This window comes from Pseudorca crassidens, chromosome 10 (genome assembly GCF_039906515.1).
Source record: "Pseudorca crassidens isolate mPseCra1 chromosome 10, mPseCra1.hap1, whole genome shotgun sequence".
Classification (NCBI taxonomy): Eukaryota; Metazoa; Chordata; class Mammalia; order Artiodactyla; family Delphinidae; genus Pseudorca; species Pseudorca crassidens.
In genome coordinates this window covers 11,105,128-11,393,485 of record NC_090305.1, presented here as the reverse complement: position 1 = coordinate 11,393,485, position 288,358 = coordinate 11,105,128, and the positions used below count along the sequence as shown (strand labels likewise).

Sequence of the window (288,358 nt, the reverse complement as noted above, 5' to 3'; positions counted from 1 at the left end):
TCATACATGTGAATGAAGGAAGAAGTGGAGGAATACATAAAAACCAGTGTAAAGCGGGGTGTTTATAATGATGGTCTCCCGTCATGGCTGAAAACTCGCTTCTCTCTGTGTTCGATGTTGGCCCACGTGGGACTTTGCAATATGGATGTCTGATACAAAAGGAGGTTTTATTTGGGAGGGACACACTGCACGTTTAAAGTTAAATGCCCTTTATTCTTCATACAATCGGAGCTCTCAAATCAAGTCCTAATCATACAACTTTCCATCCTATTTTTCTGTTGTTCCCCTTGTCCATTTCCTTCTACCCTCAGGAAATCCCCTCTATCTATCCCTTCATTTTCAAGAAGCAATCATGTAGTAAATCCCATCCCACTGAGTCAAATTTAGGTCATCTGTTATTTGGTCAAAATATAGTCTTACTGGCAAGTGGTATCACTATTATTCAGGAACACACATATTGTTTTACTTACAGCTGTGTAGTATTTTATGTTCTCATATAAATGTTATGCCTGGATTATAGCTGAGGCAAACTGGACTCCATTTATTTGAAAAAATATTGGGAAATCAGATTCATTCTATCCACCTTCCTGACAGTTTCCTATTTCTCAAAGGGACCCTTCCTTGGGCTGAATGGTGCTGCTTTGCAGACAGTCTCTCCACTGATTCTCTGGGACGGCTTTGCTGTTGGTCTGCAGGAAACCCTCAGCCAGGGGAGGGGGAGAGGTCAAAAAATCTGCCACAGGACAGAGACAGAGGGAAGGCTGCTTAGCTGAGCTACTTGGAGGAAGGGTGGTGGACAAAACTGTCAGGTTCTCTTGGGCTGGGATCTTGGAAGGTAGGTAGAAAAATGGTGACACTTCCTTTGGGCCAAGTGTTCAGAAAAGATGGAAGAATGCAATCCTGGTTGTGGATGTATGTGTCCTCATCACCGTTATCCTGTAGTCAGAGAGGGACCGCTCTGTTTAGGGTTCTGTGTGTCTGTGTCAGCGTGTTAGGACTTTGCCTACGCGCCCCCTCACTAGCACATGGTGAAGCCAGAATAGAAGCCTGGCTAAACATGTGCTTGCCTATTCCACTTCTATAGTCATGCTGTGTTACCTTGTACTTATACATGTCTATACATATGTATGTATACATACCGCAATTTTTGTGGCGATGCATGGAGGAACAGAGCTCTGGAACGTCTTTCACAGAATTACGCAGACAGGAATGGCATCCTGGAGCCTTGGTTTTAGCAGAACTCAGTTGCCTGTATAATGAAACACATGCTACATACAGATGAAATTGAATGTTCAAATCAAATCTGTAAATATGTTCATTTATGCACACTTTCCTCCTCCTTCTGAAGTGGCAGGAGCCACATTTTTGTTCGAAGCCTTTCTTGAGGGAGCGTGCCTTCTCCGGGGTCTGAAGTAAGGCCAGTGTGTCCCACAGGCAAGCCCACTGGGGAGCTACTTACCAGGAGAGGAGGGGCCAGGGGAGCAGCAGATTTAGGGTTTATTGGATTGTGACACCGCATAGTGAAATGGTAACTTGACCACATCATTCTTCTCGACTCCCCTCACCTGGGGATGGTGGATGGATAACTCTAAACCCAGGCTCACACTGCCGTGTCTACAGTGACATACAGAGAAAGCCAGGGACAGAGCTTATGATAGAGGCTGAACCTGGGGGACAAGATTAGATGCTGGTTTTAGTCGGCCTGGGTTCAAAGCCTGGGTCTGGTACTTGTGTAACCTTGGGAAAATCACTATAACACTCAGTCCCTTAGTTTCATACCCATGTCACAGGATGGACGTGAGAATTAATTGATATAAAAAGATGAATAGTACCTGGAACAGAGTAAGCTTCCAGGGAATACTAGCTAATACTATTATGAAAACATGGTCAGGGTGTATAGTTTCTCATAGTTTTTTTTTTTTTTTTTAAATCAGATACTGTAAGAATCAACTATGTTAATATGCTTATTTACATATTTTAAAGGCATATGACTAGACATTAAATGTTATTGTTTATTAAAATTCTGATTTATTAAGTTAAAAAATTAAGCATCAGATCTCCAGTAATGGGCTTCCCTGGTGGCGCAGTGGTTGAGAGTCCGCCTGCCGATGCAAGGGACACGGGTTCGTGCCCCGGTCCGGGAAGATCCCACATGCCGCGGAGCGGCTGGGCCCGTGAGCCATGGCCGCTGAGCCTGCGCGTCCGGAGCCTGTGCTCCGCAACGGGAGAGGCCACAGCAGTGAGAGGCCTGCGTACCGCAAAAAAAAAAAAAAAAAAAAAAACTCCAGTAATTTTCATTTAAATGGCTATATTTAATACTATTGTTAAGGAATCATGGTGGATTCACAGAACATAGATGTATGCATTTATATATGTACATACGTTTGCATTATGGTAAAAAGCACGTAAATGGTAAAGATGATAAAGTTTACCATCTTAACCATTTTTAAATGTGCAGTTCAGTAGTGCTGACTGTATTCATGTTGTTGTGTAATAGATCTCTAGAACTTTTTCATCAACTTTTTCATCGGGCAACCCCTCCCCATATCTCCCTCCCCCAGACCCTGGCAACCACCATTCTGCTTCCTGTTTCTATGAGTATGACCACTTTGGATACCTCATATAAATGAAATCATGTAGTATTTGTCCTTTTGTGACTGGCACATTTCACTTAGCATCATGCCTTCAAGATTCATCTATATTGTAGCATATGACAGGATTTCCTTTTTTAAAGGCTGACTAATATTCCATTATATGTATATAACATATTTTCTTTATCCACTCATCTGTCAACAGACATCAGGGCTGCTTCCACCTTCTGGCTATTGTGAATAATGTTGCAATGAACACTCGGGTGCAAATATCTTTTCGAGAAACTTCTTTCAGTTTTTCTGGATCTATCCAGAAGTGGGATTGCTGGATCATATGATAATCCTGTTTTTGGATTTTCAAAGAACCTTCATACTGTTTTCCGTAGTGGCTGCATTTAATGCATTTTACATTCCCATCAACAGTGCCCAAGAGTTCCAATTTCTCTACATCCTTGCTAACACTTATTATAATTTCTGTTTTTTTGAAAGTGCCCTAACCAAAGGGTATGAGGTAATATCTCATTTTGATCTTGGTGTATATTTCTCTAATGATTAGTAATGTTGACCATCTTTTATATGCTTGTTCGTCGTTAGTATATCTTCTCTGGAGAAATGTCTGTTCAAGTCCTTTGCCCATTTTTGGATTGAGTTACTTGTTGTTGTTTTTTTAATTATAAATTCTTGCTATTAACCCCATATCAGATAAATGATTTGCAATTATTTTCTCCCATTCTGGCCTTTTCACTGTGGACTGTTTCCTGTGCTGTGCAGAAGCTTTTAAGTTTGGTGTAGTCCTGTCTATGTTTGCTTTTGTTGCTTGCGCTTCTTGTGTCACATCCAAGAAATCATTGCCAAGTCCAATGTCATAAAGCTTTCCCCCTTTGTTCTCTTATAGGAGTTTTATAGCTTAAGTTCTAATGTATAAGTCTTTAATCCATTTTGAGTTAATTAAGTCCAGCTTCATTCTTTTGCATGTGAATATCAAGTTTTCCCAACGCCATTTGTTGAAGAAACTCTGCCTCTGTTATCACAGGGCTGTCTTCCCTCTGTGTGTTCCTCTCCACTTCTTGTAAGGACACCAGTCATATTAGATTAAGGGCTCACCCTGCTCCAGTATGACTTCATCTTAACCTAACTAATTATATCTGCAATGACCTGATTTCCAAATAAGGTTACATTCAGAGATTCTGGGGACTAGGGCTTCAATATATGTGTTTAGGGAGTACACAGTTCAACCCATAATAGTTTGTGTCAGGCACTGAGCTAGAATTTCAGCATCTAATTACTCCTTACTCTACTTAATCTCTTATGAGATTAATAGTTATTATCTTCAAGGGACTTCCCTGGCAGTTCAGTGGTTAAGACTCAGTGCTCCCAATGCAGGGGGCACTGGTTTGATCGCTGGTCGGAGAACTAAGATCCTGCATGCTGCACAGCGTGGCCAAAAAAAAAAAAAAAAGAACGCTGAGCTTCAGAGGAATTCAGCAACTTGCTTGGGTTTTCCAACTGAGGAGACGTGCTCCAACCACTTGCCTTTGCAAGTAACCAGGCACTTTGACAATTAGAGGGGGGACTTTACTTCCTGGTCCCTCTTGCATGTTAGCTTTTTAGCGATGGTTTTTATTACGCTTCTGTTTGATTCAGAGATTTCTCAGAGGATCAGGTTACCTGGGTCAGAAAGAACGTTTCCCATAGGCTGGAGCAGGCCTGTCTGGTCAGATGTTTTCCCAGTCCTTCCGGATATGAGTACAATGTTGACCATTCAAGGGGTTTTGGGTTTGGACCCAGCAGAACAGAAAGGTCTAGAATCTAAGATTTAGAGAGAAAAGCCGAAGAAGATTCAAGGGGCACATGGGTAGTGATTTTCTGGTTGTACAGATGATACATAGTGACATATACACAGAAATATGTAAGACCCAAGATGAACACATGGGCTATTTTCCTTCCTGGAGGAGGGAGAAAGTGGCCAGGGAATCTGTCTGCTTCCATCCCTGGCCTTTCCCAATCCTCTCTGTCTCTAGCCTTCTAAAGACTGATCACATTGGGAAAATGGAGGCAATTCAGTGTTACTCTCCACTTTTGCCTTAAAATTGCTTTCAGAAAAAAAACAAATAAGCCAATGAAATCTGAGACTGCCTGACTCTGTTCAGAAGCATTTACATCTTAGCAGAAGGCACAGACAGCAGAACTGAACTAGATCAGTTCTTCTCACCCCCTTTCTTAAAGCAACACATTAAAAAAAATTTAAGTTAAAATTTATTTGGAGGACTTCCCTGGTGGTGCAGTGGTTAAGGATCCACCTGCCAGTGCAGGGGACACAGGTTCGAGCCCTGGTCCGGGAAGATCCCACATGCCATGGAGCAAGTAAGCCCATGCGCCGTAACTACTGAGCTCTAGAGTCCACAAGGCACAACTACTGAGCCCGTGTGCCACAACTACTGAAGCCCACGTGCCTAGAGCCCGAGCTCCGAAACAAGAGAAGTCACCGCAGTGAGAAGCCTGCTCACTGCAACAAAGAGTAGCCCCTGCTCGCTGCAACTAGAGAAACCCCGCATGTAGCAACAAAGAACCAAAGCAGCCAAAAATAAATAAATTAAAAAAAAATTTTTTTTTTAATTTAAAATTTATTTGGAGATCAACAAAGACAAGAAGATTGAATGGGAGGCCCCTTGACCAGAGCAGGGTCAGGAGCCTGGAGCTGTTCTGTTTGCTCCTCTTTGGGGCAGCCCGTGAGGACCCCCTACAGGACCCCTAGGGCCCGGGGGAGCCCTGTTACAAGGCATTGGCTCAGGTCATCTTTGAAATTCCTTGCATGAAGAAAGATTTCTAAGACACATTAAGAGCAAAAAGTAAGGGACAGAATAGTGCACGTGGTATGTACGGTCCCCTATACTTGTCATGTTTCTATTGCTTCATGTGTATGTAAACGTCCAGAGAAAGAACTAGAGGAACTGCAGTACCTGTGAGAACAGACACTTGTAGGAAAGGCAGAGGAATTAGAGAGAAGAAAACAGAAGGCTTTCATCTTGAGCTGCTTGAATTTTTTTCCCCAGTATTCATGAACTTAGATATTACTGAATAAATTGAAGTACATAAATAAACAAAATAAGTCAAAAATAAAATAAAATAAATGGAAAAGAAGGAATTAAAAAAGACCCTGTGAAAGCCTGTATGTCTATAATGAGAGAATTTCAGTTATCAGCTCAGAGCATGCTGGGGGAGTATATTTGGTGGATCAAACAAGAAGTTACTCCTTACGTATATATATGCACATGGTATATCTTTAGTAGCTTTGAGATATTTGATCCATATAGTTCTGATTTATTTATATGTGTCGACCTAGTGTGATTCTTTCAAGGATAAGCTGATACCAGATTGAAGGTGCCTTTAACAAAAACTCCCTTGCTCTTCTTTCCTCTTCCCTTAATCAATAAGAAGCCACATTTGACAACAGGCAGACCCTGAGCCAAGGATGTTTGAGACTTTATAGTGAAAGGCATTCATCTCACGTTGAGAGAAGGCATTTTACTTCCTCACTCATCTAGCGGGACAGGTCCAAGAATGAGGGTTTCCCTCAAGCCCAGAAGGAAAGTGAGTGGACTATTTTCCTTAAAGAAGGGTTTATAGCCCGCCCTAGCTTTCACCACCTGCTGCCTAACACAAAGTTTCTAGTATTTCAAAGAAGCATGGAGGTGTGCAGGTCAAATAATCTCACTTCCTGTGGATTCCCAGTCTCCCTGTGTATCTTATTTGCAGTTAAAACCCGCCATGATTCAGATTTGTTGTGATTCCAATAATATCTTGCCTCTGCCGAGGAAGGACCAAGGTCTGGTCTTCTTTCTCTGTATCATCTTATTAAACTGTCTTCTCTATATGACTGCAGCCAAACTGGAAAAGGGCACAGAGTTCATATCTGCAAACTGGCAGAGATGTGGAGGGGGGCAGAACCTGCTCTGAATGGCCAGAAAAAGCATTCACTTGCTCATTCACATCATCGTTTATTGAGCTTCTACTATGTACCAGCTGCGATATAATTACTAAGGATGAAAAGATGATTGTGACACGATCCATAAGCTTAACCTAAAGGAGCCCACAGTCTAAACATGGTGGTATTTCTGAGGAATCAGACTACGAATCTAAAAAGAAATTTAATTTCTTTAACTAATTTAAAAGTAATTCAGAAAGAAATCTAAGTATACTGCTATCCACTTCTTAGAAAGCTTGTCTTGTACCAGTTAGTAAAACTGAACATGGTTAGCTAGAGAGTAGATACGTATAGATCTAGATCAGTTGAAAATGGATGAATCAGTATGTATATCTTGAGAAATTATAAATTATCCTTTTTAAAAATTCTTGTTACCTTTTTGTCATTTCTAGTGGCACTTGAATTTATTTTTCTCTCATCAAACGAATTAGTTGGCAGGCGAACATTTTTATTTACTTGAGTGTGTAGAAAACTGCAAAAAGCCAACAGACAAAAAACCCCTGCAGGAATGTCCTCTCATTTCAAGAGCACTGGTCCAGCTAGAAAGGCCATTCTTGAAATAACTGGAGAAATTTAAATGTGGGCTGGATATTACATAGTAGTGTTGTATTTGTGTTAACTTTCCTGATGTGATCATTGCACTATGGTTTTGTAGCAGGAGGCCCTTGTTCTTGGAAGTGCTGAAGTTTTTATGAATAAAGAGTCATGACGCCTGCAAGAAACTCTTAAATGACTCAGCTGAAAATAAGAAACAATTTAAAGTAAACAGAAATAATTGAAACGATGTGTGTGTATGTATAGAGAGAGAGACAGAGAGAGACAGAAAGAGAGAGAGGAGAGAGAGGAAGGAAGCAAATATGCAAACTTGTAACAATTGGTGAATCTGAATGAGGAACACGTGGGTGTTTGTTATACTATTTTTGGAACTGTAGGTTCAAAAGTTTTTAAAGTTAACACTTAGGAGTGAGTAGAATAAAAAGCTCAGGTCTCTGGCATGGTGATATATCCCATCAATGGAACTTTCTCCAAGTTTCCAGCACCACTTGGACCTTTCACTATTGGGCATACTGTGTGTCACCGCTCGAAAAAACTCGGAGGATTTCATAGACTCTGGATCCAGTAACCTTTCTTCATTCTGATGTGCTCTGCTGATTCTGTTCCTTAAAACAATTGATGCCTAGGTCACCATGGGAACTCTGGCGGTACCAGTTGGCTGTGGTTTATTGCAGGTTAATACTGGTCATAACGAAGCACCATCGATTCTCAGATCACTTTTTTTTTTTTAATATACGACTACAAAAGAAAATAGTCTGTCAATTATAAGATGCCATCAACTCTAGGATGCATGGTGATATCAGAGATGCAAAAATTTGAAAATATTGCACCTTTTTAATTTGATGAGGCTTTGTGTATCGCCAGAATTATAGGAGGAGCAGGGCAAAGTGTGGGTGAAGAGAGGCAAATCAGTGAGTTTCACTGGAGTAGCCCTCAGAGAGCTGGTGCTCCTGGGGACAGGGCCTGGGAATACCCACTCTTAAAACCTAAACACACAGAATGTGCTCCTAAGAAGAGGTACCGCTTGTGAGCCTTAATTTGGCCACTCCTGTTCCTGCTAGTGTAGTAAAAGCCACTTTGCATACACGATCTCATTGTATCTTCACAACAAACCTGTGGGGAATTTATCATTTCCCCCTCTTTGCAGACAGAGAAACCCCAGGGCTAGAGAGATCGAACAACTTGCCCAGTGTCACACAGGAACTAGGAGGTGGAGCTGTAACTCACAAGCAAGCAGACAACCGATGTCAAAATCCACAGTCTAACCACCGTTCTGCACACACTTTGCTCCACATGCTAAAAGAGAAGAAAAGAAAAGAAGAAACGCACCGAAGAAAAGGGCTGTAGTTATATAAGATTGAAAAACTAAGAACATGCATAGTCTGAAGCCTGGAAATCTGGGTCATCTCATCTCGAGGCCTTCCCAGATCGTCCTACATTAAAAAGCCACCCCCTTCCTGCTCCCACATCCCCCTCCGCTTGTTTTCTCTATAGCACTTACCACCATCTACCTTACCGTATATTGATTTGTTTAGTGTCTGTTCCTCCGCCTAGAATATGAGCCCCAGACGGGCTCTGTCTTTATTTTGCTCGTTGCTGTGGCTCTAGCACCTGCAGCGGTTTCTAACACATCGTAGAGACTCCATTATTATTTGCTGTGTGAATGGGGGAGTGGGTTCTAGTCCTGCCTTTGGCATTTAGTAAATGGTCAGTCTGAGTCCGAAGCTCTTGGCCTTACCCTTCCTCTAAAGTGCCTGAGACCCGCTCCTCTGTTCCAGCCCTTCTCAGCTTGGTTCCCGCAGCCCTTTACAATGGGAGACTGTGTGTCTTTGCTCGCTATTAGTCCTTCCCTCCGTTCTTATCTTGTCAAAATTAAAGCTAGGGTTCCATTTTTGTCTGCACTAGCAATTCCCTTCCCTCCTCTCCCTTTTGGAAGCACTGTCTGGATGGATAACTCTCCACGGGTTCCTTGGATGAAAGGCGGGTGAAACGGAGGAGGAGAGGGGAGGGCCAGGCTGTCCAGGTGGAGGTCCCATACCGACCACTGAGGAGGGTGTCCCCAGGCCGTCTCTTCACCGGGCCCTCAGTGCCAAGCAGAACTCCTCCTGTGTCCTCTACAAGGTCCCCACTCCCTTCAAAGATTTTCTCCCAAGTTACCTCCAAGTTACTAGCCAAGTTTCAAAAATTACATATATATACATGCCTATGTATGAGTATATATAGACACACAGAGTATACGTGTGTGTGTATATACATATATGATTTTCCACTAATGCACAAATATGATCACCTCATCACACAGCACCTGAACATTTCACTTCGTAAAGGGGCTGCTGTCTCAGCTAATGATAAATGGAGGCCCTTACATTTCTCTCTTAGGTCGTGTTTCTTGACCTTTAATTTCTGAGATGGGGCTTTGAGGTTTATTGCTCCTGGGGAGGGAAGTGCTGGTCTTTTGCCTGTTTAGCAAGACGGTTGGTTTGGCTGAGAAGACCAACCTCACTGGTTCCCAATCCACTCAGCACTCTGCTGACACAGGGAGCTCTCAAAAGAACCAATATGATCACCTCGCTTAACACTTTCCAATGGGCTTCCCTGGTGGCGCAGTGGTTGAGAGTCCGCCTGCCGATGCAGGGGACGCGGGTTCGTGCCTCGGTCCGGGAAGATCCCACATGCCACGGAGCGGCTGGGCCCGTGAGCCATGGCCGCTGAGCCTTCGCGTCCGGAGCCTGTGCTCCGCAATGGGAGAGGCAGCAACAGTGAGAGGCCCGCGTATCGCAAAAAAAAACAAAAAACTTTCCAATGAATCATCATTGCCCTTAGGAGAAATCCCAGGTATCTGGATGTCATTTATAAGACGCATCTTGATTGGTTTCTCCTCCATCTCCTACCTCTTGGGGCAGACTGTGTTATTATTCCTAACCATCCACCGCCCCTTCCTGGGGGAGGATTATACCTCCCCTGCACCATTAATGTCAAGCTTGGCCACACGACTTGCTTTGGCCCATGAAATGTGAGCAGCAATGGCGCTTCCAGGCAGACATTTAATAGCCGGTGCACAGCTCACTTTCCCTCCCTTATGAGACCAGTAATGTTCCACACAGAGGTTATTTCTACCATCTACCAGCTCCTGGAATGAATACGAAATAAGCAGAACACCCGCTGATTCTCAGTGGATGAGTCACATTAGGGAAATATCAACCCTTGTTCTAAGCCACTGAGATTTGGGGGCCATTTGTCACTGCAATAGAACCTCCTCTATCCTGACTGATATACCTTTGCAACCTTATCTCTTGCCATTGCCTCTTTTCATCTTGTACTCTAATCCAGTGGCTTTCAAGCGTGTTTTTAATCCACCCACAATAAGAAATATATTTTACATCATAACTTGTTCCTCACCTCATAGATATACAGAGATACACGCATAAATTAAACAAAAGTTCTACAAAAAGATCCTTTTTGCGTGCGATTCACTCTGATACATGCTGTTCTATTCCATTTAAGTAAAAATGCTGGACAGGACCCCCTAAGTTGATTTTGTGACTCATTAATGAGTCATGACTATGTTTGGACGACATTGGTCCACCCGCTTGAAAACCTCACTTCCCTTTACAGGCTCCTAGTATGTTTTTCAGGGCTCTACTAGGAAGGCACCTCTTCTAGGAAAACTCTTACTAATGTAGGTGGCCGACGAGACCCCACAGCATCCAGTTTTGTACTTGGATGTACTATTTTGTACTTTGCTCTTTTTTTCTTTTTCAAAAAAATTTTTAATAAAAAATACATAACATAAAATTTACAATCTTAACCTTTCTTGAGTGTGCAGTTCCGTAGTCAGTATATTCACATTGTTGTGAAATAGATCTCCTGAACTCTTTCTTCTTGCAAATCTGAAATTCTAGACCCACTGAATGATAACTCCCCCTTCCTCCCTTCCCCCAGCCCCTGGCAACCACCATTCTACTTTCTGTTTCTATGAATTTGACCACCTTTGATCACTCAGATAAGTGGAATCATACAGTATTTGTCTTTTTGTGACTGGCTTGTTTCACTTAGCATAGTGTCCTCAAGGTTCATCCATGCTGTAGCATGTAACAGGATTCCCTTCCTTTTAAAGGCTGATAATGTTTCATTGTATATACCACAGTTTGATTTTCTGTTCATCAATGAACATTTGGGCTGCTTCCACCTCTTGGGTATCTTGAGTAGTGCTGCTATGAATACGAATAGGTGTGCAAGTATCTCTTCGAGACCCTGCTTTCAATTCTTTTGGTTACATATCCAGACGTGAGATTGCTGAATCATGGGATTATTCTTTGTTTACTTTTTGGAGGAACCTCCATACTGTTTTCCATAGCAGTTACACCATTGTACGTTCCCGCCAACAGTGCACAAGTGTTCTGATTTTTCCACATCCTCGCCAGCACTTTTATTTCCAGATCTTTTTGTTAGTAGCATCCTAATCAGTGTGAGGGGTTTCACTCTTGTCTCATGTGTATTCCTCAAACAGCCTATAAAGCCCTTGAGGACAGAAATCATTCTTATCGTTTGTGGTAACTCCAGCATTAATATGATGCTATACAGTGTGTGCACAGTAAATATGTGTAGCATGAAGGAAGGTGTTTCCCCTGAAATTAAAATATGTCTGCAAATTCTTTGTCACTGTTCCCTTCAAATGATGGTGCCAGATTTCCCTCCTCTTCAATGTGGGTCAGGCTTACCACTCTCTAACAGATAGAATGTGGCGGAAGTTATGCAATGTGACTTCTGAGGCTGGGTCATAAAACAGTTTTAGTTTCTGCGTGGCTTTCTCTCTTGGATCACCACTGAACAGGCCTATGAAACGGCCACGTGTAGAGGAACTGAGGCCTCCCCTTAACAGCCAGGGGCGAGTCCTCTTAGACGTGGGTCCTCAATCCTCCAGCCCTGGGCAAGCCTTCAGATGACTGCAGCCCCAGCCAGCATCTGTCTCCAGTCCTAGAAAACATCCTGAGCCAGAACTGCCCAGCTCTCAAATTTCTGACCCAGAGCAACCCTGAGAGATAATAAATATCTAGTGTTGTTTTAAGCTGCTCAGTTTTGGGGTGATTTGTGACACAGCAATGGATAAATAATACACTCCCCCTTTCAGATAATCAAGTTGATGCTTGTAGAAATGAGGTAAGCTGCTCTGGATCACACGGCTAGTAAGTGGAAGTACTGAGTCTCAAATACACAGCTCTAAACTCCTAGACTACGTGACCTTAGACAGAGGAATACCGGGCTCTGGGGGAGTGTGTTCTGGCCCCTCACTGTAAGGGTCCCTCTGGAATGGTACCACGCAGCAGTCTCACAGCGTTGCTGCTCTGGGTTTCGCATCTTGGGCTGGGTCTCGGGTCCCCTCCTCATTATTGACCTCCAAAGAGTCCTTTGGAAAAAAGAGTCATTGGAAACTTTATCCAATTAAAAAAAAACTAGCTTCCTTTTTTTGGTCCTGATCTCCTTGCCCCTTATCTTGCTTTCTTGCTTTTCTGGAGTCTTCTCCACCCCAGTCAATCGTTTGATAACAAAGCTCTCTTGCTCCTGGCTGGAACATGCCAACGTTTCTGTAGAACAATTAAACTTCATTTCAGGGTGAGCTAATTTCATGACAGCTTTCTGTAGCTGAGAAGGATCATCTGTGTGGGATCAGAGTGCTCAGGCTGCTCCGCTGAGGCTTGGAAGCATCCCTGACAAGCACTCCCTTTGTCTTCGTGCCCTAGGTCTAGAGCGCCCCGCCCGCTCTGTTTTCACTGAGGTTGGGTCGCGGTGTTGACATCCCTTCTCTTTCCTTCATGTTTCTCTCCTTCTTGTTCCTGTGCTTCATTGACTGGCTCCTGTTTTAGGCTACATTGTGTTCTTGGGAAGTCAGCCCCTTCTCCTCAAAGATCAGTTTACTTACCTGTGTAATGGATATAAGGATACGTATCTAGCAAGGCTGTTCTGAAGGCTAAAAGATAGGACACACAGGGTCAGTATTCATAAATGAGAGCCTTTATCAGGACAGTGTTTCTTCCCCTTCCACTAGGAACTCCGTTGATAGTAGGATAATCCTCTCTTAGCCCATTTACAGAGATCCTACTCTATTTGTCGTTTGGTCTGAAATTGCTTCTTCCTTCTTCTTTTTTTATTTTTTCCCCTTTGTACTGTAGCAGCTGCTGCATTTTAGATCTGCCGTCTGAGATTCAGCTTCCTTTTCTGCTCGTCTCCCCAGCCACTCAGCATCAAACTACCCCCTCCTACCTTTCGGTTTTGTCTGTCCTCTTGTCTAGGTTTTCATTGCCCTCCCCAAGGGCCATGAACCCCTCTGCCATCTGCCCTCACCTGGCCCAGCTGTTTTTAGGTCACCTAATCCTTTTACATCATTCCCTTCCCAGGTAACCAACAAATGGCCGTATTTTCCAAGGAACTCCTGCAGACGCCTCTTCCGCGTCTTAAAAATACTTGACATTGATGATTTAAAACAACTCTGACTCCTGCGGATGACTCCTCCAAACTCTTCCCCCCCACTCCACTTTGGGAGGAAAGGGATACCTCTGACTAGCTCATCAGTGTGCACGCCCTTCTGAAGACACGCCAACCGCAGTCCTGTGCAATGACAGAAATTTCAAAGTTCTAATCTATCCGGGCTTTGCATTATGGCGGCAAGAAGCCCTCTGAAGTCCTCAGGGGCAGCCTGAAGGACACATCTGACCCCTTCTGAATTTTCTCACTCGTTTGCTAATTACTTGGGAACCTGGTCCTTTCTATCCAATTGATTGGAGGAGCTCATCCCTGACCTGCTAACATTTCAGACTGGCTTCAGGAATATATACCTTTTCCTTTTTCAATACATTCTCCACAGGATTAGAAGTTCAGGATGACATCACAGAGCACGAAATATGTATCTACTCCCCCATCCCCCCTTCCCTAAATTCTAGTCCAGAGACTTTCAAGCAAACCAGAAAGTTCCAGAAGGAGCTGTGGAAATGAAAGAAGTTGATGTTCTCTTTTGCTTTTTTGGCAGGAGTTTGCTCTAAGTGCTCCAGTAACCCAACGACCATATGCTGCATTGGTGTTTTGACGTGACCAGAGTGGATTAGTGGGGGTTGGACTGGGGGCAGGGACACAAGGTTGTCATTGTCACAGAAAGACAGTCAACAGGACCAGACCTCCTTCATTTCCTGCCCCCGCCCTTAACTAACTGTTTGATATTGGGCAAGTTATTTAACTGGACTAAGCGTTAGAGTCTGCCTCTGAAAGGGTAATAATGATACCTCCTTCACTGGGCTGTTTAGTTGGAACGATGTCACACACAGGAGTACCTGGGACCGCGTGGGTGCCCAGGGGATGGCGGGACCGTCGTGGGACTGAGGGTAGGTAAGGGCTGAAGGGCAGGCAGAGTTCTCTTCTTGAGTTGCCTGGGCTTTTCTGGTCGTGGATGAACTGTGGGTTGTCTGATCACTCTTGAGCTGAGATAAACAGTGAATTTCAGGCAAGGTTATATGATTCTGCAGGGCAAAGCTGAACAAAGCCCACTTTACTGCCTGTTTTACAGCCTGTGACTTTTAATGGCTCCTGTAGTTGACAGTTCTTGCCAAAGTGAAGTTGTTATCCTGCAGTTTCTTTTGCATTTAAATAGCACTTCGGTTTCCAAGGTGCTTAGCAATCATTTATTCATTCCTCCTCCCCTGCTAGGTCCTACTCTTTTCTCCTCTTTATTTATTTACTTATTTTTGCAGAGTGGGGAGCTGGCTGAAACCCAGAGATTTGCCCAAGGTCACACAGACCTGGTCAGGGAGCCACGATCCTGTCCTTTTTCAGAATGTCCTTTTTCACATCACAGTTCTGTGCTAAGTTTGCAGTAGCCTGTTACTTCTCACTGCTCAGGGGGCATCAGTCGAGATCAAGGGATGTTTGGGAAAGGATTCCCAAAGTAAGTGTCTGCTAGAACTGCTCTTCCTCACTTGGGGAAATTAGGGGAGAAATGTTCATATTACTGGCCCTAAAACCTTAGGATTTTGAACCTCCATATTGATTCTAAGGAAAGTTATCCCAAGTAGTTGAGGTCCACTGTCTGAGGTCACTTTGAGTGAACTTGGCCATGGCTCAGATGTTGACCCAGCCGTTTGGGCAAAATAACTAGATTAGATTTCCCCCTTCTTTCATAGAATTAACCCATTTTATAAGAAAATCACTTTGTGCCTCTGAAGTCAGAAGGACCCACGCATTGCTCCCCAGATGCCCGTCCATTCTAGCACCCTCCCTCCAGATCTTCAGCCCCGCCAGCCCCCGTTTCTCAGAACCTTGCACAAGTCTGCACGTGGACTTATGCACCCTTTCTCTCTGCTCCCTCCCACCTATGCAGTGTCAAGGTATTGGTCTCTACTTTAACAAAATTTAATGTTCGTATCACAATCAAATTATTTGCCAGGAACGTTCAGTTCAGAGACTATCTTTTAGCTTCATCCACATGCCACTAATATACAAAAAATTTTTAAGCCTCTTTCTGTAGTTTCTGCTATTCAGTTTTTTTTTAAACATTTTCTAGAATCAATGATTTTTTTAAAAAAAGTAATTAATTAATTAATTTTTGGCTGTGTTGGGTCTTCGTTTCTGTGCGAGGGCTTTCTCTAGTTGTGGCAAGCGGGGGCCACTCTTCATCGTGGTGCGCGGGCCTCTCACTGTTGTGGCCTCTCTTGCTGCGGAGCACAGGCTCCAGACGCGCAGGCTCAGTAGTTGTGGCTCACGGGCCCAGTTGCTCCGCGGCATGTGGGATCTTCCCGGACCGGGGCACGAACCTGTGTCCCCTGCATCGGCAGGCGGACTCTCAACCACTGCGCCACCAGGGAAGCCCCGTTCAGTTTTTTTGAGTAGTGAAGTTTTTCCTTTAGCAATATTTGCTCTTCTTATTCATTTTTGATTTTTCTCTCTCACTACCAAAAGCTTAGTTTAGAGACTTACTACTTCCATTTGACTAGTGGGTTTTTAGTGAGTAACATGTCTTAGCTCCTGTGACGGTCTGTTGCTGATGAGAGGGACAGAAGGAATATAAGCCGGTCCTTGTCCTCCAGGCAAACCTATCAACCGGTGTACCTGAAATGCCTGATGAAGGGCTCTGGCCCCTCCTTGCCTTAACCTTTCCCCTGTCACTGCCATATTCCCTTCGTGCCTTGCAGTGTCTATTTTTCCATTGATGTTTCCATTTTCTGAAGATTATCCAGCTTTGGTTAGGAGAGTTGATCAATATCTTTCACCAAGAATGTCAGGGTCTTTGAATTGTTTGGTCTTATTTATTTTTCTCTCTGAAGAGTGGTTTCCTTTAAGCTACTCAAGAGCAAACTCCAAGGACAAAGGTGAACATTCAGAGAATGACAGGTGAATGGTTGGTAGCAAGATGGGTTGGAGAGATAAATGCAATTCTTGCTTTTTGCAAAAGCACAGGGACACCGTCCTGTCGCGCCTGAACAGGGGATTAAATGTGAGGTTACTCCCTTTAGAATACCCAGTATTGCTATGAGGTTTTAAAAGATTTGAGAACGTAAAGAATTTGGGCTTACAAATTTGCAAGTTCCCTGAGCTATGTTTAAAAATAACTTCCAAACAGACAAAATGAACATCAAGAAAGGGGTTGGGGGGAGGCAGTCAAATGAACGACTCATAATGATAAACATTTATCAGGCAGTTACTATGAGTCCGGCACTGGGAGCATGGAGATGAATAGAACAGAATTCCTGCCCTCAAGTTCTCAGGTGAGTGGATTATAGAACATGATGAAAATTGCGATAGAAATACGAATAAAGCACAGATAACTTTATCCAGAAATGGAGGACTATGTAGTTAAAGTTCCTAGGGGGATGATAATTCTGAATTAGGTCTCAAAGCATAAATAGGAGGTCACCGGTTGGACAAAGCAGGACATTATAGGCACTGAATTTCATGTGGTAATTAGGGGGCTCTAAGACTGGACTGCCCTATGGGAGGTGACAGTAGAGCCACACTAAGGATTTTGGACTTGATTCCTTTAGGTGAAGGAGAATTAAGGAAGGATTTTAAGTGATTTGATCAAAATTGCCTTGCTTTAGTTTAGAAAGCATCTCTTCTATACCAATGCTAGAAATAGAACTGATTCATAGTTTTTGTCTAGTAACTCCTCATTCTGCTTTGTATGATGATAGTTTCATTGTTACTAGTATATTTGAGTTTTTCTGTGTATATACATACCGATAATGCCTTTATTATTCATGGACTGATTAAGGGCTTTGGGAATAGCCTCAAGGTTGCTGAGGCAGTTGGCTACTTCTTAGAATCATATAAAGGTGAAATAAATTATAGAACTTAATAGGAGTTGAAGCTGTACATTAGGTAATAAAGGAGGGAGAGAAGGGAAATTATATTTATAATATTACTAGTTTGATGGTAACTCTGAGTACGTTATACAACCAAGAGGGTGGCTCATTCATTATTTTGGATCTCTGAAATTAAAAATTTCAGCACTGCACTCTCTTCAAGTTCTTCCCAATAGCATGCACAAGAAGGAGGAGGATGCTGAGAAAATGCTTTTTACTTTTTTAGAAAAATTCATTTAGGTTTATTACCAACCTCATAATCTGGAGGATTAAACATTACTTTGAGCACGTTACAAAGGCACAGAATCAGAGGACTAACGTCACATGGCCCTCAACTGAGGAATACATAAAGGCTAAAGATATGAAGCAAATTCTTCACCTGGGCTTCCTTCATGCTGGACAGTACAGAAAAATTGATAACTTCGATGAGTTTCCTAGATTTTTCTTTGATCAGATGCCAGGCAGTGGTATCTTTAAATAAAAATGGAAATAAAACCTGGGAAATGCTAGTCACCACATTTGGAAAGGGTTCAAGACCACCCCCTCTCTGCCTTTTCCACGTTGAATAATAATAATCATAAAGCTGACTTCCGGGAAGATGGCGGAAGAGTAAGACGCGGAGATCACGTTCCTCCCCACAGATACACCAGAAATACATCTACGCGTGGAACAACTCCTACAGAGCATCTACTGAACGCTGGCAGAAGACCTCAGACCTCCCAAAAGGCAAGAAACCCCCCACGTACCTGGGTAGGGCAAAAGAAAAAACTAAACAGAGACAAAAGGATAGGGACGGGTCCTGCACCAGCGGGAGAGAGCTGTGAAGGAGGAAAAGTGTCCACACACTAGGAAGCCCCTTCGCGGGTGGAGACTTCGGGAGGCGGAGTGGGGGAGCTTGGGAGCCGCGGAGGAGAGCACAGCAACAGGGGTGCGGAGGGCAAAGCGGACAGATTCCAGCGCAGAGGATCGGGCCGACCGGAACTTGCCAGCCGAGAGGCTTGTCTGCTCGCCCGCCGGGGCGGGCGGGACTGGGAGCTGAGGCTCCGGCTTTTGTCGGAGCGCCGGGAGAGGACTGAGGTTGGCGGCGTGAACACAGCCTGCGGGGCGTTGGTGCACCGCGGCTGGCCGGGAGAGAGTCCGGGGAGAAGTCTGGAACTGCCGAAGAGGCAAGAGACTTTTACGTCCCTCTTTGTTTCCTGGTGCACGAGGAGAGGGGATTAAGAACGCTGCTTGAGAGAGCTCCAGGGACGGGCGCGAGCCGCGGCTAGGGGTGCGGAGCCCAGAGACGGACGTGGCTAGGGCCGCCCAGAGCGGCTAGGGCCGCTGCTGCCGCCACCGGGAGGCCTGTGTGCGAACACAGGTCACTGGCCACGCGCCCTTCCGGGGAGCCTGTGCAGCCCGCCACTGCCGGGGTCCCGGGATCCAGGGACAACTCCCCCGGGAGAACGCACAGGCGCGCCTCAGGCTGCAACGTCTCGCCGGCCTCTGCCGCCGCAGGCCTGCCCCACACTCCGTGCCCCTCCCTACCCCTGGGCCTGAGTGAGCCAGAGCCTCCGAATCAGCGGCTCCTTTAACCCCGTCCTGTCTGAGCAAAGAACAGACGCCCTCCGGCGACCTACACGCACAGGCGGGGCTAAATCCAAAGCTGAGCCCCTGGGAGCTGTGAGAACAAAGAAGAGAAAGGGAAATCTCTCCCAGCAGCCTCAGAAGCAGCGGAATAAAGCTCCACAATCAACTTGATATACCCTGCATCTGTGGAATACCTGAATAGACAACCAATCATCCCAAATTAAGGAGCCCTGTGGATGAAAGGCTCTTGGGGCTGCAGCCAGGAGTCAGTGCTGTGCCTCTGAGGTGGGAGAGCCAACTTCAGGACACTGATCCACAAGAGACCTCCCAGCTGCACATAATATCAAACAGCAAAAATTTCCGAGAGATCTCCATCTCAACGCCAGCACCCAGCTTCACTCAACGACCAGCAAGCTACAGTGCTGGACATCCTATGCCAAACAACTAGCAAGACAGGAACACAACCCCACCCATTAGCAGAGAGGCGGCCCAAAATCATAATAAGTCTACAGACACCCCAAAACACACCACCAGACGTGGACCTGCACACCAGAAAGACAAGATCTAGCCTCATCCACCAGAACACAGGCACTAGTACCCTCCACCAGGAAGCCTACACAACCCACTGAACCAACCTTAGCCACTGGGGACAGACACAAAAAACAACAGGAACTACGAACCTTCAGCCTGCAAAAAAGGAGACCCCAAACACAGTAAGATAAGCAAAATGAAAAGACAGAAAAACACACCGCAGATGAAGGAGCAAGATAAAAACCCATCAGACCTAACAAATGAAGAGGAAATAGGCAGTCTACCTGAAAAAGAATTCAGAATAATGATAGTAAGGTTGATCCGAAATCTTGGAGATAGAATGGACAATAGAATGGACAAAATGCAACAATCAGTTAACAAGGACCTAGAAGAACTAAAGATGAAACAAGCAACGATGAACAACACAATAAATGAAATTAAAAGTACTCTAGATGGGATCAATAGCAGAATAACTGAGGCAGAAGAACGGATAAGTGACCTGGAAGATAAAATAGTGGAAATAACTACTGCAGAGCAGAATAAAGAAAAAAGAATGAAAAGAACTGAGGACAGTCTCAGAGACCTCTGGGACAACATTAAATGTACCAACATTCGAATTATAGGGGTTCCAGAAGAAGAAGAGAAAAAGAAAGGGACTGAGAAAATATTTGAAGAGATTATAGTTGAAAACTTCCCTAATATGGGAAAGGAAATAGTTAATCAAGTCCAGGAAGCACAGAGAGTCCCATACAGGATAAATCCAAGGAGAAATACGCCAAGACACATATTAATCAAACTGTCAAAAATTAAATACAAAGAAAACATATTAAAAGCAGCAAGGGAAAAACAACAAATAACACACAAGGGAATCCCCATAAGGTTAACAGCTGATCTTTCAGCAGAAACTCTGCAAGCCAGAAGGGAGTGGCAGGACATATTGAAAATGTTGAAGGAGAAAAACCTGCAACCAAGATTACTCTACCCAGCAAGGATCTCATTCAGATTTGATGGAGAAATTAAAACCTTTAGAGACAAGCAAAAGCTGAGAGAGTTCAGCACCACCAAACCAGCTCTACAACAACTGCTAAAGGAACTTCTCTAGGCAAGAAACACAAAAGAAGGAAAAGACCTACAATAACAAACCCAAAACAGTTAAGAAAATGGGAATGGGAACACACATATCGATAATTACCTTAAATGTAAATGGACTAAATGCTCCCACCAAAAGACACAGATTGGCTGAATGGATACAAAAACAAGACCCATATATTTGCTGTCTACAAGAGACCCACTTCAGACCTAGAGACACATACAGACTGAAAGTAAGGGGATGGAAAAAGGTATTTCATGCAAATGGAAACCAAAAGAAAGCTGGAGTGGCAATTCTCATATCAGACAAAATAGACTTTAAAACAAAGACTATTAGAAGAGACAAAGAAGGACACTACATAATGATCAAGGGAGCGATCCAAGAGGAAGATATAACAATTGTAAATATTTATGCACCCAACATAGGTGCACCTCAATACATAAGGCAAATACTGACAACCATAAAAGGGGAAATCGACAGTAACACATTCATAGTAGGGGACTTTAACACCCCACTTTCACCAATGGACAGATCATCCAAAATGAAAATAAATAAGGAAACACAAGCTTTAAATGATACATTAAATGAGATGGAGTTAATTGATATTTATAGGACATTCCATCCAAAAACAACAGAATACACATTTTTCTCAAGTGCTCATGGAACATTCTCCAGGATAGATCATATCTTGGGTCACAAATCAAGCCTTGGTAAATTTAAGAAAATTGAAATTGTATCAAGTATCTTTTCCGACCACAACGCTATGAGACTCGATATCAATCACAGGAGAAGATCTGTAAAAAATACAAACACATGGAGGCTAAACAATACACTACTTAATAACGAAGTGATCACTGAAGAAATCAAAGGGGAAATCAAAAAATACCTAGAAACAAATGACAATGGAGACACGACGACTCAAAATCTATGGGATGCAGCAAAAGCAGTTCTAAGAGGGAAGTTTATAGCAATACAATCTTACCTTAAGAAACAGGAAACATCTCGAATAAACAACCTAACCTTGCACCTAAAGCAATTAGAGAAAGAAGAACAAAATAACCCCAAAGTTAGCAGGAGGAAAGAAATCATAAAAATCAGATCAGAAATAAATGAAAAAGAAATGAAGGAAACGATAGCAAAGATCAATAAAACTAAAAGCTGGTTTTTTGAAAGGATAAACAAAATTGATAAACCATTAGCCAGACTCATCAAGAAAAAAAGGGAGAAGACTCAAATCAATAGAATTAGAAATGAAAAAGGAGAAGTAACGACTGACACTGCAGAAATACGAAAGATCATGAGAGATTACTACAAGCAACTCTATGCCAATAAAATGGACAACCTGGAAGAAATGGACAAATTCTTAGAAAGGCACAACCTGCCAAGACTGAATCAGGAAGAAATAGAAAATATGAACAGACCAATCACAAGCACTGAAATTGAAACTGTGATTAAAAATCTTCCAACAAGCAAAAGCCCAGGACCAGATGGCTTCACAGGTGAATTCTATCAAACATTTAGAGAAGAGCTATCACCTATCCTTCTCAGACTCTTCCAAAATATAGCAGAGGGAGGAACACTCCCCAACTCATTCTACGAGGCCACCATCACCCTGATACCAAAACCAGACAAGGATGTCACAAAGAAAGAAAACTACAGGCCAATATCACTGATGAACATAGATGCAAAGATCCTCAACAAAATACTAGCAAACAGAATCCAACAGCACATTAAACGGATCATACACCATGATCAAGTGGGGTTTATTCCAGGAATGCAAGGATTCTTCAATATACGCAAATCAATCAACGTGATACACCATATTAACAAATTGAAGGAGAAAACCCATATGATCATCTCAATAGATGCAGAGAAAGCTTTTGACAAAATTCAACACCCATTTATGATAAAAACCCTGCAGAAAGTAGGCATAGAGGGAACTTTCCTCAACATAATAAAGGCCATATATGACAAACCCACAGCCAACATCGTCCTCAATGGTGAAAAACTGAAAGCATTTCCACTAAGATCAGGAACAAGACAAGGTTGCCCACTCTCACCACTCTTATTCAACATAGTTTTGGAAGTTTTAGCCACAGCAATCAGAGAAGAAAAGGAAATAAAAGGAATCCAAATCGGAAAAGAAGAAGTAAAGCTGTCACTGTTTGCAGATGACATGATACTATACATACAGAACCCTAAAGATGCTACCAGAAAACTACTAGAGCTAATCAATGAATTTGGTAAAGTAGCAGGATACAAAATTAATGCACAGAAATCTCTGGCATTCCTATACACTAAGGATGAAAAATCTGAAAGTGAAATCAAGAAAACACTCCCATTTACCATTGCAACAAAAAGAATAAAATACCTAGGAATAAACCTACCTAAGGAGACAAAAGACCTGTATGCAGAAAATTATAAGACACTGATGAAAGAAATTAAAAATGATACAAATAGATGGAGAGATATACCATGTTCTTGGATTGGAAGAATCAACATTGTGAAAATGACTCTACTACCCAAAGCAATCTACAGATTCAATGCAATCCCTATGAAACTACCACTGGCATTTTTCACAGAACTAGAACAAAAAATCTCACAATTTGTATGGAAACACAAAAGACCCCGAATAGCCAAAGCAATTTTGAGAACGAAAAATGGAGCTGGAGGAATCAGGCTTCCTGACTTCAGACTATACTACAAAGCTACAGTAATCAAGACAGTATGGTACTGGCACAAAAACAGAAATATAGATCAATGGAACAGGATAGAAAGCCCAGAGATAAACCCACGCACATATGGTCACCTTATCTTTGACAAAGGAGGCAGAAATGTACAGTGGAGAAAGGACAGCCTATTCAATAAGTGGTGCTGGGAAAACTGGACAGCTACATGTAAAAGTATGAGATTAGATCACTCCCTAACACCATACACAAAAATAAGCTCAAAATGGATTAAAGACCTAAATGTAAGGCCAGAAACTATCAAACTCTTAGAGGAAAACATAGGCAGAACACTCTATGACATAAATCACAGCAAGATCCTTTTTGACCCACCTCCTAGAGTAATGGAAATAAAAACAAAAGTAAACAAATGGGACCTAATGAAACTTAAAAGCTTTTGCGCAGCAAAGGAAACCATAAAGAAGACCAAAAGACAACCCTCAGAATGGGAGAAAATATTTTCAAATGAAGCAACTGACAAAGGATTAATCTCCAAAATTTATAAGCAGCTCATGCAGCTTAATAACAAAAGAACAAACAACCCAATCCAAAAATGGGCAGAAGACCTAAATAGACATTTCTCCAAAGAAGATATAGAGAGTGCCAACAAACACATGAAAGAATGCTCAACATCACTAATCATTAGAGAAATGCAAATCAAAACTACAATGAGATATCATCTCACACCAGTCAGAATGGCCATCATCAAAAAATCTAGAAACAATAAATGCTGGAGAGGGTGTGGAGAAAAGGGAACCCTCTTACACTGTTGGTGGGAATGTAAATTGATACAGCCACTGTGGAGAACAGTATGGAGGTTCCTTAAAAAGCTACAAATAGAACTACCATATGACCCAGCAATCCCACTACTGGGCATATACCCTGAGAAAACCATAATTCAAAAAGAGTCATGTACCAAAATGTTCATTGCAGCTCTATTTGCAATAGCCCAGAGATGGAAACAACCTAAGTGTCCATCATCGGATGAATGGATAAAGAAGATGTGGCACATATATACAATGGAATATTACTCAGCCATAAAAAGAGACGAAATTGAGCTATTTGTAATGCAGTGGATAGACCTAGAGTCTGTCATACAGAGTGAAGTAAGTCAGAAAGAGAGAGACAAATACCGTATGCTAACACATATATATGGAATTTAAGAAAAAAAAAATGTCATGAAAAACCTAGGGGTGAAACAGGAATAAAGACACAGACTTACTAGAGAATGGACTTGAGGCTATGGGGAGGGGGAAGGGTAAACGGTGACAAAGCAATAAAGAGGCATGGACATGTATACACTACCAAACGTAAGGTAGATAGCTAGTGGGAAGCAGCCGCATAGCACAGGGAGATCAGCTCGGTGCTGTGTGACCGCCTGGAGGGGTGGGATAGGGAGGGTGGGAGGGAGGGTGACGCAAGCGGGAAGAGATATGGGAACATATGTATATATATAACTGATTCATTTTGTTGTGAAGCTGAAACTAACATACCATTGTAAAGAAATTATGCTCCAATAAAGATGTTTAAAAAAAAAAAAAATCATAAAGCTAATTGCTCCTAACCAAGAGGAACAGACAAAAATAACATAAAATTATATGGATATGTGCTAAATGCAATAACAGCAAATGTATCCAGTTATTAGAAAAGGACATAGTAGAGTTCCTGACCCACCCCAGAGTGGGGCCAATGAAGGTATTAGTGAGAAAGTGTCATTTGATTAAAGGGTGGCTGCAGTTTTCATACAAAATAGGAGGAGGATAGTAGGATGGGGCGGTAGATAAAGCAGCTGTTTTGAATATATGATCTTGAGCAGATTACCTCACCAGTCAGCTTTAATTACCCATCTGTAAAATGGGGATGAGAGTACCTAGCTCATTGGAGGGTTGTGAAGACTAAATATATTTTTGAGGTATTATTGTTAGGGTTCGTGAGTGTGGACTCTGGAAACAGATGATGTACTGGGTTAAATAGCATCCCTGCAAACTTCATGTCCACTCAAACCTCAGAATGTGACCTTATCTGGATATAGGATCTTTGCAGATATAATTTGTTGAGTTAAAATGAGGTTGTACTCTATATTAATAATACTAATAAAACTGGACATAATAAATGACCAGGATGTGGAGAAATTAAAACCTTTATGGATTGCTGGTAGGAATGTAAAATGGTACAGCTGCTGCAAAAAATGGTATAGTGGTTCCTCAAAAAGTTAAACGTATAATTACCATTTGTCCCAGCAATTCCACTCTTAGGTATATATCCCAAAAGAACTGAAAAAATAAACTGATACTTGTACCCCATTGTTCCTAACAGAATTATTCGCAATAGGCAAAAGGTGGAAACAACCCAAGTGTCCATCAACAGATGAATGGATAAACAACATGTCTTTCTCCAGACAATGGAACACTATTCTGCAATAAAAAGGAATGTAGTTTTGGTACATGCGGCAACACGGATGAACCTTGAAAGCATTATGCTAGGTGACATAAGCTAGACACAAAGGGAGCAAGAATTGCATGATTCTATTATATGAGGGACCTAGAATAGGCAAAGTCATAGAGACAGAAAGTAGAATAGAGCTTACCACGGGCTAGGAGGAGAGGGAAACAAGTTGTTGCTTAATGGGTACAGAGTTTTTATTTGCGGTGATGAAAGAGCTTTGGAAATAGACAGTGGTGATGGTCAATGTAATTAATGCTGTTGAACTGTACACTTAAAAATGACTAAAATGGGGCTTCCCTGGTGGCGCAGTGGTTGAGAGTCCGCCTACCGATGCAGGGGACACGGGTTCTTGCCCCAGTCCGGGAAGATCCTACATGCCGCGGAGCGGCTGGGCCCGTGAGCCATGGCCGCTGAGCCTGCGCGTCCGGAACCTGTGCTCCACAACGGGAGAGGCCACAGCAGTGAGAGGCCCGCGTACCGCAAAAAAAAAAAAAAAGACTAAAATGGCAAATTTCGTTATATACATATTTTACCACAATTTAAAAAAAAATGAGGTTATGCTGGATGAGGGTGGGCCTTAAGTCCAATCAGTGGTGTCATTACAGGAAGAGGCAGAGAGACACATGGAGAGAACACCCATGTGAGGGCAGAGACTGAGACTGGAGTGACGCATCTACCAGCCAGGGAACAACAACGTTGCCACCAGGAGCCAGGAGAGAGGCATGGGGCCCATTCTCCTCAGGCTTCCACGAGGGAACAACTGTGCGAACGTCTTGTTTTTGGATTTCTTGCTTCCAGCACTGTGAGAGAATAAACTTCTGTTGTTTAAAGCCACCTAGTTTGTGATAATTTGTTATAACAGCCACAGGAAACTAGTACAGATGACCTAGGTTTAAATCCTAGCTCTGCTGCGTCTTATTTGTGAGAACTTGGGTAACTGACAGCTTATCTGAGCCCCTGTTTCCTAATTGTAAAACGGAGGTAATGGTACATACCTTATCAGGTCATTGGGAAGATCAAACATAAATTCTTTTTTTTTTTTTTAATAAATTTATTTTATTTATTTATTTTTGGCTGCGTTGGGTCTTCGTTGCTGCTCACGGGCTTTCTCTAGTTGTGGTGAGCAGGGGCTACTCTTCATTGCGGTGCACGGGCTTCTCATTAGGGTGGCTTCTCTTGTTGCAGAGCACGGGCTCTAGGCACTCAGGCTTCAGTAGCTGTGGCACGCGGGCTCGGTAGTTGTGGTTCGCGGGCTCTAGAGCACAGGCTGAGTAGTTGTGGTGCATGGGCTTAGTTGCTCCTCGGCATGTGGGATCTTCCCGGACCAGGGCTCGAACCAATGTCCCCTGCATTGGCAGGCGGATTCTTAACCACTGCGCCACCAGGGAAGCCCCAAACATAAATTCTTAACATACTGCCTGGTGTGTAATAATCACTCAATAAATGCAAGTTATTAATGCCAATTATGATAATAATTAGCAACACAGAGAAATGAGAATTGACTCCCAGGGGAGGCTGTCTTGGCGAGCCCTAATGCCAACAGGATTTGTTTGAAAATCGAAAGGATTTACTTCAGAAGCTTTACTTGGCCATTCTCATCACAGAAAAACGTGAGGGAAATGGGTGTTATTTGAGCTGGCATCATTGAAATGGATCTGGAAGTTGAATGATTTGTTTCTTAGTTTCCAAGAAGCTGAGAGAAATTGACAGGCACATCTTCTTTCCTCCTAACAGCCGCTCTCTTGCCGGTACACCTCCCCTTACACCCGTGCACGTTGTCTCATCTAGAAGAGAGCTGTGTTCTTACGTTACAAGTGTGCTCGCTGCCCCGATGGCACAGGTGTGAGCTAGCCGTCCAGGTGCTCCACACAAATTACAGACCCTGCCGCCATGACCGGCAAAGCCAGGATCGCTGGCTGTCAGACTAAAGAGGGAGGGGTATTTGATTTCATTTGGTGGTAAATGAGAAAAAAATCCATTTTTCAAAGAGCAGTCTAAATCCATAGGCGAGTGGGAGGCTTTGGGAATAGATGGGTGGGCCGGGTAGCCATAGCTGTTGTCTATGGCCTCCGGGTAGATTAGCTGTGATCTCTACTAACACGTTCATTGTTGTCAACAGCATTAACACGCCCACCTCTTACAGGTGCCATGTTGGGCTGGTTCAGTGCATGTGCTCCCCGACACTTGCAACAATCAATAGAGTTGAATCCACAGGTCTGGCCGGGCCCAGTTTATGTTCTTAGTCTCTTTCATTATTGGGCTCTATGATTTGTAAGAGGTTTTAACCCAGGTCATCCGACATGGTCCTCAAAACAGCTCTGGAGCTGTTAGGACTGGCCTTATCATACCCACGCTGCCTGCAGGGACTCTGAGTCTCAGCGAGGTTAAAAGACTTGCCAAGTTCAGAGCATTAGTCAGTGGTTGTCCAATGTGTCCAGGAACAAGGTGGGCTCCCCTACCTCCTAGAGGCCAGCACCCCGGTAACAAGAACGTCTTCTGAAGGAGAGTAGAGAGACAGAGATGGAACCATCAGATACATGCCCTCGGGGGTGAATGGTGGAGGCTGAGCTCTGGGCCCAGGGCAGGGAAAGGTCAGAGGAGGGGTGGGTGTAGGTAGAGGGCAGGACTGGAAGGGGGCTTGAAAGGGAGCATTAATTCCTGAACCCTGTTTCCCACTCTAGAGATGGGGGCTTTTTCCTTCCTGCAGCTGGGATCTGCAAGGAAGGTTGAGTCCACCACCGAGGGCTGACAGTGCTAAAGTCTGGGCCCCCGAGCCATGGTCCTATGGTGACCCATCAAGTTCTGTGTCCCCAACATCCTGCTATGTCCCCCACATTGGTCCACTGGCCTCTCCAGGATTTCTCTGGACCTAGGTTCCCTACCCCCACATTCAAAATTATTAAAAGCAAAAGGCAAAAATACGGATTATAATAAAAGCGTCTATGGGAATTCCCTGGTGGTCCAGGGGTTAGGACTCCGTGCTTTCACTGCCGAGGGCTGGGGTTCAGTCCCTGGTGTGGCCAAAAAAAAAAAAAAAACAAGGGGTGTCTAAAAGTTTACAAATCAAAATTATTAAAACAAAGACAACTAGTTTCTGGTGACTCCCAGCAATCCTCGATGTTCTTGTTCTACAGCTGCATCACTCCAATCTCTGCTTCTGTTTTCATGTGATCTTTTCCCTGTGTATCCCTGTGCCCTCTCCTCTTCTTAAAAGGATACCAGTTATGGGATTTAGGGGTCATAGGATGATTTTATATCAAGATCTTTAACAAATTACGTCTGCAAAGACCCTATTTCTTAGGTTGTATTCAGAAGCCCCTGATGAGCATGAATTTTAGGTGGAAACAATCCAACCCACTACAAAGTGTAAAAACCATTCCTAGCTCTCGGCTATACTAAAGTAGCTGGCTGGGCTTCCCTGGTGGTGCAGTGGTTGGGAGTCCGCCTGCCGATGCAGGGGACACGGGTTCGTGTCCGGTCCGGGAGGATCCCACATGCCGCGGAGCGGCTGGGCGCGTGAGCCATGGCCGCTGAGCCTGCGCGTCCGGAGCCTGTGCGTCCGGAGTCTGTGCTCCGCAACGGGAGAGGCCACGACAGTGAGAGGCCCGCGTACCGCAAAAAAAAAAAAAAAAAAAAAAAAAAAAAAGTAACTGGCTGATTTTGCTGACTCCTGGTCTAGCTCACTGTCTTGAACATAGTAAGCGCTCTAAATCCTTTCAAACAGCACCAGAAACATAGCAGGGCGTTAAGAAAGACATCTAAAACCTTAAACAGATTCCATCATACCAAATTAACTAAGCCTTATACATAACTACATAACACTTTGCAATACTAGCTGATCCATTCCTGATATCTACTCTATGAGGTAGATATTCTTATTCCCATTTGTAAGTTGAACTAGATGTAGCAAGTTTAAATGACTTCCATAAGGTCCGTGGATGAGGGAGGACTTGAACTTATTCCAAAGCAGCAAGGGCTGTAGCGCGTTTGGGGAGGATGAAGCTGTTACAAGGCAAGTTCGCCGAGTCATGATGGTGGGGAGGGAAAAGAGGGGGTCAGGAGTGGAGACGTCACCTTATAGCTCATCAAGTTAAGAAAAACGTGGTGTGGTTATTGGATATGCAACAAATCACAAGACAGGGAAGGCACTGGCTGAGCTGGGGAAGGCTGTTGAAGGCCCAGGTGCACTGTGGGAGAAAGCCGGGGCTTGGAGCAGGGTGGCTGGACAAATTGATTCTGTCTGGGAGTGAAGGAGGGAGGCTGAGTCACCCTCATAACCCGGGTAATGGCTTGAGGGTTTTGAACTTGAGTTATACGGTACAGAGAAGATTTTAATGACTGAAGGGGATTAGAATATGCCACCCCCAAATATGTCACTTGGGGAGAAGGATTATTTTGAGCAGAAGGCAATTGAGAAACAACAGACACAGGAAAAGCTCTTTGCCCTCCCCCATCTGCCTGAAAGCAAGACATAAATTTCCTGTGAGAACGGTGCCCTCCTTGTACCAGAAAGGGGAGAGCAACTCAGCCCTGGAGGAGGAGTGTCAAGGCTGAGGTGAATCCGCATAAACAGACCTTACTAAAATAACCCTTATCTTCCATTAGTTTCCCCCATATATTTCCTAGTCACCTTCCCACAATTTATCACAACTAGAAGCCGAAACACCCTTTCCTTTTTCTATTCCATTCTCCACAATTATCATTCTTTGTGAAAATGGGGTTTTCACTTCTTTTCTCTGAGGCCCGTGTGTGCATAAAAATATCATCAATAAAAATTGCATGCCTTTTCTTCTGTGAATCTGTTAGTTGTCAATGTAATTCACAGCCCCCATATACTGAACCTAAGAAGGTAGAGGAAAAGCTTTTGTCCCTCCCTGACATGACTTTTTCTTAATTTAAAATCTTAACGTAAATGGCCCAAATTAATTGCCTTAAATTCTTTTACTGTCATCATTCTATGGGGAATTCCATGTGTGAAATTTTTCTTAAAGAAGGACTGGATATTTGATGAACTCTCATGACTAAAATGGAGCCTGCAGACCCCAAAGTGTTAGCTGGCAGGTAGCAATTGTAATTTTCAAAGGCTTTATCAATGGGAGTCAAATGGACAGTAACCTAGGCTGGCTCTTGTGCATTTATTATATTCTTCATTGTTTTCGAACATTCCAGTACTGACTAAGATCTTGCCCTACCATGGCTTGGGGCTGGTATCAGCAACCAATGGCACCATTCCAGAAGCTTGAGACCGTGGCAGGGGGCGGTTTCCTCAAGCCCATCTGGAGGCCAACTTGCTGGGCCTCCAATGCTGCAGGAGCAGGGCTGCCTCTTGTCCATGTGACCATCCCCAGGGCCTTGCCCAGTGCTTGGCAGACAGCAGGCTTCCTATTATTAAGATTTGTACTGTTGCAACTGGGGCAAATCTGAATTTGACTCTCTTCTACCCAGCAGCCCACTCACACCTGTTGTTCTTTCTCCTGTGGGAGCAAAAAACCCTCTGCTGCCCTATTTCTCTCCGAGGTCCTCAGGGCAGATCCTATTCAGGCCCCCTTGCCGTTATTTCCTCCCCTCTAGTTAAAATTTCCAGTGTCTGTGTGGGCCTGTGTTCAGGCCAAGGAGATAGCAGTCTGATTAAAATAAGTCACACTGAAAAGCTTCTGGGGGAATATTTGCATTTTAAAAGGGAGTTTGGGGACTTCCCTGGTGGCACAGTGGTTAAGAACCCGCCTGCCAATGTAGGGGACACGGGTTCGAGCCCTGGTCCAGGAAAATCCCACATGCCGCGGAGCACGTAAGCCCGTGCGCCACAGCTACTGATCCTGCACTCTAGCGCCCGCAAGTCACAACTACTGAGCCCACGTGCCACAACTACTGAGCCCACGCCTAGAACCCGTGCTCCACAACAAGAGAAGCCACCGTAATGAGAAGCCCGTGCACTGCAATGAAGAGTAGCCCCTGCTCGCCACAACTAGAGAAAACCCAGGCGCAGCAACGAAGCCCCAACGTAGCCAAAAATAAATAAATAAATAAAATTTAAAAGATAAATAAATAAAAAGGGAGTTTGGTGGTCTAAAATTCTCTGCTTGGTAGGCTGTTGGTAAGAGGGGTTTTGAGTTTGAGGGACTTCTTGATGCTCTTGATCTAATTCAGGCTCCTGGGATTATAAATGAATCTTCCAGAGGTACTCAAAGCAGTGGTGGTGGTAGCAGCTCCTGGTCCATTTATTAGCAATATGGACTCTCCATCTCACCTCCGGCTACAGGAGCAGAATCAACCTAATCAGAATCTGCATTTCCACTCCACTTTGAGAAGCAATCTGTATCTTCCCCAGGGGCAGCGGAGGCGGGACTCCCACAGGTGAAAACAATAAATGTCTTGATTCCTCCTTGTGAGAACTCCATGACCCTTGCCCTAGAATGATATACTTTTTATATCAGTAGTTTTCAAATTTTATTGTGCAGTAGACTCCTCTGAGGGCACCAGTGAAAATTGCAGAGGCCCAGAGAGTCAGATTCAGTGGGTGTGGGGTGTGGTCCAGGAATTTGCATTTTTCACAAGCTGCTCGGGTGGTTCCAAAACAAGTGGTCCTAGTTTCACATTTTGAGAACCCTAGTCCTTAACTGCGTTCTAGCCCGGTGCTGCGTTTTATGGGAGGGGCTGCAGAGCATTCAAGATAAGAGCCTGCTTATTTCACAACAAAGAGGAAATGCTGGGATAAAGGTAGCATTTCACATAAAAATCCCAAATTTAAGAGCCTAAAGTCCTTGTTATTTACAGACTGGATCTTCTTCCTGTTTGTCTGTTGAGGAAATACAGTAACTTTAAATTTCAGGGCTGGTTTAAGGCAAATCATTGGAAGTTATGTTTACCACCTGGGCATCTGTTTCGCTCTGCAAGAGAAATGTGATTTTTTTTTCCCTTACCACCCTTGCTCCCTCCCTCCATCACTTTCCTTCCCGCCCTTGGGACCCACCCGTGGGCTGCTCACGCTTTCTGGAGTCTGGGGAACGGCTGCTGAGTGCAGCAGCTGAAAGCTTTGTAGGTGGTTGATAGAGAAGGCGGTAGGATTGCATCACTTCCTTGGTCTCTTCAGAGTTATTACAGAAAGTGAACTCGCTGGCCGTAGGGAATTAATTGAATATGATAAGCCCAGAGTAGTTAAGAAAATACCTGTCCTGAGATTTTCTGGAAAAGAACACTCTACATTGCCATTCTTTCGCTCGGGTTTTGGTCTGTGGGACTGCTGAGACAGCCGGTGGAAATGTGGTCATGCACTAGGCTACGCCCGCATCCGTATGCATGGAGGGTACCGAGAGGCAGAAACATTCCTACAACCTGTCAGCTGCTCCTCAGCGAGCTTCACTGAAGAATCAACATGTCAGGATTGTTCCCGCTGCAAGTCTGAAGGCTCAGCTTGTTTCCTAGGCTTTGGGTGTCTCTAGGAAAAGGACTATTGAATATTCCAGAACGTGTGTTTTATTAGGAATGTGATGATTGCAACCATGTGGCAGTTCTTTTACCTGATGAGAGGACCTTGGAGGACAAAGACCTCAGGAAGTACACGTGCATTTGCTGCTCAAACTAATTAAGCAAATTCCCAACCTTCTGTCAGGGCCCCTCATTGGGCCGAAGTGCAGTCAACCTGTGCCTCTTGACGTCTGCCCTGGATGTCTTTTTCCCAGTGAGACAGGCAGTTACTCTTTTGTGAAAATGCCTGAAACGTTCACATTTTCAGGTATTCTCATACACCAGTGAAAATCTCTCCCAATCTCATTTGTTTGGACCCCTCTGCCTGGTTTTTTCCCTGTGAGCCCCAAATCGTCGCCTTGGCCTTTCTCTTGATGGATTCATTGTTTTGATTTAAGCCATTGTGGCAGAAAATCTGATGTCATTTGCAGCTGCTACACTGAGATTCAAAGAAGCAGTCATTAACCCTTGCAGAGACCCACACGAAGGCACTGTGGCCTTCCCCATACTCTGTGTCAATAACCACGACGTGAGTCAGGTTTCCGTATCGTGCTTAATATTTGTTGGGCGTTGGCGAAGGAGTTTTTAGGTCTTTCATACATTCAATAAATACCCATTAGACCCTTACAATGTACCAGGTGAAGGGGATCAGGATATGCCACCCCAAATATGCCACTTTGACGTAAGGATTATTTTGAGCGGAAAGCAATTGAGAATCAGCAGATGCAGGAAGATGTCTCTTCCCTCCCCTTTTCTGCCTAAAAGCAGCATGAATTTTCCTTTGTGAAGGTGTCCCCCTCTCTCATACCAGGAAGAGGAGAGCAACTTATCAGGGGAGACAGAGTTGGCTCTGAGATGAGTCTGTACAAACATACCTTACTAAAATAATCCTTATCTCCTATTAGTTCCCCCTTATATTTCCTAGTCACCTTCCCACAGTTTATCATCCCTTGAAGCCCAAACCCCCTTTCCTTTGTTAAAATGGTATGGAAGCCCCTGGGTCGCCTCACTGCTTTGAGTTTCACTTCTGTTTTGTGAACTCCCGTGCACATGAAATATTAATAAAATCTGTATTCCTTCCCTCCTGTGAATCTGTCTTTTGTGAGTTAATTTGCAGGCCTCCAGGATATGAACTTAAGAGGGTAGAGGAAAAGTTTTTCCTTCCTGATACAGGCAGGTATATAAACCTGCTTATCTCCTTAGTCTTTTTCATCTCCAGGAGCCTTACGCATCCCCCAGCCTTTAGGAAAACTTTTGATTCCTGAGCACTGGAGAAGGAATTCTCCTTCCAGAAAGGTGTTGGGAACTTGCAATGCTGCTGCTGGAGCCTCTGACAGGTTTTCTGTGTGGAAGGCTCACTCTCAGATCCACGGCCCTGAGCGCCCTCAGGGGGTCGGAGGGGGAGGATTTTGGTGTGACACTGATGTGTGGAAAAAGGAATTTCTCAGGCTGTTGGCATAGTATCTGGCGAATCCGTAGGATCCGTCTTAGATGTCAGGAGCTGGGCCCCAAATATCGATCTTTTGCATTTAAGTTTGGATGTCTTCAAGGGCTATTTATTTTGTATATGAAAGATAATTCTGTAGTTTATTTCAGTGTTATGAATTAACATTTTATTTACTGAAGTTACAAATTCAGAAATCTAGATCCTTCTTAAGTGTTTTTATTTTTTAACATCTTTATTGGGGTATAATTGCTTTACAATGGTGTGTTAGTTTCTGCTTTGTAACAGTGAATCAGCTATACGTATACATATATCCCCATATCTCCTCCCTCTTGTGTCTCCCTCCCACCCGCCCTATTCCACCCCTCTAGGTGGACAAAAAGCACCGAGCTGATCTCCCTCTGCTATGCGGCTGCTTCCCACTAGCTATCTGTTTTACATCTGGTAGTGTATATGTGTCCATGCCACTCTCTCACTCTGTCCCACCTTCTTAAGTTTTTAAGAGTCTTAGTATTCTAGTTATCCTAGAATGTTTTAACAGTCATTTTAAAATGGCCTTTGAATTATGTTTGTTCTATATCATAAGCTCAATTAATTGAATATCAGTTATGTATTTTAAACTGCATTTATAAATTTAACATGTCACATTTCTTAAGTCCTTAAATTATCTGACTGAAAAAATTTTCAAACATTTAAGTAATGTTTGTAAATCTAATAACTGTATATAGTGGAACTTAAGTACTCTTAAATGTTCCAATATTGTGTAAACAGTAAGATTTCAACTTAAAATCACAAACCTGAATCAATTATTCAACTACACATTCTAAATCGCAGTTACAAAGCTGAACTGTCACTCTTATTGGCCATGTTATCTCAAACTTTGCAAAATTTTAAAACACTGCTAAGGTGTATATGAGCATTGTGTCCCCCAAAATCTATCTGTTGAAGCCCAACCCCAATATGATGGTATTAGCAGGTGGGGTTTTGGGAGGTGATTGGGAGGGTAAAGCCCTCATCAGTGGGATTAGTGTCCATATAAAAGAGACACCACAGAGCTCACTCACCCCTTCTACCTGGGAAGACACAGCCAGAAGACAGCTGTATGTGAACCTTACGAAGCAGGTTCTCTTCAGACACCGAATCTGCCAGTACCTTGATCTTGGACTTCTCAGCTTCCAAAACTGTGAGAAATAAATTTCTCTGGCTGATATGCCACTCTGTCTGGGGTAATCTTTTATAGTAACCTGAACAGAATAAGACAAACACCAAAAATATCTATAACTTACTCCCTAACAGAAAAATATTAGCAGTTTCTATGCTGAATTCTAAATCTTCCTAAGAAGATTTAGAAGGTGCTGACCCACTAAAGAAACAGTTGTGCACTTCAAGCCATTTTGGGGAAACATTCTCAGACCCTTGATTCATGAAGATGAGAGACTTCAGGTGGAACACTGAGTACATTATTGTTTGTGACCCTGATGGAACACATGGAGGCCTATTTACAGTCCGTGGACCCCACCATGGTGATCAGTTGATCGGATTTTGTATATCTTTAGCTCTTACAGTAACAGAAATGTTTCTTCCGTCCAATTCCAAAGGACCTTTGAACTGAAAATAAACCTGCATTCTTTTTCACAAAATGCTTATCTCTTAGGACCAAGCAACTCTTACAGTGTTAACATAATGTGACTTCTTTCTGCCTATCTCTTGGCTTTGCCTCAGTATTTGATAATTGTCTGATAATTTGGCCACAGCTTCCATTCTGCTGACATTTTAATTCTACGATTAAAAATAGAATATTTTCGTGCATAAAAGAGTATGTTCCTGATCTAGAACCTGGCGCCCAGTACCTGCTCAGTCAATGGTAATTATTATTATTTGAGATTTACGGCCGGGATCCCCAAACCATTAAGAGCACTCAGTGGTTACACTAAGTCTTCAACAAACGCTGAAAACTAGACAAGGTACAAGAAAGAAGAGATAGCTCCTAAATGGTAGGTGTAAGAGCTCGGCCAGAGAAAGGGAATGAATAAGAGGGAAAAAATAGACAGAAAATAACCTACAACCATATAGGGATATTTATATTTAGTGAAATATTTTCAGCTTCAGCTTACACAAAAAAACCAGTGAAGCATCCAGTTGATACGCGAATGTGTCACTGCAGGAAGATGGTGATTCACAGAGATTTTCTTCATAAAGAAATAAAGCCTAGCCTATTCAAAAGCACTTCCATTTAATGCAGCACTGCATTGAACGGGGCTCTTTTCAAGGGGCTACTATTAAAGGCAAGATTATTATCTTCAGCATTTAGATGGCGTGCTGACTGGGGCCATAACACCAGGGCACTTAGACGCTCCCATTATCAATGTACAGTCTGGTCTTTGGAAGTTTAAAAATAGCTTTTCACAACCTTTTATGGCTTCTCGCGCATGGGCTGTGGCTGTGGGCTCTGGAGAAGGCTGGGCCCCCTGCAGGGAAGGCTGCTGTGTTGGAACCTTGCTAGCATGTTGACCTCAGGGGGTCCAGGCTGCAGGACCACCCTGGATGTATGACCCTGTCGTAACAATGTCCTTTGAGACCACAGGTAAGCTACAGTTTAGAGGAAAGCAATGTTTCAGGGACGTGATTCTTGTTCCAACCGTGACATCCGGGCCACTAATCCTCTCTAGGTTAGATACCCAGTTAGGCACATTGTGTGATTCAGAATTCTCTCTTTCTTTTTTCAGATCTCAGGTTTAATGAATATTTCACGAGCACCTACTACGTTCAAGATTTTACTCTAGGTGTCGGGAAGATAAAGAGGAATAAGGCTTTCTCTGACCTCAGGTGGGCTGTGGGTGGGAGAGAGACGTATGATGGATCCTTTCAATGTGGTTGCTCAGTTCTTCCTCTCCAAGGAAGGTCTCAAATGCAAATGCTTCTGGGAGCCAGGCCCATCTTGGGGATGAGTGGACAGGCCTGTGGGGAACCATGACACATGGAGATCACGCGCTCAGTGGTTCCTGGGGGCAGGGACTCAGTTCCAGAGGCTGCTGGACCAGAACGTAGGCCCAAAGCCCCAACATTGCCAGGACTTCCCATCTCTGAAAGGGAGTCTGCGATCTGGATTTTTATGTGAAATATCCTAGTTTTTCAATGTTGGAGACTCTGCAGGCCAACCCCCAATACACCTGCAAGCCAGGTCTGCGTTGGAGTGACCCATTGGCTCACCTCGTGTTGCAGAGAATGATGGAAAGACGGGAAACTTTGCTAGTCTTTTCACTTTTAGGCATTTGTCCAATATCTTCCTCTTTTTTTTCTTTTTTTGCGGTACGCGGGCCTCTCACTGCTGTGGCCTCTCCCGTTGCGGAGCACAGGCTCCGGACGCGCAGGCTCAGCGTCCATGGCTCATGGGCCCAGCCGCTCCGCGGCATGTGGGATCCTCCCGGACCGGGGCACAAACCCGTGTCCCCTGCATCGGCAGGCAGACTCTCAACCACTGCGCCACCGGGGAAGCCCCGAGATCTTCCTTTTTGACGGATTTTAGTCTCTCATGAAGAAAAACCTTCGCAATAGAACAAAGGCTTAAGTCCAAAGGCTTAAACAAGATGCTTCTTAAGTGACGAGTTGCTGGGTACTGAGATGGCTTTGACTAGATGCTGGGAGACGGTGGGGTGGCCTACTTTAGAGGGTTCTCCAGGGAAAACACTGGGCAGAAGGAGGTAGACAAAGCCATGTGACACACAAGCGAGGGTGTGTTGAGCTCATAGAGGTGGGAGCAGAGCAGCTGGGGCAGGGCTGAGCCACCACACTGGTGGAGCCTGGCCCTAGGGGCTGGCCTGGAACTGAGCCCCTGCGGTTGTTACTGACCCGCCAGAGCTTCTGTGTGCTCCAGACAGGGCCTGAGGTCTGTGGCTGTGCAGATCTGTGCTGTCCCGTGTAACCACCAGGCACGTGTGGCTACTGAAACTTGAAATCACTAAAATGAAATGAAAACTTCAGCTCCTCGTTAGACTTGTCACGTGACGTGTTCAGTGGCCACAGGTGGCACGTGGCCCCCGTGTTGCAGAGCGCAGGGAACATTTCCAGCGTTGCAGAAAGTTCTGCTGGACGATGCTGATCTATAGCTTTCCACACTCATTCCTTCCCCATGTGTCTTTACTGAGATAACCTGACTTGCCTCTCTTTTTTGCCATTGGAAAGAGTCTCCCCAGTACCGTGACTTAAAGTTCCCCCCAAACCTCATGTTCTATGAGAAGGATAGATGTATTTGGTACGAGGTTTCTGTCTGAGACCCGGCCTCAAGGCGGTCCTCCCCTCCACTTTGACGTCCCCACCCCCTGCCCTGTATTTATTTTTTTTAATTAAAACATTGTAGTAAAGCACATAAAATTTACCATCTTAACAATTTCTAAGTGTGCAGTTCAGCAGTATTAAGTACATTCACATGATTGTGCAGCCATCACCACTATCCATTCCAGAACTTTGTCATCTTCCCAAACGGAAGCTCCATACCCACTAAACAGTAGCTCCCCGTTCCCGTCCCCCTCCCCCCCAGCTACCGCCATTCTATTTTCTGTCTCTTTGAATGTGTTCTAGGTCCCTCACATAAGTGGAATCACACAGCATTTGTCCTTTCGTGACTGGCTTATTTGCATATCATAAAGTCTTCAAGGTTGATCCATGTCGTAGCTCATGTCAGGATGTCCTCCCTTTTTAAGGCTGAATAATATTCCATGTCGTGGATATACCACATTTTGTTTATCCATTGGCTATTGTGAATAATGCTGCAGTGAACACGGGAGTGCAGGGGTCTCTTCAGGACACTGCTTTCAGTGTCTTTGGATATATACGTACCCAGAGGTGGGATTGTTGGATCATATAGTAATTCTATGCTCCTCCAGAAATGGAGAAACGTGAGACAAGACAGGCTAATGATCTAAAAGTTTGTCTTCTTTGTAGGTGAAAATAAATTTCTGCAGACTTTTTTTTTTGTAGGAAAATCTTTTCTCTACTTGATCTCCGGGAGGTCGGGACTCCTTGCGGGGGACGGGGAGAACTGACTCCTGAAAAATAAGCCCCAGACCAGCAGTTAAGATCACAGTTCTGGGCCCAGGGCCCATGGACTTGAACAGTAGCCGTATGGAGAATCTAGTTTTAGATTTTTGTAGTTATAATTCTCTGGTCATGCCCTGGCCTTTGATAAAGTCTCAAGTGTTACAGTCCGTTATTAACTGACACTGGGGGGAATTAAGAGGAGCCAGGTTTGGGGTGAGGTTAGGGCAGCAGCAGCTGCCTGGAGAGTAGGTTTCGGGACAGCAAGAAGGGCAGAGAGGTCGCTCAGGGCCCTCCTAGAGCCAGACGGTGGTTAGGATGGCAAGGGACAACCAGGACAAGTTTGTGGCCCAAGTGGGCAGTCCCTGAGGATTCCCAAGGAGATCTGGGAATGGGAACTTGGTGAAAGGTGTGCTTTCCTGCAGTGAAGCACAGTGAGGCTCCTGCTGGGATGGTTTGGGTATAAGAAGGAAGTCTAGTCATTCTTCCATATCTTTGGGGTATTGGTGGATATCAAACCCCCTGGATACTCGTCTCTTATATGAAATGGGGTAGCATTTGCATATAACCTACTGACAACATCCATATACTTCAGATCATCTCTAGGTTACCTACAGTACCTGATACAATGTCAATGTGATGTAAAGAGCTGCTGGTGTGTTCAAATTTTGCTTTCTGGAACTTTCCGAAATTTTTTTCTCTGTGAGTATTTTCGATCTGCGATTGGTTGAATCCGCAGATGTGGAACCCGCAGATACAGAGGGCTGACTGTATGACACTGTTTTGTGGTCACGGGCTGGTTAGGTCTGAGTCACGGGTCTCACGTCCCTCCCATGGTCACCCTTTGGTCACTCACACGGTCATACCATGCTCCGTGGCACTCGATCTTCCCCTCTGCAAGTTCTAGCTTTCTGTGGCTTGGGCACCCCAAGGGTGGGAGTGGCAGCCACTTGGCTGGCCCTGAAGTTTGCCCACTGAATATGTCGGCTGTGTGTGGCAGCACATTCTTTGAGATCCTGCAGGAGAAAGAGCAGGGAGAGAGCCCAGGGGCACAGGCAAGGCTAGAAAAAAACTAAGAGAAGGTAAAAAAGGAGAGGTTATAAAGAAGGCTTTCATTCATTTCTTTGTTGGTATCAAAAATGCTTTAGGAAAGGTTGAATTCATTGCCAAATCTTCATTCTGCTCTGAGCCTGGGCTCTCTCACCTCCAAATGAAAGGGTTAAGTCAGATCAGCTCTTTTCAGTCTGTCTTCTCTAGCTTCTGGGGTTCTGAGGAGTTCCCTGGGGGCCTCAAAGGCAGAAGCTGAGCAAGTCTTTAACTGGAGGAACTTTACTCTCCTGAGTTTCATGAAAGGCTCCCCAGCTGAGAAAGGCTTGCAAACCAGGCACCAGAGGCCCTCTGGGCTCATCACGGGACCACACTGCTTCTAGTGCACCATGAATTAATGTGTATGTTTTATAAATGTTATAATTATCGCATGAATAACACAATTATTTTATATATATGATCTATGAATTGATTTGTAAAATGATATTTAAAAACCATTAACAAACATTTGAAGATAACCCGCAATGTGGCTTCCCTTTTTTAGTATTACTTTCCTGCTTCTTCTCTGTGCCAGGGGTACCCAAGACCACCCCAGGTTCAGTGATTCCCTAAGAGGACTCACGGGACTCAGCATATAGTCATACTCATGGCTATGGTTTATTTCAGTGAAAGGATACAAAGCAAACTTGGCAAAAGGAAAAGGTGCATGGAATGAAGTCTGGGGGAAACCAGGCGCCAGCTTCCAAGAGTCCTCTCCCAGTGGAGTCACACGGGATGCACTTAATTCCTCCAGCAAAAAGTCATGACAACACGTGTGAAATGGCATCTGTCAGGGAAGCTCATTAGAGACCCAGCGTCCAGGGTCTTCATTGGGGGCTGGTCATGTAGGCCCCTTTGACTGGTATGTTCCCAAATTCCAGACCCCCAGAAGGAAAGCATAAATCATGTTGACTGTATAACTGATTCAGGCATAATGAGCCACTCTTCTCAGGGAATGGTGGGAATCCCCAGAAATCCAAGTTCCCAGATGCCAGCCAGGAACCAACCCTGCAAGCAGGTCTTTCTAAAGATAGCAGTCAAGGGACTTCCCTGGTGGTACAGTGGTTAAGAACATGCCTGCCAATGCAGGAGACACTGGTTCGAGCCCTGGTTTGGGAAGATCTCATATGCCACGGAAAAACTAAGCCCGTGCGCCGCAACTACTGAGCCTGCATCCCACAGCTACTGAAGCCAGTGTGCCTAGAGCCTGTGTCTGCAACAAAGAGAAGCCACCACAATGAGAAGCCCGTGCACCTTGATGAAGAGTAGCCTCCGCTCGCTGCAACTAGAGAAAGCCCGTGCACAGCAATGAAGACCCAACGCAGCTAACAAATTAATTAATTAATTAAAAAAAAACCTCAATAGTTTATAAAAAGACAGCAGTCAAACTTTCTTTGTTAACTTTCTGCTGTACGTTCTCCTCCTTTTCTTTCTTATCTCCTCCTTCTTGTTCTTCCTCTTTTTAATAATATATTGGAAGTTGCAAAGAATGGAAGCAGCCCAGGCTTCTCTTCACTTCTGGGAGGCCCTGTCACTGGGTGCAGACAGCACTTCTCCTTCTGGCGAAGGATGATTTTGAGGAGGGATGTGGCAGGAAGACTGTGTAGGAGCCTGATGCTGGGGTCCACGGCTGAAGCGATGAGCATACACCATGGCAATGGTAAGGGAATGGAGAGGGGACAATTTTGAGGGCCACCACCAAAGAAGGATGGATGGCTACATCTCAGAGGATGGTTTTTGGCTGATTTTTCCCCAAATTCAGCATGCTTCTGGGCTTCTTTGGCCTTAGGTTGATGTGTTCATAAAAGGTCAGTTCTTCCCTCTTCCTCACATAATAACACATACAATCGAATCTTCAACTCAAATAAATCTTACTATTCCATTATATTTTATTCTCTATGTCACAGTTTAATCTCTTCATATAGACACTTTAAACATGGCTACGAATCTGTGTGTACTTAGGAATTAGTGTCTTATTGGATGCAGAAGAGCTTATTTCATTTATGAGGAAAATTTTAATTTTAATACAACCTTCATATTCAGAAGCTGACATAAAGGGACAGTGGTGAAAAGGCATTGCTTTCTTTCTATTCCTCATACATTTTTTTGATCAGTTGAAGTTTTCCTGATTAGAAATTACATATATATACATATACACATTTTAGAGCCCAAAGTTGAAGCCAACTCGAGGTACGTAAAGCAGAGAAGCCTCAGTTATAGGGTGGATGAGCTCTTTGCTTTGAACTGGGTAATTATCCTGAGGTCTTAGTTAGGCTTGGTTGGGGTGGGCGTGAGGGACAGATAAGATGTTGGAAAAGCCCAAGTATATGCCTATCAGTGGGTCTTCCTGGTTGGATAACATTCTTCAGTGTGAGGATCCTCGGACAAGGGGGTGGCGTTGAGAGCTGGAAACACCTGGTTTTGATTGCTGAAGCTTGTCTTGGTGGCTGCTTGCAGGAGGTGCTTTCCACAAAAGGCACACCAAGGAGGAGGAAAGGGGAAATGAGAGGGGGAAATAGCATTAACAGTGTAAATCAAGGGACCCAGTTTCATGAATTATTCAGAGTTACGAGCCGAAAAACAAAACCTTCTTTTACATTTACCTTGTCTTGATCCTTTAGGCTAATTGGTCAGTACAATCACTCCTAATTATTTGGGGGGCTTTTGACCCTCTCCCTTCTATGGAATTAAAGTCTCTCCTTTTTCACATTCCATAAAGTAGAATGACTCTGAGGAACTGATTTTGAGAATTTGAGAAACTGATCAATGTTCCTTTAGATCCGGGTTGTTAAACTTTTTTTTTAAACGTCATGGACCCTTTGCCAGGTGATTGAAATGTTTGCACCCCTTCTCAGTATAATGTATTTAAGTGCCTAAAATGGAAAAAATATACTGAATTACAAAGGAAACCAATTATATTAAACTACATTTATAAAAATATTTTTAAAAACCAAATTTACCACATAGTGATATATGTGCTCCTCTATTAGTGCATCAGACAAGACCTAGCGGCAGATCTAACACCCACCATGATTCCAAAATAGTAATGTGTAAACAATATTTTGTGATATCTAAAAAAACTGTATGTGATTTTTATTGGTGACAAAGTCATCATTACTGCTCATACTACTGTGGTCTGTTGCTTACATTCAGAATAGAAGAAAATGCTAAATTTCAGTTAGAAGCGAGGGAAAATAAGAATAAAAAATCTTTTCCGCCAATTTTGAATCCCCTGAGCTCTGTCTATGGGTCCCTTGAGGGTCCAAGGACCCTGGTTGAGAACCCTTGCTTTAGAAAATTTTAGATTTTTAATCCCTGTTTTGATTAAAATATCTGCTTTCTTATCTTGGTATTTCTCTAACTGAGGTCCTAAGCAGAGTGTCCTAAACATACATTGTACTCAATATTTATTTACTTTACTTTTACTATTTTTTTAAAAAAGACATATATCTTTTACTATGTATTAGGTACTGTTCCAAGTACCTTATGTATACTAATTAATTGTTTACAACTATTTACCAGTAAAACGGAATTAATGTCTACAAAGAATAACTTAGTATTAGCTTGTTACTCAATTGGTTGTGACATCCTTTTCTTGGGGGCTGTTACTCCTTGGCTCTTTTTTACCCTTTGGATTTAACAAACAATCCCAACACTTTCTTCTTTTTTCACCAGTCTGTATGTGTAATTAGGACACAACAAAACTTTATATGTACTTGTATAGCTTTTCACTATTTTCTTTGTGTTATATTCTGCTTGGGATTCATAGTCCTTAAAAATTTTTTTTTAATTGAATGATTCTTTAAATTCTTTAGTGCTTCACAATCTTCAAAAGTTTCACAGACATGATTGCATATAATCCCATAATAACCCTTCTTCCCCTCTCCCTTTCCCCTCTCCCCCTCCCTCTTTCCCTTCCCCTCTCCCCCCTTTCCCACTTCCCCCCATAATCACTAGTCTGTTCTCTATATCTGTGAGTCTGCTTTTTTGTTTTATTCACTAGTTTATTGTAATTTTTAGATTTCACATTAAGTGATATCATATAGCATTTGTCTTTCTCTGTCTGACTTATTTCACTTAGAATAACGCCCTCCAAGTCCATCCATGTTGCTGCAAGTGGCATTATTTTATTCTTTTTATGGCTAAGTAGTATTCCATTGTGTGTGTGTATATATATATATATATACCACATCTTCTTTATCCCTTCATCTACTGATGGACACTTTGGTCATTTCCATACCCTGGCATTTGTAAATAATGCTGCTATGAATATTGGGCTGTGTATATCTTTTTGACTTAATTTTTTTTTTTGAGTATATATACCCAGGAGTGGAGTTGCTAAGTCATATGGTAGTTCTATTTTTAGTTTTTTGAGAAACGTCCATGCTGTTCTCCACAATGGCTGCACCAATTTACATTCCCACCAACAGTGCACATGGGTTCCCTTTTCTCCACATCCTTGCCAGGATTTGTAGTGCTTTTATTTTTTGGATTCTGTGACTTGATGTTTATTGATAGTTTTGGAGAATTCTTTGCCATTATCTCTTCCACTATTGCTGCTAACCCATTATCGTCCTTTTTGGGATTCCAATGACATTGACCTTAACCACCTTACATTGGTGGTTAAATCTTTTTAGGGGACGTATGCCCCATATGTCTTGTATGCTCTTTTTCTGTGTTTCCACCCCTTCTGCCCCCTAAACTTGAGGCTAGATGTTTTCTACTGACATATTCCTGTTCACTAGTACCCTCTAGAGCTGTGTACAATCTGCTGTTAAACTTATCTATCGAGTTCCTAACTTCCGTTGTATCTTTTAGTTCTATAATTTCCATTAGTTTCTTTTTTATTGAGTCCAGTTCTTTGACTAAAGTCTCTCTTTTTAAAAAATCACTGAAGTAGAGTTGGTTTACGCCTGTCTTTTCTTGAATATATTACCACAGCTCTTTAAAAGTTTGTGTCTGGTCATCACACAGATGAACAGGGTCATAAACGAGCCACCTGTGGGACTGCTTCTATTGTCTGTTTTTCGCTCTTGGTCCTGAATTTTGTTACGGAACCAGGTTCCTTTTGCCCGATGCGCAGCAAGCCAAAATGCTGAGACGCCGAGGTTCGCAGCAAAGAGAGGGTTTACTCACAGGGCAGCCAACCAAGGAGACGGGAAAACAAGTCTCAGATATACCTTCTGCCGCCTCTCGCTAGGCAAGGGGCTGCAGGTATTTTGGGATAAAGAACAAAGAAGCAGGGCGCTCTGAGGCTAGGCGAGCGATGGGAGCGTGAGGAAAGGTGATTGGAAAAGGTGTGTAATCCACTTCTGCGCAGGCGTAGGGAGCTTCGGGCCTCCCCACGTTGGAATATGTAGGCTTTAGTACGAGCTGAGGGCAGAGTGTGGGGGCCCTCTGACGTCACCACGTCACCACGTCACCGGGCGGACACTCACGCATGCCCAGTTGGAGGGTGGGCGGTCCTACTCAGTCTTGAGCAGCTCGCTGGAACAGGACACAGCTAACTCCAAGTTCCTGGAAAACACCTCCGGCAAACATCTTATTGATTGTTCAGGCCAACTGCAAGCCATAAAACGACCTTGATTAGCGAAGGTAGGTGAAATGGACGTGACTAATAATTACCCACGGTTTCACCTGGTCATCTTTTGATTGACAGTATGGATAAAATACTGTAGAGACGGGGCTTCCCTGGTGGCGCAGTGGTTGGGAGTCCGCCTGCCGATGCAGGGGACGCGGGTTCTGTGACCCGGTCCGGGAAGATACCACATGCCGCGGAGCGACTAGGCCCGTGAGCCATGGCCGCTGACTGAGCCTGCGCGTCTGGAGCCTGTGCTCCGCAACGGGAGAGGCCGCAACAGTGAGAGGCCCGCGTACCGCAAAAAAAAAAAAAAAACAAAAAAAACTGTAGAGGTTCTGAATGATATTCCCTTCTTCCAAAGAGGTTCACCCATTCCTCTTGGAGGCAGCTAGAGGTGTCATGTTACTTTAATCAGTCAGTGTCCAAACAGATTTCGGGCTGGGCTGCATTCTTTGCAAGGTTCATCCTGCCTCTGGGTCCTCCCGGCACACACAGATCCCGCTGACAGCCTGGAGTTTTGTCAGTGCCCCCCTCTTGGTGGATCCCAAACTCGAATCTTTGTCTTCCCAGCACCTGGAGACTTGAAAGCTCCGCTGAGCTTTCCAGCTGCTTTTAGCTGGGTCTCTGAGCTTCTTGCCTTCACAGTTTAAGAATTATCAAACGACTGGAGGGCAAAACCAGTGCAGAGCCTCAGGCGCACTGCTCTCTGCTTCTCTCTTCTCTCTGGCATTTTGGCTCCAACTCCACTTTGTGTTTCCCTAGTCCTGAGGGGTTGCCAAAAGCTCTGCAATGATTCTCAGCCTCTGGCTCAAAACTACTTAAAACCCAGCAAATGAAGTGTTGGTTCACTTCTACGAGCTTCTCTCCCCTCTGGATCCTGGCACTTCTGGAGAGTTTAGCAGCTCTCCAGTGTCTGCAAACAGATAATTAGGTTTTGGATTTTTTTTTTAATTGTGCAGAGCCAGAGCCTAAAATTTTGCAGTTTAGAAAACGCTTTCTCCTAAGTTCCCATTTTTTAATCTTCACAAAAACCCCGTGTGGGAGAAAGGGCACAGGTCACTATCCCCGTTCGACAGCGTGTTTACTAGCTGCGGTGGAGGTCCGGAGAGTCTAGGGGAAGAATCTTTCTACCTAAAGGCAGGGCTGACACCGGAACCCACATCTCTCGGTTCCTAGTATGATATATGCCTTCATGCCATCCTGCCGCTCGTGTGTATTAGTTTGCTAGGGCTGCCGTAACAAAATATTGCAGACTGCGGGGCTTCAACAACAGAAATGTATCCCCCGACAGTTCTGGATGCTAGAAGTCCAGGATCAAGGTCTCGGCAGGGCTGCTTTCTTCCGAAGCCTCTCTCCTTGACTTGTAGATGCTGCCTTCTTGCTGGGTCCTCACACGCTCTTGTGTCTGTGTCCTAATCTCTTTTTGTGATGACACCAGTCGTATCAGATTAGGGCATACCAAATAGCTTCATTTTAATTTAATTTTCTCTGTAAAGGCTCTATCTCCAAATAGAGTCCCATTCTGAGGTACTAGGGGTGAGGGTTTCAACATGTGAAATTGTTTGGGTGGCGTGTGGGTAGGAGGCACTTTTCAGCGCATAGCATTATATAAAAGACTGACGAATGCAATGACCATTTTCTTAAAATTTCTATAAATTAAACGTGTAGGGGTCACGTGTAGGAGCTGGGAGCACCAGCTCCCCAGCACCAGCATGAACTGGTTAGAAATGCAAATTCTCGCTCCCCACCCCAGACCCTTCTCGATTAGAAACTGTGGGATGGACCCAGTAAACCCTTCAGGTGATTCTGACAGAGACTTCGGATTGAGACCCAGGACCTTAGCACTTGGGGAAAGGACAGCTATGATGCATGGTTGGTTCAGCTGCAAATTCTGGTCCTGTTATTCCCAAGTCCTTTTCTAAAGGATGGCTCTCCTGAGATGTCATGTTATGATTGATGGCCAGATCTGTCAGATAGCAGCGTTTAAATCAATGCTCATCTGTCTTGCAGTATCATTCGGCAGTCGAATATCACCTACTCATTTGAGGATTTATAAAGGAGGCAATTTTCAGGAGAAAGCTTTCTTATTTGAGGAATGAGATTCTTCACTTATCTGGGCCTCAGTTTTATTATCTCTAAAATGAGAAATCTGGATTCTTTTTCTAGCTCTGACAGTCTGTGCATCCATATGAATGACTCAGAACAACTGGTATCCCAGCAGTGGCAAGTATTATGGTTTTCTAGGATTCCCTGAATGGTCAGACTAAACACCCCAAACTGCAGCAGTCAGAGTGCTTCAGATTAGAATTTCTAGAGATTCTCCAGCTGGGTTTCTGTAAATGACACTGGCCAAAGACAGATGAACAAGAGAAAAACAAACTGAAGTTTATTAACATGTGCAGTGTGCATGTACACATAGGAGCACCCGGTGATGAGTAACCCAAAGGGGAGGTTTCTATGCTAAAACAAAGACCAAGTGGTTTTGGGTTTCTGGGTGGGAGAGGCAAGTTATGGGAAGGTGACCAGGAGAAGTAAGGTAAACAAGGTTGCTTTTTTAAAAAATTTTTTGTAATCAGATCTGTCTCTCTTTTTAAAAAATATTTATTTATTTACTTGTCTGCACCGGGTCTTAGTTGTGGCATGCAGGATCTAGTTCCCTGACCAGGGATAGAACCTGGGCCCCCTGCATTGGGAGCCCAGAGTCTTAGCCATTGGACCACCAGGGAAGTCCCCTGAACAAGGTTGTTTAGTGAGGTTTGCTGTGCAGGTTTAAGTTGGTTCCTTCTTCATCATAAAATTTGATCAGAGTCCTCTTCCTGGTATAGGAGAGGTAGGCATCTTTACAGAAGGAAAATTCCTTCATAAATGTAAATTTCCTTTGCAAAAGGAAAACTATGCCCTGTTTTTAGAGCTTTTTCTGCGTCTGTTAGTTCTCAAGGGCCTTTGGCTCAAAAGAACCCATATGCCAAAGAGACATATTTGGGCATATTTTGGGTTGGCATATTCTGGGACCCCTCCATTTGCATCCAATCATTGCTGTGTTCCCCCAGGCCTGACTGAGTGCATATAATGAGTGCTTGATAAATGTGGGAGGATTTAGGTCAGAATCACCATATTGCCCCAAAGATCCCAGCTTCCTCAAACCCAGGAAGCAGCCTCACCTTCGGGGTGCCCTCAGTAAAACTGTGGGCTCAGTGTTGCTATGTCACCAGCAGCCATCTTATTGTGTTTTATGTTTGCAGTGATCAGCACCCTTTGTGTCTCATACATACGCTCTTTTGATCTCCTCATTACAGACAGCTTCACAAAGTACTCAAGCAAGGTTTTACTAGGCCCATTCTACTGCCTTGCAGAAGCCTCCGGAAAGTTAAATATTTGCCCCAATTCACAAACTAGCCGTTGAAGGAATTAGGAAGCAAACCCACTCGGCTAGTGGCAAGGTACTTCCCGCTACCCCCTGGGCTTTGTTTTGGGACTGGGAATAAAGAGAAATAATACATGCAAGAACCAAACTCCTGAAAAATGAGGCAGTGCCTTGGAGTTTCTGCTCTGAGTGACCATGGAGCCTTGGGCTGCTTCTCTTTCCTGATATAATCAAATTTATTTTTAAACAGGTTGAGTTGATTAAAGTGTCAGGTGGGGATGGAGTGGGTGAGCAGACAGAACGAGACCTGTTTGGCTCCTGTATTAATTTCCTCCTGGTAGCTGTGCAAAATCCAACTGACCATGTTTCTGGGGAAATTTAGAAGGCTACTGGTTATTCTTATCATGGGGAATTGTGGCTTGGACTACGCGGAAGGAAAAATCAATAAGGAGCTGAGGAATGCTGTGGGCAAAGCTGGCTCTGAACGTGAGGTTCCTCTAAGCAAGTCTGCAGCAACACTGCGTGCCTGCTTACGGGACAGTAATGTATTTGCATACGGTAATTATGTATTGCCTATGCCTTACTGCTAATTATTTTAAAATGACCATAACTACTATTAACATGTGACAGTGCCTCATTAGAATGTGTAATTGTGTCTGTCAGTAATGATATTATTACGTGTCTTTTAACAGAATATGGGACATTAATTCTGGTCTCTTAGACTCTTCACTAACAATTCTCCGGGTAGAATCTTAAGCCCCCAGAAGTCAATTCATCTATTCTCTTATGTCTGTGCGGGGTTGTACTTAAACTGTTTTAGAAAGATGGTTGTCTTATTTATTAAAGACATACCCAGACACACACACCCCCTCGTAACTCCAAAAAGTCTATAGCCATGTTCTGCAATTTGCTATAGTGTTTTACAGTTGACTCCAAAAAGCTTTCTGCCCAGGTCAAACCTGAATTTTTTTGATGGGCGTAACTCTGTTCCTTTTCTTTCTCCCAGAGCACAGCTATTCTCAAACTAGAGAATTGCCCTGTGGCATCTGGTTCCAGGCTTCTTCCAGGGGTGGTGCTCCCACAGGAGGGCATTTAGAAGCACATGGGGGATGGTTGTCATTTGTTGTCATCGTCGCAGTGTCTGGGCACTGTGGGCACTTCCTAGGCCGCGGTTGGGGCTGCTAACACTGTGCGGTTCTGTCCCAGTCCACGAAATGTGGTTCCACCCTGCGGGCCAGGAACAGCCCTCGTGAGCAACACTTCGCCGTACCTCTCTGTCTCTGGGCTGTGGGACCCCTTGAGTCTTTTCAGTTCCCCAGAGCCGTTGGGCCTCTTACCCAGAAGTGCTTTCAGCTTTGTGGGCACCCTCAGGAGATGGGGTAGAGGTTCCCACTCTTGCAGAAAGTGTTCCTGCGTTATAGCCAGGTAAGCTCGGGGCTGTGGGTCTCAGGCTTGTGTCCTAGGCCTTGAAATTACAAAAGGGTCTTTTTCAAAAACGCAACCCAGCGCTATGTCCTGTGGTCTTGTTATGGGGCTTGTAACTAGGGACGAGATAGTATCGCGCAGATGATATAAATAGGGAAGTGGTCAAGTAAATAAAAACGAAGGCACTTGCTCAGTGTAATCTTTTTCCTCCTCTCATGTCTGCTTCTGAGGAAGCCTTCCCTACCCAGGACCACTCGACTGGAATAGGCCACGGCTGATTGGATCCAGGGGGGGACCCCTGGCTGGAAGGCTTGGCCTGCGCCCTGTGACTTGTATGGCTTGGTCCAAACAAGTGAACCAAGCCATAGTCAGGTCGTCTCCTGGAAATTTGTGCTGAGATGTTCCCGTGGGCTGTAGGGCCTGGGACTGAAAGGTTCTGGAGACACAGGCCAGGGGTCGGCATTCTGGATTAGGATTCAGATGAGCGAGCAGAGGAAACTTGTTTGCAGAGAAGAGACGAGAGCAGAAATGCAGAGAGAGAGAAATGGAAAGAGACAGAGATGGGCTGAGGGACTAAAAGTGTGACTCTATTCTCCAGTTCCCAGTTTGGGTCCCTCTGAAGCCTGATTGAGCCTTAGTTGAATTGTGTGAGGCGCTGTGACTCACTGGTGAATTCTTACCATACCCTTTCCTCTTTTCTTTGAAGAATCTCAGTTTGCAGCCTCAAACAGGTTAATTGGAGACACTGCTCCAAAAAAGAGAAGGGGTTTTTATTCAATCCTGAGGTATTGCTTCTGAAAAAATGTTGCCTGTGTTCCCAAGGACATTCTGGGGGCTCTATTTTTATGGAAGAGGGCAGCCTGAGAGGATGTATCAGGGGAAGGTTATTTTTGGTGCTTCCTAAGTTTCTAGTTTTTATGTTTGCCTGGGGTCACCTCCGAGCATCCCTGTCTCCCAGAATTTAAGACTTCCAGTTGCCTCCCTGAAGCAGCATCTCCTGTCATCAGTATTTTCTTTCTTTTAAAACAAAAAACAAAACATCAGTGTTACTCTCAAGTCTGGGGGAGCTGTTTCTAAGAAGGTCCCTTGGTCCTTTGGTCCCTTGTGTCCTTGATGCTATCACAATATAAATGCAGAACAGACACCTACTTGGAGAAGAAAGAAAAAAAGATGCCTGCTATGTGTTTAAACCCAGATGCACTTCAGATGTTGTTGTTGTTATTATTATTCTCCACTGATGGTCTTGCCAGCCGTTATGGTAGGAAGTTAAAACACCTGGTTTATATTATCATGACTTGTCTTTAAGGCTAGTTTGCAGGCAGTCGGGCAGGGGACTGTGAGCATGCTCAGGAAAGCACTATCTGATCCTTCCTGGGGATTTTTTGATTTATGTTTCCCTTTTTTTCTTTCCTGTTGTAGTTCCTTGAAGTCGGCTTCTCTCTTTACAGCTGCTGTTGCTGTTGGCCTGGGCTGGTGTGGTCCTCCCTTGCCAAAGGGACACACAAAGCCAGAGGCTTAGATCTTCTGAGGTATCCAGTGTCTACCGTCTTCTCTTGGCCTTTACTCCCTCCCTTGTGCCATTTCATTTACTCTCTTAAAGTAATTAGTAATTTAGATGGGACAGGATGTGAGGGTGTGCAGGTGGGGGCATTCCAGCTCTGATCTCTTTCTCTGTCTTCTGTGCTTTGATGTTCTTGTCTACGTGCAAAACTAGAGAGCAGACTCCTGGATTCTGAGGTGACTTCTGGGGACAGATCGATTGCTTTGGGAGCGATTACTCTCCTTTTGCTGCTGGTGATGCTGGGGCGGGGGGGAGGGGATTGTTGAACTGATCAATTTAGTACCAGTTAGAAAGCTACAGTAGGGGACTTGCTCTGAAAAAGATGGGCAAGTTTTATGAGAAGAATCGTGTTGGGGGAACGTACAAGTTTTGAACGGGGTGTTATGGGGTGTTGTTACGGGGTGTCATGTCAGTTACCGTCTTCTACTAGCCTTGTGGTTCAGTATACCAAGGTCACGATTCAGGAGTATGAGTGTGGCACCTGTCGACAAGACTTTAGATCCCTGGAGTCGTTCAGGGGATAATGAATAAGACTGCACTGCGGATGGTAAGGCCATGGAGTTTTTCTGCCTTTTCTGGTTTTCCCCCAGCTGGGTGAGTTTAGAAACTCTGTTTCATGACTTCACCAGTGGTGATCACCCTCTGAGAGGCTGATGCAATTTAACCTCACTCCCACCAGGGTGATGTATGCCACAGACAGCTGAGGAGCTGCTCTACGTTGGGGCTATATTTATGACGATGACCCAGGGCTTCTCTGCCCCAGCCTCTCTCCTCCTGGGGAAACACAGACGTCTACTCTTCCCCTCTGCTCTCGATTACGTGGCTCTATACGCAGCCTCTGCACCAGGCTGGATGCAGAGCTTAGAACCTCTTCAGGTTTCTTCAAAAGAGCAGTAAAGACTTCAGTGAATTCTCTGTGACGGAGATGAAGGAGGAGGCTTAAATCGTACACTCAACAGCAAACAACCTAAAATTCCCGTTAAATATTCTGTTCTCTCCAAAGTCCCTTTAATCCACCCACTGCCCAAGCTCTTTGGCTGGTCTCCCAGCCCCTCACCTGGATATTCCTGTAATTTTCAAATTCTTCACATTTTTTATCAAGCAGAGCAATTCACTTGTAACCAAACTCACAGTCAAGTTTAGGACCCAAACCCATCGAAATGCTCACAAAATAAAGGACCTTAAGGTGGTAAGACCCAACTTCTTTAGAAGGCAGATCAGCACTATCGTTACTGCTTGTGGTCTCATACCTCAACCCATGTGGTTAATCAGTGGATTTCTTCCTGGTACATATAGGACCGTCCCCAAGAGGAAGCCTGATTCCAGCGGCTAAAGAAGGAAAATTTCCTCCATCTCATTACACCAGAAACTGGAAAGCAAAACCAGTCATTAGAACGTTGCTCAGCCAGTATTCAGGGAATCAGAGTGAAAGCAGTTGGATGGCTCTGGGCGAGATTTCAGTCTAAGTGAAAGGCAGGCCTGGCACTCTCTCTGCTGTGCGGGAGTGTGTCATTCTAATGATGATGTGACTGTGGCCAGATTCATAGATGGGTAAACCCTAACCACCTCTTCCTTCCCAGCTCTCCCTCTGCGCTCCATTCAGACCTTCCCGTCTCTCTTTGATCTGTCATCACAACACTTTGTTACTTCAATACTTTCCCAAGAGAGTCCTCTTCCGAATTTTATTGATTTCATCGTGTATCGCAGTTGGCTGCTTCTTGATGCCAAAGAGAGAGGCACCTTCATTTCGCAGATTAGGGTTTGCCACCTCTCTTATAGGATGCCCTCCTTCAGAAAGCATTTCTGGTGATCACCAGTCTGCTCGTAGACTCACTATAGCTCCTAGAACCAGGAGGAACCTTTACACCATCCCATCTGCCTTTTTCTGAGGATGACACTGAAGGTCAGAAGAATAAAACGACATGCCCAAGTTCACACAGGTGGTGTTGGAGCCAGGACTACATTTCGGGTCTTCTAAAGTCTAGTTGCTATGTTTTAACCCCATCTCACTGTGTACCTATCAGTGATTTGTGGCTGTCCTTTTCTCCAGAGACTCTGCAGTTAGACCATAAGCTCCTTGAAAACAGGAACCATGTCTTCTCTAGGCTGTGGTTAGTTTCCCAGTGGGCAGCCAGCATATGTTGTTCATGCATTTCAACAGACGTTTTTAGAGCACTCATCATATTCGAGTGTTATATTTTACATATATATGTGAATATCATGATATATATGAATTTAAATATATATTTACTCAAAAATATATACATATAAGTAAATGCTGGGGATGTGGAAGATGAAAAAGACATACTTTCTTTTCTTAAGAAGCTCACCATCCATGAGAGCTGCTGTAATTGAAGTACTGAGAAAAGTATATATACATGCAAGAGAAGGAGAGAGAAATTCATCCAGGGGCTCTGGAAACTTTATGGACAAAATAGGGTTGGGGCTGGGCCTTAAAGAAGAGAACTTCACCAGAGTAGCGGGAGGGGGAGAGGCGTGTTAGCTGCAGCTTGAGTGAACACGTAGAGGCTGGAGAGCATAAGGGTATGACGAGAAACGGCCCACAGGCCGCTGCAGCTGAAATGTGGGAGCTGCAGATGGGAGACTTAAGGTTGAAAAGGAAGGTAGAGGGCTTTGATCACGTATGGAGTGGTGCTTTGATGCATTCCTCTACCATCTAAGAGAGAACCTGGCCGTGAACAGGAACTCTGCAAACAGGCAGAATAAATTTGTAGAATAAATTCGTAAGTGTGCTGTGGGTCCACTGACTACAGAAATTATGGTGTCCAGAGGCGGTATATTGTTTAATAAGAGCATGGATTTGGTTCAAATCCTAGCTTTCCTACATACAAGCTGTGCAACCTGGGAAAGGTTTCTAACTTCTCCTGGACCTCAATTTTCTTATCTGCAAAATGTAGATGATAATAATACCTACCTCACACGTTTGTTACAATGATTAAATTAGGTGGGTTAACATATGCAAGACACTAATAATTTAGAGTAGTGCCTGTTTTGTAGTTAGCACTGTATTTCTTAATTATTTGTTATTATAATAATTATTACTGGCTTTGTATATCATCATAATAGGGAAAAGCCTGTCTTTTCGAAAATGTCTCCCATTGCATGCCCTACTGTCTGAAATTCTTCCATAAGGCTTTCTTTAAAAATTCAAAGGCCATTACTAAAACACAGGTGTAATTAGAAGCCAATTGTAGGATACCAGTCATTATCGCTTTAGCAAGAATTCCGTCACTTGATAGAGCCTGAGGAAATGGGCTATATAATGCCAAATAAGGAGAATTAGTAATAGTACAGCTAAGTCGCTTATCTGGAGGGGGAGGGACTTTTGGAAAATACAGTTACCAGAGTCTAGCAGTATTTTACAAACTTAATGTTCTGGGAAGGCACTTAAGGGGTCCATAAATGTTTTATTATAACATTTCATTTAAAAATAATATAAGCTAAAAAAAAAAATAATATAAGCTAGGGCTTCTCTGGTGGCGCAGTGGTTGAGAGTCCGCCTGCCGATGCAGGGGACACAGGTTCGTGCCCCGGTCCGGGAAGATCCCACATGCCGCGGAGCGGCTGGGCCCGTGAGCCATGGCCGCTGAGCCTGCGCGTCCGGAGCCTGTGCTCCGCAACGGGAGAGGCCACAACAGTGAGAGGCCCGCATACCGCAAAAAAAAAAAAAAAAAAAAAGCTATTAAAAATATGTGCTGAAAAACAACATGTATACAATGCCAAATATTAAAAAAATGGAGTACCAACATGTTATCATTTGTTGTCAAATGAATGCATTTCTTTTTGTAGCTATCAATGTTCTTACTTTTTTTTAACATTTTTATTGGAGTATAATTGCTTTACAATGGTGTATTAGTTTCTGCTTTATAACGAAGTGAATCAGCTATACATATACATATATCCCCATATCTCCTGCTTCTTGCGTCTCCCTCCCACCCTCCCTATCCCAGCCCTCTCGGTGGTCACAAAGCACCAAGCTGATCTCCCTGTGCTGTGCGGCTGCTTCCCACTAGCTATCTATTTTACATTTGGTAGTATATATGAGTCCATGCCACTCTCTCATTTTGTCCCAGCTTACCCTTCCCCCTCAAGTCCATTCTCTATGTCTGTGTCTTTATTCCTGTCTTGCCCCTAGGTTCTTCAGAACCATTTTTTTTTTTTTAGATTCCATATATATGTGTTAGCATACCGTATTTGTTTTTCTCTTTCTGACTTCCTTCACTCTGTATGACAGACTCTAGGTCCATCCACCCCACTACAAATAACTCAATTTTGTTTCTTTTTATGGCTGAGTAATATTCCACTGTGTATATGTGCCACATCTTCTCTATCCATTCATCTGTCAGTGGACACTTAGGTTGCTTCCATGTCCTGGCTATTGTAAATAGAGCTGCAATGAACATTGTGGTGCATGACTCTTTGAATTACAGTTTTCTCAGGGTATGTGCCCAGTAGTGGGATTGCTGGGTCGTATGGTAGTTCTATTTTTAATTTCTTAAGGAACCTCCATACTGTTCTCCATAGTGGCTGTATCAATTTACATTCCCACCAACAGTGCAAGAGGGTTCCCTTTTCTCCACACCCTCTCCAGCATTTGTTGTTTGTAGAATTTTTGATGATGCCCATTCTGAGTGGTGTGAGGTGATACCTCATTGTAGTTTTGATTTGCATTTTTCTAATGATTAGTGATGCTGGGCATTCTTTTCAAATGAATGCATTTTTGTGTGGACTTTATAATGCAGCTTCTTCTGCATCCTCTATTTAATTGAAGAATATCTTTAGACCGTAAGGCAAACTGGGGAGTAGTTGCAAATGGGGTCTGTTTTTACACAAATCCTCGTTAATCAAAAATTTCTTGATATTTGCTATCTAAAACAAAATACAGAAATAAACTGGATAATAAGGTTGATGGAAGATTGCCACTGTTTTCCATGACTCCCAATTTAAAAATATGTTCATCAAAACACCGTTGTTCTTACTGACTTTATACTAGGTAAATATCGTTATTTTGAGTTTATGAAAGAAAAGCGTATTAACAAAATCACCTTTGTTACTTTCACGCGTTAAAATTTTCTATATGATGCTTTCATATGGAAAAAGGGCTCTGCTGCTAAAGAGTTGAAAACCCATCAATTGGGAAAGTGGCTTTGAACTTGGAGATGAGATAAGTGAGAGCAGGACAATATCTGTGCTGCAGACTGAACAGTTTGTCAGAGGAGAGACATGGTGCTGCCCTCACGCCCAAGGGTGTTGCTTCAGTGAGATGCAGGACATGACCACAGGCTAGAATGGCTGGGAGGTCGTGATTTTTGGGGGTCTCTGAATTTAACATTTGTGGCTTTAGCTATTCCCAAACAATTCTAGACAAACCATGACCCCGTAGCGTGTTGTAGTTTTGCTGAGGCATAAATTTTAAAAATAATTCCGTACAAATGCTTTCATCTGAAAAATACTAACATAAGATAAAAATTGAGGCATGAACTTGACTCGTGTGTCATCAGTCTGCGGGGCCAGGGGTGTGGGCAGCAATAGGCCGCGCAAAGGACGGCGCCCTGCAGATCCATCAGCCAGCTTTCATCAGCCTCTCCATTCAGCTTTGTTCTCTGCTCGTCTTTGCACTCTAACTCCTTTGAATTGTGACAGAAACTCAATTTCTTTGTGAAAAATGGCCCTGGAGCTCCTTGGAGAAGGGGCTGGTTCTAGGGCTGGAACAGAAAATATACAGGGTTAACCAGGAGCATCTTGTAGTGCCAGTAAGTAAGGAAGTGCTAGACAAAACGCGACAAAACACACGAGAAAACACCAAAACCCACTACAACGATGTGGGTGTGTGAGAGGGACAAGGGAGCTCCCAATGGCCAAAGTGGGAACATTTGAGCCACAAAATACATGATGAGCCACAAAATACGTCAAGGAGTATTGGATTCTAACCTAAAGGATAAAATAAATATCAATGAGTCCATCTGGATATAAATACATGAAGTACATGATTGAATCAATGAATGGGGGAGAAGGGACAAATCTCCTGTGCAGAAAAATTCCCAGTAATTCATGTAAGTTCTGTGCCTTCAAGGAAGAAGATCTTAACTCCTCACTCTGTAAGTGTGGGCTGGACGTGGCGACCTCCTTCCAAACAGTACAGTCTGGAAAAGGGGAAGAAAAGAGTAACTTTACAGTGGAGAAACCTGACAAACACCACCTCAGTCAGGTGATCCAGGTCAGCATCAACAGTGCTAAGTGATGTTGATCGTATGTACCAGGACGTGACGTGATGAAAATGGAACTTCACCTTTGTGATATTCTTCCACAAAACTCATAACTCTAGTCATCTTGAGCAAAAATGCCAACAAATTCCCACAAAAGGATGTCTTACAAAATACCTGACAGGCACTCTCGAAAACTATTAAGGTATCACAAACAAGGTAAATGTGAGAAACTGTCACAGCCAAGAGAACCCTAAGGAGACATGACAACTAAATGTAATGTGGTTTCTTGGACGGAATCCTGGGGCAGAAAAAGGACACTTGGTAAAAACTAAGGAACTTTGACTGAAGTATGGACTTCAGTTAATATTAATGTATCAACCTTGATTCATTAATTGTAACAAATATACCATCCAATGCAAGATGTTAATAATAGGGGAAATTGTGTGTGGGGTGAGGGTGGAGAACAAATGGAATTCTTTGTAACCTTTGCTCAATTTTTCTATAAATCTAAACTGTTCTAAAACAAAGTCTGTTAATTAGAAGGAAAGCTTCTGGAAAGAAATGTAATTGCTTGTGCTACCAATGGGGTGGTAGCAGTAGACCAATAGGTCTAAGGAATATGGTTCTTAAGCAGACATAATTTCTCCTGGGAGAAATTATATTTGGGTCATGGAGATCTGGGAATATATATCCCTTTTGAATGTCAAGCGTTTACAGTTTTCAGTTAGAGTTCAGTAAGTTTGACTTTAGTGATTTGATATGTACTAGTATCTTACTAACTGTCATCGTGGATAGAGGCTTTTTCTGCATGTCGTTTTTCTGATTTGTCATGTCAGGAAAAACATTTCCTCTACCCTCTTAGGTGCGGTGCTTGGAGGTCTGCAAATTAAACTGACAAAAGACAGACTAGCAAGAGAAAAGACAGATTTTTATTCACATAAGAGGGTGTTTACAGAAAAATGTGACTCAAAATGGCAATTATAATTTGGGGCTTATATACCATCTTAATAGGAGAAGGGGAGGGGGGAGAAAGGCATTTATGAGAAAACAAATGAATTTTAGGAAAGAGAAATGGGCGCTTAAGAGAATAGATGGGAGATATGATAGTTTTGTGATAATGTCTATTCATGTAATTTCTTATCCCAGTGTTGGGCTTCTTGTCTCTAGTGATGAGTCAGTTTTCACTGGTTTTGAAATTCCCAAGGAGGGGATTTAAGACAGTTGAATTCTTTTGGGAGGCTCTGCTTTTAGGCAGATAACTGGAGTTGGGAGTGGGGGGAGTGGGACAACAAAAACTCCAAACCCCTCTTCTCAGTGCTGTATTCTAGATTCCTTCAGTTGAATGCAGGCTTCCCAAATGTCACCAACCCATCCTGTGTTTCCCGAGGTGAGCAAAACACCATTTAGAGCTTTGGCAGTGTCTCCAGAGGGAATGGCAAGGTTGAAATGGACAGAGAATTGGAAATTTAGTTGAAGGCACGTCTTTCAGTGCAGAGACTTGGTTAAGATTGGCTAAGGCTCATGATCCCACAGTCCAGGACTGGTGGGAACAGCAAGGTGAGGATTTTGAGGTGAGGGGTCTGACACTTTAGGGCTCATACTGTCTGTTTTCCACTGAAGAGTTAATGGGGTTTTCAGGAAGTTCCTGACTAGAGTCTGTAGGAATAGTGACATTATGCTAATGGAGACGGTGGAATAGTCAAGGCAAGTTAATGGAGAATGTTCGGGAGGTGTTGGTGGGTGTGTATCCTCAGTGTCCAAAGCCTGTATGTAGGGGTTCTGGTTCTCAGAATTCACTGCAAGATTAAAGGAAAATATGATTGACATGCAGTAAACAAAAATGGGATTCACGCTTGCTCCTGCTGCTTTTTTAAAAAAATTAATTAAATTAATTAATTTTTGGCTGTGTTGGGTCTTCATTTCTGCACACGGGCTTTCTCTAGTTGCAGCAAGCGGTGGCTTCTCTTGTTGCGGAGCACGGGCTCTAGGCGCGTGGGCTTCAGTCGTTGTGGCACGCGGGCTCAGTAGTTGTGGCTCATGGGCTCTAGAGTGCAGGCTCAGTAGTTGTGGCGCACGGGCTTAGTTGCTCCGTGGCATGTGGGATCTTCCTGGACCAGGGGTAGAACCCGTGTCCCCTACATTGGCAGGCGGATTCTTAACCACTGCGCCACCAGGGAAGTCCTGCTTTCTTTTTAACTTAATGATCTATCGTGGCTGCCCTTTCAAGTCCTATATTCAGATCTACGTCATTCCTTTTAATGGCAGAATCATTGCAAGACTTAGAGGCCCAGCTGGTTTTGTGGCCCTGTCTTCTGATCACGTACGTGGAACAATGCGACAGATTCTTCTGTTGTAATCTCCACTGCCCTATCTTTATTTTTAAGCAAAACAAATAAATCTCCCAGATGATAATGGCAACTTTCCCCAGGGGAAGAAATTTCAGTTTATCCGAATCTTACAGATCTTGGATCGATCAGGACTCAGCTGGGGGGAAGCTGACTGGGGCTTCTCTACAGCTTTGGGAGCATAGGACGAGAACACTAGAGGACTTGGGTGCTGGAGGTCGCTTGGCCAGGGCCACGCAGGCAACTCTCTAACTTAAAAGTAAATTGCTTGTCTGAAGAGTTGGCTGAGAAGCATAGCTTCGAAGACATAGTCCCTCCTAAGGAATGACTAAACCAGCCCTGTCTTGCCTGCTGTATAAGGTGGTTTCTGAGCAATACTTTTTATCTGATTTTATTTAATATATGTAATATATTATGGCATACTATATACATCATCTACATACCTTGCTCTCTGGTCACCCCAATACGTGTTTTAACCAGCCTGGGTGTCATTTTTGTCTCCAGCCTCCTTAGGGGGTCTGGAATATGCTGCCAGAGTTTTCCGGAAAGTTTGGGACAGACTTTTAAAATCCAGCCTCAGGCGCCGTTGCCTTTCCGAAAGGAGCCCTCCCCCACCCCCGTGGCCTCCCCCACCTCCAACACTGTTCTCCCCTTCTCTTAGCTCTTGGCAACCTTAAACCTTTCTCCCGCCTATTTTTTTTTAAACAGGGACACAATATCTCCCTCCTAAGCAGGCTCTGCACGGCCTGTAGGAGCAGCTGACAAAGGGAACAAGTAATTTCTTAGCCTTTCAGCTCCACTCTGCCTCTGTTTTTTGTGAGTGGCCGGTGCACCTGTTGTGATAAGCAATGCTCGCTTCACAAGCAATTTGCAAAGAGGGCGAGCTCCGCACCCCACTCCCGCCCCCTTTCTTTTAAGTGGATGTTAGTAATTTTAAGAAGGGACGAAAAGAGACAAGCTCTCTGGATTTATTCTTTGGCCTGACACTCGCCGTTCTGACGCAGGGGCTGGTAGTGGAGGAAGCTGTCCTCACCGGCTTCACTAGGGGCTGCGCTGGGCTGAGCAGGGGAGGGCGGGGTGGTGGGGGAGGGATGGGGGGGTAGGAGGGAAGTTGGCTCCATCTGCAACTGGGGGCTTTCCTATCCTTGTTCTCTGTGGGCTGTTTTGGTTTATTTGTTCTGTGGTTCTCTTTGTGTGACCCTGGCTGCTAAGAGCCTAGAGGCTTGGTGAAAAGAAGCTTCTCCCAGCAAAACAACTTTTGGCATAAGGAGAAGAAGGGACTCCCACTTTTCCTAGGCCGGGCGGGGAGGGCGCGCATGTGGCCCCTTCCGGTTTTCTTATCTTTTTTAAAGTCTATTAAACTCATGTGGGCAAAAAGTACTGGCCTGACAGACTGGAGAGCAGAAATTCTCTGTTTACAGCCCCAGACAAGCGGCCCACTGGGCTGGCTGGTCATGTGCGCCTCCGAGGTGAATGCGTGGCACCACCTCTCGCGAGAGAAGGCTCCCAACGTGCTGTCCATCTGTTTCAAGTGGAGCCGTTTCCTTTCTGTCGCGTCCAGCCTTCCCTGCCTGTGTTTAGCTAAGGCTGTGGTCCTGGAGGCCCCCGTGAGCCTGCAGTTACTGTAAGGTGCTGTGACATGCAGTGCTCTCCCGTGTGCAATAGCCGCGGAGGTGTTTGTGAGAAGGCTGAAGGTGGCCAGTGTCCGGCCTTCCCTGCACCAACTGCCCTGTGTGGTTATTGCCTGCGCTGGGGAGGAAAAACTTTTCCTCTACCCTGTTATATTCAGGGTTGGGGGCCTGCAAATTAAACTAACAAAAGACAGATTAGCAAGAGGGGAAAAAAGCCATTTAATTATATATATAAGCATGAGAATTCACAAAGAAATGGGACTTAAGGAGGAGGTTAGAATTTGGGGCTTACATACCATCTTAATGGGGGATGGGGAGGGGCAGAGGAGTACTTCTGGAGGACTTCTCGGAAGGGAGAGGGGAGAAAGGTCACTTATGGGAAAGCAAATGACTTTTTGGAAAGATAAACGAGCCCTTAGGAGAATAGGCAGGAGGTATCATAGTTTGTGAGTGTCTGTCTAGGTGTGATACAGACTTCTCTGGAGAACAGAAGATTAGCTTTGCTCTGGGGAGGGAATTTATGACAATTGAATTCTTTGGAACGCTCTGCTTTTAGGTAGATAAGGGATTTCAGGAACTCAAATGACTTCAGCTCAAAGTAATTTTTTATGCCACCGTGGCTTATTCTAGACCCCTTCACCTTACCAAGACCTCTCTGTAGCTTGGGAAGTCTTTGAGGACACCAGGCAGCCCTAAACACAGCCCCTGGCTCCCACTAGGTCTGCCGAAAAGATCTGGTAAATGAAAACTGAATATGTCACTCTGAGTAAAAGCATTTAAATAAATACAAATGGTCCTAACCAATTTGTGTCTTAGTCACACAGGACTTCAGTTGAGAACTGCAGGGGGGGTGGGGTGGGATTTTATTTATTTATTTTTGGCTGTGTTGGGTCTTTGTTGCTGCGAGCAGGCTTTCTCTAGTTGCGGCGAGCGGACTTCTCATTGCGGTGGCTTCTCTTGTTGTGGAGCATGGGCTGTAGGCGCATGGGCTTCAGTAGTTGTGGCGCATGGGCTCAGCAGTTGTGGCTTACAGGCTTAGTTGCTCCGTGGCATGTGGGATCTTCCCGGATCAGGGCTTGAACCCGTGTCCCCTACATTGGCAGGCGGATTCTTAACCACTGAGTCACCATGGAAGTCTGAGTGGTGGGGTTTTGAAGAGGGTGAGATGCAGTTTGGAGGGAGGGCGTGAGTCTCTGTGTGCAGGTCCTGAGTTTGGGTATGAGATGGGATGTGAGATGAGGTTGTGTGCCTCTTCGTTATGTTAGCAATTTACCTGAGGCACACCTCACTTTGTAATTCTAGGTGTGTTCCCTCTAACGTGGAGTTTCCTGGCCCAGCACTCAGCGGGCTGACCAGAGGGCAATCAGACCTTTCCCTTATCTGTAGTGGGCACCAGGGAATTGTAAGGTTTCAAAGCCAAGTGCAAAGTTTCCAGTGTTTGGGCATCCAGTTACCTCTGGGAGACGGTGATTTGAATCTTACTTCTGATCTGTGATTGGTTCTGCCACTGGCCATGCCCAGAAGGTAAGCTTTTGTCCTCATTCTGCCAATGCTTCCTTATGGGTTTGTTCTGCTTAACTGCCTGCCACTGTCGACTCCTGTTGATAATGCCTGTTTTCAGGTATTTTGAAAAATGACACTTTCATGGGGGTTTCTCCTCTCCTGCCCCCATGGATATATAATCAATTTATATATTATCAAAGAGTTTACAGCTGCAAGGGGTTGGAGATCATCTTAAAGGGAGGTTTCCGGGGTTAAAAGTTGACTTCGTACTTCTTTTCTTTTCTTTTCTTTTCTTTTTTTTTGCGGTACGCAGGCCTCTCACTGTTGTGGCCTCTCCCGTTGCGGAGCACAGGCTCCGGACGTGCAGGCTCAGCGGCCATGGCTCACGGGCCCAGCCGCTCCGCGGCATGTGGGATCTTCCCGGACCGGGGCACGAACCCGTGTCCCCTGCATTGGCAGGCGGACTCTCAACCACTGCACCACCAGGGAAGCCCCCGTACTTATTTTAAAGAATAAATGTCATTGTATCGAAATAGTCCTTGCATTTCATAAGAAAACAAAACTTGATAGTGGTTATTGTGGGTGATGATGAACTCTCCCTCTCTGAGTGGTGGTCCTCTGAGATCAGTTCAAGGTCATCCTGCGTGACAGCCCTGGGGGGACAACGTGTTTCCTGAAGAGTGGGAGATGTTTGTAGGGGGTACCCACACTTGGCGTTAAATGATGTATTGAATTGCATAGCCAGAAAGCATTACCTTTTCATAGCTGTTTAATGCCCACTGATGCAGCAGAAGAATCTCAATTTGGTCCTAAAATGTCTTGAACACTCTCTCCCTCCAGTTCTTCTCCTCAGTTTTATTCCTCTTCCTCTTCTTCATTATCAGTGTGAAACAAAGAGGGAGCAAGGCCCAGGCTCCCAGCCTTTTGTATCATCAACTGGAATTCATAACATTGTATTCGCTGTGTTTATTCTCATGATTCTCTTCTGTTTATGGCAAGTGATACTGGTTTTCAATTCACGGTTGGTGTCAAAATTTTATTGAACGTGAGAATAAAGATAAAATGTGACTTGATTTTAAAGAAAGATATTACGCGGCAGGTAGCCCTTGGATGTGACGTGAATTCTGGAGGAGGTGTGCGGGGCACTGTAGATGGGAAACAGTGGCTGCGGTTGTTTCTTTCCTTTCCTGATCGACTCTTAACCCCTTCTGTTCTTGAGGGGTATTTTCTGCTGCTACCAGCTTCTCCTCCACCAGCAGTCTCTGTGGCCGGGAGATTTTCTTTCTTCAGGTAATGAATTATTACTTCATGAGAAAATTCCTCTTGCTTCCTTTCGCAGCCTATGCCCGCTCTCTCTGCAGTTTGCCCTGGAGTGTGGGACGGGGCACCGGGGCCAGGAATGTAGGTGGGGGGCAGGCGTGTTCTCTCCAGCATCTGGACATTTTTAACATGTGTTTGCACCTCCCCTCAGGCACTGATCACCTATCTGCCTTACCCTCTCTCTGGGGGAGCCAGGCCATACAGGTTTGGGCCTGTTCTACTCATCTCTGCATCATGGACAGAGCCTGGGCCCACAGTTAGCACACAGGATGGTCCCTAACAGTGGAGGTGAGCTGGTCAGTATGGAAGCTTAGCCACTGTCAGCTTCACTTGGGCGATATTGGCTGCCTTTGGAATTAGCGACGGGTCGGGGTTGGATAGCTTGTTCCCCTTGGCCTCATTGCCAAGTTGAAAGCCAAGTCTAAGACTGAACGCTTGATAGCAAGTTCCCATAGGTGGGTGAAGTGGTCCCCTCTGTCCTCAGGCACGTGGACAAGCACGTCACATCACAGGTTCACTGTGAAGTGACACAGTTGCCCTGATTTGGGATCAGGTGACAGTGTCCCCAGTGAATAGATAGATGCAGGCCAAAGCAGAGTTGAGGACTCATTGTGCTGCCTCTAAAATATTAAGATTAGGGTTTACAGGTTTTTCTTGCCTTCTTCATACTGGTTGGTAGTATCTGAGCAGTTTTCCTTTCAAGCAATATATTGCACACTAAATGCTTCAGCAAAAGAAAGACAGATTTTGTGCTTCCCTGGTGGCGCAGTGGTTGAGAGTCCGCCTGCCGATGCAGGGGACACGGGTTCGTACCCCGGTCCGGGAGGATACCACATGCCGCGGAGTGGCTGGGCCCGTGAGCCGTGGCCGCTGAGCCTGCGCATCCGGAGCCTGTGCTCTGCAACGGGAGAGGCCACGACAGTGAGAGGCCCGCGTACCACAAAAAACAAAACAAAACAAAACAAAAAAACAACAACAAAAAAAGAAAGACAAATTTTAATCTTTGGTGCTAATCGTGAGTCCTCTGGTGTACATCTTCATGAGGCTCTTTGATGCACACTTGCAGCAACTTTGGTGGACTCTTGATCTAACCACCGCTAGCTGACAATGAACGCACACACACAGATATCACACTGTGGATACTAAAATGTTTTAGAGTAAATCACCACACAGGCAGTGTCATATGTCTGGAATTGAGGAATACCGTCAGCAGAGGCAGATGTCTGGGTTTTAGCTGTTGCTGCAGGTCCCTGACCCCCAGAGGGAGAAGGAGAAGCCACTTTCCTGTTGGCTGGGTGTCCTCACAGTATTGCTGTCACGACTTGTGCAGCCTAGCCAGTCGCGGGCAGGCTCTTCTCATTAATTTCTTGGATCGTTTTCTTATCTGTAAAATGGGGCTTGGAAGCTCACTGAAATTGTGGGTTTTCTTCTCCCCTTGAGGAGCCCGTGGAAGAAACGTGTGTTAAATTGCCATGTAAGCTGTGAAAAGCCATACAAATGCCAGCTGCTTTTGCTGTTATTACGACAAAGCCCCAAATAGAAGCAAAGGCTGTTGGGAACTGTCTCTTCCTGGGATGGATGACTAAATCACCTGTACCTGCTAAAATCACAGAGCAAATTTAGTCCTGTCTTTCCCTCAGCGGTGTTGAGCAAGGTCTTAGAAAGTAATCAGAAATAGAACATTTTCTGGTTCAAGTGAAGGTCTCTGTTCTGCTCCGAGTTTTAAGTGTAGTCCCAAGGTTTAATAGCCAGAATTAGGCAGCACGGAGGAAAGATTATTTATTAATGCTGGCATTGAGGATATGATGGTTGGTTGGTTTGTCAAAAGTAAGGTCGAAGTGTAAATCTGCATTTGTCTGAAACCTGTACTGACCCTGTCTGGCTTCCCCGGTTCCAATGGGCTATCCTCTTTCTGCCCACAGGTATGTCTGCCCACAGGGCTTGGTTTAAGATACCGCGCATTTGCCTGTCGTGCACGAAACAGGGACTCTCCTGCTGAATGAGTTTCTCATAGGAAGCAGAAAAGGGAGTGGGGGGAAGAGAGATGGAACACATTATATTTCTTTTAGGCAGAATAATGCTTATTTTCTCTGCTGGCGAATGCCTTTTTTTCCTCACCTGACGAATGCTTTTTTTTTTTTCCTCACCTTTTGACATAATCCTAATGGTTCCATTAAAACACATTCAGCCATTTCTCTGAGCCCCATCTGCCAGCACTCTCTGTCATTTGGTGAATGGCAGGCAGGGTTTAAATTCCGAAAAGCAGAGAACAGGCTAAGGATTGGAACAGGATCATATGTCCCCTGTTTTTATTTTCAAAAATATTCCCCCCATTTTATTGCTGAGTGTTGAGTTGCAGCTGGCCACAGAGGCTGGGACAGGAGGAAGAGGGCTCTGCCTCAGAGCTTCACGTGATGCCAGGGTGGGTTTTCCAGGGAGGTTAAGGAATGTCTTTCATCAGGAATCTTCTGGAGCAAAATATACCAACTGTGTTATTTTTGGAAATTCCGATTTAGCCTTGTTTAGATGACTCTCGACATTCCTTCCATTTCTTTGAGTAGGTGACTTTTGTGGCTGTACCTTGGGTTCAAGTTCATAAATAAATGTGAGTGTGCTTCAGCCTTGTATAGACTTTCAGCAAGCAGAAAGAGCTGGAAAGAGCTGGGTGGTTGCACATTAAGAGCAAATATAGCTCACGAACAGTGAAAACGAGCTGTATTTACTCAGCCTCTTTCGACTTCAGTGCATTGCCTAGTGGTGGGCAGTGGCAGCTGGGGTAGGTAAGTGATACTGCGCTGGGGAGCCTCTTCTCTGTCACCGAGAGCGACACACGATCTCTTCCAGGAAACAACGTGAGCCCACCACAGCTGGCCACGGGGAGCTTTCTCTTCTGGTTTGGAAGGTTGGGCAGTGGTTTCAGCAGCCCGGCTGCAGCAGCCCTGTGGTAAGTTCTGCATGCTGCTGGGTGAAGCCGACGGGAGGAATGGGTCGACCGCCTGTCCTTTGCAGGGAAACTCCAAGAGCTTAGGAATTGAGTCCAGTTTCTAACTCAGGGGCTTGGACTATGGATTGGGGATCCTCAGAAAATGCCCATCATGTCAGGCTACGGAGCAGAACTAGAGGAAGGACTTTCTGAGAGGTGGCTGGTCCTGGCCAGGGGGTGGGAGGGCAGTTATAGATCAGAGGCAGGTTGTAGGAGCCGGAGGCTGCAGCTCTGACCGCCTCAGAACAGAGGATGCTGACCCCGCCCATTATGGCATATAAAGCGATATTTTCAACGCAGTTACTTAACTGCACAGCTAAGGCTCTGGGTCCCCAGTGACACTTGGTGGCATAGTTTCTCGACCTCGGTAAGTGCTGTTGACATTTGGGCAGGACCATTCTTTATGGTGGGGGCTGTTCTATGCATTAGAGGCTGTTTAGCAGCTTCCCAGGCCTCTGCCTCCTAGATGCTACTAACAGTCCCCCACCCCATGGTGACAACAGACCTTGCCAGACATCCCCTGCGGGGGCGGAATTACCTGCCATTGGGAAGCACTGCATTTCGCAGAGAGCAATAAACACTGCTTGCCCATCTCACCTCCAAATTTGTATGTACTGTTCAGGAAGAGAGCAGGTGGGAAGTCAGAGAAGATGTGTTTAATATTTGAATACCAGCCTTCTTTATTAGATTGAAGCTCACGAAATTGTCATTCTCTTTGGATGTCAACATGGTTGAATAACGTCAATTTCATATGGTTCAACCTAATATTAGCCCCTGAAATCAGCTCTGTATGAAGCTTGGTCACCAGGGGCCTCAGGACAGGGTCATGATCCATATTGTTTATTAAACACCCTGAAGTTCCCTCTGCAAGGAGTTGCATTATTTGAGGTGGCTGGGTAGGGGCGAGGGGAGGAGAGCCAGAGAAGGAGCCAGAGGGAACCTGAGAATGAGGATGCTGGAGAGGAGATTGCGTCCGGACAGTGTTACAGGCTCCGGCTGTGGGACAGGAAGGTTTCCACTGGGCCATAAGAGAGAAGGGTCGTCCTGAAACTGAGGGCAAGAGGGGAAGGGATCTCGTGAGATGCAAGGGGGCTTGAGGAAGACCAGGCCTGCTGGGAGGCAGCCTGATCGTAGGGGTCTTGGAGCAAAAATGAACTGGGCCCTTCTTACTTGGTTTACGACTGATGAGCAGTGGTGAAGCACAGATGCAATTCTAGGGGCAAATGGGGACTCGCTGGGGGCCTGGGAACAACCTGAGTTCACTGTAGTTTGGAGGAAACTAGCTAAGGCTGACCGTGCCCTGGACTATTTCCCTTGGCCGGTTGGTATCACAGGAGTCTGCCCATCCGGTTTGGTAGAAGTTATCACTCCCTGGGCACCTCCTCTTACCCTTGGCACCGGCCTCTGCAAAGGGCGTTGGCTCCTTTGCTTTTTTTTTTTTTTGGTACAATAGCTATCATGGAACCAACAGGACATATTCCTCAAAAGAGGAGGGCTCTTGGTCTTTTTTTTTCTCACCCGTTCCCTTGTCCCTGCTTCTCTATCATGTCTCCATATGCCCTTTTGCATCTTGGAGCACTGAAAGCTGTCTTCCCACTTCCATACACAATTTGATGGGCTAGAAGTCTTGTTTAGGGCAGGAGTGGGGATAGGGCAAGGGTAGCCTGGGAAGCCGGGACAGGTGAGGTACAGGTCTTGGTGACTGTATGGGGAATATGATGGCTCAAATACATAGAGCAAATCCCAAGATGGAAATCCTGTGAATTCACAGGGTGAGAGGGGACCTCAGGCAGGCTTGCTTCTGTAGCTTCATGGAGGAAGCAGTCAAGGCCCAGAGCACAGGGTTCGGACTTATCCACATCACACAGTTAGTTCCAGCACCGGGCACTGAGTTCTTCTGTGGCCTAAGCCCATTAGGCCATGCTACATTATCCCAGCACAGTGCTGCATGACCAAGCGTTGCCAAGTTCCACGGTCCCTGGGCCAAGAGTTTTAGCTCCTACGTGGAGGAAAGGGCTAACTGCTATTTCCGCTTTCACTGACCTTTCATAGCTCCTCATTGGGCGCAGTGCATTCAGGAGGCCCCGGATATGTGCTTGTCCAAGGCTGCCTGGGCTGGTGACTCAGCGTTAGGCTGCCTGCTCCAGCCAGGAGCTCATCAGGAGGCTGGGTTCATTTGCCAACCAGTCAAGGTGGACCCATTACAGCTTCTCCTAGGAGGGCTCAGACTCAGTACATATCTGCATCCATTTGTACAGCTTTTAAGTGGGAGGGAGGAAGCAAAATAAAGAAGAAAGATACATAGAGGGCGCCTCCTCCTGACTGCTGTAAGTGGTTCCTTAGTACCTACTTGGGATTTGGGTTAGATTGACTTGGCACCTTCTCAGGAAGCTGAAACTTGAGAAGAGCGTTTATGTACTTACATCTACCCAGATGCAGATTTACTAGGAAACTTAGGCTTTGGGGCCCATCACTTGCATTAGCCTCTTTCCAGACCCTTCACCTAATATGTTTTTATAATTTTCTATATGTTTTGCATTTTAAAAATTATACCAGCTTCTGGTCTTGCAAAACGTGGACCCTCCTCCATCTGCCTCTGCAACAAGAAACCATAGCCCTTGGTAGACCAGTATCTCCTAGGTTTTCATTAAACCTGGCTGGGAAAAGGCACAAAGCTCGGGGGTGCCTCATGGCGCAGGTGGCTGGAGGAAGAGGGAACAGAAAATGTGCACCAATAGGAGAAGTTCTACGTGGAACCTTCCTGCTGCCCATCACGTTTACACAAGTGTCAGTGCTACCAGTGAGGGCAATGAGAGTCCGCTGGAAGTGGGCTTCCGTTTTTTTTTCTTTGTGTGTGTGTGTGTGTGTGTGTGTGTGTGTGTGTGTTATGTTTAATTTGTTTTACTTTTTGAGGTATAGTTGATGTACAATATTATGTAAGTTTCAGGTGTACAATATAGTGATTCACAATTTTTAAAGGTTATATGCCACTTATAGTTATTATAAAATGTTGGCTATATTCCCTGTGTTGTTCAATATATCCTTATTTACTTTATACATAATAGTTTATACCTCTTAATCCCCTACCCCTGTCTTCCTCTCCCCCATTCCCTCTTCCCAATAGTAACCACTAGTTTGTTCTCTATATATGTGAGTCCATTTCTTTTTTGTTTTATTCACTAGCTTGTTTTATTTTTTAGATTCCACATATAAGTGATATCATACAGTATTTGTCTTTCTCTTCCTGACTTATTTCACTAAGCACACTGCCCTCCAAGTCCATCCATGCTGTTGCAAATGGCAGAATTTCTTTCTGTTTGATGTGTATCTATAAACACACCACATCTTTATCCATGCATCTGTTGGCGAACACTTAGGTTCCTTGCACATCTTGGCAATGGTAAATAAAGCTGCTATGAACACTGGGGTGCACGTATGTTTTAGAATCAGTGTTTTCACTTCCTTTTTTTCCTTCCTTCAGTGGTGACATCTGGGATGTGGGGTGACAAGCCGCTGAGTAGTGGGGCATCCAGGGGGAGCAGGGCCCAAGAAGAGACTCCAGGCTGTGTGAGGCTTCCATGGACTATGGAGATACATAACACGATAGTTCCTCAGAAGAGGGACAAGTGAAGGAGCCACGAGGAAGAGCCAGAGCGTGGTCAAGACCGGGATGTTGTTACACGCCTCACCGGTGGAGGTTCGATGTTCCTGATCTGCGTGCAACTCACAGGGGCCCCACGCTCCTATGTCTTCTAGGGGAACGAGGGCCAAGCTAGGATGCCCAGGGAGCAATTCTGGTCCCTTCCCCCTCCCTTCCCCGTGCTCCCCCCTCCCCAGTTTGTGTGTATGTCATTAGAGTGCCCGGCTGCCGGCCACTTCCAAGGGGAGGAAGTCCCTCCTCCCACTGCCTTTGTGGTCACGTTAAGTGGACACTCTATTCTTCTGCGCTTCCTGCCTTGAAAGTCCTGACCGGGGTCACTTGCAGGGCTGTTAAACAGCTGCCGCGCTTCAGCCGGACGGCAAACAAGGCCATTCCAGGCCCATCCATCAGCTAGGCCAGACAAGTGTTTTGGGACCTGCCTGGATGAAAGATGGGAAGTGAGCGTAGGCGTGGCCCCGACTCGCCCAACCTGCAGACCTAATTTGTCCAGAGGCCCCGAGGTACAGAACCTGTGTGAGGACGCTCGGACAGCCTGTGTTGTCCTGTGTGTGGCGGCCACGGCTACTTTTTTCTCCTTCATTCAGTCGTTAAATATTAATTGATTGCCTGCTTAAGACCGGACAAGAGACTGCATCACCAACATTTTTGCCTTTTTTATTTCAATAGCCAACATTTGTGTTGATAGATGTCAGAAAGAATGCTTGGCTCTGGAGAAAAGAAGGGAACCTTTTTTTTTTTGGTCTTACTTTACCCACTGGGGTAGCTAACATCCAGCTCCAGGCTTTGGCTTTTTCAACAGATGATGCCATCTATTCCCAGTTTTATAAATGGAGAGTCTCGGATTTCAGTTGGTCACTCTCTTCTTGAGAAACCAACACTGAAAATTCAACCCTTTAGTCTCCTAGGCCTTTTAGCCGTTGCTCTCTCGGTGGGCACTGGGAAACCATGTGCATTCGGGACTGACTGCCCCAGCCCTGCTACCTCTAGTGTCTGCTGCATTTCTGGTCTCTGCTGTTAAGAAGAGGGGAGGAGATGAGTTACGGGCAAAATAATATTCTCCTCCCGTAAATCTCTGTCTGCCTTGAGAGCTAGTTCAGGGATCTGTGAGCTCTGGCCTAGGACAACCTGTGAGGTTAATCCTTGAAGAGGAGGTACAGGAACAGAGGGGCAGCATTGGCAGGGTGGAGACCGGGGGTGGCGAATGAAAATGTCTTCTACGTGAGTTTTTCAAATGTCTGTAGAGGCTGTTGTGATATTATACGTATTTATAGAGTTACATAATCTACAATAGCCTTTGTCAGCGTGTTTTCTCCATCAAAGGAAATTAAAATGCAATTACTAGCACGTGGTAGTTGAGGACATTATCTGACCTAAAAGGGATTCTTATGGTTGAAAAGTTCACTCATCTTTAGGAAATAAAATAGGAACATGCATCCTGTTAAAAAAAAATCTTTTCTTTTAATTAAACAAAAATCCTGGGAGATAAAGTAGAAACCACGGAAGCTGGCTGTGCTGTAAAAACTGCCTGGTCTACCTCTCATGTTCCGATCATTTGCCATTCAACAGTGTACACCAGCTCTGAGCTCTGTACAGACCCAGTGTCATCAGTACCACAGCCTTCAGAAGAGCCCTCTGAGCCAGTGTTAGCGAGGCAGGACTCTGAAGGAGGAAAGGCAGCAAAGGAAAGTTAATCTTCCAGCAGCGACTGGAGTGGAGAAAGCCCCTTGGATCCCTTTGCACACCTCAGCTGCTTGCCTTCCGGCCCAGTTGCCCTGGTTTGGTTGTTGGTTAAAGATTTTCCTTGCTTTCCCTTTGGCGTGATAGACTGTGGATGTCTAAACGTGGGCCCTTTCCCACCTGGGCCTGCCCTGCCTTTTTCCTGGGGATATTAGGGGCTTGTTTGAAGGGCCTGACCTGGCATGGATGCTGGACAAACAGAAGCAGGGGCAAAAGCATGTCTATGTGCAGAGCGCTTGGGTTAAGTAGGTCTTTCATTGCAGTAGTCAACACCTTTTGTTGCTGCCAGACCCTTCAGGATTGATCCAGTATTAGCCGTACTTTGAGGTGGGCTAGACAGGGGTAAATATGCCCGGAGCAGCTTCCACAGGGACACGCTGAACACCGCTTCCTTTGGTTGCTTCCTTCAGGAAATCTGCTAAGGAAAACAGAAGCTTGTTAGTCTCAATTTTGGCGATAAGTAGAATATGTAACCAGAGACAGTAAAAACCCTCTAGGAAGTTCCCACTTAACACATTTGCTTCTATGATTGTTCACATTTTTTACATCCTGCCCTTGATTTTCTATTTCCTTTCTATGAAATTTTCATGAGTTGGTTCCTTTTGAAAAAAGAAATCTTAAATCACACATAATTATATTTACTCAGTATGAAGCCACTGGATCGGAGAGGGGACTGCTCCATTTGGAAATCCCAAATTCAATCAGATGTTCCGAACGGGCCATGTCAGAAGTAGAAGCCCACTGAGTCCAGGGTGTGGTTTCCCAGTTGTGCTTCTGAGCTGCTTGGAGGATGGCTGGATTAAAACCAGCATGTCTAGTTACTGTCGCAGGAGATGAAGCTGAAGTATGCTAACCCAAACTGTAAGGAAGGATTCTTAGCCCATTTTTTCTGTCCTTAAACTCTCTTCCTTTGCTAACACTGTTAACATTACTGCCTTCAGACTAAATTCAAATGAAATATGACAAACTCCAAGCAGTTTTTCCTTCAAAACACCTATCTTGATTCCATGCCTCTCCCTTTCTATTACTCACTTTATGGGGGTTTTGTTTTGTTTTTTAGAATGGGGGATGGAAGGAGTACCAGGAGGAATTTTGCATAAATAGATGCTTACATTCAAATTCTCCAAAGCTTTTTTTAAAAAAATTGAGATATAATTGACATATAACATTATATTAGTTTCAGGTGTACAATGATTTGATATTTGATTATATTGTGAAATGACCACAACGATGTCTAGTTAACATCTGTCAAACTTTCCAACTCTTGAACTTTTGTTCAGACTCTAAGACTTTAAAGTCCTTTCATTAGTATACCCACTTTGCTATTAAATTTGCAATGAAAACCAATGAATTCCTTATGTTGGCCCTGGTACTATCTCATGTGTGGAAGCATGGAAAGATATGTGTAGAATCATCCGTAAGAAACTCACCCTCTAGTGGTCCAGGCAAGATTTGTGAATGAGTCGACTGGAGAGCAGTAGCTGATGGACCTAATCTCTAGTCTAGTGTGAAAAGAACTTGATCGCTCTTAGACAAATAAAGTGGCGTTCAGACAATGGTGCAGTTGGACCTCAGAGAATGGGGAGATGTGGGTTGCCAGTAGTTGGTGTAGTCTTTGTGCAGGAGGTGGGGACATGAGCCCGATCTGGGAGGAGGGTGGAAAGAGGTTGAATGGGTTAGAAGGAGGGTATATTAGGTAGTTGGCACAACTGGAGGAAAGACCAGGGAACAGTGCCTTGGTTGGACCAGAGGATATGCCCTGTATGAGGACCAGGAAGAGATGAGACAAGATTACCTGTGGAAGGGATTGGAGAGCAGCTGTTGATGAGACTTGGATCAAGCAAAGTTGATAAAGCTGTGAGTGATGGATTGCGGGTTTGGAGGGAGTGACAAGCTTATAGTAAGTTTCTTAGGATGAGCTAAAACTCATTCCCCTGAATCAAATGTAGCAAGACAGACAGTTAAAGTTTTTTTAATGAAAAGTTTTAAACTTAAAAATGATAATTCTATGTTTTGAGGAAATATTCTGGATACTAATCTCATCAGTTATGTGATTTGCAAATATTCAAGTCCTTTGCCCATTTTTGAATCACGTTTTCTGTTGTTGAGTTCTGAGTTCTTTATACATTCTAGAAACTAGACCTTTATCAGATATATGATTTGTAAATATTTTCTCCCATTCTGGGGGTTGCCTTTTTAGTCTTTTGATAATGTCCTTTGATGCAAAAATATGTCCAATGTGTCTTTTTTAAGTTTTGTCTGTCTTTGGTGTCGTAGTCAAGAAATCATTGCCAAATCAAGTCATGAAGTTTTTCTCCTCTGTTTTCTTCTAAGAGTTTTATAGTTTTAGGTCCTACATTTGAGTGTTTCATCCATTTTGTGTTCATTTTTGTATTTGATATAAGGTAAGGGTTCAACTTGATTCTTTTGCGTGTGGATATCCAGTTTTCCCATCGATTGCTGTCTTTTCCCTTTTGAATGGTATTGGCACCCTTGCTGAAGATAATTAACCACAGAAGCAATATAGGTTTACTTCTGGGTTCTCTATTCTGTTGTACTGGTTTATAAGTCTGTCTTTATGCCAGTACCACATTGTTTTGATTTTGTAGCTTTGTAATACATTTTGAAATCAGGAATTGTGAGACCTCCCGCTTTGTTCTTTTTTTCAAGATTGACTATTCGGGGTCCCTTGAGATTCTGTATATATTTTAGGGTGGAGTTTTCTTTTTCTACAAAAAATGTCATTGGGATTTGATAGGGATTGCATTGAATCTACAGACTGCTTTGGGTAGTATTGGCACCTTGACAATACTGTCTTCTAATTCATGAACACAAGATGTCTTTCTACTTGTGTCTTTAATTTCTTTCAGTGACATTTTGTGGCTTTACAAGTCATTCACCTCTTCGGTTAATCTTTTTCCTAAATAGTTTATTCTTTTTGAGGCTATTGTAAAGAGAATTGTTTTCTTAATCAGAGCAGATAGTTTTTGCCATCCATAGTGTTCCTATGCCTCCATTCCACTCTCTTTCCCCAAAGGCCGGCTGATACCAATTAGGATGAGAGTGCAGGCCACCCAGAGGGTCACCTTTGCCCTAGGAAGTGGCTGCAACTCTGAATCTGCAGGAGTGAGTCAGGGCTGATTTAGTGTAGACTGAGGCGGTTCAAGGTCTGAGCCTTACAGATACATCACCTAATATGCTTTATTGAGAGCACAGTGCGAATAAGTCTCTTCCAAATGCTACTTCAAGCAAAGGGAAGAGAGATGTAGCAGCTGTTGGGAGGCTATTCAGTTTTTAAAGTTTGACTCCAGCAAAAATTGCAAGAGGTAAACAGTATGTCCTTAGCTGTGCCACTTTTTCACGCTAATTCTGCTTTGATCTTTCTCTTCTTTTATCCTGTTTCCCTGTTATCCAGTTGTCTCCCTGTCTCACTCTTTTTTTTCCTGAAGTTCCCTTTCCTCAGCTTTCTTAACATAACGTACCTGTCCCACTGTGATTCCCTCAGATCTTTCTTTGCTGGGCATAAGCAAGCTCTTCCTGAAAAATTAACTTGCAAAGCAAGAACAGGTAACGTCTTTGCAGTTTTACAGGGTGACATCTTAATCTGAGCAGGGTGACATGAATTGGTTTAATCCCTGGTAACGACAGGAGCTCAAAAACTGGGAGGGAAAGGGATATTTGGGTTTTGTCTAGACCTGGACCTGATCTGACAGGGGACGGAGAAGCCATCATCAGATGACTTGGAGGCAAGATGACATGCTGGCTTTTGAGGCAGAGCAGCTGCTCTACTAGAGGTGCCTGAGGTCAGCCTCAGCCCTGCCTTTGAGTGGACTGTCACAAGGTCTCAGGGAGCCTGGAGCTGTAATTGCTATTGGTCTCTCCATGACTTATTTCTGACTTGAGAGCTTCCTTCAAGCTTGAGGTTGGGAGGGCTTTAACCTTGGACTGTGTGCTTGGGAGACCCTCATGGTGCTCCAGCGGGAGTCTGTTAACTAAACTTCAGAAATGGGGAAGATTTGTAAACAAGTCGCTGCCGACTGAACACTGGAGGGCCCTGACCTGCTCGGACTGGCCAGTTACCCCAGGACGGGCTAGTGCAGAGGCGGGGTGCCGCCAGGCAGCGCCCGTGGACCTCTGTCAGATGTCATCTGTGTGACCACTGTGGGTGGGTAACAGGCCCCCATCTCCAGACCTCCTGGCGACGCCTTCTTTCTCCGTAGACCCCCGGAGGCCAGGGCCGCACAATTCCTCACCTCCACAGTGGGAGGCCAGCCTTGGCAGTGAGCGGGACGCAGGATTCTGCTTTGTGTCCGGCTGTCTGCGACTTGAATTTGATACAAAGTCCGCAAACATTTCACTGCAAAGGCACATTTTATCTCCCTTTCCAGAACCTCCAAGGGAGCCAAGCTTGGTGGCTTTTGCCAAACAGGCTCTCCTCCTTATGTCTGATGTAGTGTAAGTGCTGTTGGTTGCCATGCACCTATTGAACCCTACATCTAGAGCTCTGGATGCAAAAGGAAGGTGAGTGCAGTGGGGAGAAACCAGAGGAGGAAGAGGGGCCAACAGTCCGGCGGGCAGTGGGCGCTGGACTAAGCACACAAACAGATGTGGGGAGGCCAGAATGAAACAAAACCCAGAAACCAAAAACAAAGGCAGACACTTCTGCCCTACTTCCTTCTTCCAATGCACCAAGTCTGTGTTGCTGTGGGCTGAAGATTGAATACTGTTTTGGGGCCTCTGATTATAAACCTGTATGTGTAGAGAGTCAGCTCTAAGATGAGGACCTTCTTCACTGAACCCATGGAATCTCATATTATTAAACCTTCCCCCTTAACTTCCACCTGTTCCTCTCCTTCTCTGGCCCTAAGACCCTGAGCCCATGTCTCCTTTTATCTTTGTTGCCTGTTAATTCTTGTTTCATCAGGTGGAAGACTTGTTCTGGAAATTAAGGTTTTGAAGGCAAGGTTCCTCAGCTTCCTCTCTTTGGGTAGAGCAGGGTGTCCTGAAGATTTCCATAATCACACCTTCCCTATGCCCTCCTGCACTATTATCCCTAGCATGCATCCGACGCCTTTAATTTATAGCCTTGAACTGCAAGGGGTCTTTGCCAGTGTGTGTATTTTGTCTCCAACCAAGTTGTCAGATTGGGTGAAATGAGCTCCAAGGCTACTAGAATTCTCTGATTCTATGTATTTTATTTATTTTTTTAAAAAATTATTTATTTATTTATATATTTTTGGCTGCGTTGGGTCTTCATTGCTGTGCGCGGGCTTTCTCTAGTTGCGGTGAGCAGGGGCTACTCTTCGTTGCGGTGCGCGGGTTTCTCACTGCGGTGGCTTCTCTTGTTGCGGAGCATGGGCTCTAGGTGCGCGGGCTTCAGTAGTTGTGGCTCGTGGGCTCTACAGCGCAAGTTCAGTAGTTGTGGCGCATGGGCTTAGCTGCTCCGCGGCATGTGGGATCTTCCCGGACCAGGGCTCGAACCCGTGTCCCCTGCATTGTCAGGCGGATTCGTAACTACTGCGCCACGAGGGAAGTCCTCCGATTCTATGTATTTTAAGAGCTCTGGCAGAATCTTAGTGACTTCATCTTAATGTGCACCCAAGCCCCTAATGGCATAGCAAGCATTCAGTACATATTTACAATGACCACCCTCTGGGGGCTTTCGGAGTGATTGTCTTAGAAGTTTTCCGGTCAAGCTTTGGGGTGGGTGATGACATTCCTCTCCAGATGAAAGTCAAGAGGCAGACACCACAGAAACCAAGGCCTCCCTCTAACTGCCTCGTAATAAGAGAGCCCAACTGCTACTTCTTAACAACTGTGAAGCCATGATAATAGACCTAATAAATTTTCCTTGCAGTTTCAAGAGGATGTGGTATCTTTCACTTCCTGTCCCAAACTGCCCTGCATTGTTGCGCCATGGGACAGCTGCTTCACATCAAGGCATGGCCATGTTCCAGCCGAGGAAGGAGGGGTGAAGTCTGGCGTGCCACCGTGATGTAGGGGCAACTATCGTAGGTGGTATAGAAGCTGTCTGGACACTAATGTCTAAAACAGGACATTAAAATGTCAGACTGGGAAGAGACCAGACCCACCATTCCAATTTTACAGAGGAAACACAGATGCCCCATAGGGCGATGAGACCTGCTCGCTGCATGCTAACCCACTGTCATTTATCACACATGCTTTCTTGTCATTCTGCTTCTTTCATAAATAGAGGGCAGGGATGAACAGGTGAAGGTATGTGAAGGAGAAGGGGAGGAAAGGTCAGAAATCACCATGCTCCCATGGTACTTCGTATATACATGCTTTGTCACACTTTGCTTGCATTGCGGGAAAACTTAAACAGAGAGAAATTGAACTGACCTCGCTGTGAAATAATGGGCCATTAACGAAGCGGCTGAGGGACTTGAGGATGGTCCCTGCAAAGTCGGTTCTCACCTTTCCCTGAAGGCACTTTTTCCCTTTCATTTTCTAGCAGTGCCATAATGATGTAATTTGTGTCATGTCTATATAAGAAGAGAACCAGCATACCTCCATGAATTGGTTCTGTTGATTGATTTTCTAAGCTTTTGAGTTTTGAAATGATTCCAGATTTTAGAAAAGTTGTAGGAATGGTAGAAAATTCCTATATACCCTCTACCCATATCTCCAGAATATTGAAATTTTTACCATGTTTGCTTCATCGCTCTCTCTCGCAGTGGTGTTCTGGGGCCAGTTTTTTCTGGCTTGAAAGAGCCCATCGATAAAATTTCTGGACCTTTGTGAGCTAGTTGTTTAACATGGCCATTGTTAAACATTAAGTTATTTTAGCTTACAATTCAATATTAAAAACAACGAGTAAAAGTAAAGAGGCAGATGTTGTAGCGACCATGCCTCCTCCACATTCCAAACTCAAATAAATACACAATAGATCCATACTCAAAACATCTTTTTCTGATTATTTTACTACCGTCTGTGTTCTGGAGGTGATTTTCTTTTATTTATAGTAGAAATATGATATCATGGAGTGTTACTGTTCATCTCATCCCAACTGCATCTAGTGAGCTCTCGTAGAGACATATCAGGGCTTGAGTTACTTTTTTTGTTGTTTATCTAGATTTAAGAAGGTGACGAGATGCTGATGATAATGCAGGTTAATGTGTAGTGTGTCTGCAGCTGAATGTGAGTAGCAACCTCAAGTTGGGTGCAGGCGTAAGAGTTTGGCAAAAATCACCAAAAGCATTCTGTGAGAAGCAACTGGCTGTATAGAATTTACAACAAAGTGTACTGCATATTTACTTTTTTTTGTAAATTGTATACTACACGTTCTTTATCGGTAAAATGTGTACTGAACTTTTGTGTATACTGCACGTGTTTTTGGCAAGCTGGTTATTGAACACCAGCACACTACTACATCTATTGAATACATGTTTTTATTTTTTTCTGAGAATAAGGTGCAAATATATTGCTCCATTATCACTAAATACCTCAGAATGAATTTCCTAAAAAATAAGGACATTGTCATACACAACTGTAGTAAGTCATCAAAACTGGAAAATTAACATTAATAATACTACTATGTAATCTACTGATCTTATTCAAGATTTGCTAATTGTTTCAATAATGTCCTTTTTTGCTCAGGATGTAGTCCAGAATCACTCATTGCATTAAGTTCTCATGTCGTCTTATGTCCTTTAATCTGGAATCGTTTTTCATTAAAAAAAAAAAAAATCTTTTACTACTCTGACATTCTTTGAAGAGTACAGGCCAGTTATTTCATAGAATGTTCTTAATTTTTATCTGGTGTTTTCTCATGCTTCCATTTGGATTCTGCATATCTGGTAGGAAAACCACAGAAGTGATACTGTGTCCTTCTTAGTGTTTTACATTGGAGGTATACAATGATATATAAATGAATGAGTATGACTATGTTCCAATAAAACTTTATTTTCGGGCTTCCCTGGTGGCACAGTTGTTGCGAGTCCGCCTGCCGATGCAGGGGTCACGGGTTCGTGCCCCGGTCCGGGAAGATCCCACACGCCGCGGAGCGGCTGGGCCCGTGAGCCATGGCTGCTGAGCCTGCACGTCCGGAGCCTGTGCTCCACAACGGGAGAGGCCATAACAGTGAGAGGCCCGCGTACCGCAAACAAAAACAAAAACTTTATTTTCAAAAAACAGGCAGAGGGATGAATTTGGTCCAGGGACCAACATTTTCCAACCCTTGACTTAGGCTTCAGTGTCCAACATTTGATAGGGTTGACTGAACCTGAGTTCCTTCTGTGAAATGCAAGGTTAAAATACAGAGTAAAAGCTCATTAAGTAGAACTATCTGGGGGCTAAGTCCAGCCCCCTTCATTTAAAAGTCAGAATTGTAGAACATACAGAGAGAATTTCTACAAGTATATCAGGCTACATGTTTTCTAAGTTATCTTTAGTCTCCGGGAGCCAATATTGCCAAGGATGCCCTTTCATATGGTAAAGGCCACCAGAGGAAAATGTCCTTTCTTGTTAGTTGTCCCCATACTTGGGTGTGCGTCATACTCGTTGGTGGAGTTTTCCTCTGTGTGTTCCTGGGCTCTTCTACTGAAACAGAATCTCAGGAGTGGGTTGAGTTCTGTGTGTTTCTATTTTTAAAGCATTTTCCAGGTGTTCCAGATGAAGCCAGATGAGGGACTGGCACAAAGTGAAGAATTGAGATTCTCAGGGACTTATCTTAATGAAAAGATAAGGATAATCTCTAATTACTGCATTGATTTTATGTAAATAGATTCTTCTAAAGGGTTTGCAATATTTTAAAAGTTAATAAGTAGTTAAAGTACTCTTTCCTAAGCCTGCTCTCTAAACTTGATTGCCACTACTGAGCTGCTTATCAAACTATTTTTTCATGCATAGTGAAAAACAAACTTCAGAACAGCCTCTGCTGGATTTTCAAAAAATAGCAATTATTGGACTCTAAAGAGTCTAAAAAGTGTAGTGGAAATTCAAGCCCATTACCATTTATTCATAAGGACAAGTGACAATCAAAACAGTATCTTTGATGGATTAAATGTGTTTAAACAAATAGTTAACTATAATACTAGAGGATTAGTATTTTTGGAGGGCTCTATTTTTGATAGAGCTTTAGCTGGTATTCTTTTGATAATCCCTGTTTTTCCTTGGCAGTCGATGCCTCTGTTTGCTTTGGCAATAGTCTTTTAATGTGTTGCATTTTAACATTATACCCGCAGTACAGAATATGAAATTCTGTTTGCCATCAGGTAAGCTGGGGAAATGACAAAATAGTTGTTTGCAAATTGCTTTAGACCTAAGATAGAGAATCTGAAGATATCAATCTAAATGTGGTTTGTTGATGTGAAACTCTAAGCTATTTTTATGTTAAAAATTATATCAATTATTAAGAAAAATTATCTAAGACTTTCAGTGTCATCCTGGGACATTGTCCCACAAGCCCATCCAAGGGTTATTTAGTTCACTAGAGAATGTACTTTTGCTTGAATTATTACTTTCTCTTGCTTAGGGCTCAGACATTGTGAAGTTACATGTTAACCTAGAGACTTTTGTTCATTCGAGTACAAATGGTTTCTGAATGGCAGAGAAGACAACCTCAACGCTTACAGTTTTATTGTCCTGTAGGTCATTAACCAGTTTGGCCTCTAACTCAAGAAAGTAATTTTGCCAGGTTTTTTTAAACTGAGTGTGTAAACCTCTGTTCCTTGAATTCTCCTCTGAACTAGCTCTTCTATCCTAATCGTCCCTCATTAGTGGATTACATAAGTTTTTTTTTTTTTTTTTACATAAGTTTTTGATTCATGTTTTACATGCGTCAAAGTTGCATGTCTTTCACTTTTTGAAAATCATCTATCTTATTTTTTCTTTAGTGGTCCAAAGTTAGCCGTATTTATTTTCTTACATCGATGACTTTTGATCCTAAATTTTGCTATTTTATAATTGTAGTTGTCAATCATATGAATTAAATATTCTGTCTTTAACCTGTGAAGACAGTTTTTCAAAGTAATCATCAGGAAGACATTTAGTTTAGCTAGAAGATAATTGTTGTGTTCACAGTACACGTGCCAGGTATAGGGTACACTGAGGCAAGTAAGTGGCTCCTGCTACAGCCTTCCTCTGGAGCCTCCAGAGTTTGGTGGGAGGGACAGATAAGCGATGCCATGTGCTGAGTGCTAGGACAGAGATTTGTTCCAGGCAGACAGTCCAGACCTATGGAACTAAGCCTGGCTTTAAGTTCTTTCTTCACTGGAAGGGAGAGCACAGAATTATTCACAAGCTTTATTTAGTCCCTCTTGAGACCAGTAAGACATGAACAGGGCAGCAGCAGAGTAAAGTGCATGACATGGGCTCTGAAGCCCCATGGACTTGGAATGCAACCCTGGCTCCTCCGTTAACTAGTGTGTGACCTTGCAATTGGGTTCAACTGTCTAAGCCTCAGTTTTCTCATCTGCCAAATGAGGATAATAGTACTGATATATAGGATTACTGTAAAGATGAAATGGGACTTGCAGTAAAAGGTTCACTCAGCAGGTCTGGAGTGTTCAAACCTTGTTCCAAAGAAACTGGCCCTTGATGGGCTCCTGGGAGATGACCCCTAAACACTTGGAATATCCTGGCAATTGAGAGTGTCTGTTTACTTGGGACCTTAGGCCACGCCAGATAGTTCAGGCTAACAGTATGATTTATGATGGAGGCCGTGGGTCACACCATTGCAGTTTGAATGCTGGAGGGGCTGGAGACTGAGCAGCTAGGTTGAGCCAGCCTACATGATCGACCACCAATAAAACCCTGGACACCAAGGCTCGGTGACTTCCCTGGTTGACGATACTCTGTGCATGTCGTACGTTGTTGCTGGGATGATTAAGCACTGTCTGTGCAGCCTCAATGGGGGAGGACATCTGGAGGCTCATGCCTGGTCTGTCCTGCACTCTGCCCTATATGCCTTTTACCTTTGCTTATTTTAATCTGTATCCTTTTTCTAGAATAAATGGTAACTATGACTAAAACAGGTTTTCCAAATTGTATGAGTCCTTCTGGCAAATCACTGAATCTTGGGGGGGTTGTGAGGACCCCCAAAACAGGTATAAAGAATAGAAGGTGCTTTGCTCGGCGCCTGGCTTAGAGTCAATTTGGTTCCATCTTTACTCAACTTCTGATGCGTGGCTTGTCCATCCTTTCCAGCCCTGTTATGACCCTTTGGACCCAATGACTGATGTTGCTTTCTCTGCTTGATCTAAAGATTGTTTTCTGGAGACTTTGTTCTGGCGAAGAAAATATCCAACCTCAGATGGTTGACTGATGACGATATTACTAAACAAGGGTCCCTGCGCGTTTAGGCCTAATAATCTATGGCCTGCGCTGGTGGTTAACTTCTGATGCAGGTCTATGTCTTACCTCCCCGACTGGATTATAATTCATGGGAAGTAAATAGTGCTTTTCGTTTCCTTGCTGTGCACAGTGCCTGGTGCCTGAGGTGACAGCATGGCCTAATGGGAAGGCTGGGTTTTAGAGTCAGAAAAAGCTGGGCTCAAATGCAACTCAGCTCTTTACCTGCCACGTCAACTTGGACAAGTTGTTCAACCTCTCCGAGGTCAATACATTTGCACCGTTACCTATTCCACAGGGTTATAAGGAGTTTGATGGTGTCCTGCCTGGCTCAGACCTAAGACAGCAATACCAGCATTTTGAGTTAGGTGGCCCACTCAGGAAGGTTGTTTGTGCACTTTGTGTAGATAAAACTTCTCTAACTGGCATAGAATGTTAGGGGACCCTTAGATGGAGTTTCAGCTCCATCCTCTGGTTTGCATGGGCCCCTGGAGTTTCTTATGAACGAACATGAACTTCACCTATAACCAGGGCTCAGAAATAAACAGACACTGCTGATGGACTGCAGGGCAGGACAAGTGATAAAAGGCAGTTTGCAGGTAGGGACAAATGATTACTTATTGAAGACTGGCTGAAAGCATCTTACTATATGTCAGATTCCATTCTAAGCAATTAAAGCGTAAGGGCTCTTTTAATCTTCCTAACCCTGATGAAGGAGGTCAGTTTTTGAATTTGGAAACTGAGGTCCAGAGAATGTAAGTAACTTGTCCAAGGTGACACAGCTGGTAAGTGGCAGAGCTGGGCTTGAGAGCCAGGCTCTTAAACTTTACACAGCATGGCTCTCATTGAACTAACTGCCTTCCACAGCGCCAGCACACCCAGAGCAGGAGAAGCAGTGGTGAAAATAGGGGCTCTTTATTACTGGAAACATAATCAACTCTCTTGGGGAAAGCTTTCTCAGAGAGTTGGGTGATAAAACAGAAGTCACTATAGCATGAGAGGTCCGCTGCCCCTGCATCAAAAGAGTTAGACATCTGAGGAGGAAAGGGCTTCTCCCTATTGAGAGAGAGAGGTAAATCCTGGAGACTGGCAGGCTGGGAGTGTAAGGCTTTCAGAAAGCAGCCGCAGCAGAGGGACCAGGCATGGCAACCAGGACCTCTGTGGGCTGGGTAGACCAGGTGGCCCAAATGCAGTGTTGGCTCCTTATTAAAGCTCTGTACATGGCGGTGAGGAATCAGGGTGCTGGCAGCCCAGATCTACAGCCAGATACCAGAATAACACATTCCCTTTTCATCTTTTTAAGACTTCTTATTGGAGTATATGAAAGAAACGGGAAATGCACACACCATGTATCCAGTTCAATGAACATTTATAGACTGATCCCAGCCTGTGACCAGGATCAAGAATCAAAATGTAACCAACACCCAGAAGTACCACTTGTACTTCAAGTACAAATGGTACTTCAAGCCCCCTGTCATCCCTCCCCAAGGACACCACCATCCTGACATCTAAAGCCTTTGGTTCATTTTGCCTAATTTTTATCTTTTTTCCTCCCTCTTATTCTAATTGCTTTATTGAGTTAAAATTTTTGTAAACTGATGAAATGTGTGAAAAAAGAGAGATGTAGTTTTTTTTTCTTTTTTATATCTTTGTTGGAGTAGAATTGCTTTACAATGTTGTGTTAGTTTCTGTTGTACAACAAAGTGAATCAGCTCTATGTATGCATATATCCCCATATCTCCTCACTCTTGCACCTCCTCCCACCCTCCCTATCCCACTTCTCTAGGTCGTCACAAAGCATTGAGCTGCTCTCCCAGTGCTATGCAGCAGCTTCCCACTAGCCATCCATTTTACATTTGGTAGTGTATGTATATCCATGCCATTCTCTCACTTCATCCCAGCTTCCCCTTCCCACCCTGTGTCCTCAAGTCCATTCTCTACGTCTGCATCTTTATTCCTGCCCTGCCACTAGGTTCATCAATACTGTTTCTTAGATTCCATATATGTGCATTAGCATACGGCATTTGTTTTTCTCTTTCTGACTTACTTCACTCTGTATGACAGACCCTAGGTCCATCCACCTCACTACAAATAACTCAATTTCGTTCCTTTCTATGGCTGAGTAATATTCCATTGTATATATGTGCCAGATCTTTATCCATTCATCTGTTGATGGACATTTAGGTTGCTTCCATGTCCTGACTATTGTAAATAGTGCCACAGTGAACATTGGGGTTCATGTGTCTGTTTGAATTATGGTCTTCTCAGGGTATATGCCCAGTAGTGGGATTGCTGGGTCATATGGTAGTTCTATTTTTAGTTTTTTAAGGAACCTCCATACTGTCCTCCATAGTGGCTGTATCAATTTACATTCCCACCAGAAGTGCAAGAGGGTTCCCTTTTATCCACACCCTCTCCAGCATTTATCGTTTCTAGATTTTTTGATGATGGCCATTCTGACTGGTGTGAGGTGGTACCTCACTGTGGTTTTGATTTGCATTTCTCTAATGATTAGTGATGTTGAGCATCCTTTCATGTGTTTGTTGGCAATCTGTATGTCTTCTTTGGAGAAATGTCTGTTTAGGTCTTGTGCTCATTTTTGGATTGGGTTGTTGTTGTTGTCATCTTCATATTGAGCTGCATGAGCTGCTTGTATATTCTGGCGGTTAATCCTTTGTCAGTTGCTTTGTTTGCAAATATTTTCTCCCATTCTGAGAGTTGTCTTTTTGTCTTGCTTAAGGTTTCCTTTGCTGTGCAAAAGCTTTTAACTTTCATTAGGTCCCATTTGTTTATTTTTGATTATTTCCCTTACTCTAGGAGGTGGCTCAAAAAAGATCTTGCTGTGATTTATGTCAAAGAGTGTTCTGCCTATGTTTTCCTCTAAGAGCTTTATAGTGTCTGGCCTTACATTTAGGTCTTTAATCCATTTTGAGTTTATTTTTGTGTATGATGTTAGGAAGTGTTAATTTCATTTTTTTACATGTAGCTGTCCAGTTTTCCCAGCTCTATTTATTGAAGAGGCTGTCTTTTCTCTATTGTATATTATATTCTTGCCTTCTTTATCAAAGATAAGGTGACCATATGTGCGTGGGTTTCTCTCTGGGCTTTCTATACTGTTCCATTGATCTATATTTCTGCTTTTGTGCCAGTACCATACTATCTTGATTACTGTAGCTTTGTTGTATAGTCTGAAGTCAGGGAGCCTGGTTCCTCCAGCTCCGTTTTTCTTTCTCAAGATTGCTTTGGCTATTCAGGGTCTTCTGTGTTTCCATAGAAATTGTGAAATTTTTTGTTCTAGTTCTGTGAAAAATGCCGTTGGTAATTTGATAGGGATTGCATCAAATCTGTAGATTGCTTTGTGTAGTATAGTCATTTTCACAATGTTGATTCTTCCAATCCAAGAACATGGTATAACTTTCATCTGTTTGTATTGTCTTTGATTTCTTTCATCAGTGCCTTATAGTTTTCTGCATACAGGTCTTTTACCTCCTTAGGTAGGTTTATTCCTAGGTATTTTATTCTTTTTGCTGCAGTGGTAAATGGGAGTGTTTCCTTGATTTCTCTTTCTGATTTTTCATTGTTAGTGTATAGGAGTGCAAGAGATTCCTGTGCATTAATTTTGTATCCTGCTACTTTACCAGATTCATTGATTAGCTCTAGTAGTTTTCTGGTGGCATCTTTACAATTTTCTATGTATAGTATAATGCAATTTAAACTGACTGCTTTGGTAAAGACAAAGGTGGTTGCAAAAAATTGCTGTCAAAGTTAGTGTGGGTGAGACAAGCATAAAAGATTGGGAAAAAGAATAAAAATCTCAAGGGATACTACACTGAGATTGCTTTGCAAGTAGCCTTAAACTTTTGTTTGGCTTTCAAGAAGCCAACACTAGAAATCATAGATAATGCATTATGGTTATGGTTGAAGCAAAAAACCCAACTTAGAGCACCAATGAGGGGATCCACATTTAAAAAAGTAAATAAGGCTTAGCCCAACATCAAAATACTGGTGTATGTAAGTACATTTTTAGGGTTTAATTAAAATGTTAATGTGCGTATCATTTTTAATGATTCTCCACTTTAATGGGCTCTTTTCTCTCTTAGCTTTGAGATATAATTGACATATAACATTGTGTAAATTTAAGGTGTACAATGTGATGGTTTGGTACACATATATCTTGTGAAATGCTTACCACAGTAAGGTTGGCTAACCCATCCTTCCCCTCACATAAGTGCCATTTTGTTGCTATTGTTAGGGTGAGGAGATTTGGTACCTACTCTGATAAGAACTTTCAAGTACACGATACAGTGTTGTTAGAAGTAGTAACCATGCTGTACATTAGATCCTGGGAACTTCTTCCTCTGTAACGGGAAGTTTGTACCCATTGCCCTACGTGGCCCCATTACCACCCCCCTAATCCCCCCCAGCCTCTGGCCACTACCATTTATTCTCTGTTCTATGATTTTGGCTTTTTTAGATTCCACATCTAAAAGAGATCATACAGTATTTGTCTTTCTCTGTCTGACTTATTTCACTAAGTGTAATGCCTTCAAGGTTCATCAGACGTTGCTGCAGATGGCAGGATTCCCTTCTTTTTTATGGCTGAATAATATTCCATGGTGTACATGTATGTATATATATACATATACACACACATATATATGTATACACCCCCTCCCCCCCACACACACATCTTCTTTATCCATGCATCCGTTGATGGACAGTTAGGTTGTTCCCATGTCTTGGCTATTGTGAATAATGCTGCAATGAACATAGGGGTGCATGTATATCTTCAAGACAGTAATTTCGTTTCCTTTGGAAGTGAAGTGGGATTGCTAAAGCGTATCAGTTTTGATCTTTATATTAGTGGGATCATTCCTGTGTTTTCTTTTGTGTCCTCCTTCTTTGCACAGCTGTGTGTCTGTGCTCTTTATCCATACTGTTGTGGGTGCAAGTTGCTCATTCACTCTCATTGTGGCTTAATATTCCGTTGAGTAAATGTATTGAATAGCACAACATTTTCATCCACTCTGTTGTTCATGGGCATTGGGGCATAGTTTCCAATTGGGGGCCCCCTCCCCTTTTGAGGATCCATAGAGAGACACAAGAAGGGGGAAGTTTGAGACTCTTTCATGGGAGGGAACTAGGGGCAAATTCTTATGGTAATTGTCTTAGGACTCACAACAGGGGATTCTCAGAAATATTTGGAGATGAGGAATGAACAGGGACCTGAGTTCTGAAATGTGAGGGGTTGCCTGGACATTTGCCTTCATTTGTGGTCAACACCTGGAGAAGCCTGTTATGCATGGGTTATGAGGATTGGAAACAATACATGAAACACCTAACCTGGCACCAAATAGGCACCCAATAAACGGAAGTGGTGGATATTATTATGCACACACTGAATAGTCACTGTTAACTTTATGAATCAATATTTATGTGTAACAAAAATGGGATATGCTGGGGCTTCCCTGGTGGCGCAGTGGTTGAGAGTCCGCCTGCTGATGCAGGGGACACGGGTTCGTGCCCCGGTCCGGGAGGATCCCACGTGCCACGGAGCGGCTGGGCCCATGAGCCATGGCCGCTGGGCTTGTGCGTCCGGAGCCTGTGCTCTGCAACGGGAGAGGCCACGACGGTGAGAGGCCCGCGTACCACAAAAACAAAACAAAACAAAAAAAAGGGATATGCTAATAAGAAAGAGAAAGGTGTGTGAAAAGTTGTACATCGTCCAAGTGGGTACTGTTTTCATCCTCCCTGGAGGCCACAGAGGCCTACAGCAGACTGGGAGGGCTTCAGGCACAGAATACAGCCAAAAGGAACCCTAGGAAGTTCCATTCAACCCCTTCATTTAGCACACAGAAGGTAGAGAGTTCTGTGACTTGTCCCTGGGAGCCTCTGAGTGACTGCTTCAGCTTGTAAAGGCAGAACCAGGAGTCCTGGTCAAAGGAGAGAAAGAAGCACACCTCACCCAAAGAGGCAGGGATGAGGGGTGGGGGAATTCATTGGTTTACAAAGTCGATTTGTTGAAGGTTAGGTGGAAGATAGCCTTAGGATCATTTGGAAACCTGGTCTGGAATGTTCCAGGACTCTCCACTCATCTCTTAGTTGGTTTTTTCCTCTCAGAAGACTTTCTTCCCAAAGCAGAAGTAGGCATCTCAGCTTCACTACCGGAGAGGGGCCATCTCACTTCCTCAGTCCCTAAAATTAGGGGGAGGCTCTGATTGGTCTTGTTGGGGCTTATACTTCCCCTTGTGGCTCGGGAAGGAATGCTAGGGTATGCTTTAATTGGCAGCCTCCTTTAGAAATATGTGTTTTTGGGGGAGGACCAGTTCCCCCAAAGAAGGAGAGTAGTATTTCTGGAAGAAGCAATGCGGGGGGGGGGGCAGGCAGAAAAACCACTAGGCATCCATGGTTTCAGGTAAGATGCTTTGGATTGCAAGTAACAAATCCTAACTAACAGTGAGGGCAGGTTGTTGGCTCACATGACTTAAGAATTTCAACATTTTGGTTAGGTTCAAGGAACCTAGCTTCAGGAACATTTTGATTAGATTCAAGCTCCTTTTTTCTGTTATTTCCTTTTGTTGGATATTTCCTGCTGTGAGTGTTAGTTTCATCCTCAGCCTAGCTTCCAGGACAAAAAAATATTCATGTCATCCACTGAAGTCCCAAGGTTCATTCTGATTGGACTGGGTTAGGTCACAAGTCTAGCCCTGGCCCATTTTGTTGTGGTCAAGTGGAATACACTAGTTGGCTTTTCCTAGATCTTGGTCCACCTCTGGAGCTATGGGAGAGTTGGCTGCCCTAGCAGAGAGAAGCATGGATGCTAGGGTTGGGGAGCAAGCCACAGGGACCCACTTTATCATTAAGAAGACAAAGATAGGTTAAAGAAATTACCCCAGATCACACACCTAGTAAATGGTAGTTATAAGATTTGAGCTGAAGTGAGCTAAAGTCCACTTAATCCCCAAGATCATGAGCATTTGACTAGAATTCCTGTCATATGAAGCTGTCCCTGTTCTCTATTGCTGCATTACACACTACTTCAAACAGTACTTCAAACAGTAACAAATTATGATTTCTCACAATTCTGCAATCTGGGCTGAGCTCATCTGGGCATTTATTCTGTTCCATGGGGCTGGATCATCCAAGATGGCTTTTCATTCACAGGTCTCGTGCCTCTGTTGGAGTGGCTGGAAGAGCTGGGTGTTTTTAGGCATTTCTCTCTCCACTGAGCTCACCAGTAGGCTAGATAGACTTTTTCACATGGTGGCCCAGGCTTCCAAGTATAAGTAAGGCATCACTTCCAAAAGGATAAGCCTCTGCTTATGCCATCCTTGCCCATTTTCACTGGCCAAAACAAGTCACATGGCCATGCCCAGCATCAATGTGGGAAGAATCTACACAAGGTTGTGAATATCAGAAGGCTTAGGTTATTGGAGACCAACCAATGTAATGACCTCAGTGGTGTACTTTTGTCTCCTTCCAATGTAGAAACTATTCTGCCCTAAGGCAAGGAGCAGAAGCCTCTTTTTTTTTTTTAGTTTATTCATTTTTAAAATTTATTTCTTTATTTTTGGGTGCATTGGGTCTTCATTGCTGCACATGGGCTTTCTCTAGTTGCAGCGAGCGGGGGCTACTCTTCATTGCGGTGTACGGGCTTCTCGTTGCAGTGCTTCTCTTGTTGTAGAGCATGGGCTCTAGGTGCGTGGGCTTCAGTAGTTGTAGCACGCGGGCTCAGTAGTTGTGGTGCATGGGCTTAGTTGCTCCGTGGCATGTGGGATCTTCCCGGACCAGTGCTCGAACCCATGTCCCCTGCATTGGCAGGCGGGTTCTCAACCACTGCACCACCAGGGAAGCTCCGGAGTTTTATTTTTATTTGGTTTTATTTTTTAAGCATAGGCTGAACTTTGAGTTGTTTGATTTGGTTTCTCCCCCTTATGTTTTGTTTTGAGAGCTTCATATGTCTAAAGTAAAGCCATGGTAGGATGCCATACCGTTCATCATCTTTTTCAGACACCCAACGCCTATGTTTTACTTTTGGCATTCTGCTGGGACAAAAAGAGGAGAGTATTTCAGAAGGGAGGCCATTTGTCACCCACCCAGTGGTCTCCTGTAAGGCTGTTGTGTGTTGTTCAACTAATAAATATCTAATCTCTGCTCTCCCCAGGACCTGGGTGATCTGTCTGCTTTGAGCTGCTTGCAGGCATTCCACGTCTTCTGTTGGTAAATAAAGCAGCTTTAAAATTGGTATCTTTTTCCTATAAAGCTTGTCTTCCTGATTCTCTCTCTTTCCTTCTCCCCTTCTAATGTGAAACCAGTTTGAATATATTCAAGTTTCTAAACGGCAGGGTTAGGATTTGTCAAGCCCAATATTCTCATCATATACATTTTTGTTTTTGGAGGGTGTGTGAGAATGTTTATTTTTATTCTCTGGTTCCCTTCAAGGGACACGGTGCAACCGTTTTCTTAATTCAGTTCCACTTCTTTCCACATATGGATACTGTTTAAAGCTTCGTATTTTATTATCTCCTCTCATTGCTCTTTTATCTCCTAGCTTGGCATTTTTGGAGGAACTTATTCTATTGATGTGTCCACCCCACTTTAGCTGTTTCTCTAACTCTGGTTTCATGGCTCATAAAGAAGAAACAATTTGAGAGCATCACATTCCTGGGGACTCTCGGTGGTAAATGTTTTGAAGTCACATGATGGCTCCGTCCAGTGGATTTCCAGACTGTTTGCAAAGAGTGAGTCAAGTTTCCATCCTAGTCCAGAAAATCAAAATTGGATATCAGTTTCCCTTTCTGAGATGCTGAAGCGTGGAGAATGCCGTGAGAATGCCGATAGCTTTTGGCATCTCTGGGTCTGCAGGATGAACTTCCTGAGGGTTCATTAAAGACTGAGCCTGTATACTGCTCGGTATACTCCTCAGTAGGGTGTTGGTTTCTGGCTCCGTGCAACTGAGAACCGTCTGAAGGGAGATCACGTGAAGCTGTGAGATTATTTACAGTTCTTGCCATTTCACTTGAACTGAAGGGTGTTCCAGCCACATGGAAGTAAGATATGGATTCTTCCAGGGCTGGAAGGAATCTGAGATATCAAGTCTATTCTCATTTATTAAATGACCTTTTCCAGCTAAATAAGGCTCTTTCCTGGCTTAGGACAATTTCCACGGATGATTTCTGACTTTGGCCCCCTTTTTGACCTCTAAGCCAAACCCTGTGTATCAGAGTTGATTAAGCCTCCACCTTGGTCTCTCCTTGTTAGGGGTTGTGGGAAGCCCTAGCCAGGCCCATTTTTAGGGAAAATTTTGCACCAGCCCCTCAATGATTTGTGTGCCCATCCTTCAGTGTAGCGTTGTTGCTTTCCCAGTCCATATAGATCTAGCTGGAATCATCAGACCGACCATTTGAGTTCTAGCCAATGGAATATGGGCAGAAGTGATGAAACCACTTCCAGATCTGTCCCTCAACCCCTGCTGAGTGATCCCGTATGTGCATTCTTTCCTAGAATGCCGGCTGATGTCAACTCCCAGGGCCAGGGGATGGGACCCAGGTGTGGAAGAGCCCCTGCCAGCTGTGTCCACGGTGGCTGTGTGAGCCGAGGTCTGACTCCTCTGTTCCCCACTGTGTCCCCTGCCCCCCACCACTAGTTCTACCATGGAGCTTATGTAAGAAAAATTTAACAACTCTATATTTTGTTAAGCCTCTGAGAAATTGTAGCACGTTGGTTATGACAGAGAGTATTAGCTGAACTCATACTCAGGGAATTTCTAGTCTTTCATGGGCTGCTGGCCACTACTTCCACCTTGGGCATATCCACGGTGAGGAAAAGTCAGGAGACCTCTCATTGGTCTCAGCTGTTCACTCCTTTTCAAACTTGCTGAAGCTTGTGAGTAGAAATGCTTGATACCCTTGAGTTTCATTTCTGCCTTTCCCTGAACCAAAGGCTGGTTCTTTCCAACCCGGGCCTAAGATAAACTTGCTTTTTGACTACCATTTGCTGTTCTCTATGTAAGTAACGAACGTTAATTAAGTCCCTGTTAATTATGTCTGTCTAGCCCTGGGCTGGGACTAAGAGAAATAGCAAAGAATCCAGTTTTTCTTCTCAAATTTTATAAATTAAATAGAGAATCAAGAGATCCGTACAGAAATCAACTAGAGGATAATATGATGCCAGATGTAAACATATTCTATAGGAATTCAGCAAAGGGAAAGACTCGTGTGGACTGACTGTGCTTGGTCGGAGAAGCTTTTAGCCGATGGAAGGATTCTATGTGGCCTAGAAGGGAGCCTGGGCACCAGAGTGATGTGAAGTCTCATAAGCCCTGCTTAGCACGAAAAGAGCCCATCCTCTTCTCTCTGGAGCAAGGGAGTTAGGTTTGGCCAAGCAAAGCTGAGGATTTGAGGTGACTGGAGAAGGCCAGAGGGGTGCGGAGAATGACTGGTATTTACACTGTGTTCTCACTGGGTTCCTCCTGGGAGATGAATGCAGGATGGAAAGGGAAGAGCCTGAGGGTTGGTTTCCCTTGTTCTAGGCCTTGGAGGGGACATAACCCCTCTGGGGTCTCTGTCCATAGCACACACTCCCCTCTACCAGTGGTGTGCTGCAGTCAACTCTATTGGCTTGAGAGGGTTGATGGATACATTTTCAGGAATGTTGTAGCCAGCTGTTAAACCCATCTATTAGGATTATAAATTAAACGGTGTAAGTCTTATATAAACTTACAATTTAACAAACTACATTAAAACAAAGGTAATCACAACTGAAACTCATCACTTCCCTGGTATTTGCTACAGTTTTCTATTATCTGTGCTTTGCAGGTTACTTACAAGTGTTGTAGCTGTTTGGTGGTCTTACGGGCTGAATTATGTCCCCCCAAATTTATATGTGATGTTCTAATCCCCCAGTCTCAGAATGTGACCTTATATAGAAGTAGGGTTTTGCAGATGTATTAGTTAAGATGAGGTCATTAGGGTGGTCCCTTCATCCAGTACGCCTGATGTCCTTATAAAAAGGGAAAATTTGGACACAGGCATACATACAGAGAGAACACCGTGTGAATGTGGAGAGATCAGGGCAATGCTGCAGAAGCCAAGAAATGCCAAAGATGTGGCCAGCAAATCCCCAGAAGGTAGGAAAGAGGCCTGGAACTGATTACCCTTCCCAGCCCTTGGAAGGATCCCACCCCACTGACACCTTGGTCTGAGACTTCCAGCCTCCAGAACTCTGAGAGAGTTAAGTTTCTGTCATTGAAGGCTCCCCATCTGTGGTGCTCTGTGAGACAGCCCCAGGAAGCGAATCCAGGTGGAAACACTGTACTGTGGAACCATGTGCCCCTCCCCCCGCTCCCTGCCACTCCCCCTCCCCAGCTCCTCATTCTTTGACTTCCTGTTGAGAGCTTGAAATCTACCAGAATAGGCTGAATTGTAAACACACCCCACAAATAAGGGTTCGATTCATCATTTCCTTGGTTGTCTAGACAAGGGGTAGGTAAAGTACAGCCTGTGGGCCAAATCTGGGCCCCCTCTTGGTTTTGTAAAAGTTTTATTGGAACGTGGCTGTGCTCACTCCTTTATGTATTGTCCGTGGCCGCTTTCACCCTAAAAGGGCGAAAGGGCTCACAAAGTTGGCAATATTATCTGTCCCTTTAGAGGAAAAGTCTGCTGACCTTTGGCCTGCAGTTAAGAAAGTGATGTGGACAATGTTAAAAACACAGATAAAACTTTAAAGTGTGCTTCTGTGTAGCCATTACATTGTGATAGCACAGAAAATTGAGAAAATATGCTTCCTGTATTTGAAGACTATTATCTGATTCTGCAGAGAAGTTGCTCTTATCATGGACAAATGAGTGAAGTTCTGACATAGATCTTTGTCATTTTGCTCTCCTCTTGTTCAGCATATGTGTCAGGAATATCCTTGTTCGTCAGTGACAACCTTAGGGTTGGCAACAGACATGAGAGTTTGTGGAAAATCAGTGGAAGCGTCTGTGAGAATCAGTTGGCTATAGGGAATTTACTTGTGTGTAACAGACCTGTGTCTGTATACATATGCACATACCTATGTCCCCTGGAGAGCCTGTTGTTGAACATTTACCAGCACGCCGTGCCCCCAACCTCCACGCAACACTCACAGCTGAGTAGAGGCCACCCAGTGTGTGGGTTTGTTGCCGTATGACTTTGGCCTTGGCTAGGTTTCACTACTGTGTCGATTTGGCTTGTCTAGAAGAGCACTGTTGGTGGAAGCAATTGCGGTAGAAAAGCTCAGGGGCACCAAGGAGCTTGGCCAAGCTAAAATCTGCTCTGGGCGAGGAAAATGCCAAGCATTCCCGGGTGAAGTGGACCTGCTGGCCCGCTGATGGAGGGGCTCAAAAGCAAATCCAAGTTCGGACTTGCTCCCACCAGCAGTGGAAGTCCTTATGCAAGGGGGTGACAGGGTGAACGTGCTGATTTAAGAAGACCTGTCTGGTGACAACATGAGGGACACATGGGGCAGAAGACCAGCTGGGGGCTATTGCAACCCGTGCCTTAGAAAAGCCTCAGAACGTGATGGCTCTGCCCGAGGCATGTGTTCTGGCATTTGAAAGGAAGACTGGCCAAAGGTTAAGAAACGGGATCGTTGCTTGTTTGTGGAAGTCTCAGTGGACCCCCAGAGCCTGCAAAACAGAAAAAGAGAGAAGCAGTTCTGAAAAGCTTTTCCAAACGGCTGTCATGTGGCTTTCTACCATCCCTCTGCTGCTTTCTGGGTGTTCAGTAGAAAGGAAGAAATAGTTTTTCAGTAACTTTTGCTCAACCACAAACAGATATGCATGGAGGGTCTCACTTTAAAACCGAGACTGTGCATTTGCGGTAAATTGGGAAGGCTCGGGGCTCCCTGGAGACTATATGAGGGGGGTGCTCCCATAGCACCTTGGGTTCACCCCTCGCAGAGCCCTGCAACCTCTGCCCGGCCCTCCTGGCCTGTGAGGGCAGATGCTGAGGCCGTTTCCCACAGCGTAGCAAAGACCCAATAGCTGCCTGTGACTTTGGGAGCCTGTCACCACCCCCCTCACCCCAGCAAGGAAGTGACTTCAACCAGCATCTGTTCAGAGCCCCTTCCCCACTGGGAGCATCCATCCCTTGCCTCTTCCTTCTGAGCCCAGGTTGATTGAAGGCAGGAAGGATTTAAGGAGCTCTGGTTTGATGCTCTGGCACGAAGCCACCAGACCTTAGTTTGCTTCCTACCTGCTGAGTTGGATCCAGTACTGGTTACTGGGCTTGTGCTTTCTCCTGATGCCAGATGGAACAGGTCTGTCCACGGCGGCCCCCTGCTCAGCGCTCCAGACTCCTGAGAACTGGGGTTTGGATTTGTTCATGCCGGTCTCTCTGTGGCTTGCAGAAACGGATTCCTGCCCCTGGTCCCTAGCCCACAGCCTTGGTCACCTGCTGACAGATGGTCAGATAGTGGCCTAGCTGCATGCCTTCCTACATCTCCCAGTGTGGCCTGTTGCTAGATTTTCCCTTTCCTCCCTCTGAATTCAACTTCAAGTATGCGGTGGAGGAAAAGACAATGACTTTGAAATCCACCAGATTGGGGCTCAAACATATGATTTGTCACAAAGTAGCTGTGTGGTCTTGGGCAAATTATTCAACCTCTCTGAGCCACAGTTTCTTAATCTGTACAAAGGAGATAAGACATCAGGTTGTTCTAAGGATTAAAAGAGAGAGCTTAGGTGGAGGGTCTGTTATTTAATACTATGCTCTCAGACCCGCTCACCCAGATGTCCTTCAAATGCAGATTCTGGTTCAGTCACTCTGGGGCTGGGCCTGGGATCCTGCCTGTTTAACCAACTCACAGGTGATGCGGACACTGCTGGGCTCCAGACCACACTTCGAAGAGCAGGACATGACATTGACTCCCTTCTAAGCACCTGCAGCCTCTAATACCTGCCTTATCCCAGAAGGAGGCCCTTACTTCAGGCCAGAGACCCCTGGTGTGCCCTCCCCGCCACTCCGTCCTGCCCTGACAGGAGATCTGTCCCCAGCTTTCATAGCCCAGGAGACTAACAACAAGGAGAAGCTCTTTGCAGAGGAAGAAAGGAAACTCGGCTGTGTGTGGCGGTGAATTTAAAATAGGGACGGTGGACGGGACAGACGCAGGAACAGGTATTCCACAGGAGCAGGTATGTGAGGGTTGCTACACCTATTTAGAATGACTTAAGAACTTATCAGTCTTTTGAAATGTCTGATGAATGAGCCCTAGAGAGCTGGGCTGTGGAAAAAAAAATTGGAGGGCCGTCAAAGCTCTGTCCCTGAGCTGATAAAAAGTATGGAAAATTGCAGGAAGGAAGGCAAAAAAACAATGAGGGTGCGTGTGTGTATTTGTGATCTAATTGGTTTTTATTCCCAGAAATGCCCCTTTTCTTCTCCTCCTTGATTTTTTTCCTCGCTGAATGCTTTTGTGTGAAACCTTTGGATGCATGCGTCTCCTTGATCCAGGCGTCCAAACGCCGTGCTTCCCCAACCCTTCACGTAGTCTGTAGTTAACCCGCTGATTAAGGGGTAACCGGGGTTTCTCCAAGCCATCCAGCGGGGCTGTGAGGCTCTCCCCGGGGGAGGACCCGCAGTGGCTGCCTGATTCACCCAGCAGCTCATACCTGGGACTCCAGTGCTGTGGGCTCTTCTGGTAGGAGGGGTGGGGACCAATGGGGAGTCCCTCAGTGTTTGTCAACGGCCTTGACAGTGATGCGGCTACCAGAACCAGCACCTCCACAGCTGATCTAGCTGCTCTAGGTGTATTCTGTCTCCTTCAAGGAGGCCTCATGAATGAGGAGCCTGTGTGGTTTCCTCTTCATTCTGTTCACTGAGGCCCTGGCTTAGAGTGGGCGGGCGAGTGGGTGGGGAATTACCAATCTCCCATCTCCCCATACCAGGACACACCCTGCCAGGACAGTGACAGAGCTTTTCAACTGCTTTTTAGTTCCTCTTCTCCTTTTAGGAAGCTGGCAGTGGTCCAAAGGGAGCTGGACTAGAAGAGTTTATGTCCCGTTCTCTGTGTGGCCCTGTTTTGCCACAAGAGGGTCTTTGTACAGGGATTGGCGGCTGGTGTCCAATGGACAGACCTTGCCCTTCCCCAGAGGCTTCTCCTGTCCTCAGCTTAGGCCTGCCTGTTGGAAACTCCCTTACTTAGAGCAGCTTCCTGCCGTTCCACATCCTGAAGCACGTCTGTCTCCTGAATGTCTGTTACCACACTTCTCCTCTCTGCTTTCTAGACTAGTCCTTTATACACGTGTAAGATCTTAAAGGCTAGGATAAATTGTCCTTGAGGGCGGGAGCCATGACTCATCTATCTTTATATCATTTTCATCGATAGTGTTCGAAAATACCTACTCAGTGGGTGATTGGAAAGTTGGTGTACTTTAAAGCCATATCTGTCTGTAGAGCCAGCCTCACTTAGACCTGGAATTGATACTCCTGTGCTGCTTTGTCCTGTCCCAGCTCCTATGGACTATTGAATCTTTTTGTGCAGTTGTGATGAGCAGATACACCACTTGTTGTACCACATAGATCCTAAGAAAAATATTGCCAGGCCGTTTTCAAGTCAAAAGCCACATAGTTTAGTGTTTGGAAATACATGGTTTTTTGCAAATGCTGAGACTAGAAAAGTAAGCTGGAATGCAAAACGCTTGCTTTAAAATTCTTTAAACATTATAACAGGTATTTCTTATTCTTCTTGCTTTGGAAACAATTCTCTGCAGATCTTGTAAAGAGCCCCCTCTGATCCTGGCAGCGGACTCAGGCCACTGTGGCCTTTGAATGTTGGAAGAGTCACCCTGCCTGGGTCTGGGAACTGTTCTGCTCCTGGTCATCAGTAGCGGGGGGCAAGGGACCAGGGGCCGGAAGCATGGGCCTCCTTTAGAGTGGTGAAAAAAAAATCAATGACTGGCAGAAAAAAAAAAATGTATGGGGAGGGAGGGAGGACAGTATGGATCAGAAATGCAAGCCTCGGGGCTTCCCTGGTGGCGCAGTGGTTGAGAGTCCGTCTGCCGATGCAGGGGACGTGGGTTCGTGCCCCGGTCCAGGAAGATTCCACATGCCGTGGAGCGGCTGGGCCCGTGAGCCATGGCCGCTGAGCCTGTGCTTCCGGAGCCTGTGCTCCGCAATGGGAGAGGCCACAACAGTGAGAGGCCTGCGTACCGCAAAAAAAAAAAAAAAGAAAAAAAAAAGCAAGCCTCTCTAATTCACTGCTTCTTCCTCCCTCCCGTTCCCAGGCCAGCTCCCACACAGCTTCGTCACCAAGAGTGGGTCTGAATTGCTTTAACTGCTGAGATCCCAGCTCCAGCGTGACCGTGAATCATGGGGCTGGAGGTACAGCACTGGGATTAAAGGGATTCCCCTATGTCGCGAGCCTGCCAAGCAAACCGACGGGGCAGCAGTCTCTGCAGCCTTTGCCCGGGACACTGACGTTGTCCTGCGCTCTGTCAGCTGCAAAGGTTTCATATCACATGATGGCTTTTGTGTTGTCTCAGGGACGCCGGGAATCCCTAACTCAGGGCAGTTGGCTGACCTTCTGGAGGAAAGAGTGGCTTTTCCGGGCTGCCTGCACCTCTCCCTGTCCTGGCAAACTTTGCTTCTCCTCGTGGAGTTTAGGCAGCGGATTGAATTGGTGGCTCTGTTTGCTTCCATGTGACCTTTCTGTCGCAGTGCTTCCTTCCTTAGCTCCTCCCTCAGTGCCTCTCAGACCCTCATTTTAAACAAATCTCTGGTCCAAGTGACTCTGGACAGAGTGACCTCTTGGGTCAGCTGGATCAGTTGCCACATCTCCCAGTGTGGGCTATTGCTGGATTTCCTTTTTCTTGGGGTGGACGTATGTGCAAGCATGGCTGTTGCTTAAATTTCTGGACTCCAAAATAGTTAATTAACATGTTCCCCACCCCCCCTCCCTGAAAGGAAAAGAATTTTCTTCTCCTCTTTGAATTTGCCGGCTCTTGGCCACGCAGCCCATTTTACTAAGTGTAAATGCATCTGTTTTGTGAGGAACAGAGACGCGGAGGCATTTTGCTGGTCGTAACTGAAAGGCCCAGCCCCTCCGTGGGCCCCAGCGTCATCCTGGGCTTCATGGCTCCCACTGCAGGCATGTGGATTTTTATTTCTCAGGCTGGAGTTTTGTAGTCATGCTGCTTTAGGGGCAGGGGACTGCGTTCCACGGTTGTGTGACGGTGAGAGCCCTCTTGGCGTATCAGCTGTTTATAAGCTAATGTAGACCTAGCACCTACTCTGCTCATGTGCTCTGTACTGAGAACAGAGACATGAATGGCAGCCTATGTTTGAGGAGCTCTTGGAGCAGGGAGGCAGAAACTTACGTAAACTGCGGATTGTCATGTAAGGTGCTAGGTCGGCGGGCCTGGGTCTGTTTGTAACATGAATGTTTCCAGGCCCTGCCAGCCTGTGGGTACAGATGAGGTCAAATTCACTGTCGGAACTCGAATTTCACTGGCCTCTGCCCCTCCCCCAGAGCGTAGACCCTCACCAGTTACATCTGGGAGTCCCTCCTCCTTTCCTCCTTTTTATTTGGGACCCTCGTGACCTCACCTAGACCTCTGCCAGAGTTTCCTCACTGGCTTCACTGCCTCTGGTCTCTGCCCCCCTCCATTCTGTACCCAGAGTTACTTCAATAAACGACCCTCCTTGGATGGGGTCCTGCCGGAATTGGCGTTCTACAGGATTCCTCTTGCTGGTTAGAGCAAGGTCCCAGGATATCATTAAAATCACATTGCTAGTTATTGGTCTATTAAATGTTTTTACAAATATGGTTTTTACTTTACCCGTTTTCAGACAGAATTTGAAACAGTTTCCATTCATCTTTCTAGTTAGTCCCAACCCATCAGTCTCAAGGGAAATGGCCGTTTAGAATCAACAACTTTATTTGTTCCACCTGGATATCTATGAAATTGGAAAGGATTAGAACTCTTACGGAGATGCTGATCCTTACCAAATTTCAAAAAGAAAGATTGGAATTAGGCCAACCATAACTTTATTCACCGTGGGCTTTAAGGACTCTATCTGAAATGGATTTTCTGCAGAATGTACCCTGCCCTGGTATATCATGTGTAGGTATTGATGGAAGCCACTGGACAAACAGAGCAGTGAGTACAGGACATCAGGGTGTTAATTAGACAGAGTATGAATCAGACTGTGATGTAAGAAATCAGGAAACTGAGACTTCCTCAAAGGGTTGGCTTTTAGCATTGACCAGTGCAAAAAACTACAATAAGAACGTTTAAAAAATGCTTTGCTAAGACCAGAAAAGAGCCGTAAGGACTTCTTATGCATTAAATTAACACTTAGGAAGATTTTACCATAATGCGTACAATCTAGATTTTTCTTGTTTTCATTCTGAAGGGAAGAATGAACTTCAGGAAGCTCTTTTTTAGTATATGTTACACAAGCTATGGGGATTCAGGTGGGAGATACTGGTGGCCTAGGTCTGGAAGGGACTTTGCCTGAGGACCTGGAAGATATTTCTCCTGAGTCAATTACTGTCAAACCAAGAGGAAACTGATGTAGGGGAGGAAAATGTTTTCCTCGACCCTCTTAGGGTCCCTGGCTGGGGCTGAACGTTAAACCGACAAAGAGAAATTAATGAGATTTACGTAAGTTTTATGTGATACAGGAGTCTTTGTAAGGAAATGAAGACTCAAAGAAGCAATTAAAACCGTGTGTTCTTATGCCAGGTTTGATGACAAGTGGACAGTCGTGGAGAAGTGTTATAGGACAAAGGGTATGAGGTGAGGGTAGTAAACTGGGGACATTCAGCCAGGCCTATGTTTTCAGGTTCTTCTCGGTGTCCCTCTGTTTTAGAGATAAGGACGGTCCTCTCCTCCAGGTATGTGGCTGGGGGGGGCACCTCTCACATGAGGGTTTTATGACCTGCTTCAGGGGAGAAAGGCAGGGGGCTGTCAGAGTAATCTCCCTGCATCTGCTGTTTTCTCAAACTCCTTCAGCTTAAAATATTCACTCTGCCGTGGTGCCATGTTTTGGGGTAGCGCATTCTGAGCCCCACCACTGAGGAGGTTACTCAGAGAGGGAAGCCAGGATCTGGGTAAGGGAGGCAGGCACCTCCACTCTCGTTATCAGAAAATGTCATCATTTTATCCCTACAGCACTTTGTTGGAAGGTCAAGACATTGTAGAAAGAGATCCAGGCAGGCTGGATTAGACAAGGAAATCTCCACAAGGAGAAAAGAAATTGCCCTTGTGTCTGAGGGATGGGCAGGTGTCAGCCAGCCAGGGGCAAGTACGTTCTCGGTGGGAATGAGTGAAGTGGGGTGGACGTGAAACAGCGGGGTCGGGGCCTTGCTCTTGGAGAAGGGATGTGTTGGGAATAGGAGCCTATGTTCCTAGGAGGGTAGGGCTGTATCACTAGGGCCATGAGAGCCAGGGAAAGAAGCTTAAATTTAACGCTGCAGGAAGCTGGAAGCCATGGAAACAAGAACGAGACAGATTTGGAGAGGAAAGCCCGGGTTTGGGGATGTCGTAATTTGAGACGTGAGGGCTAGGCCTGAGTGAATGTGGTCCCGGTGGGAAGGACTACATGCAAAAGACAACTTACAGAGAAAAAGTACTGAGACTTGGAGACTGATTGTTATGGGAAGGGAAAGAAAGTGTTAAACATGACAGCAGGGTTGGGGCCCATAGAGACCCAGGTGCCAAAGATGAGGGGACGAGCTGGATGGGAAGAAGGCTGATGAGTTTTGCTTTGGCTGTTGGAGTTTAAGGAAAGGTTGAGAAACCCAAGTGGGACTCAACTGCAGGCTGCTTCCTAAAGCCTTGGAGACAGAGATCTACTCCGAGGAGATGACTGAACCTGTGAGCGTGGAAAAATGTTCTCTTAAAGGAGTGTGAGGAAAGAAGAGCAGGGGGTCCGAGTCGGGGCCTGGGACTGGACGTTGAAGAGGAACCTACGAAGCAAACAAATGTTCCCAGCCAACGCTCGTCCTGTGCGAGGCCTTGCTGCCTGTCGCTCGGGGTGTGGCATCCCTGACAGTGGCATCCCCAGTGCCAGAGACAAGCCACGCAGGACCGGAAGCCAAAGAGATGAGGGTGATTTGCTGCATTATTTGACCTACACGTTTTGGTGTCTAGTTCAGGGCACGATTTTAAACATGGTGCCCTCTGTCAGGCTTAAGGTCCATATTATCAATTGCCTAAGCTGGTGCTTAGAAAAGGACTCTGTAATTAGGGTTGCCAGATCTAGCAAATAAAAATAGAGGATGCCCAGTTACATTTGAATTTCAGATAAACAATAGAAAAAGTTTTAGTATAAGTATGTTCCCAACGTTGTATGGTATGTACATACGTATAAGAAAATTGTTACTGTCGATATGGAATTCAGATTTAACTAGGTATACTGTAGTTCATCTGGCAGTTCTGTCCTCTGAGGAATTGTCTGAGTTCAGCACCAAGGGGGCCATCTTCACTCCTTTTCTTAGCTGAGAGGCTCCGTCCCCAAAACACAGTTCATTCTCTTTCCTCCTTCCCTCCCATTGAATCAGATGATGGGTGTAATTCAGAGCCAACCAGGGGTTGTTCCACACTCATCACGTCCCTGACAGGACACAAGGCATTTTCACACGTACAGTATTGGCAACTTTTTCAGGGGATACAACACTTGGAAATCTGATGTTTTTGGAAAAAATATCCTGAACTTGAAATAGTTTTACCAGCAATCTAGATGAGATGATGGTGTTTGCAGGTGTGCAATAAAATATTGCCATAGAAAAACACATGTATCCAAAACAGAGCCATTATGTTTTTAGGTCATTCCACTGATAACTGGGAGGGATAATTTATTGAGAGATTAATTTTGTTGTATTTTCACCTCCCCCATCCTGCAAAACCAAGCCTTTGTGTTACGAGGCCAAAGCACGTTTTATTGGTACCCAGAAGACAATCCTACCCAATGCTTTGTTTTAAAGACCCTTTGAGAAGTGCTGAACTGGGTAGTCCAGGAGAAGAAGGGGGCGAAGGAAAGTATTTGCAGTTGAGGAGTTGCACTGGCTCAGTGTTGGTGCGTGGGGAGTGGGAAATTCCATAAAACTAAGAGGAAAGGCCAACTTCGGGGTTTTCCAAGTGTGGAAGGGCCTGGGCCCCTCTCATGCCGAGGGCCTCCTAAGGACTGTGGCTGATTGCTATAGAGCAATGGTTAGGGGTGGGTCTCACCTAGCCATGAGTAAGTCTGTGGACACAGTGACTCTAAGAGGGCATCTCCCAAGTCCTTTCAGAATAGATTGTCCAGACCTTGTCAGGCAGCCAGTGATAGTCTCTCTTCTTGACTAAACTATAGTCAAGCTCCTTTAAGCCAGCTAGACCTTGACCTTGGGCTTTAGTGTCTATCCTTGTTGGGCCTGCATTGCCCAGTTCTAGCAAGAATCCTGTTAGGACAGTTTAGAGAGAACCCTCACCCTTAATACCTGATCATCTTCCATATCTGATCAAATGCCTCATCCTCCATCCTTGGTATCTGATCATCCTGGTTTGTCTTCAGCAAGAATCCTATCAAGTTGGTTTAGCCAGAATCCCCTCTTATACCTGATGTCTCCTCTTAGTAATTTTCCATCTGCCTCCACACCCCTCCTTCTTCTTGGCTATAACCCCCCACTTTTCTTTATTGAATGCAGTTGTCTCCTGAATAAAGTTTTCCTTGTCATTTTTAACAAGTGTCAGAATAAGTTTTAACACCAGTTCACGACAGCAGCAGGAAGAGAAGGTCTGTTGGTCGTGATGGCGGCCTCCCCAGCTCAGCCTCCTGGCACCTCCCTCCCCCCTCTTCCTCCCTCCTCCCGGTCCTGGTACCACGTGGAACTCATGACGCCACAGAGGCAGCAAAGAAGCCCCAGTAACAACTGAGACTGCATTTCCCACCAGCCAGGCAGGTGGGAACCAGAAACAATAAATTTGATTCAGAAAGAGAAAAAAAATCCTATTATCCTGCTTCTTGAATTGCAGATTAACATTCTGTCCCAATTTTCCTTCTTGCTTCTTCTTTTAGTCTAAGAGGTCACAGAAACTACAAGTTTAAGTAAAATCTGAAGAAAACCCTGAAGAATATTCTACCCGTTACCTTAACGCTGCTCTCCCATCTCCTATAGCAGAGTTATGAAAATAGCACCGTTCAGACAATTGTTAGCAGCTGAACATCTCAGTTAGTTCGGGGTCACAGGGATGCAGTTAGAAAAACTGGATGTTATCTCATCATGGAAGGCTGCGCACAGGATGCTGACATTTAAAAACCCCATGTCCAGTGTAACACAATGACTTTATTTATAGACTATCAAGGATCTCAGACAAAAGTGATACATAGGGAGAAATACAAAGAAGGAAGGGGCAAGCCGTAGAAGTCTGAGGCTGAACGGAGAAGGAAACCCCCAGCCAAATCTGAGACACATCAAGCTTTTGTCAGTTCCTGTGATTAGCAGGAAGTTGCGATGACTCACCGCATCCTGTCACCCTTGCTCCGCGCTCCCATTTATACCCTCCCAGGGTTTTAAAGCCCTGATTTGTGTAGAAAATGACACAATTTGTCAAAGAATGACTGTGCTCTGTTTGTCATATCTGTAGTTTTCAAAAGCACAAAATGGTTGTACATCTCAACATCTAAAGCTGACTGAGTCACCCCAGGATGGCCTTGCCTTGGAGGCTGGTGCCATGTGGCAGGAGGGCACCCAGGGCGACCTTTGAAGGGCTTCTTCATGTCTCCCTGGGGACACCTGGATGGGGAGGGAGTGGGGCCACCTTGGCCTTCAAGTCTTGCCATGCATCTCTTACTGAAAGGAAGTATCCTCACTTGAATATTCAAGAGCAGGTGAAGTTTGTTTAGCTTTTCCATCTACCAGCCTTGTTAGGTTTTAAGGCTGGGTGGAGAGAGAGAGACAGACAGACAGAGAGAGACACAGAGAGAGACAGAGACAGAGACAGAGAGAGACAGAGAGACAGAGAGACAGAGAGAGAGAGAGAGAGAGAGAATATCTCCCAACAGAATACAGATAAGATCAGCAAGGGAAATTCTACTTTGTTTTCTCTTTTGCTCTCCTAATTGCCACTTACTGGGGTTATTCCTTTCTTAGATGGGCCTCTACTTCACTCTCACCACAAACTATTATGATTTAAAAATTAAAGTGAGATATCCTGGCTCATCCATTTCCTTTTAATAGGATGACCTATGGTAATCAATAGAGGAAGTGCGGGAAAGGTAACGAATGTATGCGCTTGTTGGAGAGTATTGAATTAAGTGATATGTGTGCAAGGTAGAAAGATGAGATCATTTAGAAATGAGTTCTTTTTTTTAAAGTCTTTGGTCATTATCACTTGCATTTAGAAAACCAATCTGAACTGGATTTTTTTCCCCTTAAATCTTTATCACTCCTTAGGTGACAGGATGCTATGGAGATAAAACTCAGAACTGGCTTTTAAAAGGAAAAGAAAAGGAAGATATAATCTGTTGGCTAAATTTATGGAAACAGCCACAGAAAAAAAACCCATTATTCACCTGGCATGGCATGTAGCTTTATATATTTTCTCTTTTCTGTCCACCTGACATTTGTCCAATGGTTAGAAACACTGAATGATTACAAGTTCTGGTGAAATACCACAGGTGAATAAAGAGAGAATTTTGGCTGAGTTTAAGGGGCTTTCCTGGGAGATGATGTATTTTGCGGCCCAACACTTCCTTACTTAGCCCGCAGATCTGATTTCTTTTGAAAACAAGCCCTAAGTCTGGAACTTTCCATGCTTAGGGTCCACATCACTTTCAGGAAAGCCTAGAGGATGTAGCTGAGTGAAAACAGGACTCATTATGAATGGTTACTGCTGTCATTTCTCACTAGGAAGACTGGGGACGTCAAGGATCAAATGACCTTTTTATGCAGTGGTGATGTTTCTCTGTGTCTCAGCCTTTTCATCAGAGTGACTGTGGCTGAACCAGGGGGAGAAAAGCTTTTGTGGAAAACATTGGCAGCATCATAATTGGCGTCCAGTCATCTCAGAAGTCTTTACGTAACTTCCCGCAGTCATGTCAGAGCCAATGGGGGTGGACGTGCCTCTAACTCTTCTCTTTGGATTGTGCAAGGAAGCAAGTCAGCTTTAGCAATTTGCAAAGAGTTGGAATTCATATCCCTGAGTATGGTCCCCGAGTCTACTTTCCCCATCCGTGACTGCACCCCTGCAAAGAAAGTGCCTTCTGTGCTGTACTAGAGCTAACTCTCAGGAACGCACATGAAATGACGCAGAGGTGTCACCGCAAACCTCAGCGATGGGTGCTCAAGAGACGAGCGTGCGATTACTTCCAGCAAACGTCCGTTTGTCCCCAAAGTGTTCTAGGCCTTGCTGTACAGAATTCCTTTGGTTTTCTAATTTAAATGTGGTCAATGGTAGCAAAAAGGAAGAGCTTCTCCCCTCTTTCAGTTTCCTAGGTGGTTTTAACTGTGAGACTCCCTGGAGTTTTACATCAGTGCTTGGTTCAATCCTAAAAGAAGTTGCCTCAGGCATGGCAATTTTGCCTGCTTTGTTCCTATTCTCTCTGGAGAGTCAAGTATTAATAAATGACTCCCTGGGGGAGGTTTGGGCAACCCATACTAGAAAACAAATTGAAGTGTAAAATTCTTGGAATGGTGTGTATACATACCATATTCATTGATGATTATCTACTCTCCTTCCCAACAATTTCGGAAGAAAAATGTGTGGCTGACGTAATTCCCCAGTTTTCCTTCATCCATGAACTCTTTGCTTTAAAACAACAGCCCAAACCACAGATACTTTAGTGAGTAGATTAGAATCTTTCCAGGGGACACAAAGAAATTAAGAGGATAGTTATCTGTTTGCCATTGAATAAGGGGAGAACAGTTATTACTCTGGTCACTGCCTCTGCTCCCAGGCAGCTGCCTTTCACCCAACTCTGGCCTGTCACTTTTGAGCTGGGAATCAAGAGCTGGTGACCTTCCATGAGCCCCTCAACTTCAGAACAGACATAGGGCCTTTTGTCTAGCCCAGTTTGGGACGGTAGCATTTGCCTAGTTCACCTAACTGGGTTAAAAATGTGTGAGAGACAAAAGTGCAACTTAAAAGTTTAGAAACACCTAAGGGGGTTCGGTACCTGAGGGTACCAAAGTTTGTCTTTGCCTTCATATTTTTCTCCCCAACGTGCAATCTCTACCTTTCTTCTCTGCGTAGCAGGGGATAGCTTGCAGAAGGGAGAGGAGAAACCTCCCAGAGCTACTGTATTTTATTGATTTGTACCTGGTCTTGTTCCAGAATTGTTGTTAGATGCACACATGATTAACTATGTCACTGACTGCTGCGTTACTTACTCTAAGTCTTTTTTTACTGCAATTCCATTGACGACCTTGGCATAGCCAAAGATTAATGAAGATGGATCCAAGTCCTTACTACTAAGCAAAGAGCCTCCAAGCACAAGATAATGGATTGGCGAGTTATCTTCATAACCATAGGAAGTCCATTTCAAATAAGAGATGTCAAATGAGGCAGTTGTATGCTAGATAGAGCAGGTCACTAGTTCTCTCTAAAGGTGCTGGACTTCCTTGCCGTGTTATTTATTGATGAATATTGGGGAACTAGACATGACAAGAAGAAAAGAAGGGCGTGAAGCCAATCACGTGGCCAGTGCATTTGGCCAGCTGAGCTGGCCAACTGCAAGCTATCCCAGGCCTTGAGAATGGTATAAAGGGGGTATAAAGGGATGGGCAATTCCAGGGCTGCACCCACCCATCAGGGGCTCTGCTGGTGGTCCTTTGAGGATGACCCTCACCCCAGATCGCACCAAGCTATTCTAGTCTTGATGGCCAGTTTTCTAGGTATCCACAAAGATGGCTGCAACCTGTGACTACAAAGGCTATGTGAATATCAGGGAAGTTTAAGGCTGGGTGGTGCTTTTCTTTTCTTTTCTTTTCCCCATATTGTGACTCAACCTCCCTTTTTCTAAACACTTCATTTTCCTTTCATAATTTATCCAATCTCTTTCATAAAAATTGCTTTGGGTTGCAATAGAGTATTTTGGAATTCTCCTGCTCTGCCTTGTATTTCTCTTTAATCATTTGTGCCTAAAAGATGGTTTTTTGTTTTTTTGTTTTTTTTTTTCTTTGACGAGTACAGAGTGAAGAAGCAATAACTGGTCAAGAGGAAATGTCACTGAAACACGAAGATCCCTAATTGTTTGTTTGTTTTTTTGCCAACACTCCAAGAAGAATGTTCCCACAGAGCAACAGTACCATAAATAGACAGAGAGCAGATAAGGGTCCTCAGCAGTCTCTGTCACTAGACAGCCTTGGTGGTCACTGTATTTCTTTCTCCAGAATGCTGGACTCATTTACCAACCTCATTCCTGGTGACGTGTGTGCTGGGAAGAGCTGCCAAGTGTTCGTACTAGTTAGTACTAGTTGTTAGTACTAGTACTCGTGTTAGTACTAGTGGGGGCGATGGGCCAGCTCCCTGTGGGCAGCAGTTATTTCCAGTACAGGGGACACCATTGAACTCACATGAACAAGGTCCACAGAAGGATCCCAGGAAGGAGCCAGTCAGCAGATGGCAAAATAGACTCAGGGTCCCACTTTCCATAGGGGTTTCCCAGTAGCCAGAGGAGCTGTGCCCAGGGCATCATACACACACACGCACACACGTCACCTTGTGTTACCTTCACCTCTGTCTGCCCAGCGGTAACTTTTGACTGTGATTTTCTCCCCCCTCCCCGCACCCCGCCGGCTTCTGCAGGAAGCAGCTTAGTTTTTAGAAAAACCAGGCAAAGCACCATCACACTGGGCTTCAGCTAGCCTCTTGCTTTTTTTTGATTCTCTCTGTTCTTGCCCACAAGCCACACATCTCAGGCCTCAATCCAGGGTGGTAAATGTATTTTGCAGGAGTTTCTATGTATCTAGGGTACAGCTCTTCTTTCATCATTCTTCACGTTTTCTTTCATCATGATTCGCTTTTTATTTGGTCTGCTTTCATGTCCCTAGTGGTGTCTCAGCTGACAAGGTGGACTCTTCAAGTAAGAAGTTGCATTTCTCCCTTCTCCTCTTAGATGTGTGGAGGTCTGGACTAATTAGACTATTGAGGAAGTGATGGGTAAAATCCTCCCACATCTTTCTTCCCGGAGAGGTAGCTTTCGAGGAGGCAGGTGTGTTGTGTTTTAAACAGGATCTTTATACATGTGTAAGAAAACCTATTTTGCTGACTGTTTTCCACCATATGAACAGGTGGTCTCGCTGTGCAGCCACTTCCTCAAATCTTTAATTGTTGATTACACATGAAAATGTCTTCGTTTTCATGTGTAATTGATGCAGACAGTGTGGAAGCACTTGTAAGGTGGGTTGGCAAGAGAAAACTGAGATGTTCTGGGATGAAAAAGTGTGCTGAGAGCTTGGGGGAAGGGAGAAGAGAATGAAGGCTCAGAAGTGGTTTTGAGCCAGATTTGGAAGGGCTTAAAGCCAGCAAGGAGTGTGGGCTTTTCCTTGAAGGCTAAAGGGGAGCCCTGGAAGATTTTAAGCAGGGCACAGATTCACGTTTAAGAAACATAGTGACGGCAGTGCTGCGAAGAACGGCTGTGAGGGGCACAGATGGTGGGCAAAGAGTCTCATTAGGAGGCTATTGAAGAAATTTACAGGAGAAGTGATGAGGGTCTGAACCAAGTATATTAGGAGATGAATTTGAAAGATGTTGAGAAAGTGGAAAAGGTGGCGCGGATTTCTGTCTTGCCTTACCAATAGCCATTCTAGCCTTCTCTTTGTGGCTAATGAGATATGAACCAAATGAAGAGCCTTAATTCTCTTCATTCTCTATCTTTCTTTCTGCCTAGAACTTGGGAATAACCATCTTGTAACCACGATGTGCTCTTAAAGATGGGAGCCTTGTGAAAAGTATGGCAGAGAAGAAAGACAGGAGTCCAGGGCCCTGATGACATGGTGGACCCAACGTACCAGCTTTGGATGGTCTGACTCTCATGCTGTATGAGAAAAATAAATACATCTTTTCTTGTTTAAGCCACTGTGATTTCCATCCATTTCCAGCCAGTGGCCAAAAGCAATTCCTGACTGAGACAAATGTTGATAAATTGGGTGTAGGGGTGAGCAGAAGGCTTGGAGGACGAGCTCTGATGTGTTGCTGGCAGACGGGGTAGATGATGGTGCTAGTTGCAAAGGCAAGGAATGGAAGGGGAATTTAGGAACCAGTACGCACTTCTCTTTGTGTGCATCGAGTTTGAGGGATCTCTACGACGGCCAATCTATGTCCAGGAAATAATGGCATGTAGACCTTGACTAGTGGAGACATATATATGGAAGTCATCACTTTACAGATAACAGTTGATGTCATGGAAGTGTTTTAGGTAACCCAGGGAGAACATAAGAGAAAAGGGCCAAGGACAGGGCCCCAGGAGCCCACCTCTTGATTAATATGCCCATGAGCTGGACAGTGAAGGAGCATACAGAAAGTAAAGGAAGGGGCCAGGAGAGAGTGGTACCATGGAAATCAAGAACGTCCAGAGGACAGAGTGGTTACTAAAGACACAGTACTTCGAAAAACAGAGGAGAGGGAATTCCCTGGTGGTCCAGTGGTTAGGACTCCGGGCTTTTACTGCCGAGGGCCCAAGTTCAATCCCTGATCGGGGAACCAAGATCCTGCAAGCCACACAGTGCAGCCAAAAGAAAGGAAAAAGAAAGAAAGAAAACAGACAAGAGGGTTCAGGAAGGAAAAATGGCCAGAGGATTCCTTCCTTCTACAAAAAGGCTGTTCTCAGAGTGATCTTTCCACAGGAGGTGGGAATCCTTCGGTGGAGAGGCCCCCTTTTCACAGGGGCCATTTGTGTCATGACACCACAGCACTTGCGATTCTTTTGGAGTCTTGCACTACCTTATTTATTTCATTAAAAAAAAACAAACAAAGAACACCATTCCGTCCTCCACCAATTGATCTATCTCCCCAGATATGTCAAATGATGTATTTTATTTAAGATCAAAGTGAATCCCAAATATTCATTTTAAGTTATTTCTTCATAAAGAGTTTTGGGGGATCCCCTGTAGCACACCGAGGTGAAACAACTGAGATTGGATTCTGTACTCTGTTAATTAAATAGATCACTAGAGAGTCTCTACGAAGGGCTCTGCTATAAGAGGAAAAATCGGTTTTTAAAGAAGGTTAAAAAGAAAGAAAGACAAGGCAGAGGGCAAGAATGCTTTGGTTTGCCCTGCGCGTGTGGCAATGGCACCAAAAGAACATACCTACCCTCTACTGGTGGCGTCCAGACTCTCGTGGATGCTTTGGTCTTTGCTGGATTCTGAGCTGAGGTATCACGGGCTAGATCTGTCTTTTGTCTCTTAAGTCAATTAGTGTAATGTGTAGGGTTGTTTTCCTGAACTTTTAATTTATTTTCTTAAACTGAGAAGTGAGGAGATATGTCTTCTGGGGACTGGCCTCAGATTGCATCAGCCAGGAGCTCTGAGGACCAGCTCTCTCCCTGGTCCAGGTCTCTCAAGATTGCTCAGAGAACTTGTGCAGCTTCTTGCTCAGAATGACCAAAATTATTGTTTTCATCTTTAAAGGGCAGTTGCGAGGTGAACTCACTGCTTTTAGCTTTTCTAATAGTGCTTTCCCTAAGGAAGGAGTAATAGTGCTCATCTGGAATATTTTAATTGGAAAGATATCTTACTTGATCTCCCCAAGAAGGACCCTAGACACCACTTTGGAAAGGAGTGCCTTGTCACTTAAGAGTTGTGGCTCTTCCTTGGCCCGTTAGCCAGCTCTGGGAGGATCAGCAGCAACAGGAGCGTTCAAGATCGCTCTGAACATTTACTGGGAACTTCTTGAGTGTAAAGTTTCTCTTCAAGATGCCACACAGTGACTCAGTAACGGTATGATACCTGCTCTCAAACTGCCTAAACAATCAGGGAAGCCACTGTAGTTTGAACTCCTCACTCTTAGGCTAGATAGCTATAAGCATATGCATATATAGGTACATAACCCATCACACGTACAGAGATACTATAAAACTGTGCTTATCTGGCGGCCACTTCTTTTTTTTTTTTTGAGCGAGTTTTTTTTAAATTAATTAATTTATTTTTGGCTGTGTTGGGTCTTCGTTTCTGTGCGAGGGCTTTCTCTAGTTGCGGCGAGTGGGGGCCACTCTTCATCGCGGTGTGCGGGCCTCTCACTGTCGAGGCCTCTCTTGTTGCGGAGCAGAGGCTCCAGACGCACAGGCGCAGTAGTTGTGGCTCACGGGCCTAGCTGCTCCGCGGCATGTGGGATCTTCCCGGACCAGGACTCGAACCTGTGTCCCCTGCATTGGCAGGCAAATTCTCAGCCACTGCGCCACCAGGGAAGCCCCAGGTGGCCACTTCTTCAGCCAGCTCAGCTCTCCTGAAAAAAAGCTGAGGTTCTCTGAGTAGACACATTGATGCTGAAAAAAAAAAAGTTATGATTCTACAGTTCATGCATGATACTTGCATTGTTCCAAATTTGTTTCTCCTTATTTTAGATATATTCTAGATAGCATTTCCAGAGCATGCAGGATTAGAATTGTGGACATGGGCTGTCCCAAGCAATGGCTATAGACCACCTACAAGGAGAAGTGATATTCCAGAACCTGACGTTAAAGCAGTAGTTGTCAAACTTGCCTGACACACATCAGCATCACCTGGGCATCTTTAGTAATTTCTAAACCCAGGCCACACCCAAGATGGAAAAATCACAATCTTCAGAGGTGGGTACACGGGCATTGGTAGTTTCGGAAGCTACCTGGGTGATTCCAATGTGCAGACAAGGTTGGGAGTCACTGCACTGATGGTTAAGAAAGAGCAGTGGGAGTTTAATTGTGTGGCATTCTGGGGCTATTTCATGTAGGAGTAGTTATCCTTCACATTTCTATAAGCAGCCTGTGTCTTCCTTGGGGTGCATGGAAGTGAGACAGTGTCCTGGGCAGGGAGCAGGGATATGCTTTTCTTTCCTGGTTAATGGTAGTCCAGAGAGGTGTCACTGTATTACAAATATAACCCACATGAAAGGTGCCTTTTCTGTCTTGCGGGGTTTGTCCCCAAGGATGGTCTGGAAATGGGCAAGATGGGAACTTGAGGGCCTTCAAGGTGGGGCACGTTGTAGTCACCACTTGGATGACAGCCTTCAGAGATGTTCCCTCTCGGCTAGTACAGCCTCGTCTCCAAGAGGCTATCACCACTTTCTGCCAGTGATTCTGGAGGACAATGGACACTCCTGCTAGTCAGAGGGTATCCCACACGGATGCCCCCCATCTCTTTGGGGCATCCTTTTTCACTTTCCACAACTTCTCCCTTTTATGTTTTCCTGTCTCCTTGTCTAGGATTTCCTGGTTCCAGACTCTGCTCCCTGGGACTTGGAATCCTTCTCTGTGGAAGTGGGGAAGACTCTGTCTCAATTTTTAATTCTTGGGGCCTACATATTTCACACCTTCAGGCATTTGTTAAGTGGCCACCACTTATCTGCTCTTTTAAGCTTCTGCTGTCATAACAGAGGGTGGGGTGAGCCCTTACTCCCCTGCACAGAGGTGGGAGGGGGCAGAGAAGTGGGGGAAACAGTAAGGGCTGGACTTCTCTCCTGGTGGCAGCCCTTTTTTTTTTTTTGCATCAAAATATTTAATATTTTTAATATGTGTTAGACATGTGAAGTTACATTTTTATACAAAAATCAGTATAATGAAGGAAAAAATACTGTACGAAAACCTTGTCAGCTCCCCCAACCTTTATACAACGAAGACTGGAGTCACTATCTACAAAACTATAAGGTCTTTCCATTTAGGGTTTCTGTAAATTGTTTCCTTAAGCACTTTTTTTTTTAAGTCACTTTTATTTTATTTTATTTATTTTTTGGCTGCTTTGGGTCTCTGTTGCTGTGCACGGATTTTCTCTAGTTGTGGCGAATGGTGGGTCCTCTTTGTTGCGGTGCGCGGGCTTCTCGTCGCAGTGGCTTCTCTTGTTGCGGAGCACAGGCTCTAGGTGCGTGGGCTTCAGTAGGTGCAGCACACAGGCTCAGTAGTTGTGGCTTGCGGGCTCTAGAGCGCAGGCTCAGTAGTTGTGATGAACGGGCTTAGTCGCTCTGCGGCATGTGGGATCTTCCCGGACCAGGGATCAAACCCGTGTCCCCTGCGTTGGCAGGTGGATTCTTAACCACTGTGCCACGGGGGAAGTCCCCCTCAAACACCTTTTTTTTGCGGTACGCGGGCCTCTCACTGTTGTGGCCTCTCCCGTTGCGGAGCACAGGCTCCGGACGTGCAGGCTCAGTGGCCATGGCTCTCGGGCCCAGCCGCTCCGCAGCACGTGGGATCTTCCTGGACCGGGGCACGAACCTGCGTCCCCTGAATCGGCAGGCGGACTCCCAGCCACTGTGCCACCAGGGAAGCCCTCAAACGCTTTTAAAAAGCACCGTGTAGTAGTTCTGATCTAGAACTCCTGCGTTGGGAGAATGAAGAAGGCAAGTGGGAGGGGAGGAGTCTTAGTTTACTCTGCCACAAGACACTGCTCAGCAAAGGATCTTACTGGAAACTGTCTATACTGTAACGCGAACTTGTAAGACAGCAAGCTATGAATTTTATGTTCCATATATTGCATTGTTATTAAGGCAAAACTCCTTACAAATGGATTGGATAACAGCCTGGAAAGAGATACACAAAAATGTTAGCAGCAGTTGCCTTTAGGATGGTTTGACCATGGGTGATTAGAAAAATCATTTTCAGTCTTCACAAGGAACGTATTATTTTTCTAATTAAAAAAGAAAAGCTATTCTTTTAAAACAGGATGTCCAATATGATGCACCCAAAACAACATAAAAATATTTCAGGCTTTATTCATTCCTACTGTTTAAAAAGCAGGGGAGAGGATCATCTACTTTAGCAAGATCTATCAAAAAAGGCAGTGGGGGTAGTTAAGATGTAAATTTTCCACCTCCTAAAAGAGGCCCAGGTTTGTTTCTTGGTCTGTGTAATGAATGCTTTCTCTTTGTTTACCTTCCTTTATTTAAAATCTCCGTCATCGGGCTTCCCTGGTGGCGCAGTGGTTGAGAGTCCGCCTGCCGATGCAGGGGACACGGGTTCGTGCCCCGGTCCGGGAAGATCCCGCTTGGGCCCGTGAGCCGTGGCCGCTGAGCCTGCGCGTCCGGAGCCTGTGCTCTGCAACGGGAAAGGCCACTACAGTGAGAGGCCCGTGTACTGCAGAAAAAAAAAAAAAAAATATATATATATATATGTATATAAAATAATAATAAATGAAAAAAAAATTCTCCATCATGGAGCACAGTGCTTGGCACATAAAAAGTAAGAGCTCAGTAAATATTGGTTCCGTTGAATGAGTGGAATAAAATCTTGATACTTACAGGTAGAGGTTTTTTTTTGTTTTTTTTTTTTCCTGGCTGCGCTGCGCAGCTCGTGGGATCTTAGTTCCCCGACAAGGGATTAAACACAGGCTCTGGCAGTGAAAGTGTGGAGTCCTAACCACTGGACCACCAGGCAATTCCCCAGGCAGAGCTTTTGGTTAGCTTTGGTTATTTTGGTCCCCCCTAAGTAATTATGACAAATGAAATGATTTCTGTAACAACACCAACAAAATTAACAGACCAATTCTCTAGCCAAAGGACATATGTTGAGTTCATACTCAGAAAAAAAGGGAAGCTTCATGGACTGATTAGGATTGAGCATGGTTTTGAAGAAATCAGTAGAAAGTTTATAGAAGGAACAGGGATGTTCCAGACACGTGGATGAGCTTTTGCCAAGATCTGATGACTGGAGAAAGGTGAGCCTAGAGGGTGGCCAGGTTGTTGACTGGGGCAGATGGTGAGGGCAGGAAGGAGCCTGGCAGGGATCACTGTCAGATAGAATGGGCTTCGCTGGTGAGAAACCGTAAACAAGGATATTAGATTTCCTTCTGATGTTTGTAAATGCAGAGCGTTCGCAGGGTTTTGTCGGAAGGTGTTCCTGCAGACACGCCAGCTCTCTCATCCTTCACTCTATGGCAAAGGAGGAGACACTTCCTGCAGAGAGGGATGTGGGGGAAAGCTGGTCCTCTGCTGAGCGGTCATCCTCATCCTTCTCTCTGTCACCCAGTTTTCCAGGGAGCCTCTGTTAGAAGAGTGAATGTTATAGGACAAGCACAGATGAGAAAACTGCTCCCTCTGAAGATGCAGTGTGGCCTTGAGCATCTAGGAGGAGGAAGAATGTGATCCTTTCCATGATACGCTGAAGGGAGCCTCCCTTCTCCTTGTCTCCCAGCCCCCTCACTCCCCACTGAAATGTCCTCCATTGACCTCTTCTCTGTTCCAGATGCCCATTGCCTGTCTGGCTCTCCTGTACTGTCCCATTTCTCTCTCAGGCTTCACTGATTTCTCGGCTGACTGCTCTTACCGTGTTCCCACAGCTTCCTCTACAGCTCATGTAGCAATAGACTTGGCGGTCCTGCTTTCTCTCCTGAGCTCAGACTTTTATTTCCAGGCACTTGCTGGATACATCCTACAAGATACCTTTCAGGCAGCTCTACTGTAACGTATCCCAGACTAAACTCATTTTCCTTCTTCCCCCCAGACCTGTTCCTCTTTTGTTTCCAGTCTCAGTTATGGCCTCGCCATTCAGATGGAACACCTATTTGCTCTGGACTCCCTACCACCCACCTCCTATGTCTAGTCAATCACCACATCTTGACCATTCTACCTGTGAAATGTCTGCTGAATCTCTTTACTTTTCTTTGTCACCTGCGTGCGAATTTTGTTCTATCGCCTCTTCTACTGGGCCAGTTGGTTAACTCTTAACTGGCCCTCTCGCCTTTGATCTCTCTCTCTCTCCACCGCCGCCCCCCTCACATCTATCCTCCTTATTTTCAGCCAGAGTGATCTTTCTGAAACAAATTGGATCATGGCAGTTTTGCTCAAAAGGCATTAAAGGCTCTCCATGGCCTAAAAATCGAGCATGAGCTCCTGAGTGTGGCTGGCAAAAACTTCTCAATCTAACCTGGGGCACCTTCTCAGCCTCATCTTACAGCACCTGTGACCCTGTCTCCCTCCTTGCCCAGATCTCTAGACACACAGAAATATTTTCCAGGCCCCAAATACAGCCTGATTCCATTCTCTACTTTTGCAACTGTTTTTTTTTTCTTTTTCTTTTTCCTGATACAGCCTTCCCTTGTGCTGATCTAAAGACACCTTACGCAGAATAACATTCTGTACAAGGCTGATGTGCCCTACTCATCCTTCCTGGCCCAGCTCAAGGCACCTTCCCTGTGAAGATCCTTCTTCCATGTTTCAATTAGAGTTTGTATAAGGATGATTTATTTATGTGGTTATCTCTCTTGTACAATATCAACTCTATAGAAGGTAGGATCTGAGTTGAATTTACCTCATAATCCCACATCCTAGCACAGAGCCTGGCACAAGGTAAGTTCTCAATCAATATTTGTTGAATGAAATAATGAATACATTATTCATTCTTCTCACATTAAAAAACTTCCCCCCCCCATAAAGATTCCATTTTCTTGATAATCTCATCCCTGAAGGTTAAATACAGTTGGTGGAGAATTCTTATCCCCATCTCCTTACATTTGCATGGGTGTGAGAAGTTCCTCGTCTCAGGAGGAGAGATACAGGGGAGGGACACTTGTGTGGCTACAGGTAACACATGTGTCTGCTCTGGTTGGGTGGCCCATGTGGCCAAGCCTTCTGTAGGCTGTCCTCAGGAAACCCACTCCCCTCCAAGGCCCTATAATAAGTGTCCATTACTGCCGAAGAGCCTGCCCTTGTCCAGGCCTGCCTGTGACTGGGTATGTGGGTTTAATTATGGTTTTTTTTGGTTCAGGGAAGATATTAGAAAACCCATCTGTTTCTGGGACTAAGCTTTAGGCTCCAATCGGCTTTATCAGACACAAAGCAGATATTTTCATCTCCATCTGTCCTGTGGCTGTCTCTTGATTGGTCCCAACTTGAAGCTGGGTAGGATGGGGATTGGGGAGAGAACTGGGGCAGGACTATGTGTTATTTGCTCCTCCAAAACCCCAATAATCATTCTGCTATGCTATGTTTAAGATATCAGGAGTTACTCAAATCCCAGTTATCTGGAAGAACCTTAAGCCACAGATGATTTTGGAGAGAGATTCTGCTCTATAGGGCAAAGGGATGACTAGGATAGAGCCTTATGTGTGGTAAATGCCTTATACTATTTAAATGAATGAATGGAGGGGTTTGTGGGCAGCAAGTTATAGTTTAAACTCAAGTAACCGGAGGCAAAAGAAGAAATGGATTTTCCATTTTCATCTATCAGATGGGCAAAGACCAGAAAGTTTAATAATCCACTGTGCTGGAGAGGGTAAGGGAAAATAAACAAACAATCTCACCCATTGCTGGTAGGCATGTACTTTGTTAAAAAAAAAATCTATGTAGGGCAATTTGGGAGTATCTATTAAAAATACATATGCACATGGCTTTTGACCCAATGATTCTGTTTCTGGGAATTTATACTATGCCTGTACTAACATGCAGAATGACATTATGTACGATACAAGGGTATTCACTGTCACATCATTTACAATAGTATGCATTTAGAAATACTCTAATGTCCAACAGTTAGAGAATTGTTAGTAAATGATGGTGCATCCTAACATTATCATTAGCTGTAAAGAAAAATGAGGACACACCTTCTAGACCAATATGGAATTGTCTCCAAGATATATTGATAAATAGAAACAAAGTGCTCAACATTGAATATGTTGTGGTATCATTTTAAAAAGAGAGAGAAATGTATTTGCTGGTAATGCTTTTACCTGAAAATAAACAATAGAAGCTGACAACATTGTTTGCCTCTGGGAGGGGCAACCAGATGGCTGGGGAACAAGGTTAGAAGGGACACATTGTGTTATCTCATTTATACCTTTTGAATTTTAAACAATGTAAATATTTAATTAAATCAAAGGTACACGCACGCACGCGCATACACACACACTTCGACTTTTGTTTTTAATTGAACAGAAACATTATGTATTGGGAAGAAACCTGGAGTTATTTTTCTTTGACAACAATCTCAGGACGACTGAGGAAGCACGACTTAATGCAGAGGCTAAAAGGGATAATCGATCAGTTAGTGTAGCACAATGGTCAGTGTGTACGCTCTGAGGTCAAACTATGTAGATTCAAATTCAAGCTCTGGTGCTTTCTGTGTGACTGTGAGCTATCTCTTTACGCTTTGGTTTTCTCTTCCAGCAAAGCATAATAATAGTATCCAACTCACAGGGTTGCTGTGAGGATAAAATGAAAGAGTGTGTGTATAACCTGCATAAAAGTGGCTTCTTATGTGGTCCTGTCTTTGCATAGAATCAGATTAAAAAACAAAACAAGTTAACAGAGAAGCTTAATCGAAAGCAATTCAAGTGCTTACTGCAGTTTCTTTCTTTTTCTTTTTTTTTTCCTGCGGTACGCGGGCCTCTCACTGTTGTGGCCTCTCTCGCTGCGGAGCACAGGCTCCGGACGCGCAGGCTCAGCGGCCATGGCCGACAGGCACAGCCACTCTGCGGCATGCGGGATCCCCCCGGACCGGGGCACGAACCTGCGTCCCCTGCATCGGCAGGCGGACTCTCAACTACTGCGCCACCAGGGAAGCCCTTACTGCAGTTTCTTAAGAAAATTCCAAGAGGGTAGTATATGCCTAAGAAATAGCTAAACTTAAAAAAAAAATTATCTGCCTTCAACTTGTCCACCTCTCACTTTCAACAGAGAGTAGTTGTACTTGAAAATCTCTCTTTATTCCACTCTCAACTGCCAACTAAAATTTCTCCTGCTTTCCCTGCCATACTTTCTGAGAGTTAGTCTTTCTTTTTTTTTGCCAGCGTTTCTCTTCGTTTCAAATATGAATCTCCTTGCCCTACAGTATTTTCCCCCAATCTGTGGATTAAAGCCCACAAGTTGAGGATATGGGGAAATGGCAAGTGAACCAAATCAGAATTTTACTAGTGGAAGCGGGGGTGGACAGACGTTGGAAGGGATGGAAAAAAGGCTTTACAAATATTCATATAATAATAATGTTTTAGCCCCTGTTACACATGTGTGGAATTTATAACATTGCCTGGCATATTATAAGCACTCAATAAATTTTAGCTATTAATATTATTCATAATGACCACTTTCCTACAACCTGATATTTCCCCACAGCGAGCATTTACTGAGAGTCCACTATGTGTCAGTACGGTTCCAGCATTTTACTTCCATTAACTCCTGTAAGCTTCGCAACAACACTACACCAGATGAGGAGACCGATAGGGATTTAGTAACTTGGTTGGAATGACCAAGGTAGAAAGGTGGTGAGTCAGGACACGAAGCCAAGCAGTCTGATTCTAGTTCGCATGTTACCCACCATGCATTGCCTCTACGTCAGATTTTCTGTCTTAATGTCATTGTCAGGGATCCAGCCAGTCTGATCCTTCTGTACTGGAAGTTTTCTGAGGCTTTTCTTCTGCCAGTTTCCACAGCCCTTAGTGGTCCCAAACGAGATAAGGGCAAATAGCAAGGAGAGCAGTTACCTTCCTGCTCCTGGGAAGACAATTGCTATGTGTTGTTGCCTTAGCTCTTTGGGTGCCAAAGGTTTCTATCTAGGGACCAGAGAAAGCCCCTGCCAATGAATTCTAAATGAACAAATCCGATGGTTCTTTGCATTACTTCCCTAGTTGTCTGTCTGCTAAGGAAAATGGCAGTGATCACCAGATCAACAAATGCCCTGAACAAATCAGCTTGTTCTGGACGATGTACTAGAATATTTGTGTCACAGTCTCTAGTGCAACAGGAACTGTATTCCCGACATATCAATGTATCTTCATTCCTTGCTATGGGGATGTCATGGGGTTGAATCTATCAGTTCAGGGGGAAGTGGGAGGCAGACCACCCAGAATAAAGAGTGTTGGCTCAGCTTTGGGTTTCATGTTAGAATTGTTATGTGAAAAGTGAGAGAGTCTTAAATCCATGTTTTGCTGAGAGAGAGAAGTGTTTTCCAAACTCCAAAAAGCTTCCGTCTGTATGTCCAGAGTGAACCTTGGACGCCTGAGATAGAGTGTTATTATTTCGAACCATGATGTTGAGAAGAGAGATTGTGACATAAGTGAAGTTCCCATTCAGCTGGAAATGGAAAGTCCTTCCAGTTTGGGGAAGTTGAGCTGAGGAGAGAGGGAGCAAGAAAGGGAATAACAGGAGATACGTTCTTGTTTCTTCCTTCGAGTTCAAGCCTCTTGGTGAGGGCAACTGTGTGAGGTAAGGGATGGCAGGTAGAAAACACACCCCAGATAAGCTGAGGGGAAGTCAGTGTGGAGGGCCTGGACTTCCACTCCATGCTCAGAGCTCGAAAGAGCCCCTCTTGTGGTGCTGCCGGCCCTACGGAGAAGAAAAAGGGCATGTGGTGTGTTAGTCCAGGGAGCCTTGGGCCCTGGCCTCCTGCTGCTGAAAGGGGGCATTTCAGCGGGAGACAGGGACGGTGGCAGAGGGGCTGGCTCGGTGAGCTTGCCGAGGGCGTCACCAATGGGGGAGAAGAGGGCTGGGAAATTGATGAAGCTGAGGATCTAATGGCAGCTGTAGCCAGACCTCGGTGCAGGGAGAGCTGAGGTGGGCCCAGTCAGCAGAGCGGGAAGGCCGAGGGCCCCGGGGCAGTGACAGGGTGGCACCCCGCCAGGAGAACAGACATGGGGTCATGCTGGCCTGGGGCACTGCAGCAACAGCAGCAGCGATGACAGTGGCCCAACTGGAGGAGAGCATGACCCCAGGTCCTCCTTCCCTCCAGGCCTGGCTCAAGGGGGTGGGTGAGTCCTCAGGGAAGGGGAGACACTCTGGAAAGCTGAGCAGTTACTGGAAGAGACTGGTTTACTCCAGTGAGACTCCTTTGAGCCACAAGAAGCTGAGTTCTTCCCTCATCCCTCCCAGCTCCCACCATACTAGTTGGAAATTCTGAGCAAGATACAGAAAAATATAAAGTGTGTTTGTGTGTGTGTGTGTGTGTGTGTGTGTGTGTGTTTGTGTACACACATGTAAATGCTGAGCTTGGTGATGCTAGGGGAAAAACAAGTGTTATGGGCTGCACTGTGTCCACCCCCAAATTTATATGTTGAAGTCCTATCCCTCCAGTTCCTTAGAGTGTGAGTTTACTTGGAAATAGTGTCTTTCAAGAGATGATTAGATAAAACGGAGTCATGTGGGTGGACCCTTACCCAATATGACTGGAGTCCTTCTAAGAAGAGATGAGGACATAGAATAACATAGATAACACACCCCGTGGATGACACAGGGCGAAGACAGCCGTCTGCAAGCCAAGGAGAGAGGTCACAGAAGAAACCAACTCTGGCCGGCATCATCATTTTGGACTTCCAGCCTCCAGAACTGGAAATAAACGATGAGACAGTGGTTTCTGTTGTGTAAGCCACCCCATCAGTGGTGTTTTGTTACAGCAGCCCTAGCAAACTAATATAGTAAACAAACCTTGTCTGGATTATTCAGCATTAGGATGAAGCCAGCAGTTGCAGAGGTCCAGAAGTGAGTTATTGGTGTGAGGTAGATCGGAAACAAAGGAAGCAACATGGTAGGACAGAGTGGCTGGGTGTGCTGAATAGTGGTCCCCGTAGGGCTATGAGATAGCTCAAATACATGCTACTTGATTAGCTTAGTGAACTTGGACTTTCTTCTCCACAATCTCCCCAAACCAGTACAGTGCCAGGAGGCAGTATAAATCAGTCCTCCCTTCACAACTTTTCCTGCTATCTTTGGAGAGTAATAATTCATGCTAGGCAAAAGCAGAGTGATGTTGATTTTATAAGTGGTGCTGTGTCCCTATCAAGGGAGGGTGCGATGAGTGGTGCTGCTGTTTGGTTGGGGAGGGTGGATCTCAAGATGGTGGAGGAAGACCAGTGACAGCCCCCTGCCCACACACCCCAGTGGAGAAGGATGTTGAAAGATTTTTGTGGCTAGGACCGTTTCCTCCAGCTCTCGGTAAGCCGTTTCCTCCAAAATATCTTTATAAGCTGTCTTGTTTTTATCTCTTCCAAAGATGCCGGTTGCTGTGGTCTCCTAGCACTGTGGCAGACACCACTAGACTGGAAACACAGTGTGATTTATGGTATCCATCAGTCACAGAGCCAAACGTTATGATTATTTCTCGTACTTACAACTAGGAAGTCAAAAGGGGTTGGTAATCATTTTTAACGTAGGGCTGTGATTCCTGCGTTAAACACACGCAATTTTGCACAGCCTGAGGCCAGTGTGAATGCATTAGTAAAATTGCTGCATCCACCTATCACCCTGCAAGGCCCCACCTGGGCTCTGTGTCCCTGGGTCTGCAGAGATGGTATGTGATGAAGCTCAGAGAATGTTCCTGTCACCTTAGCCATGTTTTCCACTTTTCCCCTTCAAGTTGGGAAGCACCTGGATAAAGCAAGTTATCTTAAGCAGATGTGCAGTGAATGTGGCATTGGATCAGTTACCTGTCGAGGTCATTCTTCCTTGGTTCCAGGAGAAGTGACATCTCAAGACACCATTAATGAAAACTTCTTCTGTTTCCTGATAATCCTTCTCTTTTTTCTTCCCAATCTCTGTCATATCAGCAGTTAAACTATGCCACAATGGTGATGCTGCCACTAATTAACTCTTCCTCACATCTGTGGAGACCTTTGGCCAGTGGGGCATATTCAAAACGAAAAAGACCCCAAACGCAAGCGTTGCATCTGTCCCTGATGCTCTGAGATTTTCTTCAGTCACATTTTCTTCTCACTCTTCATTGGAAGATGGGCTGACAGGCTTGGAAAATGACATCTTTTCTCTTTGAATAGATACAGCATGTGATTTTTTTTCTTTAATAATGGAATCTCAGTTTGGTTCCTGAGGGTCATGCTCTACTCTGCTCCCATGTCTAATCTGTGTGTCTCTTTGGTTGGGTCTAGTCTGTCAGTTGATGGACGGTGGCCAGCGGGAGCCTAAAGACACGGCATTAGGTGCTTGTGAGGAAGGGACCAGGATCGCACCCATAAGTGACTTCTTCCTCTAAAGGGATTGGCTCAAATGGGCAACTCTTTATTAAGTGGTGCTGAGCTATGCTGGGGCTAGGCTAGGTCATAAGGGGGTTACAAGAGAGGAACCAAGGGGTGGGGGGGAGTCCCTGCTTTCCTAGAACCCTGGAAATCAGTACTTGAAACAGGGTGTAAAGTAATTTTGGGTTGGTTTGTCTGATAGACTATGGGAACAAAGAAGATTCAGAGAAAGGCAGACGCTCTTGGAGCCCATGTTAGCCACGAAGGCGTATGGAATGGATATTAACAGTGAACTTGGTAACCAAGTCATAAAATCCATGCCGTTGAATTCATTCATGAGGCTGAATATTCTGATCTATTTTTTCACCCTAGGTCTGAACTGTTTGGTAGGGTTCTTATTTCCTTAGGGAATAAGCAACTGAATTAGGCATATCTTTTGGCTCAATGGCAGAGAGAGATTATTTAATCTGCTACGTAGAGTTACACAATTGTATTCCTAGTTCTGAGGGAAGCATTGTAATGTTTTGTGTCTTATGAACATATTTTTTTTTCCCTGAAAGCAAATGTCTTTAGATGAACATTTATACTTCTTGTTTAGCTCTCTTCTGGGTAGAAGATGAGCAAGTAATATTGTTCCCATTTTACAGATGGAGCTGAGACTGAAGGTATTTGCTGAACTAGGGAAAAGAAAAATTTGTTTTCCGAAGGCAAGAAAATAGAGGATAGCCTGAGTAATACTGAAGCACAAATTTTTTTTCCCCTAGTAATTAATGTGTTCTTTATAGAAAATCTGAAAAATTCAAACATGTTTAAAGAGGAAAATCAGAACCATCTATAATTTCATAACCCAGGTCCCTGTTTTATTATAAGGATCTTCTGCATTTATACATGCATATATGAAAGTATCATAAATATTTCTCTAAAATGAGATTGTGTTAAAAATGCAGTTTTGTATTCCATTTTTCTTACTATTGTATCGTAAGTATAATGGTAGCAACGTTCAGTGCTGCCCCGTATCTGGCTCACTTCTCTTCCCAGGCACATAGTAGGAATACATTTTTTCACCCATTTTGCAGGTAGATGGGCTGCCAGCAAAAGTGAGGGTGTCGCTTCTGGACTGAACATGTACTGCCTGTGTGGGACCATCTGGGGGTCTCCTTCCCTGCTGAGAGGGTGGTCGTATGGTCCTCTGAGCGCTGGGGACCTGGCTGACTGTACTGAGAACTCCTCTCCTCCCAAGCTCGCCTGCCTCATCTCATTTGGACGTGAAACGTGATCAAGAAGAACACTATCTGCTGTGTTTAGTTACTGAGAGTTTGAAGTTATTACTGCAGCATAACCTAGCCTGTTCCAATTAATACAGTGCTTTCTGATGTCAGGAATATGCTTGAGAACTCGGTTTCCAATGACGGCAACAATTTTTCATTATACGTGTATTCTAAGTTGTATTGAGCCATCTCCTTGTTGTTAGGCATTTATTTGTTTCACACTTTTTTTTTTTTCTTTTTTAAAAAGCGCAGCTGTGAAAACTCAAGTGCTTATCTGTTGTGTTCTCACGGGAAATTTTTATAAATGGAGTCTGGTCAGAAACTATGAATATTTTCAAAGCTCTGGATACGAATTGACAAAGTTCTCTCTGGAGACGTTTTTCAAGTTTACACTTCCTTTGGCAGCACACGAAAGAGTGCCCGTTTCAATGCACTCTTGCCAAAGCTGCGTCTTAAACATTTAAATATTTTTTCTGCCATTTTAAAGGAAAAGTAATTGCCATTTATTTGAATAATGAGTTTGAACTTTCTTCAAATGCCCTTTTGCCTCTTTGTACGTTTTGTGAATGATGTGAAGTATGGCCTGACCTACCGGGGATTTTTTGTCTTTTTCTTATTGACTTGTAACTACTCCAACTTGCCAGCTCTTACGGTTCTTGCTGATTTAACTAGTTTGGTTTTTGATATCATTTCAGAAAGAAAAATGAGACAGATTTGTATGGGACAGATGTTCCCCGATGAGAGTTAAGGATCCTTCAGAACGAGGGGAAGAGGGAAGGGAAGCAGCTCCGTGGTGTGTCCACTTCCCTCAGTGATGCTCTGGAAAGCCATCCTACTCGGGGACAGGATGGAGACAGAGGGAGGAGGCCCCCGGAGCTCCCAGTGACTCCCCGCCACCGAGGGGCATGGCGTCCCATGCACGGACCTCACTCCAGCTTGCCGTGAACCCCAGCACGTGAGGAAGGTGGAGGCTTCGGCAGACAAGGCTCAAACACCTTAGTGGACGAATGTGTGATGCCAGGAACCCTCCTAAGACAGGGCTCTGTCAGTGAAGAGCTTTTGTTTAGTAGAGCAGGTGAGAGTGGACAGGAGGATCAGTCCTGTACTGTGGGGTAGAAAAGTACAGGTAAATCCAAGTGCCCAAGTACAGATAAATCCAGCCGGTGTTCAGAGGAGGCAGTGATTGCTTCCACCTGTGGGCAGGGGTGGGCGGGGATGAGGGCATCTGGCTCAGTCATGAAAGTTGTAGAAATCTACTCTTCTGAGACATGCATATACCCAGTGCGGGATGTTATTAAAAACGTTTCCCTGTTTCCCTGAAATGCAAATTGAACGGGGCATCCTGTGTGTGCTACATCTGGCCACCATGTGGGTGCGGACGGAGGGGAGGGCTCTGGGTGGCACCTTGCTTTGGCCTCTCACCCCGTGGGAAGGGCGTGGCTGGAGGAGAGCAGGAATGGGACCTCCAGGGTGTGGGTCCCAGCACAGGGGCCCCGGTTCCAGGTCTAAGGACTGTAATCCTTAGAGGTGTTAGGGCGATTAAATTAGGTAACAAACGTAAAGTGACTTGACGAAGGGTGACTGTTTTTAGTGTGAATCTCTCCTGGCTGTGGGCAATGGTACATTTACCTTAGAACCCGACAAACAGTCAGTTGGCCCAGAAAGAGATTTTTTTAAATTTGTTTTTTCTTGAATAGACATTTGGATACACAATATATAAATGCCTTTTAGAATTCTTTCCTCTCTTGTTAACTTGATTTTTTGGGGGGGTGGGGGGTGGTCACATACTGCATGGTCTATTAGCTTACTTGGACCTCTGGGCTTCAGATTCCCTAGTTCCATTGTCTGCATTCAACTGTTACACAATAGAGGAAGGAACAGGTTTCTGCAGCATCCTACATTCAAATTCTGGGTCCCCTTAAGGGCCTCTGCCAGCTTTTGTTTTATGGTCCTCCACACACTTCATCTTTCTCGAGTTGTTTCACAGCTGTCTACAGAGTTTGCATTATTCACTCCAGAAGGGCAGGAACCTTGTTTTGTTCTGCATTCCCCCAGCATTCAGCTCTGAGGCTGGCGAGTTGCTGGTGTTTGTCGTTCAACAAATACTTGATTCATTAAGCGGATCACCAGAGGAGCTGGGTTTTCTCTTTGGGACTTCTGCTTCTATTATCAATGCAGGTACTCTATGTGGAGTTTGTATACCAGATGTCTGAAATTCTGCACGTGCCAAGGCCTCCCCCACCATTATGTACTCACTTAGTTATCGAGCATGTCTCAGGTACCAGCCGTTGGGCTAGACCCTGGGATACAAAGGTAGTCCTTGCCTTCAAGGAGCTTGTTGTCAAGTGGGAAGATGGAAGTCAAAATAATTAAGTTACGATGAAACCATGCAGTGATGGACGAATGGGTAAAGTAAGAGGAAGCCAGAAGCTTGGACTGGCTGAAAACATCCCAGACACTAATAATTTGACAAGCTTCAAACTGATATTCCTTTAATATACATTCAACCTATAATCAGTGTGCATGTGGAGAGGATTCTCTAGCAATAAAAACCGTTCACCTTTTTGTTCTTGTTCGAAGTATGGGATTCAGGACAGACACTGAATGTACCAGAAGAGCTAACCTTTTTGGAACTACAATTTTTGAAAGCAGGCAACTTTGGGGGAGGCATGTTAAAGTGTTTTAAGTTTTATACAGTGATGTGACCCACCTATTTCTGGTAAATACTGCCCTACCCTGCATTGTTTTGTTTCAGAGTTTTTGCGAGTTCCAATTATGACTTAAGGCAGGTGTCTCAGAAATGGCCTGTGTTTGTTTGGGTGGCTTCTCTGTCCAGGGCAGACACTCTTAGAGAGGCAGGCTGGTGTGGAGGCAGAGGGGTTCCATGTTGGATCACTGTGTGCTTCAGCAGTCATTCCTAATTTATATTTCACCTGTTCCATAAAGAGTTGCCTGTGGAAACCTGAGTTAGCTAACGTAATCTGTCTAATTTATTCCAGTGATGTTTATCTGACCATGTTTGTGAGTGTCCTGGGCAGATGCCTGGCTGCTCTGCTCTTTAATCTGACTCTGGGAGTAGAAAGAAACCCCAAAGTCATTCGTTGTTTTTTTGTTTGTTTGTTTGTTTTGCGGTACGCGGGCCTCTCACTGTTGCGGCCTCTCCCGCCGCAGAGCACAGGCCCCGGATGCACAGGCCCAGTGGCCATGGCTTACGGGCCCAGCCGCTCCGCGGCATGCGGGATCCTCCCGGACCGGGGCACAAACCCGCGTCCCCTGCATTGGCAGGCGGACTCTCAACCACTGCGCCACCAGGGAAGCCCCCAAATTCATTCTTCCTTGGGGAGGGAAGCTCCTCAGGGGAGGAAGTGCTGGAGCCAGCATTTGAAGGCTAAATTAAATTTTTCCTGGAGCACAAGGAGGGATGGAGGGGGGAGAACATTGCATTCTGGCTCAAGGAGTTGCATGTGAAAAGACGTGGGGATGGGAAAGGCCGTGGTGTGTGTGGATGACTCCAAGCTGTCCAGTGTTTGCAGGTCATCGGGTGGCCGGAGTGGTTAGAGGATGTGATGGGGCCAGACAGGGAGCCCTGAACCAGAGCACAGCAGATCAGGGCTAGTCGCTTCACCCTTTAGTTTTGGCAACGGAAAGTGAGCTAACAATTTTTTATAGTTTTTTACATGTACACAAAACTCCCCTCCCCACCCCAGCACCATTTCATTACAAAAATGAAAAAAAGAAAAATTTAAAGGCAAGTACAGTGATTGCCACTACCACCTATGTTTTACAATTAGTCCCTTGCTAAATTTGCTTCAACAGTTCACGAATGTTGACCACAGGCCAGGAGGGGCCACTTTCAGGGCAACCTGGCAGTCAAAACAAGTTTCATAATAATGCTACAATGTTATCTGTCTTTTCTTTCTTTTTTTTCTTTTTTCTGTGTTGATTTTGCACTGATTGGGCAAAAGTAAGAGTAGGTAAAACTCTCGTGCCTTGGCATGAGCTAAGGCAGTGACACCCACTATGCCAGCAGTTACGGTATTCTTGACCGCCACACACTTGTAGTATAAAAAATGCCAGCTTCAGTTAAGAGCATCCTTGATGAAGCATTACAAATAACTAGTTTTGTTAAATCTCAGTTCTTGAGTACATATCTTTTTAATATCTGGAGTGATAAAATGAGAAGTGTGTGGAAGGCACCGAGGTCCGTGTTGAAACACCATGACTATCTGGAGGAAAAGCACCTGTGTGATTGTTTGAGTTGCCAGCTAAACTAGCAGCCTTCTTCATGGAACACCAATTTTTACTTGCAAGAATGACTGTAATAGTTTGCTAGGGCTGCCTTAACGAATTGCCGTAGCCTTGGTGGCTTAAAATGACAGAAATATATTCTTTCACAGTTCTGGAGGCCAGAAGTCCAAAGGTGTTGGCAGGGCCACATTCTTTCTGGAGGCTCTGGAGGAGAATCTGCCCCCTGCCTCTTCTAGCTTCTGGTGGCGTGCCTTGACCGATGCCTTAGAGTTCCTTGGCTGGTGGCAGCATCACTCCAATCTCCCCCTCCATCTTCACACCGCTTTCTCCTCTTCGTGTCTCTGTGTCTTCTCCTGTCCTGTCTCCAATCTCTCTCTCCCTCTCTCTTATAAGAGACCTGTCCTTGGTGTATGCGCTCCCCGGATCACCCAGGATGAGCCCTGTTTCTCAAGAGTCTTAACTTAATCACATTCTTCGCTTGCAGAAGGTGAATAATCACAGGTTCCAGAGATTGGGAAGTGAATATACCTTTGGTGTGGGGAGGGCATTATTTCTGCCTATGGCAATGACGGACAGATAAACTATGGTTATTCAGACTTGGGTATTTGCCCAACATTTTCTTGGAAATGAACAGCGTGAACTTGTGGCTTTAAAGGAAGCAACTGGCATTTTTGTTACCAATTAGAAAAGTTGAACTTTCAAGTAAAAAGTAGAATTCTGGAAAACTTGTATTCACCATCATGAGCTTGACAGTTTCTAAATACGTGAAGCTTTTCTGATGAGACTCGTGTTGATGTGAATGCGTGGGATTTTTAAAATATATTCTTTAATGAAATGTGTCAACATTTGGAAGTTCTGCATAAGTTCAAGAACCAATATTTTCCAAATGGTCAATGCTTGACGCTATTAATAATGACTAGATAAAAGATCCATTCAAAGTGCAAGATAAACAAATACATTTTAATATAACAGAGTAGGAAAAGTTTACTGATAAGGTTTCAGACTCCACACTGCGAGTTAACTTTTAAGAAACTATGAGTTTTCCAGTTTGGGTTACTATGAAAAAGGAATGTCCACAATTATCTGCAAAGGCTATTAAAATTCCCCTCCGTTACCCCAGTACAATCCCTGTGAGGCTGGATTTTCTTCATGTGCTTCAACCAAAACAACATATCATAAAAGATTGAATGTGGAAGCAGATATGAGAAACCTTCTTTCCAGTAAAGCCAGACATTAAAGAGATTTGCAAACACTCTTCTCGCTCTTTTGTTTTCATTTGGGAAGATAGCTATTTCATAAAATATATTTTTTATGATAATACGTAATGGTTTTTTAGAAACAATTGCTAAATATTTTTAAACATTCTCAGTTTAATTTATATAATGGTAAATTGATAATCCATAAAGTAAAAACTCTTTGAGGTCCTTCATACTTTTTAAGTATGTAAAAGTGTCCTGAAACCAGAAAGTCTAAGAGCTGCTGTTCTGGGAGTTTGGACAGAGCAGTGGAAGGTGAAGGATATGGGACCTGATGGACTGTGGATGCAGGGAGGGAATTCCAAACATACTAAATGGCAGGAACAAGAATGATGGATTGGAAGAGCACAGTGTATTTGGGGAAGGTCCAGGCAGTCTAGTGTGGCTGGAGCAGAGGATTACGGTTGTGATGCAGTGGGAAATCCAAGTTTCAGGGCTGTGAATCTGGCCCGTGGGAGTCATCCTGACGTGGTGGGAAAGCACTGATGATTTTGGGGATGGAGTGTCCCACCTTGTGGTGATGCTCAGCATGGGAGAGGTGAGGTAGAGTGCCTGTCCTGAGGCTGTTGCACGATTCAGGCCCGAGGCAATGAGGATCACGCCCAAGTCATGGGGGAGAACTGTGAGAATACAAAGGATTGAACACACGGGGCAGACATTTTACAGAAAAAAAATCAAATGTACCTGATATATAATGATTATGGGGATGAATGAAAGCAATGAGACAAAGTCATAGTTATGTCCTACGTCAAAGCAGTAATATGACATTTGAAGCTATCTTTTCAACTCTCAGACCAGAAAAAAAATTTCCATTTATTCCTCACTCTTCCATCTTCTTTAATCCTGCAGACTAATTTTGATAAATGCACACAGATTTGCAAAATTCTTAGATAGGATGAGAGACAAACTCTTTGGAATAACTAGCAAAATATTATCCTTGATCAATAAGCAGTATTTATACCAGAATTCAAAATTTATGCTCTTGTCCAGAGAGATGGAAAAGTCAGATGTGTTTATTGAGGGGAAGAGTTTCTTAGGAAAGAATGCACGCCAAGGGGAGAAAAGAGGGTCCCAATGCTTTCAGAAAAGTGGAGGTCATGGGCTTGGGTGAGGGACATGGTTACATGTCCAAGGGGTCATGACTGAGTACCATAGTGTGTGTACTATCCCACGTTCTCCAATTCTCCATCAGTGATTTGTGCCAAAGACTTCTTGGTGACGAGTCACGTCCTAATCATATTTCCTCCTGAAGACTGGACTTTTCTGAAACTCTCTTCTCTTTTGGTTTCTGTGTCATTACTTCTCTTGGTTCTCTTGCGACCTCTCAGAATATTTTTGATCTCCCTCCAGGGTTTCTTTGCTGTTTACCCCTTAATCTTTTGATGTTTCTTAGAATTCTGCCCTTAGTTTTCATTATTATTTGCTCTATATTCTCTTCCTAAGTGATTCTACCCACTTAATGTTTTAATTATTATAACATAAAGTCCATATGGGTTGGAATTTATCTCCATCACAGCTTTATTCCCAGCCCCTAGAAGAGTACCTGGAGTACCATGGGTGCTCCATAAATAGTTAATCAGTGAATGAATCAATTGGCAGTCATAGGCAAAATGTAAATGTAACTCTAATAAAACCTGGCTGGGAATCCCCTGGTGGTCCAGTGGCTAGGACTCTGTGCCTTCACTGCCGAGGGCATGGGTACAATCCCTGGTAGGGGAACTAACATCCCACAAGCTGTGCGGCCAAAAAAAAAAAAGAAAAAAGAAAAAAAGAGAAAACCTGGCTGCCTTGAGTCCAGTTTAACACAATGAACAGTCACAAGAGATATAAATTTGACTCTAGAAAAAAATATTTGTACGTGCAGATTGGTGGAGCCATTTGGGGAGGCAATCTGGCAACTTTTAGTTATAATAGGTATGTATACACAACAAGACTCAGTAATCACTTTTCTGGTTATATATCCCAGAAAAGAAAATCACATCTGGGTCCATAAGAGAACACAAATAAGGATGTTTGTCCTAGCATTATTTGTGGTAAATCTAGATGTCCTTCATTGGGGAATGTTAAATAAAGTGTGGCAGATGCACAAAGAGGATGCTCTGAAGTAGTCAGAAGCACATATGTAAACACAGACGCATACCTCAACCTTGAAAATGTTGTGCTGTGGAGTGAGGTATGAAACACAACGATTCTGTTAGACAGTGGCACTTATGTAAATTAAAAATATGCGTACAGAGCTGCAGAAAATATTCTATGTCTTGATCTGGGTGCTGGTTACGTAGATGTGTACATGTGTGTAACTTCAACAAGCTGTATAACTAAGGTTATTTCACTTCACTGTATGCAGTTATACCTCAATTTAAAAATGCACACAAAATGAGATACATGATATAAGAAGACTTATCAAAATAAAAGGCTACACATCAAACACATGAGAACACTGCTTTGGTGGGGAGGATGAATGAATGAATGAATGAAATAATTAAAAAAAATCAAACAAAAATGGGGCTTTGCATGAGCCAATGATGATAGTGTGCTATGAACTGAGAAGTTTGAGGTCCTCCATATATTTTGTCTATTTATCAGTCTATCGTCTATCGATGGAATTATCATGGCATCAGTTGACACGGATGTTTCTCGAAACATCCACAGACCTACTCTCTTCCTAAACTCCAATTCTACATCTCCAGTGGCCTTTAAGGCACTCCTACCTGGATGTTTTAATTTTTGTATCTTGTATTTTGTATCCTTCAGAGATGGTCTTTTCCAGCATGTTGAAATCCTAGTGACTAAGAGAACCTATGGACTTCTCCAAATGTTTCGGATTGGAGAAGCTTTTTGGACAAGCAGCGCTGGCATCACCTAGAAGCTTATTTGAAATGCGGAGTCTCAGGTCCCACCCCAGACTTACTGCATCACAACTTTCATTTTAATGAGATTCCAGGTGATCTGTTTGTTCATTACAGCTTGAGAAGCACTGCTCTATTTCTTGTTTACTTTGTTAACCTCACCCAGGTTATTGGGTAGAAATAAGTGGCGACTCCTCTGGGGAGTACCCAAGTGGGGTTAAAAACATACTCTAGGGCTTCCCTGGTGGCGCAGTGGTTGAGAGTCCGCCTGCCGATGCAGGGGACACGGGTTTGTGCCCCAGTCCGGGAGGATCCCACATGCCGCGGAGTGGCTGGGCCCGTGAGCCATGGCTGCTGAGCCTGCGCATCCGGAGCCTGTGCTCCGCAACGGGAGAGGCCACAACAGTGAGAGGCCCGCACACCCCAAAAACAAAACAAAACAAAACAAAACAACTCTATTCAGGTTTGTATGCCAGCATCTTACTCTGTATGAAGAGTAAGGCATCCAGAGTTCTAGCCTCTTCTTCAGTGCGTGACCTTGAAGGGGGGCCACTCCTCATTATGCATTTCAATAGCACTCTATATTAACAAAGCACTTCACCATCAATTTATTAGTGATTCTCTCTCAAACTCCCTGCCTCATCTTTCTAAGGAATACATTGTGGTGAATTTTCTTTGTAACCTGTAAGTGGTTGATAAATTGTAAACAAATGGGTTGAAAAGGTAAGGTATTGGAAAAGTGTTTCAATTTTCCTCCATCCATCCTCCATGCATCACTTAGGGAGAAAGCAGGTGCTCACAGTGTTGATTGTGTGTCGCGAATATCATTATAAACAGAGGGAAAGAGAGAAAAACTTCATATTACATGATATAAACCATTAATTAGTTCACTGACTGGGTAGGTTCGATGAGGTGGCCTGTCTATCCAACGACACTGCCTGGACGGAAGTCCAATGTCAACAGAATTAAGCTAATGTCTTGCATTTTGACTGTGTGCGTAGTGATACGGAGCTACTGCGTTCTCACAGAGATTAAGTATATCCTGCGTTAGCTGATGGGCTGCCACCGTTTGAGTTGGACATAAAATAAAACAATGAACATGTGGTCCAATTTTTTCCTGTATAAATTGACTTTTTTTTTTGTTTTTGCGGTACGCGGGCCTCTCACTGTTGTGGCCTCTCCCGTTGCGGAGCACAGGCTCCGGACGCGCAGGCTCAGCGGCCATGGCTCACGGGCCCAGCCCCTCCGCGGCATGTGGGATCTTCCCAGACCGGGGCACGAACCCGTGTTCCCTGCATCGGCAGGCGGACTCTCAACCTCTGCGCCACCAGGGAAGCCCTAAATTGAGTCTTGAAACAGGTTCCTCTTTGCCCAGAGTGAGGGCAGAGAGCAGCTCTAAAATGCCCTCTCCATCTGCACGATTTGTCTCCAGGAATCCCTGCCTTTCTCTGTCTTGCCTCTCCTCAGTTCTCTGCCACACGCATGTGGCTTGATGTTTCGGATTTGGTTCTAAAGCCTTACTTTTTCAGAGACACAGGCTTCAGTTCCCTATTGCTTCCTTTCCACAGCCTCATGCCAGCCTCACCCACGCCCATCCACAAGCCAGACTCCCCTCCACTCCCTGCCCCAGAAGAACAGCCCAGGTAGGCAGCACGGCCAGTCCTGACTCCAGTCCCCTCCCAGCAAGGGCTGGATGCTCCCCATTCATGCAGCGCATCCCCACACTTCTTAGGTTCACCCAAGATAAGCATCAGAATATGAAGACCTATGATTTTGTGGCGAACCCATCAATTTCTGGGATGGTGATGCTCTCAAAATCAATGTTTGTTTGACTCCCAGAATCAAAAGATTTCCATCAAGTCAACATAAAGCAGCAGCAACTGCTGGCCCATTGAGAAAGCGGCCTATTTACCATTTAAAAAAAAAGGAAGGGGCTGTGATACAAGAACAGAAACAAGTTTCAATAGTGAAATAAAACTGGGGTGAGTGTGGATGAGGAAGAAAAGAGAGGGGGTCAGCAAGAGACAGTCTTCTGGTGGGCAACATCAAAGAACCTGCTGACCCTGGCAGAGTTTCACTAGCACCGTGCCAGCACTCAGTGGGGGAAAGCAATTATTTTAAGAAAATCTATTTGAGGGTAACATTGTCATTATCCTTTTAATTGTGCTGCTTCAACGATCCAGTGAAAGTAGGCTTTAAAAAATAAGAGATGCTTTTTTGCCAATACAATTAAGGCATTTGGGAAAGGCAGATGTTATTAGTTTAGCTTGTGGAGGCTTTTTCTAGAAAAGAACATTTTTGCAAATGTAGTACAGTGCAGTAACCAAGCCCAGTATAGCTGTGCACAGCCAAGTGATTGTAGTGGTCTACTAGGAAAAAAGACACACACACACACACACACACACACACACACACCCCAGTGTAAAACAGAGTTGCCTCTAAGAGTCAGACAAATCTGTTTTACATCAGTAGAGAATAAGTGGAAAATTACTGTGCTTTCCAAATAACAAGAGAAAAGATAACTTTTGGGAAGCTAACAAGAAGTTTCTCTGCGTGTAATAAATCAGTTGCCCTGAAAGTGGGTTACCTCGTACTTCTCTTTCTCTGCACAGGGCAACTACATTTGCCTGACATCAGGTGATTCTAAAGGTCTTAAAGTGGAGCTAATTAAAGGAAGTTGACGAGGGAGCTGGAGAAGCAGGAGTAGAAAATTGAAAAGGTTAAAAGGTTTGGCCCATATCCATCCATCACTTGAAATCCAAAATGAACCCAGAGAATACTCTTCCTGGACATATGTGGGGTTCTGAAGACAAGTGTTCTTTCGGAAGCTCTGCTCTGTGTCTGCTACTGACAGGCCAGGAAAATCAGACATTGTCTCCCTGAAGCAACATGAAATACTCCCACAGGCAGATGTGAGCAAAGTAGAGAGGTGATAGGAATTGAAAAATTACATTGCCTGGAAATTTTATACCAACACATCAATTCCAATCTGGGAGCACAGGTGGAAATTGGCTTTACTGTACCCAGCTAGAGATGGCCACATTGCTAGGAGACTCAGGAAGGAAATCCACTTGATCAGGGCTATCCCTTTGAGATGGTTCCCAGACTGGAATTTTCATACAACTGTGTCGGACAACAAAACCTTTCTCCTTACTGCAAAACACCATGTAAAGGGTCTGGGTGGTTCCTTACCAACTATCCTGTGCATGACCTTCTGTGACTCACTGTCTTTTGGCCTGAGAGTCTTCAACCATAGATCAGGGGCTGTAGTACATGGTCTCTGGCACGGTCATGCTTTTACGTTCCATTAGACTACAAGTGCAGTACATGGTCCACTTGTTCATGGAAGTTTATGACTGACCAAGGAGGTATTGATGACACATACGTACAATAAAAGTTGTCAACCTAAGGCCGTGCATTTTAAGCGTCAGCTAAATACTACCAGCATTCATTTATGTGTGGCCAAGGTACTCTGTGTGTAAGGCTGATCCTCCCACGACCCTCATCCTCTCCTGTAAATGTGTGTGTCTTGCCTCTCTCCTTCCTCTCATGCCCAATTACCTAGAATAGTGAGTCTCCGTGTACTATTTCCATGACTCCTTCTTCCATTCAATTCTCTACCCACTGAAATTTGGCTTCCATTTCCCCAGCCTCATGAAAACTTTTCTACAAATCGCTATCAACTCCCAAGTTGATCCCATAGACTCTGCGATGCCCTCATCATTCTTGATTTTTCAGCATTCTATACCATTGACGAGGTCATCTCCTTGAAACTGTCTTCTTTCCTTATTTTCAAGACCTTATTCTCCCCGGTTCTTCTCTTTCCTCACCAGCTACTTCTCCGTTTTGTTTATGGGCATCCCTCCCCTGCCTGCCCTTTGAATCCACATGCCGCCTTAAGCTCTATTCTTGGTCCTGGCCGCACAGTCTCCTTTTCACACCACACAAACACTGCTGACTCTCCAATCTGTGTCTCTAACGGAGATCTCCCTATCCCGTTTACTGGGCTCATTTATCTGGGTGTCTAATAAGTATTTAAAAATTACATCCAGGGAATTCCCTGGTGGTTCAGTGGTTAGGACTCCGTGTTTCCACTTCTGGGACCCGGGTTCCATCCCTGGTTGGGAAACTAAGATCCCACAGACTGCGAGGTGTGGGGAAAAAAAAAATGACATCCAAAATTCAACCTACAACTTTTTCCCCCAAATATATTTCAGATGCCTAAAGTCGTGGTTGCTCACGGTGGAAATTTGGAAGTTACCTCGGATTCCTCCCATTTCCTCATGCTGCCCCCCATGTCTTACCAGTTGTCAAGAGCTGTCAATTCTACTGTCTCCTCTCTGCCCCCTCCATCCCTGCCCTGGTCCAGGCCCTCATCATCTCTCTCTGGAAATTTGGGAATGGCCCCCCTGACTATCTCCAGCCTCTGAGCATTTCTCTTGCATGTTATACTTCCCGCTGACACCAGTGAGTTTTTCTCATCCCCAAATTTGGTCATGTTCAACATTTTTTGTTTTATTGAACTCTAGTTGATGATATACATGCTGATGTGTTTAGGGGTAAGTCTGTAACTTACACTGAAATCCAGAAAAAAACCAATAAGATGGATTGATGGATGGATCAAGAGACTGATAGATGGATAGATGTGTGATACACTAGAGTACTCACTGTCTTTTTTTTTTTTGGTCTGCATTGTTAATAATCATTAAGCAAATGCATATGTCATCTTAAATGGCATTTAAGCTTCTCAAGGCCTGGCCATCATAATGCATGTCTCTATCTCTCATTGCTCCTAACACAGGTATAGGTCAAAGAGCTTCTCTGCCAATATTTTGGCAGAAACAAATGGAGGACATCATTTCTAATTGGTCTTTTGTCTAAGCTCAAAATAATGACAAGGAATACTAGAGAATGAATCAAGATATAGAAACTGAACATATCAATACCTTCGATTACACATGTTTTAAAAAATCATTGATTGAAATATGCTTTTTGAGGCATTAAGAGTTCATCTATCTACCAGAAAGTAGGTATCCCCTCTCAGTTGTTTTTCATACATGAGATTAAAACAGAAGTAACCTTGAGGCAATGTTCATTTGGGTGGAGAGTAAAATGACAGATTATTTTGTCAATAGTAAGCTGTTAACATTGAGTTCAGTAGATATTTAAAAGGAATTCACTAGAGTCTCCCTATGAAACACTACCTGGGTTTCATGCTTTGGAATCAACTAAGAGACCATTTCATAATAAGCCCTTTTTGCAGCCTCAGTAAGTAAACACCTTTGGATGACGTCCAAGATACCCTTTTATAGAAAATCCTGCCCTTTAGGGAACAGTAATATAGTGAAGACTGAGCAAAGTTAAGAATTCCTTTTGCAAATTACACAGTGCTAGGGATATTTATAATATCCCAAAATAAGAAAGGATTTATTCCACATTGTACACTTTGGTTGTAATCTGGAACTCTTTTGTCACAAGAAATCGGAAACAAGCATATCCTAGTTCCAAGCATAATTTGGCATTATTTTATTATATGTGGTTCCAATTTCTTGGAGTGAAATAAGCCCAGTTTCTTTCCCATGAATCCATTCAGAGTAATCTTTCCAGAGGAGTTTGGCATCAGGGAGAACGTTGAGGAACACACGTGGCTGGAGGTGTTGCAAAGGGGAGCTTGGCCATTAGTGCTGACTTCATAATAGTGAATATGCTGTAGGAGTTGCAGATCATTTTCATCACAACCTTACTTGCAGGTATTTTTTTAACTTTGTGAAAGCTCCCTCTTCAGATGTCTAAAAATCATAAGTCAAAAAGCAAGATGAAAAATAAGATAACTCCCCCCCCCATTTTTTGATGTCAGCATAAAATATGTACGGTAGGAACATTTGGGAAAAATACTATTAGGCAACCTTCTTATGAGGATGTAGACAAAGATGCACTTTTACCAAATGTCAAAATTATGTTGTCACATTTGATATGCAGTGCCACAAAAATGAATCTATCATATAGATTTCCATGGTAGCGGTTCTCTGTGGGAAGGAGTATATTTGGTTAGGGAAATAGTTTGCAATCAAAGTATTATTGCTTTGGGGGCAAGGAGGATGTCATTCAGAATAATACAGTAGCAAAACATGCTGATAAATTTTTAGTTACTGACTTCGTTGTTAATAGGAAGTTGTGTGTGTTAGAGTATCAAAACTAGTTAGCATCCTGTTAGAAATTTCAGCACTGGACTCACGGAACTGGAAGAAAATGGGAGTTGGGCAGGACCAAAGCAAAACCAAGGATTCACGGATCTTCTGGAAAATTAGCGCTACCCACAGTGTCTGAGTTTTAGTTACCAGAGATGAACCAGCAACAATGAAAACTACTTTTCCACTCTGGTTGAAACTGCTGGTCTTTAACCTTGGGCAGACTACCTGTGCTAGAGTAACTCACCATTCGCTGGTTAGCACTTCTATTTGCTTCCATAATTTTGTGCCAAGAGCATGGACTTTGAATTGAACAGAGCTGGGTTTAAATCCCAGCTCTCCCACTTACTACCTGGATCATGTTGGATAAGCTACTTGACCTTTTGAAGTCTCAGTTTTTTTATCTGGAGGAGAGGGATACTCTTATCCTTTACGTGCTATTATTGAAGGTTTCAGGACACATTGTTCAGCAGGTTCTCAATAAATAGGAGTTGTTGTTATGATGATAGTAAATTTGCTTCTCCTCTTAGGGTGATGGTGGCCATTTCCCCCAAATGGCCTGGGAGTGAGTTGAATTTGGGGAGCTGAATTTTGTCATGAAAACCAGATGTGTTGACATTCCATCCTTCCCTGTAGAGCAGCCTCTCCTAGAAACTGCTCCTGGAGCCCATATGGGGCTGCTCCATTTCTTTCTGCTTTCCTCACCAGGAACCCTTGTGAGGCTGCATGCACAGAACCAGGAGAAAAAGTCATAGCTACAACTACAAAAGGGCAATGAGCTCTCATAGAAACCCCATTTAGGGAGGACACCAGGGCTACTATTTAAAATATTAAAATACTCCTCTATGGGGTGGTGAACAGCAGCTACCTCAAATCCCCTGAGTGACCCCCTTTCCTACTGCCCCCAACCCCACTGGTTAGTCTCACGTGTCACCTTGGCTAGACTCTTGTTAGTATCAGTTATTCAATCAAACCTTCCTCTGGGTGTTGCTGTGGGGTGTTTTGTAGATGTGGCGCACATCTACTCTCAGTTGACTTTAGGAAAAGGAGATTTCCCTTGATAATGTGAGTGGGCTCATCTAATCAGTTGACAGCCTTAAGAGTGAAAACAGACTTTCTGGAGAAGAAATTCTGCCTCAAGCCTGCAGCACCAAATCCTGCACAGCCTGCTGGCCTGCTGTACAGATTTCGGACAAGTCAGCCCCTACAATTGCATGAGCCAGTTCCTTGAAGTCTCCGTCTCTTTGTCTGTCTCACCATCTCTCTCCTTCTTTCTGTCTGTCTCTCTGTGTCTTTCTCTGTCTGTGTCTGTCTGTCTGCATGTCTGTCTCTCTATATATACACAGACACACCTTGGAAATATTGTGGGTTTTGTTCCAGACCACTGCACTAAAGCAAATATTGCAATAAATCAAGTCACACGAATTTTTTGGTATCCCAGTGCGTATGAAAGTGATGTTTAAACTATATTAAGTGTGCAATAGCATTATGTCTAAAAAAAAATGTACAAACCTTAATTAAAAAATACTTTATTGCTAACCATCATCTGACACTGCGGGTTGCCACAAACCTTCAGTTTGTAAAAAACCATGCTATCCGCGAAGCGCAGTAAAGCGAAACAATAAAACGAGGTATACCTGTATATATATCAAATATATATATATTATATACATATATTACATATATATATATCTCCTATTGGTTCTGTTTTTCTGGAGAACCGTGCATAATATACCACTGCTGTGCTTTCCTAGAAATCCCCTCTCCCCCATCCAGAAGTGAAAGGGTTAAAGCCTGCCCAGCAGGAATCCAGCCAGGCACCCTTTTCTGTTCTGATTGGTCAGCCTCCAGGCTGCACTGGTTGTTACACATTTTGAAAGTGTTCTTGGCTAGACTCTGCAAGCGAGCGCGTTGCCCAGAGAGGCACGCAGAGGGCAGAGCTTCCCTTTCCCTTAAGGTTTTTTTGGTGTCAGTCTATCATCCCAGCTCTGGTGTCCTTTTCCTTTCTATGTCAAGGGGGTTTCAATTTCTTGCAAAAGAAATTGCACTGCTGATAAACATTAGTTATGGAAAGGTTTTCTTTCAAACCCAAGGGAAGGAACAAGATAATTTCCTCTGGTTCAGGAAAGTCAGAGAAAAATAAAGCTTCTTGAAATATGAACTTGATAAAAATAATATTGTCAGTATGAAATAAAAATGAGGACTTGGAGACAGTTTCATTCAAACTCACTTGATCATGTATAATAAAGCCAAGAGGAATTGGGAATTGAGTGGGGGAGGGATTTTTAACATGCTGAATTGAATCAAGCCGAGCTCTTAGCTTGTAAGTTTAGCTTTCTCTGGCAGAAAGTTGGAAGAGTCACTTGGGCAAGCCCTGTTTTGTTGATGTCAGGGGTCTGGGTGGACAGAGGAATCTGTTGGGTTCCCCAGTTGGAAATATTTCTCTGAGTTCAGAGAAATAACTTTGCTTTCTCCCATCCCCCAAACAAAAACATTTCTCATCTGTTTTAGTAGAGTTGGTCCCTGCAACATAGGACCTTTATATAGATAAAGTCTGTAGTAGCCAGAATGGCCTATCTCCCCAGTTTAGAGAATAAAGTAAGGTCACATTTCTTGTAATGGTCTATCCACAATCACTCTGAGACCCCCATTACACCCAGAGGCAAGAAGTTCAGTGACTCTTTCAGGATTCCGCTCATAGACTGTGGGTATCCCCAGTGACTGCCAGCTTGTTCCGCAAATTCTCCTGGTGGGATCCTGTCATTTAAACCTGACACATGAATCGACACTTGTTGGTTTCGCTGCTCTTCTCTGTTGGTCTCTTTTTCTCTCTGTCATGAAATTTTCCCTGCTTATGCTCACTTTTCCACGTTCATGTTTTCCTTTCACCCCAGCAGTGGATTCTCTCAGGGTTCAGAGGCCCTGAACCTGGCTTCAGGTCCTTGCTTAGTTTCCAGCAGATTCCCACCTGCCTCTTCCCTGCTGCCTCTGCATATCTGCGCAGTCGTCTTGGGGCCCTTCCGGTGGGCCTTCTGCCCTGTGGAGCAGAGCACTTTGACCAAACTCTAGTCAGGCTCCTTTGAACACTCTCCTGGACTAAGCCTCATCATTGGCCTGCTGAGCGCAGTTTAGCGAGAATCCCCCCAACCCTTGATATCTAATCGAGTTCCTCTTAGTGATTTTCCAACCGCCGACTCCCTCATTCTGCCCACTGGCTATAAATCCCCAGCTGTCTTTGCCGGATTTAGAGTCGAGCTCAGTTCTACCCTGAAGTCTCTCTCCCCTACTGCAGTAGCTCGAATACGCTCTGTCTTGCTGGTTTAAACAGATGTTGGGTGCAGTTTCTCTTTGATACCTTCCCCAAGTCTAAAGTCTCTCATTTTCTCTTTATGGCCCAACATGGTTGATAATGGGGACGTTCGCTTGCTTAAGAAGCAAGTGCCACTTGTCACCCACAAGGTGAGTCTGGCTTCCAAGGTCAATCAACCAACTTAATGATGGCATCTGCATTCCCGGCAACTCAGTCAGGCCCCTCCCCAGAGCCCAAAGGGAGGGACTGTGTGATCCACTGTACTGTCCCCTGCAGTGCCTAGCCCAGCGCCACACAACCTTCCCTCCTCTCCCCCTCCTCCCTTATACTGCAGGGCCCAGCTCAGGCTCTCATCAGCCCTTGCCTGACCTATTACAGTGGCCTCCAGGCTGGTTGCCCTCAACCTACCCTCTGCAGAATCATCTCTCTGAGCTGAAGGACTCAGGACTCCTTCCATGATAATCCTTAATGGCTCCCCATTTCTTACAGAGTTAAGACAAAGCCTTTTAAGTGGCCTGTATGGCCCTTCTCCATCCAACTCCTATTTGCTTTCAGCTTTACACTCAGAATAATAGTCCTGAATTGCTTATCTTTTCCGTCCTCATTGTGCCTTGGTCATGTGGCCTGGAATACCTACCATAAGCCTACCCTTTATTAAGAAGCCGGGAAGTTTGCAAAAGATACATGAGACATTCTTTCCTTACCCTGGAGGTTCAGAATGTGTATATTTTTGTGCGGATGGAAGAACAACTGAATAAAGAGGAAGATGGCTTTTTGGCCACTGGGTCTGTGCTTGAAATCTCCAAAGCAGTCCTAGAGGAGTCTTCCTAGGAGAAGAAAGGTTGACCGGTATGCCGCTTGGAATTTAGTCCTTTGTATCTATAGTTTTACTTTGAATTGTGATGTCTCTTCAGAACAACTCGTTTCCTGTTCTCTCGACTGTGGATATCACTTGAACACTTTTCAAGCTATTTTCTTTAGAGAGGAAAAAGATAAGCTGGTTGATTCATGTCAGTATTTCCCTCCCACTATTTCAGGTTTCTTTACAAGGTGCATTTGATGAGAAATCGACTGGTAAACAGTTAGTTACAATTTTAGACATCTCGGCGCTAGGGCCAAAGCATTTGGGGCTAGATGAGGCTGTGAATGTTTCATGATTTCTGATTCCTGACAGTCTTATGAGCCTCTATTTCCTGGTGTTGGGAAACTTTGATCCTATAAGAAGAGATAGGCACCTTGTCTTTTTATTTCAGTTTCATTTCTTTCATTCCCCAGCCCAGTGCTTGCAATTCCAGGCTCCCAGTTCCACTGGAATGTTCCTGGAGGTCTTTCCCATTACCATGATGCTCTTTCCTTCTGAGCTTGCACCTTTAGGATGTGTGCATTTTGTTTTCCCCTGAGTCCGCCCTCTTTTCTGGTTCATCCCCATCTCTGGTTAGTTACCATATTTAGAACCTCACTCTGTCTTTTCGTTCCTTTACCTACAGACAATTTTATTAAGCTTTCATTATTCTGCATGGTGGGAAAGATAAATGAGACAAAGTTCTTATTCCTGAGTCAAGCAATGGCAAAAAAAAAAAAAAAAAAATCTGTAAAATGAAATGCTAGAAATTTGAACAAAATGCACCCAAGGAAGAAGCAATTCCCTCCACCTGCACTTTAGGGGAGCCTTCTCAGGGGAGGCAACTTTCAGCCTGTTTTATGATTTAGGATCATCCTGATAGAGGCACCAAGAGGCTAGTCCCCCCTCACCCCCACCCCCCATCCCAACTTAGATTCTAGCAGCATCTATGCCAAATCGTTGGCGCTGCCTGGGTGAGTGCAAGAAGCCTCTCTCCTCCCCTGTTCACACTGTTTCTACATCTGAGGGTGGGGATAGTAAGATGAAGAAGCCCAGACTCAGCTGGTGTTGGGGTTTTGTTTCTTGCATGTGATCTCAGGGCAGAGCAAGAGGTTCAGCTTCAAGTTGCAACCATGCTGATCCTTAGGGCCTCATGGCCTCTCCTTCCCCCAGGACCTCTCCTGGACTGACCCTGGCCCGTGCTTATTGGATGGGACCCCTCTCCTTTCCTTGGCTCTTGGCATCCACGTCCCTTTGTGTTTCTTGGCGTGGAGACCCCGTGTCTGTCTATTTGGCCTGAAGGGATTGGTCAGGAAAAGTTTCCAAGGAGCCATTCCATTCTGCTCCTACCACGACCTATAAAATGCAACCAATGCCTCGTTAATTTTAAATGAAGCTCCCAGTGTAACCACTCATCTCTGACGGCCGCAATTAACCTCTCCTCCACACTCCTCTCCCTTTGTATTTGGCTGGCTGGTTCCTTGCCCGTTTGCCTTTTCATAACTTGTGCCCCAGGAGATTGCAGGCCGTTCAGTAAAACTCCAGGAGGTACTCTCAAGTTTATGGCCCTTCTCTTTCCACAGCCCTCGGATGACCCCCCGCCCCCATTTCATTCTGCTTCTACTCCTTCCAGACCGGCTAAGAATGCTTTAAACGTGTCAAGTCATCAGACTTCCCCAGGTGGTCACTTTGACCTTGCAAGTTCCTCCCCGAACCTTCCTCCTCGGACTCTCAGACTGGCGTCTTCCGCTCTGTGATGTGTGTGGGTCATGGGTGATGGGATGGGCTTCATCAACGATGTATTCCCACAGCAGGAAGGAGGAAATTCAAGAGTTGGTCTTTTCTTCACAGCTAACAAACCACTGTCTTGCTTGCTGCTGGGGCCCTGGGTTTCTTTGTCCTGCACTAGTCCTGGGTTCATCTCCCCAGGACTATGTTTATTGAGTGGGGGAGGTCCGAACATGTCACAAACAGTGGGACATTCCCCGTGGCCTAGAGGACCGAAGGCTGAGTTTTTTCAAATCGACTTTGTCTACGGTGTATTCGTTTGCACTTTGCCCTTGCAGCGTTCCAAGGCCTTCTCCTGTGTGTCCATTCAGCCCATGACTGTGGACCCTCGATGGAAGGCCTCATGGCTCCCATGTGATTTTCTTCATCTCTCACACCCTCCTCAGCTTAGCCTGAAGGACAGGCCTTGGGGAAAGGGGAATTGCTACTGACAACTTGCAGATGTGGTTTATATCTTGGGTGATGGGAGGACCAGCCTAGGACCCGATGAGGTTTGGGAGGGAGGGGGTGTTACTTATATCCTCAGGTGGGAAGAGACATAGCAGTTAGGGTAAATGCAATACATTGTCTAGAGAAAAACAATCATCTGAGTGCAGAAAGCCCAGGTTCTTGCTGTGGAACGTGAGCTGTGTCCCGGGTCCCTGGGAGGCTTAGTGATGCTGCAATGATGATGAAACCTGTGTCTTTAACTCCCTGACTGCTGGAAATGACTAGTGGAAGACAGACTCTCCATTCCTCAGACACTTGATCCTGCCTAGGAATGGGGGGCGACATCCTGGAGTCAATGTGTGCAAAGTGGATGGTGGGCCGCCTGAGTTTCTCTTTTTCTGACTTTCCAAGCAATTTTCTGGATCTCTTTCCAAATTGCTTTGGTGGACCAATGCACTGGGTGCTCAGGGTTGCCGGATTTAGCAAATAAAAATGCAAGGTGTGGGCTTCCCTGGTGGCGTAGTGGTTGAGAGTCCGCCTTTCGATGCAGGGGACATGGGTTCGTGCCCCGGTCCGGGAAGATCCCACATGCCGCGGAGCGGCTGGGCCCGTGAGCCATGGCCGCTGAGCCTGCATGTCCGGAGCCTGTGCTCCACGACAGGAGAGGCCACAGCAGTGAGAGGCCCGCGTACCGCAAAAAAAAAAAAAAAAAAAAAAAAAAAAAAGCAGGGTACCTAGGAACGTTTGAATGTCAGATAAACAGCAAATAAAATTTTAGCATACGTATATTTGGGATATACTTATACTAAACAATTATTCCTTGTTTACCTGTAATTCAGAGGTAACTGGGCATCCTGTACTTTGGGTGGCAACCCTGTGCATGGTCAGGGCCCATGGTTGGTGTGCTGATGGGCTGTCAGCTATCTCCCTCTCCCTTTATATAATCTAGTCTTCTTGACAGGGGACGATCTATTTCTTTTCCTTAGATATACGTATTTTTTTCTTCTCATTCTTAGCCTCAGCACAGTCAGCATAGCCAATGGATACTCAGCCCTATTGACCCCACGTCTGGGTTTAGGGGGATCAAATCGGGCGATTCAGCACGGGAGGCACCCCCCATGCATTGAGTCCCAACTCAGTGGCGCCTTGTGCCAGGCACTTGGGATAAAGAGCCTCCTGTCAGATCCACAGCAAGTCCTTGATATAGTTATTCCAGCCCCATTTAACAAGTAAGACCCAGAGTTTAAGTTACTTGCTTAAAGACAGACTGCATTTGAACCCTACCTTTTCTTTTGTTCTGGATTCCATACCTTTTCACTCTGTGGTTATACACACTCACGTCTGCTAAAGAAACTCTGTGAAGAAAATTGTCACCTACACCCATTTTTCTCTTAATATCCAGCCATGTCCCAGTAGTCCTAAAATGGACTAATTCCCAAAGATGAATCCTATTTGGAGACCATGTCTGTCTTAGGAGGGAAAGGAGTCCTGTGCTCCTGCATCGGGGGCATCTGTGTTGATTGGAAGAACTAAGGCAAACGTGTTAGAAGCTCTCCAGGTCTGGGGAGAAGGCTCAGTGGGCTCCCACGCCAGTGCACTCCAGGAATCTGTGACCCAGGGTGGGGACTGTAGGAAAGAAGGGTAGAGCTTCTTACTAGGCAGTTCCTCTGAAGGTCTGGTCACTAGGCGAGTTTCTCTCTCCTCCAGACCCCTTTTCTGTCCTTCCACCCTTTTGATTTCCCAGATCCTCCCGCAATCTCTTTGAACTAACCTCTCTCCGGGTGATGTCAGGAAAGCATCCTCTTAGACGCCTGCTTATCTTACAGTGTTGTTTTAGCTGTAATGCTCGACAGCTCCCTCAGATACAAGAATTTAATGCTAGTTTACATCATCTGTCTCTGGCAACGTTAGGTCATGTCATTCTGTGGCTTAAAATTGTATTAGCATTTTCCTCCTTTGTGCAAAAAGGCTATCTTCCTGTAAGCCGTAAGTGCCGGGCAGGAGATTTCAATGGATATGAAACTACTTAAGAGGAAAAAAAGAAAAAAAAAAAAAGAAAGTGTTCAGTTTTTGTCCTTATCATGGTGAAAGTTTGTTTTCCTAATGAGAAATTTTCCAAGAGCTCTTAGTGCTGTGACCTTATGGAATAAATGCGGTGGAAAAGGGCACACTTCCCATGCCGAGTATCCTTTTTACTCTCTTCTGCTCCTCTAAGCTTTCCTTCTGAATGCACAAAACCTGTATTTGTGGCTGCCAAGAGGCCTTCTACTGTGAGGGAAAATGCATTGTAAATCACTCTTTCACAGCCAGTTAACAGGCAGTGTCTTTCTCACCAATACTTACGGTTTTGCTTTGAGTTGGGAAGGTTGTTTTTGGGGCAATAAATTGTGATGTCAGTTATCCTTCACTCTCTTTGCATGTGATTCCTCAGTCGGAAATTGGTGTTCTTAACAGTTGAACCTCAGGGGTCTCCAAGGCTTTGCAGCTGAAAATCTTGGAGTCCTCTGTTTTGGAAAGAAAAGAGAGAGAGAGAGAAAGAGAGAGAGTTGAGTCAGAGAAGGCCTTTTTGTCTTTGATAGGAAATTTGAAATCGGGGGAAGGGGTCTTGGTTTCTTTAATGAAAACTATTTTATGTTAGAGAATTTTAACAAGACTTTAATAAGAAAAGGTTGTGTTTTTTTTTTCTTCTAATTTCAAAATGGAGTGCGTCAAGGTCATGACCATCCGATGACTTACCGTGATGTGTTCTTTTGTGTCAGGGCCTTTGCATATACACATTTCTTCTAAGAAGCACCCGCACAAACACATTTGGATCATCACTGGATCACAATGTAAACTTTGATGAGCAAGAAAATTCCAAGTAGAGTAAGAGAGTGAAAACTCTCCAATTCATGGAAATTGTTAGTGGAAAGCTTCTTTCCCCGCCTCACTTTTTAACTTACCGAGTGGCAGGTGATGATAAAATTATTTGAACACTTAAAAACATATGGTTTCGTAAGTCTCCTCTAGGACTGTTTTGTGACGTTGTCATTCTGATCTCTTTAGGTCATCCGTTGTGAGGAATTGTTTGGCCGCCTCCTCAACAGAGAAGAACCATTCACCCAGAGTTTAGGCAATCCTGGGGAATTAGTCACGCCTGCTGTGGCCGGGGCCAAAAGCTTGTCCACAGCCAAGAGCGCGGCTTTGAGTCTCGTTTCACGTAAAGCGGAGGGGTTATTTAAGGCACGAGGGCACAGTGCTCCTTCAACAGTCTGCTGAACTGGTACTGGGCTGGGGCTTGGCCTGTTTCTATTTTATGCGTAGATGGATCAGGGTAGAGTTGGGACAGTTTGACCTGTGAAATTTCTGACTTATGAAGCTCAGAGATTTTAAAAGTCAGGCAGTAGGGCAGTGAGGTGAAGAGGATGTGCTCTGGAGTCAAACCCTGCGTTGAGTTCTGGCTCTGAGGGTGCGAGCTATATCATCTTGGGCAGGTTACTCTCCCTTTCGTTTCCTCGTTTGTGAAACAGGCGTAATAATGCTAACAGTGGTAGGGCTCTCTCTGCTTCCCAAATATTTCTGGAAGCTTGCTGTTTCTTACCATGTCCTCAGCTGCCACCTTGGTCTAAGTCATCATCATCATATTATTATTACCTTAGCCTCCTAACCAGTCCCTCCTCCCCACACCATATAGTAGACGGAGTGAGTTTTTGAGAAGGTGAGCTCAAAACTCGCCTGTGCCTTCCCAGCTCATGAAGGCAACGTCCTTGCCGGGGATTAGAAGGTCCCACTTGCTTTGTCTCCTCGCTACTTCTCAGGCCTCACCTCTAAATATTCTCTTCTTTTTTTTTTTTTGCGGTATGCGGGCCTCTCACTGTTGTGGCCTCTCCCATTGCGGAGCACAGGCTCGGGACGCGCAGGCTCAGCGGCCATGGCTCACGGGCCCAGCCGCTCCGCGGCATGTGGGATCTTCCCGGACCGGGGCACAAACCCGTGTCCCCTGCATCGGCAGGCGGACTCTCAACCACTGCGCCACCAAGGAAGCCCTAAATATTCTCTTCTTGATCCAGCTGTTCAGACCTCTTTGCTATTCTTAGAGCACAATAAGTGTATGCCTATCTCAGGGAATTGTACTGGCCTGAAATGTTCTTCCCTCGTATCCATCTCCAGGGCTAACATCCTCATTTCCTGCTCAAATATCACCTGATCAGGAAGGCTTACATTCTGCTTTGTGTTTTCCCATAGTTTGCATTTCTCACCGTCCTATATTTATTTATTGTCTCTCTCCAACCCTGGAATGCAAGTTCCACGAGGGCAGTGTCTTTGTCTATGTTGTTTATTTCTGTATCCCCCTGTACCTGGAACAGTACCTGGTTGATTAACCTTTGATACATGAGTGAATAGAATCTGCCTCATAGAGTTGTTTAAAAAAAGAAATGTTATCCTACTTCTGAAGCTTGGCACAGTGCCTTACACGTGGTAAGAACACAATAAACGTTAGCTATCATTCTTTTACTCTAGAGTTTAGTAACGAGAAATTCACTCAGGATTAGAGAATGGGAATTTAACTGTAGCGCTTTGGCACAGCCAATGGTGGGGAGAAACTTCTTTGTTGGATCCTGGGTTATCTTCACAATTCTTCCCTTATGTTGTTTCTTATTTGCCATTTTAATGGTAATACACAAGAGATAGAGAATAATAAAAGGACCTACTAAAGCAGTTACCTTAAACAGTAGGGGTATGCAGGGCTCAGTAAGCGCCTTTAAGCTGGGATAGCTGAGACTGCAGCTTCTCTGATTGAAGTTACAGGCTTGGGGGTTTACTGGAAGGAGGCATTGAGGTGGTGGGTCCTGTGTCCTGTGTTCTAAGCACCATAGGGGATAACGCTCATCTTTTGTATCGATTGCTTATTGCTGTGTAACAAACCATCCCAAAATGCAGTGACTTAAAGCAACAACGACTTATTATTCCTCACAATTCTGTGGGTCAGCGAGGCAGTTCTGTTCCTACTGATGTTAGCTGGGGCGACTTGTGGTGCATTCCTCTGGAGTTGGCTGGGGTTGGGACATCCAGGAGGGTGGTTGTCTGGGGTCTTAACGCTGGTGGTCAGTTGGGAGGCCTTGGTTCTCTTCTACATGACCTCCCTTCAGGAGTCTCTCGTCATTCAATAGGTAGTCTAGCCTAAGCTTCTTTACTTGGTGGCTGGCTTCCAAGAGAGCAAACAGAAGCAGCAATACCTCTTAAGGTCTAGGCCTGTAATTCACCAAATGCTACTCTGGTGCATTCTGTTGGTGAAAGCAAGTCATAGGGAGGGGAAAATTGTCTGCCTCTTGCTGTGTGGAGCAGGGCGCACATGTGGGGCACCCTTGAGAAGGGTGGTCGGCTGCCATCTTTGCAGATGACCTACTGTACCTTTCAATTCACACCAAATGACGGCTTTTGTTTTGGACTCCCCATGAATCGTTACTACCCGTGGGGGAGCTGGACTTCACACCTCTAAGGTTGCAAGGTAAACAGCCTCAGCATCCAGCCGTGTACAGAAGATCCTGACACCTGTTGTGAGGAACACCGTTTTTCTCTCTGCTTAAAAGAGGAGTTGTTAATTATTGATTAAAAGTCAATTTCTTGGGAGCTGTTTGCTCTGTGGTTGAATTTTTTTTTTTTTTTTTAGATTTCGTAAGCATTTATCAAACCCCTCTGACACGTCAGACACTTGCCAGGCTCTTTAACATATTTATATCATTAAATGCAGCAACCCCAGTGGGGATTTTGAATGATTCAAATGGAAATTATTCACCTTGCTTTTTGAATACAGGATGTCATCTATTCAGGGTCACATGGCTGAAAAAGGGCAGAGGTGAGAGCTAACTTCTCATACTGCACGTTGCATGCACCTTCTATGATACCACTCAGCTCCTCTTTTATTGGGTGAAGAAAGTCACAAAGGAACAAGGATGGGGAAAGACAGTAATACTGTTTTGGCCTATTTTGTTGAAATGAGCCATGGACCCATTTAATATAGAAAAAAAAAAAGAAAGGAATTGGTTTTGGACTTTGGAAGCAAAGCTGCATACATATATATTGGGCAGAATTTTGTTTTGGACTTTCTGGAAATTACAAATTGAGTTATAAGTTTGGATTCTCAGTTTGGTAGATCAGTTAGGATTAGGTCTAGTGGAGCATAACAGAAAACCCCAAATAACAGTGACTTAAATAGAAAAGGTATCTGTTTCTCTCTCATGAAATGAACTCTGGAGGTACATATTGCAGGGCTAGTGTGTCCTGTAAAAATCAAGGACCAGGCTCCTTCTGTTGGGTTACTCCCCCATCACCCACACGTGCTTCCCCTCAGCGGCCAATAGGTTTGTAGGGTCAAGTTATTCAGCTGCATTTAATTATCAGTAAGGAAGAAAAGAGAAAGAAGGGAACAATCCTTCCCTTTAGATACTTCGCAGAAGATGCACATGACATTTCTCCTCAATCCTATTGGCCAGACATGGTCATGCCCATATCAAGCTGAAAGGCAGGCTGGGCCACAGCCAGCTAAACGTTGGGGATTCACCTGTTAAAGCAGGGAGTGCACACTGGGGGAGAATTAGCGGTTTCTGATACAGCAGATGTGGTTTGTAGAATGACATTTCAATCAGTGTGTGAAATAATAAAAATTTGGATTAAGTTATAAACAAAGATGAATAAAAAAAGCTATCGTTTTCCTAGGTGCTTGTTTTCTCTAATAGTAAGCTACACCAGTGTTGTCTTTTTTTTTTTTTCTTTTTAGCGGTACGCAGGCCTCTCACTGCTGTGGCCTCTCCCGTTGCGGAGCACAGGCTCCGGACGCGCAGGCTCAGCGGCCATGGCTCGCGGGCCCAGCCGCTCCGCGGCATGTGGGATCCTCCTGGATCGGGGCATGAACCCGTGTCCCCTGCATCGGCAGGCGGACTCCCAACCACTGCGCCACCAGGGAAGCCCCCCAGTGTCGTCTTTTAAACACAGTGTTTGGTGTGATGTTACTGGGTGTTTACAACTAGATGCTTTAACAAAGAGCTCTATTTTGTAAAATAGGAAAAGTCTGCTTATCACCATTTCAGATAAACTACATCGATGGCAAAGCCATCCATTGAGGCCACGTAGTCAAGTGTGAAACACTGCCACTAGCTAATGACCACTTACCCTAATCCCAAGAAGTAGGGGGAACAAATTGGTCTATTTAGTACTGAATTTGTCAACCTAAACCTATGAAATGAAAACTGTAATATATAATGATCGACTTTATGATCACTAATGTTCGCCAAGTAAGCAATATTTGAAGAAAAACTATGTCCCACATTTTGCTTGTTGCTGTGACGGTCAAGACAAAAGGATGCCTAGATTAAGTATGTTTATTAAATGTATATATTAAGTATATTTATTGAATGTGTAGATTAAGTATATTTATTAAATAAATTGTTTAATACCTTTTTTGCTGGACTTTGTTTGGCTTCCATATGTCTACCATAGGCTTTGAGGAGATTTACAAGGGTAAAGATACCTTCCCGGTTTTCTTTGTGTTAATAATACAAGTGAGACAAGATGAGAGTTTAGCTAGACTTTGAAATAGGAGTAAAATTTGGATAGAGAGGAGGAATGTAGAAGGGATGTGGTCCAGGTAGAGCCTTGGACTTGATCAAAGCCTGTGGTCCAGGGATGAGGCCAGCAGCCTGGTTGGAGATAAGGATGGCTGGGTAGGGTCATGTGGAAGACCTCAAAGGCTAGGATAATGAATTGGTACTTTGTCCTGTTAGCAGTGAGGATCATGGGCTACTTCAGAGAAGGCGAATGATGAGAAAAGTACAAGGATGAGCCTTGATGATGGCTCATCCTCCTCCCACCTTTGGAAGAGGACCCATAAAGGAGACAGAAGGGAAACACCCAGGGGGTTAAACCCAGGAGGGCAGAGTGCCACAGAAATCAAAATGGGGGACACCTAGGGGGTGGGGTGGCTGTTACCAAAGTGTGAAATGTTTCAGAGAGTTAAAGGTGAATGAGAAGTGAGAAAAGGTTCTTGTTGGATGTGGTTGAGAATTTCTGCTGACGTTTGAGAGAGCATGGTTTCAGGGCTGCTGTGTGGTGTAGGCCAGACTGCCTAGGGTAAGGAAGAAATGAGTGCTAAGAAAATGTAAGGTAGGGGAGATTAGAAGTTCGGCTGAGAAGGAGGGAGGTGAAGCAGTTCAAAGGGAACTCCCCATGCCTATACCCTAGGAGGGGAAGAATGACATGGTTCAGGGCAGAAAGGCAACTGCTGTAGAAAGCGCCAGAATAAAGGTGTGGAGAAAGAATGATCATGGATGTGAAGTCCGTTAGGTGTTAGGGGGCTAAAGGAGGGGTGGCTGTCTTAAGAGTGGAGGAAGTCTTCTGTACTTCTTGGGCTGGAGGGACACGAGACAAAATGGGTATGGTCAGCAGAGAGAAGCAGGCTGGAGCTGGAGGCAAGGGTAGAAGGTGTGGAAGGAGCTTTGGAGCCCCCGGGGGATGTGGGGCAGAGGGGAGATGGGCAGGAATCAAAGGATTGCAAGGCAGCAGGGAGGTGTCTGTTGGATGGGCATCTCGCATTGGGAGCAGAGCTGCGCGTGACTCTCTTCCTCAGGGCTCTTGGGCCTCCGTAGGAGCCGAGCAGATAAGCCGTGGTGGTGGCCTCCGGTGGTGACTGGATGCTGGACTCGGCAGGAGCCTGAAGGAGGCAAAGAGCTCTCTTGGTGATGTGGAGGTTCCCACCCCCATCTTTTCTTTAGAAAGGATCTCATAAAGCGCGTTAGCCATCCTTTCGTATATGTCTCATTTTATTTCACAAGAACAGATGGTGAAAGAAGGGTTCCCTTTGGCCACCGGACTCTTGGATTCAATGTCACGTGTTAAGAACTAAAGAAGTTCTTAGGTACTAAATGTGGAGTAAGGGGGGCCAGTAGATCACTTGCTCCAACTTGAACGGTGTCCCTCACGATCTGTGTGTTTGGCGGGTAGCCAGAGCCTCTGTTCGTTCTTCTCATTCCATGTGAGGCCTTGACCTGCAGTACCTCAAGGGCATTTTCACTTGGTCAAGCTGTTTTCGGCTTCAGGTGAAAGCAAAACTCGCAGATACAGAGGACGCCTCTTAAAAGCGGCGCGGTTCTTAGCACTTCCGGGAAGGAGCGCGGGGTACGCAGGCGCCGGCGGCGTGGGGGGGCGGGGCTCTGGGTACCAGGCCTCTGGTCGACCGACAGGCGGAAGCTCGCCGCGGAGCCGGAGGGAGAAAACGCTAGAAGGTGGGTCCCCGAGGTGAGTGCAGACACCCGTCCCCACCCAGGGCCCTTCCCTTCCTCTCTCAGCTGCGCTCTTGACAGGAGAGAATCAGACTGTGGGCCCGCATCAAATAGTTACTGGGCAGCGCCCAGGGCAAACCTGTGGCGGGCAGGTAGGTCAGAGTTCAGGGCTTGCTCACCGGGGATCCTCTGGCCTGGAAACCGGTGCCTGTGACCAGCCTGGGAAAGTTCCTCCCGCGGCCCCGCCGGGTAGCTGGCTGGCCCGGCTCCGTTTCCCCGCGCCTCGAGCCACATTCTTAAGGGCAGAAGCTTCACCTGGTTTGGGTTTTTCTGTGTGTGTGTGTGTGTGTGTGTGTGTGCGTGCGTGCGTGCGTGCGTGCGTGTGTGTGTGTGTGTGTGTGTTACGCGGGCCTCTCACCGCCGTGGCCTCTCCGGTCGCGGAGCACAGGCTCCGGACGCGCAGGCCCAGCGGCCATGGCTCACGGGCCCGGTTTGGGTTTTTTGCAGAGCACCCTGATCAGAAATGGAGCAGAGAGTGCTGGAGGGCGCTCATTAATCTCCCCGGTGAGCTGCCACGGTTCCGTGGGGCTCTTTGGCGCAAAGCACAGCGGCCCTACGCTGGAGACTTGCTCCCCGAGATCTGGAGTTACCCCAAAGCTGGTGGTTGACGGAATCTCATACTCCTTAGAAGCGTGTAACTCTCTGGTTTCTATATCGTGTTCAATTCATCTTGTCTCCAGGAATCCAGAGTTAGTTTATTCCACGCAGCTAGAAGGTGGGGTGTTAGAACCCTAAGCACTTAGGTTTGGAAAATATGATCTTTTCCCCTTAAGCCCTGTGTTAGCTTCTCGGAGACCTCCAGGTTGGTCCCACAGAGGACGACCTTGAACGCTCTTGGAAAAGCGCTCTTTTTAATGCTATATCCCTGGCTTCAGGTTGAGATAAATAGTGCTGTGACCGATAAGACCCAAGGTTAGGGGTGAGTGTTACCCGAGGCTTGGCCTCCACCTGCTGGGTGACCTTGAATATAGTCCTTTCCCCCACTCACTCTGGGGTTGGAACGTGGGCTGATGAGACAGTCTGGCTGCCGGCTGGGGGGGGCTCAGGGAGGTGTGGCTGAGGCTAATGGAGGTCACTTCTGGAAAGGGCTTTGGGCTCTTTGCACAGGGAGGCATAATAAACGATGTCCAGTGAGGAATACAGGGGGGTACAATTGTTCTTTCAGTCTCATGTCTAGCAGCACCTGAGCTCCAGTCGCGGTACAGAGCTGCACACCCACAGAAGCTGTATAGTCGCTCCCAGTGTCACACAGGCTCTGGGTTTTGTGTCAGTGGACATTTAATTTGATTTATCTTGATCTGGCTTAGGCCGGATGAAGTCAACTAGCCAACAAATCCACGATTGTTTGTTAGGAGCAGAGGCTCAAAGGCAGCTCTCTAACTACTTAATTACCCTCAGTTGCAGGAAAAGCAAAGCTTGGGTTTGAATAGGGTATTTGCATATCTGCACAGCTTTCCTTCTGTTCACTTTCTCCCCAAACTCTCCGAAGGCTCCTACTGTACAGCTCATCGGATTTCAGGAGCCTTTTTTGTTTTTTTTCCTTTGGCTCAAAGAGGGTGGTTATTAAGAAACCCAGACTTTCTCTATTTTTGTTTTAGTTATGTTCTGTGTTTAGTAACTGTTGGGTCTGTCCTGCCATTTTCTTGAATTTTGTTTCTGTCTCTCATATACACATTCTTTTCTTTTAGCATCTGATGCCTCAGACATTAACTGCTTTTGAAAGTATTCAATCTTGACCCAGAAAAAGATTAGGTTAAATAACTTTTGTTGCCCTGAGACCATTTCACATCTGTACAAGTAAAGCTGTATCTGGAGCAGGTTTCTGGGAGACTGTCTTCCCCATAGACTAGAAGAATTCTTTTTATGGTCCTTTCTATAATCAGCAGTACATGGAGAGTGGAAATCACGGACTAACTCCAAACTCAGCCCATTATCTGCTTTATTCCAAACAATGATAGCTATTTTTCAGGGAAAAAGAATCCCCTGGCATTGACTGTCTCTTCTTCCCTGCAATTCTGCCTCTAAGCCTGTGCACATCTTCACCATCTCCCTACACTAGTAAAAACAGTGCTGATAACTCCGTGTCCTGATTTATTGCCCTTTATTCACGATGTGGGGACTACTTCCAACAGTGATTTAGCCTTGTTCCTGACATTACTTTTTGGGTCCCAAGGAGAAGGCCTGTTCTGTTGCTGTGTCCCCTGGACATTCTTCTCCTTCAAGCTACTCCAAGCCTTTTCATTCTTTTGGCCACTAAAACATCTGGAAAGAGGAGCCTATAACCATGTCCTCCCTCTTCTCATCTCTCATTCGTTTGTCACTTAATTTGCACTCTGGCTTTTGCCCCTTCCACTTGCCTGAAACTGCTCAGGCAAAGGTCAGCTAGGACCTCATTGCCAACTCGGTGACTTGGTTGGGGTCTGTGAATTCTGGTGGGGAAAGTACTAACCATTAACTGAAATTTAGCATTTCTTTCAGCTGTGAGTATAGGGAATAAACCACAGTAGTATTAATAATATCCGAAGATATTTCACTTTCACAGTACAGTTATGGTAGATATCATGAAGTGTTGTGTCTTTCATTGCTCTTGAGAAATTGCAGTGGTTTCTGGACCTACTGCTGGATCTTGTTACTTAATGCGTTAATAAAGAAGCACATATATGACCATAATATAATGTTTTAATATTTCAATAACTGTATTGCAATATAAGTAATTTATCGTATATATTGTATTTTATATATTTAACAGTATTATTCTGAGAAGGGGCCCATTGGTTTCACCATACTGCCAAAGAGGCCCGTGGCACAAAAGAAGGGCAAAGAACCCAGTTTTAATCATTAGCTGCCTGATTTCTCTAGAGTGTTTCTTTTACAATAAGAAGAGACTCCACCTGAAAGTTCTCTTCTCCTTTGTTCCCATGATACCATTCTTTCCCCGCATCGTTCTCATTACTTTTTCCTTGACTCTTAGTTCTTCTTTAGTTTATTTCTTACATTTGAGATTTTTCCAGGATTCTGTTCTACTTCCCTCTCACCCTCCCTCCCTCCTTTCTTCCTTCTACAAGTATTTATTGAGTGCTTAACCTTAAGTAGCTGACAGTCCTGTGCGGGGCACAGACATTACAATACAACCATCTGATGTGTGCTGCAGGATACTCAGGGATACTTAAGAGAAAAACCTAAACCAGCCTTGGGAGTCAAGACAGACGTCTTATTGGAGGCACCCTTAAGTGAAGTCGTCCTGGAAGAGCAAGTGGAGTAGGATAGGCTCCGTGGTGGGAACAGAGTGGTGGCACAGAGGACTGGTTGGGTGATTAAGTTGAGGCTGGAGAGGTAAGGAGTGGTCAGATTATGGAGTGCATTTCAAACCATGCTAAGAGTAGCTACCAAGGGGTTTTAAGAGAGTTGCATTTTAGGAAGATGGCTCTGACTTGAAGAATGGATTGGAGGGGGAAGTCCAGAGTTGGGAGATAAGAGGCTGAGAAAGGCTAACCTTTGCTTTTACTTGAATGCATCGCACGTGTCTATCCCATGTGCATGCTTCCCTTCTTCCTGAGATGCTCTTCCTTGGTACCCGATGCTCCAGGAGAACTGTGCTCCATCTTCCAGGCAACATCTTCTCCTTAGAGCTCCTTGACTCCCTTGCCCTGTTCTTGGAGGACATTTAGAGTTATTTTTTATGCATCTGTTTCCTTCCTCTTCTTTGAGTTACTTGAAGACAGGGACTGGGCCTTACTCATCTTTATATCTCCAGCACCTGACATATTTCTGGGCCCACAGTAGATTTCTAAATTGAGCCAAATTAAGGAAAAGAAATTTATAGAATTTGTCCACCATCATGTAGCAAAGAGAGCCTATGAAATCCTTCAGAACTATCCACAGAATCATGAAATTTCAGAGTGAGAAGGTCATCTAGCTTTCCTTTAGGTTTTTAAATATAAGCACTTTGTTTTTGTAGAGAAGGAATCGCTGGGTTTATACCTCCCCTGACACTCTGTCACCACCAGCCCATCAGTGGGTTTTGCCAAAATTCAGAAGTGTTTTAATAGGACTTGAGTTTTTTAGTTTTGGTAAAATGGATCTTATGATCTTCTTTTGTTTTCAGTGGAAAAGAGAGATTTTCCCCCAGGATGAAAGAGTAGAGAGTAACTAAGTAAAGTGGGCTGAATTTCAACCAAGGGAAATTGTAGGTTGAAAGACAGAATACTCGAAAACCTGACCCCATGGTGAAAGGTTTTGTGTGTGGCCCACTCTTTTGGGTGGGGGGTAGAATGCAACGGCAGCCCTAGTTGTAGGCGTTTCCCCACAAAACTGGACAAAGCCCTTGAGCTGCCTCAGTAGTTGGCAGAGGTGACTCCTCACATGGCTCAAACCTTGGATTTCAGGTTCTTGATCAAGGTTCTAGAGACAAACAGGGCACAGACTATATATATTTTTTTCCTGTAGGCACTTGCTCTGTATCCCAGTTTTCCCCCATAGTCAACATAGAAAAAAATGTTAATGGTTTAGGTTCATTGCCTTTTATGTAGGCAGCAGCCGGACACCAGGGAAACCCGGGAGTTGGAAAGAACATCATAAAGATTGCAGGTCACTTTTTTAACTTACTGTGTCTGCAGGTCAAGTGGAGAAAGGGCAGCTCGCCGGCAGGGAGGATCATGTAATGGGCTCTTACTCCCTGGCAGGGAGAATGTAGATCAGTATCAGAACCAGGCTTCTCTTCATTCCTTCCAAAAACAGGAATAAATGCTGGGTTAGCCATTGAAGAGACAAACAAAATAAGAGCTTCTCCTAAAGCCTCTAAAAATAAAACAAACAGTTGCTCCTGATGACGAGCTAAGGGACCCCAGTTTACATTTGTCAAATACTTCAATAAAGTTTTCTCATAAGCCTTAGGCAGCATCTGCCTTAGCCAGATTTTGGCAGAGAAAGTTCATCTAGTTCTTGTCAGGACTCATCGGTAGCGGGAATTTTGTCAAGTAAGTTGCTGAGCTTTGTGAATCAGAAAAATTGAGAGGCACAGCTTTTGAGGTGGAGAGAAAGAAAGGGATAAAAGAAGCTGTACTTTAAGAGAATCTTGGAATCAGATTGGGCATGTGCAATGGACTGAAGGTTTATGTCCTCTCTCCCCCTCTCCGCCCAGGTTTATATGTTGAAACCCTAATCGCCAGTGTGATGGTATTTGGAGGTGGGCCTTTGGGAGATAACTAGGTCATGAAGGTGGAGCCCTCATAAGTGGGATTAGTGCCCCTATAGAAAGAGGCTGCAGAGAGCTCTCTCACTCCACCATGTGAAGACAATATGAGAAGTTGGCTGTCTGTAACCTGGAAGAGAGCTCTCACCAGAACCCATCCATGCTAGCACTCTGATTTCAAACTTCCAGCCTCCAAAACTGTGAGAAGTACGTTTCTGTTGCTTATAAGTCACCCAGGCTATGGGACTTTGTTATAGCAGTGCAAGTGAACCAAGGCAGCACTGCATGCCTTGCTTTTGATCACTGTTGAAAACCCAACTTTGCAAAGATATGACTTCATCAAAAGGAATGTAGCTCTATCTAATGATGAAGCTACAAACTAGTCATTGTGTGTGAACTATTGGATAGATGTTGCACTAGTAGTCATTTGCACTAGTATAGATAGATAAATGTTGAGTATGGTGTGGTTTCTTCAAATTTAAAATATCTGTAGCATCCCTTGAGTTTGTTGGGACACCTTGGGGTACCTCCCTGCCCAGTTTGGAATTTAGCATTCGAATGGATATGGCAGACTAGAGACATGGTAGAAAACTAGAGAAGAAAAAGTCGGTGCAGGCCAAAGTAATCAACGAGGGCAAAATCTTCAAAGCTTGTCCGCACCTGCCAACTTCATAGAACAGAAGCTCTTGAAGGCAGCGATCTGTGGAGCCGTGAAGTATTAGGGCCTGAGGAAATGGAGGAAAGGTCTGCAGCTGTGCTTAGCCACTAGCTCTGTGTGCCTATTTCAATTTAAATTAACTGAAATGAAATAAGACTAACAATTCAATTCCCCTGTCACCCTAGCCACATTGCAAGTGTTCAGTAGCCATGGTGCAGGTAGAGAACATCTCCATCATCACAGAAACTTCTGCTGGGCAGCACTGATGGGATCTAAAGAAGGGTCAGCAAACTACACCCCAATGTCCAAGTCTAGTCCACTGCCTGTTTTCATACAGCCCACGAGCTAAGGAACGGCTTTTACATTTTAAAATGGTTGGAAAAAAATTGTGGACATTAATTTTCTTTCTTGTTATAACAATTACCTACAAATATCCTTGGTTTTGCCTCTTGACCCATAAAGGCTAAAATATTTACTAGCTGAATCTTTCCAGAAAATGTTTGCCAACCACTGATCTAAAACATCTTCTAATTCCAGTTGAGGAAACTGAAGCCTGGAGACAGAAAGTGACTTGGGGCAGATCTCACAGCCTGGAAAGGCAGTCTGAACTGTGGCTTTTGTTTAACCTGCTCCTTTACTGTGTCCTGGCCTCTTTCCTTCCTAGGGCCTCTGTTGCTAGTCACCCAGAAGATAGAATAATAGGTTCCTTTAATTGCATTGTGAACTGGAAAGGGAGTGACCGACTCCTTGAAGAGACCTGGATCATTATTCACTTATGAGCCCATCACAGGGAGGGTCAGGAAAATCATCTGCTGGAGCCACATGTTCTCAAAGGAGTTCAAATATAGACATTGGGATTCTCTCCAAATGAGGTCACAGACACAGAAAGATCCAGATAAAGTAAAAGATGATTGACATATAACTGAAAACGTGTGTTTCTCCTCCAGACCATACTGCCTGTGATGATCTATGAATTAATATTAAAAAATTATCTTATGGGTAGTGCCAGTTGCATTGCATTATATCAGTGTTGCGAGTTAAAGGCATTAATTTGTCAGACATAAGCATTTAAAATAGACTGCATTTTAAAAATAACCCTGTTGATCATTTCTTCATTTTAATTTTTGTTGTAAGAATATACTAAACTCCCCTCCCCCAAGTGAAAGTGGCTTGAGTGACCTTGAACTTAAATGATGATGTGTTTAAACATCTAGCCAAAATTCCCTGCAGAATAGCTGGGTTACAGGAAAGAGTTACAGTACAACCTACAATTGATCCTCGTTACTCACAGCTCTGTATTTGCGAATTCACCTACTGGCTAAAACTTATTTATGACCCCCACCCAAATCAATAATTATAGTACTTTCACAGTCATTTGTGGACATACACAGAGTGGTGAAAAATTTGAGTCACCCAACACACAGATTTCTAGCTGAGGCTGAACAAGGCCACACTCTGCCTTCTGGTTTCAGCTCTAGTACTGTGAACAGGTTTCCTTCTTGTGGTGTATTTAGTGCCACATTTCCCACAGTTTGGTGCTTTTTCTTGGTGATTTTTCTACTTAAAATGGTCCCCTAGTGTAGTGTTGAAGTGATGTCTGGTGTTGCTAAGTGCAAGAAGGCTGTGATTGTGACTTAAATACACGTGTTAGAGAATCTTCATTCAGGCATGAGCTATAGGGCTGTTGGCCGTGAGTTCGGTGTTAACAAATCAACAATATATATTGAATGAGGTGTCTTTAAGCAGAAACACACATAAAACAAGGTTATGTATTGATTAGTTGATGACTGGTTAATGCTGTGATCAGAGGCTCTCAGGAGCCTAACTTTGCATTTCCCCTAGGAGCAATGGTACAGTAATTTTATAGACTGTAACTACCACAAATAATGAGTATCAGCTAACATTTGTAACACACAAGATCTTGTAAACCCTTCACTGTGCCTCTTTCTGGGCATCTCACCTGATCTGGCCTTAGGGTCCAGTAATAACCTATACAGACTGCCCTCTTCACAGGGATGCCTAGAACTCACTTCTCAAAATGACAGGGATTCCTGGCCATTGTAATTGGGAATTCTTACCATAAAGCCAATTTGCTGTATCATCTCATGAAAGTTGCTTATTCTCTCTGAGCCCCAGTCAGGTACTAAAATGAGACTAATAGGACTGACTTAATTTATAGGCCGATCTGGTGGAAGATCAGGGTGATCTTGAAGACCCCTTTGGCTATGCTACAGCCATAGAGGTTTGGATCTTTTCCTGGGTTTTATTCTCCACCTGGAAATTCCAGTGTGCTCCAGATAGGAGTGGATTTGTTGAATCTGTGGTAGATTAATTGATGTGAAGTTTTAGTAAGACTTGCTTGGTTCTTGGGGAAACCAGGATTATAAGAAAAAATATCGAAAGGGAAGGAGCTCATAAGGTAGTCCATCTATTGACTGCTCAGGGTTTCTCTAGAATTCAACAGGTAGATGTCTGGTGGGACCATCACTGTGCTTCAGATTGATTGGGCAACTGAGCAGAGACTAAGGCCTTGATGATGTGTGCTAAGAAGATTTCTTTCTTTCTTTTTTAAATCATTATTTCTTTTCTTTTCTTTTCTTTTTTTTTGCGGTACACGGGCCTCTCACTGTTGTGGCCTCTCCCGTTGCGGAGCACAGGCTCCGGACGCACAGGCTCAGTGGCCATGGCTCACGGGCCCAGCCGCTCTGCGGCATGTGGGATCTTCCCGGACCAGGGCACGAACCCGTGTCCCCTGCATCGGCAGGCGGACCCTCAACCACTGCGCCACTTTCTTTTCTTTTTTAAAGGGAGAAAAGGTTCCTTGAGGTTACTGAGAGCACTGAGGTTTCTTTCTGAGCTCTTTGGAACATATACGAGAAATGGAGCTTGAACATTTCTCCCTATTTGGAAGTCTTGCTGGAGTCTGCTTTGTCATAACTAACTCGTCAGTGTCACAGCTACTTTCTATGCACTGCTCTCTGTGGTGTCTTCTGAATTAGTATCAGGTTTATCTCAAACATGGAAATGTTCTTATCAGAGATGACATCCAGAATTTTTTTGGAGGGTGTGTCTGTGTGCGTCTGTGTTTGCACGAGACAGTAGAAGAAAACCCCGTGCAAATCCTAGGCCAGTAGAGGTCCAATTCTCCAGGACAGATCCTCTGCCTGAGCTTTGGAACTCTACGACCCACTCTAGATTGCTCCATGGCAAAAGCAACATTCACCATGAGAAATTCATCATCTCCTTGCCCCAGACTTCCTGGGCTCCTTTGTGTCCTGTTGTCTTAGTAGAACCACCATCTCCCCAGTTACCCAAACCAGAAGGATGGAAGTTATTTTAAACTCTTGTCTTCTCATCCTTCGCCTCTAATAGGCTCCTAAGTTCTGTCTGAGGACAGCCTACCTCCCAGATATCCCCATTAGTCACGGATCCCCTCTAACCCACTGCCAGTGCCTTCGTTCCAACCCCTCACATCTTTCTACTTGTCCATCTCCAAGCTCTTTGAACTTGTCTTTTCCCAGCTGTGTCTCTCTTCTCGTCAAAGTGGTTCATTCAGGTCTCTCCCTGATCGCAGACTTCCAGTGAAGGCTGCGCGCCTGCGTGCGGTGGATGCGGCTCTGCAGGATTTGGCTCCTGTGTGCGTCAGCCCAGCCTCCCGCTTCAGAACGCCCCAACTTGTTTGGTACCTTTCGGGTTTCCTTGGCTTTGTCCATCTTGCTGCTTCTATCTGGAATGTCCTTCCCAGCTTTTCTGTTTGGGAAACTCCCACTTGGTCTTTAAGACCCAGCTTCAGGGTTTCACCTCTCTCCCTATGGATAATAATCAAAATATTTAACAAGTGGTCTGCTTGGGTTCTGAGCAGTTAGAACGTGGAGAACTCTTGGTGTGGTCTTGCCTCTGTGCACCAGATAACTGACCTCTGGGTAAACCCCACCCTAGCAGAGTTGATCATCCCTCCTTTGTGCCACTGCTGTACATATGGAGCACCTGTTATTCACCCTGTGTTCACTTGACAAACATCTGATAATTGCCTACTCTCTTTGGACCTTGCTTGGATTGTGGGAATACAAGAATAAATAAGACAGCCTTTCTGTGCTCAGCATGCTTATAGTTCAGTCATACAGCATTTTTTTTTCTTATTTGGTTATTTTCTATAAGACTATGAGCTCCTTGGACAGTGGGACCAGCTCTTTCATCTCAGCATCCTTGGTACCTGCCTGGTGCTGGGCATATAGCACGCTCCATCAGTCTTTTCTGAATGAGGGTATCTGGCTGGGATCCCCAGTGTCTGGACTCAAGGGTCAAAATGACAAGGTGTTAAAATGGTTCAAGGGTTCAAGGGATGGATTGGTCATGGGGTGAAGTGTTTCCAGCAAGAGGTGTTAGGTAACAATGTTTATTGATGACAGAAGAGCCCAGAGAAACAGTTCATTTGTCTTGTCTGTACCTCCTAATTCAGCTTTTTTTTTCTTCTTATAGTTCTTTTTTGAATGGAATAATGTCACCCACTCATTGGTTTTATATAGCTCCTATTGAAGTAGAACTCAACAGAAATTGTGCCTATTAATTAAAAACACAGAATGTGGGCAGTTTTTGAGCTGCTAATTAAGACTGTTACCTATCAGGTTACATTAGCAGTCTTAAACCCCTTTTCCTTTTCCTGAACCTAGAACTTTGCTTACCAGAGAAAATGACTTTAAAAAAGACAGTTGCCAAGAATGATAGCATCTTGTCCCCCAAACTGTTTCCTGTGCCTCCAGTGAAATGATAAGGTCAGATATCTTCCCAGCTCTTTGAAAGCTGTTAGTGGGTTGAAGTTGTTAGGGGCTGGAAAGGACACAAGTGGCCTCCCAGGGCCATTCCCTGCTGCCCTCCAATGATGGTCCAGCTGTGGGGCTGTAGATAGCACAGCTGGTAGGTAAGGGCCTGAAAATGCTTTCCTCCTCAGGCTGGTCAAGAAGAAAATATCTTACAATTTCTAGGAACTGCTGGGGCAACTGTGGCCTCTGAGTTTCAGCTCATCCACTGCTGATCACCATAGCTGCCTGTGGTGAACTGAATTAATTCCAGGAGGGCAGAAGGCAGAAGAATCTCAAGACTGAGGATACATTCCCTGTTCTGCCTCCTTTCAGGGGCTGGAATTCTCTGCTGTGCCCACCAGTGCTGGTGCCGGCAGAAGATGTGGCTGTCTGGGCATGGTGCCAGGGAGCTCACATAGGACTCCCTGTTCAGCCCCAAACTGCATCCTGTACTGGTGTCTGGGGAAGAGGGGGGCAGCCCTGCAGGGCTGCCCTCATGACTGGTGTCCGAGCTCACACGGGCTCCCTTGAGGTAGGCATGGCGAGGGGCACGAGGCTGCTCCCACAAGTGGCCCCATTGTATCCTGAACTGGGAGGCTGCAGAGAGAGGCTCTGCCATGACTGCTGTGCGATGGGGGACCCCGGGGCGTGTCTGGAGGGTTTGATTCCACTGAATGGGGGCGGGGGGTACAGCCATGTGGTGAGCATGTGCTCGGGGCCACATTTGGGTCCAAGGGCTGTCAATGTGCTTTGAGTTTGGGCTTCCTTTCTTTTTCAGAAGGTAGTTGATTCATGCAAAATGCTTAACCATGCCTGCAACGCACGGAGCAGGGATCAGATCCCCCTTTGATGTGCAAGGTCTTTTTGGAGGTTCCAAAAAATTAGTTCAAAGGTTTACTTTGGACACCACACCTCCAGCACATGTCAAAGTCAGGGCCCGGCTCCCCAGGCGGCGCGCTGGAGAAAGCATTTTGTGCTGGCTTCTTCCTCTCTCTGTTTTGTCTTGTGCTGAGCACAGATTTCCAGACTTCACACTGTCCTGGTGGCAAAAAGGGGAGATTGAGCAAAGGCAAATATACGGCTCTGAGCTTTCTGAGGGTCCAGAGGAGCAAGGGTGCACCGAGGTCTTCCAGCCCTGCTGGAATCGGGCAGTGAGAGCGAGGCTGAGGCTCGTCTTCCGCGGCAGGCGCTCTCACTGCCTCGGAGCTTGGGGCTCTCTGAGGGAACCGCGTTCCCAGGCAGAAGAAGGGCCGTCTGGCCGCCCCACGGGGGTCAGAGCGCAGTTTGCCTGGCTTTGTTTTAGGTTGCTTGCTGCGGTGCTGCCTTCCCTCATCCCTTCTCTTCCATGGGGTGTGGGATTTAAGGACAGGCCCAGGGAGGATGGGGTGCAAGGTGCTGAGAGGGGGCAGGATTGGAGGCACATGGAAGGGAAGGGCGGGTGTGTCCACCTGGAGACCGCCTGGTGGGGAAACCATGCATCATGCTTCAGTGCGCTGAGAGTTGCCTTGCTGTTGTGTCCCCAGAGCATGGGCACTGGGAAGGTGCCCCCAGCTCTGCTTACAAGCTGGACACTGGCGGGGTGGATGGGGTAGGAGTTCCGCCTGCCTCTTGAGAGAAAGCAAAGTAAAACCACACGTTATGGTGGTAGTGGACATGACCTTGAACTCAGGGGTTCGGGGAAGGATTTTCTTCCTTCTCTTCCTCTCAAATTATCAGGAACTCTTGAGTCCCTTGGAGGAGACTTCTCTGTTCTGTGGGCTATTTACCCATCAGCCCAGAGGTGGACGTTTCCACCATGACCCACCTGCTATGTACGGCTGTCCCAATTCTTTACTCTGTGAGAAAAGGGGTTTGAAATGTACAAGTCCAGTGACGTCACAGGCTCAGGGGATGCCTGGAGACCAGAATCTGGGGCGTCACTGGAGAAGGGGTGAGACATGGAAGCTCCCACGGCCACACCCTTGTGCCCTTGGAATCATTGTTCCTTTCTCTCATACAACGTAGGTTACGGCGCTCAGCAGCCCCCAACCCCTCGCCAAAGCTGGTACCTCTGAAACACCACACATGTTCAGTCAGCATCCAGAGTGATTTACTACAACACGTGGAAGTCTCCTGGGGTCAGCTCTACAACAGTTTGGCAAATTGCAGGGATATAGAATCTTATCTTATTTTTAATGCCATTTAATTCAGGCTTTTATATCTCTCTCCAATTCCCTTTATAGGTTTTCCTTTTGCTTCTTTTCAACTTTGATCACTGGGGAAATTCCACAAGGTCCCTCCTTCATCTGTGGTGGAAAATCACAGTCTCTGTTGGGATTGGACTGCTCCGATGTCCGGCTCATGGAATACTTTAGTGTATTATTCTTGCTCTTTCCTGGGCTCATGTCCTTGGAGATCCTCTCTGCTTTCAGAGCATTCCTACACATTTCTCTGTCACTTCATGCCGTGTCTTTGCCATTTTTCTCATGTTTTCTGAAATCTTTCCTTTTCAGAGGATATTGGTTTCCTCCCACGAATCAGTTTTTTTAGTTTTTACATTTCATCTCCTGGCAGCCCTTCCTTCTAGGTTCTCACTTTCATCTTAGGACAAATGTTAGCATTCTTTGAATGTCCATTTCTGATTGAGCTAAACCTAGTGACTAGTTACTCTGGGTCAGGCAGCATGCTAGGCTTTTTCATTTATCAGTGACTTTCAGAGAAACCCTGCATTGCTATCCCATTTTCACACATGAAGTATGCTGGGTAAGTTGGACTTGTAGTAAGTGGTCAGGCAGCTCTTCTAACACAAAACAAATTCTCTCTTAGCTGTATTTCAAGCGGTTTCCCTTAAAGGTAGATGGAGATTGCTGTCAGAATCAACTGACATTGAGGAATTGCTCCAGTTCCCCCACGTAACTAGATTGGGGATGTAATTAATCCAGCGTCGTAGGTGAAACTTCATTTCACGTGTGTGTGTGTGTTTTAATGTTGGTCAATATGGTGAGCAGATGTTACCCTTGGCTTTAGTGAACAACAAAAGCATTTGATTAATTTTAAAAAACAGCTCTAGACTCACCAATGGCACACGATGAGAGTCAATCTATATTCCCCTTCATTTCATTAGTCTGTCTCCTGATTTTGTTCAGGCCTGATTATTTTTTCCTTTTCTAGCTTTGGTGCCTGGGGAATCCAGGCCAATTTGCACAGCCACTTTTCTCCAGCTCCTGGAAAGCAGTCATTCAGCAGGTGGGAACTCGCGGGCCAATACAGCAGTGCAAGATTCGCTGTTTGGGTGGCAGGGAGAGAGGCGCCGAGTGATTGATTATCTCCAACATGAATAGCGCATGGCCTACAAACAAAATATGCAGTCGCCTAGGCCAACTTCCTCGTGCCTTAGGTCAGAGAAGAGAACACGTAATGGAGTGGTTGGGAAGCCTCGCGTCTGAAAGGGGTGAGGATGTGGATAGTCACTGGGACCGTCTGGTAATTGGAAAATTTGAGGTGGAGGAAAATTAAGTGATCTGGGAAAGGGAAAACAGATTCAAACGCCATAGTCTTATTACAGATTGGGAGGCCTCTCAGGCCAGGAGAGAAGAACGTTACTAGTGCAGGTGGAAGAAGCATGGCTGTACACTCGCCATTGGTGCCACTTGTGTGGAGATTAACGATGAACAGGGCTGACTTGTGGTAGTTTTGTGTCTCTCTGGTCTTGGTGGCTAGATGATGAACTTCCTGTGGGCTGGGTAATGTCATATCTCTGGTGCCAAGCAGAATGCTTTGAATGGAGCACATACTCAGAAAATATTAACTGATTAGTAAGTTGATTGACATAAAGTTGAACGCTCACTTGAACAAGAGACCCAAGTAATTCACAGTTTAGGTGTACGCCCTGCTAGGTACTGTAAGATGCAGGTCCTGAGCCCCTGTAATTAAAAATGTTAGGGCACAGGCTAACTTATTAAAACAGAAAGATCCCAAAATGTAGTGACGTAAATAGGATCGCAATTTCTTTTTCTCTTACATAACAGTCCAGTGGTCAGCAGGCGGGGGCTGGAGGCAAGGCAGCGGCTACAGCTTCAGTGAGCAGGAGGGAGGGAAAGAGCCAGGAGAGTGGCCGGGAAGTGGCATCTATCCTTCTGCTCATGTCCCTTTGGCTGCAGCGTGATCACATGGCCACACCGAGCTGCAAGGGAGGCTGGGAAGTGTAGTCTCCAGTTGAGGGGCTATGCACAGGTACAACTTAGGAATTGCATTATTAAAATGGAGAGAATGAATGTCGGTGGACATGTAGCCTCTGATATAGTACCTAAGCTAAATTTTCCTTAAGAGGCTTCCCTTTCCTTCCCTTTTCCAAGGAGGTTACAGGAAATAGAAGCAGCAGTTGCTGAATCCTATTTGCCAACCACCTGTAATCCTACAGATGTTGACAGTATAGAGCGCTATCCAGAATCTGAAGTCTCCTCCTCTGGAGGCATATTAGAGACAGAGATGGAGTGAGATGATGAAACCGCCTACGAGGTGCAGATGCAAACTCTTGGGAGAGCCAAGAGATTTTTGCCCCAGAGAACTAAAGTAATTTTGGTTGGTTGTTGGGAAAACATTACAAATGGGTATGGCATTGTGCAAAGTGTTAAATCTTAAGGAGAACTGCTGAATACATCATGTTCAGGACTTAATCCTCTTGTTTTTTATGATGGTGTTTTACTCATTTTAAAATTAGTGCATGTACAATTTCAGAAATGTAGAATTGCTCTTTATTCAACTTAAGATTTCCCAGTATATATTGTAAATTGACCTGGCACTGCTGAGATTTGTTTGTGGTAAAATGAAAGGAGTTTTGGTTTTGATTCAGAAGACTTGAGTATGAGTCCCATTTCTGAGCTTTTTTGGCCACAGTGTTAATTTATGAAAGGGAGATAATAGTAACCAATTTAGAGAGGTGGTGGGGATGAAATGTGCTATAGGTGTGAAAGCTCTAGATCAGTACTCTCAAGCATGGTACAGACGCTAGATGCTGTTACGACTATTACTGTTATGAATTGTCAGTTTACTTTTAAATAACTCTGAGTGGCCTGATATCAATTTGGGCATTTTGAAGCTCAACTACTAATAGTATAAAACTAAAAAATTTATTGTAATGGTTGAATTGGGGCTCGAAAAATCTCTGCCTAGTCTCCTTTTGAGATAGCACAAGTTTTCTAAAGTATTTGAAGTTGTCTTTAGATGTGTCCATGGTTCATTTTCTTTCTTAGGTATAAGGCTTATGCAATTGATTGGTAATAAAATAAATTTTATAACTGGAATGAAAAAAAAATTCTTCCCAGTGATTGTGAAAACACCAGGGAAGATTCGTGGCTAACAGTACCTGTGTATGACTTTTTCCTTCTTCCTCCACAAGAAGCCACCTTGAAGTCTTGTATATGGATGACAGTGTTTCAAATAGGATTATCATGTTCTCTAGGTTTATTTACTTGAAGGAAGTGCCCAGGGCACTATTATGTTACCTACAGAATAATTCCAAGATGAAAGGAAATCCATGATCAATGCGAAAGGCCCTTCCTTTGAACTGTTCTTATGGCTGTCACCCAGAGCTGCTAATACAGAGCAAAAAGTCTGCAAGCCAAGAGTATGTCTCTGGACACATGTGATCTGGACAAATGGCTCATCTCTTCTCTGTGGTAGGTTCTTTACTTGTCGAATGGGAAGCCCACTGCTGGACTCCTACCTCGCCATGCTGCTCTGTGGAGTGCTGGAAGGCATTTGAGGGCAAAGATTGTTTAAAACCACCTGGTCTTGGTTTAGGACATTCTGTTGGCTAAACGAGACTTACTCAAACACTGGAATATAGAAAGAAGAGTTCCTTTGCAGCCCACACCTTCTAGGAAGTAATATGGACTGAAAACCAATGATCCGTATCTTGCCAGGTAGCAGGCTATGCCCTGGGTGCCAGATAAGGACTCTTTATGACATTAAAGTACTATTTATTACCGTATAGAATACCAATTTTTTTCCAGAGAGCTGACCCATTAAGTAAAATAAAACAAAATCACCTCTATTATCTTGTAAATGGGTATGTTCTGATGACAACAGACGATGATAGAGAATAATTTCTACAAGCTATTGATGTTCTAGGTATTATAGACGCAGGACTATGGTTTTCATGGGATTGCTGAATGAAGGCATCGTTCTCATTGTGGAGTCTGGACATCAAGCCAGTCCTACTTCTGTTCAATGCCACAGATTACAGTTTAAACAGTTGGGACCTTGAATACTCCACTGGTAGCCTGCCAGTGAAGACCTGCTGTGTTCTAAGTTGCAAAATGGGAGAGAAAGAGGAGGATACTAGAGATAGGACTGGGTGTGAGATCCATTCTTGCTTGTGGCACCAGCGCCACTGGTGGAAAGCGGAGGTTGTTTGACTCTGGAGAGAGACACCACAGTCGGCCTAGGGTCAGGCTAGTCACGGTCCAGGTATTTGGTTTCTCCCCTGCTTGTTGAAACAAACCGTTTGCTATTAGTTCCAAGAAAACCAACCACTAAACTGAGAACCAACCCCAGGTGAAACCAACTGAAAGTTGCACAGGGGCTAGTGAGACTGACCTGTTTTTGCCTCTCTGCTTCCTGACTTGCTGCATTGGCTTCTGCTCTGTCTCTCACTCTGGTACAAGAACGAATAATATCCTCTGGCCTTGAGGCCACCCCACCCATGGTTTGACATAGTCGTATCTAGTACTTGAAAATGCAAAGTACTTGTGATAAAACATGGCAGAGGGGCAGGGGTACCATTAACCCAAGGCCCACAAAGCGTGGTTCCTAGTGCCTCTTGCCAATAACAGTTCATCTCTGCCACCTCCCCCTGGAGGGCGCGTGTAGAAGGTCGGCTCTGAAGGGAACTTAGGGTTCCTTTTCTACGTCACCCTCCTCACTTTTAAAGATGAGAAAAGGCCCGAGAGTTAAAGTGACTTGCCAGAGTCATTGGTCAGTGGCTGAGCTGTTACAGGAATTTGTGCCTTCCGTGGAGCACAGTCCCAGAGCGCAGTGTGTGTGGTACCCCTGGAGCCATGGTAGAACTCCTAGTCTACTGCCCTTTCAAGGCCATGACCCTGGGATTGTGGCCTTTGTCTCCTTTGTTCTTTTCGGGATTGTCACCTAATGTCACTGAGCTTGTTTCCTCAAACCCGCAAAATAAGAATCCCTCGCAAATTTATGAGGTTGGCCTGATGTTCATATGAGCCAGTGGATGGAAAGTGTCATTTGTAATTTTAAAGCAATCTGCTGCCATAAGGTGTGATTATATAACTATCTGCTATATAACATCGTCAATCCATTTTTTTTCTTTTTCTTTTTGGCCTGGAGCACCTTAATCCCTTGGTCGGGCTTAATTAATTTCAGGTGTATGATTAATATGTTAATGACACCCTCATTCAGCCCTCAGCACTTAATTGTTCTACAATTTCTCTGACTCCAGGTGTACTCCATACCCTCAAGCTCAGCAGGGCTTTTGTAGAGAGGGTATATCTTTTTGACATTTTGAAAATCCCCTTTCCAGCAAAAGATAAACCAAAGGATTGATCATTATTGTTGCAAGACAATTCCAGAGAACTATTAATAGGGAGCTCTGCTACTGAGACCTGAATAGAGAATGGATCAAATTATAAATATTCAGACAAACATGCAACTTCCTAGCATTCGAACTATTGTTTGAAACTGGGAGAAACATGATTTTAGTCTCGTATCATGGGGAACCTTAGGAATGAACAAGGCTGAGCAGTGGTCCTCGGCAGGGGTAGGGAAAGCAAGCGTTCACAGTGGCCATAGTTAAGAGCAAGGACCAAGTGCCATGTTTGACAGAAGGGACATTTTCAGTCAGTTCATGTAATTGGGCGTCCGTTGTCTAGTTCAGCCTTTTCCTTTCCTTCACGTCTCTTCTCCGTGTTAACTCCGTGGCGGAGTGGAGTAGCTAGCTGTCTCTGCAGCGATCTGCCAGGGCATCTACAGGCAAAAGCAAATAAGGACATAACTAAAGTTCTTGTTTCAAGAGATTCTTTCCGAAAGTAGCCCCAAATGTCTGCTGTTGTCTTTGTTATTTTTCTGGGTGGATTTTCTCAGTCTCTGCATGTCTGGCTTGATGGATAATCTTTCCAATGTGGAGGAATAGTTCAGACTGGAAACAACATTAGAAAAGCTTGAAGAATTCATTTTTCATACCTGCTGCAATGTGTTAATGACCGAAGGTTACACAAAACACCAAATATTTGAATCTCCTGATACGGAAAGTTAGCAGAAATGCTTCATGCCATTTTCCATTGCTATTCCAAGACCACATCTGTTTGGAACTGAACTGTAGCATGCGTGCTGGGGAACCTGTATGAAATTAACTTTTATAGCTGCCTTTACAAGCAGGATCTTTTATTGTCTACAACTTGGCTGGGATTCAGGAAGTTTCCAAAATGATTTATTGTCATGTGTGCCTATTCTGTGGCAGCTGATGAAACTGATATATTATTGAACATATGCAGTCACTCTGGCTAGAGACAACAGATCATCTAAGCCTTTTATCCAAAAGGATTGAAGAATCCACATTGTGGAAGGGGAAAAAAAAGTTGAGTATTTTGTTTTAAGCGAAATAATTACTTGCAGGAGCAAAACATTTGTTACCAATCCTATAGTTCTTTTCTGCTTGCAACATAGTGAAAACATTAGAATCTAGAATATATTAATTAACTAAATACATAAGGTAATATTTCCCCAATAAATGTTGGATCACATTCTTATAATATCTGGGATAGTTAGTTCTGTTTATTAGACCATGATATTAAGAATGAAAGATCATGAATTTAAACTTCTTTCATGTTACTTAATGAAAAAAAAAACACCCAAACCCTCTCTTCTAGTTTAACAGAGGGGCTTGTCCAACCAGTCATATGGTTGCAAGAGGAATTTGGTGAAATGGTGGGTAATAACAACAGAATCTCTCTTTACTAGTTGAAAAACTCAAGAGCATGTTTTTCTGCTGATGAATCAGAACTTCCGTACGTGAAAGACAGCACCATTAACTAATCAACAACGAGAACAACATTGCATTTGATTAAATTCAAATACAGGAAAGAAAAAGATTAAATATAATTCTAGGATCTGCATTTATAGCATATAAAATATTTAATCCTGTGGCAAAATCTGGAGTTTCTGGATTCAGCGTGTGCTCTCTCAGCCAGATAGCTAACTGACACATTCATATTTCAATTGGAAATGGATAGTCAAAGATCTGGGAGTTTCAGATGGATTTGGAAATGAAGCCTCAAGACTCCAGATCATATAAGGCTGTGTTAACCAGTTAGCAGATTTAGATCCAGTTTTCTAGTTACAGTGTCAATTGAAAACATTTGATTTATAGTGTCAGTGGAAAACAGACAAATCTCTAGGTATTATATATAAACACTGTCTACAGGGTCATTTATAAGACAAAGGGAGGGTAGTTACTCCAAGTGGAATGAGAGACAGTTTTTTCTCTTGACAGTGTAGATGCCCACGTTTTTGGAACAGAATTTGGGTGCTGGTTTTGGGATTCTGTCTGGTCAACACTAATCCTCTTTCTTCCAAAAGCACTTTTTTCCCTTTAAAATGGAAGTGGTTCATATAGTTGCCACCTTACTCATCGTCATAGGAAGTGTAGCTCTCAACAGATGTCATTCACTTTCTACAAATAGAAAAAATAGAAACTGAATTTAAGGGACCTAGCAGCATTGATTACAAACCTGATCCCTGAAACTCTGACATTATGTTTCTGTGTACGAGCTGACGGTGGAAGCAAAATGAGTCCTAGTTGAGTAAGTGCCTTGGTTGTATTCAGTTTGCTTTCCCTCACTTTAATCTGTTAGGCTTGGTAGTTTGACAGAGTTACATGTTAAAAAACTTATTTCATAGACAGGTGAGTTAGTTTCACATGGTGAAATAATCTTTCATATCTAAGGACAGCTGCTAAGTGTCAGAACAGTATGGTCCTGTACCAAAATGGGTCACACACCACATACTCTTGAGGCTGGGAGCAACCAATGCAGAGTGCTTATCTTACTCTCAGGCACGTCGTCTTGCTTATGAAGAAGGATTACACATTTTCAAGGGGTTGGAAGCAGTTGAATGTGGGTAATGTTAATTTGGTGTAAAACTTCAAGTGGCATATTACTAATGCCAAAGAACAAAGCAATCGAGGATCTGGTAACTAATTACTAACAGCACTGTCATTATTTTATGTAAGTGTGAACAAGAATCATATGTTTCTTTTCTTTTTTTTTTTTTTTTGCGGTACGCGGGCCTCTCACTGCTGTGCCCTCTCCCGTTGCGGAGCACAGGCTCCGGACGCGCAGGCTCAGCGGCCATGGCTCACGGGCCCAGCCTCTCCGCGGCATGTGGGATCTTCCCGGACCGGGGCACGAGCCCGTGTCCCCTGCATCAGCAGGCGGACTCTCAACCACTGCGCCACCAGGGAAGCCCCATATGTTTCTTATAGTTCATCCTTGTTGATGTACTTGGTGTTGCTGGTAAAAGTGTGATGATGAGCAGCTAGTTGATTGCTGAGATTCGCCGTGGACGACTCCTGATAGCAGTGTTTTGTGCCCATGCCCAGAGGCCCCAGGGGCAGTGGACATTCTTTAAATAAGTGAAGCAATTTAGTAGTTGTTGTGATTTAAAGGCACTATCACAGACTTGAATTAGGGGACCCTGCCATAATCATCTGTAGCTAATGACACTGATTTGGTGTTGCAGGAAGCTGCTGAGACTACCAGACGGAGGCGTCTAGACTTCACAATGCGGCTTTGCCTTCCCTGGGAGCTCTAGGTCTTGCAGTAGAAAGAGAATGGATGGATATTGGTGAGTGTGGGGAACTACATTAATACAGGGGTTCCAGGAAGAGAGGGGGATGTTAATATTTATTCTAGGTCCGCCAGCCGCTGTGGATACCTGGTTTGTTTGTTTGTTCAAAGAGCCCTTTATTCGAGAATCTTGAGATGATTTATCTAATGCCCATGATAGGACAAAAAGGACCCACTCCCCAAACGGAATGATTGTGAATTGAAAGACACTCAGACCAAGGGCTAGGGGTTTGTGTATTAACATATAAAAAGGGATGCTGAAAATATAAAGGCAGAGTAACTGAAAGGAAAGAACTTAGACTCACAGAATCTTAAAGTGTGGAGCTAGACGGGATGTAAAGATAATTGTCTAATCTCCTACCATTTATTGAATGATGAAACTGAAGCCCAGTGACATTAAGATCTCGTAGTGGGAGAATTAGAATTAGAATCAGCCTCCTAACTCCCAGTCCAGTATTCTCTCCAGTACATCATTTCCTAGAAAAAGTCTAACTCTTCATTCTCTAAGCCCACGCTTATCTAGGAAGCATCCAACTATAATTTACTCATTGGGTAGATCTCTCTCTCTCTAGATAACTGGTCTTGTGCCAGACACATGTCACTCCTCATTGTAAATTAGTAAATTTACTCTCTGGTGTGAATCCATCTCATGTGCCTCTGGGAAGCTTAAGCCACTTCCTAGGGCCACTGGACTGGGGATCAGAAAATCTAGGCTCCTGTCTTATCTCTCTCAAGTCAATTAACCTCTCAGGTCTGTTCTCTTATTTATAAAGTTAGAAGAATGATTGGGGGATCTCTAAAGCCCACTCAGCTCCAAATTGCTAAGACTCTATTTAAACATTGTCTCTATTGAAGAAGAGACAAGGAGAGCCATTTCCTGGACAGGATGATGTCTGTCTTTTTATATGCAAATGTGCATTGTGAGTTTCAAAAAGGGGGGTGGCTATGAACTGCTGGTGGAAGAGAATAGACCCAGGTGGCCTGACAACACCAGCAAGCAAAGTTGGGAAAAACCAAAGATGTTTAGCTGAAAGGAATGACCAATGAAGCCGGTAAACAGAATCTAGGTTAAGCTTACTGAGAGTCCATTGACTGAGGATGTGGTAGAAACCAGCTCTTTGAGCTTCTCTAAGTGTTATTTTCCAGTAGTGTCATAGGAAAAAAATTATTCTATGATCACATAAGTTTTAAAAATATTGGGTCAACAAAATTAAGTTGGTTTCTTTATGAAGACTTCTCAGTGCCTTTAACATGAGAAAATGCTTTGGGAGTGTCCAAGATGCAGAATTTCCCAGATTCCTTTGGCCACAGAACACATTGTTCTCTGATACTTTCCAGGGGAAATGCTGTCCTAGAACAGACTTGGAAAGAGGAGAGGACAATTCAGGGTGTGCTTTGGAACCGTGAGAACCCAGCATGCAGGCAGCACCAGAGCAGGCTGAGAGCGGGTCTGAGCAGGTCTGAGCCTGGGACTGCAAATGTACCGCGGTGGGAATCTGCCGGTGAAACCGTGACCTTGAAGGGAAGGCCCAGGATAAAGTATCAATACATGCCTTCCAAAAGGAGAGAGTGGGTGCATAAGAACTCCCAGGCTATCTGACGCTTTCAGTTAGACTCAACTAGTTGTATTGCTTACATGGTTTCTAGTTATATCCAGGACTGTGAATGGTATACAGGGCAAAATACCCTCATACTGAAACAAAGATGAATTTTTATATGATTTTTTTGGGGGGAAAGATTAATTTTGCAGAGAACAGTAAGTAAAGGAGCAGGTTAGAGCCCAGAACAGGTCTTGGAAGAAGAATGTGGAATCTCAACACTGTAAAGACCTGGAGTTTTTCACTGGAGGTCCAGGGACAGGCATCAGAGGATCATTGGATGCATGGGTACGGTTTTGTGGGGATGTGTACACCTGCTGTTTTGGGAACAGTGCGAATGGCTTTCATCAGATTCTCAAATCAGTCTCTAATCTCAAAAGCAGTTAGCAGTGCCTTCCTGTGGCCCATTTTGCAGGAGAGGAGACTGAGGCTTAGAGAGATGAAATAGTTTGCTGGATATCAGCATATTGTTTTTATCTTTGGTTCTTGCAGTGAGGTTCCCCTGAAAGCTGGCAAGCTGTAGATGGAACAGAAAATCCACTGGGGGAGCCTTGATCACTGGTTTAGGGGTTGCCCTTGCTCCTAGACCAAAGTAGGCTTTGAAATACACATTACATTTCCCATTTTACAGGCAGAAGACAGACAGTACAAATTGTTCAGAGTGACCTACAGCTTGAACATTTGCATTAGAAACCCTGAGTCTTGACTCCCATAAGAAATTACTCATAATTAATTTGTTACATCTAAAAAGAACCCCCAAAACAAAAAAGAAGTTTGGTTTTAAACATGCACTCATCATGAAAGGTTTCTCTGTATTCAGTATCACACTGTGTTTTTGCCTTGAATATCACAAGTATTTTGAAATCAAAAGGATTTTCATTTTACCTTTTAGAAACGTGGTATAATTTATCTGCATGATTGCATTTTAATTAGCACTCCCGTTGCCTATTTAAACATGCAAAGATATAAAAACAAACCAACCAAATAGGAAGACATATTATAGCCAAGGTGTTTGCTACTGTCTGTTATTGAGCACCGCCTGGGGATAAACCCGTACCAGACTCAAGTTCAACAGTGTGAACTGGTTCCAGATAAACCCATTTGTATGCATCGTATTTTACATAAGGGTTAAGCTGTCTTAGCAATTGTTGATAATTATGGATCCTTGCATAGCTCTGAGAATCTCCAAACGTTCTTTGGGAGTAAATCAGCCATTCCCACAATTTCAAAACAAATGTGTAAAGAATTTTATACGGGGCATTTTTACACAAGTCTTGGGTGGTCAGGTGTTGACCCTTGAAAACCTAAAATCACATCAGAGTTCTGCCTGTGTGTACTCTGTTGTGGTCAGGGAGGGCAGGGTGAAGGATGTAAACCACAGGAATGGATTTAACTTTGGAGGGAGGTTTTAACTCTCTCTATAGCACAGTACGAGGCAGTGGGTCATCGTGGTGCCTGCTGCTGTTCTGGGAGCCTCTACTGCTCAAAATTCTGAACTAGGCTATTAAAATCAGAAATAAAGGCGCAGTAAAGAGAATTTGACCTTCTGGAGTGAACCTTGGAAGCCCTAGCTTCTAACACGTAAGACCTTCGTGCATTGAGCAAATTGGTCCTGATTCCTTCACCCTTTTCAGCGGTGGCCATAGGAGATCAGGTGAGCTGTAGCTCAGGCTAGTGGTCAGACCTCCATGATTATCCACCAAATATCAGCTCTCAAAATTGGGCTGCAAATTGGCCTAAATAGTAGTCCACGGATATTTCACAAAATACCGCTCTACGGTAAAATGAAGTGTGTATTGTTACATGGCTTACTTAGTTACCAGCTAGTCACCTAAAACTAGGATTCCTTGGAATGAAATACTTAAATCCTCCTCTTAAGTCATATTGTAACCAAAAACCTCTGGAGAAAAATTTCGTATCTGAGCAGCTTTGAAAGAAAACCTAAAGCAAATTTAGAACTCGTAGCTCTAAAGTAACAGCAGTTCTTTAGCAGCCCTGGCTGGGATCATTTTCTTGTGACATCTCATTGAACAGAACTACTCATGGGACAGGACTACTGTTTTAGGTGGAATTCAAAATCATGCTTCTTGCAAAGCAAGTTGTTTCCATCTTTGTAGTCATAGATCATTATGAGGTCCATTAGAAATAATTTGGTTATGAAATCTCAGTTAATAGTTTTAGATATCCAGAGCATTCTGGGCCAGAGTTGTAATAACCAGTCAAAGAGACTTGCCCTCGGAACTCCTAATGCCTAAACAATGCGCCTCCAACTCAATAACTGACATTGCTGATGGCGAGGGCCCCCACTGATGACTTACTTTTCCTCTCCCGTCAAATTCCTCATAAAAAGAATCAGGGTGCATGGACAACAAAACAAGGGTGACAAACCAGAATCTTTATCCATCGAGACTCTTCAGCACGATGCTGACAAGTGAGAGTGAAAGCACAGACTTCCTGCTCTTTCTCTCTAAGCCCATTAAGCCTTCGCTGGTCAACAGGCCTGCAATTGCTTTTGTATGGTTCTCCCTCCTTCCCCCATTTGTTTAAAGCATTGCAAGTCCTCCAACTGCCATGGCCGTCATTCTCCTGAAAGCCGCCTGCGCGATGGCAGGGGCACAATGGGAGAGGGAGGCTGGCAGTGATTCCTTTGTGCCTCAGAGGGTTTCAGGGGATGTGGGAGGCTGAAGCAGCCATCCTCATGTAGGTACTGAAGGCCGACAGGTGGGGCGGGCTCTTGTGAGCGGATCTGCAGGAACACGTTTTTATCTTTTCCAAGTGCTGTCGAGTGTGGGTTGTAAGAACCAGATAAGATGTCTCATATGTGCCTGTGAGCCACTAATCGAGATGGCCTTCATTCAAAAATCTTTGTAGCTCTACTTCCCATTTACTATATTCTCTTAAGACTTGGATTGGGTCGCCAAAAATTTGTGTGATCTTATGTATGTCACTTGCTGTGAGATAATAGAAAAAATATATATTAGTCTCTGCCCCCGGTTCCTGGCACAGAGTTCCTAAATCTCTTGGAATTTCCTGGGTGTTCACAGTATCTTTTGTTCTAATGGGAGGACTCTTGGTGGGCTCCCGGATAGGGGCTGGTCACCAGAAAGACCAAGCCTTGATTAGAAGCTGCACGTTTTCAGCCCTACTCCCCCATTCTCCAGAGAGGGGAGAGGAGCTGGAAATGGAGCTCATGATTGATGGTACCTACATGAGGAAGCCTCCATAAAAATCCTCAAAGTGTGGGGTTCAGAGAACTTCTGGCTTGGTGAACACGTGGAGGTACAGGGGGTGGGTGGTATGTGATGCCCAGGGAGAGGGATGGAAGCTCTGTGCCCCTTCCCGCATACTTTGCTCTATGCGTCTCTTTCATCTGGATGTTCATTCATGCCCTTTATCATATCCTTTCATCCTAAACTGGTAAAGTAGACTCTTGAGTTCCGTGAGCTGCTCTAGTCAATGAATCAAACCTGAAGAGGGGATTGTGGGAGTCTCCGGTTTACAGCCGATGGGTCAGAAGCTCCCGTGACATTGCTATTGGCATTTGAAGTGGGGTAGGGAGGACCGGTTTTGTGGGACTGAGTCCTTAACCTGTGGGATCTGACGCTAGCTCCAGGTTGAGAGTGTCAGAATTAAGTTGTAGGACACCCAGCTGGTGTTGTGGAGTTGCTTGGTATGGGAAAAACCTCCACACGTCTGGTGTCAGAAGTGGTGTGCGTGTGGTAGTCGTGTGAGAGTAAAGGAGAGACACAGGAGGAGAAGTGTAGGTTTTCTTTCCCCTACATTCTCTGAGTTTCAGTTTCTTCATCAGTAAAATTAGAATAGTTCAGTGGTTCTCAAATGCAGTCCCCAGACCAGCAGCATCAGCTTGTCTGCGAACTTGTTAGATATGCACATTCTCAAACCCCAGCTGAGATCGACTGAATCAGCCCCACTGGGTGGGACCCAGGCATCTGCATTGTTTTGACAAGCCCTGCAGGGGACGCTGATGCACATTCAACCCCTGGAAGATGTTTCTAGCATTGGCATTTGTATGCCTCTTAGTTCTAGCTCATCAAGCCAGTACAAACTCAAAGCCCTACATACACATGGTAACATTTCCAGAGTGAGACGTGTCGAGTGTGTCAGGTGTAAGCATCCTTGCCGATATATAAACGAAGGATTATAATCATGTGATGAAAGGAAAACTCTAGAAAGGTGAACTAGCTTGGCAGGTTGAAAGCCTTTCTCTTCAGAATTCTCTCTCTTTCTTAAGTCCAACTGAGATGATTTCACAGGACAGTGATAAGTGCTTGTCTCCTGGTGGACAGCTCTGGGCAAAATCGACTTGGGTGTGCACATCTGCTTGCTCTGAAAAGAGAATTGAAGGCTTTTTCTTTCCTTACCCAGGGATCAGTTCTTGGTTTGATAAAGATGCCTCGAGAACACTGATAAATGCTGTGCAGCTTCATCTGTTAAAGCAACTGCTGTGGTGCATCTTACGGCTGGGAAGACAGGCCCTTCTGAAACAGGTGTCAGTTATTATACCTGTTCTGACCCCAGGCCTCCTTGCATATGTGACTTTTACTGCCTCTTATGCACCCCTCCCTCCCTCCTCCTTGCTTGCATAACTCTTACTTATCTTTTGGGACTCAGTACAGGCATCAGTCTCTTCTGGGATGTCTTCCTGAACTTCCACAGTTGGGTTAGGAGCCCCTCTTCACTGACCCCAGAGTCCCCTGTGCTGATCTTTATTGTAGCCATCAACACAGTGTTATCACTGCTACTAACTCATCCATTTCCCTGACTCAGCAGAGCTGCAGGAGGACAGGGCCTGTCTCATCATTCAGTTCATTCCCAGGGTCTAGCATGGTGCCTGGCACGTAGAGAGCATCAATCATTCTTTATTTATGGAGAGTGGCTCCATGTCTCCTGGCCACCCTCCATTAGATTTGTTTATGCCTTTTATTACCCCATTTGTTTATGCATCTATCAGTCAAATATCTATTGTCCAACTAGCAGACGTGGCCCAAAGATAAGACATGGGGGCTGGCTGCTGTCGGGGATTCAGAAGGGAGCCCACTGCATGCTCTCTTCAAGGACCTGAGGCCCCGGTGGCACCCCTGCCCCTTTTTGTTTGTTTTTACACCTCAGGTGCGGAGTCCCGGTCACAGCACACTGTGGTCCTTGGTCTGTTCAAGAAGGCCCATCTCTTGGTGGATGGCATGCTTTCCTTTTTCCCGTTCCCCACCCCCACTTTTGTCCTCTCCATAGGCCGTCGGTTTAATGTGTTTGTATGTATTTACTTTATTTGCTTGTACTCTTGTAGAACATGGATTTCTGTTTTGTGAACACATGTTCTGCGTTTACGTAAATGGCGCATAGGAAACCTCACTCTGCTTCTTGCTCGTTCTGTTTGGCACGTTAACAGGCATCCTCGTTGCTCTGCGCCTCTTCCCTGTTTCACTCATCTGTTCCCACAGTGACTGCCTCCACTCCCCCATCACAGACACAGGTGAACATCCTCAAACACGTCCCCTTATTGACTAGCAAGAATTCGTGGCATATGTGCCCTAAGACTCAGAGGCTGGTTTGCTGTGTCACAGAATGTGTATGTCCTTACATTGTCTGAGTACTGCTAGATTTTCTCTAGAATGGCTGCCTGGATTTTGTGGGTTGGCAGGAGTTACTTACCTATATTCTATAAATCTGTTTATTTATTTTTGGCTGCATTGGGTGTCTGTTGCTGTGCGCGGGCTTTTCTCTAGTTGCGGCGAGCGGGGGCTACTCTTCGTTGTGGTGCGCGGGCTTCTCGTTGCGGTGGCTTCTTCTGTTGTGGAGCATGGGCTCCAGGAGCAGGGGCCTCAGTAGTTGTGGCTTGCGGGCTCTAGAGCGCAGGCTCAGTAGTTGTGGCGCACGGGCCTAGTTGCTCTAGGCATGTGGGATCTTCCTGGACCAGGGCTCGAACCCGTGTCCCCTGCATTGGCAGGCGGGCTCCCAACCACTGTGCCGCCAGGGAAGTCCCGAGTTACTTATATGTATTCTAGATTGTAGTCCCTTGTTGGTTTTGACATTGCAAATATCTGCTTTCAATTTGTTGCTTGTTAGCTTTGTCCATGGTATCCTTTTTTTAAAAAAAATCATTTTTTCTTCTCCAAAATGTACTGCAAAGATTGGTTTTGAATAGCCCTAAATGATCCTTTGATTATGAGCAAAAGTGAGTAGCTTTTCACCCTAACATGAACTTTGCTATGTTTGCAGATATAGCCATGGATAGCATCACACAGATGTGGGCCTCAGCACGCCTGAATGAGGTACTCAGTTGAGCTTTAATACAGAAAAACCCTTAAGTATTAACCATAAAATTACCTAAACGTCAGTCATTTTGGAAATAGGGCTATAAGTGTTGTAAATAGGAAGCCATATGTATTTGTAATAACCCCTATAATAACCAAAACAAGAGAGAAAGAAAAATTCATGAGAAAGTACTTGTGACCTTGGGGCTTGGGGCCCAGGACTCGGAAGGGCTGAGAGAAAGAGCAACTGGCTTTCCTTTGAGCACCGTTTGCATTCCTTGTGAGAATTCAGAAACAGCCCTCTTGATGGTTCCAGTTAGCTCCACTAATTTCACCTTGGCTGGCAGCTAGCGTATTGAGTTAGCAAAGATTCCAGAGGTGTGTATATTGATGAAAAAATCAGAATTCCCTTGTATACGTTAAGGGCCTTTATGATACAGCCCCAGTAATCTCAATCTCATCCACTCCTTCCAGCCTCTCCTCACTTCTATTTGATGGAAAGCCACATCAAGTTCATGCTGAAGGTCTCCTTAGCATATGCCACCTGTGTGCACAGGCTGGTGTCCTGATGGACTTCTACCTGTACTCAAGACTCAGCCCAACCTATGTCTTATGTATGAAACTCCGTACTTCCCCCATCCCATCCCAGGTGCTTTTATTGTGTCAAGTATGCACGTCACTTGTATATATAGCGATGTCTTGTACTTGTTCTGTGTCTGCCTGCTCTGGTTTCTTAAGGAAGGAACAGGTCACGTTCATTATGTATCACCAGGAGAATCTCAGACATATGGTGGAGACTCTGTAATTCTCTCTAACATGAGGGGAATCTGCTTTCTCACCCATTAAAGATTACCATCTGACAGCCCAGATCCTCAAGCTTTTAAAAGATCAAGCAGCTAATTTGAAGAGTAAATCCATACTACTATGTCACTGGTTTAGTGTGTAAAACCTTCCACATGATAGTTACACCTTAAGCGGAAATTTCTGGAAACAGAGGACTGATTGTAATATAGAGGAATGATGGTAATGATGGAATTTGCAGGTAGCAGCATGGCAGTTAGAAAGGGTGGGTGATCATTTGGGGGTCAGCCAGTCCTTTCAGTGTCACTCAAATGACCTCACTTTTGTAAACATCAATATTTAGGAATATCTTGGGTATGTTCACAAAAAAGTTGGCCTTTCCTCCTACGCTTTATATTTGTAGGTTTCTCAGTAAAAGCGTTTAAGTATATAGCACATGGAGTTTCTGAGTAGTTACTCTGATATGGGTTAAATTTCATCATGACAACAAGACACTGATACTTTCACCCGGAGTAAGATGTGTTTGATGATATGTTTTGTTGCCAGAAGTTCACTGTTAGAGGAGGTAGGAATAATAGAGGAAGCAAAGGAGTGTTTCTCCCAGGAAGATTCCCTTCTTAGGGTCCTCAGCGGGGTTTTCTCTCCTGACCTTTCTTCCCTGGCCCTGAACGTCAGTGAAAGGACTTTAGCTCCATGAGTTCAGAAATCACCTTGACAGGCTGGCCCCAGAGGCAGGATGCTCTGGGCCACTGGGCACCCAGGCAGCCATCTCCCTGCATCTTCCTTTTCCATTTCTTTGTGTATGCTTGTTTTATTTTCCTCCTTCTTTCAGCAGGATGATTTCATCATCACCTCAGTCCACATGGAAAACACAGACACACCTTGGCGTCTACCCCTTAATTCCTATTCCAGAGTCCCAGGGTCTATAACTCGAGATTCTCACTGGTCTGGAATGGGTCTGGTTCTTACTCTTGTCCCAGTCAGCTTGGCTGGGGCTAAGGGACCATGTTGAACAGACATGACAATTGGGAGCTCCCTGTGACCAGGGCAGGAGGGTGGAGGGCGGTTCCAGAAAGGAGGACGGCACATACAATCTAATAGGTGAGGCGTCTGCTATCACAGCCATCTTTGTATGAAGAGAGGTTTCCTAAGGCCCACTTTTAAGAAATAGCCAATTCTTTTTCATCCCAACATGAAGAAAGAAAGAAAACAAGAAATGGACAGAAATTGGTATGTGTTATGAGTCCTGGTTCTGTTGTATAAAACACACACACACACACACACACACACACACACACACACATCTGTCTGTCTCGGTATGAATATATGTGTGCCCATATACAGAAATGCATATCGTCTGAGATACTATAGTGCAAACATATGCTCTTTTGAGGATCCAGCATATGAGCTTTTCAACTCACACACCCCACACAAAAATTTCCCAAGGAAAACAAATAATTTCAGGTTTTAGGACAGAGCAGAGACCTGTTACGATAATAGTGTGCAACAGGTGTAGCGTTCTGCCCTCCAAGCAATGCCTTGTGGGAAAAAGAGGTGCTAAAGTGGCTTGATGGGGGTTTTAATGAGAAATTTTTCTCCTCCACACCGCCTCCCCGTTATTTGGTTATTTTCTCCAGTAGTTCCATCAGGAGCCCTGTGCTGGGAACATGGTGGAGACAATGTTAACAATTCAACTCTCCCAATTAATTGCGGCACTTTCTCCATCCCGCTCAGCAGGGCCTCTCCCTTGCAGGCTGCTGAAGACATAATGCACCTCTCTGTGTGAACGTGGAATGGTTTGTTCATCAGGGGGCTTAAAAATCCTCGGGGCTACAGTATCGCTCCTTGGGCACACATTATGGAGGCTGGAGTGTGTTTCCCCCTCACACTTGGGTGTGAGTAAATCTTTATGTGACAGTAAAATGTGTAAAAGGAATCCTCTCTTTAAAGAGAAAAGGTGAAACTCAGGGGATACAGGAAACGTAGGGACGCACTGACTTAAAGTACACATGTAAACACGGCTTCTGTCTCTGGTTCTTCCCTGCCCGTTAATGAAATGGCTCGCTCAAGAAACTGGGTTTAAGTGGAAGGGTTGCATGAAAGTTTTAGAAATTGAGTCATCCTGTTAGTTGGATATGTATTGAGAACTCCTGAGGCAGGACCTCTCTGTGAGTAGAGACCAGAAAAAATCTACCAGGCGTGCATCCTCCATGTGGAGCTGACCGTTGGGTTTTGAACTTAAGTGCAGAGGTAAAGTGTGAGCAGATTTAAGGAAAGCCATGAGGCTGAGGATAATTAAGCACCAAAGTGCTGTGTTCAGCCACAGTTCAGCACAAGAGAGGAAGGAAGGCGAAGAGAATTGGATTCCTTGAGATTCCTGGCTTTGCCTAATTGGGTATGATGGGTGTGTTTCCCCGGGGGTAGTACACAGTGATTAGGACAGGAAGTGGTGAATTCTCTTGTGAAAACAAGGGCATATAAAGGGCCCTGAAAGGGTTGGCTTTTTAAATCCTGTTGAAATTCACTGTAAACTTTACAATTTGAAGTTGTGTCTCTAATTCAGTGGTTCTCAAACCAGGGGTGGTTTGAATGTGGACAGGTGAGAGTCTCTGATTAAAGGAGGGAAAAAGAGGGAGAAAGGTCTGATTGAAGGCACAGGAGCACTGAACAGCTGTGGGAATGAATGGAGCTAATATCCTTAACAAGGGGAATGTTCTTTAGGTTTAGAGCGACCCCAGCTTACATGTAAGTAACGGGGAATTTGGTAAAACTGTAAACAATCAAATTCCCTTGCAACTAAACTTCATTTTGACCTGGAATGACCTTCATCTTGGGACCTGGCATGTTTTGTATTCTCACCACTGCCCCCTCAAAGCCTGTAGAAATTTATCTATAGGGTGTAGTCTTTTCTAGGTTGATCTTGGAATGGCAGAGAGAACGGAAGTTTTGGATCCCATCATTTCCACAGTGTTGCTAGGGTCAGGAGACATTGTGGTAGGTTAAACTGTCCCTGCTCCTTCACATTCACCCCACCTACGAGAGAGCTCTTGGGCATCAAAACACAGCAAACCAGAAAACTTAATCAGAGCTAGTGCTGTCCATTGAGGATGATGGGAAGAGAGCCATTTATAGCTGCTGAGATGGCTGTTGCGATATACGTTGGCCCAGGAAAGAGGAAAATGCTCCATCGTACCATCATGCCAGAGCTCGTTATTTTGAAGGGGGCAAGGTCAAAGTCACATTTACTATGGGAGTGCCCTTTCTTCACATGAAATAACATTCTGATGTCTCCAGTGTTGACTTGGCAAGGTCTTCTTTGCAATTACTAAGGAAACCAGCTGGTGGTTAGCCAGAGTGCTTCCTGGTGGTGATTAAGATATTAAACTGGAACTGGACACCCAATTTTGTTCTCCTTCACAGAACTGGAGCTCATCCCCTGCTCTGCTCATGCCCCCAACCTCCGCTTGTATCAGCTGCAGTTGAGCATTTGCAAGAAGCAAGAGTGAATCAAGGGGTAGAAGTCCTCCACTGGTTGAGAGGGCTGGACTTTACAGAGAAAAGAAGTGAGTGCTCCATGTTGGGAGACTTGAAGAGGACTATGGAAAACAAGGGGGATTGAAGAGAGAGTGAGAAATGTGAGAGGTGGAGCTTTCAGATGGGGTGTTCTCCTTGCAGGGGCTAGGTTCAGGAAGACCGTCTCCCCTTCTCAGTGGGAAGGAATAATTAAGTTAGACAGAGTTACAGTTTCACTTCCTGCTATGGCTATCCTGGTCTTTTCACATTTAACTCATCCAGAAAATATATTACAAAAGTAAGATGCCATTCCAATAGTAACAAAAACAACATAATATTTGGAAATTGGTTTAACCAAGATTACATCAGACCTCCATGGGGAAAAGCTTTAAAACTCTAATAAAAGACAAAGAAAATAATATCAATAAATATCATGTTCTTGGGTGAACAATTTAATATTATAAAGTTTGCAATTCTCAAATTAATATATAATTTCAATGCACTGTCAATCAAAATTCCAGCTGAATTATTTTTCAGGATCTCAATAAATTTACAAAAGAAGAAAGATTCACAAATAGGTAAGGGAATAATAAAAAGAAATACAAAAGTGAAATGGGGGACTTATATATTCAGATAGTAAAACATTCAACAAAGCTGTAGTAATACAAATAGTATTTACAGACATATACGCCAAATAGAACAGGGGACTCAAAGATGGACACAGACTCAAATGGAAGAAGATATTTGCGGTGTCTCAAAATGACAGGATGTAGAATATGGAACGAAGGCCTGCAAATCAACTCCAATAGAAAAACAATTTATGAACAGGCATTTTAGGAAGGAGAAAACCTAAAAGGAAATAAACATAAAGAAATGCTCATATATATTAATAAGCAGAGAAATGCAAATAAGGACAATGAGATTTCGCTCTCATGAACTTAAACTGGAAAACATTAGAAGAAAAATGGATGATGTCAGCTAATGGTGGAGAGTGGGATTTGGGTTATCTAGGATTTCTCATACACCTCCAGTTGAGTCTTGACTGACCTGTAGCCATTTTCATGAGTAATCTGGCACTACTTAGGTAAATAAAACATCTGCATAAACTGTAACCCAGATATTCCATGGCTAGGTGTATATCCCAGAGAAATTTTCACATTGCTCTGGACAGGGAAATATGTAAGGATGTTCATATCAATAAGTTACCATACTGTTGTGTTAACTGAGAGTTAGAGACTATCTGTCAGTCGCCAGGAGAACCACCAGGTAAAACACGGTAGATCAACGTCATCTAAGTGCCACGCAGCGATTAGAAGCAATGGACTCAATGTACAATAGAAACACAAATTCTCTTAAAAACATAATGCTGCTTTGTTGTGCAACAGAAACTGTCATGGTATTGTGAAGCAATTATACTCCAATAAAGATCTATTAAAAATAAATGAATAAATAGGGAAAAATTAACCCAATAGAAAAATTGACTAAGAATATGTAAAAATCTAAGATCTGCCTGAGAAGATGCTCAGCTGAACTCCTAAAGAAACATGTTAAAGAGGAAAATGAGATACCATTTTTACCAATAAAAATTGCAAAAATTTTTAAGTTTAAAACAAAACATAATGCTGGTTGAAAAAAGTAAGAAACGGATAAAAAGTGCAGTACGAACCATTTGTGTAGGTTAAAAGTATACCTATACCGAAGAGCGATAAACACTGTGCAAGAGGGGATACGGACAAAAGGATGGATGTTAAACACATTAGAATAATCGCCTATGGGGAGGAGTTAATGGGGTAATAAATGGAGACAAAGAAGATAGATAAAACAGAATCAGAAAGACAGTCAGACAAGAGAAGGGCCCCATATGGACCAAGGAGGAAATTGTGCCCAGAGCTATCAAGCGTGATTATATCCATCAGCATTCCACATCTAAGGTTAAAGAAAGGTTTCCCTGACCTGCCAGTGAGGAATTCCTTAAAGAGCAACCATCAGAGTTGGGTGATGGTTCAGGGTTCACCACCAGGAAGCACTCAGGCTAACCACCAGTAAGTCAGGAAGTATCTGGGGATCAATGACCACCATCACAGTCATCTTTGGAGGCAGAGAGAAGTGGGTCTGGAGAGCACTCAGGTTATCTTGCAGGCAGAAACAAGGCCATTCTTGCATACTAAAAAAAATCAGAATATAGAGGAGAGAACAGGGAGATGGGGAGTTGCAGGGCCACAGAGAAGAGAGAATTGAGAGCATCCAAGAGCTGAAGGCTTGTGAATGCTGGACACGGTGCTGTAGACACAGGACAAGCGGGGCATGGTCCCTGCCCTGGAGTTCATGCCCTACTTTTACTTTTTTGTCACACAAGATGTTAGTAATTCCCAGTAGATCTGACCCGATAAAACCATCCTGACTGGACACTTTTAAGGCCCTGACTGTCCCTCTTAAGGACATAGCCTGTGGGGCCTCCTGTCCAGCGACAGGATCGTCTAGAAGATGCAGCAAATGTTCCCATGTCTGTGGAATTACATCTTCTCCCTCACCCCCTCCTGTGTACATTCCAGAAACTTCTGATGGCCCAGTCCACTTAGGGTTATTTTTAATCTTCCCCCAGTCTCCCCATCTACCCAGCAAGCCTTCTCCTTTCTTTCCCTGGAGGACTGGGACCTACACACAGCCCACATTCCTCAGCACTTCTCTCTTGTCCAACATTCTCTTCTCTCAGCTTCCTTCTCTGGACCACACCTTCTCCTCCTTATACCTCGATGTTCTACTGCAGCATGTGGGGGCCATGGTAACTGTGGTTTCATTGTAATAGCATCTGTCATGGTGCTTTCGACCTTGGGAAAGCTTGAGAAAACCAAGGCTTAATACCTAGTGTAGTCTAGAGCTACAATCTCCAGGTGTGTGGAAATGGGCCCTATTTAGGGACAAGTAGGGGGAACGTAGTGTGAAAATTACATCTCAACTTGGACTCCATCCTTCTGCTCTCTGCCCTGCCAGCTCTCACCACGCTAACTTCATTGAAATGTAACTGCATTGTCAAGTGCAAGAATTTTGTGTGTCTGGATGTACCCAGACTTTGTATATTTTTTGTGGCTCCATGTTTCAAAAACATCTCACTTCAATAACAAAGAGGCTTGTTGTGGCTGGGAGGTTTCAAAAGTAGATCATTGATGGAGACAAGCTCAGCCAAATGCCCTCTTGTCTTTGTCGATGTGAATCAGGATGACCTTTTCACCCTCCTCAAGAGGATATTTATAAGAACCAGACAGCACACATGTTAGAAAGATAACTCAAGAGGAGTCCAAGCGCAGTTGGAGAGAGGCTGGGAGTGTACCTCTCTCCGGAATGATGTTCATGGCAGCACATCTGTGGCTGTTATATTTTTCTAATTGGTCTTTGAAAGAGAGGGTGTTCTCTGCCTAGTGTGTACACACACACACACACACACACACACACACACACACACACACACACACACACACACACACACACACTTTCTGTTTTTGTATTTCCCTCCCAGAAGTCAGAAGCTTAATCCCGTGATCTTTAGAAGGAAGGAAGTAAAGATCAGTTGGGCGTGATTAAGGCGGGGATTACTTTTAGAGGTGACCTCTGGAGAAGCTGGCTGACTGTAGGGGGAGGGACAGAGCTAGATGTGTCTTAGCTTGGGGTGCTGCAACAGTACCACAGACTGGGGGCCTTAAACAACAGATGTTTATTTCTCATGGTTCTGGAGGCTGAAAGTCCGGGGTCAAGATGTTGGCAGGTCTGGGTTCTGGTGACTTTGTAGACAGGCACCTTTTAACTGTGTCCTCACGTGGCCTTTTCTTGTTGGCCAAGGGGTGAGGGCAGAGAGAGAGAGAGAGAGAGAGAGAGAGAAAGGGAGGGAGGGAGAAGGAATCTGTCTTCCTTTTCTCATAAAACCACTAATCCCATCATGAGGGTCCCGCTCTCATGACCTCGTCTAAACCTCATTCCCTCCCAAATGCCCCACCTCCAGATACCATCGCTCTGGGGGTTAGGGCTTCAACGGATGAGCTTTAGGGACACAAACATTCAGCCCACGTCGCCCTGGTAGACCAGGGAGTTCTCGGTGCCCAGCTTGCTCCTGCTTGGTCAGGTCCAGCCTCAGGAAACTCGGGGCCTTGTAGAATCCCCTTCCTGGTGGGGCAGCATCCCTGGGAAGGGTGATAGTCATGTGAACCGAATGGAGGGGGAGGCTGAAGTACTTTCTGAGAAATCTAGCTTGAGGGCTCTACTGTCCTGCAAAGATGCAGTGGCCTTTACTTTTGAGCCAGACAGCATATTGGAGCGTTCCAGTTAACCAAAACCCCAAACAAATAAACAAAATGCACTTAAACATGTTAAAAATGAAGCTTTTTAAATTATATTAACTTAATACTTAGATGTTATATCTAATTATGATGTAATGTGATAAGGATTTAAAATTTTCATATCATTTCGAGTTTCAGAATTTAACTTTCTAATTTCATCAAGGTATTTTCCTTGACACTGTCTGGGAAACTTACCTGTCCATTTAAGCAATCCCTCTGTCGCTTTTGTATCTTCCCCTTCCCCATTAGCAGGTGGTACAAAGCATTCATTGTATGGGACTGGTGTTTCCTTCACAAGGGCCATTTCGTTGCACATGATTTCATTTTAAGTTTCTCTTTAGCACTATATTTGGAAACAAAAAACTGGGCTGTGCTTGTAGCAGATGTTACTTCCCTTACCTTTGAGCTTTGGAGGCAAGGAGGAGAGGGAAGGAGGGGAGGTCTGCTGCTGGGGATAAGCCAGGGAGTACAGGATGTGGTGATGGAGGTTGTATGGCTCCTTCAGTGACTTGAGCTCCATGGCAGCACACCTTCAGCTTGATTACCTCTCCATTCAGGGAGCTCACCCCACTGATGCTGGCTAATGTGAGGAGAGGAAGGCCAGGAGCAAGGACAGGTCATTTTTTTAGCAGCTAGAAAAAAAGTTCTCTTTGCTTTTTTCTTCCTTTTTTGGGGATTCATGTAAAAGTTTTAAGTTGTTTGTGACTGAGTGTCCACCGTTGCTTCATTCCATGTCCCAGTAGCTTGAACTTGAAGACCAAACCTGACCATTTCAGAAGATTCCATAGCCACGTGAAGGGGCCATTCACTCTCCTTCCACTTGGAGACATTCTGTGCCACAGGCCCAGTGTGGTCTTTGCAGCATTGATGCCTCATTTGCTTTAAGCAGAGACAGGGATTTGCAGTTTTTGAAAACACTCAATTAACACCCTTTTCTTTGGGAGCGGTGTCCTTTTTTTTCCCATCAAAAGTCATTCACCCCCTTTCTGTTTATAACAGATTCTTACATAGAGGCAGCTGGGGAGTGTTCCCTCCATCCATGTCCATGCTGAAAGAGGTAGTAAAAATAAGCCCTTTTCTCTCTATGTATTCAGACTTACAGGAGGAAAGTGCCAAATTATTTTTCAGAATATGTTGTAAGACCTGATGTGACTGCAGACCGTACTGTGAGAAGAAACAGATGTGGAAATAAAAGATGTCCTTTTTCAAAGGAATCCTTTCTACTATCAAGAGCCTTCTTATAGACTGTTCCCTCGTTCTCAAGAAAGAGGTGCATCTAGGAAAGCCCCACCCAGCTTGTTGGTGTAGGCAGTCTGGTGGAGGAGCTGGGATGCTGCCTGATCCCTGCGCTGTAATTGTTTTTTTTTGTTTTTGTTTTTTTTTTAAAATAAATTTATTTATTTTTGGCTGCATTGGGTCTTCGTTGCTGCACGCGGGCCTTTCTCTAGGTGCGGCGAGCAGGGTGCTACTCTTCGTTGTGGTACGCAGGCTTCTCATTGCGGTGGCTTCTCTTGTTGTGGCACACGGGCACAGTAGTTGTGGCTCGGGGACTCTAGAGCGCGGGCTCAGTAGTTGTGGCTCGCAGACTCTAGAGCGCAGGCTCAGTGGTTGTGGCTCACAGGCTCAGTTGCTCCGCGGCATGTGGGATCTTCCCGGACCAGGGCTTGAACCCGTGTCTCCTGCATTGGCAGGCGGATTCTTAACCACTGTGCCACCAGGGAAGCCCTGTAACTGGTTTTGAAACCACAAAACCAAACACTCCCTTCCCTGGGTTGCCTTCCAGTTCAGAGGGCTGATTCCTTATTTAAAGTATGTTTCCTCGCTGTGTCCCCCAGACTTCTTGTGAAGAGACAAAATATCCCACGTCTTTAGAACTGGGCTGTGGCCACCGTCAGCCTGCCCATTATGAAAAGAAGACTTCAAGCTCAGGTCCGCTGATTTTTATAGCAGGATGGAACTCACCAACGATTTACTTGCATTGCCCGGAGCCAGCTCAAATATGAAGCAGATTAGAACTGCTTCAGACTTTCATTGTTGTGGTACTGGATTCAACCTTCCAAAAAAAATAGAGAAAAATAAACTCTGAAGGCACAGGAAACCTGTGTGGGCATGAGTGTGTGTGTGTGTGAGTGTGTGTGTGTGTGTGTGTGAGTGTGTGTGTGTCCTGTTATGGTGTCGCTGCAACGAGTGAAGCAGTAACTTTGGGGTTTTGCTTTCATTCTGAAGCTTTTTTCTTCCCTCTGAGTATTTGTAATCCAGAAGCCAAGCTTAACGTCTCCACGTGACAAGGGGGAATCCAACGTGGGAGTGAGATTTGCTTTCAGCCGTGGTGGCTGAGGCTGTGTGTTGAGGCGTGGCACCATGTGTGGGCACAGGAGAGTTTTAGTATGGCAGTGGTGTGTGTGTGTGTGTGTGTGTGTGAGAGAGAGAGAGAGAGTAAGAAAGAAGGGAAAGCAACAGAATTCAGATTCTCTAGGGTAGAAGTTTTGGCCTTTGTTTTAGATTTTGCATTATGAAGAGTTGCACGCAGCTATAAATGTGAAAGTGATTGGCAAAGTCTGCAGATGAAATAAAATCTGTGAAGGGCGTAGAATGCTTTATACACATCGCACATTGGCAGTGTCTCTCCATAGGATGCATGTTCTAGAATTGGTTCTCTCTCTCTCTTTAAAGCTTACTCATTGTACTTTTATGTGTATCCTTCTCCTCCTCTGTTGTATTTCAGAAATCTTATTTAGAGCAGCCTAACTGAAGATGTGTAAGCAAGGTAGCTCTCACAATCGTATCTATTTAGATCACAGGGCAGGGCTATTATTCTCCGATGGTGGCAAAGGGATTATTTAACAGTTGTTAATGTGACACATGGGATGACATCACACTTGGGAAAAAGAAAGATTTAAGTCAATATTCTCTCACCAGCTTCAAAGTTGGAAATGCTTTCATGTAAGATGCATCTTATTTCTTGTCTGTTACTCCCTGATGGGAAGTGACACCTGGAAATTTTCTCCTGTTAATTTTTATTGTGATTTTGCAACAAGGCTACTCATGAGAAAATCTTGGCTGCCTTCTCTAAGCAGCGGAACCATCCACATCTTCCAACGTGGTACCACCCGAGTCCCCCCTTGTCAGCAAGGCGTGGAAGGAGATCTGCTTTGCCACAGAATTTGGCAAGTTCACAGTATTTAAATCCTGCCTGCTGTTTATACTTTTTTGATTCAGGAGTGGCTGGAAATATTGGAAATCTACATCCCTTTGGATTTTGCAAAACCCAACCTGTTATAGGAATTCTTGAGAGTTTGTCACAGATGACAAGTAGTCTGGGGAGAAAGGACCAAGCCACAAGTGCCATGGAATGAACGGTGGAAAAATGAATGTATCTGCTCTTGAGGCGGGTCCCAGGATGGATTTTACCAGTTAAAAGACTGGAGATCTTATTCAGTCTTTAAAATCTCTGACTTGTCTTCCTCCTTGGGCCTGGAAGAAAGTTTGTGACTGAAGGAGGTGTACTTCTGAAGAAACATTTCCAGTGTTCTCCACGTCATGGCTTCTCAAACTTGAAAGTCCCCATGAATCAGTTGGGCATCTCGTTAAAATGTAGATTCTGGTCCCTTAGGTTTGGGTGGGGCCCAAGATTCTGCAGTTTTACCAGCTTCAGGTGGTGCCCATGAGCCACAGTTGGAGGCCTACATGATAGGACCTCCGTCCTCGCTGGCAGTGGAGAGGGTAGGGGGTGGGCATGGGGTGGGCGAGGCACAGAAGTCCTGGAGAATTCCTTCTGACTGCTGCCAGCCCCGCCAGCTGCTGCCCATGAGCAGGCCTTCCTCAGAAGTATTTAGAAGAAATGAAATAATGCTGTGCTCTTTTGGGAGCCAATGTGTGGAGGACAGAATGGAGACAGGTTACAGAAGAGAATGGGATCAGGCAGATACAGAGGAAGATGGAGACAGATAGGGGCAGACAGAGATTTCCTCCTGTAATTTCTGTCACTCTCTATCTCTTCCATCCTTTTCTCTCTGCTTCAATTTCTTTCTTTCTTTTTTTTCATCTTGTTTCCCTCATTGCTTTTCTGTCTGTTGTAAGATAACAGAATCGTTTCACTCAAGTTCAGAGGCAAGTGGGGGCTTGCGAGAAAAGCAGACTGGACTGGGAGCCAGGAAAGCAGCATCTGAGCCCCAGCTCTGCCGCTGGGGGCGGCAGGGCCACTAACTTGGGATTTGGGGGCCTCAGTTTCCTTTTCCGTAACATAAGCAAGTTGGGTTAGATGATCTCTAGACCCTTCCCAGCTCTGCAGCGCTATGAGTTACAATCCACGTTAATATGTTTATCTGTTACTTGGGGCAAATGTGTTCACCTTTCGATGTAAATGAGTCAACTGTATGTCGCCAGGGTTACCAGTGTGCATAATTCCCATTTCTACCAGGCCTGTAAGCGTGTGCTCAGGGAGCTCTTGTGTGAGCATCACACCCCCCCAGCATCACTGGAGCATGCATGTGTGAGAATGTCTCAACCAACCACCCTCTGAATTTCTCAGAATTAAAAATTTGTTCTTCTCTAGGGCTTTAACAGCCTTTGCCATTAGGCAGTTTTTAAAAGATTACTGTTATTATTATTCATATCATTTGAGGGGCAGATTCTTATCTTACATCCCCCCACCCCCACCCCCCACCCCCAGAGTCAAAAAACTCACTTGAAAGGCTTTAAAGCTTGACACTTTGGAAGCTGTTTTGTAAATAATGTCATTGTTATTTCTTGGGGAAGGAGGAGGGAAGAAGAGAAGGGGGTCTGTTGGTAAAGGAGACGGAGCGTGGTGGACGTGGTGGGCAGAAGGGCAGTTGACCCATTAACTTGCTTTTGTTTCTCCTTGAAGTTGTTTGATTTACAAGCGTAATAACCAGCAAGTAATCAGATACTGAAAACCAAGCAGAAGGGAAAACAAAGAGAAGCCATTCAGCATTGCAGAGGATAAGGCCTGTCCTCAGATCAGCGGGGGGCTGTGCTGGATGCACCAGGGTGTGAAAACAAGAGTCTGTCACCTCCAAGAATAGAGTTCACTGGCTTCTGCTCAGTGAAACCAGTAGGGAGAGAAGTTGTTTTGGACCATTTGATAATGATGCAAAGAATAGGGTACACCTAAGGTAGGTAACTTGTTTGGTATCTTTTGAGATTGCTTCTTAGGGAAGGGCAGCCAACACTTCATGGGCCTGGTATTGTCAGAGTCACAGGTCAGCACCCACCCACGTCCCTTAGCCAGTGAGGGTCCCTTTCCTGGACTGCTCGTAGTAAAGAACGTGTAAGAGTTAGAGCAGCCTAAACCTGAAAAGGCTAAAACTCGTTGCCTTTTGATGTCCTCACCGTTGCCTGGTGAAGATGGCAACCCTCTGTTCACCTTGCAAAGCATTCCTGGAGAATGGGCGTCACAATCGTCACTTGCTTTGCTGGGCTCTAGCCTTGACCCTTGTACCTCAGATTGCATCTACAAATGAGAGGCTAGCCAAAGTAAACGTGTCAGTTGGGAAATCAGTTTCCCAGAATTGGTACTTCGGAGAATTTTCAGTACATTCGTGGAGGTGGGAGGGAGAAACAATACAAGTGAGGGGAGAAAATTGCTCTGGGAGGGTGGGCAGCTGTTGTTCGGGTGTAGTTTTGTTGTGATTTTCTCATATTTATTTTTCCAGGAGATAAGAGGGTTTTCTGTGAGCTCCTCTAAGCTAGCTGGCCTTGCTGCTAATGCTTCTAATGGTCTCCAAATCCTCATCCAGATGTAGTCTATGTTTATTCATCTGATAACACGGTTTCTAATGGGAAGGCTTGGAAGGCTGTTGGTTAAAGGCACTCTCCTGATTTATTTTCTTGTCCATCTGCCTTTCGTACCATCCATTTAATGCAGTGTTGAGTTGCTGTTTCTTTAATAGTGATGCTTTAAATGTAAAAAGGGACAACAGGTCAGTTGGAGCAAAGGGATGACACAGTCCATCTCTGCCACCATCCCCCTAGTCGGAGCCCAGGCTTGCTGTCCATTTGCAGTGGCTTCTTGCCTGGTCTGCCTGTTTCCACTCTTGCCCTGTTCCCAAGAGGTCTCCTCAGTGCATCCAGAGAGATTGTGTGAATTGCAGATCAGACCATGTCATCCTCTGTTATAAATTGCTTTAATGGCTTCTCATTGCAATTACATTTTTTAAAAATATTATAAATACCTATGAATCCATTGCCCACAGAACTGGAACATGAACAAGAATGTTCATCTACTTACGTGTTGAGCTCCATCCCATAATGCTGCCAACTCACTATTCTGAGCCTTGTATTTAATTATTCTCCTGCTTTATTTAAATATGGTTTTATTACCTACATGTATTCCTTAAAAGTGCCCTGTTAAAGTTTAGTTACTTTAAACATTCTATGTGTTATCTTCTGGGACTTGCTTTTTCCATTTAATAATGTATTGCTAAGATTCATCAACATCGTTGCATATAGGTGCGGTACATTTAACTCCTTTATAATAGTCCGTCTTATGAATGTGCCATAATTTACCTCTTTTCCAGTGGATGGGTCTTTTGGTTGCTTGTAGAGTTTTGCTCCTGGGGACAGTGCTGCTAATAATATTCTTGTACAACTTCCCACTGCTCTTAGGGTAAAGCCAGAGAATCCTTCAGACGGCCTCAAAGTCTCTGCATTGCCTGGCCCTCCCTATCTCTGCATCCTCACCCTTCCTCACTCCTTTTGTTTTCTGTGCTTCACCCCAGGCAGAGCTACAGAAAAGGGTTGAGGAAGGTTAAGAAGGGTGGTGTGTTCAGGAAATGGAAGTAGGTGATTTTTCTCTTCCTCTTCTCCTTGTTACCGTCAGCATTTCCTCCAAATCCCAAATCAGTCATTAATCTATACTTAGCCGTGTCTTACTTGCTGTCTCAGAACAGGAGGCCAATTCACCTGAACATTTTCAGGCCACCACATCAACACCTGCCTTTCTACTGGACTCTGAGCTCTGCTGTTGTTCCCAATTGTACCCCCAGAACACAGTAGGAGCCCAGCACATAGTAGGAGCTCAATATATATTTTCAAATGAATAAAACAGTAGTTCACACAGAGTTAGGACACTGGTTGAAAATGCAGGGCGACCACATGCCAGGATCCAGTGGGCTTCTTCCCGAAGCCTCTGGAGCCGGAGTTGGCAAACCTTTTCTGTAAAAGGCCAGAGAGTCAACGTTTTCCACTTCAAAGGTTATGTGGCCTTTGACATAGTTACTCAGCTTTGCTGATGTGTCACAAAAGCAGCCATAGTTAATAAGGAAGCAAAGGAGCATGGCTGTGTTTCAGTAAAACTTTATTGAAATGGACACTGAAACTTGAATTTCATAGAATGTTAATTTTCATGTGTCATGCAATGTGATTCATGTGTTAAAAAGTGATTATTTTGATTTTTGCAACCATTAAAAGTAGGAGGACCATTCTTAGCTCGCAGGCTGTACAGAAGTGGAATTGCCTGTGGGCCATGGTTGGCTGACCCCTCTTTAGGGTAGTCTGGTACCCTTGCCCATCCAGTGACGTTGGATCACGTTTAGCCAATTGATCACTATTGTAAACAGGCAGCCACTGGGAATGGAGAGTGAGAGAAGGCCCAGAGTTAGTGCCTTATTTAAAGAATTAAAAGACACCTGTTTTCTTTTTTTTTTTTAACTTTTTGTGATAAGTTGCCAAATGGCTCTCCTAGCCCTCAGCCCTTCCATTGCCATCTTCCTCCTTTGATACTGAAATTAAAATTCAGGCACTTAAAAGTGCATCTCAGGGGCTTCCCTGGTGGCGCAGTGGTTGAGAGTCTGCCTGCCGATGCAGGGGACACGGGTTTGTGCCCCGGTCCGGGAAGATCCCACATGCCGCGGAGTGGCTGGGCGCGTGAGCCACGGCCACTGAGCCTGCGCGTCCGGAGCCCGTGCTCCGCAACTGGAGAGGCCACAATAGTGAGAGGCCCACGTACCGCAAAAAAAAAAGTGCATCTTATGACAGGTTAGGTTGCCACCCTACAACAGCCAGGTCATTACCCCAAATTGCATAATAAAGAAACTACACGCCCTCTCACCTGGCTGTGCTCTCTGGGCTGATTCAGCAGTCAGAGTGAGGCACTGACTGCTGACATTTGCTGACACTGTCACAATGACCCGTCCAAGTCATTGTCTGATCTCTGCAGGGAGGCCAATGGTCTTCAAGTTTCAGTCTACCTCTTTGGGTGGACTTGCCCTCACCGAGTAGAGGTTCTCCAGATGGGCGGGAGTCCATGTCCTGCTGCCATTCCTTGAGAGGCCACGCCTGGCTAAGTGCTGTAGAGACCTGACCACAGGAATCAGGACACCTCTTCCGAGCCAGCATCATCTCTGGCCTGAATTTCTACACTAACCGGTGTCCCTTCTTCTCCTCCTGTCCCGAATAAGCTGCCCTCAACACATAAACCCAAGTGATCTTTTGAAAGCAGAAATCAGATCACATCACTCACTTGCTTAAAATCCTCCAAGGGGTTACATTTAGGATAAAATCCAGATTCCTTACCCTGTGTTATGGGTTGAACTCTGTCCTTCCCCAAAGATGTTGAAGTCCTGTGAATGTGAACTTATTGGAAATAAGGTCTTTGCAGATGATCAAGTGAAAATGGGATAATTGAATGGGCCCTAATCCAGTGTGACTGGTGTCCTTATAAAAAGGGGAATTTGGATACAGAAATAGACATGTATAGAGGGAAGATGATGTGAAGACATAGGGAGGATGCCAGCAGCAAGCTCAGGGGTGCCTGAGGCCACCGGAAGCAGGAGAGAGGCCTGGAACAGATTCCCCCTCATAGCCTCGGAAGGAACCAGTTCTGCAGACACTTTGATTTCGGATTTCCAGCCTCCAGAACTTTGAGAGAATACATTTCTGTTCTTTAAGCCACCTGGTTGGTGGTACTTTACGGCAGCCCCAGGAAACTAATACACCTGCTTACAAAGCCTGTATGATGTGCGCCCACCTTCCTCTAGGGCCTCCCTTTGAATTGTCCTCATACCCAAGTCACTGTGCTTCTTGACGGGGGCAACACTGTGGCTGCCCAAATGGCACCGGGAGAAGTGGGGGTGGGTGGCTGGTAGTTAGAACCAGGGGCTTTATTGACATTTAATGGGAGGGGAGGCCAGGGATGGTAGAAAGTTTCAAATGCATGGAAAAGCCCTACACAATATAGCCACTGATGGCCCCGCTGAGAATTCCTGCACCACACTAGCCTTCATTCAGTTCTGTGAAACTGCCCCCCTTCCCCCTAGCTCGCCTGTGGCCTCTGCCTGGAATGCTCCCCCCTGCTCTTCCCATGGGCTAGATCTCAACTCAGATGTGATCTTCTCAGAGTGGCTTTCCGGACTGTAAAGTGTCCACTTGTTCATTCACTTTCACATCAGTTTTTAAAAAATACTCCTGCAATGGATAGCATCATCACTATTTGATTTTTAAAAACCTGTTAGTCTATCTGCTTGTCTCCTCCCACTAGAACATGAGTTTGGTTAGAGCAGGACTGTGTGGTAAGCCCAGGATCTAGAGCAGAGCCTGGCACAGAGTAGGTGCTCACATGTACATGCTGGTAAGATAAATGAGTCCTGAGCCCAGAGCTGGGAATCAGTGAAAGCCTGGGGTCAGGGAGAGAAGAAGATAGGGCGGGGAGGAAGACGGAGTCCATGAAATGTGGTGGGAGAGGTGACAAGGCACTGGTAGGGCAGTGAATTTAACAGCAGCCGGACTTTCCAGACTGTTTCAGACCAAGAAACAAGAGTGCATGGGATTCCTTGAAGAGCTTTTGGGGGAGCACCCTTTCTTCATACAGTGAGGAGTAGGGTATGGAATTCATTAAACCCAGATTGATAGAGACTGGAAAATAGAACTAGCTTCCCCATGGTTTAAGAGGAACTCAAGCTTGACGGATGACAGGTTGCCTTTTACTGAGTTATTGGATAATTGGGAGCCAGGAGGGGAAAACCCAACGATAAAGTTGACGTTAAGAAGGACAAGCCCAAGCCCATTCCATGGAATGCCCTTTTGTATCTGTGAGAGGCAAACCTTGGGTTGGATGGGATGTGGACTTCCCTATCCTTGCTTTTCAGGGGCCTATCTCTTCCTTAAAATGATACAGAATGGGACTTCCCTGGTGGTCCAGTGGTAGAGAACCTGCCTTCCAGTGCAGGGGATGCAGGTTCAATCCCTGGTCGGGGAACTAAGATCCCACATGCCACAACTACTGAGCTTGCGCACCTCAACTAGAGAGCCCGCGTGCTGCAAGCTACAGAGCCCACGCGCCCTGGAGCCCGCACGCCACAACTAGAGAGAGAAAACCCGCACACCGCAACTAGAGAGAAGCCTGTGTGCTGCAACAAGGAGCCCACGCGCCGCAAGGAAAGATCCCATGTGCCGCAGCTGGGACCCGACACAGCCACAAAAGTAAAGAAAATTAAAAAAAAAAAAAAGATACAGAACAAACACTACACAAGCTTTTACGTGGACCCTGAGACTGAGTCATTTCAAAGGACATGCAGTAATAAATAATAGAGTTAGGTTTTTCAAAACAGTTGCAGCCTTTATTTTTCCCTTAGAAGTCCTCTATTTTATGTAGCTTGCTTTATGTAAAATTTCATCTTCCATCTTGCGGCACACTTGGAACTTTGGAGGCAAGAGGCACTGTTCTCAAATGGATGAGGGGTGGCCTGTGTTGTAATCCTACCTCTGCTGCTAATTTGCCGGACGACCTTTAGTGTTTTACTTAACCTTGCAAGGGCTTCAATTCTATAGAAAATTCAGCGAGAATACATTACACCACAGGGGACTGGTGATGGTGAAAGAATGAACCGATATATGTGAAACCACATTGAGGAACCTTCTGTCTGCCTTTCTTTACCTTCCTTTTGTTATTTCAGCTCTTTGCTTGAGGCCCCTCCCTCCCAGCGGGCCCTCATCTTTCTTGTCACCTTCCCTCATACAGGTTTCCCAAACTTCAGTCATTCACGTACCAAATTGACGATTTGTGGTATATTTGAGTACCAACTGCATTACTCTTTGCTTAATATTTTCTTTAAATCGACTCATTTTTTAATTTAAATTGGTTTACTTGAAAAGGAAAAACGTGCATCAGTACATGTGACAGTGAGATCATAAGTTTGTCAAGCATATTTTCTCTAATATACATTGTATTACTACATGATCATTAAGATTAAAAAAATAAAAACACGGAGTCCTGACTTAAACACCCCTTCCTTGATGACACCTTTGCTAACCCCCCAGACTAAGTCTGTCCGCTTGTCATATACCCCAGCTTCCTCTTTTGTAACACTCGTAATAATTACACCCCCTTGTAATTATCACCTCATATCTGCCTCTTCCACTAAAATATAATCTCTATATGGACAGGAGCAGTGCTTGTATATCCAGGGTATAGCATCGTACCTAGAACATAAAAGGTATCCAAAAAATTTTTGTGGAATTAGATAAAAAGTTCATCTGTATACTGACCTCAGACTATCTCGAGACCACCAGTGGAAAACTGCAGTGTATGACACCCTCTCCTTCTTTTTCTTCTATCCCAATGCTTTCCAATGTGGGGACATTCGGGGTCCCGTGAGCAGCCAGGTCACAATTGACTCGTAGGAAGCTGTGGGTTACATAGTTAGGAGTCTAGGTGCTTCCTCTATTGATCCAAATTTTAAGAATTGATATGTGCAGGGAGTAAAGAAATGACGGCTGTGGAGTTTTCAAAGCTATGAGTTCTTGGGACATGTAAGTAACGGGCAACTCATTCTTCTGTCCCCACAGACTTCTTCTCACATAAAGTATATTCCCAGCGGGAATATTTGGTGGTTGTTGATGATGCCTGGGCAATACTTAAATCTCCATGGGGTCCCCAAAGAAGGCCCTAAACCTTATTTGTACCTGTCGTTTGCTTGACCTCTTACCTCTGGTTCTAACTTTCCACAAGTTTCTGAGCCTCTGAGAAAGCGGTCGTGCAGACGTTGTAGATGTCTTGGCAGGTGTCTGGTTCTGCATGGGTACTAAGTCCTTGACAGTGGTTTTCTAGAAAAATGATGTGCTCCTTATCTGTTTGCTAATTCCTTCCGCATATCACAGGACTTTTCTGTAAATTCCCATCAGTCTTGACAAAGTTATCTTGTAGACTTACGTAGTGATTTTGATGGCTGCATGGAGCTGTTTGTCTTGTTCAGAACTAACTTAATAACACCACAGTGGCACCTACTGTACCACCAAACTTCTTAGACTCTCCTAATATACTAATCAGCATGTCAGTGAAATATTTTTTTTCCGGATAGAGACAAGCCTGGTGAAATGGATTAGACGTTCACATGGCATTGCATAATTCAGCATGCCAGCACGGTGCATATGATTTGCCTTAATAGCCTGCACTGGAAGCTGCTGCTCATAGGTTTCTCTCATTAGGTCGAATATGGAAGATTCCAGACTGTCAATCAATTACAGTAATTTCCTTTTCCATATTTATTCCATCACTATCATTGACAGCTACCATTAAGTGACATTAATACAATACAATATCATCTTGCATTTCTACAGAGCATCTCAGGGTGCCTAACACTTCCTCTCCAGCCAAGAAATCACATTACAAAAGAAGAAGTGCCCTCACTCTCTGGGTAGAAGACAGGCTGCCAGTTCTCTGGGATGCTGTGGGAGTTGCCCGGAATCTCTGGAGATGCTCCTCACTTCCGGCCATGGGGATTTTTCTGTTGTCTAAAAACATCTGAGGCTGTGACTCTGGGGAGTGGGGTGACTTAGTGGACAGGATGGCTTTGCAGGGAGCCCAGTGGACCACCTGGCTGCCTCGACTCCACATTGATTTAGGACGTGTTTATGAGGCAGAGCCAGTGGGAACCCTTGTGGAAGAAATCACTTTCTTAGAAGGGCAGCAGTTGCTGTATGTCACTCTTCCGCAGTCATTTCTGCCTCCACACCTCCCTGCTCAACCCGTCTTGCACCATCACGTAAAATGTCATCAGCCCCCTTGACTCAGTAGAGTGGGACAAAGCGCCCCTTTTCCAGATTATTCATATATGGTAATTTACCAGACAACTCTGATATATCTTCCCTTCCCCTTCTGTCTTTCCTGGAGTCAGGGATTATGAGTTGTGCTGCGCAGAAGCCATCTCTGTGGCCCAGATGTCACCGACTTTATATATAGACTACTTCCCTTGCTCAGTTTCGGGTGACACACCAGTAGGGTTTCTAGATAAAATACAGGATGCCCAGTTCAATTTGAATTTCAGATGAGCAGTGAATTTTTGAGTATAAATATGCTCCAAACATTGCAAGGAACATATAAAAATTGCCATTGTGAGTCTGAAATTCAGATTGAACTGGGCGTCCTGTATTTTTATTTGCCAAATCTGGCAACCGTACCCATCAGGTGCCTCAAAAGCCTAAGAACCAAGCCCGTCAAGCTACCTGAGATCCTAGAAGAAATCAAATCCAGACTCTGTGTCTGCAGTGAGCCCAAGTATTTGCAAAGCGCTGTGCTCGCAGCTTGAGGGATGCAGAACAGCATCAGACCTGGTGAGAAAACAGAACAGGAAGGGAATGGCCACAGGCCAGAGAGAGGCTGTGGTGCTAGAGCAGGAAGTTTGGCTCATGAACTACAGAAAAGCAGAAGAGTATTAGAAAACTGCTTCTTGCGGTTTTCTTTATCCATAACCTTTTGTGATGACTTGCTGCAGTTGGGGCTTCTGCTGCACAGCTGGGGAGAAGGCTGGAGGGACTGAAAAAGAAAGCTTTCTGACAGGCACGGAGGCCTGTGGGCACAGCGCTTGCTTTGGTCTTTTATTGCTGGGGTAAATCCAGCATCATCTTGACTGACGGTCAAGGAGAGAGAGCCTGGGAGAAACAATCAATAGGTATTTGTGGATTGGATGACTGACAAATTTTTGAGCAGAGAAGGCGTGATGAAAGATACTTTATAGAGAGGATTTTGGAGGTGTTGTGTGGGAGAACAAGGAGAATAAGGCCCTTCAATAACTGGAAAATAATCAACTCTCTGCTCTGATGGGGTCACCCCTGCCTCAGTATCCACACTGGGTAACACCTGACACTGCCAGCCCTCCTCACCCAGCAGCCTAGCATCACCTAGCTCAGGGTACCTCTAACACTCATAATTATTGTAGCAAATGATTGTAGCTGTGTTTCTTCTGAGAACGGGGAGAATAATTATATCCTGGAGGAGGGGAATAAGGAAAAAACAAGAGGCAGAATTGTGGCAGAGAGAGGACAACATTAAAAAAAAAAAAAGTGACTTAGAGAAATCGTAGATGAGCTGGGGGAGAAGTGTGTTATTAATTTTTTTTCTGATCAGTTAATATTTGTGTGGTTGGGGATAAGGAACCATGTGCCTTGCGTTTTTGTTTCAGATTGTAATCAGATGATAACCTACAGGAAGAAGCAGCAACAGAACAACGAAATGTGTGTAATCTCCTTAAGACCCTAAATTTGTTTCTGAGGAGGGTGACCAGGCTTTTGAGATGCTGGGAGGGGAAAAGGATATTTGAGCTGAAAAGGCTCTTTGTCGTTCTTAATGTTGCTTGAGGGTTTGGAGAGAATGAGTGAGATGATACCCACACGGTAAACCTTAGGCCACCACACCTGTCCCACAGAGCCTGATTTGAAACCAAGAAAGTAAGTGCCTCAAGAATTCAAAAGTTTAGTAAAAGGAGGTACTCAACCAACAATCTCTCCTGGCTTTTTCCTTCCCCTGTGCTTTGTTTCCTCTGGTTCTTCATACCTTAAATTAAATAATAGTTAATAAATAGGTAACTGCTACAGCCTATGTTTTTGCCCTTGTGCAGAGCTCTGTTCTCCTTCATGTTTCCCTCAATGAAAATCCACTCCTCAAGGCAGAGAATGCAGATTTTACTGAAGATTTCATAAGACTAAGGGGGGATTTACATCTCACAGTGCTTAGGATTCATGCCCCCAATTGCCATTAGATGTCTCTTCCCAAGTCTATTCTCTGCTGTTGGCCTTTGTGTCTTTTAAACCTTCTACCCAGCAGCTTCTCAATTCCTCCATTTTAGAGAATTTTCCCCCTCCACCAATCCTTGACTCTTTGCAGAAACATGTAGCCATTCCTCACTTCTCTCAGCCCTTGGCTGCAGCCACCCACAGGCCCTGGGCACCCAGCCTTCGATCAGGTTTATCAAAGCATTCCTCCTAAAAATGCATGTCTCTGCTCCTTGCAAGGAATTCATGTAAAACTGCTAAGAAAAATGAGATTTTCTCTGTATTGCCACAGGAACATAATTTATCAGGGAATAATATCTGGCCAAGTTTACCATGTGCTTTGGGTTTTTAATTTTTATGTTATTTGCTGACCTCTTATCTAAGGCTAGAGGTTGGGCTTGGAGGTAGTGGAGAGAAATGGATTCCCGTCCAACCACATTTTCAGGATGACATCACTTCTTTCCCCACTGTTGAGTGAGTGTGTCCAAAGAATTCTGAGTTGATATTTACCCAGTAGCTGGAAGAGAAACCAGTGTTTTGTTGTTTAGCTTCTTCATCCATGGAGAGTGGACAGCCATCTTTCTTCCTTCTCTTTTCTTAGGGGCTTCCTCCTTGGAATTTCCCACTGTCTCTTGCAGCAATCAGAAACTTCACTTTTCCCCATGTGATAAGAATTCCTTTATGACCACACTAAATCTCAAAGATCTTAGAATTACTATATTAATTTCTTGATTTTAATCTTATCGCTTATTCCCCGGGAGACTGAAGTTTACTGATCCTGGTCCGTAGCCCTGGGAGACTCCAAGATGTTTGCCCAAAAGATGGCTTGTAAATTCTTTCCTCCCTTACAAAATTCATCCTCCTGCACTTCTGTGTTACTTTTACATGAACTGTCATTTTAAGGTCATATTTTCTGAAATAAAGATCAGGCTGATGTATACTTGCTATGTACTAGGCTGTCAAAGATACTTGTTAAATAAATCTGGGAAGTTCAGGGTATGTTGTTGTTGGCTTTTAAACCCATGTAGAAAACGCCTTTCCGGAAGTCATTGTGTTTTGTTGTTCATCATTTGTCTTCCCTGAAGACCCGTTTTCTGTCATTTTTCCAAAACTGAGTGTGCTCTTTTCTCCTTCTGACTCACCTGGCTGTGATAGTCTTTGATCACCTCACATTATTTGATCAGTAATTCTGCTCAAGTCCAGTAATTTTGCCTCTTCTTAACTTGCTGATTTCTGGCACATCTTCCTTCCCAAGGTTTCTTTCTAGACCATACCTAGAATGAAAGGATCATCCCCAATCATCCTTCTTTCTCTCGTTTGACGTATGTCACATCTTAAGGAACATCAGCTGCTACATTACCGCCCCCCGCACCTCCCCCTCTCTTCCCACCGGCCCTTCCTGCAGCTCCTGCTGCCACAGTTACTCAGTCTTCTTGCTCACTGTGCTTCATTTCTATCCGTATCATTCAGGGGTAACAGTTCAATGATCTTCCACCTTCTCTGTCCACTGAGTTCATTTATAATTTACAATCCAAACAGTTTCTGGTTGTCCGCCTGCCTGACTGTAACTTGTAGTATTTACTCTTACCGTCGCGTCCTCCAAGTCTTCCCTGTCGCCTTTCATCTCTGGAGTTGTCAGTATTCATCCCAAGTTGTTTCTTTTCCTTTCTCTCTTCTACTTCCTCCCTTGTTCCTTTTTGTCTCTCTCTTTACTTTTTTATTTTGAACAATTATAGATTTATAAAAAGTTGCAATGATAGCAAAGAAATTACAGAGTGTTCCCATATACCCTTTACCCAGTTTCCCCCAAGGTCACCTTTTATGTAATTATAGTACTGTATCAAAACTGGGAAATTGACATTGGTTCAATGTGTGCAGAGAGTTCTGTGCCTTTCTATCACACCCGTGTAAGATTCCTGTAACCATCAAGAAACAGAACTACTCCATCACCTTGGAGATCTCCCTCAAGCTACCCGTTTATAATCATAATTACCATCTTTAACCTATGACAACCACTAATCTGAGAATACTATACAAATTATATTATACAGGATGTGACCTATTGAGACTGGCTTTTTTTTTCATTCAGCATAAGGCCCTTGAATTCCATCCAAGTTGCTGTGTATATCGATAGTTGATTTCCACTTATTGCCGAGTAGTATTCCAAACATTTACCTATTGAAGGACATTTTGGTTGTTTCCAGTTTTTGGCTTGCAAATAATCTTTGCTCTCTCTTTATATTTTTCTTCCAAGTTGCTACTTTCTAGCAGATGTTTGCAGGAAAAGGAAATCTTTTGGAAGAGGAAGACTCACCCATTGGTTCTTTCACCTAACCAAGGCTTAACCAACCATCCCAGACTGGTTGACAAAGTAGATAAGCCTTTCTTTTCAGAAACAGCCTTGGTTTTTTGGCATCTGAACTTAAACCTCCTGTTCCAATTCTTGTTTGTCAGTAAATGCCCTGCCTGGGGTGAATGCACTAGATTTCACCTCCACGGAGGTGTTCCAATATAAAGTTTGGTCACAAACAAAAATCAGGTTATTTTAAGTTAGGATGTTAATTTAAAATGACTACATCATTACATGGGCTTTGGTGCCTGTTCAGAAGTGCCTTCAAGTTATTTCTGGCAAAATGTATTGAAACTAGTGGCCTTTAGAACTCAGTTCTCAAGGGAAACAAGACAAGCTGAGTTTCAGCTTTTTGACTTGAAGGCAGGGTCAGCCAGTGGCATTTGCTAAGAAAAAAATTCACAAGTTCATTTTCCAAATGAGTTTAAGGTTCAGTACTTTGTTAACACTGCGCGTGTCTGAGAAGGAACTCCTGAGCACTGGCAGGCTAGTTTTGCCTTGGTTTGAGTAAATTAGTGCCTTTGCCTGACATTTTTGGCATGTGGTAATGAAGGTTGACACAGGGTTTCCCTTCGGTGAGTAACCTGGCTTCTTTTTATGTTTGAAAATTTCACATATTTGCCTTGAGTCCAAGTTGATGTGATTATATAGCAAAGAAATAAAAGTATAGGTATTAAAGTATTACTGGATACTTTAGTCTTTCAGGGAGAAAGGGAATTGAATGTATATGACAGAGGCATTTGGGCTAGCTCATCAAGATTTTTTTTTTTCTTAAAGTTTGCAGGAAATTTAAAATTTTTGATAGTTAAAGCAGTAATCAGAATCCTCTCCATTTTATGAAATTTCTAGGTCTTGGCTTTTGCAGGGGCCTTTGGTTTAGTTACCACCTTTGTGAAAGAAAGATCCTATCCTTGCTCCTCCCCACTCTCCTTCCTTAACATCTGGAAGATGATACTGCCTTTTATTTACTTAACTTGTATCTGGAAAACTGAAAGCACTTTGTACCCTTTATCTAATGAATCCCTAATTTCCCTCCAGGGAGGCAGAGGAAGGTGAGCTACAGTGTGACAAGCACTGAGTCACCAGAGTGAGTCACTGGCAAGATGGGGAGGCCACTTTCCACCCAGGCTGGTGTTTCCAGACCAGTATTTTCAGCATTTGTTTCCACAATACCCCAAGGACTCAAGTGTCTTAGGAGAGTACTGTAAGATTCACATATCGAATTCAAATGAATTTCAACCAAAAAACCAAAAGGACAAAAACAGAGCCATTTTTGGAAGGTTTTTTAGGATGTGTTATAGAACAGACCATTCTAGGGCAGTGTTATAGCTCAGCAAAGTTTGAGACACACCTCTAAATGAAGATTTATACAACTTTGGATGGGCCAACATCCCAGAACTAAGGCATTCAGGGTAAAGGGAGGGGAAATCCAGAGGTCTCTTTTTCAAAAGAAGTTACTGGCCAGAGTGTCAGCCTTCTCCTTTAGTGATACTACAAACATTGTAGTAATCAGAATTCTTTATTAATCAGTCTTTCTGCATGTCTGCAATGCGAGCACGGATACTGGCAATGATGACTCAGGTGTGAACATCTTGAACTGGCTGTGAATGATCAGAAACCAAGTTTTACTGAGCTTATAATGGTGGCGTTCATGCTATCCCACCGTATTTGAATCCCTTGAAGGGTAAGGATCTCTGTGACTAGCCACGGTGGCAGTCGAATAAGGAAGGTGGCTGATTCGCTGCTGTTTCTGGGTCACGGAGTTCCCAGGTGCAGTCCTCCCAGGTAGCGAGGCTTCTGACCACTCAGCTATCTGGAGGTCTGCTTGGACCTGGATCCTGGCACACAAAGCATTTCAGAAACAAAGGTGGGGATCTGGGCGAGATAGTGCTCAAAGCTGAGAAGCAAGCCGACAGGACACTTACCCAGGGCCTCACGTGTGCTGAGTTCCATGCTAGGGGCTTTAACCCATGTGGTCTCATTTGTCACCAAGAAATGACAGGTGACAGGAGGCTCACCAGAGGGGTCTAGGGTAAGGTGATCAGGAGACACCGGAATGGGTTAGGATGCTTGCATTGGTGGTTAATAGAAAATGTGAAAGTGGACTGAGTGGCTCAGGAAAGGCTGATCCAGTGGTTCAGTGTTGAGTGTAAGAACCCAGGCTGTCTTCATCTCTGTGTGTGCAGCACGGACTTGATCCTAAGGCTGACTCTCCTTATGGGCATAGGATGATTGCCACTAGCATTAGTGCTAGTGCCCCCTTATCATGACCAGAGAGTGTGAGTTCGAGGGAGCTGGTTTCTAGTACTTCTGCAGAAAAGCAATGAACCTCCTTTTCCAGAAAGGCTTTAGCCCTTCCATCTTGTTAGCCAGAGTTGAGTCACCTGGCCGATCTTCAGCTCTACGAGAAGGATGGAATTACCCTTAGAGGTTTAGACTAAACAGGATGCACTCTGGGATCTAGGAAGGGGGTCAGTTGGCTGCATGGGGGCAAGGTGGATTCAAATGGAAATCTTGCTTTTGGTGAGAAGGAGCAAACCTTGAGCCATATAGAAGGGAAATTCAGTTCTATGTTTGATTTATATATTAACGTGTTTAGAAAGAACGACATCCACAAAAAAAGAATTCTTGCTTTTACAGGGGAAAACAGCTATCTGAAATCTCCTCTTAAACTTTACTCTTAAGTTCAGACATATTTAAAACTGCTTACCAGAAATCTAAACCTCGTGAGCTCAGGCATCTTACGTCCAACACCCTCAAAATGGTGACCATCATGTTTCTGTCCCACTTCATCAAACCTGCCCCTACTCCTGGGCTCTCTGGTTTGTTCAGTGATGCCACCATATTCGTAGACACCCAAGCAACAGATTGGAATATTTTTAGCAATCTCTTGTATGCTAGAGTGTCTCAGAAGTTCTTTCCCATAAAGGCATGAAGCTTATTTGGTAAAGTGAAAGGTGATAAACATACTCAGTAACATGTTTTAAAATGGCTATGATGTCCTGTCTTTAATGCAGATTTTATTTCACTTGGGTCATCTGCAGAATCCAGGATGTGTGACATCAAACAAGCAAGTGCAGGCCTCGTGTTTTGCTTCTGGGGCAAACGTTTTAGCAGCTGAAGTTAAAGGCACATGTTGGGTTGAATGCTGAACAGAGCTGACTTTTCATCTGGTGGTTTGGCAAGATTGCTTTGGGCACAGGTGATTATGAGGGCTGGTGAACTGCAGAAGTTGTCTGTAGATAAGCTGGTTTCACCCGATTGTGCCGTGAATGTCACACCTGCACATCTGGGGGTGTAAATATGGAATTTTAGAGCTTTGCTACCTGGCTTTAGTCAACTTAAAGCGTTTACTTTTGCAGCCAGGCACTACCCCAGCTCACCAAACAGGTTTGACACAGGAAAAAAATAAAGATGAAATTTGGCCTCGTTCCACGTATATACTCTTATGCCATCAGAATATGGTTTTCTTTGGTTCATTGCTGTATTTGTCTGAGGGCTGCCGTATAACAAATTACCACCAACTGGGTGGCTTAAAAAACAGAAATGTATTCTCTCACAGTTCTGGAGGCTGGACGTCTGAAATCAAGGTGTCCGAAAGCTCCAGAGGAGAGTGCTTCCTCGCCTTTTCCAGCCTCTGGGGGCTCCGGGTGTGCCTTGGCTTGTGGCTATTTAACTCCAATCTCTACCTCCGTGTTCACATGGCCTTCTTCTCTCTGTGTGTCCACGTCTTCTCCTTTTCTGTCTCTCATAAGGACACTTGTTATGCATTTAGGGCCCACCGGCCAATTCAGGATGATGTCATCTTGAAATCCTTAATTATATCTGCAAAGACCGTTTTCCCAAATAAGGTCATGTTCACAGGTTCTGGGATGTGGACATATCTTTTAAGGGCCACCACTTGGCCCACTACAGTCACCACATTTCTTCTCAGGTGGTGGATATCGAGATAGTTGACAAGGATGGAACCACTTAAAGTCTTGGCTTCCAAATCCAAGGCGTTGGTACTCCCACGAAAATGAATTGCTTGAAGAAAGACAGGTCTCAGACATCAGAAATAATGGGCTGCATCGCCCAGAATTGTCTGGTTTCTTTGTTGTTTTATTTGTTGCCTGATGAGCTGTACATGTCTGAGAAAGGACTTTGGAGACATACCAGCCAGTAGCCATCACGTTCTTTGGACTGTACCTTCTGAACATTCTCTGAAGCCATTGCACCCCTTCCTTACTGCCACCACTGCCTTGTCAAGTCCCCATCATTTCTCACCTGGATTATGCCTTACTTCTCCCATCTTCTCCCTAACTCCCTCTCTCCATATTGCCGCCTGAAGAGCTTCATGAAATTCCAGTCTGGTGCTACTTGCCTGGTGTTAGATAGCTTTCATCTGTCCCTGCAGAGATATCCTTCTCACCTTGCCTTCTTCCCCCAAAGCTCTTTTGCCCTCTGGCTTCAGGCTGGGTTTGGCCAATGGAAGGCACTGGTCAGACGGGAGGTGGGAGCAGTGGGAAGGGTCGTTTACGTCCCCGACCCCTTCCCTGGAGGTCCCCACACACCGACTTCATCCCTCGATGGGTGCTCCCAGGCTGTCCGATGGCGCTTTTCTACACGACTCTCTCCTCCAAGTTTCTTACTGTTTCTCCCCTCACCCTTCAGGCCTAAGGATGGCAACAGGACCCCTTGTGGTCTCCCTACACCCCGCCCACACCTTTGAACGCAATCCCTTTGTAAACACTTCTTAAATTACCAAATTCAGCGTGCCATATGCTTCTTGCCTGGACTGTGACTAACACAACCATGCTTAAAGCTTGTCACTGGCTCTGTCCTGCCCAGAGGACAAATGCAGCGTCAGCGGCAGGAGCACACGTCTTCAGCCTTGCCACGTCCTGACACACTCTTGCGCTTCCACACCCGGATGGACTTTCTGTTCTCTGAACGTGCTGTGTCCTTTTACTTCTTCAGGGTCTTTGTGAGTGATGCTTTCTTTCCTGATTTATCTGCCTGGACGTGGTCTTTTTCGTCCTTCAGGACTTCGCTCAAGCATCACGTGTGGACTGGTGCTGACCTCTCCCGAGCAGGGTTCGTTACCTCCTCTAGGCTCCACATCATGTCACACACATCCGTGAAGGTCCTTCTCATTGCCACAGATACTCTTTTCCAGCCCCTCTCTGAACCCCCTGACTGCATGGACTGGATTCTGTAGTTCTTGCTTCTCCAAGTGCCTGCTCTAACCCCTGGCAGGCTTAATACATTTTTTGAATGAATACATTTTCTTTATGGACTGTATTATTTCTTGCTCCATTCATATAAATGAGATTGCTGCAATAAAATACAGTCAGCCCTCTGTATTCTCAGATGTGGAACCTGCAGACATGGAGAGTCCACTGCCCTACGCCATTTCATATAATGGACTTGAACATCCTCAGACTTCGGTATCCGAGGGGGGGTCCCGGAACCGACTGTGCCACCTTCATCAAGGCAAGCGTGTGTGCATTGTTTTCTATTTTGATGAGTATTACTTTGTTTTATCCTCACGACACTTCCGAGAGATGGGTAGATGGGAGGCAAATTCCTCTCCGTCACTTGGATTGTTAGTGGCAGAACTTTGCCAAGAATCTAGGCCTCTTGATACGAGCTTGGTCCTCTTTCAGTTAGAGCATGCTGCCCCCTGAGATGCCAGGTTAAAAAAACCGCAAAGCCAGGGGCAGGCTGGATGAATGAGTGCTACCGCAAGGGCCACTTCAGATGGAAGGCAACTCAAGTGCCACAGAGATAGCTCCGAGTGATTATAAACACATGTTAGGAAGGCTGTTTAGAGAGAGCTTGTTGTCAGAAGGGTCCTAACAAACAGAACCGGTCACATTACCGGAACCTAACTTCCCGTTGCCCAAGAATTATGTCTGATGTAAGCTCCAGGGACCATCAACAGAACATGACATATGGATTAAAATTAGGATATGAACATCAAAAAGAAGTATTCCGCAACCCTGGGGAAGGAATGGGGGATTGTTTCTGTAATTCAAACCATATCCCATGAGAAAGTAATTTATAGGCAGCAGCACAAATAAAGATAAATTTGAGGGCATTTGGAAAATTTCTGTTATGTCAATAGAAGGCTTAAAGGTTCCTCCTTCTGTCTGCCTTAGGAGAAAGAGCATCGTGTTGAAAGTACTGCTAATAGTGTAGCTCACTTGTAAGGGACATTTGCAGAGATACAGTCAGAGAATTTCAGCGGGAAAAGGTCATCCAACGTTGGGCTTTGGACATTTGGATTTTTTCCAACAGGAAGGAAAACATGGAATCTGAATACTCCAGTTGGTTGAGGGTCAGGACAGATTAAGTGTTAGATGTGGCACTAGCCCACCAGATCTCTGCGGCCCCAGTAGTGTCAGAACATGAATGTGATCCCTGAGGGTTCGTGTTATAACCTCATAATCATCATGATGAACCTACCATTAACTGGAACACCCATTAGTTGCTTGGACCTCTCTCCTTGTCCTTCATTGAAGACAAATAAGTGAGTCAACAGAACATAAAGGAAATAAACAATAAATTTCTATGCATCCAGCTTTATCTTTTAAACCTTCTATTGGTGTCCTTAATCTTAAAATGTTCATATCTTTTAACCCAGTTATTTCCTTTTTTTGGGAAATTTATCTTAGGGATATAATAAGAGTTGTAGATAAAGATCTGGAAAAAAACCAGACTAACAATAAGGAAAGCGTTAGTTAAATCCAATTAATAGACTTCTAGGCCATTATTTAAATCACATGTTTGGAAAACATTTAATGATGTGAAGGTGCTTATGATATAAATCACAAGAGCAAATACAAAACTGTACCTATGGTATAATCTGACGTTTTGAAAACCTTTTTCTCTTTGCCTAGATACATATATCTATAAATAGTAAAATACCAGAAGGAAAACCATCAAAATGTTACTTATGGTTTTCTCTGGGTGGTGGGATTATGGGTGTATTTTATCATTTGTACGTAACTCATTTTCCAAACTTTATGAGTATAAATCCGAAAACAACTTTGTAAACAGTATTGAAAACCCTTCACTGGCTTCTCCCTATTTCCAAGGCAAAATCCAGACTCTTCCGCGTGGATAGTGGGGCTCCGTATGATCTGGCTGCCCACCCTCCTGGCTCACCTCTCCCGACTCCTCTCCTCAGGCCCTGCCTCCCAGCCTTCCTCAGGGCTCTGCTGAATTGATGGTCGTTTTCCACATGTGCAGTGCTTTCTGAAGGTCCCTTGCCTTTGCGCATCGCCGTTCTTTCTTCCTAGGCCACTTTCTCTTCTTGCCAGCGCTGGCATGCTCCCACACGTAGCTCCGGTCTCTTGTGGAAAGCCTCCTGGAGTGGATGCTGGCCCATCTCCCCTTCAGGCCTGAGATGCTCATTATCTCAGCATCCGGGTGTTGCCTGCTGCTGCCTCACCGATAAATCCCTCTCCTGTATTTGTCCTTGACCCAAGGGAGCAGCCTTGCCTAAGGTCACACCTCTCCCCTGGGACGGCCCACATCTAATGAGGGGTCGAAGCCCCGCTCCAAGGCCTGGCCCCTTTTCCTCAGTCAGTGACAGCTCTGAAAGGCCATCCCAGCTTTAGAGCTCCCTGAGGGGTCAGCCAAGGCCTCTTTGGCAGCAGCATCGCAGCGAAACTTCTTCCTCTGCCTGGCCCTGTCTTCCTCCCTCCCTCGCAAGTGAGCAGTCTCCCGGAAACCTTGCACACACGAATCTGTCTCTGGGCCTGTGTTTTGGGGAACCCAACGGAGGACCCCTCCTGTGGTCCCTTACCTCACTCGCTAAGTTAGAGCCCCTATCCTCTGGGCTCTTGAATGCCCTTTGTTTGTGTCTACTTCAGCACTTCTCTCACTGTATTGGAAGAGAACACGGTTCTCATGTCTCCCCTACCTGGCCCAAATCTCCCAGAAGGTAACAGGGAGTAGCCTTTGTCCTCTGTGTCTGTAGCACCTGTCACAGCGCCTGGCTCCTAGTTTGTGATGAATGAAAGCATGTGAAAGGGAGGTGGAGAGTAGAGAGAATAACAGGTGGAGAAATAGTGTGACAAGATGAAATAACGCAGGTCCTCTGCACCTTTCCAGTTGAAGTTACATTTCCTACTGAGCGTCTCTGTGTATCTACCAATAAACGGAGCTCTGCCTTTGAGGTCTCTATAGCCCCTTTCAGGGGCAACTCGGGAAATTCCAGTCCGGAATTGGAAGAATTCTGCACTTTATTTTTCTTCCTGTCTTGTATTTGCAAGACTAACCCTTCTTTCTTCTCTCCTTCTTCAACCCTAGTTTCTCCTTTATTTCTCCTTTCCCTTCTCCCCACCATTTCTCAAACTAGGTCTAAGGTCAATTTGTTGTCAAGGAATTTGCAAAGAAGTCATGACCAAGGGCTAATCTGACAGTAGTGATTCTCCTTCAGGAAACTGCAGGGGAAAAAGTTGGGTGCCCTTTCAAAATCATACCATCCTCCGATGGATAACTTTTGGAATAGGGGTGTTTTAGTCCCTTGTTCCTAAGGAATGATTCAGATAAAATTTCCCTGAGGGTAAAAGAGAACCTGTCTCAGCTCTTCAGAGTTATCTGTGTAATTAATCACAGATAGTTCCTAAATCCCTGGGTATGTATCCAAATTGTGTGGGAAGCACCCAGCTCTTAATCTTACAGGTTCAGGGGCCTCCACTACCCCTGTCTTCTGTTTCTCTTTTGTGAGGTCCACTCTTGGATGAATTCGCTAGTGCTGAAAATATTCGAAGTGCTGACGGAAGGCTGCTCCACGTTTATTCCATATTTCAAGAAAAACATTACTGTCTTCTCTTAATATGGGACAGCCTCAGTGCCTCCGGGAAATGGAGCTGAGTTATTTAGTGACCATTTCTCATTTTGTCTCCCATCCTACGCACATGGCAAGACAAGTGCCATGATTACCAGTGCCTAATCAGGGACAGAGCACCTGGAGGGTAAGTGACCTTGAATAATTATAGAGCCACTTAATGCCAGGACTAGGACGGGGATTCGGGACACCTGACTTAGGGGTCGGCACTTAACACTGGTCGTGCTGAGGGCAGTCCGTCACTTGGGAGATTTTCTCCGTGAATACATTTGTTCCCCTTAGAGTTAAAACTTGTCACAGGGGCTTCCCTGGTGGCACAGTGGTTGAGAGTCCACCTGCCGATGCAGGGGACGCAGGTTCGTGCCCCGGTCTGGGAGGATCCCACATGCTGCGGAGCGGCTGGGCCCGTGAGCCATGGCCGCTGAGCCTGCGTGTCCGGAGCCTGTGCTCCACAACAGGAGAGGCCACGGCAGTGAGAGGCCCGCGTACCGTAAAAGGAAAAAAAAAAAAAAAAAAAGTTGTCACAAATTCTAGAACTAGAAAACATGACCGCAGCATTGGTAGCCGTGTGTGCTCACATGTGAGCATGTACTCGTGTGTGTGTGTGTGTGTGTGTGTGTGTGTGTGTGTGTTAGAGACTTCAACCCTGCAGAGACTTAGCCCTGTCTGTTGTAGGTGTTACATAGGAATGTTTATTCCCCACTCCTCTTGTTTCCAGGGGAACATGCTTCCATTGAGTAAATCCCCTGGGCTCGCTCTCTCTGTCATCTCCTTCACCTCATTGGAGGGAGAGGAAGATGGTTAGTCTGGGAGAATCAGTTGAAGATGCGTGTCTCACTGTCTCCTTTCTCTCTGTATGGGAATTGCCTGGAGAAAGTGAACATTTTCTGCTCCTTCAAGCCTTAAGTTTTAAGGGGCAGCTCCTCATGTGGCAAAGTTTCCTGCCTTCCAGCACTGCCTGGTGCTGGCCAGGGGGCTTCAGTTCAGTGGTACAGTATTAACAAGTTTGCAGACCTGAAGTCACAGTCTCTAACCAAGACTTTGTCAATTTGAAAAAAAAAAAAAGGTGATGTTTTTACCTCGATCTGTCTTATACTTATGCCTCTTAATTGACCCAGAACTTGGGCAGGAAAGCGGGGTCCTATTTATTGGGTTCCCTAAAGCCTCATCAGAGAGGGCTCCTCGGCTTGGCCCTCAGCAATTGCCTGGTGGGGATAAACATCTACACTTGGTGGGCAGCCCTGAATTTGGGGCAGAGATTTGGAATGGAAACACAGAGGCCACTGGCTGAGCTCATCCTGTCTACAGTCCGAGTGACTCAGGGAAGGCCCTGACTCAGTTGGCGCTTATGAAGAGAAAGGAGGGGGCTTCCCCAAAAATCACCCTCCTTTAGTGACAAAGTAGTCGTGGAACAAACACGTTTCCTGCCAGGGCTCTTTCCTGTTACCACAAACTTTCAAGTTTAAGTAATCATGTGAGCAAGGGGGCGCACTTACTAGAATAATTCCTTTCTGTGTGCTGAAACCCAGTTCACATCTGATTTCCCCAGCCAAAAGTAATCTTTCTCCTTCAGACTTCTACACTCATTGCCTGGAACTTGCACTTGAGAATTATTATTCCTGAATGATTTTATTGCTTGCTTAGTTGTTGTGGTAGTTGTTCTTGTTCTCTGTGCATTTTATCTCAAATCCCAATGTTTTAAAGTTTGTTAAGTATAAGGACCATGTCTTACACCTCCTTGTATTTTTCCCTATCTGCCAAGTGTCTAGCATAGGATTTATTTGCATTTTTTAGTGTGGAAATAAAGGAAGAAGAGTGGGAAAGATTTATAGGGGAAAAAAGGGAAAGCTTCGGGTGTGTCTTGATTGGAGACCGTGGGCCTGGGGAAGCTGGAGGCAGGTAACTGGAAGCAGGGCATCCCATGGGATCAGTTAGGGGTGTGTATTTGATTTTCTCTAGTTGGTCCTATGTTGGAAGGGACAAAAATTACGAAAGCTGTCAGTTGCTAAGTTCTGGTCATTTTGGCCCAGTTGTTACAGGGGTTATTATTTGGCTTCCTGGATTGTTGCCGACTTTCTATAACCCTGACACAGTAGGCTGACTTCCTGGAATGGTTACCGTAGAAAATGTGTTGTTTTCCTGGGCTGGTTATTGCAGATTGTAGGTCAGAACTCTATTATATATGATGAGGCCATTGTTCATTTGTATCAATATATTCAGTCTCTCAGTAGGCATCAGTAAATGTTGGCTGATTACTTACTACAGTTTGAAACATCTCCTTTGAACTGATATCCTTTCTCTTCCCTCTTGCGACTTACTAAACAGTTTATTCAACAAATATTTTCCATTTAAGTTTTGTATCAAGACCTTAAGCACAAGAGAGAAGGAAACTAATCACATTTTTGCTCCCTTTCTCATTTATCGTCTTGGAGTGTAAAACACTGATGAAGAAAAAGAAGGGTTATGGTCTTCAGTGTTTCAGACTAGAAATTACTATAGTTCAAGTCCTTCATTTTGTAATGAAGAGACAAAGTCCTACAGACTTGCCCAAGGTCATGATGATCAGTGATAAGCTGAGATTACAGAAGTTATCACTTATAACAGGTAGATAATCTGTCTCCAGCTCTAATCTACTGAGTGTTTGTGCAACATGTTGGTGTAAGAAGGTGGAGGACCAATAAAGTTTTTTAAAAACTGGAAAAAAGCCAAGTTCCTGAAAGTGGAGGCCTTTGGTAGAGTTTTTTTGTTTTTTTGTTTTTCTTTTGGTACGCAGGCCTCTCACTGCTGTGGCCTCTCCTGTTGCGGAGCACAGGCTCCGGACGCGCAGGCTCGGCGGCCATGGCTCACGGGCCCAGCCGCTCCGTGGCATGTGGGATCCTCCCGGACCGGGGCACGAACCCGCGTCCTGTGCATCGGCAGGCAGACTCTCAACCACTGCGCCACCAGGGAAGCCCGGTAGAGTATTTTTTTAGAAGCCATGGAGCAGAAGAACATGTGGAGTGAATCTTGTGGGGTTCACCACAGTGTGTGATGGGCTATTTTAGTATCTTATGGCTGCCATGTAACAGAGTACCACAAAATGGATGCCTTAAATAACAGAAACTCTTGCAGAGGCAAGAGGTCTGAAATCAAGGTGTCAGCAGGGCCCTGCTCCTTCTGAGACCTGTAGGAGAGAATCCTTCCTTGCCTCTCCTAGCTTTTGGTATTTGCTGGCAATCATTGTAGATGCCTCCTTCCAACCTCTGTTTCTATCATCACATGACATTCTTCCCGTATATCTGTTTCTGTGCCCAAGTTTAGCCTCTTCTCATAAGGGTGTCAGCCATTTTGGATTAAGGGCCCACTCTACTGTAGTATGACCTCATCGTAACTAATGACATCTGCAGTGACCCTCTTTCCAGATAAGGTCCCATTCAGAGGTATTGGGAGTTAGGAGTTCAACATATCTTTTTGGGAGACGCAAATAAACTCATAACACAGGCCATGATGCAGAGCTACATCTTTTCCAAGAAACTCCGTAGTCATGAGCTGCTGGCCTTCTCATCACTTCCCGGCCACTGCCAGCACGTGGCTCATGACTGAGCAGTGCTGCAAGAGGGGATGATGAATAAGAAGTTGTCATCTAAATAAAGCCACCCAGTTTCTTTGTAAATATCTGTCACAGGGTATTTAGGACCATCCTACCCAACCCACTGCTGCATGTTGGTGGAACTATAAATTACACATACATCTTTTTTGGGGAGCCTCTTATTCACAATTCCCCCCAAGCCTCATTTCCCTGAGGGAGTGTGCTCGCCCACCTTCGTTTCATCATTTAACCCTGCCTGTTTATAAAGTTCATGCTGTCCTGAAGCTCTTTGTATCAGCCCAGTCACCTCTGTTAGTCATCTCCTGCCACTTTTCTCTCTTTTCACTCTTTCAGGAAGTAATGTTTTCACTTAGGTAAAAGAGTCATAGGAAGAGTGTTCTGCTTGTTTGATGATTCATTCCCCTGCTCTTTGCTGTTTCTAAATGTTGTAAGGGAAAAACCCTTTTGTTCTGGGCTTTGGTGAATGGGCATGGTCAATGAGGGTGAGAAAGTGCAGTCATAAAACACTTTCACCTTAGAGTGGAAGTAATCTCGTTTATTGGTCTTTCTGATTCCTCTGAGAGGTGGCATCGTGATTCTCACAGCCCCTAGAATCCATGATATGGACTTCCCTGCTTTCAAGTGAAGTGCCCATTCGTTTTACTTCCTCCATGTTTTGTTGTGAGTGAATCATGGCAAGATGGATGCCATGTGACTACCCCACTCACTTCATTTGTGGATCCAGGCCATAGGCTCAGAATCTGTCAGAGCTGAGATAGAGCTGAGCTTCTTCAGTTAAATGAGTCCCTCAGAGGGTATTAGGGGCTGAATTGTGTTCCTCCCATGTTCATATTTTGAAGTCCCAACCCCCAGTACCTCAGAATGTATTTGGAGATTGGGTTTTTAAAGAGGTGATCAGATTAAAGTGAAGTCATTAAGATGGGCCCTAATCCAATATGACTGGTATCCTTATAAGAGGATGAGATTAGGATCAGACACATATAGAGAGAGAAGACCATATGTGAAGGCACAGGGAGATGATGGCCGTCTACAAGCCCAGGAGAGAGGCCTCAGGAGAAATCAACCCTGCCAACACCTTGATCTTGGACTTCTAGCCTCCAGCGCTGTGAGGCTCCGGACGTGCAGGCTCAGCGGCCATGGCTCACGGGCCTAGCCGCTCCGCAGAATGTGGGATCTTCCCGGACCGGGGCACGAACCCGTGTCCCCTGCATCGGCAGGCGGACTCTCAACCACTGCGCCACCAGGGAAGCCCCATTTCTGTTGTTTAAGTTGCCCATTTTTAGTACTTTGTTACGGCAGCCCTAGCAAACTAATACAAAGGAGGACAGGTTTCAGACATGTTAAGTGAACCTTTAAAGGTACTGTGTCTACCCACGGGGCTGCCAGTCCAGGCCCCAAAGGTCCTCACTGCTGGTGCGGTCCTCCTCCCGCTTCATGATGAGATATTGTGTTTGTTATGAAAAAGATCACAGTAGGCTACCTCATTTATGAATTCAGTTCAACTGGCATCTCAGTGGTGGTGTCAGTTCTTTTGCCATCTTCTGCAATACCGAGGGAAACATTTTCTAAGCTAATTTTTTTTAGCTGCAAAGATGACAAATGCTATCAATGATATCCAACCAGAGTGTATTTTCATCCATTTTCTTCCCGTCAAGATAAGCCAAGAGTATTTGTTGCCAGAAATGAAAAACAGCTTGCTCATCAGCCAGATGATCGCAGTGTTCAGAAGTTCCTCTCATTTGCCGTGTGTGTGAAAAGTTAAGAATTGAAAACAGACAGGCTTACTCTGCTTAAACTGTGGGCTGTGAAGCAAGAAAAAGAGATATTTGGATAATAGAAGAAGAGCTGTGGAGATGGTCTTGATGGCAAAGCGAACAGGGTCTTTTCGGATTGCTCTGAGGTGAGACACCCTCAGTTGATTTAATAGTGGGTATGGCTCTTCATCAATTGGATGAAAGATGAACCTGAAGTTACCAACCACTGTAGGCTACTTTTGTGTTCTAGAACAAATCCCAATGTCCTACACAAACATGGCTCCTGGGACTTTTACTGTGTTACCTGAAACAAAAATTTCTAGGCGATTCAGTTAGCCCTTTTCCTGATTATCTTGATGGAACTATCTCCATGAGTTCTTAGGAGAAGTCAGAAGTAAACACTGGGCTCGGGGCTTCATTAGAAACAGGGAACCTTCGATGATAGGCTTCGATTATTCCACCATGTTTCCACTCATGAGGAAACTGGGGATATTTGTTGAATTTTTGTGAGGATGAGTTAAATCGTCCAGTTATCACCCCATTATTATGTTATTAGGCCGTATGTTTGCTGAGTGATTTCTGATCATTTTTATTAGTCTCTCTTTGCAAATACTTAAGGAACTTTCTGACAATTGAGAGAGCCATTTCAAGGTCTAGAAATGCAGGCTTACAGAATTCAAATGATTAACTCAAGATTGACCAAAAAAACCCCCCAAAAATCCTGAAGAAAACTCAGGGTTCACACTCAAGGCTGCAATTACCATTGCAAAGGTTTCTGGAAGCTCCCATAATCACATTATACTTTACGTCATTAGAAATCATTCACCTGTCAACACTTAGATTTGCTCCTGTACCTGATTCTCAAGGTCTTGGAAGTTAACTGGAAATTCAAGGATTTGGCTACCTAAGAGAGGGGGAAAAAGCCAAAAAAACAGACCCAAACACCTAACCTGGTTCTTCCTTGTTAAGTCCAGCTCAAAATAGGGCAAAATAAGTAAGTTCTCATGGAAAGACAGTGCTGCGTTGAGCCACTTCCTATGGGTACATTCCTGACTGCCAGTTTGTTTTAAGGGTGGATGTTTTTTTTTGTTTGTTTGTTTGTTTTTTGTGGTACACCGGCCTCTCACTGCTGTGGCCTCTCCCGCTGCGGAGCACAGGCTCTGGACGCGCAGGCTCAGCGGCCATGGCTCACGGGCCCAGCTGCTCCGCGGCATGTGGAATCCTCCCGGACCAGGGTACGAACCCGTGTCCCCTGCATCGGCAGGCGGACTCCCAACCACTGCGCCACCAGGGAAGCCCCAAGGGTGGGTGTTTTTAGCAGCAGGGAAATCTGGCCGCTGGAGGCAAGAGAATGAAACGGAGGAGGAGGGTGAGGAGTGTGGAGAGACACACTTTCAGGTGCACAAAACACGCCGCTTTCAGTCCACTTTCTCCCTCCTTGTCTGAGTCAGCCCCGTCCCATCCCATCCGCCGCTGGCCTTCCTGTGGGTCCTGGGTCTGGAGCTGGCGGAGGCTCCCACTCTTGCTCAGATGAAAGGACAAATCAGAAGGCACCTATCACAAGTCTATGAGCGGAGAAACAAAGGCCCTACCGCTGGCACCCTCCCACTAACGTGGGTCTTAATGGTAGGTTTAATTTCCTCACACTTGCTGAAAGGAAGGGAAAAAACTCAGCGGAAAAGAGCCCGGGTGTGGGTAGCGGCGGCGGTGGGGAAACGACAGCTGTCGTATTCATGGTTAATCAGGTGTGTCTGTCTTTGTGTCGCATCTGTCTGCTACTGTTGCCAGGCCACATGTGAAAGGGAGCGGACGGGAAGGGGCCGTTCGTGTTCAAAGGCAGCAGCACTGACCTCTGCTTCGTTCTCCTCGGGCTAGGAGAGCTTGTCTGTTTAACTTTCCCCATTGTAGGAAGCTGTAATTCTACTCTGTTAGCCCACCCTCACCATTTTGGCCTGACAGACGCAAGCTGCGTCCAGCATGCCATAAATCTGCCGGAAGAAGGAGGCCTCTCCCCTCCTCCCGTGCTTCTCCTTTGGGATTCCATTTGATTTGTCAAACAGGACGAAACCAGAAAGAGAGAAACACGAGAACTGAGGGCATCTTGGTTCCCCTTCCACCTTAGACTGACCTAGACATTGAATGCACATTTTACCTAATGAGCTTTGGGGGCCATCGGGCTCCCCTGCCCCGTGACCAGAACACCCGTTTGCTCCGTGTCTGTCTCACGAGTCCCACGCACGCATAGTGTTTGCATCAGACCTTAGTCACCTCCCTGGCATCAAATCCTCCCCCTGCTTCCTTCCATCGCCTGCCTCCCTCTCCACCCAGGCACAGAGGGACAAGGGCAGAGCGTGGGCGAGACTCCTGGGGGGGGTGACTTCTTGTTTGGTACGACAGCCCAGCCCTGCCAGATGGGACTCTGCCCTCCGGCACCCGGAGAAACAGCCGAAATGGAAAAGACCTCACCACCCACCTCGCAGTGCATGAGGCTTAGCGTCTCAGAGTCCAAAGGTCTCCAGCTGGAGGCTCAGACTGACACCCTCCTACCAGTGGTTCTGCGGGCTCCCATCTTACCGCTTTGAAGGTCCTTTGCTTCCAGCCTTTCTGCTTTGGGACCAGCCCTTGTGTTTCTTGGAGTAAATGGGAGTCATCAGCATTTTCAAGACCAAGGGACTCTTGCTCACACTTTGACTTTCCTTGAGAATCAGCCGTCATGGACTCACAGCGTTCAGCTTGTCACTTCTGGTTTAAGCCACTTCTCAATACAGGCACTAACTTTCACCCCATCATGTTAATTTTTCTTGTGGGAAGGCTGGAGTTGGGCTCTACTGATACTGTGCTTTTGGTGGGGTGTGTGTGTGTCTCTCTGTGTCTGTGTGTATCTTTTTCATAATCAAAATTGTTACTTTCCCAGGGTGTGGCTTCTCATCAGCACAGCTGACTTTCCTCTGTCTCTGAGCCTGTATGGATTGCCCTGGCTGTTTTATTAACTTGTGACTTTGGGGTCAGGAAGCTTTTGTTTCCCTGATACTGAAGGAGTTTGGAAAACCATGCTACTGCCTTGTGCACTGCCTCTTCCCTCTGATATCTCCTGGATCTCCAGATTTTGGTGAAGTCAATAGGCAAATATGAAGCTCTTAATAGAAGCCTGGCACTCTGCGAGGCTCTCGTGAGGCCTTCTCTGTTATCTTGTGAGAGACCAAGGATCATATGAATAGAGCAAGCAGTGACAAAGTAGGATGGAAAAAGGTTTTTAATAAAAGAAATAAAAGTCTAAGTTACACAAAGAAAAATGCACAATTCTAAGTGTACAGCTTGACGAATTATCACAAACTGAACACACTCATGTAACCACCACCCAGATCAAGAAACAGAACATTATTGCAGCTTCTTAAAGTTCTGCACATACGGGGACCTCGTTATGTCTAAAACTATTCTTCTACAACGGAGTTTGGGACTGAGATTTAGTTCTTCATTATCTGCTCGTAGAAGTTCAGTGACGGAAAGGCTCCCATTTGCTGGAAGGAATTTGCTCATGGCAGGATTTGAGTGTGACCTGGGTTGGCCTTCTGAGGTTGGGCTTTCGGGAGCCCAGGTGGGCTGCATGTGTGGTGCTCATGGCTCTGGAGGAGGACATAGAAGTTTCTGGCCTCCTTTTTGAAAAACACTGTGATAAAATATACATAATATAAAATTTACCATCTTAACCATTTTTAAGTGTACAGCTCAGTAGTGTTAAATACATTCAGATAGTCTAGCAATCAGTCTCCAGAACTCTTTTCATCTTGAAAATTGAAGCTCTATATTCGTTAAACAATAAACCCCATTCCCCCTTCCCCCAGCCCCTGGCAACCACTGGTCTACTTTCTGTCTCTGTGAATTGACTGCTCTAGGTACCTCATACAAGTGGAATCATACAGTATTTGTCATCTTCTGACTGGCTTATTTCACTCAGCATTATGTCCTTAAGGTTCAGCCATGTAGCAGGTGTCAAAATGTCCTGCCTTTTTTAGGCTAAATAATATCCATTGTATGTATAGATCACAGTTTGATTCTCCGCTCATCTGTCAATGGACTCTTGAGCTCTTGTACCTTTCGACTATAGTGAATAATGCTGCTATGAACATGGGTATACAAATATCATTTCAAGACCCTGTTTTGAGTCATTTTGGGTATCTACTCAAAAGTAGAATTGCTGCGTCATCTGGTAGTTCTGTTTTTTGAGGACCTGTCATACTGCTTTTTGTAGCGGCACCATTCTGGCATCATTTTCGCCCGGACCGTTTCCCCCTGAGCAGCCCCCTGGATGGCATTAGAGGGAGGTGGACGTATGGGTTGAGGTGGCGGCTGTCGTTAGGATGGTACTCTGGACTCTATAGGCGCCTGTCCTGGGGGCTTTAGAGCAGATGAGGCAGGAGAAGCTGGAGCCGTGGACGTTCATGGTGGACACTGGAGACCCCAGTGAAGAAAGCGGGAGTAATTTATTTTGCACAAAGGTAAATGCGTTTGCCTTAATTTGTGGGAGAATAGAGGGCAAGGGGGTTCTTGATTACTAGGTATTATTCAGAGGCGTAACACCTGTTCAGCGTACCACCTCCAAATTTTCTACGGGGCTTTAGTTGAAAGTGTTGGAGTATTTATAGAACAGAGGGTGAAGGAGAGGGAGCGAAGTAGCAGACACTGGCAGAATCGTGGAGGGCACACTCTGCTTTCCAGTAAAGACTGTGCCGATAGTGGTGCTACCTGAATAAAAAGGCTGTCCTTGGGAACATGGGTGCTGCCGGCCCCTAATGCCAGAAGAACCCGTGTGTTGAATATTCAGGGGCTTCTTCAAGCAATTTGAAGTATTTCTGTTTTCTAAATCTTGTTGCTGTCTTGCGGGGGCCAGCCTAGCATTAACATGCATTTAAAGTGGGAGTTATGTGGATCACGTGGGTAGGGGCCTTCAGGACTGTAGATGCGGGGACTCATTATTATCACTAAAAGAACAGAAGTAAAAGATTTGCTTCTTCCAAATCCCTTAGCTTGGGCCCCCTCCCATTTCATCATGGAAAAAAAACCTCAGTCACGGTACATATTTTTTCTTAATTTTAAAAGTAGTGTATGGCTACCACCTAAAGTATCCACAGGAAAAAAATAAATGCCCTACTCCAAAGGGGAGCTGTTATTTAACCATTTGTTTCCTTTTCTCCCAGAACGTTTTATATACGTTAAACACCCACATATCTGCATATACACACACACATGCTTGAGGCGACACAGATTAGTTTCTACTTAGAGCCCAAACATTACTAACCAATACAGACATACAGATAATATATTGATGCAACTCTTTACCATTATAAACTGCTTTCACGTTTGTTGAATATCATCAAAATTATTTAAAGTTGGTATTATTCTCATTTGGCAGAAAAGAGGCTGAAGAGATTAAGACATTTGTCCAGATTTACACTACGTGTTGGAAATGGAATTAGGACAAGAATCCAGGTCTCTGAAGTAAACTCTAGGTACACCAGTCGTTCTCCTCCACCGCAGGATCTGTAGTGATCATTGGCGGCCAGATATCATCACCTTGCAGAAAGATTCAAAGAAGCTACCAATGCACCGTCTTCATAAAACTTACTAATCTCTCCACGGTGTCAATTTAGAAATTTCTTCATCCTATACTTGTGGATGAACTGAACTCATTTAAATATAAATAAAATAAAATAAGAATTGAGGTTATTACAATAGGCATAACTCCAATAGAATCTCAGGGAAGACAGCTGTCAGTCTGGACAATATTTTTAGTGTTCACGGTGTGTGTGCACCAGCTCATTTATAACGTTGTTTTGATAGTGTACGTGCCTTGAACTTCTACTGCAGGGATTTATGAGAATTAAAGTGGAGTAATCTTGCTCAACTGAGTTTTACGTCAGGTAGCAAAGATGTCTTGACCTGCCTCTTTGATATAGAATAATAACGATTTTTTCCTGCTGACTTTATTTTTAAAAGTATATTAGTTAATTAAGAACCATTTACCGGGCTTCCCTGGTGGCGCAGTGGTTGAGAGTCCGCCTGCCGTTGCAGGGGACATGGGTTCGTGCCCCGGTCCAGGAAGATCCCACATGCCACGGAGCGGCTGGGCCCGTGAGCCATGGCCGCTGAGCCTGCGCGTCCGGAGCCTGTGCTCCGCAACGGGAGAGGCCACAGCAGTGAGAGGCCCACGTACCACACACACACACACACACACACACACACACAAAGAACCATTTACCTAGAGATATATTCTCTTCCTTACCAAGTACACACTGCAAACATGGTCATAGATGTTATGTAGCAATGGGAAGTGCTTCTGGATTTTGGAGGTGTATTCTTTTAATTTTATCTCACAGTAGTTGTACAGGGAATTGTTGATAGTTCATGTTTTATTTCCTTTTGTTATAAAATCATCACAGTTTGCAAAAATAAAAGTTATGAGCTATGTGTCCTTTATTTCCTACTCCCTGTGAGAAAGGTTAAGATAGAGAAAGAACATTCAGTGATGGCCACTGTTGGTGGAGAAAATGATGCTGGAAACTGGTAGAAAAACATTTCTTCAGTACTGTACTAGATTCAGCTTTATGGGAGACAGAAATATAACAGGGCATGGAAAAGATAAAATTTATTGCTCTCTTACATAACAGATGTTCAGAGTTGGCAGTCCATGGCTGGTGCAGTTCCTGCATGAGGTGTTCAGATATTCAGGTTTCTTCTAGTTCATTAGTCTGTCATTCTTAGAATGTAGCTTTTGTCTTTTATGATCTAAGATGGCTGCTAGAGCTCCAGCCATTATATCTGTGTTCCCTTTAAAGAGGAGGAACTTGCCAGAAATTCCATACAATACTTCTGCTTATATCTTATTGTGTAAAGCTTGATTCTATGGCCACACTTAGCTGCAGGGTAGGCCGGGGAATATAGTATTTATTGTGGATGGCAATTAACTAGAATGAAAATTGAGATTCTGTTATTGAAAAGGGGAGAAATGGATATTGAGAGGAAAAGTGCATTCTTTGACACAGTTCATCCATTTTGCTTCCCAAATACCCATGCATACCTGTCTTCCACCTTCTTGTTACCTGGATTGCGATGATAACATCTGGAGCTTCAGAGCCATCTTGGACCAAGATGTAAACTTGGGAATGAAAGCCACACAGAGCAGAGAAATAAATTCAAGGCATATGAGTCCCTGGCACTGTGGAGTTGTAGACAGACCACCTCTAGACTTCTGTGTAGGAGAGAAATACACATTTGTTTTGGTTAAGACTTTTTTTATTTTCTGTACGCGTGCTCCCGTTGTGGAGCACAGGCTCTGGACGCACAGGCTCAGCGGCCATGGCTCACGAGCCCAGCTGCTCCGCGGCATGTGGGATCTTCCCAGACCGGGACACGAACACGTGTCCCCTGCATCGGCAGGCGGACTCTCAACCACTGCGCCACCAGGGAAGCCCTGATTAAGCCTTTTTTTTTTTTTTTTTGATTAAGCCATTTTTGTTAGGGTTTTGATAGTTGCATCTGAGCTTAATCTTAACTGGTACAAGTATAATATAGACTTATAAAATAGCTTTCATTTTAATAGACATCTCTCCAAAGAAGACATACCGATGGCCAAGAGGCACATGAAAAGATGCTCAGCATCACTAATTATTAGAGAAATGCAGATCAAAAGTACAATGAGGTATCACCTCACACCGGTCAGAATGGCCATCATCAAAAAATCTACAAACAGTAAATGCTGGAGAGGGTGTAGAGAAAAGGGAACCCTCTTGCACTGTTGGTGGGAATGTAAATTGATACAGCCCCTATGGAGAACAGTGTGGAAGTTCCTTAAAAAACTAAACATAGAACTACCATATGACCCAGCAATCCCACTACTGGGCATATACCCTGAAAAAAACATAATTCAAAAAGACACATGAGCCCCAATGTTCTTTGCGGCACTAGTTACAATAGCCAGGACATGGAAGCGACCTAAATGTCCATTGGCAGATGAATGGATAAAGAAGATGTACATATGTACAATGAAATATTACTTAGCCATAAAAAGGAATGAAATTAGGTCATTTGTAGAGATGTGGACGGACCTAGAATCTGTCACACAGAGAGGGAAGGGGGGGTGGCATGAACTGGGAGATTGGGATGGGATGAATTGGGGATTGATGTATATACAATACCGTGTGTAAAACAGATAGCTAGTGGGAACCTGATGTATAGCTCAGGGAGCTCAGCTCGGTGCTCAAGTGGTGACCTAGATGGGTGGGATGGGAGGAGGTGGGAGGGAGGCACAAGAAGGAGGGGATATAGGATATATATATAGCTGGTTCACTTCGTTGTACAGCAGAAACTAACACAACATTGTAAAGCAACGATACCCCAATTAAAAAAAAAAAAAAGATTGTATCTTATTCTGCCTGCCAGTGCAGGTGGACTGACCGTCTGCCCATCCATCCTGGCCCACTCTGTGCCAAGCATCAGGTATACAAAGATGGCTAAGATGTAGATCTTACCCGCGGGAGCTCCCATTCCAGCGAGGGGCAAACAAACCAATGCAGTAAAAGCACTCCAGCTGCTTTACTAGAGAGAAATCTGTGTAAAGCAGAGTGGAGCCCAGGGGTATTTGTAATATTCTCTGCTGCCATCTTTAGACTGAACAAAACCCCAAACCCGTTATAAGTAAGTTTGGGGTGTTGACTCTACCATATTTTTCTTTATCTTTAACATTATCATCATGTTAATCATCTATAATTATTTCTTGAACATAGAAAATTTATTTGTTTGGTTTTTGTTTGTTTGTTTTGCTTATATTGGAAGGATGATGTTAGCAGATTAAACAGTAATTTTCCCTTGAGAAGTTTTCAGTATAATTGGAGCAGACTATTTTTACATAAAGCCAAAGATAGATTGGCTACTTATAACCTGCTCAAGAGGTAGTGAGCATTTTAAGTGAGAAGAAGTGCATTTCCTTTTAGATTTTAGAGTAAGCCGAATCCTTATTCACTTGCTATTATTGGCATTACAGTGAATCATCACAGCACCTATGTGTTCCAAAGAGTTCTTATGTGATTTCTCACCGCAACTTCTGTTTTACAGATGAGGAAACTGAAATTCATTAGCATCTAGGCAACATGCCCAGGGTCAGGCCACTGGTAAACAGTGGAGATAGGATTTGAATTTAGGCCTGGACCCCTTCTTGTATTCTATTTGTGTGTCGGTAACAGCCTTCCTGTGGAGACTCAGCCGTGAAGGCAGAAGGAGGTGGAAGGTTGCAGGAAGCTGGAGAGGAAAAAAGGTTAAGCTCTTTTGAAGTTTTCCTGCTCAGCCAGGAAAACATTGCTGCAGTTATCAGGTAATTGAAGTGTCAGCGTGCTGCTGTCAGAAGGTCTCTGGGTGAATTTGTTCCTCTTGGCCTGTATGTGGCTGCGAAGTGAGCTGCACAATCACCGTTTTCAGGTGAAGAAACTCTCCGGCAGTCGATAGAAGCAACTGTACGAACATGCAAAATCAATGTCACTGAAGTTTTGCTTACGTTACTGCCTCCAACACTGTTTGATCCTTACATAAAAGAGGCATTTGTCATTTGACAGGACTGAGACTGCGAGATTGTGGAGGTTTCCCCAGCTTTGTTGCCTGAATGTCTGCAAACTTGGTTTCCCTGTGTGTTTTCTCTCACTGCAAAGTCTCTGTCACCCTGGGACCTCCCCTGTCCTTTGACTTTCGTGACTGTTCCGGCTCCTGATGAGTTTGGAGAACAGACCTAGATCATCTTCCCTCCGTTGGTAAAAGGAGGAACGCTAGACTTCTTGCCTTCATTTTTATCTCTAGCTGCTTCCATTTTCTTTTTCTTTCTCTTGTTCTTCCTGTAGTGACCACCTGGCTCCATGGTCAGGAGCTCCATGGTATGTGTCCCTCCCCTTTCCTGCTACCCTCCTCCCTTTATCCTGGCCACCACCCAACCTCAAAGCTCACATCTTCTAGCACGAGAAATGGAGAGTTGTATGGAAAAGCCGTTCAGTGGTCCTCTGAATTGTCAGCATCTTAATCCCCTGATTGCCACTTAACTGCTGCCCAGACAGTTGGGAGGAAATAACCCGAGCCTTTGTTTTCTCAGTGACTAAATAGGTTTTGGCGTTGGTTAGTGGCATAGGTACCTTTGATCGGCTTTCATTTCCAGTTCTGGGACATGCTTTTTCTAGAAGCTTGTGCCTTTCACTCATAGGAGCTCAGCTGATAGACGACTTGTAAACATGTATTGAAATACTAGATCCTCCAGGTCATGTCTCATATTATAGACACTCAGAAGGAGGTGTCTTTGGTTTGTTGAGAGCATAGGAGTGTTGCTATAATATCTGTCACACGGGGAGGCACTCAAGGAATCTTTTAGTAAAAAGTGATTGATCTTCCCTTCTCCACCCCACCCCTGCTTTGGAGATATTTTTAGAACCCCCTTCTTCTCATTGCCCTGTAGAATCTCCTCAAATCACATGATCTTCCACTCCTGCTGTTGAAAGTATTTCATTTTTTAACATAACATTTTAAAAAAGTAATGGATGTTCTTTTTTTTTTTTTGCGGTACGCGGGCCTCTCACTGTTGTGGCCTCTCCCGTTGCCCCGCGGCATGTGGGATCTTCCCGGACCGGGGCACGAACCCGTGTCCCCTGCATCAGCAGGCGGACTCTCAACCACTGCGCCACCAGGGAAGCCCTGGATGTTCATTTTAAGGGGATTAGAAAGTACACAAGACCACAAAAAATAAATAAACACCATCCATAGTGATGATAAGGCTGTCATGTTTTATCCTATTTCCTTTGTTTCGAGGGTGATAGAGCCTTTATTGGGGAATCATACACTTGCTGTTGTCACTGGAGACTTTGTCTGTCTTGTGAATGTGTTCTCAGGAAGGGAGAGGTGACCTGATTCCCTCTAAAGTGCTGGGATCTTCCGTGAGCCAGTGAACAGTAGCATTTATTCTTTTCGCTCAGTAGTCAGACACCAGCAATTATAGTGGTAGGCTGCTTAGGGGTCTGGAAATCAGTGTCTCAACCCACGGTGTCTACACTGGATGTGGGAAGGAATTTGTTAACTCATAATTGTTGAAATATCAAAGTTTTGAATAATTTATTTTGTTGGTGAATTACAACGCATTCCAGAGTGAGCCCCCTTAGAAATGCTGCTCCTAGATTCTTGCGTTCTAACTTACTTCCTTGAGTGGGAGAGGAAGGGATGGGTGTACACCTGGCCTGTGGGCATGCCTGTGGGGCTGTACTGGTGTGAACATAGTCTCGGTCGTGAGCTGGGTCAGAAGAAATATAGAGGTCCGCCATGAGAGGTCGCACCTCCACAGCTCACTTTGGGAGGATGTGGTTGATTTCCATTGGAGAGTGGCCTCCAGGACCTCTCTAGTTAATGGGGAGTAGGGAAAGAGGGTGGTGGTACAGAACGGGTCTGTGTACTTTCGTCCCACCATAATAATCTGAGTTTCTGAAGCTGAGACGCAATTGAGATTATTATTATGTAATAAATGCCATGTGACGTGAACCTACATAAGCTATATTCACATATTGGCTATCAACAGAGTCAAAAATTTTTAGCAAGAAGACAGAAAAGAAAGGTCTCCTTCAGAAAAAATAGCTGAAATCTGTTCTCTTGATGCATTTCTGACAGAAGGCAAAAGGCTGACACTTATTTGGCGTCGGCCCCATTCAGTGGAAAGGGTCACCCAGGTTGTAGGGATTCTTGGTCCCTGCTGCATAGATTTCGTTGATCCGTTTTCTCCCTCTCTGAGTTTTGCAGAATCAACTCCTCCGTAGATTTTTTTTGTGGAGAACGGCTATGGTAGAACTAGAAAGCTCCTCGCTTTTGTACTGGACATGAGGACTTGCAGGCTTGCCCATTCTACAGTTCTTCTGAACACAGGAGACCCAAATAGTCCCCCAGCTCTCCAGTTTGTGGCTGCAGTGACGGGATGGCTGCCCAAGTGCATGGGGGAAGGAATCACAGCTTTTGTTTTTACAACAAGATCTTTTTCAGCTTTCTTTCCGTGGGAACCAGTTGATATTCTAGTTTAAACTGCCCCTTGCTGTTTGTCAACCTGGAGGAGGAAAGTTGAAGGTCTTGTATTTGGGCATATATATATATATATATATATATATATATATATATATATATATATATATATATATATATATATATATATATATATATTTTAACCTCTTTTTTGGAGTATAATTGCTTTACAGTGGTGTGTTAGTTTCTGCTTTATAACAAAGTGAATCAGTTATACATATGCATATATCCCCATATCTCCTCCCTCTTGCGTCTCCCTCCCACCCTCCCTATCCCACCCCTCTAGGTGGACACAGAGCACCGAGCTGATCTCCCTGTGCTATGTAGCTGTTTCCTACTAGCTATTTTACATTTGGTAGCATATATAAGTCCAGTATTTGGGCATATATTTTTATACAGTGTTTATTTTTGCCTCATGACCTGTGAGGAATGGTAGGAAATTAGGCTCACATCATAGGCGTAGTGTAGTGGGCTGGATGGAAGGAAAGCAGACTCTGAGAGGTGGCTCTGTCTTCGAGGCTGTGAACATGGGGTTGTATGTCTGAGTAGGAAGCAGACCCTGCGCCGCAGGGTGGGGTGGGGATGGGCAGCTGGGGAGTGAGCGCTCTGATACAGGCGAGCAGAGCTTGTGCAGAGCAGAGGCCTTGGACCCACGGTTTTAGGTTATAAGGAGCAGAGGAGTCCTGCACACACGGGGAAGGAAGCAAGCAGAGGACGCGGAGGCAGCGGCAAGGAAAAGGTGCCTCTTTCATTCCAAAGCACCTCGCCCGGTCTCCTGGGGCCATCTCGCCCCTTTTCTGCTTTGGCCTCCGCTCCCTACCACAGCCTTTCCTGTGTCCCATTCCACACCTCATGACTTTCGCTTCCTCCAGCCTCATCGGCTTCCTTGCCGCTCCCCCAAGCTGCTTCAGCTGCCTCCGCCGCGGCTGTGGCTGAGCCCACAGCCCAGCTTCCTGCGAGACCCGATGGGCCCAGGTTGCTCACCACACAGCGTCGTCTCCCTCTCGGCGCAGCTCCCCGGCCCCCGGGCGGCTCTCGTTTGACGCGGCTGCTGCTTCTCCCGTCAGGTGGAGGTGGAGGCAGGACCCGGTTCGGTGGAGGCGGCCTCTGAATCAGGCGTTTCCCCAGGCGAGCCGTGCCTCGAAGAAAGCCTGCGCCCACTTGCACTCATGTCTGCAAGTTTTTCCTGAGCTGCTCTACATCATGGAGGGAAGAAGATTCAAGTTTCTGGGGGAAATCCTGGAGCAAGCTGGCTGCTGGGCCAGAGGAAAGAGGGTCACCCCGCAATCCTGCCACCTGCCCCAGACTGTGGGGCTGCCAGGAGGAACCTGAGAACATAGTATGGAGTCTTCATTTGTGCTGATGTAGGTCTTCCCTCTGCGCCCCTCTTTTCTGTACGTAGTGATTGTTTTGTAGCAGTGGGATTGAAGACAGGGGGTCACCAGGATGCAGCCCAGAAACAGGATGTGCAGGTATGGGGACCAGAAGCAGAGAGGCTGTCCCCCAAATTGGCTGAAATTGCAGGGAAGGTTTTGGACATTCAGTGGCCTAGAATTGGGTGGCCTAGAGGTTATAGGGAGGTTTCCTTAACCTCTAGATGTCATGTAAAAGGCAGGGTCTGGGTGTAAAAATGAGGTCAGGCACCGAGTTCCAAATGGCTGGATCAGAGGGAAAACTAGGAGACCAGAGTGGAGAGGCCAAGACTGCGCCCCCATGTGGCAGACGGGCAGAGCCACGGGGGCCCCGGAGCTGCTGGCATGTGGGTCAGGACCTCCTGTACAGGGATGGACCTGCCAGTGGGTGGAAGGCATCCTTGAAGGACACTTAGGTGATTCGGGAAAGGGAAGCTAGAATTAATGGCGCGAGACCCAGACACCCAAACCCAACACAAGAAAAATTGCGTGCAGACGCACTCTCCTCCCTTTCTCTCTCGTGCCTCAGTGTCTCCGCACCCCTCTTGCCCTGGACCGTCTGTGAAAGATAGACCCTTCCTTGGAGAAGCCTTTGTCAAAACCCAGCCTTGATAAGGCCATGGAAATGAATGAATGAACACTAAGGAAATAAACCGTGAGTGGATTTTTGAGACAGCTTCCATGTTGGTCACCTGCCTCCCTTTGACTGTAACAGAAGTCCTGGGGCTTAAAAACTCTGACTGCTGATTTGAAAATTTACCCCATGCAGTGACTGATAATAGAAGCTTTCAGGAATGAATAAAAAAGGGGGGAGGGGATGGCACACAAGTGCTGGGGAAACAAACGCAGGTTAAGGTTCTGTGTTGAGAAGGAGAATGATTAAAACTCTTGACGGTTCACCTTCCCATGCGCGGTGCTCAGAGGTCCAGGTTTCCCGGGTCTGTGTTACAGGCAGGCACACAGAGGCACAGGGCAGGAGAGGAGGTCTGCGCCCTCTCCAGTCCCTCTTGGTATCCTTATTTATTTAAAGAGGTGCAGTGACCAGGTCACCGCTGGTGGCTTATTCTGAACCAGCCAGGGGCAGAAAAGTGAGGCCTGGCCGTTCGCACAGGTCTGTCTCCAGTTGCTGCAGCTCGGTCTCCGCCTGCACGTGCGCATTCTCCGAAGAGGGAAGGTGCTGCCTCATCTTTCCCTGTTTGCCTCTGAAGCAGCCTCTCCTCTCACTTGGAGTCTTTCCTCAGGCGAGAGCCCTCTTCTAGGTCCTCGGCTTGGTTAGTTTTTCTTAGAAGCCACCCAGTGGTTCTGATTTTAATGGAAGGGTGTCAGATGGCACCTCGTTTACACTGAGCTTGAGGCTGAGGTGAGGGCTGTGATCTGTCCTGTTCGCTATTGTCAAGGAAGGGAGGGAGGGAAGGAAATTATACCAAGTATCACTTATGATGCATCCTTAGTGAACCGATCAGCATTGGTTTTAGCAGACTGGAGGGACTTTATAGTCTAGAACAGCAAATTCTAAAATGCAGCTGCACGGTCAAAACACTTGAAGAACTTTAATACATACTGATGCCTGGGACCCATTCCCAGAGATTCTGACTCAATTGGTATATTAGTTTCCTGGGGCTGCCATAGCAAAGTTCCTCAGACTGGGTGGTTTAAACAACAGAGGTTTATTGACTCACAGTTCTGGAGGCTAGAAGTCTGAGATCAAGGTGTTGGCAGCCTTAGTTTCTCCTGAGGCCTCTCTCCTGGGCTTGCAAACAGCCATCTTCTCCCTGTGTCTTCACGTGGTCTTCCCTCTGTCCACGTCTGTGCCCTAATCTCCTCTCCTTATAAGGACACCAGTCTTACTGGATTAGGGCCCATCCTAATGACCTCGTTTTACCTTAGTCACCTTTTAAAGACGCTATCTCAAATAGGGTCACATTCTGAGGTACTGGGGCTAGGACTTCAACATACGAATTTTGGGGGGACACAGTGCATCCCATAACCATTGGTCTGGGTGGAGCCTAGGCATCAGCACTTTCATGTCTCCCCTGGAGACTCCAGTTGCAGCTTGGGTTGAGAATCACTGTTCCAGATGGATCTGTCCTAGCATCCAGGAACAGCTGTTTGGAATATAATCCCTGGACAGTTGAGTTTCTTACATTGTGAAAGTGTTGGGAACTTGGGTGGGAAAGGCTGCTGTAAGCAGAACAATGTAAAGAGCTTTGATACCAAACGAGGTGACGGTGGAGAGATTTGTTAAAAGGTCCACCACACCGGGGGTTGGGGGTAGAGGGGGGGCAGCTGTGATTTCACATCGGGGGTCCAGCAGGCAGGGTGCTCACTGCGCTTGAGGAAAGCAGCCCCTGAGGACAGACAGCCTCTGTCACTCCACTGCTGGGTTTTCTGAGCTTTGTGATCTGCTCTTTGGTTTCCTGAATTGACCTACCCCCTAGGAAAGGAGTGCCCTGTGTAAGCAGCTGGTCTCAGTTTTGGGACCAGGAATACAGTAGAACCTTACATAACCCTGCAGTTGAGCGCTTGGAAAGAAACGCCTGCCTCGTGTGTGAATGCCTAATGAGAGGTGAGCAATTAATGAGAGACCGGGGCTCCGTTCCCAGGCAGATCTGGAGTGAGTGGTGACTGTTGTGTGGGGGCCGAGTGTCGTGACGCAGAGCTCAGCCTGACTCATCTGCAGCTCACCTGGCTCACCACGGGCACACACTGATGTCCCAATAGTTCAGCCTGCAGCAAGGATTCTGTTTCTGTGTTGCTCTTGCCCTGCAAACTCAGTTTTGGCATTTTAAAGGATTGCTTTTTTTTTTTTTTTAAGAATACTTTTGTGAAGCTGTCTTTCCTTTTTGTGCATATTTGATGGCTGTCCCCGGCCAGTTATTCACAAGTAAGAGGAGCTGTTCCTCCGCCTTCATGCCCACGTACATCAGGAGGCACTCCAGTCCCCTCCGGACCTTTGTCCTTAGTTTTCTCACTGAGGAGGACAAAGTCGACTGCTGCCTCATCCTCCAGCTTAGAATGCATGTCAGGCGCTGGTACAGGGGCTTCCCTCACTTTGCTGTGTTGGATCCTCACACAGGCCCAATGCAGTCAGTGTGATTATCACCCCCATGTTACAGATGAGGGAATCAAGGCTTAGAGTGGGGAGCTGCCCAGGGGTATGCACGGTGGTAGCGGTGTAGTCAGATCCATGTCATCCTGATTCCAGATCCTGTTTCTAGCCACTGTGCCTTCCGAGCCGTGCTGACACATTGCTGGTGATCTCATCCAGCCACACGGTTTTAAAATCCATCTGTATGGTGGGTGGCTCTCACTTTTACACCTCTAACCTAGAGCCGCCCCTGAACTCCAGGCCTGGTTATCCAGTTGCCTCCCAATGCCGTCACTTGGATTTCTAACAGGCACCTGCCGCAGGCAGAGCTCCGGATCGCCCTCCCTTTTCCTAAGCGTCCTCCTGCTTAGTCTCCCCTCTCTCCGTAGGTGTGTCTCCATTCAGTGACTCAGGCCAAATGTGGGCGTCACCCTTGACTACCCTCCTTCTCTCACAGCCAACATGCACGTCATCGGCAAATCCAACGGGACTAACGCTCTGCAGAATCCAACCGCCTCTTGCCACCGCCACTGTCATTGCCCTCGCACTGTCTGTCCTCAACACCACCATCAGAATGAGTCAGCTTCTGCCACCCCTTTGCTCAAAATCCTTTGCTACCTTCCTGCCCCATTCAGGGGTGTCAGTTATGAAGTTATTGCCCCTCAGCTTCAAGCCCAGGATTCCAACCTTGCTTTTATGTTGCTGAGAGTGGGCCTCTGGAACCCGCCTTTCTCCTTGGCCAGCTGGCTGCCTGTGGGGCTGGGCCAGTAGGAGGTGCTCGAGGGCGACCGCACCCTGGAGAAGGGAGAAGGGACTTGCTCCCTCCTGTTTTGTTTTCTGTGGGTTTCCCGTCAGCTCCCATCTCCTGCGAGTGGTACCCCAGCCCTGCCGCTTCACACTGGCAGAGGCCGCTCCTTCCTGTGGCAGTGGTTAAATCCACTTTGCAACTTGTCTCACACTCAACTGTCTCAATCTCACTGTGCTTGCTCAGGGACATCAGGGCCAGTTGCCATTTTCCCCGTCTGCAGGGGTCTGGACTCCAGCCCCATGGGACCCTCTTCTGAGCTTCCAAGTTTTAATAATTCACCCTTTGTTTGCCCAGCCCTAGGAGTGGAGACGGCTTCCGCAGTTGCTGTCTTTCACCCTTTCAGTTACCTGGTTATTGACTTTTTTTCTAATTAATATTTGCTAAAATAACTGGTATGACTTCTGTCTCCCAACTGGGCCCTGACTGATATGCTGAGTCGAGGCCCAAATCCTGAATGCGGCTGCTGAGGTCATAGGTGGGCGGGCTGCCACCCCGCTGATTTGTATCTGTTCCTTTCACTGGCCTCCTTGCTCATTCTCCTCTAGCCCCTCTGGCCCGTGCTCTTCTGCAAACGCACCAACTCTTCTCCAGCCTCAGGATCCCTTTGCCTGAAAAACTCTCCCTGCGATTCTGCGTGGCTTCTCCTTCATTGCCACACACCCCCTCCCGCCCTCACCCACCCAGGGTCTCTGTGAAATGTCACTTCTTCAGTGAGACCTCCCCTGACTACCCGACATAGGCCACATTCCCCTACCCCTGGGGGATCCCTATCCTTCTTAATCTGCCTTGTTTTCCCCATAGCACCTATCACCAGCTGATAGTTTATGTATTTGTTTGTCAGTTGCCTATCTCCTCCTGACTAGAATATAGGATCCAGGAGGGCGCAGAGTTTTCCTGCTTTAGTGATTGCATATCCCGGGCTTCAGAGCACTTGCCTTACACATAGTAAATGCTTGATAAATGTTGGTTGAGTGAATGAATGAATTGAAGTTCTAGACTCTCAGGAGTAAGACTGAGAGGTGCCCCAGGCCCAGGTGACTCTGTCCTCAGGCCTCAGGGAGGATCCTATAGAGGGTGCTGGCATCATAGGAAAATGAATACAGGTGCTTTCTCCACTGCTCTGCGAGGGGCAGCAGAATTGGCAGTGTCTGCATCCCTATTGTTCATGGGCTTGGGTGTACTTTTGAACAGTGAGCTATATTTTTTCTTTCTTTTCTCCCAATTGCTATTGCTAGACCTGGAAAAAAAAGAAAAAAAAAAACTAAGAAAATTTAGAAGCTGCTGAGTCTGTGGTATCTCAACTTTCCCCTTGCTTTCCACTCTGATTGGGTTTTGGACTGATGGACGTTGAGGGGCTGCCTTCCTAGAATACTACCCTGAGAATTTTATGGAACATTCTAAATGGTTACCAGCTGCTGTGGACCTCAATTTGTAACAAAGGAGCCTGGGAATGTTGGTTGTTGGCTCGCTGTCATCTGTGTATAGACTGTCTCTGCAAGGGGATTGCCACATTTCACTTCTGTGATGAAGCCTAGCTCCTCAATCCAGGAGGAGTAACAACATTTTCAGACCAGGAAGAGGCAGGAGAATGTCTCCACATTAGTGGTAAGTGGAGACCCAACTTTCCAGGGTTGATGGTTGAATCGACCCTAAATCCAGCCTGTTACACGTTACACCCTGCCCTGCTGGAGTGGGGAGGCTCCCTGGATTACAGAGGCACATCACAATTCTCACTGCTGCGATTCATCTGTTCAGTCTTGTTTGCCTTGGATTTCAGCCACCCGGGTTTCAGAAGGTGGTGAGCTGGCCACTGTTCTTGGCCCCAGAACACAGGTGTGATTGGTGCCATGTTAAATGCTAGTGGCCATTATGGTTGCTGATTTGAAAGGAAGTTGAACACACTGGCTTTCATGAGGTCAGCTTTGCTTGGCTACATGCAACTTTCCACTTGGGCAAATGAGGGCTGAATTCTTGATTCAGACAGACTCTTTCAAGGTGGTGTATTTCTGGGCTCAAATAAGTAAACAAGATAACCCTGTGAAGTTGGGTGCTGTCTGCAGTGTCACCGAACTTGGTGTCCTGTGAAAGGAGAGCCTTAAGCACATAAAGCCCCTCACTCCAAGGGCTTAGATTTTGCTCAGTTTTGGTTCAGATTTTGCTCAATTTAGAGCTACTACAGCCTTATTTTACTGTGCCATATTTGAAACAAGAAATCTGAGCTATATTTTAACTTTGAAATGGAGGATGTATGTAGGTAGGAGGTAATTGATAAGTACTCTCAGAGTACGTAGCACTGTGCTGGGTACTCTGGGGAAATCTCAAATCAAAGACTTGGTTACTGTTCTCAGGAAGCTCCCAATCTATTTAGGGAAATAGAAGCTACACACTCATAGACACAATAAAATAAGAATACACATAAGCATTAAAATGTGTATAGTTGGGAATGCTATAGAAACTCAGAGAAAGAACAGATAATTGTGGACCCATGTTTGCTGGAGAAGGCTCCACTGGAATTTGAAGTGGCCTTGAGAAAAGAGTGTGGGTTTAGAGTGAAGAGGAGAAGAGGAAAGGACCCTCAGGCCGGGGCAGTCCGAGCAGGGGCTTGGTGGCACAAACATGTGTAGCACACGTGGTGTTTCACAAGTGGATGAGCTCTCTCCAAGGGAGTCATTAGAGAGGGAGGTGAGCAGATGGGAAAGGACAGAACATTGGAAGGCACCCAGTCCGGTGGGGTAGACAGGATATGTGCACACAAAAAGATAAGTCAGACTGTTGTTTTGTGCAATTTAAAGTATTAAAAGATGATTCAAAGGCAAAAAAGATAAATACTTGGCAACTGTACCTTAAAAGTCAAATAAGAGGTACAAACAAGATGTGCTTCAGGACTTCAGGGGAAGGTTGATAGAGGAGTGTTGAAGGGCAATAGGCCTTAGGAAAGGGAAGAGGGAGGGGAACAGGCAGAAGAAAAGAATTATGGTAGGTGAAGGGGAGCTCAAAGGCAAAGCTGACTCTCAAAGTTGTCTAACTCTTGGTGAAAAAGGAGATGGGTATTTGGCCAGGATGTGGGTATTAAGATGAGAAGGTCTGTAATAGTTACATTGGGAAAAGGAGCCAGGGGGTGGGTGAGGGGCAGATACCAGGATTACTAAGCATGTGCCAGGGCCAAGCTGTATTGAGCCCGTTCTGAGCCTGTGGTGGGCCAGGTCTGGGGGTGGTGGGCCAGGTCTGGGGGTTGTGGGCCCTTCTCCAGGTGTGTTTTGTGATTCAAGAGGTAGAGATTGGGAGTTGGTGGGGCCGACCTGAAGGGAGGGTCTCAGAGAATGAAGTGTCAGTTGCTGATGAAGGCAGCATTTGTATAGCTAAGCACAAGGTTGCCCGGACTTGGGTGGGTGGATTCTGAGGGATGGGAGGAGAGCCTTCTGGGTTAGGAGGTCAGGAGGGGAGGCAGCCTCGTGCGGATGAGGTCCTGGGGAGACCTTGTTGGCCAACATGGCAATGAGCTGAGAGGAAGAAGAATAAGGGAAGCTGGAAGGAGGTTATTTAAGAAGAAAGCAGAGTGCTGAATTTTTTCTTTGATATTTCTCTACATAAATGAAGTTAGGTTGAATTAGGTTGTCAACAGTAGCATGAATAACATGACGATAAGATAACTGACTTAGAAGATCTTGGACCAAACCATTCTCCAAATTTCTATAGATTTTTTTTTCTATCCAAACTGATTTTATTAAACATACTTAGCTTAATTATTTCTGTTAAATTTTAGAGATTGGAAGAGCAGAGATTCAACTTAGCTCCATCATTGCCTAATTGTGAGATCTTGGGCAACTTACCCAACTTGCCACTCATGATTTTCTCATCTGTAAAATGGGAATGACAGTACATTTCCTTGGGGCTGTTATGAAGCTAAACATTAGGTTCCAACAAGTGGGGACTGTTTTTATTTTAAAATTAGAATTTCAGAGAAGTTTGTGTGTGTCAGTACGAGGTGTTGGTCAGCCCTGGCAGTTACTCCTGCATCTGTCCTTTCTCACTCCTCACTCACTTAGGAAACACATCTACTTAGACTTGTGATTTGGAATATGGAGTGCTGAGTCCAGGTAACTGGAAGTAAGCCAGTATTGTTTGACAAGTTACAAATTATGCCACTTTTAAGCACAAGAAGGGAAGAAGAGAGAATTAACCTGTGAGTGGAGCTATTGGCAAGTCCCAGCAGTCTTCATAAGCCATTCGGGATCTTTCTCTCCTAGACTCACACAGGCTCGGATGATAGTCTCCTCCCACAGTGACTGAGTCAGGGGTCACTGTGTGCTGAGTAATGTGGCCCTTTGCCGGCAGGGAGGTGGGCAGCACGGAGAGTGAATGACGTCGGTGCTGTGGGAATCATTGGAGGTGCTCACGAGCCCAGTGCGTGGTCACAACCCACGTGAGTCACAACCACAACCGGAGTTGTGTTTCCAACATCCGTGGAAACACATCAGAAATCGATCAGCAGAAATTAAGTGAGTCCAAGCAGGGAACAAAGTTCAAATATATTTGGAAGGTATTAAAGAAAGGGAAAAAATTCTTCAGGGGGTCTGATTTCCTTCCACTTTTTGTATAAAACATTTTGGTTCTCTGGTTGCATCTTTTCTTGAGGGATATTAGCAATACTGTGTTCATTCGACACCTGTGAGCTCTCCTTTTTGGTACTGTGTGTGGGGCGAAGTCCTAGTTCCTAATTCCAAGTGTCTTGATGAGTTCTACTTCCTTGGCATAGAAAGTCTGCAGTAGTCATGGGTTTGGCCAGGATTTTCTCTTATTTAATTTGTCTAAGTCACAAGTGAAGACTTTGTGGGCTGAGGCCAAGAAATCATACGTCATATTTGCCTAACACATTTTGCCTGTGGATCTCAGATCATTGACATAGTAGTTGAGAGAACACATGTTTACTTTAATTAAACCATAATCCTTACTCAGGTATTTCCGTTGTGTGAATTTGACAGAGAAACCTACCTTACTTGTGTTGTCCCTGATTTCTTTGTTTCTGTGACTCACCTCAGAAACTTCCTTACCTTAAAAAGCAACCAAAATGTGCATGAAATTTTGTTATAAGAAAGTACTGTGGGATAAAACTTTTCCAGAGATAGACATTGCAAAATTGCCCGTCAGAGTGGACTTTTGGTGCTTATGTGTGGAAAGGGGTGGGAAAGGGTTATTTCTTCAAAGTTCAGTGTAGGTGTCTGTTGCTATTTGACCCGTGGCCATCCAAATTTTCCCTCTCAGAACTTAGGAAGCAAGTTGATTCAGATAAATCCATCCCTCTCTGAAATCTCAATTCTTGTTTTCTGAAACTCAGAACCAAATAGATTTCTTCCTCTCCAAAATCAGTGTCCAGATGCTCACTGTCAGAACTTAGGAATCAAATAAATTTAGATAATGAAGGGTACTTTCCCCACTTCTTGCTTATTAGAACCTGCTCATTTGTGGTAGAAAATTAGGGAACTACAGGAAAGAATAGAGATAACAAAAAAGACTCACTGTCAGAGGTATAACCGTGAATGGTAATTTCCTGAGAGTGGCTTATGTCAGGGAGTGAGGAATATCCTTCTTTTGTCTCTTACGTTTCCTCCTCATTCTCCCCAGCTCAGAAACATTCAGAATCCATGAGAATTAAAAAAATAAAATAAAATAAAAGTTTGTTGATAGATCTGCGTGTTGGCCTGGATGACTGTTTGTGTCTGGCCACCATGTCGTGTGTGTGAGATTTTCCTCGTTGCTGGACTTCTGCACTTGAATCTAGGTTAGGCCCCTGGGCCTTCTGTTGGTGACCAGCTGCTTGTCGCTCTCGGCCCTGGAGCTCTTGCCCGGGCTCTGGAGGATAGTCTGCTCTCCTGGTTTTTCAGGGTCACATTTGTAGCCACCGGATCCTTGGAAATATGTGAATCATCCTTGACAGTAACTCATTTCCCTACTGATACACAAGGATGAAAATGCCTCATTGAAGTACAGTTTGAGATCTACACATAAAGAGAGTCAGGAATGAAAATGATGCAGAACTGATGGTGCACACTGACGTAAAAAAATACATTTCCCCCCAAGTGCTCAAAAAATAACCACTGCTGTTGCCTGGTGTCCAGCTGAGTGTGTGAGCAAAACAAAGCCAGACACAGCCAGTTAGCTTCCAGGCTTGCTTATGCCGCGCCGCCGTGGCCAGCTTTCCTACTGCACTTGTTTTCTCTACACGAGCTTCCTCAGTTTCACCTGCGTTGCTCCTTGGGGTGGCAGCTGCAGGTGAAGGAGCAGGACATGGAGAATCCGGCCAAATGCTCGGTAATGTAGCCTTGGTGCAAAGGGGCCTCTCAGTCCAACATCCTGCTTGTTTCCAGCCTTCTGACCACAGACGCTCATGGTGAATGGGACTCCACCAGAGCAGCTTCATTTGTAGATGATTCCTTCATCTGGCTTTCTGCAAAATGACGTCAACTTTGTTAGTTGCTCCCTTCCTGGTTAGGGCTTGGGCCACTATCTATTGGGTATCTTTAAGGGAATTTCAAGAAGTCAACACCTTTGACTGGGCCTGGAGGCAGAGAGCACCATGTGTGAAGATGAGACCCTTTCCTCCAGTTGGAGGAAGCCCTGCTCAAGGTGGAAAAAAGGCCTAACTTTAGCTCCTACCGTGCCCTCTAGCACTTCACAGATTACACAGTCGTCCACGGCAGCCCAGTTAGGGCAACAGAGTGTGTGGATGAATTTCTGAGCATGCGTAGACGTCTTTCTAGCACGGAGCTCTGAGTGCCCTGCCTACCTACTCACATTACTATTCGTGCGTGTGCTCTCAGAGCAGAATGTTGGCTTCATAGGCAGGCAAACAGAAGCCCAGTGAGAGAAATTAGCCACCTGGGGGACGATGTAAGCCAGCGGTCCTGCCAAGACCAGAACCCTGGTCTTTTCGCTGGTTCTGTAAATTCCCCAGCGGGACTTGACTTAGATTTAATTTAGTTTTTAAGTCTTGGCAAACTGGTTGCTATGTGTTTGTGTAGACTTGCACCATTTAAAAGGTTCTTGGAGTTTAGATCTTGCATGTAATTTGCTCATTAGCTTTGGGCAAAAATATTTGCTTTTTGGTCCTTTGTGGTTTGAGTCCCTTCTCAGCATTAACCTGGCATGTTAGAGAGAGCTGTACTGTGGAACGCAGCAGGGGGCCCAGAGTTCAGGGCAGGGTGAGCGCAGGAGGGCTTATTACTAATGGCAGCTTTTCAGACTGCGGGAGCTCATAAGGTTTTTCCAGTTTGGTTGGTTGTTTGTGTATGTATTTTGGATATGACTCAGTTGAGATTAGGAAGCTGAAGCCGTTCAAGTGAAGCCTTTTAGACTTGGATTAACGTTGGGAAAAACCTTCTCCTGATGCACTGGGTTAATTAAGAGTATCACTGTGATGTTTCTCAGGCAAAGTGACATTTACGCTATCATAATTGTCCCTGCACCTCAAAGTTCAGCCCTCTTTGGGGAGAACAGAACCAGGGTGGGTTATTCCAGTGAAACTTCGGCTGTCCTCTTAGATTCTCCGGAGTGCCAAGCACTTCAGCATTGGTGGATGGATTACCTAGTAGTTAGGTCTAGTCACTAATCACTATATATTCTTCTGTGACAATAAGCGAAAAGCGGATATTCTGCCCCACTTCCTGAGACAGTCAGCTGAGGCAGAGAGAAGGAAGTAACTGGTTTAGTCATATGAGGAAACTCAAAACAGTATCTGTACATCCTGGGGACACCCTATGAGGATAAATCCTGAAGCTATTCTCATTTTCAGCAGTGCTTCTCTCCTCCCCCCTCTCCCTTTGAAGCTAAGGCTAGTGCTCTTGTTTTGTAGACTGTAAAACTCCTTTTCCCTGTTCCTGCACCATTGCCAACCTCTCAGATGAATTTTCAATCCCAGTGTATATGCATTGGAATCACACCATATGGGAGGGTTAGGTTCTAAAGTCAGTATGGAGGGTGAGAAGCTATTATATTTTTAAAAAATTCACCCATAATTTGCCCATTTTCATGCGGTATACGTAGTTTATAGCATTGGTATGTATAGTATATACAAAATACGTATACAGTTAAAGACTACGTACGCAACATTTAATTTTTCAGTGCCAGATCCTTAAACATTAGCAAGAGGCTCTGAGACATAAGCAGGAACAAAGATTGATTTAGGGCAGCGTAGGTGCACATCGCTCCTCTCCCGTGTTCTCCAGGGCATTTGCTCACTGAGAGGAAGGTAGGTAGAATTGCTCATGTTATTGGAAAACTTCCCCTCTCCGCCTCTCTCTCCTTCCCGCTGCCCTGTGTGCCCCCCACTGCTCACACTGCTTTTTCCCCCTGAATGGATATAGTTGAAGGTGTACAAGTTAACTATGCATGTGATGTCATTTTACTGTAGATTTCACAAATGCCAGCTGTAAATCAATGAATGTCATTTTGAAATACAAGAAAAAGAAAAAAGGAAAGCTTGTGTCTTCCTAATTCTCATTAGCAGGAAAACACACTGATGGATTTTATGATGTTGTTGGAAGGATCAGCCTATCACTGGAATATGGGTTTACTGGTAATGTTAAATCCATAGTTTACGTGGGGATGTAATATTGTCTAAGACAATGAGCTCAATGTCCTTTTGGAAAAACGCACCTTGTGTTCTCTTCTGGCGTGCACTGCATTGGGAAAGCTCCAGTTATAAACAAGTACAGCACATGTCAGAAAGCATCTAGGGAAGAATTCTGGAACTTATACAACTGAGTGTTATGTATCAGGGTCTTTACATCAAAACATCATTTTATCAGACCATTTCTTCTTAGTTACTCCAAAGCATCAACACTTCACAGCAAGGTGTGATGGCAGCATCTAGGGTTGGGAACTTCAAAGTCACAGATGAAGAGAGAGTGTATTCTGGAAAAATCATCTCTGAAGCTAGCTCCAAGACCATCTGGGTTGCTTAGTTGTCTGTTTGCTCTCAGATCCCTTTCTCATTTTCTCCTGCTCTGTTTTGTATTGCATGGGCCTGACCCATATAAACTACATCCCCAGACTCTCTTGCCAAGTGTCTTACAGCTCAGTTTGGCCAATAAGAGTCATTGGAAGATAAGAGAAAGGGAGAAGCCAAGGTATTTCTCCCTGTTGTTTTCTGCTTGGGATGGTGTATTTGGGGGTAGTTGGGTCTTATCTGCAGTTGTGGCTCTTACAGGACAGTCTCTCATGCTGGACCTCCCCAGCCCTGAGCACTGGTGACATCACCTCCTCTCGTTATTTCCTTAGCCCTAGAAAGGGTAGTGGCTTCCTGCCGTTGCTAATCTCTGGGTTGCCTCACCATCCTTTTTTCTTTTTAGCTCTTCCGACACCTTTGTGGCAAGATCCCTATATTAAAAATTTCTATCTGGAGCTACCTGATGTGGACTATGTTTTGCTGTTGTTTGTTTCCACAGGCCCTGAGTAATGCCTATCCGTGCTCTAGCCTCTATCTTGAATCTTGCTCTTGGCCTGACGGGCTTGTCCTTAGGTCTAACCTTAAATTTAACCAGAACGCTGCTCCTAACAGCCATCTTTCTATTGTTTGCTGGCCTCAGTCTTGATGCTCAGGTGATACTCAGTGGCTTTTATGCTTTAGTTCTCTCCTCTCATACCTCTGTTTCTGCTGGCGCCGAGACATTGTCTGAAATATAAGATACTGGATTTGCAATCAGAGGGGTCTTGAGGTATTTAATCTAACTCCCTGTTTTCACCAGTGAGGGCACTGATGCCTAGAATAGTTAATGACTCCTCCAAGGTCACCAAGTTCATGGTGGAGAATGGGAGGGAAGGGAAGGTTCACATTCATGTCTGGATAAGCTTGGTACCACCTCACTAACTGTAGTGTGTGACAGGGATTGGAGGCATGAAGACTGAAATAGTTACTACCTGCTGAGCCTCCTCATTGCTCGGCCTTTGCCTTCAGGCAGATGTTTTGCACTGAGTGGACAGAAATATTAATCAATTAATTCAATTCATACTTTTTTTTTTTTTTTTTTTTTTTGCGGTACGCAGCCCTCTCACTGTTGTGGCCTCTCCCGCTGCGGAGCACAGGCTCCGGACGTGCAGGATCAGCGGCCGTGGCTCATGGGCCCAGCCGCTCCGCAGCATGTGGTATCTTCCCGGACCGGTGCATGAACCTGTGTCCCCTGCATCAGCAGGCAGACTCTCAACCACTGCGCCACCAGGGAAGCCCCCAATTCATACTTATTGATTGTCACTAAGGGCAAGGTTCAATGCTGAGTGCTTTGGGAAGGACACATATGAATAGAAAATGACCCCCATCCTCAAGAAACTCACTCACTGTGAAGCAGTAGGACATATATACAAATGATCTAGATGCACACACGTCGTCTATGCTGTATGCAAGATAGAAAGCTCTAAGTTCCACAAGTGAGATGCAAACAAAGTATTAAGTGATGTGGAGGAGAAACAAAGTTGCTCTTTCTTTCACTGGCTGGGCAGTGTTACTAAAAACTTCATGGAGCAGGGAGTACGTAAAGTGGACTGAAAAGCATGGGTAATATTTGACCACAGAGAGCTGGAGGGAAAGCCGTTCAGGAGGAGACGGTGAGTGGTTCAATGTAGCTGGAAAGTTGATGGCCTTTAAGGGGGATGATGACAATGATGATGGTGATGATGTTGATGATGATATAACCACCACCACCACCACCACCGTAGCTAACATTTAATAGACTCCTACCATGTACCCATACACTGTGCTAAGTATTTTACATGTTTGTCTCAACCTATGAGATGGGTACTGTAATATCTGTCTTGCAGATGGGGAAACTGTGGTTCAGAGAGATTAATAACCCAGCTAGCAAATGATGGAGCTGGGATTCCACATAGGTCTGCCTGATTCTAGATAAGTGTTAACCCCTAAGCCAGATGGGTAGGCCATAAGGAAAAGTAAGGGATTTACATTTAGATGAAAAGGCATGAATAGTAAATTTAGTACTGAGTTCTCAGAGCTGTCATTAGGAAAAACGAAAAGACCTAGATCCCTGGGGAAAAAAAATCTTGCTACTGCATTCTCACTGGAGCAGAGATCTAGCAACTTTCCTGATTCAACATGACCATTATTACACTTCTGACCATATTCTCTCAATAGAAGTATACCTACTCTAACATGTTTGTGCACACATATATGTGCTTTGGTCCTAATATAGTATGTATTTTATAAAACATACATACAAATCAATTTAACATGGATGAAGTAAAGGTAAAAATACTTCAGCAACATAATTTTTATTTGTTAGCAGTGTTGGAGAGGGTGTGGAGCAAAGGGAACCCTCTTGCACTGCTGGTGGGAATGTAAACTGATACAGCCACTATGGAGAACAGTATGAAGGCTCCTTAAAGAAACTAAAAATAGAACTACCATACGACTCAGCAATCCCACTGCTGGGCATATACCCTGAGAAAACCATAATTCAAAAAGACACATGCATCCCAATGTTCATTGCAGCACTATTTACAATAGCCAGGTCATGGGAGCGACCTAAATGCCCACCGACGGACGAATGGATAAAGATGTGGTACATATATACAATGAGATATTACTCAGCCATAAAAAGGAACGAAAGTGGGTCATTTGTAGAGACGTGGATGGACCTAGAGACTGTCCTACAGAGTGAAGTAAGTCAGAAAGAGAAAAACAAATACCGTATATTAATGCATACATGTGGAATCTAGAAAAATGTACAGATGAACAGGTTTGCAAGGCAGAAATAGAGGCACAGATGTAGAGAACAAACTTATGAACACCAAGGGGGGAAAGCAGAGGGTGGTGGAGGTGGTGGTGGTGGGATGAACTGGGAGATTGGGATTGACATACATATGCTAATATGTGTAAAATAGATAACTAAGAAGAACCTGCTGTATATAAAAAAATAGGGGCTTCCCTGGTGGCACAGCAGTTGAGAGTCCGCCTGCCGATGCAGGGGACGCGGGTTTGTGCCCCGGTCCGGGAGGATCCTGCATGCTGCGGAGCGGCTGGGCCCGTGAGCCATGGCCGCTGAGCCTGCGCGTCCGGAGCCTGTGCTCCGCAACGGGAAAGGCCACAAGAGTGAGGGGCCCGTGTACCACAAAAGAATAAAAAAATAAATAAAAATAAAATAAAATTCAAAAAAAAAATTTTGTTAGCAACTCAAAAAACCATTTTTGCCTTCACAAAAGAGAGGCTTTTAAATATTTATTATTAAGCTTAATCAAGTTTTATAAATACTGGTTGGGTTTCACATAACTTCAAGCCTAGTTAAAACACTTGCAGACATTTGCTTTCTAGTTCTGCATGCTTTGTTTTTAATGTCTTGCTAATCATCAAGATTTCATACCATCACTGGCTAATGTCTCAAGTCATAATAGACGCTTAATGCAAGGTTCATCATTAATGATTGCGGGTGTCAGTCCTTATTTTAAATAAGTTTTAAAAAAATAACTTTGAGGTCTTTTATTGGTTGACCTTTTGGAAATGAAGGCGTCCATGTTGTTCACTTGTGGTGTGACTGGTGAAGAGCTTGTCAAAGAGTGAAAGCTGTGGGCTCTGCCATTTTCTCATGGCTTGTTGGGGCTGGTGTAACTGGCAGTACTTTCAATCTGTGGTTTCTTTCTGTGAATCTTTTGCAGTTTTTTCAATGATTTGAAGGTTAAGTTAGTTAAAATTACATACTGTGATGCATACAGCCACTTAACCAGGCACAAGGAAACAGAAAAATGTTCTAAAATGCTGAACGCAAACCAAGGGCTGAGGATAGATACCTCTCTCAGCCTTTCAGGAAACCTCACTCAACCTTGAGTGTTGCGGATTGGGTGAAAGCTCTAGGTTAATCTGGATCATGCATATTTATTAAGCTTAATTAATTTATTCTTAAAAAATATGTAATGATAGCCCGATGGTCTAAATTCCTACAGGATTCCATTACTGTTGAATCATCAGAATTGTGTACCTTGTCCATTTCTTCATGATTTAGGCTTCTGGAGAAAAATATGAAAGAAGGAGGGACAAAAGTATTCAGATAATATTATTTCCTCTAGAAAAATCTGAGGTGTGACTCGTAATCCCTGAAAAATTCTCCTGGAGTTTTTCTGGGCAGGAGTGACTAAATGCTGCTCTAACTTAGAGGAAGGTATGCATAAATATTCATTATTTCTATATATTAGGGTTGAAGAACTCAAACATTTACAGGAAATTAAATCCTATTTTCATTAAAACTCCCCTGTTTGGAATCTTGAAAGTGGATAGCCCTGACATTTAAATCGGAACCCACTCCCTTCTTTATTCTGTTGACCAAAGTAATACTAGGAAAATAAGGGAATTATCTGTTTACCATAGTGATACCATCTATACCCAAGCATGCTAAACCAAACTCCAGAGCCTAGTGGATGAAATATCTCCCTTCTGTGTTGAGGCCACCAGGTTCAATTCCTGCCGGGATGGTAGTTTTTTCAATTAAATTTCCATTAACTTTTCGCCTCTGTGTCATTAGACACTAATTCTTACATGTGGCAAAGATGAAAGCGTAAAAGGAAATATCTGGTTCATGCATCATGTTGCTGACAAGTGAAATGTCATGATGACAGCTTTTTAATGTGGGAGATAGGGAAGCCAGCGAGGGGACAGTTCTCTCAGACCTGACACTGACCACGGCTTAGGAGTGGTGGCAGCTGCAGCTCAGGAAGGCAATTTGGAAGATAGCGATCTTGCAGTGGGAGCGTTCAGGATGACAGATGCTGGGATGGGAAGAAGAGGCTGGGTGGAGAGAACAGGCTGCAGTAAGCCTGCCCCACGGGAGGAGCAAGTCCCGGAGACACATGTTCAGCAGAGGAGATGGAGGGGTGCTGGTGGCTTGGAACAGGCTGGTATGCAGCGGGGGAAAGCAAACCTCTTTCGCTAAGGAGAAGAAAGACTGGGAACCTTAGAGGCAACCCACTTGGTTAATACCTGTATTCTCAGATGAGCTAAAGTTCAAGCAACCAGAGTTAAAATATTAAGAAGAGCGTGTGGCTAAGAGGTACAAAGGAACAGGTCACGTATTTAAACTTAGAAATGGAAAGGGTTCCCAGGGCACAGATGAAGACATTGAGAAGCAGGCAGAGGGTACAACAATTTTGCAAGAAGGGAAAAGATAAAAAGACAAAATCCAACCAAACACAACCCAAAACATATGTTTGCTAATAATGGGTGGTGTGGAGAGATAGTAATAGTTGATGCTCAAGAGAGCTAGCCCACGAATTTTCAAGAAGTACCCATATTCTTTCAGGTTTTTCATGGAAATACGAGTAAATGGTTTTTAGAGTTCCATTACACAAATTACACAAATTTTTACCAAATGAGCACACAGAATTTTAAAAAATAGAGGCAAAAGAGATTAAGGACAATTTATTCATTAGAGTTTGTCTAGGTTTACAAGGACTGGATAATCCAATTTTTAAATTATTCCATGTTTTATTTGAGAATCCAGAGTAAACAAAAACGATTGTACATACACATACTTACAAATGTACATATACATACATGCATAGTCTGTGTTTTTTTTTTTTGGTTTTTTTTTTTGCGGTACGCGGGCCTCTCACTGTTGTGGCCTCTCGCGCTGCGGAGCACAAGCTCCGGACGCGCAGGCTCAGCCGCCGTGGCTCATGGGCCCAGCTGCTCCGCGGCATGTGGGATCTTTCCGGACCGGGGCACTAACCCGTGTCCCCTGCATTGGCAGGCGGACTCTCAACCACTGCACCACCAGGGAAGCCCGTGTGTATTTGTATATAAGAAATAGAATCAACTTTTAAGCACTCGTAATAATTCCTAATATTTATTGAGTGCTTACCTCTCCATGCACTTCTTAAAACATGGTACAGCTCAGTAGTTTATAACAATTACTCTATTAAAGAGAAACTCTCTCTCTTTTACAGATGAGAAAACTAAGGCACGGAAGCTCAAATCCAAGTTCACAGGGTCTGTATGTGGTAGAGCTAGGGTTGGGAACCACGCATTCCAGTTCTAGAACCCGTGTTTGTTACCACAACTTCGTGGAATGGCAGTTAATAATAAAAAGAATTACATCTGGAATATGTTTAACATTTATATTTGAACATAGCTTTGCAAGCTGTTCTGAGAATATTTACTTCAAAATAAAATAGTGGAGTCCAAATTGAAGTTAAAAGGCTAACTTGATTCGAGAGGAACTACTCTTTTTTTTTTTAAGGCTTGAAGGAAACCACATCACTTTTTAGAAGGATACGAAACATCAGTTTAAAGTAAAGTAGGCTTGTTTCAGCAAGATTCTGTTGAATTCTTGATTAAGAATTAGCTAATGCTCAGCCCCCTGCACTGTGTGTGTGTGTGTGTGTGTGTGTGTGTGTCTATGGAGTTCTGGAGTCTACTTTGGAGTCAACCTTATTGCTTCCATCTGTGCACTGACAGTTGGAAGGCATCTTATGACTTTGGTCTGTACATAGTTTTGCTTTTGCTTTGCCTTTGTGGGCACCGACATCTCCTAGGAACCTGGGCCCCCAAACCCTTGTGTTGGTTAGGCATGCACTTGTCCCCGAGTAACAGGACATCCAGCTCACAGTAGCTTAAACAAATATGGGTTTATTTTTCTCATGTAGCAAAAAGTCTGGAGTGAGGCAGCTGCCTCACTCCAGACTTTTTGCTACATGAGAAAAATATTGGTTTAGTTGCTCAGCATTATTCGAGTTGGTGTCTCTGCAGTGCTCTTAGCCTTTCCTTCATGTTTGTGAGATGCAGTTGCAACTCCAAACATCCAAGGCAGGCAACGTGGGGAGCAGGCAGCAAATCTTCTTAGAAGACCTTGTGCCCTTCCCTTCCATCTCCACCTCCAGGGACTTGGCTGGGACTGGGTCACCACGGGCTGCAAAGCAGACTGGGAATGTATCTGGGCTGCAAAGGAGAAGGACGTGGATGTGGGTGTTGAGCAGCTAATCAAGAGGTTGCCCTCGCACCTCAATAGACCTTCTAATTTAAGGAATAACCTGAATTACAGAATCGTGCAATAGATAATCAAAAAAATTTCAAGCTCAGGCTTTAAGTCAAATTAGACTAAATCATATATTTTTCTTTTATAACCCTTTTATAACATGCAGCTTGATCTCTTAAACATTTGGCCCTAAAATCTTATTTTAAATGTTCGTTTTCATTGTCAGGAAGAAATGACTTCTTAAGCAAGAGTAAACCTCAGTTCACATCTTCTCCAAATGATCTCAAATTCCAGATTGTTTGATTCCAGACTAGTGAGGTTTTACTACACTTCACCTATTTGAATAATGTTTATTTCTGCATCTGTGCTCACTTGGATGAGATTTACAGAGCAGAACTCAAGTAAAATTACCTTTTTCACGGAACTTTTAAAAAGTCAGCATTAACTAGTATTATGTTTCATTTTTACTCACTAGCATGTCTTCTTGGAAATGCAATTAAAACAAAATTATGCAGTCTTATTTCAAATAGGAAAATTAACACATATGGGAGTTACGTTTCTACAAAAATTCAATCCGTGTAATAAGAGGAAAAGTTAAAATAAATTGTGGGGCTTCCCTGGTGGCACAGTGGTTAAGAATCCGCCTGCCAATGCAGAGGACATGGGTTTGAGCCCTGGTCCGGGAAGATCCCACACGCCGCGGAGCAACTAAGCCCGTGAGCCACAACTACTGAGCCTGTGCTCTAGAGCATGCAAGCCACAACTACTGAAGCCCGTGAGCCACAGCTGCTGAAGCCTGCGTGCCTAGAGCCCATGCTCGGCAGCAAGAGAAGCCACCACAATGAGAAGCCCACGCACCGCAACGAAGAGTAGCCCCCGCTCGCCACAACTAGAGAAAGCCCGTGCGTAGCAGCAAAGACCCAACACAGTAAAAAATAATAAATAAATAAAACAAATAAATTAAAAAAAATAAAATAAATTGTGGAAAACAAGCAAATAATGCTTTTTAAGGATAACTAATAATGAAGAGGAGCAGAGAGATGGAGGGCACGGCACCCAGCTGTAGGGGGTGGTTCTTCTGGGGAGGTAAGTTATGCGTTGAGGGGAAACGTACTGTCCATATACTGAGACAGTTTAACTGTGCAAGAGGCACTATTAATTATGCCAGGATGTGAGGCGTAAACTGACAGAGGTTCAGGCAAGGCAGAGTAGATAGCCACCTTAATTGGACCTGGGTTTGAATCCAGGCTCAAAAATTACGGATTCATTAATTATGAGAAACTTTCATTACTTGTTATCACGTTTTTCTGAAATGTTTTGTTTTGTCCAGTATTGTATTACATGTGTAATTTGTGAAAACGTCCATCAAGATTTTAAAAATACGGGCAATGTGAGGCTTGTACTTTAAAAATCTTCAGAAACTAAATCAGTTTTGTTTTTTTATCAGTGCTACCACTTCATGTAGCTACTTTTATAGCTTATTTTTAGTCATTCATCCAATTTGAATAATGCTTATTAAACCTGTATTATATATCAGATATTATACTTCTGTGCCTCTTAATCCTTATAATGACCCCAGGAAGTAAGTATTTAGTCCAATAAAACAAAACAAAACAAAACTCTGTGAAGGTAAATAACATGCCCCAAATCGCACGGCTGGTAACTGTTGGGGCTTAGATTCAAACCCAAGTCCAGTGCTTTTCCCCTTATTGTACGGCTATTTTGAATATTGTTCAACACAAGTTATCTTTATTTTTTAAAACATGTGCTTAAAATATGTGTTGCATTCTTAAATGTGCTTTTGATTATGTTTCAGGGCCAAATTATTTTCATAGAAATGCACCTCTAATTTTATAATAGTATCAGTGGGAAAATAAAAGAGGCTGTATGGAATTTTGCTTTACTGCCAACTCCATGGGAGAGATGTCAGAATTATAAGCCTAGGACTTGAAGACAGAAAAAAAGTTAGCAATGCCAAAGCACTGTTGTTACAGTAAAAGATATCTGAAAGTAGGAAAGCACCTTTATTTTTAACAAGATTTCTAAGAACCTTGAACTTTGCCACAGTACAGTTCATTGTAAAGTAGATGTGATATAAAACAAGAAACATCCTGTACCTGCCAGAGGAGTTCAGTCCATTACTCAAGTCCCAGAGATACTGTTGTAAGTGACCTAACTTATAGAAAGCACAATGTGAAGTGTTACGTTAAAGATCTTGTCTTTTTTACACCTTTAGATATAAAGTAATTTTTTAGAAATTCCAGGGCAGTTTATCCAGCACTGAAATAAAGATGCCAGAAACAAATAGCAGCTGTTGAACCATGTACAGCAACACTGCACAACTGTTCAGGACAGGAGGCACAGATGAGCTATGCTGATAGGCTGTGAAGTGGCAACATTATTTGTGCCTTTTTTTTTTTCCACCAGTCTCGAGTTCTCCATTACCCACTCCTATAAATGATTCTACTGAAAAATGCAAAATAGCTCAGTTCATTCATTTTCCTTAAGTTCCCTTAAAATAAAACACCAGAACTGTAATCTCCTAATCATATTTCATCATTCACGACAATCGTGCATAGAGTTATGGTTGGTGAAATCTCTGAGAGTCTGCGTGGCTGTTATTGTATGAAGACCCATTTTGGCAATGGAAAAATGTGTTGATCAAGAGCAATTCAGCACATCTCAGACTCCATACAGAAATGTAGGTCTTGGGAGTGATTTATTTTTATCCTAGAGCAGCTCTCAATTTTCTGTGACAACAATGAAGACTATTGACCTAGATGTTCAAAACAGTGGATTAATCCATTCAGTTGGGTGAAGGCCATGGGAATTGGATAAAAAGGAAACCCTTCAGTATGGAGGCTCTAGTTCCAGTGGAAAATGTCTCTGTTGGTGACTTAGCTGTAGTCCAGCTGACCGGCATGCGTGCCGAGCAGTCAGGACCCTGTGATTCTTGACACGTGACTACCCTGTGATGCTGATGACGTCGTTGACTAGCACCAAGTATCCATTCCCTTATTCAGAGGAATAAGTAATATTTATGAGCCAAGCCATTTTGCTAAATGCTTCAGAAACATATATTTCATTTAATCTGCCAACAACTTTAAGAGATGGACATTTTTATGTTAATATTATAAGGGAAGAAGCTAAGGCTTACAGAGGTGAAGGTCTCTTGCTAAAGTCATACAACTAATGAATAGCTCAACTAAGTTTGATCTCAGGTCACTGGCTTCCAAGTTCATTGTTATCTCCTTTAGATTACCCTGCTTCTCAGTAGCTGGGTACATAAAAGAAAATTTTATGGATGAATGATAGGCTCAAAGGCAGCCAGCAGATGAAAGCCTAAATTGAATTAGTAGGCATGAGGGGGTATAAGGTCAGTAGTCCTTGGATCAACAAGTAGTCTGTATCTCAGTCTAGCATTCCTATAAAAAGTCTGAGCTCTTGGTGGTAGTTTGTCCAAACCTTCTCTCTCTAGGGGTTCGTGTTTGGCCTTCCCCATCTTCTGCCAGCTCACTGGTGCACCGAACCCCTTTGCTGCCCTTGTGGTGCGGGAGACTCCCTTGTCAAATAGAGATCTTTACAGGGTGCATCTTTCAGATCCTAACTTTGTTGTGTAGACAACCATATGGTTGGCTGGCTCAAAGTCTCCTTTTGAGATCTTTAGCATCCTACTTCTTTCTCTTATGACTCTGTTCTCATGTAGTATTAGAAACTGTGAGCATAACGAATGAAAACTTGAGTCTCTACTGACAGAGAAGTCCTTTCTGCAACATCTCTGGTATGACATCCAGTTCTCTCCCATAGGACCTGAGTTTGTGTCTCATCTCTGTCCCTTATTAGCTGAGGAGCCTTAGCCCACTTCACCTCTCTAAGCCTTGCTGAAAAATAGCCAGCCTTTTAGGTGTCATGTGAGAGTGAATTTGGATGGTATAAATGACAGCAGTCTGGAAACTATAAAATGCTCTATAGACTTAAGATACCAGTTACCCTACAGATACTCACTCCCTACTGAGTTGCCTAAAATATATAAAGATGAAGTAACAGAAGAATCTGAAACTATTTGAGGAATTCTAATTCCAGTGGTAGTAAAAATTCTTGCCCTGGCAGGGTAGGGACCTTCTTCTTTGCTCCCACAGTATCTTGTATCTTCCCTTCCTTACAGAACTTATTCAGTGAATTGTGGGTATCTGTTTACATGTCTGTTTTCCCTACTCGAGAACAAGGAATCAAACATACTCATCTTTTTATCCACAGTGCTTAACATTCAACATGGCACACAACAAGCACTCAATAAATGTTTAATAATATGGGTAATGTTTACTGAGCGTTTACTCTAGGCCACTGTTTTAAGCACCTTACACATAGGCATACCTGGGAGAAATTTGCAGGTTCAGTTCCAGACCATCACAATAAGGCGAATCACACAAATTCTTTCTGGTTTCCCAGTGCATATAAAAGTTATGTTTACACTATACTGTAGTCTCTTAAGTGTGCAATTGCATTATGTCTGAAAAAGCAATGTGCACACCTTAATTAAAAAAATACTTTGCTAAAACATGCTAACTATCATCTGAGCCTTCAGCAAGTTATCTTTTTTGCAATAGTCGCATCAAAGATCACTGATCACAGATCACCATGACAAATATAATAATGAAAGAGTTTGAAATATTGCTAGAATTACCAAAATGTGACACAGAGGCAGGGAGTGAGTGAATGCTGCTGGAGAAATGGTACCAATCAACTTCTCAACACAGGGTTGCCGCACACTTTCAATTGGTAAAACAAGTGCAATATCTATGAAGCATATGGTAAAGCAAAGTACAATAAAATGAGGTATGTCTGTATATTAATTCATTTAATCCTTCCAACAATAAAATCCTCTTCATTTTATCAGTGAGGGAACTGAATTCCAGGGAGTTAAGTAACCTGCTTAAAGTCATGCAGCCCATAGGTGGTGGACTCAGGCTATGAACCCAGGTCTTCTGACTCGAGACTGCTCTTAACCACTACACCTTCCTGCCTTGGAGACACTAACACTCATTACAGAAATCTGGACAGTAAAGGAAAAGAGAGCTATGAGAAAATATATTATTTCCTTTATTATTTTATATATAATCATAATTCCACCGTCTAGACTAGAGGTAACTACACTTGGCATTTCTCCTCATTCTGTGGGTGGTATTTCGGAGAGTTGAGTTTATACTATAAATAAATGTGTGGCTATTTTTTAACTCTTTTCATATCATAATCACTTTTGATGATAAAAATATCCTTGCATAAATGGGTGGATCATTATTTAGCTACGCTTTCTCCCGTAATTGGGCACTGCATTTTGCCTCCCTGTTCTAGATGATTCTGTAACAGTTTTTGTGCATACGTTTTTGATGTGGATTATATTTTTGTGCGATTCACAGAAAAGGATATTCTTGAGATTTTTGATACACGCTGCCAAATGGCTTGCTGCGAAGATGGTATGAATCTACACCCCACCAGGAGCATCTGAGCAGGTCTTAGACGTTGGAGAGGTTTTGAAAGGGGCAAGTGAGGAGACTTGGAGATTCTGAGTAAGGAGGAGTTGGCCCAGGAACCAGTGAGTTGCCTATTTCAGAGTGTTAAGCCTGGCTGGCCTTTAACACGCCTGCTCTTCACCCAGTTAGAAGAAATGGAATGAAACAAAAGCTGCCCAAAGAGGAAGTGGAATTCCATTGTCTTAGGCTGCATCTCCATTGTCTAAGGATCTGAATGGCTCCTTCTTGCTAAGTGTGGCAGGTCATTAGGCCTTAGTTTGTCAGCAGGATGATGACATGCCTTACGTTTCGCTAAAGAATAATGAAACACATTTCAAAGGCAAAGCAAGCCATCCAGAAAATATTCTTAGAATTGTCTCTTGTTCTGTATGTGTGACGCACGTGTGCACGCTTGAACACGTGTGTATGTTGAGATGGTGGTGCATTGGCGGCGGGGGTGGTGGTGGTGGTGGTGATCAGATTGAGAACAGTTGCCATTAAGAGAAATAACTGATCAAAGGAGTTTACTTTGCCATTTTTGCGGGTTTTCTGAGCTTATTTTGTTAATTTTGGCACGCTGCGGCAAATTAGGAGCACCATGCTGAGGCTTTTCCATTAATACCTGGGAGGCTGTCTCTAGCCCATGGCGCTTCAGTAGAGAAATTAGAAATATATAATTTACTCAGTGTCTAACTTTGTATCTTGTAAGATCCCAGTTTTAATTATGCAAGAAAAGCGTTTACTTTTCTCTGCCTTTATCTTATGCTCTGAGTGGGTCTCTTGGCTTTCCTCATCTTTCTCTTCCGTCCTCTTTCTCTTCTCTTTAACCCTCTAGCAATTATTATGTCTTGACCGCAGGGCAATCATGTTTCCATCCAGGGGCTCCATTTTTATTGTTTGTCTTCGCAGTAACTATATTCACCTGTTTATATCTGTTGACTTTTTTTTTTTTAATCCCAAAAGACCAAGTGTACTTTGCTTACCTTGAGTAGCAAGAAGGAAATGATCTCTCTCAGTTTCAGAAAAGCAGATGTGGCCACAATGGGAATGCCAACCATGGAAACTACAGATTATTTATGCCAAAAAATTGCATCCTTTGACAAAAAGAATAAGAATCGTCTGGAGAGAACTGGTAGCATTGTCCTTGGGCATGTGAGAACTTTCAGTTTGGCAAGGGGCGTTGTAAATAACACCATGGGCTTCCAAATCAGATAAACCTAAATCGGAGGGCTGGCTCCACTTAACAGCTTATGAGTTTGGCAATGGTTTCTGAGTCTCAGCTGCTTCGTCTTTGAAAGGGGTATGATGACATTTACCCCCATAGGGTGGCTGGAAGGTTTAAATGAGATAAATCATGTCGACCATTCAGCACAAAGCCTGGCCTGTGTGCTCCGTAAATGGTGACTGCAATTATTTTGGTAGTTATACCATCATTATTTGTTTGACTCATAAAATTTCTCACTTGCTCTGTCTTATAGTAAGGACTCTTTTTTTCTTCCTAAATGTAGCCTCGATTTTTCTGATAACCTCAACAGATGAAAGGGAAGGGGTATCCTTTCCCAGCAACCTGTTACTAGTGTGATGAGAATTGCACACATTTCCTCCTCTTGCAATTGTTTGAGAAACAGCTGTCTGTTTCCATGGCTCGCCCAATAGTGTTTGATTGTGGGGTTATCTGATCCCTAAACGGATAGGGGAGACCATGGAGACACCAGAGAAAATATTTATGAAGAAGAAAGCATCGCAGGCATAAATATGTATCTAGCTTGTAACAGAATCATTCAAACCAGCGCTTTGCGCTACCACCTGGATTCATGGCTGATACATTTTCATTCTTACATACTCTCTCCTAGGGTGCATACTATAAAAACAATAAAACATTAGTAATAAAAAAGGGCCTTCTGAAGATGCAGCATGTTATGATAAGTTGTAGGGCATTAACAACAATTCTATGAAATGTAATTTGAGGCACCTATTTTCAAAAGAGCCTGCCCCAAATCTATGGCATGCTTGATTCAGATTGGCTGCTGTGGTCTTACATGTCTCCTTGATTTTTTTCTTTCATTGCTCGAGTTGGCTTGCACAATTTTTTCTTTTCCTTTTCTTCCATGATCAGTTTCCCACTTGCACAAAGCATCAGATCTTTCAAAGGCTGGTTTCTCAGTGCTTAGCAAAGCTTTCTGTCTTTCTGTTCTGTAATTCTGCAGGGTGGGGTGAAAAGCAAGACAGCTTTAAAGTCAGCAAGTCATTTTCTGTTGGTTTCTTTTTTTAAATAAATTTTTGTTGGAGTACAGTTGCTTTACAATGTTGTGTTAGTTTCTGCTGTACAGCAAAATGAATCAGCCATACATATACATATATCCCCGCCCTTTTGGACTTCCTTACCGTTCATCTGTTGATTTCTTTATACTCTTGAATCAAGACCTTAGTTCTTCTGGGTCTTGCACTATTTTAATAAATTGGCAACCCACCCACTAGGACTTTCTTCTCCTGGAATGAACTGAGTACAGGACAGTAAACTCACTTGATTATGGAACCCAGAGCCCTGGGGCTAGGTATCAGATTTTCCTGTAGGGTAACCCACCTTCCTGGCTTCTGCCATCATGGCCTACAGGAACGCTGGCTAGCAGCAGGTGGAGAGAGTGTGATTGGGTCCCATAAGTCATCCCTCCCTATGTGCCACCCCCGCCCCCAAGAGTGAGGACTGAAAATGCCTGACCTTACGTAGCAGAGAAATGAGAACATTTTTATATGCAGCCTTTTACTGGGATGGAAATAATTTCCATTTTTTAATAAATTTCTCTGCTGCTAATTTTTGAATACTTGGTGGTAGGGGTGGTAGGTGGGTGGGAGGTACCATTCATCTTGTGGGTGAGAAACTCTGGGGAAAATGACTTGAGGGGTCAGGCTGTGTATAAAGAGAAGGCATTTCAGACTTAGTACTCACACAGCTTGGTCTGGAAGAAGAGAGCACAAATGCTGTGCATAAGGAGAAAACAGGGTTGGGGGGATTAGTTGCTGCTCATTATTTGATGGTTAGAGGTGGGAAGTTTGGAGAGAGACTTGAAAATAGTAATATTATCTAAACTTCCTTTTTCTATATAAATTTATTTATTTTTAAATTTTTGGCTGCATTGGGTCTTTGTTGCTGCCCACGGGCTTCCTTTAGTTGTGGCGAGCGGGTGCTACTCTTCATTGCGGTGCACAGGCTTCTCATTGTGGTGGCTCTTCTTGTTGCAGAGCATGGGGTCTAGGCATGCGAGCTTCAGTAATTGTGGCGCGCGGGCTCAGTAGTTGTGGCGCGCGGGCTCTAGAGAACAGGCTTAGTAGTTGTGGCACGCGGGCGCTAGAGCACAGGCTCAGTAGTTGTGGCACATGGGCTTAGTTGCCCCGCGGCATGTGGGATCTTCCCAGACCAGGGCTCCCCTGCGTTGGCAGGCGGATTCTTAACCACTGCGCCACCAGGGAAGCCCCTATGTAACTTCTCTTGAGCGACTACTGTGTCTCTGGGACTGTTCTAAATGCTTCCTGCGTGCTGACTCATTGAATGTTCACAACTGATAGGTGTTATTGATATTGTACTTGTGTGTATGTGTGTGTGTTGAGGTGAAATTCACATAACATAAAATTAAGAGTTTGAAAGTGAACGATTCAGCAACATTCACAATGTTGTACAACCTCCTCCTCTATCTAGTTCTAGAACACTTGCATCACCTGGAAAGGAAACCCTGTATCCACTGTATTCATTTCCTAGGGCTGCTGTAACAAAGTGCCACAAACTGGATGGCTTAAAACACAGAAGTGTATTGTCTCACTGCTCTGCAGGCTGGTGCTCCTAAATCAGCCGTGTCTGCAGGGCTGTGCTCCCTCTGAGACTTTGAATGGAATCCTTCCTTGACTCTCACAGCATCTAGTGTGGCCAGAAACTCCTGGTGGTCCTTGGCTTCTGGCTGTATCAGTCCAATCTCTGCCTCCATCTGCTAAAGGCATTCTTCCTGTGTGTCTTCACATTGTCTTTCTTCTATGTGTCTGTCTCTGTGTCCAGATTCCCCTTTTTATAAGGACACCAGTCATATATTGGATTAGGGCCATCCTAATGACATTGTTTTAACTTGATTTCCTCTGTAAAAACTCTCTTTCCGGGCTTCCCTGGTGGCGCAGTGGTTGGGAGTCCACCTGCCGATGCAGGGGACGTGGGTTCGTGCCCCGGTCCGGGAAGATCCCACATGCTGCGGAGTGGCTGGGCCCCTGAGCCATGGCCGCTAAGCCTGCACGTCCGGAGCCTGTGCTCCGCGGCGGGAGAGGCCACAGCAGTGAGAGGCCCGCGTACTGCAGAAAAAAACACACAAAAAAAACAACTCTCTTTCCAAATCAGGCCATATTCTGAGGTGTACTTGGGGTTAGGACTTCAGTATATCTTTTTGAGGGACACAATTCAACCTGTAATACCTATTGAGCAGTTACTCATTCCTGCCTCCTCCAGCCCGTGCAGCCACCAATCTGCTTCCTGTTTCTATGGATTTACCTACTCTGGGCATTTCTTATGAATGAAATCCTGCAGTATGTGACCTTTGGTGTCTGGCTTTTTCACATAGTATAATGCTTTTGAGGTCCATCAGTGCTGTATCCTGTGTCAATACTTATTTCCTTTTATGGGTGAGTAATATTATACTTGTGTTTCAAATGAAGAAACTGAGACACATAAGGTTAATTAATGTTTCCGGATTACACAAGGAGGAGACATCAGAGGTAGGAATTGGACCTGGAATAACACCTGAATAGCCTGTGTGTCCTTGAGGAGAAATGCCTCTAAGGAGCGCAGAGGAAAATGAGCACAGAAAGAGAGCAGACCAGGAGCCAGGAGAGGAAGATGGCCAAGGGTCTCTTAAGAATGGTGCCTGGGGCTTCCCTGGTGGCGCAGTGGTTGAGAGTCCGCCTGCCGATGCAGGGGACACGGGTTCGTGCCCCGGTCCGGGAGGATCCCACATGCCGCGGAGCGACTGGGCCCGTGAGCCACGGCCGCTAAGCCTGCGCATCCAGAGCCTGTGCTCCGCAACAGGAGAGGCCACAACAGCGAGAGGCCCGCGTACCGCAAAAAAAAAAGAATGGTGCCTGGTATTCAGTTTTAGGTTGTTTCCTATTCCATGCTATGTAGCCACCTTCTCCTTTCTTCCCAAACCTTCAGTAAACTCTTCTTTACTCTTTGGTATTAAGTCTGCTTTGAGGAAATAATGAAGGGTGGCATCCAGAGTGGAGACAGGAATTTGGATTAAACCTAAATGGGAAAAGAACTTGAAAAAGAATAGTTACACGTATATGTATAACTGAATCACTTTGCTGTACACCTGAAACTAACACAACATTGTCAATCAACTATGCTATAATATAAAATAAAAATTTTAAAAAATGACCTGGAAAATGTAAGCCCTGGACATTTTACAAATTCATGGATGTCTGACTAAGCTATTTTATTGAAGTACTAAGGGAGAGTAGGCTCTCGGGCAGGGGTGGGCGCTGCAGGATTTAAGGACAAGCCTACATCGCTCTGTGTAATCATCTTGATGTCACCCAGAAGATGTGACATATCAGAAGTAAACCTGTCACCCTCACCACCCAGACCCACCACATCCCCATCACCTCCCCTTGGATGAGTGGACAGTAAAGTGGAATGTGTCATGAGAGAAGATGCGCAAATCATTCCTGTGCCAGGTCAGTTCCAGAACTGTCCAAAAGCTTTAAAAATTGCAAGGACCAGTTTGCCAAGCCAGAGAGATGTGGTTCTCCACGTGCAAATCAAGACTGGGACTTCTGGGAGTGAAGGGAGCATCCTGGTTTCCTAGGGCTGCTGTAACAAGTACCACAGTCAGTGGCTTCAAACAACAGAAGTTTATTCTCTCACAGTTCTGGAGGCCAGGAAAGGTGTCAGCAAGATGGATTCCTTCTGGAAGGATCTGAGAGAGAGCCTGTTCCCCTCAGATACGAGTGGCCAGGGACTAGGAATTCCTTCTGATCTCTGTAGTTAATGATGGGAGAATCACAGTATCCACAGGGGATTGGTTCCAGGACCCCCAAGGATACCAAAATCCACAGATGCTCAAATCCCTTACATAAAATGGGGTAGATGTTGGTATATAACCTATGCACATCCTCCCATATACATTAAATCATCTCTAGGTTACTTATAATACCTAATACAATGTAAATACTGTGTGAATAATTGTAAATACAATGCAAATGCTATGTAAATATTTACCAGGTGTGGCAAATTCAAGTTTTGCTCTTTGGAACTTTCTGGAATTTTTTTTTTTTTTTTGCGGTACGCGGGCCTCTCACTGCTGTGGCCTCTCCCGTCGCGGAGCACAGGCTCCGGGCGCGCAGGCTCAGCAGCCATGGCTCACGGGCCCAGCCGCTCCGCGGCATGTGGGATCTTCCCGGACCGGGGCACGAACCCATGTCCCCTGCACCGGCAGGCGGACTCCCAACCACTGCGCCACCAGGGGAGCCCCTGGAATTTTTTTTTCTAAATATTTTCGATCCATGGTTGGTGGATACGTCGGTCTGAATGCATTCAACTGCTGTTGCCCCTGCTGGCAACTTGGGCTATGAGCCTCAGCCCTGGGCTGACCTTGGAGCCACCAGGACATTGAGTCACTGCAGTCAGAAGGATACATGAGACGTGGGGGATTGGGTGGGTGTGAAACACCTGCTGGAAACAGAGTTTGAGAGGTCGGTGTCACTGTGGAGTGTAGATAGAATGGTCTGAATGCTCTCGTGGTTGCCACCTCAGTGGCTTGCCATCTATTGCATTGTGTAAATCTATGTTTTTATCTTGTGATAATACTTCTTTTACCAAAAAAAAAAGAGAGAACCCCCCCCCCCCACTGCCAAACCAAACCCTTCCTGCCGCACTGAGCTTTGGGAAAAGGTGCATGTTTAATGAAAAATTCAGTACTTGATATCCTTTGCTCAAGAGTACTGATGAATGTGAAACTTGTTAACATTTGCCAGCTGCTCTGGGGGCTGTGGTAATATCACTGACCACAGGTAAACCCAGAAGACAAAGTCTTGTGAAAAAGCATCACCATCTATTTAAAAAATTAGTAACTTTTTCAGACAGTTATGCCTGGTTGTGTTTTTATATCACTCTGAGAAGTATGACTTTTCCATTAGGTAAAATGATTATTCTAACAAGTTAATTTTGCTTAATTTTGCCTTCCTGTGTTCTTGTGCACATAGGAAAAGTAAAGGGATATTTGTGGGATGGCTCCACTAGCAGAAGAAGAATGTCACAAACAGTTAAATGACGCAGTTTTATATCAGTTTCTTCAAGAAAAAGCCAGTTAATTTAAATAATGGTTTGATTATTTTTTTCAATCCAATTCATGGACTCAAAGCTTTTGAAAGATCATTTTGTCAAAGATACAGCATCTGACATTATTGTAGTTTATCACTTCACTTAAAAATAATTCAACAGTGAAGATAGTGGTGGTACTAAAAATACAGATTTTTCGTGGAGCACAGCATAATGGGAAAAATAGTGTTATTACTAAATTAAGAAATCTGTGGAGCAGAAATGTATTTGGAATTAGATGTAGCACGTTCATAGTTCAAAACTGCATCCAAACAAGCTGTGATAGTCTACCAACAAAATAGAAGCTATAGTTGACAGACATTATAAATATTTTTATTTATACACAGAGAAACTGAGCTACAAAATGTTTGTGATAGAGCTGATGTCGAATTAAAAAGCGCTTCAGCCTGGCAGTATGTGCTTGTTTTCCTTTTCTGCATGTTCTTACATTTTAGAAATGTTCAGCCTTTGAAGCGCTACTTTGTAAATCAACCGAAGTGTAATACGATACATAGTGACCTTTTACTTAAAAAAATATTTTTAAACAAACTAGTACTCTAAATTTTGTTTGCATTTTGTTTAAAATAAGTTGGTAATTTTTAATCAAGTATTCAAGGAATGGTGAGCCAAAAGACTTCAGCTCTGGAAGCTTTTAGGAAACTGTAACTATTGAAAACAAAATTTGTACCTACAAAACCAAAGAAGGAATTGAAGAAATTAAATAATTTTAAATTTGAGAGTAAATACTTCTGCTTTGAAATATCTTACAGGAAGAACATTCTGACGGAGCTTTTATATTTAACTGGATGGATTTATATTATGTACTGGAACGGAATGAAATTGTGAAGTTCTGTGATTGTGTAGCATCTAAATTTGGCAAAACATTTTTAAAAATCATAAATAGAGACAACTTACTTGATGAGTTTTGTCTCATAAAATATTTGTCACAGTTTCCCTGAATGACAAAAGAATGGTACCTGTGAAAAGATTTGAACTGAAATAGTAACACATTTCACTAAGAAAAAAATTAGAATTGAGAATATTTATCAGAATTACTTCTTCACTTACCAGATATCTCAGCACCTGTAGAAAGACTATTTTCTTAATTAGAAATACTGCTGTCAACTGAGAAGAGTCAATTTGTTGCCAGCCAGGGTTCTTGGCCTCCTCAGTCATTAGAAATTGATAAAAGGCCAGATGAGAAATTCATGCAAGGCTTTATTGAGGCCCCTGCTGCAGCAGAGGGGGAGCTAAAACAAGCCACAGATTCCCTTCCTTGCTTGTTCCCCTGCTCACCGGGGGCAGGGGGATGGGGGTTGTTGAACTGGTCCCTTATATGGGGTGAGGGTAGGGCTGGGTCCAGGGGTCGGGCTGGAGGGGTGGCTTAGGAGGTCTGCCCGCCCCTTTGGTGGTGTTCAGTGCAGGGGGCATGCCCAGTACCCTGCTTTTGCTCCTGACACCCTGCTTTTGCTCCGGGCTCTTCAGAAGTGGCAGTTGGTCTTTTTGTTCTTTTTGTATCTTGGTTTCCATAATTTGCCCCCAACTGACCATGCATGCAGTTATTTTTAGTCCCTTATAGTTTCTTTGTATTTTGTTGCTCAAGGAGATGTTTGTCCAGGTGCAAGCACTGCAGCAAAGGGTCCCAGGTCCCAGCCTATCTCAAACTGATGGTGTCAACAATTTTTTGGCCTCTCTGCGAGGCATGTGGGATCTTAGTTCCCCAACCAGGGATCGAACCTGCACCCCCTGCAGTGGAAGCACATAGTCTTAACCACTGGTCTGCCAGGGAAGTCCCAGCAACTTTAAATTTATAAACTATGAAATGCAACTTTGAAAAAGATTGAAGGCAATCTTATGAAAAAATAGAAATATATATTAAAAATTCATTCTTTAGAAAAATACCTGTAGCATAGCAGTAGATATAGATATGACTCTAGAACTTATTACAATAAATGTTTATGAAATAAGAATACTGTTCTGCTTATGTTATTTTTAACCTTTTAGACTACTCAATCTAAATAATTTTAAATGTTTTGCTTTAATGGATACAGATTGATTGTTTTATTTTTAGAAATGATTTTATTTTTGAAAATAGTTTTTCACTGGAATTATTTTATAGGCCTACCATTATAATAAAACCAACTTGTCAATCTATGAATGCTTAAAAATATATTTTTTGAAATTCTTAAAATATATTTTTCACTTTCAAAATTGTCCCCAGTGTGGATAATAAATTATATAGTTACATAGTAGTTAAAACAGATGCCTGTTTTTAGTGTTTTTCTAAAAACCCTGCTGCCTCATTTGTGACTTTGGGCGATGATCCACAGTTATCCATCCATTTCCAGACTCCTGAATGCTGAGAAGAGAAGACTGCCTACTGCTTCCATGATTAAGAAGTGTTTGTGCATTGGGTGTTGGATGGTCTCACTTGCTCCTTCCCCAGCTCACTTTGACTTTCCTCTCCCCACAGTTGTGCCGTTCAGTAACTTCTGCGTCTCACTTGGCCAGCTCTGCCTTGAGTCAGTAAGCATTTAAACCCTGGTGGCGCAGTGGTTAAGAATACACCTGCCAATGCAGGGAACACAGGTTTGAGCCCTGGTCCAGGAAGATCCCACATGCCGCGGAGCAACTAAGTCCATGCGCCACAACTACTGAGCCTGTGCTCTAGAGCCCACAAGCCACAACTACTGAAGCCTGTGCGCCACAACTACTGAAGCCCGTGCATCTAGAGCCTGTGCTTCGCAACGAGAGAAGCCACCACAATGAGAAGCCCGCGCACCACAACGAAGACCCAACGCAGCCACAAATTTATATAAAAAAGGTAATTAAAAGAAACCTGTTTATTTTGTTTTGGTAATTATATTGGCATTCATTATGTACCTTTAACAAATCATTTTATTGTTTATTTATATTACAGTATATAGTTCCTTTCTGTGTAGAAGGAAAATGTAATTCTTTCAGTATTGTAGCATACTGCACACAAGCATACGCACTAATGAGTTCATTAAGAGTCAAGTAATTAGGTAATTGGTGTATTAAATGACATGCAGAAATCCACAGTGGGTTGTTTTATAGGTGATTAGGAATATAGGTGGTATAGGGAACACGTTATTTATTTTTCCCTTTAATGTAATAGAATATGGGTTTCCGCTACCCACAAATTCCCTATCCAGTGGAATTTCAGGTACAGATTACACTCAGATAACAAGGGCCACCTGTATCTATTGAATGGTTTATTTTTTTCCAGCTTTATGGAGGTATAATTGACATATAACACTGTGTAAGCTTAAGGTGTCCAGCATGTTGATTTGATGCACTTATGCATTGCAAAATGATCACCACCACAGGTTACACTGAGTGACTGTTTAAAATGCCAGGCACTCTTTCAGCCCTGGGGGCCTAACAGTGAACACGCAGCCTTTGTCCTTACAGAGCTTACCTTTGGTAGGGGGAGAAGGACACGAAAATAAACAAATAATATAAACTATGGCAGGTGGAGATGCGAGTTAAAGAGAAAAACAAACCAAGCTAGGGGGACACAGACAGATGAGGGAGGTGCTGTTTTATTTAGTCAGAGAAACGGTTCAGTGGAGAGACGGAAGCGAGGTGGTGAAGCAAGCCATTGGGATATCTGGGGAAGGGCGGCCGGCCAGGGCTGAGCCGGGAGGATGCCTGGTGCGCTGAAGGAAGAGTGGGGGGGAGGGGAGGGGAGGAGAGAGGGTGGGGTGGGGGAGGGCTTGGAGGACCTTGCAGGCCAGCGTAAGGACTTTGGATTTTACCCTCAATGAGATGGGAAATCACTGAAAGTTTTGAACAGAGGAATGACATAGCTTACATTTGCAAAGGGTCATGCTGGCTGTGGTATAAAAAATACTCAGTGTGTGCGTGTGTGCACGTGTGCTTGTGTGTGTGCACGTATGTGTGTGCACGTGATGGGGAACAGAGGCTAGAAATGGGAGACCAGTAAGAAGACTCTTGCCATGGCCCAGACAACACACGGTGAAGGCGTAGGCTAGGGTAGTCGCACTGGGAGTGGTAAGAAACAGTGGATTCCAGTTATTTTTTGAGAGCAGAGCTGACGTGATTTGTGATGAATTGGAGGTGGGAGAGACTTGAAGCCTTCTGGCCTGGGTATGAGAAAGGAAGGAGTTGCCATCTGCTGAGCAGGGGCAGATGGAGAGAGAAGCAGGTTTGGCTGGGGTGGAGTGGGGGAGTCCGGAGTTCAGTTTCCAACCTGCTAAATTGGAGATGCCTCTAAGACATCCCAGTGGAAACGGAGTGGTTGATTACTTGTCTCCCTGTGCCTGGTCACCTCATCAGGAGATTGGAGCTGTTAATGATACCCACCTACTCCACAGAGGATTGCTGTGAGGATTGAGAGTTACCAGGTTGAAGTACTTTGCCAGAGCTCATAGTAGTCACTCAGATGTCATTGTCATGAATATCCTTGATTAATTCACGTTTTCTGAGAAAATTCATACAAAAAGGAAATACCACGTTGAGTCCATCCCTAGACACATAGAATGGGAGCCAGAAGTGATCTTTAGTCTCCACTAATTCCAACCCTCATTTTATGGACGAGAAGACTGACTGATGACCAGGGACCAGGGAGGCTCATGGCGAATCTAGAATCCAGGTCTGGAATCCAGGGCTGCTGCCCCTGAAGCCTGTAATCCTTCCATGACATAGTACTTTGCATGGAACATTTTCCCCCCAGGGTCTCGGTTTTAAAGGGTGCTTGCTAAAAACCCAAGATGATGCTTAGCAAGGCTTCTCAGAGGTTTAATATTCAGAGAGCAGGGAGCATTCTGGGCCCGGGAAGAAGGCACTGTGGGTGAGGTTCACATCACATCTTGTTCAGAAGTGTGAGATGTGGGAGGAGTGGTTCAACATGTCATAACCTCCAGGGGACCAGGCCTCAGCATTCAGCCCTGCAAGGAAGGCTCTTTTCTTTGGTGAAAATATCCCATGATCCACCTTCCTCAGTCACGTGGGCATGTTCAGCCAGAGGGAATGGAGGACAAGATAGATGGATCTAGGTAAAGTCAGTGCCCCCGAGAGGCTCCTTTTCTTCCCATCTCACCTCTTGCCCTCCAGCCCCTGAACCCTCAGCTTCTAGGTTAATGCTGCCAGAAATTATATGTGTCTGATCTTTTCCATTCATCTTCAGATGGTGATTAATGCATAATTTATTCTTGAGCCCTTTTGAGAGTCTGAAGTTTCTGCAGAAGGGCTTTGTGGCAGGCCTGGAAATGAGTGCATCAGATCCTTTTCCATTAAGGCCTGCAGCAGCTGTGAGTGCTCGAAAGTTGAGGGTGGGTGTATTCCCAGGGCTTTCTAACTCTTTCCAAAGTGGGGACTTTTCTCCGCTGAACCAGAGGAAATGAGCAACCTCTTCCCTTGCCCGTGGGAACGTGCACTCAGCTGATCACGCTGATGATCTAGAAAGGCTTTCCTCTCTCCCGAAGCTCTAGGCCCCACCTTGTGGTTTAGCCCAGCGCATGCTGAAGAGCGGAGGAGGTGGTGGGCAGCAGGCCTCAGCCACTGCAGATCGAATGTGAGAGGCTGAAGGGTCTGGACTCTGCTCAGAGCCTGCACGGCTGCTTCCCTGCCCAGCACCCATTCTCCTCTTTCCCTTGGTGACAAATGCTAATTTTGTTTGTAGCAGGAATGTTACAATGAGATGGAAGAGACGCCTACTGAATGGAGATTCTGGGAGAGCTCTTGCTTTTCTGATAAAAAAAAAAAGCACAAGGTCTAGAGTAGGAATTTTGATCATGAAAATGAAAGCCCCAGACTAAGGATGGCAAAGCAGAGGGACACAAGGAGCTTGGGACTTGGCTGTCACTAAGGATGTGCTGTTCCAGTTCCTCACTTGGACCTCTTGCTGGGTGAGAAGAAACCATCCCCATCTGACTAAGCTGGTGTTTGGAAGTTTTGTTCACACTGCTGAGAGCGGTCCTAAATGCTGCCCGCGTCTCCACGCTTTGGGTGGAAACTTGGCTCTGACACTCACCTGCTGTGCAGCCTTAGGAACAGTACTTGAACTCTCTGAACCTCAGTTTCCCCACTACTATTGGGTTGGCCAAAAAGCTCATTTGGGTTTTTCGTAATGTCTTGGGGATAACCCGAACGAACTTTTTGGCCAACCCAATAACGCGAGGACAATACTGTCTTCCATGCACGTGGGTTCTGAGAGAATTCCAGGGACTTCTGCAAGTGTGACCACGGTGGCCTGCCGTTGTTGATCGCCTCTAGGCTCTGTCCCTCTGAGGGAAGGGGAAAGGGATGTATGGCAGGACAGGGAGGGAGGGAAGGAAGGAGTCTTTGGAGGGGGAGGGACCAGGAAGCAGAAGCCAAAGGTGTGAATTTGCCTGAGGCCAAGGCCAGCTCAGCTAAGCTTCCTCAAGTGTTTCTTGCAGAGACGGGAAACCAGGGCCTGGTGTGCAGGGGCAGGCACCTGAGTGGTTCAGCTGGTGGGGAGTGTAAGGTCCCTGGGGCTGGTCTTCACACTTACATCGTGAGGATGATGAAAGAAGTGTGTGTGCACGTGCATGTGTGCGCCGTGTCGGGCCTTGGGCAGTGGTAGGTCAGGGAGTGATCTTTTAAAAACCTTTCACTGCTTCTAGGCACATACCCAGGAGGAGGATTGGGGAGTGACAGCTAAGGGACGCAGGGTTTCTTTTTGGGGTAATGAAAAGTTTCCCAAACCGAGTGTGACGATGGATGCAAAACTCCATGAATAAACAAGTCATCGAATCATACACTTTAAATGGACGAGTTGTATGGTATTTGAATTCTGTCTCAAGTTGTTAAAAATGAAAAAGAACACTTTGTTAGTTTCTTATTGCCAAGGATAAAGGGTCTTCCAGAACTGACTTCTGCTGGCCTCTCTGCTCTGGTGTCTGACCAGTATCTGCTTGCCCTGGTGTATCTTTACCTGCAGCTGTGGGAACTGTTTGTATTCTCTTGGCTATGTCGTGTGGCTTCATGCCTCTGGGTCGTGCTACTTGTTGATCCCTCCTCTTCGTCTAGTGGAATCCTCGCTCTGGTCCTGCAAAATGAAGCTCAATTATTTACTACCTACTGTGTTTCTGGCACAGTGCCAGACACCTGCTCTATGTCAGGCATAGAACCAGGCACTGTAAATATATTTTCTCATTCTATCTGTTAATGAAACCCACGTGTGTGTTAGATAGGGTAAGTAACATTAGCTGCTGTGACAAACGACCCTAAAATTTCAGTGGGTTAACGCAATAAGGTTAGTTTTTGTTCATCTCATAGCCAGTGTGGCCCATGTTTATGTGTGTGTGTGTGTGTGTGTGTGTGTCTGTTGGGCTGGGGGGCTCTGTTCTTTGTAGTCTCTGAGGGACTCAGAATCTTTCATCTAGTGGTTTCACTTCCTGTAGGGCCTCTCAGTCCTCTGCTGGGTGTTTGCATCCTGCTGGCTAAAGAGCGAGAGACAATCCAGGAAAGATCTCAGTGGGAGAGGTTTCAGAGGACAGTCCTGGAAGTGACGTTCAGCCGTCCTATCCGCCTCCCGCTAACGAGAGCTCATTCCTGTGGGCACTGCAGGGAATGCTGGGAAAGGTCTAGACGTGTGCCCAGGGAGACAATGAGCTAGATTGGGTTAACACACAGCCTTGTGCCTGTCACAAAGAGATAGTCATTATTGTCAGTGTTTTACAGATTGGCTAATTTTAGCCATCTCATAGCCAAACAATGAGCTTTTTCCCTGAGAGAAAGTGTCTTCTGCTGTTCTACGGTTCCCTGTAGCTTGCACAGCTTCTGACACACAATCGCACCCAGCACACTTCCACCCAGCACACTTCCACCCAGCACACTTCCACCCAGCATACTTCTCTTGTGCTGGGTGGAATCGGAGAAGCTAAAACTTACGGCAGAGTGGTGAGTGATTCATAAATACGTCCCCACTTCTCTGTGACATTCTGGTTTTCTACTTTAGCTGGCAGCCCTTCCCCTCCGTTGGAAGGTCGACAGCGGAATCCCTGGCTGCCACCCGAGGCTGATGCCGCACAGAGAGACTCTTGCGTGCCAGGTGGGCAGCCCAGGGCCTTTTGGAATGCTTCCTCTCTGGGTTTCTTCAGTGGGATAAGAAAAGTCTAATGATGCAGAAATACTATGGGGGTAGGATGGAGGAACAACTCTGCTGAACCCGGTAGTTCTTTCTCCTTAAGGAGAAAGAATAGATAGTTATCCCAAAGCAGAGGATTATTGGTTTATGATAAACCGATTGTTTTAGAGGGAAACTTTTCCCCTGCTTCTACCAGGCAAGCTCAAGCCCAGGTTCAAGTGCTGGTCCTGGAGGGTGTTCCACACTCACCCTCTTCTTTGCCGTGCGCTAGATGTTATGCGTGACCCTTTGGAGATATTCTGTCCTCTTCCTCCTCTGTCCTTTCACTGGGGAAACAGCCCTTGAAATTTCATATTGTTTCTGATCCAGACCTTTGACTCAGCAATACCCAAATGGCTATTTCTTTCTTTTTCTTAATTGTCTTTCCTCCCCTCTCCCTCCATGACCTAATCAGTGATTATCTGAGAATGGATACAAATGAAGGAGAGAGGGGTAAAGGGCTAAGAGGGGAGAAAAAGGCCCCAGAGAATGGAAATCATCAAAAACAGACTGGAGATACAGCTGAAAGAGCTTCATCATTATTAATTTAGGAAGCTTAAAGAGGGTTGGCGACAAGAAAAGGGCAGTAAAAAGTCCCAGTGATAAGCCTGCCGGGCTTGAGAAGGTTGTCCAGTCCTCTGAGAGCCAGGACAATCCCAGGCTTCTCATTTCCTTTGTTCCTCCACAGGGTCAGGGGAGTGCATCGTGCGGGCAGCAGGCCCTAGGGGCAGACGGCGCAGAGCAGTCCTGCAGCGGCTGGCCCACCCCTGTGGGTTGTTGGCAGGGCCTGAGAAGGCTCAGCGGTGCTGGGCGGTCTCTTGGGCATGTCTAATGGAATATGACTATTTAATCATGGGTCTGGCCCAGACTTGGACCAGTCAGAATGGAAGTCGCCTACCACACTGAATCCAGGTGCGGGCAGGCACCCTCTGTTGCCAAGCCTTGCCTGTTTAGTGAAATTGCTGGGTTTTTGGGGTGAGACCGGGGGTTTTAGGAGAGGGTGGGGGCAGCTGAGGTAGTGTGTGGGAGATGGGCTTGGGGAGGGGTTTTCGGCCGCTAGTGTGCAGCATTTCAACATCTTAATGGGTCCAGCTGTCCCGGTGCATGCCAGCTGAACTCCCACCTTGGAGCATCACCCCTATAGCTTGTGCTGCTGTGGGGATGGAACCACATTTGAGCCACGACATAGCACTGGATCTCTTTGGTGGAATCCCTCATTGGCTCAGTTGGAGAAAGTCAATCAGGCATTGTAGCTGACAATTTCCAAGAGTGCCAAGTTTCAAGCAACACCGAGCCTAGTTACCCTTGACTTTTCTGACTTTCCCAAATGTGTTTTTCCCTGGGAGGCCTCCTCCTTCCCTCCGCGCAGCACTCTTTGGTCTCTTTCCCTCTTGGGCATCTTAGTCTCAATTCCTTGGGCAGGTCCCATGTATTTTAATCAAAGGCAAGAAGAAGGCAGCTCACGGGTTGTCATTAGGATGATAGGATGTGAAATGACCACTGGATTGTTTTCATTTCTCCAAGACAGCAGCCTGGTGTTCCGCGTTGTCAGCTCATTAGAGGATGTCACTGAGAAATGCAAAATAGCCCCGTTCCAGCACCATCAGCCCCTTCTAATTCCCTCAGCACAGGACATGAGAGCTGGAGCACGCTAATCTGGTCTCATCACTTGGGCAGAGGAGTTTTTTACTGGGCTCACTCAGAGGTGGCTGCAGGGCTAAAACAAATTCAGGCACTTTCTTTCTTTTTTTCTGACAGCAGGTATATTTCCACGATGTATATGTCCGCAAGATCTCTATCTCTCTCTATCTCTATCTCTTTCTATCTCTATCTTTGTCTCTGTATCATTTCCTACCTTGTTCCAGAAAGGATTTAAGGCTGCTTTCAACCTGACATGCTTCAGCTTAAACTTGAGCTAGGTGGCTCTGAGATATTAAACTCTTTAAGAAAAGAGAAATTAGGAGATAGCAGTTCCCTTTGTAAAAGAATTCTTGACTTTAAACAAATGACATACTTTCTGACTTTTCAATATAATTTAGGCTACCTAAATTTATAATAAAGTAAGAAGCCCTTTCTTGCAGCAGAATGTGTTTGGAATTGCCTCACAGTGTTTCTCACTCTTTCTCCTAAAACGCCCTGATGCCAGAGGACCAGAGGTCTCTGCACCCTGGGGTCTTCATGTAGCTCAGAGGGACCTGCAACAAGTAGAAACTTCTTCAAGGTCACATGTTCTAAGTGTGAATGGTACTCTGGCGTGCTATTCCATAGCCTATCTGTTCATATAAAGTTCTGTACCTGGCCTGTGATATTGAAGAGGTTCCAGACTTTTGGCGGGGCTGACCCTCCTCATGGTCTCCCCGGCCCGCCTGCACCTCTGCCTGGAGGACTTGTTCTTCCATCTGCAGCCCAGGAGAAGGGGCCTGGGAAATTCCTAGTCTTGGAGAGACCAGAGGCCCGGAGTTCAGAACAACTCTGGCATTTCCAGGCCTTCTTGGCCCCCTAGATCCAGCCTATTTTGTCATTGTATCCTCATTATTGGGCGTTCAGGACAGTCTGTCCCATTCCTGGGCCTGCTGACCGAAAGAGAGGATCTGGAAATGGGGGTGGGTGTATTGCCCGCTTTCAAAAATTTCCACTTGCTTTAAGTTTGAGTTGGGGTGAAACCACTCTCTTGAGTACAGTTGACCCTTGGACAACGTGAGTTTGAACTGCATGGGTCACTGATATGTGGATTTCTTTCACTAACTACCTGTTACAGTACTACATGATCTGGGGTTGGTTGAATCCGTGCGTGTGAAACCACATATACTGAAGGCCGATTGTAAAGTTAAACTTGGATTTTCCACTGTACAGAGGGTTGGCACCCTTAACTCCTGTGTTGTTCAAGGTCAACTGTATAAATATTTCCATGTGTAAAATGTGGTTCAAAAAATTCCATCATTAGAGAAAAATAAAATGCTACAAGGGCTATTTATGTCTTAACATGCATAATTAGATGGTGATTGCTAACTACCACTGAAAGGAACCAGGGCTCCTTGGAGAAGTGGCTGATACCAGTCCAGGAAAGTAAATACTGTACACAAGATGACCCTAGAGGATCTTGTCATCCTGAAATGCAAGCAGACTTTTAAAGTCTGCAAGGGTGTGTCAGAAAGACTCAGAAACCCCCCTGAATAAGCTCCATATGTCCAAAGAAGGTATAATTTAGGCATCAGTAAAGATAATCACTGTAGTGGTTGGAACATACCCAGTCCCTTTATGCGCTCAAGTTTATACATGATTCTTATAAGAAAAAATCTTTATTGGTCACCTTTGGAAGAGTCTAGGAAACTACCTTATTAGTTTGAAAACTGGTAAATGAAAGAATTAAACATTAGCTTACATTTACTCCATGAATTCTACCTTGGGGAAATCAAATAGTTGATTAGGAAGTTTTTCTTTATACCAATATTAGTGCTAATAATTTAAAAAAATGAATGATGAAATTAGAAATATAACATTTTGCAACCCCAGATGAATAAATGGATCTAGGCCAGGGTTTCTCAACTTTGGACTATTGCCATTTGGGGCCAGATAATTCTCTGTGCTGGGGGGACTGTGCATTGTAGCAGCATCCCTGGCATGCACCCGCTAGACTCCAGTAGCATCTCTTCCCCTAGCTGTGATGACCAAAACTGTCTCGAGACATTGCCAAATGTTCCCTGGGAGGACAAAATCCCCCTGGTCGAGAAACACTGCTGTAGGTAATAATCACCAGTGGCTGTGATAACATCACAAAAAGAGTGACAACCAGACTTCACGCGTCTCCCAGTGGAAGCACACACCACCACCTTTGAAATTCTTGCCGAACCGGAACAAAACCAAACTGGTGCGAACTAACTCTCTACATCTAACTTCCACGGAGATGTGAGACAGACAGACAGACAGACACACACACACACACACACACACACACACACGCGCGCACACACACACACACACACACACACACACACACACACACACACACACACACACACACACACACACACACACACACACACACCCCAGCATTACAAGGATGCAATCATCAAAATCCAGACTGTGTCAAAGGCTAAGAGCCCACGACATAGTTTATTCAGCAAAAAACTGTAAGGAATAAGCAGTGGTAGAGGAGGAGCCTGTAGGTTTTAAGAGTATCACCAGCCAATTACACCGCCGAGCTCATGTTTGTATCCGAATTTAAACAAACTTAAAAACTATAAGATTCATGAGAAAATGTAATGACACTGAGGAATTATCATTATTTGTTTTTAGGTCTGGTAATGGTATTGTTAATATGTTTTAAAAAGTCCCTCTCTTTTAGTGACACGTACTGAATAGTTCCACATGAAATAATAGGAAGCCCGGGATTTGCTTTAAAATAACCCAGAGAGGGGGGTGCATAGATGAAATAACATGGGCCATGTATTGATAATTGTTGAAGGTAGTTGATGTTGATGTTGACGTGCTTTTCGTATGTTTGACTGTCTTCATAATAAGTTTTTATAAAAAGTTAAAAAAATGGGGCTTCCCTGGTGGCGCAGTGGTTGAGAGTCTGCCTGCTGATGCAGGGGACGCGGGTTCATGTCCCGGTCCGGGAGGATCCCACATGCCGTGGAGCGGTTGGGCCCGTGAGCCATGGCCGCTGAGCCTGCACGTCCGGAGCCTGTGCTCCGCGGCAGGGGAGGCCACAGCAGTGAGAGGCCCGCATACCGCAAAAAAAAAAAAAAAAGTTAAAAAAATGCATGAGCCCTCAGCGGAAATTCCAATATTAAGAGAAGGTTACATTTAGTCCAACCCATCTTCGGATGCCGCCAGGGATCTGAGGGTAATATACAGTATAGAGGCAACGTGAGTCCCATTTTCTGCCCTGGATCCCGTGTCTGCACGTGGGTGCTCAGGAGTGAGTGGAGATGAACAGAGGGCTCAGCCTCGTCCTCGTGTTAATTAGCCATTAATTGTTCTAAGGAGTGGATTAACTGACTCATGATTTTCATAAATTTATTCGCCCTCCAGTTAATGAAGAGCCTAATGCAGTACCTTTGGCATATATCATTCCTTTGTGGGACTGGCATGTCCTTTTCTCCAAACTACTGAGCTTGGCTTTCCAGGGAATGACAGCCGCTCAAGTTCTGGGCTTGAGGAAACCAGTGTGGCAGAGAGTAGAGAGATCCGGGGGCACAGGCTGGAAAGGATAAAAATGTCCAGGTGAATTAATAATGCACATGCACTTCCTGCCTGCGTGCAGGCACGGGGAGCCTTGCCGGGATCTGCTGCCAAGATAATGGTTTTGAAAAGCTAACCTTTGTTCCATCCCTTCCCTCCCCCAGCCCATCATTCTCCCTTTGCCAGCTCCTCCCTCTTCGGAGCAGCCAGGCCACCTAATGCTCCTTGCCTCGGTGGGG

General features: G+C 44.7%; 1 long non-coding RNA gene across 1 annotated transcript; it reads left to right on the top strand.

Annotated features, from left to right (window-relative positions):
• The first annotated feature begins 158,908 nt into the window (after positions 1–158,908).
• On the top strand, positions 158,909–277,594 carry LOC137232965 (uncharacterized). The gene is made up of 3 exons (XR_010947253.1): positions 158,909–158,985; positions 180,421–180,525; positions 277,269–277,594. It is a non-coding gene; the product is annotated as an uncharacterized lncRNA (long non-coding RNA).
• Positions 277,595–288,358: the final 10,764 nt, after the last annotated feature.